The sequence below is a fragment of the Vulpes vulpes genome, chromosome 7 (genome assembly GCF_048418805.1).
Source record: "Vulpes vulpes isolate BD-2025 chromosome 7, VulVul3, whole genome shotgun sequence".
In the NCBI taxonomy this organism is placed as follows: domain Eukaryota; kingdom Metazoa; phylum Chordata; class Mammalia; order Carnivora; family Canidae; genus Vulpes; species Vulpes vulpes.
In genome coordinates, this window is record NC_132786.1 from 10905169 (window position 1) to 11149784 (window position 244616).

General features: G+C 44.0%; 2 protein-coding genes and 2 pseudogenes across 2 annotated transcripts; 1 reads left to right on the forward strand and 3 right to left on the reverse strand.

Annotated features, from left to right (window-relative positions):
* Window positions 1-52325: 52325 nt before the first annotated feature.
* On the forward strand, window positions 52326-68247 carry LOC140599776 (uncharacterized). Its single transcript, XM_072764952.1, has 7 exons — window positions 52326-52358; window positions 53067-53118; window positions 62274-62358; window positions 62676-62793; window positions 63182-63304; window positions 64854-65047; window positions 65635-68247. The coding sequence occupies exons 1-7, from the start codon at window positions 52326-52328 to the stop codon at window positions 65693-65695; spliced, it is 666 nt and encodes a 221-aa protein (XP_072621053.1). The 3' UTR covers window positions 65696-68247.
* A 23046-nt stretch (window positions 68248-91293) lies between these two features.
* LOC140599614 (uncharacterized) lies at window positions 91294-227311 on the reverse strand. Its single transcript, XM_072762956.1, has 14 exons — window positions 226924-227311; window positions 225055-225170; window positions 219761-219918; window positions 218567-218808; window positions 198183-198259; window positions 193682-193758; window positions 141580-141740; window positions 133168-133234; window positions 131373-131498; window positions 129500-129609; window positions 115579-115755; window positions 100950-101026; window positions 91656-91709; window positions 91294-91350 (listed from the first exon to the last, which is right to left on the reverse strand). The coding sequence occupies exons 7-14, from the start codon at window positions 141629-141631 to the stop codon at window positions 91312-91314; spliced, it is 702 nt and encodes a 233-aa protein (XP_072619057.1). The 5' UTR covers window positions 141632-141740; window positions 193682-193758; window positions 198183-198259; window positions 218567-218808; window positions 219761-219918; window positions 225055-225170; window positions 226924-227311; the 3' UTR covers window positions 91294-91311.
* On the reverse strand, window positions 95944-98968 carry LOC140599615 (integrator complex subunit 4-like; annotated as a pseudogene).
* On the reverse strand, window positions 188066-191828 carry LOC140599612 (integrator complex subunit 4 pseudogene; annotated as a pseudogene).
* Window positions 227312-244616: the final 17305 nt, after the last annotated feature.

The window sequence follows — 244616 nt, forward strand, 5'->3', positions numbered from 1 at the left end:
GAACGATGTCCCCGATGAACACGGATGCAAACATTCTCAACAAGATACGAGCCAATACGATCCAACGGTGCATTGAGAAGTTACTCACGGTGACCAGATGGCATTTATCCCTGGGACGCAAGGCTGGTTCAACACTCGTCAAACACTCCGTGTGACTGATCAGATCTGCAAGAGAAAAAACGAGAACCAGGTGATCCTCTCAATAGATGCAGAGAAAGCTTTTGACAAAATACGACATCCATTCCTGATCCAAACGCTTCAGAGTATAGGGATAGAGGGAACGTTCCTCAGCATCTTCAAAGCCGTCTACGAAAAGCCCACAGCAAATTATCATTCCCAAGGGGGAAACGCTGGGAGCCTTTCCCCGAAGAAGATCAGGAACGAGACAGGGATGTCCACTCTCACCACTGCTATTCAACATAACACTAGACATCCTAGCCTCAGCAATCAGGCAACAAAAAGAACTAAAAGGCATTCAAATCGGCCTAGAACAAGTCAAACTCTCCCTCTTCGCAGATGACATGATACCGTACACCTAGAAAACCCAAAGGACTCCACCCCAAGACTGCTAGAACTCATACAGCAAATTCGGCAGTGTGGCAGGGTACAAAATCAATGCCCAGAAGTCAGTGGCCTTTCTAGACGCTAACGATGAGACTGAAGAAAGAGAAATTAAGGAGTCGACCCCATTTACGAGGGCACCCAAAAGCATGTGCTACCTAGGAATAAACCTAACGAAAGAGGTAAAGGATCTCGACCCGAAAAACGACAGAACACGTCTGAAAGAGACTGAGGAAGACAAAGAGATGGCAAACGATTCCATGCTCATGGATCCGAAGAATGAATATTGGGAAAACGTCAACGTGGGCAATTTACACAATTAACACAATCCCTATCAAAAATACCACGGACTCTCTTCAGAGAGCTGGAACAGATCATCTGAAGATTTGTGTGGAATCAGAAAGGACCCCGAATGGCCACGGGAATAGTAGCCAGGAAAACCACAGCGGGGGGCAGCACAATGCCGGATTTCAGGTTGCGCTGCAAAGCTGTGCTCACCAAGACAGTGTGGTACAGGCACAAAAACAGACACAGCCACCAATGGAACAGAAGAGGAATCCAGAAGTGGACCCTCAACTCGATGGTCAAGACCATATATTCGACCAAGCAGGAGAGACCATCCACTGGAAAAAAGACAAGTCTCTTCCATAAATGCCACTGGAAACGCTGGACAGCCACATGCAGAGGAGGGAAACTGGCCCACTGTCTCACACCAGACACAAAGATAAACTCAAAATGGATGAAAGATGTAAATGTGAGACGAATTTCCATCAAAACCCTGGGGGAGAACACAGGCAACGCCCTTCCCGAACTTGGCCACAGCAACTTCTCGCAAGATACACCCATGAAGGCCAGAGAAACAAAAGCAGAGATGAACTATTGGGACTTCATCAGGATGAGAAGCTTCCGCACAGCCAAAGAGACACTCAACAAAACCAACAGACCATCTCCAGAATGGGAGAAGCTACTTGCAAATGACCCGTCCGATAAAGGGCCAGCATCCGAGATCTCTAAAGAACCTATTACACTCAACAGCGGTGAAACCAAGAATGCCACCCTGAAATGGGAAAAAGACACCAACAGAAACGTCACACAGGAAGACACAGACGTGGCCAACAAGCACACGAGACGATGCTCCGCATCGCCGGCCGTCAGGGAAATACAGAGCAAAAGCACAATGAGATACCACCTCACACCGGTGAGAATGGGGAACAAGAACCAGACAGGACACAACAAATGTTGGAGAGGATGTGGAGAAAGGGGAATGCTTTCAAAATTCAAAAGTTTCAGAAATCGCCATACTCACCTGATAGGCACCAAGGGGGGGGGGCGGTGCGCAGGCGTGCTCCCGGGAGCCTGGGGAGCTTGGGAATGGGGGAAGGGGGGAGGTGGGGCAGGGGCTGAAGGGACAAGGGGGGAAGGTGGGCAGGGGCGGAGGGGGGGAGGGGAGGAGGAGGGAGGAGGAAGAGCCAAGGGCCTTGGGGGCGCTCCTGGGGCCCAGCCACCCAGGCCCTCAAGCCACCGCTCCAAGGCCATACCCTGAAGGTGGATGGTGCCTGCATCCAAACCCCTCTGAGCTTGCCCAGATGGGCTCGGCACCCTCCCTGAGCCCCGGTGGAGGGGCCCCGCACCCTCCCTGAGCCGCCTGGAGGAGACCTGACCCGTAGGAGGCCCCGCCGCCAGCCCCGTCCGTGAACAGGTCTGACCACTCTCCACCGCCGCAGCCCTTTGTCTCACGGTCTCTCCCTCCCTGTCTCTGGGTCTGTCCCTCCCTGTCTCTCTGTCTCTACCTCCCTGTCTCTGGGTCCCCACCCTCTCTGTCTCTCCCACGCTGTCTAGATCTCACCCTCCTTGTCTCCGTGTCTCCCTGTGTCTCGGTCTCTCCCTCCTAGTCTCTCGGCATCTCCCTACCTGTTTCCCTGCCTCTCCCTCCCTGTCTTTCAGTCTCTGCCTCACCGTCTCTGTCTTTCCGTCCCTGTCTCTCTGACTCTCCTTCCCTGTGTCTGCGTCTCTCTCCCCGCTGCCCAGTCTCGGTCGCGCCTCCCCCCCCCCCCGTCTCCTTCTCTCCCTCCCTCTCTCTGACTCTTGCTCCGTGTCTCACTGGCTCGCCCTCCTTGTGTCTCTGTCTCTCCGTGTGTCTCTATCTCTCCGCCAGTCTCTGTGTGTCTCCCTTTGTGTCTCCCGGTCTCTCACTCCCTGTCTCGTTCTCTCCATCCTGTCTCTGTGTCCCCCTCACTGTGTCTCGGTCTCCCTCCCTGTCTCTCTGTCTCTTCCTCACTGTCTCTCGGTGTGTCTGTCCCTGTCTCTCGGTGTCTCCCTCTCTGTCTCTGTCTCTCCCTCCCTGTCTCTGACTCTCCTTCAGTGTCTGGCTCTCTTCCTCCCTCCCTCAGTCTCCCTCCTTGTCTCGGTCTCTCCCTCGCCATCTCGCTGTCTCTCCCTCACCTCCCCTATCTCTCCCTCCCTGTCTGTGTCCCCCTCCCTGTGTCTGTCAGTCCCTCCAGTTCTCTGTCTCTCCTTCCCTCTCCATGTCAATGAAAGAAAGGATGACAACCGTAGGATTCTCTCAATAGATGCAGAAAAAGCATTTGACCAAATAGACCATCCTTTCATGAAGAAAACCTTCCACCCGGTACAGATACCGGGAACAAACCTCAATTCTCATAAAACCCGTCTACAAAAGACCCAGAGGGAACGTCCTCTTCATTGGGAAAATCCTGGAGCTTTTAACTTAAGGTCAGGAACACGACAGGGTGTCCACCCTCAACGCTGTCCTTCGGCACAGTAGTAGCGGTCCTAGCTTTCGCAGTGACATTCTGAAACAGAAAGAAATGGCATCCCGATGGGCAAAGAAGTCAAACTCTCACTTTTCACAGAGGACATGACACTCTACGTGGAAAACCTCAAACAGTCACTAGATCGTACCTAAAGGATCTATCCAACACGACGACCTAACAATCGTGGATATCTGTGCCCCGAATGTGGGAGCTGCCACGGATATCAATCAGTTGCTAAGCAAAGTTAAGACGTACTTAGAAAATAATACACTTTTACTTGGAGACTCGAACACGGCGCTTTCTAGGATTGATAGATCTTCCAGGCACAGCATCTCCAAAGAAACAAGGGCACTAAAGGATACACTGGACCAGATGGATCTCACAGATGTTTACAAAACTTTACATCCAAATGCAACTGAATTCACATTTTCTCAAGTGCACGTGGAACTCTGTCCAGAAGAGACCACATACGGGGTCACAAATCAGGTCGTGACCGATACCAAAAGACTGGGATCGTCCCCTGCGTATTTTCAGACCATAATGCTCTGAAACTAGAACTCAACCACAAGAAGAAGTTTGCAAGGATTTCAAACACCTGCAGGTTAAGGACCATCCTGCTAAAAGACGAAAGAAAGGGTCAACCAGGACCTTAGAGAAGAACTAAAAAGATTCACAAAAACCAACGAGAATGAAGATACAACCAACCTGTTCCAAATCTTTGGGATATGGCAAAAGCGGTCCCACATAGGGGATATACATCCCAATGCAAGCGTCCATCCAAACACTGGAAAGAACTCAAATACAAAAGCTAACCTTGCACCTAAAGGAGCTGGAGAAGGAACGGCAAATGAAACCTTCACCCAGCAGAAGTCGACGGTTAATAAGAATTCAAGCAGAACTAATGAAATAGAGATTAAAAACTCATCCTGAGCAGCTATACGCCAATAAATTGGGCAATCGAGAAGAAACGGACACATCCCGGAAAACCACAAACTACCAAAACCGGAACAGGAAGACAGAAAAACCGAACAGGCCAACATCCAGGGAGGAAACCGAAGCAGTCATCATCAAAGACCTCCCGAGACACAACAGCCCAGGGCTGGATGGCTTCCCTGGGGAATGCTATCAAACGTCTAAAGAGGAAACCGTACCTATTTCGACTAAAGCGGTTCCGAAAGATAGACAAGAGATGGAATACTTCCAAACTCGTTCTTGGAGGCCAGCATCACCTTAAGTCCAAAAGCAGACAAAGACCCAACCAACAAAGGAGAGTTACAGACCGACAGACCTCACGAACACGGATGCAGACATTCTCCAGAAGACACGAGCCAACAGGATCCAATGGCACATTGAGAAGTTACTCACCGTGACCAGGTGGCATTTATCCCCGGGACGCAAGGCGGGTTCAACACTCGGCAAGCACTCCGTGTGACTGATCAGATCTGCAAGAGAGAAAACGAGAACCAGGTGATCCTCTCAAGAGACGCAGAGAAAACATTTGACAAAGTCCATTCCTGATCCAAACGCTTCAGAGTATACAGACAGAGGGAAAGTCCCTCAGCATCTTCAAAGCCATCTACGACAAGCCCCTGGCAAATTATCAGTCCCAATGGGGAAACAGTGGGAGCCTTTCCCCGAAGACCAGGCACGAGACGGGGATGTCCACTCTCACCGCTACTATTCTCAACATAGTACGAGACGTCACGGCCTCAGCAATCAGGCAACGAAAAGAAATAAAAGGCATTCAAACCCGCAAAGGAGAAGTCAAACTCTCCCTCTTTGCCGATGACATGATACCGTACCTAGAAAACCCAAGAGACTCCACCCCAAGATTGCTGGAACTCCTACAGCAAGTTCGGCAGTGTGGCGGGATACAAACTCAGGGCCCAGAAACCAGTGGCCTTTCTGTACGTGAACGATGAGACCGAGGAAAGGGACATCGAGGAAGGGGCCAATCCCATTTATACAACCACAGCACCCAAAAAAAGCATGAGCTACCTAGAAAGAAACCTAACCTGAGGGGTAGGGGATCTCTACCCGAAACATTGCAGAACACGTCTGAAAGAATCTGAGGAAGACACAAAGAGATGGAAAAAGGTTCCATGCTCCTGGGTTGGAAGAATTAATACTGGGGAAAATGTCAACGTGATCCAGGGCAATTTACACAACTATTGCAAAATCTGTCAGAAATATCACGGACTCCCTTCAGAGAGCTGGAACAAATCATCTGAAGACTGGTGTGGAATCAGAAAAGACCCTGAACAGCCACGGGAATAGTAGCCAAGAAACCCACTGCAGGGGGGGGGCAGCACAATGCCCGATTTCAGGGTGTGCCACAAAGCTGTGACCATCAAGACGGTGTGGTACTGGCACAAAAACGGACACATGGATCAATGGAACAGAGGAGAGCATCCAGATGTGGACCCTCAACTCTACGGGCAACTAATATTCGGCCAGGCAGGAAAGACCATCCACGGGGGAATAAAAGACAGTCTCTTTGATAAAGGCTGCTGGGAACACTGGACAGCCACATGCAGAGGAATGACACTGGACCATTCCTCTCATGCCAAACACAAGGATAAACTCAAAATGGAGGAAGGATCTAAATGTGAGACAAGATTCCATCAAAACCCTCCGGGAGAACACAGGCAACAACACCCTTCTTGAACTGGGCCACAGCAACTTCTTGCAAACTACATCAGCCACGAAGGCCAGGGAAACAAGAGCCAAACGGATCGCCGGGACGTCATGAAGAGGAGCTGTTCCTGCACAGCCAAGGAAAAACTCAACAAAACTCAGACAACCTCCAGACTGGGAGAAGATAGGTGCAAACGACCCTTCGGATAAAGGGCCAGCATCCGAGATCTCGAAAGAACCTATTCAGCTCCACAGCAGAGAAACCAACCATCCAATCCGGAAATGGGCAAAAGACACCAATGGAACCGGCACAGAGCAAGACACAGACGTGGCCGACAAGCCCATGAGAAAGTGCCCCCATCACTGCATTTGCATCAGGGAAATACAGATCAAAGCCACAACGAGATCCCACCTCACAGCGGTGAGAAGGGCAGCACTGGCCGGACAGGAAACACCAAACGCTGGACAGGATGCGCAGAAAGGGGAACGCTTCAAAATTCAACAGTGTCAGAGGGAGCCGTACTCACCTGATAGGGACCAAGGCGGGGGGCGGGCTCCCGGCCAGGCTGGGGCGCTCAGGAGGCACCTGAGAGCGGGGAGGGAGAGCCAGGGCCTTGGGGGGGCTCCCGGGGCCCAGCAGCCCAGGCCCTCAAGCCGCCGCCCCAAGGCCGTGCCCTGACGGTGGACGGTGCCTGCACCCTAAGGCCTCTGAGCGCCCGCATGGGTTCCGCGGCACCTCCCTGAGCCCCGGGGGAGGGGCCCCGCACCCTCCCTGAGCCGCCCGGAGGAGGCCCCACCGCCACCCCCTCCGCCAACAGGTCCCGCCCCGCCTCCCCCGAGGCCCGCGGTCCCCGCGCGGTCCCTCCCAGGCACCCGCCGCGCCACACGCGAGGGCCAGATGCCTCTGGCACAGCCACCCCGGGGCCCCTCACGCCTCCCGGGGCCCACGCCGACCTGCGCGCCGGGGCCGAGGCCTGCAGACAGAGCCGCTGCCGGGAGCCCGCAGCCCCGGGAACCGCGGGCCTGGAGCGGCGGCGCAGCCACGCAACCTCCTGCCACGGGGACGGTCGGGGCGGGGCGGGTCAACGCATCGGGGTCCAGCTCCTCCCGCGGCCACGCCCTGAGGCCTTCGGGTCACGCTCGGGGTCAGGGGCCGGGCACGCTCTGGCCACGCCCCGGCCACGCCCCCCCCCCCCCCCCCCCGCACAGAGGCCCGCCCTCCGGGGAGCCAGGAGGGGCCCCCTAGGTCCGCTGTCCATCTGCATATCTTTATTTATTTATTCATGAGAGACACACAGAGAGAGAGGCAGTGACACAGGCAGAGGGAGAAGCAAGCTCCATGCGGGGAGCCCGAAGTGGGACTCGATCCCGAGTCTCCAGGATCATACCCTGGGCACTAAGCCGTGAGCTACCGGAGCTGCCCCATCTGTGTATCTTTCTTGGAAAAATGTCTATTCAGGTCCCATGCCCATTTTTTATTTGGATTATTTTGGGGGGGTTTTGGTATTGAGTTCTATAAGCTCTTTATACATTTAGAATATTATTTTTATATGATTTTTATTATTGTTTATATTATTTGTATATTTTATTATTTTTTATATTATAAATTATATATTATTTATATATTTAATTCAATATTTAAAGGAGAAGAAATGAGTGGGAAATATCAGAAACGGAGACAGAACATGACAGACTCCTAACTCTGGGAAACGAACGAGGGGTGGTGGAAGGGGAGGAGGGCAGGGGGTGGGGGTGACTGGGTGGCGGGCACTGAGGGCGGCACTTGACGGGATGAGCACTGGGTGTTATTCTGTATATTGGTAAATTGAACACCAATAAAAAATAAATTTATTATTTTAAAAAATAAAATAAAATAAAATATAATAGATTTGACACTGAAAAAATAAAAAAATAAAAAAAAGAAAGGTTGAAAAAGAAAACCAAAACCAGAGGCACCACAATACAAAGTTGCAATCATCAAGACAGAATGGGTACCGGCACAAAAATACACACATAAGTCAATGGAACAAAATAGGGAACTCAGAAATGGACCCTCATCTCTGTGGTTAACTAATCTTCCACAAATGAGGAAAGAATATCCAATTGAATAAAGACAGTTTCTTCAAAAAATGGTGTTGGGAAAATTGGACAGCCACATGCAAACGAATGAAACTGGACTATTTCCTTACACCATACACAAAATTAACTCAAAATGGATGAAAAACCCAACGATCAGACAGAAATGCATCAAAATCCTACAGAAGAACACAGGCAGGAACCTCTGACCTCAACCGCACGGACATCTTGCTAGACCATCTCCAAAGGCAAGAGAAACAAAACGCAAAAATGGAACTATTAAGACTTCATCATGATAATAAGCTTTTGCACAGCAAAGGAAATAGTCAACAAAACTAAAAGGCAACCTACAGAATGGGAGAAGTTACTTGCAAATGACATGTCAGGGAAAGGGCTAGTATCCAAAATCTATAAAGAATTTATCAAGCTCAAAACCTAAAAAAACAAACAAACAAAAAATCCAGTCAAGAAATGGGCAGAAGACATGAACAGACATTTCTTTCTTTTTTTTTTTTTTTTTTTTTTTTTTGGTTACAGGCTTTATTTATATGTAATAGAGCCTTGAGATTAAAAAAGTTTTTTACCAGGACAATTCTAAGCTCAAGATCAATCGTGTCCATCTGATCTGAGGCTGCAGCTGGAAGGACAAAGTTTACACAAAGAAAGCCAGCTAGGTCAGCTCCTTACCCTTGCTCTGTCGGGGCTCCTGCACAGAGGGATGGGCACAGGGAGTCTGAGGACATCTGCTCAGGCAGCTTCTCCATGGGCTGGGTCCAATCCCCAGTGCTGCTCCAAGGCCGTGACCTCTTCTAAAATTTCTTCAGAGTACTGCACGACCAACGGGTGTCTTCTTTGGAAGACATATAAATAGCAGAGGTCTCTTACGAGAAGTGGTGGGCAGAGGCCTTGAGGGTGCCGATTGCCTGATCTCACAGTTAAGGGGGCTCGCCTACCACAGCCTGACTTTCTACCCACTACAATGCCTACTGCAGCCAGAGTCTTCTTCTCCAACCCAAGCCAGGGATCCTCAATCCCCACAGCTTTGTAAACAGCAGTTTTTATAGCCTCAACCACACAAATCACTGACCAACTGCACCCAGAGCATCCAGGAAAACAGCGTAAGATTTTCCTCTCTGCGCTTAACATTGAGCAAAATTCAGAATTGAAAATCCATCAGAATAATAACTCCTATTTGTGCTTTTAAATCACTGGGGAATCATTGTGACGCTGTTTGGATAGTTTTGGTTTGTTTACATTATACATGATCTCGTTATCACAAGATTTCACTCTTCACCAGCATGGATCCTACTTATCTCCACTCTTCAAATGCCACTTTGTTTACTCATTGACCATCCTGTCTGAAAAGTACTGTCTCAACATCAACAGGCCCCTCCTGAGGCCACCTAATAAGTTACGTTATAAAGTATCTCCCAGTAAAGACTATTTAGAATGAATTATCAGGAGCCTGAACACAATTTATCTCTAGGGGTGTCTGGGTGGCACCCCTAAATTAGTGTCTGCCTTCAGCTCAGGTCATGATCCCAGGGTTCTGGGATAGAGCTCCCTGTTTGGTGGGGAGCCCTCTTCTCCCTCTCTCTCTGCCAATCCCCCCCACTTGTGCTCTCTCTCTCTCTCTCTGTCAAATAAATAAATAAAATCTTTTTTAAAAATAAAAAAAACTGATTATAATACAATAATAGTAGTGGACTTAAACACTTCACTTCACTTAAACACTTCACTTAAACACTTCACTTCACTTAAACACTTCACTTATGTCAGTGGACTTAAACACTTCACTTGTGGACAGGTCATCTAAACAGAAGACCAACAAGGAAACAATAGCTTTAAATGACACACTGGAACAGATGGACTTGACAGATATATTCAGAATATTCCATCCTAAAAGAGCACAATACACAATCTTTTCAAGGTTACATGGGATAATTTTCAGAATAGATCCTATACTAGGTTACATTAGGCCTCAAAAGATACAGAAATAATGAATCATACCATGCATCTTTTCTTTTTTTTCCCATGCATCCTTTCTTACTACAACACTATGAAACAAGAAGTCAACTACAAGAAAAATTTAGAAAGATCACAAATACACAGAGGTTAGACAACATGTTACTAAACTGAGTCAACCAGGAAATCAAACAACGAATAAACAATACACAGAAACATATAAACATGAAAACAAGAGTCCAATACCTTTGGGATCCAACAAAACCAATCCTCAGAGTAACACAGTCCTACTGAAGAAGCAAGAAAATCTCAAATAAACATCGTAATCTTGAACCTAAAGAAACTAGAGAAAGAACAACAAATAAAGTCTAATGCCAAGAAAAGGAAGGAAATAATAAAGATAAGAGAAGAAATAAATGATATAGAAACTACAAAAATAATAGAACAGATCAATGAAACCAGGAACTTCTTCTTTGAACAAAATCGATAATTGATAAACCTTTAGCCAGACTTACAGAAAAGAGAAAGGACCCAAATAAATAAAATCACAATTAAGAGGAGAGAAATGAAAACAAATGCCACAGATATAAAAACAATTATGAGAATATCATGAAAAACTATATGGCAACAAACTAGATTACCTCCAAGAAATGGATAAATTCCTAGAAACCTATAAACTACCAAAACTGAAACAGGAAGAAATAGAAAACTTGAACAGACCTATAATCAGTAAATCAATACTCAAAAATCTCCCATAAAGCAAAAGTCCAGGGCCAGATCTCTTCACAAAGTCTACCAAACATTTAAGAAGAGTTAATACCTATTCTCCTTAAACATTAAAAAAATAAAAGAAAAGAATAAAAGAAAAGGGAGAAAAACTTCCAAACTCATTCTATGAGGCCAGCATTACCCTGATACCAAAATCAGATAGACTCCACAAAGAAAAAAAAAAAAAACAGAACTACAGGCCAATATCCTGGATGAACATGGATGCAAAAATTTTCAATAAAATACCAGCAAACCAAATCCACCAATACATTTAAAAAATCATTCACCACAATCAAGGAGGATTTATTCCTGAAGGCACAACAGTAGCTCAATATTCACAAATCAATCAACATGACACACCACATTAATAAAAGAAAGGATATAGGATCACGATGAGATATCACCTCACGCAATTCAGAATGGCTAAGGAAACAACAGATGTTGGAGAGGATGCAGAGAAGGGGGAACCCTCTTGTAGTGTCAGTGGGATGCAAACTGCAGCAGCCATTCTGGAGAACAGTATGAAAGTTCCTCAAAAAGTTAAATATAGAACTACCCTATGATCTAACAATCGCACTACTAAATATTTACCCAAAGGATACAAAAATATAGATTTGAAGTGGTACATTGGAGGAGGAGGGGCATGATGGCCGAAGAGTAGGGTCCCCAAATCACCTGTCCCCCCAAAGTACCTAGATCACCTTCAAATCATCCTGAAAATCTACGAATTCGGCCTGAGATTTAAAGAGAGAACAGCTAAAACACTATAGTGAGAAGAGTTCGTGCTTCTATCAAGGTAGGTAGACGGGGAAAAAGAAATAAAGAAACAAAAGGCCTCCAAGAGGGAGGGGCCCCACGAGGAGCCGGGCTGAGGCCAGGGCGAGTGTCCCCACTGTAGTGAGAGATGAAGAGGGATACTATCTCAAACTTAAAGGATCTATCCAACAAGAGGACTTAACAATCCTCAATATATATGCCCCGAATGTGGGAGCTGCCAAATATTTAAACCAATTAATAACAAAAGTGAAGAAATAGTTAGATAATAATACACTTATACTTGGTGACTTCAATCTAGCTCTTTCTACCCTCGATAGGTCTTCTAAGCACAACATCTCCAAAGAAACGAGAGCTTTAAATGATACACTGGACCAGATGGATTTCACAGATATCTACAGAACTTTACATCCAAACGCAACTGAATACACATTCTTCTCAAGTGCACATGGAACGTTCTCCAGAATAGACCACATACTGGGTCACAAATCGTGTCTGAACTGATACCGAAATATTGGGATAATCCCCTGCATATTCTTAGACCATAATGCCTTGAAATTAGAACTAAATCACAACAAGAAGTTTGGAAGGACCTCAAACACGTGCAGGTTAAGGACCATCCTGCTAAAAGATGAAAGGGTCAACCAGGAAATTAAGGAAAAATTAAAAAGATTCGTGGAAACTAATGAGAATGAAGATACAACCATTCAAAATCTTTGGGATGAAGCAAAAGCAGTCCTAAGGGGGAAATACATCGCAATACAAGCATCCATTCAAAAACTGGAAAGAACTCAAATACAAAAGCTCACCTTACACATAAAGGAGCTAGAGAAAAAACAGCAGATAGATCCTACACCCAGCAGAAGAGAGTTAATTAAAATTCGAGCAGAACACAACAAAATCGAGGCCAGAAGAACTGTGGAACAGATCAACAGAACCAGGAGTTGGTTCTTTGAAACAATTAGTAAGAAAGATAAACCATTAGCCAACCTTATTAAAAAGAAGAGAGATAAGACTCAAATTAATAAAATCATGAATGAGAAAGGAGAGATCACTACCAACACCAAGGAAATACAAACGATTTTAAAAACATATTATGAACAGCTGTACGCCAATAAATTAGGCAATCTGGAAGAAATGGACGCATTCCTGGAAAGCCACAAACTACCAAAATTGGAACAGGAAGCAATAGAAAACCTGAACAGGCCAATAACCAGGGAGGAAATTGAAGCAGTCATCAAAAACCTCCCAAGACACAAAAGTCCAGGGCCAGATGGCTTCCCAGGGGAATTCGACCAAACGTTTAAAGAAGAAATCATACCTATTCTACTAAAGCTGTTTGGAAGGATAGAAAGAGATGGAATACTTCCAAATTCGTTCTATGAGGCCAGCATCACCTTAATTCCAAAACCAGACAAAGACCCCACCAAAAAGGAGAATTACAGACCAATATCCCTGATGAACATGGATGCAAAAATTCTCAACAAGATACTAGCCAATAGGATCCAACAACACATTAAGAAAATTATTCACCATGACCAAGTAGGATTTATCCCCGGGACACAAGGCTGGTTTAACACTCGTAAAACAATCAATGTGATTCATCATATCAGTAAGAGAAAAAACCAAGAACCATATGATCCTCTCATTAGATGCAGAGAAAGCATTTGACAAAATACAGCATCCATTTCTGATCAAAACTCTTCAGAGTATAGGGATAGAGGGAACATTCCTTGACATCTAAAAGGCCACCTATGAAAAGCCCACAGCAAATATCATTCTCAATGGGGAAGCACTGGGAGCCTTTCCCCTAAGATCAGGAACAAGACAGGGATGTCCACTCTCACCACTGCTATTCAACATAGTATTGGAAGTCCTCGCCTCAGCAATCAGACAACAAAAAGACATGAAAGACATTCAAATTGGCAAAGAAGAAGTCAAACTCTCCCTCTTCGCCGATGACATGATACTCTACATAGAAAACACAAAAGCCTCCACCCCAAGATTGCTAGAACTCATACAGCAATTTGGTAGCGTGGCAGGATACAAAATCAATGCCCAGAAATCAATGGCATTTCTATACACTAACAATGAGACTGAAGAAAGAGAAATTAAGGAGTCAATCCCATTTACAATTGCACTGAAAAGCATAAGATACCTAGGAATAAACTTTACCAAAGAGGTATAGGATCTATACCCTAAAAACTATAGAACACTTCTGAAAGAAATTGAGGAAGACGAAAGAGATGGGAAAATATTCCATGCTCATGGATTGGCAGAATTAATATTGTGAAAATGTCAATGTTACCCAGGGTAACTTACACGTTTAATGCAATCCCTATCAAAATACCATGGACTTTCTTCAGAGAGTTAGAACAAATTATTTTAAGATTTGTGTGGAATCAGAAAAGCCCCCGAATACCCAGAGGAATTTTAAAAAAGAAAACCACATCTGGGGGCATCACAATGCCAGATTTCAGGTTGTTCTACAAAGCTGTGGTCATCAAGACAGTGTGGTACTGGCACAAAAACAGACACATAGATCAATGGAACAGAATACAGAACCCAGAAGTGCACCCTGCAGTTTATGGTCAACTAATATTCGATAAAGGAGGAAAGACTATCCATTGGAAGAAAGACAGTCTTCAATAAATGGTGCTGGGAAAATTGGACAACCACATGCAGAAGAATGAAACTAGACCACTCTCTTGCACCATACACAAAGATAAACTCAAGATGGATGAAAGATCTAAATGTGAGACAAGAGTCCATCAAAATCCTAGAGGAGAACACAGGCAACACCCTTTCTGAACTCGGCCACAGTAACTTCTTGCAAGATACATCCACGAAGGCAAAAGAAACAAAAGCAAAAATGAACTATTGGGACTTCATCAAGATAAGAAGCTTTTGCACAGCAAAGGATACAGTCAACAAAACTAAAAGACAACCTACAGAATGGGAGAAGATATTTGCAAATGATGAAGGGCTAGATTCCAAGATCTATAAAGAACTTCTTAATCTCAACACCAAAGAAACAAACAAACCAATCATGAAATGGCCAAAAGACATGAAGAGAAATCTTCAGAGGAAGACATGGACATGGCAAACGTGCACATGAGAAAATGCTCTGCATCACTTGCCATCAGGGAAATACAAATCAAAACCACAATGAGATACCACTTCACACCAGTGAGAATGGGAAAAATTAACAAGGCAGGAAACCACAAATGTTGGAGAGGATGTGGAGAAAAGGGAACCCTCTTACACTGTTGGTGGGAATGTGAACTGGTGCAGCCACTCTGGAAAACTGTGTGGAGGTTCCTCAAAGAGTTAAAAATAGACCTGCCCTACGACCCAGCAATTGCACTGTTGGGGATTTACTCCAAATATTCAGAGGCAATGAAACGCCGGGACACCTGCACCCCGATGTTTCTAGCAGCAATGTCCACAATAGCCAAACTGTGGAAGGAGCCTCGGTGTCCATCGAAAGATGAATGGATAAAGAAGATGTGGTTTATGTATACAATGGAATATTCCTCAGCCATTAGAAACGACAAATACCCACCATTTGCTTCAACGTGGATGGAACTGGAGGGTATTATGCTGAGTGAAGTAAGTCAATCGGAGAAGGACAGTGTGTGTTGTCATTCATTTGGGGAATATAAATAACAGTGAAAGGGAATTAAGGGAAGGGAGAAGAAATGTGTGGGAAATATCAGAAAGGGAGACAGAACATAAAGACTCCTAACTCTAGGAAACGAACTAGGGATGGTGGAAGGGGAGGAGGGCGGGGGCTGGGGGTGAATGGGTGAAGGGCACTGAGGGGGGCACTTGACGGGATGAGCACTGGGTGTTATTCTGTATGTTCGTAAATTGAACACCAATAAAAAATTAATTTATTTAAAAAAATGGAGTGGTACATTCACCCTGATGTTCATAGTAGTATTATCAACAATAGCCATCATCCAATTGTCCGTTGATTGATGTATGGATAAGGAAGATATTGTATATATACACGGTGGAGTATTACTCAGCCATCAAAAAGAATGATATCTTTCCATTTGCAGTGATGTGGATGGAGCTACAGTGTATTATGCTAAGTGAAATAAGTCAGTCAGAGAAAGACAAATACCATGTAACATCATTCATTAGTGGAATTTAAGAAATAATACAGATGAACATGTGGAAGAGGGAAAAAAGAGTGAGAGAGAGGAGCACCTGGGTGGTATAGTTAATTAACCATCCAACTCTTGGTTTCAGCTCAGGTCCTGCTCTCGAGCCTCGTACTGAGTCTACTTGAGATTCTCTCTCTCCCTCTACCCCTGTTGCTTGTGCCCTCTCTCTCTAAAATAAATAAATAAATCTTTAAAAACAAAGAGAGAGAGAGAGAGAGAGAGAAACAAACTATAAGAGATTCCTAAAGATAGAGAACAAACTGAGGGTTGATGGAGGAAGGTACAAAGGGTATGGGCTGGATGGGTGATGGGTAATAAGGAGGGTCCTCATTGTGTTGAGCACAGACTATTATATGTAAGTGATGAATCACTGAATTCTATTCCTGAAACAATACTGCACTGTATGTTAACTAACTAAAATTTAAATAAAAATTTGCCAAAAAAGAAAAAAAAAGAATCATATGATCATTTCAGTAGATGCAGAAAAAGCATTTAACAAAGCACAACATCCATTCATGGTAGAAACCCACAGCAAAGTAGATTTTGAGGGAACATAACTAACAATAAAACCCATATATGAAAAACCCACAGCTAATATCATCCTCAATGGAGAAAAACTGAAAGATTTTCCTCTATGGTCAGGAACAAGACAAGGATGTCCACCACTCTCAGTACTGTTAATTAACATAGTAGTAGAAGTCCTCACCAGAGCAATCAGACAACAAAAAGAAATAAAAGACATCCAAACCAGCAAGGAAGATGTCAAATTTTCAGTATTTGCAGATGTCTTTGATACCATATATAGAAAAGTGAAAAGACTCCACCAGAAAATTACTAGAACTGATAAACAAATTTAGTAGATCAAAGGATAGAAAATTAACATTGAGAAATCTGTGCATTTGAATGCACCAATAATGTTGCAGCAAAAAGAGAAATTAAATGCTCAATCCCATTTACAATTACACCAAAAAAACCCAATATGATATCTAAGAAGAAACCTAATGAAAGAGTTAAAAGAACTGTACTCTGAAAACTATAAGCAATGTTGAAAGAAACTGAAGAGGACACAAACAAATGGAAAGACATTCTATGCTTAGGGATAGGAAGAACAGATATTTTTTAAATGCCTGCACTACCCAAAGCAATCTACACATTTAAGACAATCCCTATCAAAATATCACCAGCGTTTTTCACAGAGCTAGAATAAACAATCCTAAAATGTGTGTGGAACCAGGAAAGAGCCTCAATAGCTAAAACAATCTTGGAAAAGAAAGTAAAGCTGGAAGCATCACAATTCTAGACTTCAAGGCATATTACAAAGTGCAGTGGTCAAAACAGAATGGTTGTGGCACAAAAATGGACACATAAGTCAGTGGAACAGAGTAGAAAACCCACAAACAAATGCACAACTAAATGTTCAATTAATCTTTGACAAAGCAGGAAACAATATCCAATGGGAAAAAGACAGTGTTTTCAACAAATGGTGTTGGGAAAACTATGCAAATGAATGAAACTGGACCACTTTCTTATACCATACACAAAAATAAACACAAAATGGATGAAAGACCTAAATCTGAGACAGGAAACCATTAAAATCCTAGAGGAGAACACAGGTAGTAACCTGTTTGACCTTGGCCACAGCAAGTTCTTTATAGATAAGTCTCCTGATGCAAGGGAAATAAAAGCAAAAATTAACGGCTGGAATTTAATTCAAAATAAAAACCTTCTGTGTAGTGTAGGAATCAATCAACAAAACTAAAAAACAAGCACATGAGGAAATGCTCCGCTCACTTGCCATCAGGGAAATACAAATCAAAACCACAATGAGACACCACCTCACACCAGTGAGAATGGGGAAAATTAACAAAGCAGGAAACCACAAATGTTGGAGAGGATGTGGATAAAGGGGGACCCTCCTGCACTGTCGGGGGGAATGTGAACTGGTGCAGCCACTCTGGAAAACTGTGTGGAGGTTCCTCAAAGAGTTAAAAATAGATCTGCCCTATGACCCAGCAATTGCATTGCTGGGAATTTACCCCAAAGATACAGATGCAGTGAAACGCCGGGACACCTGCACCCCGATGTTTCTAGCAGCAATGTCCGCAATAGCCAAACTGTGGAAGGAACCTCGGTGTCCATTGAAAGATGAATGGATAAAAAAGATGTGGTCTCTGTATACAATGGAATATTACCATTGTAATATTGCCATTAGAAATGACAAATACCCACCATTTGCTTCGACGTGGATGGAACTGGAGGGTACTATGCTGAGTGAAATAAGTCAATCGGAGAAGGACAAATATTATATGGTCTCATTCATTTGGGGAATATAAAAAATAGTGAAAGGGAATAAAGGGGAAAGGAGAAATAATGAGTGGGAAATATCAGGAAGGGAAACAGAACATGAGAGACTCCTGACTCTGGGAAACGAACTAGGGGTGGTGGAAGGGGAGGAGGGTGGGGGGTGGGGGTGACTGGGTGACGGGCACTGAGGGGGGCACTTGACGGGATGAGCACTGGGTGTTATTCTGTATGTTGGTAAATTGAACACCAATAAAAAATAAATTTATAGAAAAAAAAGATTTAAAAAAAAAAACACAAAACCACTACAGGGGTGCCTGGGTGGCTCAGCTGTTAAGTGTCTGCCTTTCGCTCAGGTCATGATCCTGGAGTCCTGGGATTGAGTCCCACATCAGGTTCTCTGCTCAGCAGGGAGTCTGCTTCTCCCTCTCCCTCTGTGCTCTCTCTTGTTGTCTTGCACGCTCTCTCTCAAATGAATAAATGTATAAAATATTTTTAAAAACCTAAACTACAGAATGGGAGAAGATATTTGCCTCACATATCTGATAAAGTGTTAATACACAAAATATATAAATAAGTCATGAAACTTGGAGAGACATAAGATGGTGGAGTAGTAGGGTGACCCTCAGCTTTCCTCCTCCCTCAAACACAGCTAGTTAACTATCAAATCATTCTGAACACCCAACACATCGGTTGGAAGTCTTAGAGAACATAGCTGCATGTCTACAAACTAGAAAAACGATGTGTGGAAGGTAAGAACTCTAGAGCTGATTCTTGGGAGAAAAGAATCATGGGTGCTGCTCAGGGGAGGGAGTAGCCAGAGAGAAGGAGAGAGAGAAAAATCACTGAAAAAAAAAAAGGGTGAGGTTTACAATACCACCAGTTTTCTATATACAGCTGAGTGCAGAGTCTGAAGCTTCAGAAGTCCAAGACATTGCTAGGTTTCCACCTGGGGAATTGAGTGGTGCTCCAGGGGAAGACCAGGGCAGAGCCCCAGCACTGGGCATTCTGAGGCTCCCCACAGCCACAGGGAAGAAGTGGTTCCCCAGTTGGAGTGCATATGCCAGTGGTAATATGGCCTCTCCATGGGCAAAGGATCCTGTAGGCTCATTGAGCTGCCCAGCTCACTGGTATAGGAACAAAGATGCCAGCTGAAGGCAGCAATCCCTGGTGCAGGCTGTGTGTTGTGACTTAGCATAAACCGAGAACTGCTGCACAGTCCCATCACTGTCTTCAGGGACAAACTGGAACTGGTCACCGCACAGGGAGACCCTTCCCCAGAGGATCAGTGCCAGTCCAACCAGTGGGGATACCTGAAGTGTGGGGTTTTCAAACACAGCTGTGCCTGAGATAAATCCACGACACTCTTAACTGAAGGAAACAAACTGAGGGTCGCCGAGGGGGATGGAGTAACTATGTGATGGGCATTAAGAAGGGCAAGAGATGTGCTGAGCATTGGGTGTTATACACAACTGATGAATTACAGAGCTCTACATCTGGAATGATTATGTTGGCCAACTGAATTTAAATGATTAAACAAAACAGGAGAGCTGTGCCATTTGGCGGGCAAACAGTGCAGACACAGGGTGAAGGCAGGAATCTGACGGAAGTCATAGGAACAGGAGGGGTCATTGTCTGCACATTGTGAAGGCTTACTGAAGAAGGGTAGCTTGCATTTCCTGCTCCTAAGCAGAGAGGATGGGGCAAGGCCATGCTCTCCTAGTGCCCTTCAGCCCTATCCACCTCAGTGAGCTAAACACTGCCACCAAGTGGAGAACAGAGCAGGTGCACCGAGCTCCGCCCCCTGCACCTTGCAGGCACATCCCCACCAGGGCAACTCCACCTGAGAATCAGGGGCAGGCCTTTCCCCCAAACCCTAGAACACCAGCACAGGCCTACTGATCACAGAATGCTGCAAAGCTTCAGCTCTATGGGAAACAGAATCCAGCATCCATTAGGTTTTTAAATTTTTGTTTCTTTTTGTTTTTTGGTTTTCTCTCTTTTTCTTTCTTTTTTCTTGGATACAGAAAGAACAATTCATTTTTCAAAAATTTTTTCTTTTCCTTTTCTTTCTTCCTACATTTTATTCTATCAAGCTTTTTGTAACAAGAAGACCAAAACACACCTAGGATCTAGCTTCCTTCATGTATTTCATTATATTTTATCTTAAAATTTTTTTGATTTTTAAATTTTTATTTTATTTTGTTTTTTTCCCCTCCATCCAAAATGGCAACACAGAATAACTCACCCAAAAGAAAGACAAAGAGCAGGAAGAAATGACAGCCAAAGATTTAATTAATAAGATGTCTGAATTAGAATTTAAAACAACAATTGTAATGGTACTACCTGGGCTTGGGGAAAAAAAGCATAGAAGACACTAGAGAATCACTTCCTGCACAGATAAAAGGACTAAAATCTGCTCAGACCAAAATTAAAAATGCTGTAAGTGAAATGCAGACCTAGATGGACAAAGCAGAGGAATGAATCAGTGTATAGAAGATAAAATTATGGAAAATAATGAAGCTGCAAAGAAGAGAGAAACAAAGGTAATGGGTCTTGAAAGTTGACTTAGGAAACTCAGTAACTTATTAAAATGGAGTATCATAGGACTCCAAGAGATTAAAAGAGAGATAAAGGGCAGAAGGCCTATCTGAGCCACTTATAGCTGGAAGCAAATTATAGCTGTAAACTTAGCTAGTCTAGGGGAGGATACAGGCATCAATACCTAGAAGCACAGAGAAACTCCCATTAAATTTGACAAAAGCCACATATCGCCAAGACATATCATAGTCAAATTCACAAAATACACAGACAAGGAAAGAATCCTGAAAGGAGCAAGGGGAAAAAAGTCCTTAACTGACAAGAGAAGACAAGTGGGTTTGCAGCACATCTGTCCACAGAAACTTGGGAGGACAGAAACAAGTGGCAGGATATATTCAATGTGCTGAATGGGAAGAACACACAGCCAGGCCACTTTGCCCTGGAAAGCTGTCATTTAGAATAGAAGGAGAGATAAAGAGTTTCCCAAACAAAAACTAAGGGAGTTCATGACCACTAAATCAGCCCCACAAGAGATATTAGAGGGGGACTCTTTCAGTGAGAAAGAAAGGCCAAAAGCAACAAAGACTAGAAGACTAGAAAGGGGGCAGAGAACATCACCAGAAACACCAGATTTACAGGTAATACAATGTCACCAAATTCCTATCTATCAATAATCACTTAGAATATAAATGGACTAAAGGCTTCAATCAAGACATAAAATATCAAAATGTATTTTTAAAAAAGACCTATTCATATGCTACCTACAAGAGACTCATTTTAGACCTAAAGATACCTGTAGATTGAAGGTGGAGGGAAGGAGAACCATCTACCATGTTAATGGTTGTCAAAAGAAAGCTGGAGTAACCATACTTATATCACACACACTAGATTTTGTTTTATGTATTTTATTTTTTAAAGATTTTATTTATTTATTCATGAGACACGGGGGGTGGGGGGGGCGGGATTGGCAGAGACACAGGCAGAGGGAGAAGCAGGCTCCAAGCAGGGAGCCCGAGGTGGGACTCGATTCCGGGTCTCCAGGATCACGCCCTGGGCTGAAGGTGGCGCTAAACCCCGGAGCCACCTGGGCTGCCCCACAAACTAGATTTTAAACCAAAGACTGTAACAAGAATGAAGAGGAGGACTATATCACAACTAAGGAGTCTATCCATCAAGACGATCTAACAATTGTAAATAATTTTGCTCCCAACTTGTGATCACCCAAATATATAAATCAATTAATAAAAAACATAAAGAAACTCATGGATAATGATACAATAATAGTAGGGTACTTTAACACCTCACCTACACCGATGGACAAATCATCTAAGTAGAAAATCAACAAGGAAACAATGGCTTTGAATGACATACTGGGCCAGATGGATGAACTTAACAGAACATTCCATCCTAAAACCACAAAATACACATTCTCTTCAAGTGCTTATAGAACATCCTGCAGATAGATCACACATTAGCATGCAGAACAAACCTCAACAAATTCAAGATCGAAATCATACCATGCATACTTTTTGACCAACTCTATGAAACTAAAAGTCATACATAAGAAAAAACCTGGAAAGACAACATGGAGGTTAAACAATATGCTATTAAACAACTAATGGGTCAACCAGGAAATCAAAGAAATAAAAGTGTACATAAAAACAAATGAAAAAGGGCACCTGAGTGGCTCAGTTGATTTAGCATCTGCCTTCGGCTTGGGTCATGATCTCAGGGTCCTGCAATGGAGCCCCCAGTCGGGCTCCCTGCTCACTGAGAAGTCTGCTTCTCCCTCTGCCTCTGAACCCCCACTTGTGCTTGCTCTTGCTCTCTCAAATAAATAAAAAACTTAAAAAAATAATAAGATACCTAAGAATAAATAGAAGCGATAAACCTGTATTTTGAAAACTACAAAACCTGATCAAAGACATTTAAGATGATACAAAGTAACGGAAAAACATTCCATGCTCATGGAATGGAAGAACAAATATTGTTAAAATGTCCATACTATCCAAAGCAATCTACATATTTGAGACAGTGCCTATCAAAATAGCATTTTTCACAGAGCTGGGACAAATAACTCTAAAATTTGTATGGAATCACAACAGATCCTGAATAGCCAAAGCAATCTTCAAAAAGAAAAGCAAAGCTGGAAGATCACAATTCTGGAATTCAAGTTATATTTCAATGCTGTAGCCATCAAAACAGTACAGTACTGGTATAAAACCAGAAACATAGATCAATGAATATAATAGAAAACTCAGAAATGAACCCACAATGATCATATCAATTAGTCTTTGACAAAGCAAGAGTATCCAATGGGGAAAAAACAGTCTCTTCAACAAATGGTGTTGGAAAAACTGGACAGCTACATGCAAAAGAATGAAACTGGACCATTTTCTTACACCATATACAAAATAAATTCATAATGAAGTAAAGACCTGAAATCATTAAAATCCTAGAGGAGAACACAGGCAGTAACTTCTTGATCAGTCACAGCAGCTTCTTTCTAGATATGTCTCTTTAGGCTAGTCCCAAAAATGAACTATTGGGACTACATAAAAATAAAAGGCTTCTGCACAGCAAAGGAAATAACCAAGAAAACTAAAAGGCAGCCCTTGGAATGGGAGAACATCACATATCTGATAAAGGGCTGGTATCCAAAATATATAAAGAACTTATAACATGCAACATAAACATAAAACAAAAAATAGAACATAAAATCCAATTAAAAAATGGGCAGGAGATATGGAATAGACATCTCTCCAAAGAAGAAATCTAGATGATCAACTGACACAGGAAAAGATGCTCAGCATCACTTACCATCAGGAAAATGCAAAGCAAAAAAAATAAAAAGAAAAAAAATTTCAAAAAAAGGAAAATGCAAAGCAAAACTACAATGAAATATCACATCACACCTGTCAGAATGACTAAAATTAACAGCACAAGAAAATAACAGGTGTTGGCAAGGATGTGGAGAAAGGGGAAACCTCTTACACTGTTGGTGGGAATGCAAACTGGTACAGCCACTCTGGAAAACAGTATCGAGTTTCCCAAAAAAGTTAAAAATAGAACTAACCTATTATTTAGTAATCACACTACTGGGTATTTACCCAAAAGATCACAAGAATACTAATTCAAAGTGATACATGCACCCCTATATTTATAGCAGCTTTATTTACAATAGCTAAGATATGGAAGCTGTCCAAGTGTTCATCAATTGATGAATGGGTGAAGAAGAGGTGGTATATTACCAGTGAAGTATTACTCAGCCATAAAAAAGAATGAAATCTTGCCATTTGTAATGACATGGATGGAGGTAAAGAGTATAAAGGTAAGTGAAATAAATCAGAGAAAGAAATGTCATATGATTTCATTCATCTGTAGAATTTAAGAAACAAAACAAGCAAATGGAAAAGAGAGAGAGAAAGCAAGAAACAGACTCTTAACTATACAGAACAACTGATGGTTACCAGAAGGGAGGGGGGCGGAGGGATGGGTGAAACAGATGTGGGGATTAAGGAGTCCACTTATGATGAGCATAGGGGGTGTACAGAAGTGTTGAATCATATTGTACACCTGAAACTGATATAACATTGTATGTTAACTAAGTGGAATAAAAACAAAAACTTTAATTAAAAAAATAAAGCCAGTAGGTGATTGTAATGAGCAGTCATGGGTGAGAACCACTGAGAGAAGTCATCCTTTGGACCATGTCTTCAGTGGACTGAGATGAATAGTGTTCCAGCATGGGGGAGCAGTGGCACCTTCTGTCACTCACAGAAAGAGACTTCTAGCCAGAACCACGTATTTATTGATACCTTCCTCTCCCTCACTCCCCCTAACACCTCAGCTGATGCACGTTAGCATAGGCCCACTTCCCCCACCCCAGGCTCCAATGCACCGTTATCCACGCTGCCAAATACTACAGATACAGATCTCCTCAAAATTCATCTAGAATCTTAAGATTTCCCTCGTAGAATCCATACTCTTCCACTTCTACTTTGCATCTAGAGCAATCACTTTGGGCGATTTGGGCACAAGTATCACTCTTATTCTCACTTCTTGTATTGCTTTTGAAGCATGTCACCTATACATGTCTTCATTCTCTAAAGGCCCTGGATCTTCTCAAAGACAGGGAGCCAATACTGATTGAGTCTCATCCTCACTCACTTTGTGTGAGACTGGGCACGCAATAGACACATCTTGCTGAATGAGTAAATAAATAGACAACTTTATATACTCATTAGAAACTAATAGACATGAAGGAAACACAAACCAAACCAAACCAAACCAAACCAAACCAAAACAAAACAAAACAAAAAACCCACACAGCACCACATTTAATCCATAAATGGAGATGGCTGGGCTCTTGCAGAAGCTCAATGAAGCATCTTCTCCAGGAAGAGAACAAAGAAGACGGGGGATGGGGGTCTGACTCTGGCCCCATTTCTGATGGCTGATCTGCAATTTTTACTCCCATTAGCAATTGGAAAACCCATATAAGTTATCATCTCTTTGCATAGGTGTGCTTGTATGCATTTCTTCATTTCAATAGCGATGTCTTTAAGACCTACAAAAAAATTAAAATAAAATAAAAAAGACTGCCTTCCTCCTCCTCCTTTCTTATACACCAGGTTTGACCCACCCAGGCTGGACTAGAGTAAGACGTAAGCCAGGCCATACTTGTGTGTGTCATCCAACACAACTGTCTCTGGCAGAGACAATGGGCTGGAGTGGTGTCCTCCAACCACAGAGCCTCCAGGTGCCTAAATCCTCTCACAACCTATCTCAATCAAATATTGTTAATAGTTTCCAAACCTTCTCTAAGTAAAAAAATTTCCAGTCCATATTACCAATTGTGGGTCTAGCATGTCTTTATAGACATTTCATGCAGATGCGGTAAGAACTTGTTCTTGGTCCTTAGTTCTTATTAATCTTCAAATGACTTTGTGAGGACTGCATGTACCTGAGTTACAGTTATGTGTACCCTCCATGATGAAACATAAATCTAATGTCCTTTTATCTTGGTTTGAGTCATCTTTTAAGAATTAACAATAACCATTTAAAAGCTATCATTCTGATTGGCTTCCCTCTCTTTCAAAGTGTCTTTAGAAACATCCTAACATATGGCAGTAGCTCTATGTTCTCCGTAATTTCATATTACTTCCTCTGGGTGGGCGCCATATCCATACCCAGTGATTGCTATTTTATTTTTTATTATTTTTTTAATAAATTTATTTTTTATTGGTGTTCAATTTACCAACATACAGAATAACACCCAGTGCTCATCCCGTCAAGTGACCCCTTCAGTGCCCGTCACCCATTCTCCCCCACCCCCCTCCCTCCTCCCCTTCCACCATCCCTAGTTTGTTTCCCAGAGTTAGGAGTCTTTATGTTTTGTCTCCCTTTCTGATATTTCCCACACGCTTCTTCTCCCTTCCCTTATATTCCCTTTCACTATTATTTATATTCCCCAAATGAATGAGACCATATAATGTTTGTCCTTCTCCGATTGACTTACTTCACTCAGCATAATACCCTCCAGTTCCATCCACGTTGAAGCAAATGGTGGGTATTTGTCGTTTCTAATGGCTGAGGAATATTCCATTGTATACATAGACCACATCTTCTTTATGCATTTAATGATTGCTATTTTAAAGCAAAGAATCCCTCTGCTACCTAAATTATAGAAAGCAGAAACATAAGTATCTAAGAGACTAACTGACATGACTAGCCCCTTTGATTTCAACACCTAGGATGAACTCCAAGAAGGCTAAACGCCCGGAGTCAGCAGGCGAAAGTGAGAAGGTAAAGAATAACCATGCAAATAATCCAGCCCTCCTGGAATTCTTCCCCCTGCCCTTCATGCTAAACTATATTACTGCTTCTAATTCATTTCTAATTTGTATCTTCAATTTAGAATTTTGTGTTGGATTTCTTAAAAGCAAGTAGAATAAATTAAGCTTTACAGTCTCTCTGAAGCAAGTTTATGTTTTCCTCATTGCCTTTCTCCAAAGCTTCTACTCTGAAAATTAAAAACCCCAGTGGAGTGGAGAACACAAATTACCCATGTTTAAAAAGAAAACAATGGAAGTTAGAGGAGGATGAAGGTTCATCCAATATGCTGAGCCAACTTCCTCAAAGCTAGCAGAGATTGTTGATAAAACCATGTAAAAATTTATAAATAAATGATAGAATGTGAGAAAGTCAGTTAGATACATTTTCAGCATGAGGCCACTATAGTATCTTTGTTTCTAAGAAATTTGGACAAAAGCTCGTTTCTCTTCAACACCCGCCTTGGGACACATACCCCTAAGCTTATGAGAGAGTACCACTTGTACTGTATCTACACAATATTGCATACTAGAAACGTACCTGTGTTTATGATGCCAGAAAATTGAACACACTTCATCTTATCTGCTGTGCACCACTTGAGCTCATTGTCACACTTTCCATCACTGCAAAGCATGTTGGGCACTTAAAACCATTGGAGTTGAATTCATCAACGTCCTTCTCTTCGAAGTCATTCATCTTAATCTCCCAGGAAGCTGTTTAAAAACAAAACAAAACAAAACAAAACAGGCTCGCTATTTGTCACAGACAGGCAAACATACCCATGCTCACAAAGCAGACTTAGAACTTGGGTCTGCTCTCTTCACCCTCCCCTACAACCCCTCCCCAGTGTTCTAGAGGTGAGACTCAACAGAGGAGTTGCCACAAAAATCCCTGCCTTCATAGAGCTTGCTTTCTGGTGGGGGAGATAGATGAAAAGAAAGAAAGAAGGAAAATATGTGGTATGTAAGACAATGATAAATACTGGAAAGAGAAACAGAAAGGATAGGAAGTACAGGGTGTGGTTGCAATTCTTAAGGTGGTCAGGAAAGGCCTCATGGAAAGTATAATTTATCTATTTATCTATTTATTTGTCTTAGAGAGAGAGAGAGAGAGCTTGAGTGGGAGGAGGGGCAGAGGGAGAATTCTATGCAGACTCTCTGTTGAGTGTGGAGCCCAATTTAGGGCTTGGTCTCCTGACCCCAAGATCATGACCAGACCCAAAATCAAGAGTTGGATGCTCAACCAACTGAGCCACCCAGGTGCCCCAAAGGGGTAACTGCTAAAACGGAGGCCTAAAACAGATTTACTTCCATTTGCTTGTGCAGAATAATTCAGTATTATAAAGATCACAGGGCATATAATTCTTACTTAAAAATGTATACAACTAAAAACAAATAAATAAAAGTAAATAAAAACAATGAGAAGGAAGAGGAAAAAAATATGTTCTAAAATTTGCTTTTGCCCCTGAGGAATGGGGAAAGAAGACCTGCAAAAAAACAAAAACAAAACAAAACAGAAAAAAAACTGAATTAGAAAGCAAAAACCTAAATGGACATTTTTCCAAAGATATAAGAATGGTCATCAGGTATACAAAAAAACATTCAAAATCATTGGTCATTAGGAAAATGCAAATCAAAATCACCATGACATCACACCCGTTAGAATTCCATCAAAGAGACAAGAAATAACAAATGCTGCTGAGGATGTAGAAAAATAGAAACCATTGTGCACTTCTGTTGGGACTATAAATTGGCACAGCCACTGTGTACAACAATATACAGAATCCTTGGAAAAATTAAAAATAGAACTACTGTTAAAAAAGAAAACCACAGGCCCAAAATGGAGATATGGAGTCACTTAGATTAAGGCCCCATCAGGAAACCAAGATTTTATACCCAACATAACTGTAGTTTCAACTATTCAGCAAGGAAATCTTGAACCAGCAAAAAAGTGGAAATTTCTGGCCAACACGAGGAGGCCATCACCTGAGAGACTCCTTCCCTTTTAGAGGCTGACCTTGCTGAAACGATGCATTTCTTGCTAATACAGAATCCCTTCTTCTAATGCCCTCTCTCTGCCTTTAAAATCATTTCCTTTCCTTTCCTGCAGCTCTGCAGAGCTCCTCTCTACTTATTATATGGGATGCTGTCTGATTTATAGTGTTTACAGAAGCCAATCAGACCTTCAAATTTACTCGGTTGAATTTGTGTGTGTTTCTAACAGATTCAGGGAACACGAGAAACACAGGCATGGCACCCTGAAAACCCTTTTGAGTTCACTGTCTTTGAGTTTCTGAGGGCTATGGTAACTACTCGGAGCTCTGCTGTCTTTGCTCCAAGCTCCTGATCTAATTGGTTCTCCAGGCCAGAGTGAATGATCAGTCTATATTGAGAAAAGGGACCAACAGAGTGCCAGTTGTTAGCCCTTAGTTCAGTCACTTAGTGGGGTTTGCCGGCTTAATTCCTTTCCCAGTTCCAGTCTGTAGGGCCCCACCACCTATAGTCCCCTGGGTCAGTCCACTCTGAGGACTGCTGGTGGTGCACACAGGGTCTTCTGTTGGCCCCTTTGCTGTCACTTCTCAAGCTCAGTCAGTCCTTGGTTCTGTTCTCAGAGTCCATGTTGGGAATGGCTGTGGCAGGTGTGCTGATTCAATCCTGCCCCAGCCCCTAGTTCTTTAGCTACTGCTGCCATCCACAGTGCTATCTCCTCAGTACTGCTGGATTCTGTTACTGTGTGCATGATGCAAAGGCCTGGGTAGAAGAAAAATAGTAACTAGGGGCGCCTGGGTGGCTCAGTTGGTTGAGCCCCTGCCTTCAGCTTGGGTCGGGATCCCAGGATTCTGATATTGAGCCCTGTGTGGTGTTCCCTGCTCAGTGGGGAGTCTGTTTCTCCCTCTCCCTCTGTTCCTCCCCCATCTTGTGCTCTCTCTTTCAAATAAATAAAATCTTGAAAAAGAAAAAGAAAAAGAATAACTAAATAATAAGAGAAGGGGATTTTTAAAATCCAAAGAGTTAAGTGACCCATCTTCTCATACACCGGCTTATTTTATATCTAAGAACTATGATCCTGGAAGCCATAAAAATCTGCAAGCTTGTTTTGTGTCCTGAAGAATGTGGCTTGGTAACTATCAGGCTGGGGTCCCCCAAAATAAGACCAGAGAGAAATGTTAGCTATGCTCTATTCATGACTAGAGATGGCCAGACAGAAATGTGGTTTAAACTTCATTTGAAGTTAGGGTCCTACCAAACTGCAGCCAGCCTTCAGGGGAATTACAACCCAGAATTACAATGGCCATTATGAGGAATGTTCCAATTAGATAAGGTCACTTAAGAAGTGTACTTAAAAGCAAAGGCTTCAAAATTCCAAAAATAACTTCACTGAAACTCACAGCAAAAAAAAAAAAAAAGTGATAAAAATTTAAAAAGACATAAGACATACCTAGCACAAAAGACTGTAAGACTGACATAATCTTACTGCTTCCCTCTACCCTCCTTTATTTCAATTCTCATTCCAGTTATCCTCTGAATTGTCTTTGCATGACCATAAACAAAAGTTCTATCTACCTTTAGAGGAGGGCCCCTGATGGGTCCCTACCAGAGTTGGTGAGATACTAAAGGATTTCTTGATAAGCTTCTACATTACTCTTTTAATCAGTCAAGGGAAAACTAAAAGTAAAAAATAAACACAACTAAAAAAATTAACATCTGTAGCTATATGTTCTTTAATATCACATTCTGGCTGGAACTCAATTCTTGGTGTAATTAAAAGCAACTGTCCATATTTTACTTGGGATTTGGTTTTTGTTAGAATGCAGAGCACCTGGGACAGGTTAATGGCACTCAGTTCTTCAATGTGAGAGGAATTTGATGGGAAAACTCAGTGAAACTGGCTTTGAATTCTGGAGGAGAAAAATATAGAGGAAAATAGGAATTAGGGGAAAGAAGAAGAGCACTAAAGGTTGAAAGCTCAGCATAAACTTCCACATTTTACTAAGACCTGTTCCCAAAATCAGTAAAACAAGTGATCTTCTGTAATCTTTTATTAGGATGCACAGCAGAGGAGGAAAGCAATGGAGAAAGACCTGAAATTTTATCTATAATTATGCTAACCTTTTAAATTTTGTCAGAAGTTCTAAATTGACTCATTTCCTCTTGTTAAGTGATCACTCTTTATTGTGGTGGTTGGCCTGCCAGTAGGGGGTAGGTGGGAGGGGTAAGGAGGAGGGGTGTCTATTTTCAGGCAGCTCTACCCCTTCCTATCAAACAAGATGGGAACTCAAGAGGTAGAGGGAGGAAGGGAAGGCATACAGGAGACCATGAGCAGTAAAGGCCTCTGGGCACTGAATTAGTGAACAGTCTGGATGATGGAGGTCGCAACAACCAGGTAAACTTAAATACGATTATGTGGCACTAATTGAGTGACTTGTGCCCATAAGTAGATCAGAACATCCTACATCTGGAGCAACCAGGGGTGCTTAGGGGCTGTCCATAGGGTACCCCAAACCCCCAGGGAAATCCATGAAGAAATAGAACTACTTAGGACTCATGATTCACATTTTGGTGGTGAACATTTTCTCTCCTCCTTTCCCCCAATAGGAGGTGCCTCTGGAGAAAAACAAACAAAAAGCACTCCTTAAACAAAGGAGTGGCGACCCTTTACTTTCCCCATAGTCAGGCTTTTTACAAAAATATTTTACTTAAATTCAATTTGCCAACATATAGAATAACCCCAATGCTCATCCCATCATCTGCCCTCCTTAGTGCTTGTCCCCCAATCCCCCATCCCCCATCCCTTCCCATTCTACAGCCCTTTGTTTCCCAGAGTTAATGGTGTCTCATGGTTTGTCTTCCTCTCTGATTTTCCCCCCTCAGTTTGTCACAACTCTTATTAAAGTCAGGAAAGCAGGAACTGCCTCAGTGGTTTGCTTGAGACCAAGTAGTTGATTGAGACTCTGTGCTCAGTACTGGTCAGTAGGATGTAAGAGTCATGAGGGCAGCTGGTCAGTTGGCTGTGAGAGGTATGAGGGGAGCAGTGGTCAGTAGGCCATGAGCCACAGGGCCGCAGTGCTCAGGAGGCCGTGAGAGCTGCGGGGGCAGCCCTGGTCAGCGGGCCGTGGGAGGTATGAGGGGAGCAGTGGTCAGTAGGCCGTGGGAGGTATGAAGGGAGCAGTGGTCAGTAGGCCGTGGGAGGTATGAGGGGAGCAGTGGTCAGTAGGCCGTGGGAGGTATGAGGGGAGCAGTGGTCAGTAGGCCGTGGGAGGTATGAAGGGAGCAGTGGTCAGCAGGCCGTGGGAGTTACAAGGACATCAGCGATCAGCAGGCCGTGGGAGCCACGGGGGCAGCACCGGTCAGCGGCCGTGGGAGTTATGAGGGGAGCAGTGGTCAGTAGGCCGTGGGAGGTATGAGGGGAGCAGTGGTCAGCAGGCCGTGGGAGTTACAAGGACATCAGCGATCAGCGGGCCGTGGGAGCCACGGGGGCAGCACCGGTCAGCGGCCGTGGGAGTTATGAGGGGAGCAGTGGTCAGTAGGCCGTGGGAGCTGCGGGGCAGCACCGGTCAGCGGCCGTGGGAGCCACGGGGGCAGCACCAGTCAGCGGCCGTGGGAGCCACGGGGCAGCACCGGTCAGCGGGCCGTGGGAGGTATGAGGGGAGCACCGGTCAGCAGGCCATGAGCCACAGGGCAGCAGTGCTCAGGAGGCCCTGAGAGCTAGGAGGGCAGCCCTGGTCAGCGGCCGTGGGACTTACAAGGACATCAGCGATCAGCGGCCGTGGGAGCCACGGGGCAGCACCGGTCAGCGGGCCGTGGGTCACCGGCGCAGGCTCCTCGTCTGCCCGGCAGGTGGACGCCCTGCTGAGCCAGCAGCTGCCGCGGGACGCGTGGCCGACGCGTGGCCGACGGGGGGCAGCATGGAGCGAGCCGGGGCAGGGAGCCGGGGCAGGGAGCCGGGGCGGCCGGCGGGCAGGGGGCCCTTCGTCTCACCTGCGAGCAGCGGCGCGAAGGCCAGGCTGCAGGCCAGCAGAAGACCGCGCCGAGCTGCTGGGCTCATGGCTGGGGCCACGGCCGTTCCCCGCGGGAAGCGGGAGGCAGTCAGTCCGGGCGCCTGCACAGGTGGGCGCCGGCCCCCAGGCGCGCCCCCACCCGAGGGGCCTTCCTGCCACCTGGGAACCGCCGGCCCCTCCCAGGAGACTCGCAATGGCCTCTGCTGTAAGCCTGGGGCAGCCGCCGGCCTCCCCCACAGGGAACGCGCTTCCCCCCAGCAGCAGGCCGGCTGCGTGGCCCGCGAGCCCGCACGCACCCACCTCGGCCCGCACCTGCTGCCCGGTCGGGGAGGCGGCTCTTCCCGGGCGGGCCGAGGACTTGCGCCTGCGCGGGAGCAGCCCCCCAGGTGGCCCACCCCGATTGGTCCCTCCTGTTCTTCCCGCCCCCCCGCCCAGTCCTGGCCAATGAGATGCTGGCACCGCAGGTCCCGCCGACAGGACAGGCCCTGCTGCACTGTTCCCCCAGTGCCGAGTCAGGAAAAGCCAGGGCGGCCGAGGGCTTGGTTCCCTGGTTCTGTGCCGCCCACACCCCACCCCACTGGAGACGTCTCACCACGCCTGACCCTCTTCCTACCTGCTCTACAAAACGCTGAGCAGAAGGTACCGAGATGCTCGAACCTCTGACCAGTCCTGCACCCTGGGCTGCGGGTGGCCTATGCTTCTAGGGGGATTGGACCCCTGAGACCTTTCCAGCGCGCTCCACGACGGCGAAACCCTGGGCTGAGCCCTCTGAGAGCCACCCACGCCGCGCACGTGCACCATCGGGGTAGGCCCCTCCCTAGCTTAGGGACAGGAACGCACCAGCAGTCTCTGTGATGACTCAGGGACGGAGCCCTCCCACCCTCGAGGGCAAGAATGCTAGAAGGCTTCCCTGGGTGTTTTCAGACCTGACTTTGGCAGCACGTGCAAAACCCCTGCTTTTAGGGGGGAAGCAACCTAAGGACCCACTGAAAGATGAATAGATAAGCAAAACTTGATACATAGACACAATGGACTATTACTCACCCTTAAAAAGAAAGAAATCCTGTTGTGAGCAACAGCATGCATAGCCCTGAGGACATTATGCTAAGTGAAGTAAACCAATCACAAAAAGACAAATACAGCTTAATATGAGGTATTTGAAGTGGTCAGACTTTTAGGAACTAAGTAGAATGGTGACTGCCAGGAGGGAGAAGGGAGAGGAGTCATTAAAAATCTACAGAGTTTCAATTTTGAAAGATAAAAAAGTTCTGGGGATCTCTTGCATAATGATGTACATATAGTTAGCAGGACTATATCACGCACTTAAAAATGATAAAGATGGAAAATTTTGTTATGTGTTTGTTTAGTTTTACAACAATTTAAAAAACCCATATTCCTTTGACATTTGCCCCTACTGCCTTAGATTCACCAGCTACTGACTTATTTCTGAACCTTTATCAAGGGTTTTTTGTTTGTTTTTTATGACAGGAATTTATTATTGGAATATTTGTTTAATTTTTTATTGGTGTTCAATCTGCCAACATATAGAACAACACCCAGTGCTCATCTCCCTCAGAGCCCATCACCCAGCCACCCCCACCCCCCGCCCACCTCCCCTTCCCCCACCCCTAGTTCGTTTCCCAGAGTTAGGAGTCTCTCATGTTCTGTCTCCCTTTCTGATATTTCCCACACACTTCTTCTCCCTTCCCTTATATTCCCTTTCACTATTTTTTATATTCCCCAAATGAATGAGACCATATAATGTTTGTCCTTCTCCAATTGACTTATTTCATGCAGCATAATACCCTCCAGTTCCATCCACGCCAAAGCAAATGGTGGGTGTTTGTCGTTTCTAATGGCTGAGTAGTATTCCGTTGTATACATAGACCACATCTTCTTTATCCATTCATCTTTCGATGGACACCGAGGCTCCTTCCACAGTTTGGCTATTGTGGACATTGCTGCTAGAAACATCGGGGTGCAGGTGTCCCTGCGTTTTATTGCATCTCTATCATCAAGTGTTTTGAACCTTGTTTCATAACTTTCCTCTACAGCCCTGTGCAGAAGAACTTTCTCCAATGGTGAAAATATTGTATATCTGTACCAACACATATTGTAATGAGTTGCATTGTGGCCCCAAAGATATGCCCACATCTAAATCCCCAGAACCTGTGAATACTACTTTATATGGCAATAGCGTGATTAAGTTAAAGATTCAGAAGAGTTGCTCTACTTATCCTAGATTAAGTTAAAGATCCATACTGAGTTGCTCTACTTATCCTAGATTATCTGGGCCCTAATGCAATCACGCACATCTTTGGGAGAGGAGCAGAGAGAGTTTTGAGACAAATACAGGGGAGAAGACACAGAAGAAAGGAGGCTATGAGACCATGGAGCTGGAAGCTGTAGGAATATAGTAGCCATGAGCCAAGGAGGACTGACAGCTACTGGAAGCTGGAAGAGGCAAGGAACTGGATTCTTCCCTAAAGCCTGAGAGTGAGCATAGCCCTCCCAACATCTGATTGCAGACTTCTGGCCCCCACAACTGTGAGCAAGTCCGTTTCTGTTGTTTTAAGTAACTGGATCTGTGGTAATCTGTTACAGCAGCCCTAGGGAAGTAATACAAGTAACTCATATGGTTCTTGAAGTAATTGCACACTTGGAATGTGGTTATTAGAATGGGGAATGGAAAATTTAATTTTAATTAATTTAAACTCAAGTAGCCCAAACCCGGGAGCTATCATATTGAGTTGCTCTAACTGTGCCCTTTGCCTGCACTCTACTCTCACACAGTCACACAATAAAATTTCTGACTCCCTGACAACTGTTCCTGAACAGGACCTGCCATTTCTAGTGCTCTAACTCCCACTCCAGATCTCTTCAACATTCTCACTTCTGTTCCCACCAGAGAGTGTTTGAGCATGTGGATCCCTTCTGGTTCCTTTCCTCTACTAAACAAGGAGAGCTTTAAACTTTGTTTTCAAGACATTTGAAGAGTGACACTACATAAAATGTTAAGTGAAAAGCCAGCATACCACCTCATGAGGGAGAAAGTATAAAGTGTCTAAGGTAAATATCTCCAAGGGCTTGCAGTGGGAGCCACATTCGTATTTTAAAATTTTCTAGTAGCTTCACTAAGAAACGTAAAAAGACACAAGTGAAATTGACTCTAATAATATATTTTATTTAACCCTGTATATCCAAAATACAATTTCAATATATAATCGAATGGAAAATGTTAACGAAATGGTTTCCATTTTCTTTCTTTTTGTGCTAAGTCTTCAAAATTGAATACTTTTCACTTAGAGAACATTCCAGTTTTCACAGGAACATTTAGTTTTCAGGGGAAATCCTTAATCTGTATTTTGATCTTATAAAATATATAGTTGAGGGGCACCTGGGTGGCTCAGTTGGTTGTGTCCAATTCTTGATTTTGGCTCAGGTTGTGATCTCAGGATCATGAGTTCAAGCCCCGCTTTGGGCTCTGCACTCAGCAGGGAGTCTGCTCGAGATTCTTGCTCTCTCCCTCCCCTCTGCACTTCCCCCACTCACATGCCTGCTCTTTCTCTCCCAAATAAATAAATAAATCTTTAAAAATAAATAAATACATTTATAGTTGAAAAGGAGATTCACATACCTAAGATGCTTCGAACAGACTAAAATTTTTCTCAATTACTGAGGAAATTATTACTTTTTAAGTTTAAAGTAATTAAAAGAAAATAAAATACCATGTCCTCAGAAGCACTAGTTACATAGGGCTAATAGCTACTGTACTGAAAAAAGCCTCTTTCTAGATTAGCATTCTGTGAGTGGAAATTCTATATGTATTAAAATGAAGAGAATGAATACAAACATTTTGGGCGAACCTACCTAGTAAGAGTGGAATTAAATGATTTATTGAGAATGACAGATCACAATTAGGGTAATGGGGGCACAGGAGGGTCAGTGCCAGTCCAGCCTCCAACTCTAGTAGGAGCCTGATGGGTTTACCCTTATATCAAGGGACAGGGAGCTCCCTCACTCCAACATGGTATCTCAGCATTACATGGACTATGGTTCAAGAGTATGGTGATTGGCTCCACTTGTCCCATTTATTGTGTCTTCTCTTAACTCTGTCATCCTAACTTCTATTCCCAGTTCCCCAACAAATCTGAGTGTAGAGAGCAAAATGGACTCTCTCATGTCAAGCAGGAGCCTTTGTCAAGCAAGGGCCTGTGTCAAGCAATGATGCAAGCAGTTAAGGTACTGCACTTAGGAGATATCACCAGGACCAGCATCAGCTGACACCCCAGAACTGATGACAAGCAGAACCAGAGGAGGTCTGCAGAGACCCAAAACTCATTAAATACCTTTAAAAAGGGAACGATTTTGGCCGCAAAGTATCAGAGTCTTTAGACCTGACCCCTCTATGTCTGACCACTTCAAAAAGGCAACTGCCACTGAAGGCTCTGACCAGTTGATCTCCAAACAGAACTGAGATCCTTTGTTGCATGAACGTTGGAAGCAGTAAATGCCAAGAGCTGGCCCAGACCAGACTAAGGCCTTATCTCAACCGGGTGCCCACAGACTGACTTTGTGTTTGGTTCATTAACTTCCTGCACCCTTCTGTTATCTTGTTTGTTGTGTGGCTTGTCTTCTGTCCTGCTTTTGTGTGTAAGAAGCCAAGTTTAATCACATGGTGAATTGTCATTGAGGTTGGAATCCTGAATAAAGCTGACGTTGTAGAAAGACACTACTCGCCTTCATAGCATGCTCATGACAGATGGGCCCCCAAGGGCCCTTCATCTCTATCATAGGTGTATGCATGTATCATCTATCTATCATTTATTTATCACTGTATATATGTGACATATTTATATGATATATTTACATCTGTATCTAGAGATAGATCTATATCTTTCTAGAACTCTATCATGTATGGATGTACCATCTACCTGTTATCTATCCAGTTATCTATTTATTTATCTATCATCTATCTAGATCTTGATATGTGATATATCTAGAGATCTATCATCTACATATCAAAAGATCTATATCTATCTCCTTCCTTTTCCAATGCTTACTTTATATTTAATTTGCTTTTCTTTGTCTAGTTTACTAAGATGTACACTTGTATTATTGATTTTTAGATCTTCCTTATTGTTTAATATATGCATTTAGTGCCATAAAATTTTCAAATAAGACCTGCTTTTCCTGTATCCCACAGGTTTTGACAAATTGTGTTACATTTTCACTTAGTTATATATGTAACTTTATATATACATATAATTCCTCTTGAGATTTCTTTGATAATTAGAAGTGTGTTTTTTAATCTCCACATATTTTGGGATTTTTCAGTTATCTATTATTGATTCCTAGTTTAATTTCATTATAGTTTCAAAGCAGATATCATATGATTTCTTTTAAATTTGTTGAGGTGTGTTTTATGATCAAGAATGTGGTCTATCTTGGTGAATGTTCTGTGTGAGCTTGAGAAGAATCTGTATTCTGCTCCGGTAGGAGAAAGTAGTCTATACATACCAATTATATTTGGCTGATGGTATTGTTGAGGTCAGCCATGTCCTTAGTGATTTTCTGCCTCTATTTCTGATAGACTAGTGTTAAAATAATCAATGATAATGATGGATTCACCTATTTATCCATGCTGTTCTATCAGTCTTTCTCATGTATTTTGACACTGTGTTCTTAGACACATACGTGTTAAAGATTGCCATGTCTGCTTGGAGAATTGGCCCCCTTATCACGATGTAATGCCTCTCTTTATTCCTGATAACACTTGCTATGAAGTCTAATTTGTCTGAAATTAATTTTGCTATTTCTGTTTTCTTTGATTAGTTATAGCATGGTACATATATTACATGTATGTAGGCTCCATGCCCAGCGTGGAACCCATTGTGGGGCTTGAACTCGCAACCCTGAGATCAAGACCTGAGCTGCAATCGAGAGTTGTAGGCTTAACCAACTGAGCCATAGAAGTGCCCCTAATTTATATATGTTTTTATGTTTAAAGTAAATTTCTTGCAGACAACACATTAGTAAGGTCTTAGGGTTTTTTTGTGTGTGTGTATGTGTGTTTTTGTTTTTGTTTTTATTCATGACAGACATGGGCAGAGGGAGAAGCAGGCTCCCTTGTGAGAAGCCTCATGTGGGACTCAATCCCAGAACTCCAGGATCATGCCCTGAGTCCAAGGCAGACGCCTAACCACTGAGCCACCCAGGCATCCTGGGGTCTTGTTTTTCATCCACTCTGACAATTTCTATGTTCAGTTTCAAGTGTACATTTTAGTTATTCAAAACTTCCATTCAACATCCTGTGCTCATCACAATTGTATTCCTTAATCCTCAAAACCTATTTAACCCACCACCACTCCTCTCCAGTAACCATCAGTTTGTTCCCTACAGTTAAGAATCTGTTTCTTGGTTTGCCTCTCTTTTTTTCCCCCCTATGATTGTTTATTTGTTGCTTAAATTCCACATATGAGTGAAATCATACGGTGTTTGTATTTTTCTGACTGATATTTTCACTTAGCATAATACACTCTAGCTACATGCACGTCAATGCAAATGGCAAGATTGCTTTTTTTTTAATCTGAGTAATATTCCACTTTACATATAATGGAATATATCTGTATCTATATATATAATCTCACATCTTCTTTATTCATTCATCAGTTAATGGACATTTGGGCTGTTTTCATAATTTGGCTATTGTAGATAATACTGCTATTATCTAAGATTAAGGCGCATGTGCCCCTTTGAATCTGTATTTTTGTACCCCTTGGATAAATACCTAGTCATGCAATTGCTGGGTTGTAGGGTAGTTCTATTTTTAACTTTCTGAGGAAACTCCATACTGTTTTCCAGAGTGGCTGCACAGTTTGCATTCCCACTAACAACGTAAGAGGGTAGCCATTTCGCTACATCCTTGCCAACACCTGTTGTTTCCTGAGTTGTTAATTTTAGCCATTCTCACTGATGTGTCGTGATATCTCATTGTCCTTAGATTTGCATTTCCCTGATAATGAGTGATGCTGAGCACTTAAGTGTCTGTTGGACATCCTTATGTCTTTGGAAAAATGTCTATTCATGTCTTCTGCCCATTTAACTAGATTATTTATTTTTGAGGTGTTGAGTCTGACAAGTTCTTTATTAGATTTTGGAAACTAACCCTTTATCAGATATGTCATTTGCAAATACCTTCTTCCATCCCATAGGCTGCCTTTTAATTTTGTTGATGGTTTCCTTTACCATACAGAAGCTTTTCCTTTTGATGAAGTCCCAATGGTTTATTTTTGCTTTTGTTTGCCTTGCCTCAGGAGATGTGTCTAGTCAGACATTGCTAGAGCCAATGTCAAAGAGGCTACTGCCTATGTTCTCCTCTAGGATTTTGATGGTTCCCTGTCTCACGTTTAAGTCATTTATCCATTTTTAATTTATTTTTGTGTATGGTGTAATAAAGGGGTTCAGTTTCATTCTTTTGCATGTGGCTGTCCGGTTTTCCCAACACCACTTGTTTTTTTTTTTTGTTTCTTTTTTTTCCAACACCACTTGTTGAAGAGACTGTTTCCCATTGGATATTCTTTCCTACTTTTATGAATATTAGTTGACCATATAGTTGTGGTCCATTTCTAGATTTTCTATTCTGTTCCATGGATCTATATATTTTTGTGCCAGTATCCTACTGTCTTGATCACAAGAAGCTTTGTGATATAACTTCAAGTCTGGAATTGTGATGCCTCCTGCTCTGCTTTTTTTTTTTTTTTTCTTCAAGTTTGCTTTGGCTATTCAGGCTCTTTTGTGGTTCCCAACAAATTTTAGGAGACAATCCCCATTTTTTAATTGGCATATTTAAGTCATGGACATTTAAATAATTATTTATTTTTATTGATTTGTTATATGTTATTGATATAGTGAAAATTGATCACTGTATCATTATGTCTTTATATCTAACATTTTGGTTACCACTATTTTTTCCCTAGTTTGCTGTTTCTATTTGTCTTTCCCTCTTTTTTCCTGCATTTTGTAATTTTAATTGAATATTTTATATGATTTCTTTTTTCTTCCTTCTCATCATGTCAGTTTTTAGAAACCTTTTAAAGAGGTTGTTCTAGAGTTTGCAATATACTCATATAATGTTTATTATATAAATTATGCAAAGTTCACTTCAAATAACACCGTAACAATTCATGGCTAGTGAAATACCATATAATAACAAAATATTTCTAATTCCTTCTATCCACTCCTTTTACCATTTCTGATGTGCATTTTACTTATACATAAACATGCATAAACATTTATGTGTATATATAAGTACATACATAAATACATTGTTGCTATATTATTTTGAAGAAACACTTAATTTGTTAGAACAATTAAGAATAAGAAATACACAAATGTTGATTTTACCTTTACTTACGTATTCTCTGGTACTCTTACCTGGCTTGTGTAGATCTGTTTCTGGCCTATGTAATTTTCCTTCTCTCTGAAGAACTTCTTTAAGCATTTCTTGCAAGACAGGTCCACTAGCAATAAATTCCTTCAATTTTCTTTACCTATAAAATTATTTCTTTTTCATTCTTGGAGGATAATTTCACAGGGTACAGAATTCTAGGTTCTCTGTGTCTGTTTTTATGCCAATTTCCCCCGCACCAATACTAAATATTTCATTCTATTACTTTCTTGCTTGCATTGTTTCTAAGCAAAAGTCAGATATAATTCTTTGCTCCTCTCTCAGTAGTGTTTTTCTACCTTCGTTCCTCTGTCTTGATTCAAGATTTTTTTTCTTTAACTTTCATTTTATGTTTATGGTCTCTATCTTACTTGATGTTTTCTGATCTTCCTGGTTCTATGGTTTGGGGTCTGACAATAATTTGGGAAAATTATTATTGTTTCATATGGCTTAATGCTCTTAGGCACATACATGTTAAGAATTATTTTTTTCTTGGCAATTGACCACTGTATGATTATGAAATGCTCTTCTTTACCTTTCATATGTTTCTTTTGCTTTGAACTACTGTAAGCTTTATGCATGCAAATAATACAATTCTGTATGATTTTCAAAATTTCGTAATTCTATCACTCCAAAGGTGGTAGAATAGAGATATAAACATGAACACAAATATGGATATGGAAATGGATATAGATTTATGCACAGACTATAAGATTTAGCCACTTTATAATTTACCAGGGTGTGCTTAGAGGATAAATTAAAGCATATACTAGGAAAATGAGATTACAGACATATCTGTGCTTTCACACGAAATGTATTTCACAGTATAGGACTTATGATGAAGCATACATGTACAAGTTTTTGTTTGACACACTTCTTTTCAGTTATTTTGGATATATATCCAAGAATTGGCTTGCTGAGTTATAAGGCAATTCTAAGTTTACCTTTTTTGAGGAGCCACAAATTATTTTTCATAGTAGTAAAGTGCTTTTGGATTGTATACTTATAGAATATGTGTTATCTTGGACTTTGTAATTCAGAATTAGCCTCAATCTAGTCTTTAAAAAGATAATAAAAACTGGGCAGATAATTTAAACTAATTCAATAATAATCTATTACCTCTTATGATCTAGGATGATCCCAATTGAAGATAATTAATAAAAGAAAAAAAAAAACAGACAAAAGTTCAGCCCTAGGTAGGTCTTGCTTTATTAAGTGCATGTAGAAAATCTGGCTGTAAAGAGAATGTGTACAGACAACTTGTATTTGTCCCATTGTCTCATCAACTACACTCACAAATTCGAAAGTATATTCCCAAGGGGAGATTTTCACACAGGGAGCATAAATGAAGGCTTTTGATAAGGGTAGAAGTAAATGATGGGCAAGTTTGCAATCCATTAGCGGTTAACATTGTTTGTCTCAGGAAGGATTTAGTAAATGTTAGGTACTTTTGTCATTTTCTCCTGAGTTGTCACTATCCTTCTTCCATCTTCTTCTCAGGCAAAAATGTTTTCTACAATGCTAGAGTCTGCCCTCATTGTTCCTGAAATTTAGCTTTGAGCTTCTCCACTTCATTTGGTATCTTTCATGTCTAATAGAGCTAAGCTTCACCATGTCACTTGTCCCCTCAGAACTCAGCTTCAGAATCTTTCCATTTTCATGGTTTTAGGTTCTAGCAAAATAAAGAAAATAAGTTGTGGCTTACATTATAAATTGGAAATTCTGAGTTTCTTAAGTAAGTTCCAGATCTAACTGGAGTTTGTCATTTTTTCTGTGTGTAGATCACATCTCATAGCTACTGATTTTATAGTCTCCATGTTGCATTGTGATGTGTGTCTCCTCGGGTCCACTTGAACTTACTTTTCAGCAAGCTTTTTCCAGCATTCCAGCAATCTGGAGCCACACAGTAATTTCTCTCGTGCTACAAAAAGGTCCTGTTCTCTTCCTGTCATGTTTGTTTTGTGAAAGGACGTTGGATTAGGTTCACTGTAAGTGCCGAAAACAAAACAGTAGATTAGCTCCGTGATTTCACCAACTCAGTTTCCTTCTATATTGTTAATTTGCCCTCTTCATCTGCTGGCTTTTATCTCTTGTACAAGACATCTGCAGAAGCTCTGGTGGTCATGACTACATGTCAGCTAATAGGAAAGAGTGGTGAAATGAAGAGTGTGATCCCACCCTGATTTCTAAGGACAGTGCTGGAAGGCACATACATTTATGCTTGTAGTTCACTTTACAGCTTGGGTACATAGCCATACCTAGCTGCATTGGTGATTGGGAAATATATTTACTTCAGTTAAAATAGAGTATTTTTTTCTCTCAGTTAAAATTAAGTATATTTTTGGGATCCCTGGGTGGCGCAGCGGTTTGGCGCCTGCCTTTGGCCCGGGGCGCGATCCTGGAGACCCGGGATCGAATCCCACGTCGGGCTCCCGGTGCATGGAGCCTGCTTCTCCCTCTGCCTGTGTCTCTGCCTCTCTCTCTCTCTCTGTGTGACTATCATAAATAAATAAAAATTAAAAAAAAAATTAAGTATATTTTTAAAGAAGGCAAAATTGGATATTAGGGAACAACTGGCTCCATGTATCCCAAGAACGGATGAACAGACAGCTTATCTCCTACATGTCAGTTTTCAAAGCTTGCTCACCTGTTTAATGGGCATGAGGTCAAATGCATTACTAATTGCAAATTATGGCTTTCTTTTTTATTTGGGTAAGTGATAACGAGTCAAAGGATGTGTAAGGTCATGCTTATGGGGTATGAGGTGGGGGACTGTGGTGGTGAAGGGAATCCTGTTCTAGAATCAGGTAGTAGGCATATGCTTATTTGATTTTGGCCACATACCCTTTTGGAATAGAAGTCACTCCTCCCTGAGTAAATTCCTTTTTTGAAGAGAAAATGTAGTAGAAATGTTTGGGTGAGAGTGCAAATCTCTTTGCTGTTCTTGATTTTTATGAAGAGTCAATTGAGAGAAATTATTATTATTATTATTTTATTATTATTATTAAAGGTTTTACTTATTTATTCATGCGAGACACAGAGAGAGAAGCAGAGACATAGGCAGAGGGAGAAGCAAAACTCCATCCCAGGACCTCAGGATCATGACCTGGGTCGAAGGCAGATGCTTAACCATTGAGCCACCCAGGTGCTCCAATTTAAAGAAATTAATCCAGCTGCAGTAAAAAGGATGCAGATTGAACTTTAAGGATGACTTTTGGCCTCTGAAGACTTTTAGTGATGTCTTAAGAAAACAGAAAGTGATTTTGGCATCTCTTATGATGGCTGCATTCTTTTTTTTTTTTTTTTTAACTTATTCACACACACACACAGAGAGAGAGAAAGGCAGAGACACAGGCAGAGGGAGAAGCAGTCTCCTCACAGGAAGCCCAATATGGGACTTGATCCCCAAACTGGGATCACACCCTGAGCCAAAGGCAGGCACCCAACCACTGGGCCCCCCAGGCGTCCCTGTATTTTTTCTTTCTTGTCATGGCTTTGGTTTTGGTATTACGGTAATGCTGACCTCATAGAATATATTAGGAAGTATTTGTTCTGCTTCTATTTTCTGTAAGAGATTGTAGAGAATCGGTACAATTTCTTCAATAAATGTTTGGTAGAATTCACAACTGAAATCATCTAGGTCTAGTGTACTTACTCCAATGGCATCAGCAGTGATGGTCCCTCTTCTGAGATTGGCAATTTGTGTCTTCTCTCTTTTTTGTCTGTGTAAAGCAGGCTAGAGGTTTATCACTTTCACGACTTTATTTTAAAGAATCAGCATTTGGTTTCATTGTTTTTCTCTACTGATTTCTTGTCTTCAATTTCATTGATTTCTGCTGTAATTTTTATTATTTCTTTTATTCTATTGATTTGGAATTTAATTTGTTCTTCTTAAAATTTATTTATTCTATTATTATTATTATTATTATTATTATTATTATTAGTTAATATAATCTCCACTCCCCAACATGAGCCTCAAACTCATGACCCCAAGATCAAAAGCTGCATTTCCTCCACCAACTGGGCCACCCAGGTGCCCCAAATCTAATTTGTTCCTTATTCTCTAGTTTCCTAAAGTGGAAGCTTAGATTATTGATTTCAGGTCATTCTTCTTTTCTAAATTTTGTGTTCAATGCTATAAATTTCCCTTGAAACACTGCTGTTTCTACATCTCACAAGTTTCAATAAGCTGTATTTTCTTTTCCATTTATTTCGAAGTATCTAAAAATTTCTCTTAAGATTTCTTTGATTTATGTGTTATTTAGAAATGTATTGTTTAATCTCCAAGTACTTGAGAGGTTTTCCAGCTATCTTTTTGTTATTAGTTTCTAGTTTAATTGCACTGTGGTCAGAGAGCACACTTTGTGTAATTTCTATTCATTTAAGATTGTTAAGGTATGTTTTATGGCCCAGAATGTGATTTTTCTTTTTTTTAGATTTTAATTATTTATTTGAGAGAGAGAGTGTGGGTGCACAAAAGAGAGAGTATGAGCAGAGAGAGGGGCAGAGGGGGAGAGAGAAGTAAATTCACTACTAGGCAGGGAGCCCAACACAGAACTCAAGCCCAGGACCCTAGAATCCTGACCTGAGCTGAAGGCAGATGCTTAACCAACTGAGCCACCCAGGCGCCCCTAGAATGTGATTTCTCTGGGTGAATATTCCATGTGAGCTTGTAAAGTATGTGTACTCTTATTTTTAGATGACATAGTCTATAGACATTAATTAGATCCAGGTGTTTGACGGTGCTGTTCAGATTAATTATATCCTTACTGATTTTCTATCTTCTCCATCTGTTCACTTCTGATAAGGGATGTTGAAATCTCCAAATATAATAGTGGATTCATCTATTTCTCCTTGCAGCTCTATCAGCTTTTACAACATGTATTTTGTGGCTTTTTTGGTTAAAAACTTTAGTCTAACTGTTGTTAGGTACACACATATCAGGAATTAAGTTTTCTTAGAGAATTGACTCTTCTACCATTATAAAATGCTTTCTTTGCTCTCAAGTCCACTTTGTCTGATATAGAATATTTGTGAGAGTATATACATATTAGAAAAAAAATCCAGAAACAACCAAATGCCATTGACAGAAGGATAAATGATTTGTAGTGTATTTACACAATGGAACAGTACACCTAAATGAAAATGAGTGAATAACAGCTATACAATACAACTTGCACAAATCTCATAATAGAATATTGACTGACCAAAACAGTCCTAGAAAACAACAAATAGGGATCCCTGGGTGGCTCAGTGGTTTAGGGCCTGCCTTCGGCCCATGGCATGATCCTGGAGACCTGGGATCAAGTCCCACATCAGGCTCCCTGTGTGGAGCCTGCTTCTCCTGTCTCTGCTTCTCTCTCTCTCATAAATAAATAAAATCTTGAAAAAAAACCAAATAGTAATATATCTTTTCTATGAAGTTCAAAAGTCATCAGAACTAAAATGTATATTGCTTGGCACAGATATTCTACATTTCATGGATTGTAAGACGCAAGCTGAGGAAAAATTTTTGAAAGAGAAACACTGGAATGACAAACCAGAAATGAATAAAAATAGTTCCCTCTAGTGGAGATGGTGGTAGTTTGGAATCCTGGTGAAAGGTTTTGGAATAAAAGCAAATCCATGAGTATATATGTTTTACATAATTGCCACCTTGAAAGTACGTATTTTTCATGTTTGAAAAAAATTAGATCATAAAAGGAAAAAAGGAAGCCTTAAAAATAGGAAAAAAGGAAACAAATGAACTTGAACATATGTCCATTTGATAACATAATCTCAGAGAAAAAAAGAATTATTCCAAGTGAGGTTTGAACACAGAACTCTGTTCATCTTTAGTGAGATATAGATTAAGGATTTTTAAAAAAGAATGAATTTGGGAACTACAAATGAACCTTTTCCCTCTGTTAATAGTTTTATTTTTAGGAGTGATACTGGTATTGTAATTTTGAAAGTATTTTATGTTTTTTTTAAGATAAAGCAAGTCAGTAAATATCTTAAAGTTTTTTAGTGTTGAAGAGCTATAAACACAAAATCATGCCAAATCATGTTAAATCTGAGTTGGATATTACCAATATAAATTCAAGTTAAAAAATATATACATATATTCTGCACACTGAAAGAATTTAAAAGCAAGACATTCTAGCAGTGAAACTTGCTGGAGCTCAGATTTATGTATTTACATACTTTTCTCCACTCTAGGGAATTAGGGCTCTTCGGAGAAATGGTTGAATATGGACCGGGGCTGGGAAAGGATAAGGTGGGCTCATCATTTCTGGATGTACCAAAGAGAAGCAAGCACCAAAGACTATTGGGGTGATATCAAAGACAGAGAGGGGGGAAGCCCGGGTGGCCCAGCGGTTTAGCACCGTCTTCAGTCCTGGGCGTGATCCTGGAGACCCGGGATCGAGTCCTACATCGGGCTCCCTGCATGGAGCCTGCTTCTCCCTCTGCCTGTGTCTCTGCCTCTCTCTCTCTCTCTCTTTCTCTCTCTGTCTCTCATGAATAAATAAATAAAATCTTAAAAAAAAAAAAAGACACAGAAGTCAACTTGCTCAAGCTGCCACTGGTAAAATTTGGGGCAATTTGATTATCAAAAAGATTAGTGATTATAAAAACTTTAAAGAAATACAACTTTACAAGTCCAAAGTTACAAAGTTATTAGAAAAAAAGAGTAGGGGGGGTTGACTGGGTGATGGGCACTGAGAGGGGCACTTGATGGGATGAGCACTGGGTGTATTCTATATGTTGACAAATTGAACACCAATAAAAAATAAATTTATATAAAAAATTAAAACCACAAAAAAAAAGAAAAAAGAAAAAAAGAGCAGAAAAGATTTACAGATGACCATTGCAGACAGTTATTATATAAGATACAACAGAAATTGGTAGTTTATGAAAGATAATTAAATTCTCATTCTGCCTTTGGCAAGGAATGACAGTTTATGTCCACTTGATGAGAGATGACTCTTCTTGATGGAGGATGCAGGCGATTCATGTAAGAATTACAATATAACCATTTTGAAACTCCCATTAAATAATCAATTTGGGTGAATATCACAGTGCTTGTGAAACCTCTACTTCCAAATATATTGGGCAACGAGATAATTTGCACTCTGCCAAAATATCACCCCAGGGAGAAGTTTATATCAATGTGATCTAGGAACTACCATTTTTTAAAAAAAGATTTTATTTATTTATTTTAGAGACATAGGAGAGAGAGCACAAGTGTGTGAAGGGCAGAGGGGGAGGGAGAGACAAGTAGACTCTGCACTGATCAAAGGGCCCGACGTGGGGCTTGATCTCAAGACCCTGAGATCATGACCTGAGCCAAAATCAAGAGTCACATGCTTAACTGACTGAGCCACCCAGGCACCCCTAGGAACTACCTACCGTCTTAATGAAATAATCAAATTGGCATGTACTAATACATGTTTTGTTTTGTTTAGTTTTTTATTTTATATATAGAGAGAGTACAAGCAGGGGGAGAGGGAGATGGAGAAGCAGACTCCCTATTGAGCAGGGCTCCCAATGCAGGGCTCCATCCTAGGACTCCCGGATTATGACCCCAGCCGAAGGCAGACTCTTCCAGATGCCCCTCTCATTGTTAAGCAAGTATAAGGGAGAAGTTATATAATATAATCCCAACTTTTCAGAAAAAAAATACCCCGTCTATACATGTTTACAAATATGAGCATGTGTGTGTGGGGTATGTGTGTATGTGTGCATGTGATTGTGTTTGGATAAGCGAGTGTGAATCTGAATAAAGAAATTTACACACAAGTTGTTAATAAGGATACCTGAAAGGCAAGAGAAGGTGATGTTAGGGAGGAGAAAAAAGAGAATGGAAAAAGATGTATTTTCTAGAAAAGTATTAAATTTTATTATATAAGCTAAACAAAATCTCTAGATCAATGAGATAATGGCAATAATCAAAAATAATTAATTTACCCAATGCCTTGACTGTTAAATAATTTTAAAATTTAATTTCTCTCAATGTTACATTAAGATTAAATAGAGGCTTGGGAGATATACAAAAGACTCAAATCAGCTTTCCAGATGTCTGAGATAAAGAATTCACTGGATGAAGTTAATAATAGATTAGACATTTCAGAAGAAAAAGTTAGTAAATTCAAAGCCATAGAGGAAGAAACTGTTGAATGTCAAGCAGAAAAAAAAAAAAAAAAAGGAATTTTAAAAATAAAAATAAGACCGGTGAGCTGTGGGACATCAGTCACCCTAATATGTGGGTAACTGGATTCGTTGATGGAGGGGAGAGAAATGAAACAATAAATAGTTGAAGAAATAATGGCCAAGCTGTTCCAAATTTAAATAAAACTGTGAATCTATATGTCCAAGAAGTTTAACAGACTCTAAGCACAATGATAATGAAAGAAGGTATTAACTGGGAGGACATGACAACCCTAAACATTTGTGCATCTACTAAGAGAGCTTCAAAATACATGAGGCAAAAAACTGATAGTCAGCAAAGATAAACTGACAAATCCACAGTTACAGTCTTGGTCTCAAAACTCTTCATTCAGTAATTGACAGAACACTTAGAAAATTGCCAAGGATAATGGCAGACTTGAACAACACTATCAACCAACCAACTTGACCTAATTAACGATTACAACAGAAAAGAATGTACATGCTTCTCAAATACACATGGAACATTCACCAAGATGCCATTCATTAAGTGGAGATGAGGTCATACTATGTAGAGTGGATCCTTAATCCATTATGACCAGTGCTCATAGAGAAGAGAAGACACATAGAGAGACACATATGATGAAAGAGGAGGAAACCAAGTAGTCAAAAACCATGAAGGGCACTGAATATTTGATTATAAATTCTAGCTGACATTTATAGAACACAGCATCCAACTATTGCAGAACACAGGCTTTTCGTGTGTACACGGAACATTCACCAAAATAAGCCATGTCTCAAAAAATCTCAAAAGATTGAAAAACTACACAATCTGTTCTCTGACTGCAATGGAATTAAACTAAAAATCAACAACTAAGAGATACCCAGAAATTTCCAATGGATTTGGAAATGAAGAGTAACCTGTAGGTAAAAGGAAAATTTACAATGGATCTTAGATGGTATTTGAACTAAACAAAAGGGTATGTACTATAGGATTCCACTTATATGATGTGTAAGAATAGGGAATCTAGTGGAAGTTGGAAAAATGATGGTGGGGAAGTACTGATTGGAAATAGTATAAGGACATTCTTTGGGTTGATGGAAATGTTCGTATCCTGACGTGGGAGGTGCAAATTAAGATAGAATGCGAAACCGGTTCTATTTAATAACTGCTTCCAACCCATCACTTCTAGGTTTGCTAGCTGCAATGTTCTACAGCCACATGGTGGCAGTGTTGTAGAACTGACCAAAATTCTCCCTGAAACTTAAGTTCCTGTTCTCTCTAGTTCAGATCTTTAGTTTCAGGTTGTCTTCCGCTCTCCTTTAAGTGATTTATGGGCTCTTTTGTGACACAGCGTGAACAATATCCTAAGGTGAGGACCTCACATTGGTCAGAGGCAAAGCTGTGCTATGACAAAGAATATCCTTATAGGCCGTGTTCCTTCCCTGGTCCTTCATGCCACTTCAGCTCCCTTCCTAAGGTCTACTTCTTGGGCACCTGAGGCTCTTAGGCTGTCAAATTCAATGACCTGAGCCTAATTTGCCTTTACTGGGCAAAGGGCATTTACAGGAAAATTCAAAAGATAAAGGCGTATCATCCCCCTGTTATGTAATTTATATTTCCAGAAGTAAAGTTTGGAAATGGGTTAAATGCTTGTCAATTGGGAATAAAAAGTGCTTTATTCTGTTTAAGCCAGGAGAATAGGTACAAAATGGAGTTGCTTATGCTAAGCTCCATATCACGCAAACCAAGATGTAATGTAAGTCCAGTTTTAGGGCTCCCAGAAATGGAACCAATCAGGAATCAGCTGACCAGCACTGGTTAGGTAATTTGTCTGATAGACCCCTGCCATCTCCCAAAGGACAGTAAGCTTGCATAATTAATGGGCTTTTTTGCTTTGTACAACTTCCTTGTTCCTGCTCCATTCTGCCTATGCAAATCTTTCACTTTCTGTTGCCACTTGGAGTTCTTTTGTATTTGCTAAATTGGATGCTGCCCAATTCAGTGTTTGCTTAAATAAGTCTTAAAGTGTTTAATATGTCTCAGTTTATCTTTTAATGGTCCTTTCTCAGTCATCATTAACAAGAATGCACTAGATCTATATTGGAGGACTTGGGGGATTTTCAAGCTCTGTCGTTATGTAAGAAAAGCAAAATGCAGGGAAGTGTACAAGCTCAACAATGATTGAGCTTCCCTGTATGTGTATTTGTATAGGATTATACAGACATAAAGAAAAGTGGGGAGGGCAGCCCGGGTGGCTCAGCGGATTAGCCCCACCTTTAGCCCAGGGCCTGATCCTGGAGACCCGGGATCAGTCCCTCCTTGGGCTCCCTGCATGGAGCCTGCTTCTCCCTCTGCCTGTGTCTCTGCGTCTCTCTCTCTCTCTGTGTCTCTATGAATAAATAAATAAAATCTTAAAAAGAAAAGAAAAGTGTGGAAAGGTACATACCAGGCTGTTAATACTGTTTACTTGGGATGAGATGGGAGTACCAGGAAAATCAGTTAAAAAGACCTTCACCAAAAAGACTCAGGTTAACAACAGCATGGATAATACTTTAATTCCATTTACTTAAATTATATATTCTGTGTGGATGTGTGTGTACACACATATATATACATCAATCTATGTATAAATAAATCTAGTTTTTCTTTTCTTTTTAAAGATTTTATTTTTATTTATTCATGAGAATACACAGAGAGGAGAGAGAGGCAGAGACACAGGCAGAGGGAGAAGCAGGCTCCATGCAGGGAGCCCGATGCGGGACTTGATCCGGGTTCCCGAGGATCATGCCCTGGGCTGAAGGTGGCGCTAAACCACTGAGCCACCCGGGCTGCTTTTCTTATGTTTTCTGCCTTTTATACTATGTCTAGACCTTGCCCACACTAAAATTATAAAAGTATTTTATTGCTATTTCTTCTGGATAGCTTTGCTTTATTTTATACTTTTGTCCTTAGTCCATCTGAAATTTATTTCCATATAAGTTGTGTGGTAGGGATTGAATAAAATTTTATTTTCTCAGTCAGTTGCCTGAGAAGATATCCTCTTTTTTTTTTTTTTTTTAAGATTTATTTATTTATTCATGAGAGACACAGGCTGAGAGAGAGAGAGGCAGAGACATAGGCAGAGGGAGAAGCAGGCTCCTCACAGGGAGCCTGATGTGGAACTTGATCCTGGATCCCAGGATCACGAGCTGAGCTGACGGCAGACGCCCATCTGCTGAGCCACCCAGGCGTCCCTATCCTCTAACTTTCTAAAAGGAGCTGTAGTGTATTGGCAGGCTGAGTCTCAGTGGCAAAGCAGTGTTGAGTATGGATTCAGAACATGATTGTGAAGCTGCCTTATGGCACTGGAAGGGTAGGGATCAAGATCTCTGAAGATTGCAATGGTAGGGCAGGGCCAGTGTGACATGTGGCTGTAGCTGCTCTCACCTGTGCGACCCCTATTGTACATGGAGGCTCCTACCATCTCTGATCTTCCCAAGATGGGTAGAGGTTAACAGATTTTTTAAATTATATTTTCAATATTATTTTTTTTAAGATTTTATTTATTTATGATAGTCATAGAGAGAGAGAGAGAGAGAGGCAGAGACACAGGCAGAGGGAGAAGCAGGCTCCATGCAGGGAGCCCGATGTGGGATTCAATCCTGAGTCTCCAGGATCGTGCCCCGGGCCAAAGGCAGGGGCTAAACCGCTGCGCCACCCAGGGATCCCTATTTTCAATATTATTTTTACTAGTTTTCTCTCTAGCTCTTTATAGTCCCTTTTCTCAGAAATTGAGAGAGAGTGACATGTTTCCTTGGCTTCAGGGAGAGTGGCCCACTGCAGTGGTTCTTCTCTATTAGCAAGCAATCATATCTATAGCCAAGGCTGTTATGACTTCCAGCCCTTTCCATCTCACTATCTGGCCAAGGCACACTTCTCAGAAGTCAGAAACAGTAATGCTTACCTCCTCCTTTTGTTTGATTCTTTATCTCAATGCTCAAAGTTTTCATTACCATTTATTTCAGGATCCCCCAGGGCTGAAAGGACTCCAAAGTCTGCCTTATAACACTGGATCTCCTAGAGAGAGAGATTGCAGATTCTCCCAGACATCTTCTATCCTCTTTGCTCTACAGGTAAGAGAGAAAAATGACTGATACAATTTCTGGCTAAATAACGATAATTTTTTAAATAATAAGTTTATCTTTTATTGGTGTTCAATTTGCCAACATATAGAATAACACCCAGTGCTCATCCCGTCAAGTGTCCCCCTCAGTGCCCGTCACCCAGTCACCCCCACCCCCCCGCCCTCCTCCCTTCCACCACCCCTAGTTCGTTTCCTAGAGTTAGGAGTCTTTATGTTCTGTCTCCCTTTCTGATATTTCCTACCCATTTCTTCTCCCTTCCCTTCTATTCCCTTTCACTATTATTTATATTCCCCAAATGAATGAGAACATATAATGTTTGTCCTTGTCCAATTGTGTCATTTCACTCAGCATAATACCCTCCAGTTCCATCCACGTTGAAGCAAATGGTGGGTATTTGTCGTTTCTAATGGCTGAGGAATATTCCATCGTATACATAACCACATCTTCTTTATCCATTCATCTTTCAATGGACACCGAGGCTCCTTTCACAGTGTGGCTATTGTGGACACTGCTGCTACAAACATCGGGGTGCAGGTGTCCCGGCGTTTCATTGTCTGTATCTTTGGGGTAAATCCCCAACAGTGCAATTGCTGGGTCTAGGGCAGGTCTATTTTTAACTCTTTGAGGAACCTCCACACTGTTTTCCAGAGTGGCTGCACCATTTCACATTCCCACCAACAATGTAAGAGGGTTGGTTCCCTTTTCTCCGCATCCTCTCCAACATTTGTGGTTTCCTGCCTTGTTAATTTTCCCCATTCTCACTGGTGTGAGGTGGTATCTCATTGTGGTTTTGATTTGTGTTTCCCTGATGGCCAGTGATGCGGAGCATTTTCTAATGTGCGTGTTGGCCATGTCTATGTCTTCCTCTGTGAGATTTCTGTTCATGCCTTTTGCCCATTTCATGATTGGATTGTTTGTTTCTTTGGTGTTGAGATTAAGAAGTTCTTTATAGATCTTGGAAACTAGCCCTTTATCTGATACGTCCTTTGCAAATATCTTCTCTCATTCTGTAGGTTGTCTTTTAGTTTTGTTGACTGTATCCTTTGCTGTGCAAAAGCTTCTTATCTTAATGAAGTCCCAATAGTTCATTTTTGCTTTTGTTTCTTTTGCCTTCGTGGATGTATGTTGCAAGAAGGTACTGTGGCCAAGTTCAAAAAGGGTGTTGCCTGTGTTCTCCTCTAGGATTTTGATGGAATCTTGTCTCACATTTAGATCTTTCATCCATTTTGAGTTTATCTTTGTGTATGGTGCAAGAGAGTGGTCTAGTTTCATTCTTCTGCATGTGGATGTCCAATTTTCCCAGCACCATTTATTGAAGAGACTGTCTTTCTTCCAGTGGATAGTCTTTCCTCCTTTATCGAATATTAGTTGACCATAAAGTTCAGGGTCCACTTCTGGGTTTAAATAACGATAATATAAAGAAATTCCTGGGAATGTCTTTTGTTATGCCAAAAAGCTGGGACTCTCCTTTGTTATACCAAAGACAGAACAAGAAAAACTAAAAGAAGGAGTGTCAAGTGATAGTAAAGATCTGATTTCATTCCAAACTAGAATCAGAATATAAAACATGTTCAAAAAAGGGACATCTCAGTGGCTCAGTGGTTGAGCATCTGCCTTTGGCTCAGGGTGTGATCCCAGGGCCCTGGGATCAAGGCCTGCATCAGGCTCCTTGTATGAAGCCTGCTTCTCCCTCTGCCTATGTCTCTACCTCTCTCTGTGTGTCTCTCATGAAAAAAAAATATTAAAGAAACAGTAAAATAGAAAGAAAACTCTCAATGGATGGTAGAAAGCCATTTTTGTTGTTATAGAACAAAATAGGTACATCTTTAGAATCCATTAAAACAACGCTGAGACAGGATAGATGGGATCACATGGTTGGTTATAATGAGAGGAAACTGTTTAAAAGGAATGAGAAGTTCTCAAAAATGCAAATCTGATCATGTAATCACAAATGGTTCGATACAGAAAGCAAGAGGGTACTTGGAGAACTTGGTGTTTGTTAGGGAATTATTGGGGTAAGTTCTTGAATGAATATGTATGAAACGAAGACAGAAGAGGGCTACAAGGGCATGGCATACATCTTGAAGAGTAACAACAGGGATGATAAATTCTAAATGTAATGAAGTCTTTTTTTTTTTTTTTTAAGGCTATGGTGGTTTTACCAAAGAATCAAAGACATGTTTACAGGTATTAAAATGATGAAGAAAGGGATGTGTTTGCACTAGGAATTCAGGGATTAATGTTCATGGCTTGATGGGTGTTATGGGTTGAAATGCGTCCGCCCAAAATATATGTTGAAGTCCTTCCTAACTGCCAATAATTTAAAATAAAATCCCATTTGGAAATATGATCATTGCAGATCTACTTAATTAAGCTAAGTTCATACTATGTAGAGTGGTCCCTTAATCCAATATGATTGGTGTTCTTAAAAGAAGAAGAGATGAGAGAGACGTTCAGGAAGGAGAATTCCACATGAAGACACTGACACATGAGGGGAGGATGTGACAATGGAAGCAAGGATCAGAAATGAAAGAGGAAATAGTATAACTGATACCACAGGAATACAAAAGATCATAAGAGACTGCTATGAACAGTTATATGCTAACAAATGGGACAACGTAGAAGAAATGGATAATTTCTTAGACACATACAACCTGCCAAGACTAAATCATGAAAAAAGAAAAATATGAACAAATTACTAGTACAGAGATTGAATCAGTTATCAAAAATCTCCCAACAAACAAAAGTCCAGGACCAGATGGCTTCATTGCTGAATTCTACCAAACATTTAAATAAAAATTAGTATCAATCCTTCTCAAAAAATAGAAGAGGAGGGAACACTTCCAAACTCATGTTATGAAGCCAGCATTACCCTGATTCCAAAACCAGATAAGGGCAGCACAAAGAAAAGAAAACGACGAGCCAATATCCCTGATAAACACAGATGCATAAATCTTCAACAAAATGTTAGTAAGCCAAATCCAACAATACATTAAAGGGATGATATACACCATAACCGGTGGGATTTATTCCAAGGATGTTTCAACAATTAAAAATCAATGTGATGTGGCACATTAACAAAATGAAGGATAAAAATCATATGATCATCTCAATAGATCAGAAAAAGCATTTGACAAAATTTAACACCCATTTATAAGAAAAAGTCTCAACACAGTAGCTATAAAGGGGACATATCTCAACATAATAAAGTCCATAGCCAACATCATATTCAGTGGGGGAAATCTCTCGGATCAGAAACAAGACAAGGATGCCCACTCTCACCACTTATATTCAAAATAGTACTGGAAATTCTATCCCAGGCAATTAGGCAGGAAAAAGCAAAGGCATCCAGATGAGAAAGGAAGAAGCAAAATTATTGCCATTTGTAGATGACACAGTATTTTATATAGATAATCCTGAAGACTTCATTGAAAAACTGTTAGAACTAACACATAGGTTAGGGAGGGGGCACGATGGTGGAGGAGTAGGGTCCCCAAGTCACCTGGCTCCACCAACTCACCTAGAAAACTTTCAAAACATCCTGAAAACCATGCATTCGGCCTGAGATCTAAAGAGAGAACAGCTGGAATGCTGCAGTGAGAACAGTTCGGGCTTCTATCAAGGTAGGAAGACGGAAAAATAAACAAATAAAAAAGCCTCCAAGGGGGAGGGGCCCCCGTGAGGAGCCGGGCTAAGGCCACAGGAGAGTCCCCAGGACAGGAAAGCCCAGGCCTGGAAAAGCAGGAACTTTACCAACCATCCTGGATGGACAGGCACTTGCAGGGAGCTCAGGCAGGATCCCGGGAGGGGCTGGGATGCCCCCAGGCTCCTGGGTCACTAACAGGGGAGGGGCACCCCGGGGGAGAGCGTGCCGCACCCCACCACCGAGCACCCTAAGGGGCTGGATCAGGGCCCCGGGAACAGCCTGGGCCGCAGGCCCCGGAGCCCAGGGCGCCGGGGACACAGCCCAGGATCTCGTGCTCCCCCTGGGACAGGCAGAGGATGGGAGGCCACAGGGCAGCCAGGACGCTCCAGCCACCAGGCACCCTGAGCTGTGCAGATCAGTGCCCCGCCCCCAGAGCATACAGGCCCCTGCGCACTGGGAGCTGTGGTAGTTACTGCAGGAGCTGACTCCAGGGCTGGACAGCTGGCCACTGCCACTGTTGTTCCTCCTCCTGGTGTTACCTTGTACCTGAGACTGAGCAGGGGCCTCACAGCTTAAATAGCTCTCACGAGCTGTGCACCTGGTGGGTTGGGGCAGCTCCCCTGGGGCACACACCTGAGAATCAGCACAGCAGGCCCCTCCCCCATAAGACCAGCTGGAAGGGGAAGAGCAAGTTCTTGACCAAGCAGTGCTGGAAAGCTCCAGGGGAAGTCGAGCTATTTACACTATAGAGAATCAGAGGATACCCTTCATTTTTTTTTGTTTTTTGTTTTTTGTTTGTCCCCCTCTTTCCCCTTTTTCCTTCCTTTGTCCAGGACAACTTGTTTTTAGCCACTATGCACTGAGCAAAATGACTAGAAGGAAGAACTCACCACAAAAGAATCAGAAACAGTACTTTCTGCCACAGAGCTACAGAATTTGGATTAAAATTCAATGTCAGAGAACCAATTCAGAAGCACACTTATAAAGCTACCGGTGACTCTGGAAAAAAAGCATAAAGGAATCAAGAGACTTCATGACTGCAGAATTTAGATCTAATCAGGCCGAAATTAAAAATCAAGTAAATGAGATGCGATCCGAACTGGAGGTCCTAACGATGAAGGTTAATGAGGTAGAAGAAAGAGTGTGTGACATAGAAGACAAGTTGATGGCAAGGAAGGAAGCTGAGGACAAAAGAGAAAAACAATGAAAAGATCATGAGGAAAGGTTAAGGGAGATAAATGACAGCCTCAGAAGGAAAAATCTACCTTTAATTGGAGTTCCAGAGGGCGCTGAAGACCCAGAAAAAGTGTATCTGAACAAATCATAGCTGAGAACTTCCCTAACTTGGGGAGGGAAACAGGCCTTCAGATCCAGGAGATAGAGAGATCCCCCCTTAAAATCAATAAGAACTGTTCAACACCCCAACATTTAATAGTGAAACTTGCAAATTCCACGGATAAAGCGAAGATCCTTAAAGCAGCAAGAGACAAGAGATCCCTAACTTTATGGGAAGAAGTATTAGGTTAACAGCAGACCTCTCCACAGAGACCTGGCAGGCCAGAAAGGGCTGGCAGGATATATTCAGGGTCCTAAATGAGAAGAACATGCAGCCAAGAATACTTTATGCAGCAAGGCTCTCATTCAGAATGGAAGGAGAGATAAAGAGCTTCCAAGAAGACAGGCAGGAACTGAAAGAATATGTGACCTCCAAACCAGCTCTGCAAGAAATATTAAGGGGGACTCTAAGACAAAGGGGATGCCCAAAGAAATAATCCACAAAAACAGGGACTGAATCGGTATCATGATGACCCTAAATTCATAGCTTTCAATAGTAACTCTGAACATGAATAGGCTAAATGATCCCATCAAAAGACGCAGGGTTTCAGACTGGAGAAAAAAGCAAGACCCATCTATTTGCTGTCTACAGGAGACTCATAAGGACACCTACAGTCTGAAAATAAAACGTTGGAGAACCATTGACCATTCAAATGGTCCTCAAGACAACAGGGGTAGCCATCCTTATATCATCAGATAAATAAGTTTATCCCAAAGACTGTAGTAAGAGATGAAGAGGGACACTATATCACACTTAAAGGGTCTATCCAACAAGAGGACCTAACAATCATGAATATTTATGCCCCGAATGTGGGAGCTGCCAAGGATATCAATCAATTAATAACCAAAGTTAAGACATACTTAGATAATAATACACTTATACTGGGTGACTTGAACATAGCACTTTCTAAAATCCATAGATCTTCTAAGTACAACATCTCCAAAGAAACACGAGCTTTAAATGATACACTGGACCAGATGGATTTCACAGATATTTACAGAACTTTACATCCAAACGCAACTGAATACACATTCTTCTGAAGCGCACACAGAACTTTCTCCAGAATAGGCCACATACTGGGTCACAAATCAGGTCGTAACCGATACCAAAAGATTGGGATCGTCCCCTGCATATTTTCAGACCATATTGATGTAAAATTAGAACTAAATCACAAGAAGAAGTTTGGAAGGATTTCAAACACGTGCAGGTTAAGGACCATCCTGCTAGGGATCCCTGGGTGGCATAGCAGTTTGGCGCCTGCCTTTGGCCCAGGGCGCGATCCTGGAGACCCGGGATCGAATCCCACATCGGGCTCCCGGTGCATGGAGCCTGCTTCTCCCTCTGCCTGTGTCTCTGCCTTTCTCTCTCTCTCTCTCTCTCTCTCTGTATGACTATCATAAATAAATTAAAAAAAATTGAAAAAAAAAAGGACCATCCTGCTAAAAGATGAAAGGGTCAACCAGGAAATTAGAGAAGAATTAAAAAGATTCACGGAAACTAATAAGAATGAAGATACAACCGTTCAAAATCTTTGGGACACAGCAAAAGTGGTCCCAGATAGGGGAAATACATCGCAATACAAGCATCCATCCAATCACTGGAAAGAACTCAAATACAAAAGCTAACCTTGCACCTAAAGGAGCTGGAGAAGGAACGGCAAATGAAACCTTCACCCAGCAGAAGACGACAGTTAATAAAGATTCGAGCAGAACTCAATGAAATAGAGAGCAGACAAGCTGTGGAACAGATCAACAAAACCAGGAGGTGGTTCTTTGAAAGAATTAAGAAGAGAGAGAAACCATCAGCCAGCCTTATTAAAAAGAAGAGACAAAAGACTCAAATTAATAAAATCATGAATGAGAAAGGAGAGATCACCACCAACACCAAGGAAATACAAACGATTTTAAAAACATTATTCTATTTTAATTACTCCATTTTCTCCATTCAAGATCCAGCTTTATTTTTTGTTTTATTTAATTGTCTTCAAAGATGTTACTTCTCCTCTGCTAACTTCCTAGTTCTGCATATGTGTCTACACTTATATCCGTTTCTCTGTCAGTGCGCGTGGATACACAACACGATTCAGTTCAGGTGGTGGTCATGCTGGAGAGTCAGTGCCTCCTGTCTACTTACAGTTCTGTGGCTGACAGCAGGTTTCCTACTTGTAAACACTCAGTCTTAAGACTCACTAGATTGATTCATCACGCTGCCTTTTTATGATCACCCTCATATGTTTCAATTCTACATGCCTGCAACCGCACTAATTCTTATTTTAAAAAGTCAATGTTAATTCTTCTTTTTTACTTCCATGTATATTCATAAATGGTCATGTTCATTTTTATATCCATATTCAAATAGGCAGCATTATTTCCATACACACACACACACACACACACACACAAATCTTGCTCTCATTTCGCTCATACGGTCTGTACTTCAAGTAGAAAATTTTCATTCAGCTTGAGGAGATGCCTTGTTTGTTTTGTGGAGCAGATCTGGCGATGTTTTCTCTGTTTTGTGGGATATGATTCAGAATTCCTGGGTTTGTGCCTCCCTGCTTGCAGGACACCTGCTTCTCCCTCTCCCTCTGCCTGTCTCCACTGATCATGCTCCCTCCTCTCTCTCTCTCCCTCTCTCTCTTAAACAAATAAATAAAATCCTAAAAATTAATACTACTTCTAATAAATAACACACAGAGTGAGCATAAAGGTGGACATGCAGGCCTACTAGACCTGGCTGGAGACCCCCTCCCTCGTGCCTGTGTTTGTCGTCTTCCCCTTGTGCTGCTGGCTGCAGAGGGGCATGACCTCCCGGGGAGGGAGGAGGCCCATGGAGGAGCCACCCTGGCTCCTGAAAGACCCCGTGAACGAGTTCAATCTCCAATCTGAACAGCCACTCAGTGCTGTCAGGTGGGGCAATCTCTGCTGACGCGGTACTGACACTGGGGGAGTCACTTGATAATTCAGCATAATGGGATAGACCTACAAAATGTGGATCACCAAATTAACTGAAATAGTTATCAGTCTATTAGTTTTAAAATGACCAATGGACGCCTGCCTGCCTCAGCCTGAAGGGCGTGTGGTTATTGATCTCGGGGTCCTGAGTTTGAGTCCCACATTGGGCACAGAGTTTCCTTAAAAAAAAAAAAAGAAAAGCACAAGTATTTAAAAATGCTCCAAATCAATAAGGCTCCCACCACTGAGCTGGCCCGTGGTGGGATGGGTCCTCCCACCTGCTCCTTCAGCCGCTGAGCCCTGAGCACAGACGGTGCCAGAGCTGATAAAGAGACCAGATCCTCCCTCTCGGAGCTCATGCTCCAGGGGGGAAGATGGACAAAATACGGAACAACATCAGGAATGGAAAGAGCAATGGTTCCCTAGAAAGAGAGCCTGGTGCTTCCCTGGGTCCTGAGCCCCGGAGGTGAGGCTGTGACAAACTGTGGGGCTTTGACAAACACAGCAGCTAGGGCTCCAGGGGGCCACTGAGGGGAGCAGGTGAAGACCCCAGCAGGGCCACTGCCTCGCCAGGATCACAGCCTGGGAAGGAGGCAGAAGGGGGCATGAAGCCAGCTCTGTCCTCCGTTGGGGGCCAGGGCTGCCCCTCCCCTTCCTGAGGGGGCTGGGAAAAGGTTGTGTGGATGGAACTGGCTACAGACATGGAGATGTGACGGGGTGGGGGTGGGCATTGACAGCCCAGACGGGAGGCATTCCAGCACGTTCCAGTCTGAGGAAGAGCCCAGGTCAGGGCGACCCACTGGGTGCACCGCTGTCCACAGCTCACCCAGGGGAAACGAGGGAATGGCCCGTAACACACGACAGGCAGGGTTTCAGTATAAGGACGGCCTCACACCTTCTAGGCCAAGACTCCGACACCTACTGTAGGGTTTGCCTTGGATTCAGGAGCCTAGGATCTTGGGAAGTTTTGCCCATCCCTGCCCCGGTGGGACTGTCATCTTCTGGGCATCCAGAATGAGGGTACCGGTGCCCACGTGTGTGCACACAGGGACCTCGTGGGCCTGGACGCATGTACACACCAAGGAAGAACATGTGGTGGGAGGTATTTCCTGCATGGGACACCCGCCCCTAATGTCATAGATATGATGCCACAGTGGCCTGGGGACGTCTGGAGGAAGCACCTGCTAGGATAGTCCCTATCCCACAGGCAAGAGGCAGACCATCCCCGATGGGCACAACGGCTTCTCCGGGGTGGAAACCAGGAAAGAATGGAAAGTTGTGTCTGAACCCAGGTGCGTTTCCAGGCTGGGGCCCTGGCTGCACACAGTCCTTCCCTGGGGCCTGTGGAGAGGGGTGCGGTTGTGTCACTGTGTGCACACAGGTCATTGCCCGCAGGGAGGGGGGAGCCGTCGGCAGCCCCGAGCGCTGCTCCTGAAGCTTCCTCCAGGAGTGGACTTAGGGAGGGGGCCCCAGGCAGTGAGGTCACTTCTTTCACAACAGAGGCCAATAGAACTTGGAACCCCTACACCCGGGCCCCCACATTCTAGTGCAGCCCCACCTCAGGCTCACTTTCAGGAGACTTCTGCTACTGAAAGATGTTCTCTTATAGCATTTCCAGTTTTGATGAACTCCAGGAACCCCAGGATTGCTGCTGCTTCGAATGGTGTAGCCGTTGGTGCCGCCGTCAAACCGAACGCCTCAGGGAGTTTTTCAGGAGGGTCCGGAGGGTAATACAGAGCAGGCCAGGCCAGGCCAGGCCACCTGTGCCAGCCATCCTGGGCAGCCCCATCCCCTCCTCTTCAGGGAACCAGGGATGTGTGGGCAGGTCGCATCCAGGCTGGAGGATGCAGGGCAGCAGGTTCCCCGGTGATCCCTTCAGGGTCACCCTGAGGTCACGGTGGGCAGGGTGGAAACAGGATTCCTGAGGTGCCCTCTTACCCGACTCGGAGTTAACCCAAAGCCCTGCAGCCGCATCCCTTTGCTCTCCTTGGGGGAGGTGTGTGCCGGCTGTGCTGTGGTGTGTCTGCAAAGGAGTCACTGGGTGTGCGGCCCGGCCGAGGCGGCCAGACGAGGCGCTGAGGCCTCCTGCCTGGCTGCCCCGCACTGTCTTTACAGAGCTCCATATGGGAAATACAGAGCGCCTCATGGGACTATGAGTGGCGGTGGAAGTGGAAGGAAGAGGACATCCCACACACCCCGGAGTCCAGCCCATCTACCGAAGACCTGCAAGGGTTCAAGGTGAGTGCAGGGGCTGGGGCCACCCGACACCCAGGGCCCCGATGCAGCAGGAAGGGCCCCGGGTCCCAGAAGCCAGCCTGCTGCTCCCCTGGGCTCCCCCCTAGACTTCTGCTGCTACATGAGTCTGGATTCCCCTCCTCCCCAAACTTGCCCCCATGGGCCTGCCCCTGCCTGGGCCAGATGCATGCAGAGTCCCTGTGCACAGATTTGTAGGAATATCAGAATAGAGCCTTCAGGGGATGCCTGGTCGCCCAGTGGTTTAGCGCCTGCCTTCTGCCCAGGCCCTGATGCTGGAGACCCGGGATCGAGTCCCGCCTCGGGCTCTCTGCATGGGGACTGCTTCTACCTCTGTCTGTGTGTCTGCCCCTCTCTCTCTCTCTCTCTCTCTGTGTGTGTTGTGAATAAATAATAAAAACTGTTTTTTATAATGGTTTCTTTTTAAAGATTTTATTTATTCACGAGAGACAAAGAGAGAGAGGCAGAGACAGAAGCAGAGGGAGAAGCAGGCTCCATGCAGGGAGCCTGATGTGGGACTGGATCCTGGGTCCCCAGGATCACGCCCTGGGCTGAAGGCAGTGCTAAACCACTGAGCCACCCGGGCTGCCCATAAAAACTTTTGAAAAAGAGACACACCATGTCATTGCACGCAGTCTCCAGTAGTTTGCACTGTGCTATGCTTTCTCCTAACTGGTGCTCCCAGGAGGCCCCATTGGCCTGACGTCCTTCCCCACCTACTCCAAGGCTTGAGCATGGTCCTGGTGACTTGGGAGACTTTTCCGCAAAAGGACACGGGGCTCACTGTACTATGTCTATCGCTCTGCAGTTAGGTTTTGAAGGAGCGCATCCCTGCCCCCTCCTCCCGGGGTCAGGCACAGGGGCCTCGAGTGTTGTACAACATGTCAGAAGGCCAGTTGGTTCCCACAGCCACTGAGCCCTTCACTGATGCAGGACTTCGATGAGATTCCCTTCTGTTGCCAAGTCACAGGATGGCACTAAACATCCTGCAGCCCTCAGGCCCTGGGCCCTCCCACCCAAGGAAAGGTCTCTGTGTGGGCACCTGGAGACAGGGACGTGTGGTCAAATTCAAGGGGTGAAGCTGTTAATGCTGGGAGGTGCTGTCAAAACTCAGCTGACAAGCTGCCCTGGGATACTGACCCCTCCCACTTGAGATCCTTGTATTGATCCATATTTTTTTTAAATTTATCCTCTAAGATTATTTCTTTAGTGGATAGTTTGTCCGTTTAAGAGACAGAGAGCAGGGAGCGGAAGAGGGAGACAGTCTCCTCAAGCACACTCTGCCTCAAGCGCAGAGCCTGCCAGGGGCGGGATCTCAGGATGCGGAGACCATGACCTGAGCCACAACCGAGAGTCAGATGCTAAGTGACTGAGCCACAGACGTCAAGCCCCGTGTTCCTACTGTGGGCACTCCTGCCCCCCCCCCCCCCCGCACCCCGCAGCCACTGAGAGCTTGGGCTTTGGCCTACGCTCCAACTCCCAGGTGGTCTGGAGGCTACAGTGCAGGCTGCACATCCCCTCTGTCCCACCTCAGGCTGAAAGGGCCTCAGCCCTGAGAAGGAATCAGATCTGCCCGACCACCCCCAGCCGGGAGGAGCTGCTGGAGCAGCAAGTAGAAGAACTGGTGCCCGCCTTGCTGTCCTTGGACGACCTTTCCATTTTTCAATTTATGGAAACATATATTGATTTTGGCACCACCGAAGAGGTCCTGGACCTGCTGTTTGCAAAGTGAGCACCCTGACCCTCCACAGCCCAGGGGATGGGCCACCTACTGGTTGGGAGTCTTGGGAATGTTCCTGAACTTCCTGGCCCCTGGGGCTGCTCCTCCGCCTAGAGCAGAGTCACACAGGGCCTTGTCGGGTCCTGAGGGGAGGCCCCGGGGCCTGGCCTGTGCAGGTCGGCTAGAGGGGCTGTGATTGTGCTCATCAGTCATCCTTCTCTCCCCATGACGAAGCCTGTGCCTCCTCCCCACCGTCACCAGGGACTTGAGCTGGCCTTTTTGCATTGAAAGGGAGGTTTGAGTCCATCTGGGGTCTGTGTCCTGGGGCATTCAGGGTACGGGTCCCCGAGGACACCGGGGCGCCCTGGCCCACTCGGATGTCAGCCATGGGCCTGGCCAGAGACCATTCACTCCTCAAGCATTCAGGAGCACCCAGCAGGTGCAGGCACTTCTCCAGGAGCTGCCCGTGGCCCCATGCACAGAGCTGACGGCCTCCCAGGGTTCTGGACTAGTTGGGGTTCAGAGGGTGACAGCAGCTATGAGGAGAGGTCGGCTCCACAGGACGCTTCATGTGATGTCCCCCGCCCTCCTCTAGATATCGAAGCATCGAAGCGTCCCCCAAGATAGGAGGAATCCAGATGCGCTGGGATATGTGAGTGAGCTCTGGCTCATGCAGGAGGGCCTCTCCAAGAGGGCCGCGAGGGGGCTGTGGGTCGGAGGGGCTGCTGGACCCTCACAGGTCAACAATTCCTGTGACAGGGTAAAGGTCTGAGGCCCCTTCAGGAAAAGAGCAAAGGAGAGCCGTGGGTGGGGTGTGGGCTTTGTGGGAGAGCACTGGGACCCCAAAGGGAGACCTCCTCCCTGCCCATCCCCCCCAACCTTCTGTCTGCCCCACACCTGGGACGCAGACCAGAGGGTGTGGGGAACATCACACTCACCAATCTGGTGGCACCTGGACCCGGGTGCACGGCAGGTGCTCAGGAGAGTCAGTGAGTGCTCACGGACCAGACGGCCCCTGCCCAGTGGGAGATTAGAGTCAGTGGAAGGACACCCCCTGGGGGCCCCTCGTGAGTGAGGCAGGGCAGACCCACGGGAGGGAAGGTTTCCCCGGGAAAGACAGTGATGGTCACACCGCTGGTCATGGGCTCCCACGCACAGAGGCTTTGTGCCAACCCTCTTCAGTGAGCAGGCCTGTGGCAGGCAGGACCGCCAGGTGGCAGGTGGACAAGGAACAGCAATTGCCTCCGACAGCCCCGTGCGGAAGGTTGAGGGCCCCGGTTCCTGCAGGGCTTCCCCGGGACACCTCTGTGTGAGGGAGCCCTGTCTTCTGACGCCTCTGCCCACCTGTCCCTCCCCAGCACCATGTCCTCCTTCCTGAGCATCTGGCTGGAGTACTATGAGGAGGACTTCGACGATCCCCCAGAATTTCCTGCCCTGACAAAGCTAATGAATTTCACGGGACAGTACTTTCCAGGCTCGACGCTGGACGATCGAGTCAACAGTTACTTTGAATATTTAAGAAACCTCCATCAACCAGAGTTTGAGGGTGGAGGTGAGGAGGACTGGGGTGGCCGAGTTGGGGACAGGGTGCGCCACACAGATCAAGCCTCCATGCTGCTGGGCCGGGAGCACTGGGTAGGCTCACACCCCATCCCCACGGGCTGCAGTCTGGGGAGACCTCCCAGGGCTCTTGCACTCACACACGTTGAGCGGTGGGAAGCGTGTCCTTGATTTGAGACGGACGTGGAAAGTCCATCCTGGTGATGATACTTTGTCTTCTTGGAGATGATACTCTGTCTTCGGACCCCGAGCAACACCCTGAACCACCCCAAGAGTGCGCCCGAGTTTCAACGGTGGGGCCTGCTGCACCTTCAGGGTCTCAGGGGATGGAGCTGGTCCCAGCTGCTGGAGCTGAGGGCTCAGCCCGAGGCCTGACGCCAGCTGCTGTGTACAAGGTAAGACACGTGGTAGTCAGACCTCTGAATCCCTGTCCTGAGCTGGAAGAGCCACCTGCACCCTTGGGAACCCTGGAGGCCAAACGGGCCCCACCACCGGCTATCGAGGTCATCGATGTGCCGAAGGAACCATGTCACTCAGTGGAGCAACCGGCTGCGCACTTGGAGCAACAACCTGAACCACCGCAAGAGCCTGCCCGAGCCCCGACTGTGGGGCCTGCTGCACCTTCCCGGGCTCAGGGGAAGGAGCTGGTCCCGGCTGGGGGAGCTGAGGGCTCGGCTGGAGCCCTGATGCCAGCTGCTGTATACAAGGCAAGACACGTGGTGGTCAGACCTCTGAATCCCTGTCCCGACCCGGAGGAACCACCTGCACCCTTGGGAGCCCTGGGGGCCGAACGGGCCCCACCACCGGCGATCGAGGTCATCAATGTGGTGGAGCAGCCGCCTCACTCAGGGGAGCAACGGGCTTCGGACCCCGAGCAACACCCTGAACCACCGCGGCAAGAGCCCGCCCGAGGCCGACTGTGGGGCCTGCTGAAGCTCCTGGGCTTCAGGTGATCGAGCCGGTCCCGGCTGCTGGTGCTGAGGTCTTGGCCAGAGCCGGGATGCCAGCTGCTGTGTTCAAGCCAAGACACGTGGTGGTCAGACCTCTGAATCCCTGTCCTGACCTGGAAGAGCCACCTGCACCCTTGGGAGCCCTGGAGGCCGAATCGGCCCCACCACCAGCTATCGAGGTCATCGATGTGCCGGAGTAGCCACCTCACTCAGGGGAGCAACCGGCTTCGGACCCCGGGCAATACCCTGAACCACCGAGGCAAGAGCCCGCCCGAGGCCGACTGTGGGGCCTGCTAAAGTTCCTGGGCCTGAGGTGATCGAGCCGGTCCCAGCTGCTGGTGCTGAGAGCTAAGCCTGGGCCGAGATGCCGGCTGCTGAGGTCAAGCCAAGGTACCTGGTGGTCATACCTCTGAATCACTGTCCCGACCTGGAGGAGCCACCTGCTTCTTGGCCACCCCAGAAGGAGGAGCAGGTCCCGGTGCTGGCTCTCGAGTTCATCGAAGGGCCGGAGCTGCCACCTGCCTCAGTGGAGCCACCAGCCTCGGCCCCCGAGCAACAGCTCGTGATGGCTGCAGCACAACTGAAGCCTTCCCCTCCCCTTTCATTGTGCTGTTTCTGTATTTTGTGTTTTTCATAAACCTCTATAATTGCTTCATGAATTTTATTTGTAATAAAGGGTAAGTTAACTTTGTACAAAATTGACTCTGATGCTTTTAAATTATACATCGAGGTACTTTAGGTCCATTCATACTTCCAAACTCGTTCTATGAGGCCAGCATCACCTTAATTCCAAAACCAGACAAAGACCCCACCAAAAAGGAGAATTATAGAACGATATCCCCGATGAACACGGATGAACACTGACATGAAGGCAAGCATTGATTTCATATGAATGTTGCAGAGGTGGTGGTGATTGGAGAAAACAGTTCCCAGATTGTAAGAGTTAACTGAAGATATTGACACAATTTTAAAAAATCAGTAAAGGAATGTATATAATATTGCTCTTGTGTTTTACAGTAAGATTTGTTGCTCTCAGACTGTGTAAAACAAAATTTATTCATGTTTTCTGCATATTAAAAAATCCTATTGTACCAATTGGTAAACTATTAAATGCCTATAAAACTAGAAAAAAAAATAAATAAAAAAAATAAAAATAAAAAAAAAAACTCTGAAAACTTGTATCTCTGAAACCGTGTTCAAGATACAAGCCGACAGGATCCAACAGTACATAAAGAAGATTACTCGCCATGACCAAGTGGATTTATCCCCGGGATGCAAGGCTGGTTCAACACTCGTAAAGCAGTCAATGGGATGGATCACATCAACAAAAGAAAAAACAAAAACCAGATGATCCTCTCAATAGATGCAGAGAAAGCATTTGACAAAATACAGCATCCATTCCTGATCAAAACTCTTGACACTGTAGTGATAGACGGAACATTCCTCAGCATCTTCCAAGCCATCTACGAAAAGCCCATAGCAAATATCATTCCCGATGGGAAAACACTGGGAGCCTCTCCCCTAAGGTCAGGAACACGACAGGGACGTACACTCTCACCACGGCTACTCAACATACTACTACAAGTCCTAGCTTCAGCAATCAGGCAGCAAAAAGAAATAAAAGGCATTCAAATTGGCAAAGAAGAGGTCAAACTCTCCCTCTTCGCAGATGACATGATACTGTACCTAGAAAACCCAAAAGACTCCACCCCAAGATTGCTAGAACTCCTACAGGAAATTCGGCAGCGTGGCAGGATACCAAATCAATGCCCAGAAATCAGTGGCATTTCTATATACTAGCAATGAGACTGAAGAAAGAGAAATTAAGGAGTCAGTCCCATTGACAATTGCACCCAAAAGCATGAGATACCTAGGAGTACACCTAACCAGAGAGGTAAAGGATCCCTACCCGAAAAACTATAGAGCACGTCTGAAAGAAACTGAGGAAGACACAGAGAGATGGAAAACTATTCCATGCTCCTGGATTGGAAGAATTCATATATTGGGAAAATGTCCACGTGACCCAGGGCAATTTACACATGGAACACAATCCCTATCGAAATACATTGGACTTTCTTCAGAGAGTTGGAACAAATCATCTGAAGATTACTGTGGAATCAGAAAAGACCCCAAGTAGCCAGGGGAATATGAAAAAAGAAAACCAGAGCCAGGGCATCACAATGCTGGATGTCAAGTTGTACTACAAAGCTGTGCTCATCAAGACAGTGTGGTACTGGCACAAATCAGACACACAGGTCAATGGAACAGAACGGAGAATCCAGAAGTGGACCCTCAACTCTATGGTCAACTAATATTCGACAAAGCAAGAAACACCATCCACCGGAACAAAGACAGTCTCTTCAATAAATGCTGCTGGGAACATTGGACAGCCACACGCAGAGGAATGAAACTGGACCATTCTCTCAAACCACCGAACACAAAGAGAAACTCAAAATGGATGAAAGATCTAAATGTGAGACAGGAAGCCATCAAAATCCTAGAGGAGAACACAGGCAACACCCTTCTGGAACTTGGCCAGAGCAACTTCTTGCAAGATACATCCATGAAGGCCAGGGAAACAAGAGCCAAAATGAATCACTGGGACTTCATCAACATGAGGAGCTTCCGCACAGCAAAAGAAACGCTCAAAAAAACTAAAAGACAACCCACAGAATGGGAGAAGATATTTGTAAATGACCGTCAGATAAAAGGCCAGTGTCCAAGATCTCTAAAGAACTCATTCTACTCTACAGCAAAGAAACCAACAATCCAATCATGAAATGGGCAAAAGACATGAACAGAAATGTCACAGAGGAAGACATAGACGTGGCCACCAAGCACATGAGACAATGCTCCGCATCACTCGCCATCAGGGAAACACAACTCAAAACCACAATGAGATACCACCTCACACCAGTGAGAATGGTGAACATTAGCCAGACAGGAAACCACAAATGTTGGAGACGATGTGGAGAAAGGGGGACCCTCCTGCACTGTTGGTGGGAACGTGAACTGGTGCAGCAACTCTGGAAATCTGTGTGTGGGGGGCTTCCTCAAAGACTTCAAAATAGAGCTGCCGTGCGACCCAGCAATTCCACTGCTGGGGATTTACCCCAAAGATATGGATGCAGTGAAATGCCGGGACACCTGCACCCCGATGATTATAGCAGCAATGTCCACAACAGCCACACTGTGGAAGGAGCCTCGGTGCCCACCGACAGATGAATGCATAAAGATGTGTTCTACCTATGTAATGGAGTATTACTCAGCCAATAAAAATGACAAATACCCCCTATTTGCTTCCACGTGGAGGGACCTAGAGGGTATTATGCTGAGTGAAATAAGTCAATGTGAGAAGGACAAACATTATATGGTCTCATTCATTTGGGGAATATAAAAATTAGTGACAGGGAATAAAGGGAAAGGAGAGAAAATGAGTGAAAATATAGGTGAGGGTGACAAAACATGAGAGACACCTAACTATAGGAAAAGAACAAGGGGTAGTGGAAGGGGAACTGGGTGGGGGGTTGGGGTGACTGGGTGATTGGAACTGAGGGGGGCACTTGGTGGGATGAGCACTGGGTGTTATGCTACATGACAGCAAACTGAACTCCAATAAAAAAAATCGTTTGAGGGATCCCTGGGTGGCGCAGCGGTTTGGCGCCTGCCTTTGGCCCAGGGCGCGATCCTGGAGACCCGGGATCGAATCCCACATCGGGCTCCCGGTGCATGGAGCCTGCTTCTCCCTCCGCCTGTGTCTCTGCCTCTCTCTCTCTCTCTGTGACTATCATAAATAAATAAAAAATTAAAAAAAAAATTAAAAAAAAAATCGTTTGAAAAAGAAGGGTGAACCCGCGGCGCCCGGCCCTGCGTCTCCACACTTGGGGAGCAGCATGGGGCAAGCGGGACGCCGGCCACCCGCTCTCCTCTTGTTGCTGCTGCGTGGGCTCTGCTTCCTTGTGCTGGGCCCGGGGGGCGGGTTCTGGGCCGGCTGCTGCCGAGGGGGGTGTGGGAGGCCCTCGCCTTCATCTCTCTTGCACACCCATGCTTGCGCTCTCGCTTGGTGTGTGTGTGTGTGCGCGCGCGTCTGCCGGCTGCTCAGCCCCATCGGGGAGACCAGACTGGGGCTCTTGGTCGGCGCTGCCGGATGTGGGGACACCTTCCCGAGTAGGCCACAGACGCAGCAGGAACTGTCCTCCCACGTCCTCTGTGGGGCCTGGTCCTTGTCAGGGAGCCGACCAGATGCCCTCGGGAGACACAGCCGCGGCCTTTCCTCCTGCCTCTGCTCTGCCCGTGGGGCCTGAGCTACCCCAGGCCCGCAGGCCGTGTGCCCGCTGCTCCGTGGGGCTGTCAGGTTTCCTGGGACCTTCCCTCGGGGGCTGTCCTGGGGGCTGAGGAGGACTCCTTTCTGTGAAGTGATGAGCACTAGGTGTTATATGCAACTGATCAATCACTCCATTCTACCCCTGAATCTCATACTACACTATATGTTAACTAACTTGAATTTGAATACAATCTAAAAAAAAGAATGAAAAAAATCACACATTCTTGTGTACAGTGAACAAAGAACTCTGCATCCAATTAAAAAAGCAGTAATGGGGCACTCGCTATGTGCATCATCAGTTACCAAGAACTTGCTCACCACCATCTTTCAGGTATTAACAAATCACAATTTCTAAGCTTTTTTTTTATTAAATCAGGGACTTCCGCTTCCTGAGAAGATACACACATACTTACATGGTGCAAGCCAAAGCCCCCATCCCAACAACCAGAAAAGGCTGGTTACGCACAGATGTGCTCCTGGCGATAGTCAGGAAGCTGTCAGATGCCCAGAGCTAGGTAAAGGATCCGTGCAGAGGACAGAGAGCCCTTCCCTGGGGAGGCTGATGATGGGGCACCATTTTGTCCCCAGGCCACTTGCCGATTCCAGCTCAGGACATCAGCTCCGCTGGGATAAGAGGACACCACCACCATACAGTGACACACTGGAAACTCAAGGAAGCCCAGATGCAAGGCTGACGTTCCCACAGGACGTGTGCTTTGGCAAGGTGGGAGGTGAAGGGGACGGGACCGAGCGAAGCTTACCGTGGCCTCGCAGTACCTACGGGATGGGATGAGCCTCTGCTAGCGAGAACGGGTCTCCCACAAGCACAGACCCACCCACGTGGGAGCTGCCAGACGACTGAGCTGCATGGGGCAGAAGACTAAGTATGACGCTCCAAATCCCTGAAAGGACTAGCGTAGTGCTTGTGAGGCCTTCCAGTGCTGAGGACAAAGAGCCTGCTTCTGTCTAGTGGGTCTCAATCAAAACACAGAGTGTCCACAGGGGGAAAACAGGGACAAATTACAGGGGCACCGACGGCCAGCTCAAAGCACCAAAGAGAAGAAGGGACTATCGACCAACCAAATAAACCATCTGGCCCTCGATGTTCTTTCATTCACCGTGTTAGGCACACATCCAAAGAATTACCAGAAACGTACACGGGAAGGAAAATGCAACCAGTAATTCAGAATAAAAATAAGCAAAGACTGTGAAGTAAGTAAGATCATCTTGGTAAGAAAAACAGGTAACAAGATGGACAGAAGTGGATGCAACAGATGGAGAACTGAATGAGAAGAGTGTAATGCATATGAAGAAATCACATGGATATTCTAGACCTATAAAATAAACTATCTTTCATCAAACATTCATCGATGGCTTGACAGAAAACTCAGATGGCATAGGAAAGGACAAGATTGGTGGGTTCTGACACAGAGCACACAGACAATACCAAAACCGGAGAGCAAGCAGGAGAAGCAATGAAAAGAACAGAAGACACATGGTCCACAGCAAAAGGCCCATCATACTTGTACTTGAGGTCCCAGGGAAAGAGGGACAGAGACAGAAGCAACATCCAGAGAGAGAACAGCCAAGGATCCCAAACTGCAGAAAGACACCAACTCCCACATTCAAGAGGCAGAATGAAAACACATGTGCGCTTACAGGCACACACAGCACACGCATGCACATGTACACACAGGCATGCATCACACACAGGTCACGTGATCATCAAAATACAGAAAAACAAAAAAAGGGAAATCCTAAAAGCAGCTGTGGCGGGGGGGTGAGGGTTGGGAAGAGACACCGCCTTCAAAAGAACAGTACGTCGTGTAGAAAGACAATAGGGGAAAATCAAGTTCTGGCCATTTGGGGTTTGGAGGGAGACTGGAGGAAAATAGTATATTTGAATCAGATTTTTAAAAAACCTTTTAGGTAACGTATTGAGTAGTCAGCTAAGTATTCAAAAATTTACGACATGTTATTTAAATTTCACAACTTTCTGAACTAAATATTATTATTACTTCCTCTTACACATAGAAACTCTAAGCTCCTTGCCAAAGGCCTCACAATTCCCAAGTCACGGAATGAAGACACAGGCCCAGAGCTGTCTGAAACGACGGTGATGCTCGCAAACACTCTGCTACCATAGTGCTTCATCCAAAGAGAAGGAGGCATGAGCACTTGTGGAATGATGTCAGAGTTATAATATGCAAAGATTAAAGACCAGAAAATAAAGGGGGTGGGGGCCAACTCAAAGCTGCAGGGGACAGAGAATAAAGCGGTGTAACCAAGTTAAAGTGACAAGTAAACAGGAAAACCGTGAACCACGCTTGCTCGACGCAGTGAGTGAGAGCGATGGAAACACGGCATTTGATCAAATCACACTATTTACTTTTTTCTCACTCTGCTAACAGTTTAAGACCACGGATATAATGATACAATACGATTAAACTTTAAAACACGTATGGGGTTTCATTGCATAATCATAATGAATTCTCAGAAGACAACACAGTATATTAAGTGATGAGATCACTAGTAGAAAAAATATAAATCTTTTTTAATAGTTAAATTATAAAACAAGAGAATAACTATGACAATTTCATCAACATTGCAATGCATTAAAAAACTACGAAACTATATACTGAAATACAAAAAATCTCAAATTCCCAAATGAGTAACTAGGGGAGTTCATGATGCGCAAAATACCAACCGTGAAATGAGCATCTTTTAAATATATAAAAATAGAGGATAAATCATGGAATAAAGGCTTCCTTATTTTAACCTACCTCCAAGCCATAAACATGTAAGAATATGTTGGCAGGAAGAGACTGGAAAAACAGCTCTTACCCGGAGGATCATAGAAGAGACCACCCAAGGGAAATAGCCCTGAAGTCACGTAGCAGGGCCTCAACCATCGGACCCAGGCACCGAACCCATCACAATACACAAGAGCAGGACACTGCAGGGGGTTCGAGATTCACTCGCACCCTAGTAGCTCATGTGAGGAAACGTAAATGCGGCTGGTCCTGATTAACCTGCTGCATCTGAATGACCTGTGGACAGACTGGACAGAGGAGAGGACGGACAGAGGAAAAGAGACTTGCGGGTTCCTCAGACCAGTAAAAGAAAAGCCACAATGACCAAACCTCGTGGGACATGGCCCAGGCACCACCTGGACAGGTGGTTTCTGACATTACAGAACATCAGGGCTCAGGAGACGATGGAATCTCCCAAAACCATCCAGTTCAACAAACTCCAATTCAGACTCGCTACGAATGTGACTGCCTAAATCTGTCTTGATGTTACACATAATCCTGGACACGAATATTAAGTCCCTCCTTGAAGCCCTTTGTTACTCAGAGTTAAGACGTCCGCAGTCCACCGTTTGCCCTGACAAGCTGCTCTCGGGGATGCCGCTGCGGCCTCCGTCCTTTTCACCTGACCTGCAGGAGGACCGCCAAAGGCTTGCTCCTCTACCCCGCACCCCGTCTCCACACCCGTCGGAGGTCCAGGCTGCAGCTACAGGCCACCACACCTCTCGAAGGCGTACCTTCAGGCCGGGCCTCTGCCTTTCCTTCCGCAAGTACTTCCTTCCCCGTCCACACCTCCACCTGGACATCTATCTGAGAGTATTGCCAACCCATCATCTATCTCTCAGTTCCCGAAGGCTCTCTTCTCCACGTCCCTTAAAGGTACCCACATGCCCTCAGCCCACTTCTTTCCTGATCCCTCCTCCTCTCCCATCCCATAATCCATCCTTCAGGCCGGGCCATGGGCTGTGCCTTCAGGGTTGACCGTCTGCCTGGCCACTCTTAGCACCCGGGTCCACACCACCATCACCTCATCCTGGAACAAGATCTTTTCAGCGCTCTCCCTGCTCCAGTGCGTTCTGTCTGCCACGACCTTCCGACTCAGACCATGACCTCCACACACTCTTAGGGCACGTGAAGAATTTTGAAAGACAGCAGTTAGGTCCAGATGGTTTACAGCTGTCGATTCCTGATCCCTGGCTCAGCTAGTCCTTCCTGTCCCTGAAAGCTGACCAAAGCTCCTGAGGTAGCACCCGATGCCATTTCGCCTTCACCACATCCTACCCCATCACCGCTTTTCTGTCACTTACCAGAACGAAGGCCTCCCCCTTGCTCCTCCTGTACTGTGCTCCACAGTGAGTGGTAAAAGGCACTGGAACACCACAGAATCCCCTGTTAACCACAAAGCCTTTCTAAAGTCAAGGCGTCACTGAGCCTGGGACAGAACATCCAGTCTCCTTCTTTGCGTTCATTTCCATAAAAAGAGGAGCATGACAGCAGACACACGCCACCTGGCCTAAATTCATCTGCCCTAAATTCAGGGACAGTGACGATGGGATGGTGAGAGTGGTGGCGGTTCCTGCTGAGAGATCCTGCCTCCTCAATCCCGAAGGATCATCAGGGAAGGGCATCAGGCTGACTGGGAGCCACGCACAAAGAGAACAGGAAAGAAAGGCCGGAGACAGCGGAAACTCAACTCACCGAGGCAGAAAGATCACGGCAAAGACCTATACTGTCTCGAAGCATGAAATTACCTCAGGTTTGCTTTAAAAAAAAAAAAAGAAAAGAAGAAAAGAATCCTGGGAAATAATTCACACACGCTATCTACAAAGTCACAATGCTGAGTCAGGAGCCAGAGCCCGCCCACTCACACATGCCTCGGTCTGTCTCAGTTATGTATTTTCTGTGATATTTCAAGGAGGAAGAGGTGAAAGATGCTACATGAATTTCCAGTAAACCAATTTTACGTCAGTAAAAGAATCCTTTCTCAGAACTGATATATATATATATATACACACACACACACACACACACATATATATATTTAATATTATATAACATAAGATATATCTTTTCTTAAACGTTTATTCAAACTTAGAGGAACAGTATCATTAAGGTTTTACACAAAGAATATCGGGTACTATAAATTTTTACTAAGCCCATATATCTACCCCCTCATCAAGAAGGTAAGCACCTTCCTGCTTATTCATTCCTAGCATGCCCTTGTTAACATTACATGAACTTCGAAAACAGTGTAATTCATCCTACCGTAATGACATACTATAAACATATATAATATACAAACAACATATCTAATAATCATTCAAACTTCATTTCGAAGCCCCACAGCATATCATTTATGTTTACTATTAATTTCCACCAGACTTTACATCACCCTGGTCATTCATGGGTACAGGAACTGAAATTTTATAAACTCTCTCTCCATCTTGCTAAGAGAGGCATCCCAATGGCATTATATTTCATGTTTAAAAATTACCAATCATACTATTAATTTTGCCGTTTATATCAATTGTGCATCAGTACTATTTCGGATAACAATTCTTTCTGACCGATTTTCACACTTAGAACACTGTAGCCAAAGACACTAAAACTTTAGAAACCTTACTTCCATGTGTATATATACGGGTCTGTACATGTACACACATACACACAGGAAAATGACAGGATACTTATTAAAACATCTTCCCATTATAAAAACCATAAAATAAAATCTATGGAGGAAATGAAAGAGACAGGAGTTCAAGAAGAAAAGCAAATATAATTGTTCTGACAGTGAAAACGGAGAGCTCAGTCAGGTAAAGTTCAAAGGGATGATAGCATCAAATTATCATGGTAGTAACGTTCTATTGGATACATATTCAATGAGATATAACATACTTTTACAAGGTCAACTGTTCCCATCCACTAGAAACTCCATCCTGTACTATTGATACTTGAGATGAAAATGTTTGAGGTCCAATTTAAAAATGGGGAGGGACTGACAGTTTTGACAAATTATGGAGGGAGATCTTGAGCACTCTGCTGAAGCACAACCAGTGTGACTGCTTGCACAAAGAACACAAGTCTCGCACCACCACCGTCACGGCCCTGCAAGACACAGTGGCTTGGCTGCTCAACCTTTCATAAAGCCCTCGTGCCCTCATGCAAGGGTCACAGCCACAGTGGCCCTGCTCAGTGAAGCCAACGCCCCAATGTCTTCCCACTTCAGAATCGGCACCTCTCTATTCCCTCCACCTGGAATGCTCTTTGACATAATCCCTCTCATCATTCAAGATTCGACTCTAAATGCCTCAGAAAGAATGCTCGGACTTTTAGTTTGGTTATGTGTGTATTACGGTACTCTGCATGGTCATATTTTGTGTCATTTCTTACAACTGCATGGGAATCCATGACTATCTCAAAGAAAAGTCTTTACAAAACACTCTGGGGCTGCCTTCTGCAAAAGATCTATCTGCAACCGCTAACCTCTGCCATGACTCCCCCCTACCCTTCGTCACTTCCTTGCCTGTCACCCAACATCATTCCTCCACAGTACCCACTGCTTTCTGAAATTACTGATTGGTAAGTATTAATATCGATGGAAACCACATGATCTCAGTCATTTACCGCCGTTGACACATACAGGCCCAAGGTAACACAACACAGCTAGTCTACTACCCTGAAGGGACTGTGCACTTTGAAGACTTTGGGAAATGTTCACTGTGCCTACAGAGTAGTCCCATGCTCATTCTGTCATTTCTGCGGTGAGTAGCACCATATTAAGAGGTATCGAGGGCAGCCCCGGGGACACAGTGGTTTAGCGCCGCCTGCAGCCCAGGGCGTGATCCTGGAGACCCTGGATGGAGTCCCACGTCGGGCTCTCTGCATGGAGCCTGCTTCTCCCTCTGCCTGTGTCTCTGCCCCCTCTCTCTCTCTCTGTGTCTCTATGAATAAATAAAAAAAAAATCTTAAAAAAAAATAAAGGAGTTGTCGAGAAGAAGTGAAAGGTACTCCTCCACCCTCTGGTACAGAATGTGTTTTCATGTGAGGCTCAGGGAGCAGTAGTGGGTTACTCTCGACTATACTGCTCTCAGTGACATCAAGCACTAACCCACTAAGAGACTTAGGCGTGCCTCTGCTGTTATGACATTTTGGTCAAAATGGCAAAGTGCATCTTAATTACAGTTTCGACAGGTATGGACTTATAGGTGTCATATATTCAACGACCTTTCCGGTTCAGGATATAACTGAGTACACTTAGGAAATGTAAAGTTAACAAATTAAAGCTCTGACAGATGATAGGACAGAAAATTCTATCCAGAGTTTCACCGATACCATGAAATTATCCTTTTGATGGCCCACATTTGTGATGCTCTAAATATATGCCCCCCCCCAAAAAAAAGAACAAAATAAATAAATATATGCACAGTGTAAAGTAGTCAATCTGGATTTCTACAAAAGGACACTGAGCACAAAATGGAAACATAAAGACCGTTCTATGAAATGAATCTCATAAACTATCGACCTAAGAACATTATAGGTTTAAACTAAACAGTCTTTGACTACATGATCATTTATCATACTCAAGATAAAAATAGTTTAAAAAATAGTTGATAATTGATGATTAAGACAAAATTCGTACAACATTGAAATAGCTGTCTACAGACATTGTAAATTTTTAGGAAGACACTCTGAAACATCAATACGATTGCAAACACACTCGCACGTGCATATTCTGGTACGATGAACTTGAAAATTAACAAGCTATGTTGGAGTTACAAATAATGGTCCTAATTAGTCTTTTCCTGAAGCAGTAAACAGAAATACTACCTCAGAGTTTTCTGATCAGTGACAAAGTCATTAATAAATGAAATCAAAATGGTTATCAATCAATAAAAAACTGTATTTGTGAGGGAAACATTTACTGCTACGCTAGGCTTCCATTCCGTATAGGCAACAGATTCATTTTAGTATGTAAAATGCTTGGGGTTGAAGAACGCTTTCGACAAGAAATGATAAAGATTTTCCCCTAACACAGTAACAAAAGCATATATTCATGTTGTTTTTTTTTTTGAACTGCTCATCTTCCTAAAAAAATTAAGTAATGAGGAAGGCCATAAGATGGAAAATATAAATTGTAAGAAGCAAGAGGTTCATTTCCCTTAAACAAAACTCCCAGAAAGCAGACAAAATATAAATTGGAAAATATAAATTGTAAGAAGCAAGAGGTTCATTTCCCTTAAACAAAACTCCCAGAAAGCAGACAAGAAAAAAAGATAAAAGGCCTCAACAATTGGAAAAGTGGGGAAGGAGGGGAAAATCTGAAAGCAAGCAAGATGAAAAATACCAGCTGACATATAACAGGGATAGAATGCAGTCTAAGCCCCAGACTCCTGAGCAAGGACGTATGCAAAATTAGCACGGGAACACAAAACTACAACAGAAAGACGGGACGCGTAGCATCGGGACCAAGTATCAAACAAAGCGTATCGAATTCGGAACTTGCTCATCAAACTGGATTAATTCTCCCTTTTGACGAAATGCGTTTTGAGTTCAGGTTATGTCACAGGAATATTTTTATGGAATGACTTAAAAAATGTAGAGAAAGGCTCTGATTCCTCTGACTCCCCTTAGGGAAAGAAAATCTTTGAATGCTGCTAAAGTTAATTAAAAGCCAAGAGGGATCGATGAAATGAGGGATTCAATACAGACTGTGACATTCTGGGCCAAAACCGAAGTGTCATCAAAAAGTAATGGTTTTGGTAGACCCTGGCTAACAAACGAGAAAGGACATCAAACACAAAGACTTTTTTGTTGTCAAGAATGGTAACACTGGCAAGAGAGAACCTCAAAATGACATACATACATACATAGCGACAAACTGAGTATGTATATTCAGCGTAAAGACTCACCAGAAGCAGGTGTCCATGCCTCTGTGGACAAAACCAAACCAAACCAAACCAAACAAAACAACTTTGGTTAACAGATCAACACTACATATTAAAATCCAGACACTATAAACTCTGGCACAGAGGCTGAAGCACACATTACATGAGAACACTGTTGCTGTCTCTATCTGGTGAAATACAAAGGAGTGTGAACCTCGTAAATGCAATTTTGGGTATCAAAGTCCAACTGACTCTTTGTAATGTGCTCTGGCTTTGCAATTCTCAACATAGCGGGTGATAACCTGATATAGAAGCGAATACTACCGGGACTTCAGTTAGCTGCATGTGAGTTGTTTAAATATCAAAAGGTGAAGTACGACAAATTAGGAATAAAACACAAATTTATGGAAAGGGTGCTTCAAAGAATGAAACCTGGATAAAACTCAAAAGCAGGAATCCTCCCAAGTGATCCTTTGCTACAAAATTAATTCACATTAGTGGAAGGCTTTGCTGTGCCCAGTGCTGGGAATGTTTTTGTCCTGTCGGGAACAGTTCACACAAAATACCGAATTTCCGTATGTCACCCTTATGTCCCGTTGCTTTGCTCAGAAAGAGCATCAAACCTCTGTGCTAAATTTAAAATGAATTACAATTTTGCTGGAGGTTTAATTGCTAAGTAATTTGTTTGAACAGTTTAAACCATTTACAATTTTAGTCAACATAAAAATTTGTGGGCAATCATACGGGAAAACTCATAAAACCACAGCTAAATTCCTAGGGATCAAAGTGTTATAGACTGAAATAGCTTTTAACAAATGATCATTATGATTGGATGTCATCTGCATTCCTATATTTTAATTCATTTGCATATGTAAGAAAAAGTAGAAAACCATTAGGTCGAGTGAAGGACTAAAAATTGCTTTTAAAGCAGCAACACTATGTAAATCTAAACAGAAATTCCAAACGTCCTGTCATTCTTCTGGGAGTTCAGAGCAAAAGTCGTTCTTACGTGAAAACGGAATTAAGGTTGAGAGCCCACAGGACTCCCTGACGGTGCTTCGTAAGTTAGAAAATGAGCCCATAGATAGGAGATCATAAAGACGCTTTTCTTCCAACAGAGAGGGCTTCCTTACTACTCACCCAGTTCCTGAACTCTGTCATGAGCTAGTGAACCCCTAGAACAAAGCTGAGAACAAAACCTGGGTTTCGGCACGACTCCACAGGTCAACTCAGAACCAGATTAAAACCAGGGCTTACGAGAGCTTTCCCACTGTCAGATTCACCCGTGGGTCATCGCTAATCCCACCGCAGACCAGTGAGAAGACAGCAAGCTCCCATCCCTGTAGGAGTGCACCGTGGAAGCGTCACAAGCCAGAGACAGGGGGGTTGTGTCCCTCAGAGTGAAGCTACAGGAAATGGTTTCCTTCTTTTCATTTTGTCGTTCTTAAGGAACTTTCATAAAACAGCTTTAATCATGCAGTCTCCTTTAAAAATGTTCTCCTCATAAGGAAAACAGAAGAAAATTCAACCACCAAAGGTCACACCTGAAAATGCAGAACTTCAGAACTTGCGGGAGAAACACCTGGAAGACCTCTTTCCTTATACCATTTCATGGAAAGTTTCTCATGAGAAATTTACGTACTGGTTTGTGTTTTATGAATCAGACCCAAATAAAAAGAGAGACTTCTGCCACGAAACTTAAAGGGTAAGAAAATCTCCGTGTGCATGCCACTCCCAGCATCATGAGTCATGTTTTTCCTACGCGGACTGTTCCAGAGTCTCACCCTGATCCCCCCCGCACTGGTCCTTACAGATGCGCTAAAATGGATTACCACTGCAGTGGTTATCAGTCCTCCTCCGATATCCGAAGAAAACTAAAGACCGAGGAGGGTCCTCAAACTCCCATGCCCGACCTGGTGAAAATGGCATTTAAATTCCTTAACACCCGAGAGGAAGTGGCTGAACTTAAGAGGCAGGCCAGGCTCCAGCAGAAGGTCCAACTCCAGACCCAAGCCTCGGTGGCAGCCCTGCGGCCGGCGGGCTCCGCGAGCCCGCAGAAAGGGGGAACCAACTGAACCCCGCCGGGGGCTTGCTTCAGATGTGGCACCGAGGGACAATGGGCCCGTCAATGTCCCAATCCCAAGGAGCCAACGCGGCAATGCCCTCCATGTCGAACGATGGGCCACTGAAATCCGCCTGCCCGGGTCTCGGGGGATCCTCGGCGCCTCCACACAGAGGAAACCCTGAGCCGGGAAGTCCAGCCTTTCAACGACTCGGATTGGACGATGACTGACGGGGCCCAGACTCGGACACCCCCTAACCCAGGCCAAGCCCAGGGTCCTGCTCCAGGGAGCGGGGAAGCCCATCTCTTTCCTGTTGGACACGGGGGCGACTGACTCCATTGTGCCTTCCTACTCGGGGGCCAGCTTCCCCTCTCCAGTAGCGGTGATGGGAACTGATGGCACCTCCTGTATTCCACGGACTGCCCCCCTCCTCTCTTGCAGCCTGGATGGGTTCTCCTCCTCACGCTCCTTCCTTAGAATCCCTTCCTGCCCAGCTCCTCTTCGTCAAAAATCCTGACATCTATCTATCAGCTTCTCCTCGGCTAAGTCCTGCTACCCTCCTACCTACCCCCTCTGCTAACCCGGAACCCTCCCATCCCTGCTCTCAACTCCTGGAAGAGCTGACTCCTCCACATCCAGGACTTTCCAATCAGCCCTTCCCTAACCCTGACCAAATACTCTTTGTGGCCAGAGACACGCAGCATAGGCCGTCGTTACCCTAGACGCCATCCTAGAGGCAGTTCCCTCCTCCTCGGGACAAGCTCTCGGAAGGCAGAACTTAGAGCTCTCACCAGGGCTCCTCGCCTGTCCAAAGGGCAATGAGCTACCATAGACACGGACTCCAAATATCCCTCCCTCATCACACATACACATTCTGTCCTATGGCAAGAGCAAAGGCTTCTTCCAACCAAGGGAAGCCCCATAATCTATGGGCCCCTCATTTCAAAACTACTAGGGGCCCTCAGCCTTCCCACTGAAGTAGCCATTGTCCACTGTCGTGGACACCAATCCTCCAAGGACCCGGTGTCCTGGGCCAACAACAAAGCCGACTCAACTGCCAAGCCACTACCTTAGGCTCCTCACCAGCTCCCCTCCTCTTCCTCAACACACCACATTCCCCCCACTTACACAGATGAGGAAACTCACACACTAAAAGAGATGGGAAGAATAGCCGGGGAAAAAGACTGGATCTTCATTCAAAAGAAACTCGCTCTTCCAAACCATTTAGCTCCTATGATCATTTCAGACATACGTCAATCCCTACACATGGGTCCCAAGGCCTTACACCAGTTCCCAGAACCCATTTTCTACTACCCACATCTCCCAAAGGTAATTGGAGAGGTGCATTAGTCTTGCAAAACCGGCTCCACTGTAAATGCTGAAGGGGGAATTCGCGGGCCAGGACCCAATCACCAGCTCCACGGCTACTAACCTGGCAAGGACTGGCAGCTTGACTTTTCCCACATGCCGCACCATAAATCCTTTCACTACCTATTAACCTCAGTGGATGCCTTTACAGGGTGGGCAGAGGCTTTCCCCACAGCTCGGGAGATGGCGGATGTGGCAGCCACCATACTCACCGAACACATCATTCCGAGATTCAGCCTCCTGGAGATCCTACAATCTGACAACGGCCCGGCTTTCATCTCCAGCATCACCCGGCAAGACTCCAAGAGCCTAAATATTACCTGGAAACTCCATATCCCATATCACCCCCAGTCTTCGGGTAACATAGGGTGGGCTAACGGCCTTCTCAAGGAACATCTCACCAAACTTACTCTTGAAACCCCACCTGTCCTGGCCAACCCTCCTCCCGCTGGCTTTAACAAGGCTCAGAGCCACCTCTAGAGGGCCGTCGGGCCTAGTCCCTTTGAGCTTCTCTACGGGGCGGCCCTTCCTGCTCACTTAAAATCTTCCATCATCACCTCCTCCTCTCCTATCTTACTTACCTACCTTCCCTAACTCTTCTAAGAGCCCTCCTGCAGGCCCATGTGGATTCAATCACCCGTACTCCAGGAGCACCCACCTACAGGCTAACCCAACTCAGGACCAGGGCCCCTTCTCCTGGATAAAACTTATCCAACAAGGCACTTCCCTCGCCAGCCTTTCCTGCATGGGCAATCTGTCCCACCGTTTTATCTGTGCCGCGTTAGACAAAACTCCCCTTGTGGCCATTCCCCTCCCCAAGTGCATTCAGCTGCACCAGCCCTGCACCCACACCTCCAGCGCCTGCCTCATCCCTCTCTCACTAATGTTGCCCTATTTACTGACCCTCTCAACCATCAATTCCCCTTCTGTTATTCCGCCCCGAACTCATCCCTGTGCAACGTCACCCGGTCAAAAGTCACCTCTCATCATGCTGCTATTGGCCGATTCTTTTGGTGCCAGGGCTCCCTATCTAAATCTCTCAATACCTCTGCCTCCCTCCTGTCTGCCTGTCTCCCAAGTTCTGCGATTAACCATCTATAGTCAGGCAGAAGTAGCCCTCCTCACCAGCCCCCCCACGGAAAAGCAGAAACGAGTGATCTTTCTCCCACTGGTTGTTGGGGTCTCCCTGGCCTCAACCCTGGTGGCCACTGGGTACGGGCGGGGCCCTTATTCCAGTCTGCAGATTCCTCCAGGGACCTATCCGAGAGGCCTCAGATGGCTATCGAGGCTTCAGCAGAGTCTTTTGCTTCCCGACAACGCCAAATAAACCCGGTGGCCCAGGTAGCTCTACAGAACCGATGTGTCTTGGACCTCCTCACGGCCGAGAAAGGAGGAACTTGTACGTGTCTCAATGAAGATCGCTACGACTACATCAACGAAACAGGTGGAGTGGAAACCAATCTCCACATCCTCGCCAAAGGTCGGGAGTCTCTGCAAACACAGTATCACCCTGTCGGCCCAACTACACCCCAATGGTGGCAGACCCCACTAACCACATGGCTCCTCCTCTCTCTAAGCCCACTCCTGATCCTTGGCATACTATTAATGGTGGCCCCTTGCTTTCTCCGAATCATCAAGGAAGGAATCCACGAAATATCTCAGTTATCAATAACTAACTTGTTTTATATCCCTACGCTGGCCTGCCCACCTCCGACAGGCACCACGACGCCCCGAAATCAGCAGGAAGCAGCCGGATCTGAATCGTCACCCCATTATAACATAACAAAAAGATCTGAATGTTGGGCCAGCGAGACTGGGGACCTCAAAACGGCCGACCCCAGGCCAGCAACCTCCCAATAAGGCCGCCTTGTGGCCCTACCCTAACTTAGCACACCAAGACCTGTAACCCTTGCCCTAATTGGAATGCCGCCCTGCCCCCATCTTCCCACGGAAAACTCTTTATAGACCCCCCCTGCAGTTGGCTTGGGCGCGACTCCCCCCCCCCCCCCCCCGCGGGCTGCATAACCTAGCCAGGGAGCGCCGCCCATTAAAAGCCTGTTTCAACAAAAAGAAATAAATAAAAATAAAAGCCTGTTTCGACCAACTTTTGCCTGGCCTCTCTTCCAGTTCACTACCGATCAGATTAAACCTGACATAAACCATGGTCCTTCTGTACCAAACTGCCACTTAAAGACTGTGACAGCTAATCTCTACGTTGTTAGGAACTATATCGTTCCAAGATGTGTGAAACTGGCAGGGACATAAATTCCAGACATCATTCACCCTTGGCTTTGAAACGGGCTCATGGTATCTGGTATTAGGCAATGTTCTTTGGAATTTGTAGACGAATCTGACCACATCTAGCTTCAGATGTGGAAAAAAAGACATCTTATTTAGCAAAGTGATAATGCAGTGTTTTAAATACATCCCAGCTTAAAAATAAATAAATAAATAAATAAATAAATAAATACATACATACATCCCAGCTTAGATGACACACGATACTTTTCTCAATGGTTCCGGGGAGCCTCAGTCGTTGTGATTTGATAGCACGCAAAGTCAATGAGAAACAGACACGCGGAATTTGAAGCAGAAAGGTACGGTCTTTCTGGATCTTCACATTTGTTTCAGTTTCTCACTAATGACTCTTCAAGGCCTTGAATACATTAGTCACCTTTTTAGGCAACTTCGATGATTAAAAGTAAGAGAAGAGCAAGTAGGATGTTACCTATGCATTTGGTTGAGTCTTCGAACTCTAAAGATGATGATGAGACCACCAGTCCATGCGGTGTCAAACTTAACAATGTAGCAGAGGCAACAAGAAACTGCTCGACCCAGGAGTAGACGTGAGTGAAGGCTCACCGGAGGAATCATTCTATACCATAATCGACAGTCTGTACACGTCACTGCCTCAGGCTTGGCTCGGCTTCATCTGGTGCACATCTGTTGGTCTCACCCAGGAATTCAAGAAGGGCACTGAACACTAGTGATGAAACGGCTCTGCAAGGATATTCTGATTGTTCCATCACACGGGCCTCTTAACAATCCTAGTTTCCCAAACTGCATTCTCAGTGTTTTTCTCCAAAACAATGAGGTGCCAACCTTTATCTGAACTCTTGAATACCACCTCCGCCTGTGGCTGTCCTGTTGTGGGGACACCTTTCGCATCTGCATGCTTTCCCCGTTTCTCATTGTGTCCCCTGCCAAGTTTGGACCCCTAGAATACCTACCCTTGTCCTGTGCCCAGGCTTGCCGTGTGGGTGATTCATTCACTTGGACATTCTGCTGTGGGCTTTGTCCTCTCAGGGCTCGCGATATTTACAGATATTTACATTCCTTCCCAAGCTTTGCTGTAGGCCAAATCCTTGCTCCTCACCTGGTCCCATCTGGTCTATCCAGACTCAAAAAAAAAAAAAAAAAAAATCACAACCCACAGTGAAAATAAAGGAAGAGCAGGTGGAGATTTTTCTAAGCCAAGACCCTGAAGACGAACACTGAGGAAGACGGACTCTACGTTTACTGGTGTGAGGATGAAAAGAGATACTCAGGATGATGCATATTACACAACATCTCACAAGCTTTCCGTGCCTGAAGTATCTAGCCCGTTGTTCATTCCGTGCAAAACTGTGAGACGCAGGCACTCTTTCAGAGCAGAGCCTTCTGGGACAATATGGGACAACATGTATAAAATATGGGAATGATCACCAAAATGAACCCGATTAAACTCAAACAATGGACTTAATTTTTTATCATCTCCTTATTTTTGTTAAAGATTTATTTATTTATTCATGATAGATATAGAAAGAGAAAGAGAGAGACAGAGACACAGGAGGAGGGAGAAGCTGGCTCCATGCTGGGAGCCTGACTCGGGACTCGATCCCGGAACTCCAGGATCGCGCCCTGGGACAAAGGCAGGCGCCAAACCGCTGGGCCACCCAGGGATCCCGATCATCTGCTTCCTAATCCCCATCTCCCTACAAAGGTGGTCAACGATTCATTATGTTATTATCTGTTTCTCACTGCAACATTTCTATCTACCCGTATCCATCCATTTGCTTATGACTGAAACCAGGCAGCCATATCTCTTTCTACATCTAACCCATGACCGTTCTAATTTAAAATATATTTTACATCCATCTTATTATTTTCTTCTCTATAGTCAGCACCCAGGTCACATTTATATGTCCCATTATCATCTCTCACTAGAACTAATATCATTGCATTCTGGCTAGCTTTCCCACTTGTAACTCAAATCTTTTCAATTTTTTAAAGACGAATTTTACTCTTTGAGAGAGAGGATGAGAGAGAGTGCATGAGTCGGGGCGGGGAGGGGCAGAGGGAGAGGGAGAAGCAGACGCCCCACTGGGCAGGGATCCTGACGCAGGGCGGATCCCAGGACCCTGGGATCCTGACCTGAGCAGAAAGGCAAAGGCTCAACCGACTGAGCCCCCCACCCACACACCAGGTGTCCCTAACTCTGTTCTTTTCTGAATCATTCCCAAACCCACAACAGGTAGCCTAATAGTGCAAAGCCCCAAACATCATTATGTTGTTACTTTGCTTATTAGTTCTCTTCAAAGTCCTCTCCTTGCACCTTGGATGAAATCAAAACCCTCTGAGCCAATAAAGCCTGGTGTGATCTAGTCCATGCTGACTTCTTTAGTCACATCTAATGCTGCTCTCCTATCTATTAATTATGTTCCACCTGCCCTGACCATTTTTCAATCTTTCTCAATTTTGGAGACTCCCATCAATATTTTTTTTTTTTACATTCTTCAACGTCTCAATTGCTATTAAGATTTCCTATGTAGGAACTTAGCCTTACAACGTTCATCAGATATGTTATTTCTTTAACGAGGTCTTCCCTGAACCTCCAATTTAAGCTACTTCTCTCCATTATGATATTATATGGTACGTTGTCATTTTCTTTCATAGCACCTTTCCCACTTTTCTTGGAGCCACTTCTTTGTATGAATATTTCTAAAGTGACTGTCCTCTGGATAGGCCGTGAGCACACTCCGTGGGAACATGGGTCTTTTGTTTTCTACTCTATGGCAATGGCTGGTACAGGGACTGGCACATCGTTGGCACTCAATATATCTGTCCAATGAGTGAGTGGAAATTCTGTATCTTATAGTTTATTTGTTCAATTATTCAATAAGCTATTATCTTGTGTAAAGCACGGTCTTCACCTCATTGGGTACAGCAGAGACAGAAAGATGCAAAAGTTCCTGCTCTGGTGAAGCTTCTAGAGTGGGAAACCAGTAATTAGCAACGAATACAAAACATCACATCGCATTTTAGAAAGAGACATGTAGCAAAGAAAAAATGGAGCAGGACAACGGAAATGAGGGGTGCCAGGGAGATGGGATTTACAGTTAGAATAAATGATCAATGTAGGCCTTCATGAACAGTTTACCTCTGGGAACAGACTTGAAGCAAGTGAAGGCTTTCTAAGAGAAATTCGAGACAAAGAATTTTCTAGGCGAGGGAACAGGCTAGAATGAGTCCAAGAGTGGGCACTTGTATGGGTTTCTGAGAAACAGTAAAGGAAGACACAGAGTGGTCAGGAAGGCAGACGTAGAGGTTGTGATAAAAGAGACAAGGAAGGGCAGTCAGATCACGTAGGCCTTTTGACCACCATCCTCACTTTGGCTTTTACAGTGACTGAGCTGGGTGAGCCTTCAAATGGTTTCAGAAGAGTCATAGGATCTTACTTTTGCTTTAAGTGGTTTGAGATGGCTGCTCCGTGTAGAATCTTACAGCGGGGCATGGGGAAAGGCAGGAAAACCCCACAAAAGGCTTCTGAAGAATTCAGGCAAGAGAAGACAGTCACTTGAATTAGGATCTAGCAATGGAGATAATAGAAAACAGCTGGATTCTGGATCTATATTGAAGGTCAAGATAAAAGGTATTTTGCTGATGCACTGGATGGGGGTTTGAAAGACAGCAAGGAATTAAAGACACCTTTGAGGTCTGGAGGCTGAGTAACTGGGAAGACAGCCTTGCAGTCAAGTCATAGGGGTGAAGAATACAGATGAGTGTGTTCAGGGGGAGTTGGTGAGATCATGTTTCTTTGCAGAAACTGGAGGAGAGGTTACATGAGTAGTTGGATATACAATTCTGCGGGAGAATGACAAATGTGGGAGGTGTCCACCTACAAACAGCAGGGAAGGCAGGACAGGAGATGATATCACTCCAGACCCGGACCCCACCCCGGAGTGACTGTAAACAGAAAGGACCAATTGCCATGCACCACACCTCGTGCAAAGCCTCATGCCCTTGCGTTCAGGTCACACTCAGGGGGGCCTTACTCCTCAACTTACCAGGATGATGGGAAATATTTCAATCTGACACATATAATAAGCATGAGGCATAAGTAGGTAGCCATTTAGGACACATCTCTCATCGTCAGACTCTTAATTGTGAAACGAATAAATTAAATTTCTTCTATCAGGTAACATTTTTTTTTATCATGTACATTTTCTACCTACTAAGAAAGAAGGCAATGTGCCAATATTTTGTGGTTTAAGTATCTACAGGAATAGCCATACACTGTGACGATGGCTAGAGTGCCTCACAGATCCTACTTTCATGCAGTGCACACGCCTCCCAGGCACAACTGTACAATCTACATTTGAGAAAATATAGCATTTGAATAACAAGAGATCACTGCGATAAACCGGGCCCATAGGGCTTATTATAAACATCTTCTAAATATAAATTGCTCTTCGAATTCTATCCTGTAGGAGGAATAGAGTTTTTCATGCAAACCAAAGAACGTCATAAAGCCGGCTGACAGACATAAAACCCTTATCATAGGAACTTAGGTTTTAGTGATCTCTAAATTATTACCCAGAAATACAGTCTGGATCCTAATAACTAACTCACTCCAGAAACATTCACCGCGAGCCTCATGTGGTTTCCGACACCCTCTGATGCAGGCGCTGATGACACAGCGATGGGCAAAACACATCAGGCGTCTGCCCCCATCCACAGGGTTTGGTCTTCCTCGGGGGGTGGAGGAGACAATGACTGAATAAATCTGTAACATGTCACAAGGTGGTGAGCACCACAAAGAACGGGCATGCAGGGCAGGGGACCCGGGGCGGGGTGGCTCTCATGTAAGTCGTGCGCTCAGCGATTTCCAACTCGATTATACTGTATGAGACTCTTTGACCACCATCTACTATTCAAGCACATGTAACAGAACAAAGGTCCCGTGGAGTGAGGACAGGTGACCCAGCTTGGAAAGGGCAAGCATGGAAACAGACACCAGGTCTTCTAAATTGCCCTCAGAGATCTTTTCCTGCTAATGCAGTAGAGAGGGGCAGCATTCCTGTTCTGCAGACTAGGAGTAGGAGAGACAAAAAAAGAGGTCATTAGCCTTAGGGACAACTGCTGATGGCTGTCTAACGATCACAGTTTAGTAAGTGGGAGATATATATATATATAAAAGGTAAGAGTACAGTTGTTCCTTGAACAACATGTGTTTGCATTGCATGGGTCCACTTCTTTATACAGTACAGCACCATACATGTCTTTACTCCCATGATTTTCTTTTTTTAAAGATTTAGTTAGTTATTTAAGAGAGAATGAGAAAGAGTGTGTACACGAGTTGGAGGGGCAGAGGGAGAGAATTCCAAGTAGACTCACTGCTGAGCATGAATCCCGATGCAGGGCTTGATCCAGAGACCATGAGATCATGACCTGAGCCAAAACCAAGAGTCAGGCACTTAACTGACGGCATCGCCCAGGCACCCAATGACTGCACCACCCAGGCGCCCCTCTTCCTTATGATTTTAATAACATTCTCTTTTCCCCAGCTCACTTCATTGTAAGATACATATTAGTCTACTGTTTATATCATCGGTAAGGTTCCAATCAACAGTGGCCTACTACTAACAGTCAAGTTTTGGCAGAATCAAAAATCATATGTGGATTTTCAGCTGTGCTGGGGGATGCTGTCGAGACCCCTAATACCCACGTTGTGGGGAGGTCAGCTATATTCTAATGAATTTGTAGTTCTTCACGGAACTACACTTTCCAAATTTGTCGCTTCAACAGAAACCTGAAGCAGAGAATACAATGTTCACTGAAACCACTGTTTCAGTAACTAAATTTGAGCTACTGTTGATGAAATTGAGTACTGTATATTTCCTGTTACGAGAGTATCTCGTGCGCACGCATGCACACACACCATCCCTACAGAGCCTTGTGTGGGCTCTTTGTTTTCCACTCGATGCCAGAGAAACTTCCCTGTTTTATCCACAAAGTTCACATTTCCAAAGCCAACCAACAGCACTGCAAACATGGAGTAGTGGTAACAGGAGCGAGGGATGTCTCGGTCCAGTTAGACCAGAGGAGTGGCAAACATTGTTGCCGCCAAAACCAACGGAAAACCCATTTACAAATATGATGGTCACAAACGACACTTCCCTACAAAACAAAAGTGGCACATCCTGTTGTCTTGTCCAAACTCTCTGTGGCCGCGACCAATCGAGAGCTTCCAGCTTTCCTGCACTTACTTGCTTCCCTTACGTTTGTCACCTCAGATACATGACTTTACTTTTCTGCAGCTCAGGTTTTGATTTTTTTGTAACTTCTTCTCAAACTTTCTAAGGTTTTGTTGTATTGATTTCTTCAAAGAATATCAACACTTTCTAGCTAAGGATCTCCTACAAATGACTGTGTTGTCTTGACTTCAAATAATTAATAAACTTCCTTTGTACTTAAGAGTCATTAGGCACACACACACACACAAAAAGAGTCATTACGCACCATGACAACCCACTGGTTAGTTCTCAACATTTTGCAATTCAGATCACTAGTCAGCTTTCTGCCTGGTCTTCAGACTTGCTTCAATACAACAGGTAAGTATAAAAACAACTTTCATCAGTGGAAAATCCCAAAGGAGTTCAGTATTGTTGCACTCTAATGGATACATGGAAGCAAATGTGTATTTCTAGAACCAATGAATTTATGACTATAAAAGATACAGCACCTGTAAATTGAAGAGCTTATTCCTCAAAAATATAGCTGATAAAAAAAAGTCAGTGCATACATCCAAAAAAGCCTTAAATAATAAGGGAGGAAAATAAGTAAAACATGTTAAAAAGATGGCCAAATGAGAGAGGCATCTTGCCTCTCAGGATGGTTTCCTTATCTTTTATTGCATTTTATAAATGTCATAAAATAATGATGATTTTTTTATTCGAGTTCAGTTTGCCAACATATAGCATAACACCCAGCGCTCATCCCATCAAGTGCCCCCCTCAATGCTCATCACCCAGTCACCCCACACCCCCACCCCACCTCCTTTTCTTCCACCCCTTGTTCATTTTCCAGAGTGAGGAGTCTCTCACGTTCTGTCTCCCTTTCTGATATTTCCCACTCATTTGTTCTCCTTTCCCCTTTCTTCCTTTTCACTATTTTTATATGCCCCAAATGAATGAGACATTACAATGTTTGTCCTTCTCCGATTGACTTACTTCACTCAGTGTAATACATCCAGAACCAAATGATGACTATTTTAAAGGAGAAAAAACCACTTTTTTTTTTAAATTAAGACGTATCACACTGGGAGAACCCTTTCAATGACTGGGAAAAATATATGGTCACACAATACAGTTTGCGGACAGCAGACATATACAATGCATGTTGTCAACTTTCTCCATCATTAACCACATGACAAAGCTCTTTTAAAAGTACAAGGGGAGGCTACAGAAGGAGTTGCTTCCACCTGTATTCCTGTTTGCAGTTTCTTCCTCATGTTTGTCAAGACAGAAAGAAGCATTTTTTTTCTTTTCTTTCTTTTAAGTCTTTAGTTTAAAAAAAAAGGGGGGGGACAAACCTATAGGATTTTCAACTTTTGGTGACAGTCATGGAAATCTGGAGACTCATGAGTTCTAAGACTAGGGTTTCTGAACTGAAATTAAGAATTCAAGGATTACAGTTAAAGTCTCAGAGCGAAAGACATGAGGCCGAGTATTTTTCAACGAAAGCCCAAAGAGAAAAACAGAGGCTGACGACAGAGAAGAGCTGTGACATAAACCACAGATGATGTCGGAATTGTGATTTCTGTTAAATCTTGCCATGTGTGCATGGATGTACATACAGATACACACACATAGATCTCCGACCGTTCTTGTTCCTCAACGGTTATGCTCAAGGTTTGGTGGGGGGACCATCATTCTTTGTCTTGGCATATTTTGCTTACTTTTTGCTATGAAAGGACATAGAAAATTAAGTATAAAGATAATTTACAGATTTCAACTGTAAAAGAAAATATCAGGTTTTTAGTCCATAAAATCCAGACACCTACTGATAAAGCATCCTACGAGGATCATCACTAGAAAAGTCCAATGGGACACACAGAAAAACTTCACGTTAACTACTTCCAAAGACAAAATTATTTTTATACTTTCTAGAGGTATTCTATATTTAATGTTGACGCCTGATGGAAAGGTCTGAAGTACTACAAATGCTCAGACATTGTAGAAAAGGATGTAGTACTGCCACGTCTACCATCAGTTCTATCTAAATAAGTGCTATTTTATGGTGTTAGTTATTACTGTATATAAAACTACTGAAGACCAAGATTCTTTGGACATATTCTTACAGTTTCCCCAAATGTGTAAGATGGAAACAGGACTTTTTTGAGCATTCATTTTTTTCCCTCCTGATTCACTAGCACCTCTCAAAAATAAGCTCTACGGAATCATGAAGTCCATTCGATAATTTCCTACTAAACACCCTAAACTACATATAAGACCGCCATGTTGATATAGATCTACTCAGATTGTCAAGGAATTATTTAACTTAGATTATGAGCAGCTACATTTACCAGTGCTTCCAGTCTGGGACCTCATTTCTAAGTGTGTGAGTTGGTTCTCCTGTTTCCATAATAACCAATTTAACAATCAGCCTGGCAGTCAACTGCTTTAGAGTTAGTTTCATTAATGTTAGCTCTCTTCTCATTAAAACATGAATCGACTGATACTGTGGGACTACTTATTTTTCTAATATACTCATAAAAGGGCTCTGAATTCAAGGTAACAAACCTTCTGGAAGAATTAGCTCAGGCTCTTTTGTTTAAACTCAATCTTTTCCTTGTAGAACCTCAATGTATATTTTAGAATTTTCTTCCAATACTTTAGGACTCACTTAATCTTCTAGTCCTAATACGACGATTTCCTTTTGTTGCTGCAGGGACCTAGAAATGCAACAAAGTTATGAGCTAGAAGTTTTTCAGTTTTTGAATGTCAGTAAAAACCAAAAAAAAAAAAAAGAAAAGAAAAGAAACAATTAAGAAATTCCAGGAATTAAATTGGAATACAAAGTGGTCTTCATTTCACAGGACTCCCTCTATCGTTAATCCTCATGAGAATGAACACAGAAAGGAAGCTACTCCCTTACTGTATAATGAAAATCGTGATTTTTGGAATGCTTTTTCCAAATCAAAAAGCTCTCGAAACTAGTTCTTTCTCTCTCCTCTTTCCTGGTTTTGAGTAAAAGACCCTTCTTAGTACATGATCTGGTACCTAACGAGCACTGTTGGTTGGCTGCACACACACGTACAACAACATGAACCCAACAAGTAGAACCAAACGTCACTCTCCTTTCACGGCGTTTGTCATTTCTAATGGCTGAGTAATATTCCATTGTATCATAGACCACAGCTTCTTTTGTTGTTGTTGTTGCTGTTGTTGTTTTCTCAACTTTATAGAGGTGGTTGGGGAGTCAGGGAAGGAAGAGGTGTGGACTTGAAGGTTTTTGATTTTTTATTGCAAAATAATTTATTTTGTGTTTGATACCAGATGAGACAATAAGGGTGATGGTGCTCATGCCCATCCGCCGGCTCCAGGTGAAGTGGTCTAGGCTTTGGGCTCACTCTGCTACCTGAGAAGGTCTTTCTCAGCTTCAGCTCTACACGATGCTTGTGACTCAGCGCCTTGCGGGTTTGGGCATTATGTAAACTTTCACAGACTTGCTGAAGCGGATGGTGCCCTCGATGCTGGTTTCCACCTGGGGTGACACTTTGCCACCTTCAATAGAGGGGGATTTTGGAATGCGGGAATTGGAGTTGTGGGCCAGTAGCAGCCTCACTTCCACCTGGAAGAGGTGGAGAGGTACACCTGAGTGATAAGCCGGTGGCGCCCTGGGCCAGGATTCCGCAAGTCTGCTGGCTTAGGATGAATCCTCTGAGCCTGGCCATCTGGATAGAAGACCTGGACCTTCACAGCACTCTCAGGGTCCTGCACATGTTCCAGGGTCACATCGACATCCAGGGCCACAACCAATCCAGATGTAAATCGCAAAGGGTTGTCTGACTCGCCTGCTGGGTCAATGATGGTGGCTGAAGTGTGTGGATCTGCTCTGGGAGGGGAAGGTGCAAGAAGGTACTCTGCCTCAGCATGGTCTGTAGAGTTTTGACCACTTCCACAGGTTTGGATGTCATGAGTCGGGGCATAAGGTCAAGACGTTTGTCCACAAAGCTGTCCTGTAGGTGGGGGCAAATGAGCAATAAAACACCTCTGAAAAAAGTCCACTTCCTGTAAAACGTTTTCACACATCCCAAATAAGGGGTCAGCTCCTCGCCTCGAGTAGTCCGTGCTGTTACTATAAGTTGCAAGGCTTTGGCCTGCAGCCTCATGTGATGTATAATCACCACCTGTTTCTTCTCCACACCACTGTACATGAACTCCATTTTGTTTTTGTTTTGTTTTGTTTTTTTTTAACTCCATTTTGTAGGTCTCTTCCATGATCTGTTTTGCTGCTGTGGAGGCCAAGTCACTCTGCTTCAAATATAAAGGGGCAGCCACATTCCACAGCTTTCCTTGCAAGGCCTCCATGAGAAGAAGCTGATACCGAAGATAGGTAGCCGAGAAGTCAGCAACTCCTGCTAGTTCAGACTGAAGTTCTCCAAGTCTTTGCAGATCCCGGATGATGAACTCCAGAAGCTTCTGGGTTCCCTGAGGGTCCCGGCGCTCTGAAGACTGTACACCCTTTCAGGGCTCTGCTGCAGGAACTGATGGGACGGGTCCTCATGGGGCGCAATACTGGGAGAAACGGCCGATGACACTAGTTTTCTACCTGGTAACCTTAAGGCAGGAACAAGATGAGAAAGACTGTCTCGGAGGTAGGCTTAATGCCTGAAGGTATGATCTGAGAACAGTGCCGGCATTGTTGGACAGGTTGTAGCAGCATTAAAAATAAGAACCAAAACTGCAATGTAAGCTGGGTCATCCATGTCTGGTTCAGCTGTGTCAAAAAACGGATGGGTGCTCAGGAGCTCTGGCGCCAAGGGAAGCACCAGGGTTGGATGCAGACTTCCCAGAAACTTCAAGCACTTCCATATAGAGTCCCTATCAGTAGGGTACTTGGTTAAATTTTTCAGCAGCTCCGCCAGTGCAAGATGAATCCCTTCTTTAGTTGAAACGTTAGTACAGCATAAAAGTTCGTGAAGAGCCAGCCTCTCGAATATCTCTGGACGAATCCTCTAACACAGCCAGGACACTGTCAAGCTGATCCTCTCGGAGAGTGATATTATTACAAATTTTTCTCATGCTGTGTATGGACTGTAGACGTACTTCCTCAATTTCATATTAAACATGTCAAGCGGGAAATCAGGGCGGCACCTCTCCGCAAAAGAAGGTGAAGATTGGGCCAGCATGCAGAGAGCCTCCACGGCAGCAATGCAGACCTCATACATCTCATCTTCCAATCCATGAACAAAGGCTCCACAAGCTCCTGACTCAATCACGTTCACAGCTCCTGTATCTATTTCTTCTTTGGGAGCATCACCTCCCCACTTTCTGCCACTGGAAAACTCTCCTGACCTATAAAGTTCCTTGGCACGTTCATGTGCAGTGCGTTTTCTCCTGAGATCTGACATGAGCTTCTTGTCGAGTGTCTGCTCCAAGAAATGAGAACTGACTTGTTCCATTGAGCCCAATAGCTTTGCAGCCTGAACTCGAACCACCCAGGAGCCATCACTGACCATGGGACAAATTTTTCCAAATGCATCATCAACTAAGCAAATTTCTTCATTAGAAGAAGTAATGGGGATAATGCGTTCAGGATAGAGCTGACAACCCAGATAAGTTGGACTGCAGCACTGCGCACTTGTTCATAGTCATCAGACAACAATTTACAGGCCTGATTATAAATTGCTTGGTGTAATTTGTCCTCTTTCATGAAGCTGCAATACGGCATTTATAGCCGCTGTTCTGACACCTGGGTCTTGGTCACTGAAGTAATCCCCTATAATCTTCTGGACATCTCTGACAGCTAGGCCTTCTCCATCTTTTGTCACACTTGTCTCCAAAGAGCCAAGATTGCCAAGTCATTGCAGGCACTTATTTCTTACACCATGAGACGTATCTGTGAGGTGCTTGCAGGCTACATCAACTGATCCCATCTGGATAGCTTGATTCTCTGGGAGTTTGGTGCCAATTGCAAGCAAGGTGTCCAACAGTTGAGCAAGGACTTGATGAGACTTTTCATTCTGCAGGATGTTAATGGCATCATCCATAATGCAGACTGGTGAGAATCCTGCAGTCTTTGATAATAAACCCAACAATGATGCAATTTTCAGTCTTACAGATGGATCATTCTCCTTGTAATAATGTTCCAAGAGAATCCTGACTACTCCTTCCACACTTTCTGCTTCAACAGGCTTTCTGGCAAACTGGAGTAGATACTGCAAAGCATCCATTGGGGAGGGAGCTTTACACCGATCTATGTGGAGTGCTGCAGATTTACTTGGTTTTGTCAATCGCAGTTCCTTGGTTGCAATTTCCTCCTGTTGTTGCTGGACCACCTTAGTGAATTCCTCGTACACTCGTTTCTTTAGGGGAGCCCCCATGACTGCCCGCCACACCACAGCTTCTTGATCCATCATCTTTCGATGGACACCGAGGCTCCTTCCACAGTTTGCCTACTGTGGACATTGCTGCTGTAAACATTGGGTTGCAGCTGTCCCGGGCATTATGCTGAGTGAAAACAGTCAATCGGAGAAGGACTGACATTATGTGGTCTCATTCATTTGGGAAATATAAAAATTAGTGAAAGGGAATAAAGGCAAAAGAGAGAAAATGAGTGAAGCTATCAGTGAGGGTGACAAAACAGGAGACACCTAACTCTGGGAAACAAACAAGGGGTAGTGGAAGGGGAAGTGGGTGGGGGGGTGGGGTGACTGGGTGATGGGCAATGAGGGGAGCTCTTGGCGGGATGAGCACTGGGTGGTGCACTATATGTGGACAAATTGAACTCCAATAAAAAATTAAAAATTCAAAAAAAAAAAAAGAAAACGGGCCCTTTATGTAAAATAAGCAAACATTTAACTGATGTATTCATTAGGTCCAATAAATGGAATTGTATGACACTAAAAAAAAAAAAAAACACCAGGGAAATCCTCAGGGTTCTAAAGAATGTGATTGTTTTTCAAAAGATATCCGAATGATATAAACAGGAACACCACAAGTACAGAAGGAAAAGCTGCCGGAGGCACCGATATGAACAATTTCACTACTACGTTAAATGCCGTAGATCATTATGAGAAAGATTTAAATGCGTCAGTAAATAAGAATCTTTAAGTCTTGGACACAGTTATTTTTTTTAACATAAGGAAATATGCAATAATGTATTTCAAATGTGAAAAAGTACCTGTACCCACGGCCACCCTGGAGGAAGAGCACGCCAAGGGGCATGCTATCGGGATCCCCCACATGACGGAGCAGCCACCTGCCTCAGTGGAGCAACCGACTTCGGGCACTGAGCAACATCCTAAACGAAATCAAGAGCCCACCAGAGCTACTACAATGGGGCGAGCTGAAGCTTATGGGCCTGAGCAGTTGGAGTCGGGCATGGCAGTTGGTGCTGAGTGCTTGGCCTGAGCCGAGATGTCAGCTGCTGAGGCCAAGCCAATTTACACGGCAGTCACACCTCTGATTCACTGTCCCGACCTGGAGGAGCCACCTGCACACTTGGCCACCCTGCAAGAAGAGCTCCCCCAGGGTGCCCACGATCAATGTCCCTGGCATGCCATGCCAAACGAGTCACCTGCCTCAGTGCAGTAACCAGCTTCGGCCCCTGAGCAACATCATGAACCACGTCAGCAGCCCACCCCAGCTCTGAACCTGGGGGCTGGTGAAGCTTCTGGGCCTGAGGTGATCGAGCTGGGCGGGACTGTCAGTGCTGAGTGCTTGGCCAGAGCGCAGATGCCTGCTGCGGAGTGGAAGCCAATGCACGAAGTGGTCACACCTCTGATTCACTCTCCCGACAAGGAGGACCCACCTGCAATCTTGGCCACCCTCACGTTAGATCATATCCCGGCACATGCTATCAGGATCCGCCACATGCCAGAGCGGCCACCCGGCTCAGTGGGGCAACTAGCGTCCGCCCCTGTGCAATATCCTGAACCACCTCAACAACCAGCCCCAGCTCCTACCTCGGGGCCTGCTAAAGCTTCAGGGCCAGAGGTGATTGAGCTGGTCACGGCTCGAACCGAAATGCCAGCTGCTGAGACCAAACCAATGCACCTGGTGGTAACACCTCTGACTCACTGTTCCGACATGCAAGAGCTACTTGTACCCGCGGCCACCCGGGGGGAAGAGCACACCCAGGTGCATGCTATCGGTTTCCCGCACATGCCGGAGCAGCCACCTGCCTCAGTGGAGCGAACGACTTTGGCCACTGAGCTCCATCGTGAACCAAATCAAGAGCCTGCCACAGAGACTACAGTGAGGCCAGCTGAAGCTTCTGGAGATGGAATACTTCCAAACTCGTTCTACGAGGCCACCATCACCTGATGTCCAAAAGCAGACGAAGACCCCACCCCACCAAAAAGGAGAGTGATAGAACCATGTCCCAGATGAACACAGATGCAAACATTCTCAACAAGATACGAGCCAATACGATCCAACGGTGCATTGAGAAGTTACTCACGGTGACCAGATGGCATTTATCCCTGGGACGCAAGGCTGGTTCAACACTCGTCAAACACTCCGTGTGACTGATCAAATCTGCAAGAGAAAAAACGAGAACCAGGTGATCCTCTCAATAGATGCAGAGAAAGCTTTTGACAAAATACGACATCCATTCCTGATCCAAACGCTTCAGAGTATAGGGATAGAGGGAACGTTCCTCAGCATCTTCAAAGCCGTCTACAAAAAGCCCACAGCAAATTATCATTCCCAAGGGGGAAACGCTGGGAGCCTTTCCCCAAAGACCAGGCACGAGACGGGGATGTCCACTCTCACTGCTACTATTCTCAACATAGTACGAGACGTCACGGCCTCAGCAATCAGGCAACGAAGAGAAATAAAAGGCATTCAAACCCGCAAAGGAGAAGTCAAACTCTCCCTCTTTGCCGATGACATGATACCGTACCTAGAAAACCCAAGAGATTCCACCCCAAGATTGCTGGAACTCCTACAGCAAGTTCGGCAGTGTGGCGGGATACAAACTCAGGGCCCAGAAACCAGTGGCCTTTCTGTACGTGAACAATGAGACCGAGGAAAGGGACATCGAGGAAGGGGTCAATCCCATTTATACAACCACAGCACCCAAAGAAAAGCATGAGCTACCTAGAAAGAAACCTAACCTGAGGGGTAGGGGATCTCTACCCGAAACATTGCAGAACACGTCTGAAAGAATCTGAGGAAGACACAAAGAGATGGAAAAAGGTTCCATGCTCCTGGGTTTGAAGAATTAATATTGGAGAAAATGTCAACGTGATCCAGGGCAATTTACACAACTATTGCAAAATCTGTCAGAAATATCACGGACTCTCTTCAGAGAGCTGCAACAAATCATCTGAAGACTGGTGTGGAATCAGAAAAGACCCCGAACAGCCACAGGAATAGTATCCAAGAAACCCACTGCAGGGGGGGGGGCAGCACAATGCCCGATTTCAGGGTGTGCCACAAAGCTGTGACCATCAAGACGGTGTGGTACTGGCACAAAAACGGACACATGGATCAATGGAACAGAGGAGAGCATCCAGATGTGGACCCTCAACTCTACGGGCAACTAATATTCGGCCAGGCAGGAAAGACCATCCACGGGGGAATAAAAGACAGTCTCTTCGATAAAGGCTGCTGGGAACACTGGACAGCCACGTGCAGAGGAATGACACTGGACCATTCCTCTCATGCCAAACACAAGGATAAACTCAAAATGGAGGAAGGATCTAAATGTGAGACAAGATTCCATCAAAACCCTCGGGAGAACACAGGCAACAACACCCTTCTTGAACTGGGCCACAGCAACTTCTTGCAAACTACATCAGCCACGAAGGCCAGGGAAACAAGAGCGAAATGGAACGTCGGGACGCCATGAAGAGGAGCTGTTTCTGCACAGCCAAAGAAAAACTCAACAAAACTGAAAGACAACCTCCAGACTGGGAGAAGATGGGTGCAAACGACCCTTCGGATAAAGGGCCAGCATCCGAGATCTCGAAAGAACCTATTCAACTCCACAGCAGAGAAACCAACCATCCAATCCGGAAATGGGCAAAAGACACCAATGGAAACGGCACAGAGCAAGACACAGACGTGGCCGACAAGGCCACGAGAAAGTGCCCCCATCACTGCATTTGCATCAGGGAAATACAGATCAAAGCCACAACGAGATCCCACCTCACAGCGGTGAGAATGGGCAGCACTGGCCGGACAGGAAACACCAAACGTTGGACAGGATGCGCAGAAAGGGGAACGCTTCAAAATTCAACAGTGTCGGAGGGAGCTGTACTCACCTGATAGGGACCAAGGCGGGGGGCGGGCTCCCGGCCAGGCTGGGGCGCTCAGGAGGCACCTGAGAGCGGGGAGGGAGAGCCAGGGCCTTGGGGGGGCTCCCGGGGCCCAGCAGCCCAGGCCCTCAAGCCGCCGCCCCAAGGCCGTGCCCTGACGATGGACGGTGCCTGCACCCTAAGGCCTCTGAGCGCCCGCATGGGTTCCGCGGCACCTCCCTGAGCCCCGGGGGAGGGGCCCCGCACCCTCCCTGAGCCGCCCAGAGGAGGCCCCACCGCCACCCCCTCCGCCAACAGGTCCCGCCCCGCCTCCCCCGAGGCCCGCGGTCCCCGCGCGGTCCCTCCCAGGCACCCGCCGCGCCACACGCGAGGGCCAGATGCCTCTGGCACAGCCACCCCGGGGCCCCTCACACCTCCCGGGGCCCACGCCGACCTGCGCGCCGGGGCCGAGGCCTGCAGAGCCGCTGCCGGGAGCCCGCAGCGCCGGGAACCGCGGGCCTGGAGCGGCGGCGCAGCCACGCAACCTCCTGCCACGGGGACGGTCGGGGCGGGGCGGGTCAACGCATCGGGGTCCAGCTCCTCCCGCGGCCACGCCCTGAGGCCTTCGGGTCACGCTCGGGGTCAGGGGCCGGGCACGCTCTGGCCACGCCCCGGCCACGCCCCGGCCGCGCCCGCCCCCCCCGCCCCCCCCCCACAGAGGCCCGCCCTCCGGGGAGCCTAGAGGGGCCCCCTAGGTCTGTTGGCCATCTGCATATCTTTTTTTTATTTATTTATTCATGAGAGACACACAGAGAGAGGCAGTGACACAGGCAGAGGGAGAAGCAAGCTCCATGCGGGGAGCCCGAAGTGGGACTCGATCCGGAGTCTCCAGGATCATACCCTGGGCACTAAGCCGTGAGCTACCGGAGCTGCCCCATCTGTGTATCTTTCTTGGAAAAATGTCTATTCAGGTCCCATGCCCATTTTTTATTTGGATTATTTTGGGGGGGTTTTGGTATTGAGTTCTATAAGCTCTTTATACATTTAGAATATTATTTTTATATGATTTTTATTATTGTTTATATTATTTGTATATTTTATTATTTTTTATATTATAAATTATATATTATTTATATATTTAATTCAATATTTAAAGGAGAAGAAATGAGTGGGAAATATCAGAAACGGAGACAGAACATGACAGACTCCTAACTCTGGGAAACGAACTAGGGGTGGTGGAAGGGGAGGAGGGCAGGGGGTGGGGGTGACTGGGTGGCGGGCACTGAGGGGGGCACTTGACGGGATGAGCACTGGGTGTTATTCTGTATATTGGTAAATTGAACACCAATAAAAAATAAATTTATTATTTTAAAAAATAAAATAAAATAAAATATAATAGATTTGACACTGAAAAAATAAAAAAAAGAAATGTTGGGATCCCTGGGTGGCGCAGAGGTTTGGCGCCTGCCTTTGGCCCAGGGCACGATCCTGGAGACCCGGGATCGAATCCCACGTCGGGCTCCCGGTGCATGGAGCCTGCTTCTCCCTCTGCCTGTGTAGCTGCCTCTCTCTCTCTCTCTCTGTGACTATCATAAATAAATTAATTAATTAATTAAAAAAAAAAAAAGAAAACCAAAACCAGAGGCACCACAATACAAAGTTGCAATCATCAAGACAGAATGGGTACCAGCACAAAAATAGACACATAAGTCAATGGAACAAAATAGGGAACTCAGAAATGGACCCTCATCTCTGTGGTTAACTAATCTTCAACAAATGAGGAAAGAATATCCAATTGAATAAAGACAGTTTCTTCAAAAAATGGTGTTGGGAAATTGGACAGCCCCATGCAAACGAATGAAACTGGACTATTTCCTTACACCATACCCAAAATTAACTCAAAATGGATGAAAAACCCAATGATCAGACAGAAATGCATCAAAATCCTACAGAAGAACACAGGCAGGAACCTCTGACCTCAACTGCACGGACATCTTGCTAGACCATCTCCAAAGGCAAGAGAAACAAAAGCAAAAATGGAACTATTAAGACTTCATCATGATAATAAGCTTTTGCACAGCAAAGGAAATAATCAACAAAACTAAAAGGCAACCTACAGAATGGGAGAAGTTACTTGCAAATGACATGTCAGAGAAAGGGCTAATATCCAAAATCTATAAAGAACTTATCAAGCTCAAAACCTAAAAAAACAAACAAACAAAAAATCCAGTCAATAAATGGGCAGAAGACATGAACAGACATTTCTTTTTTTTTTTTTTTTTTTTTGGTTACAGGCTTTATTTATATGTAATAGAGCCTTGAGATTAAAAAAGTTTTTTACCAGGACAATTCTAAGCTCAAGATCAATCGTGTCCATCTGATCTGAGGCTGCAGCTGGAAGGACAAAGTTTACACAAAGAAAGCCAGCTAGGTCAGCTCCTTACCCTTGCTCTGTCGGGGCTCCTGCACAGAGGATGGGCACAGGGACTCCGAGGACATCTGCTCAGGCAGCTTCTCCATGGGCTGGGTCCAATCCCCGGTGCTGCTCCAAGGCCGTGACCTCTTCTAAAATTTCTTCAGAGTACTGCACGACCAACGGGTGTCTTCTTTGGAAGACATAAATAGCAGAGGTCTCTTACGAGAAGTGGTGGGCAGAGGCCTTGAGGGTGCCGGTTGCCTGATCTCACAGTTAAGGGGGCTCGCCTACCACAGCCTGACTTTCTACCCACTACAATGCCTACTGCAGCCAGAGTCTTCTTCTCCAACCCAAGCCAGGGATCCTCAATCCCGACAGCTTTGTAAACAGCAGTTTTTATAGCCTCAACCACACAAATGACTGTCCAACTGCACCCAGAGCATCCAGGAAAACAGCGTAAGATTTTCCTCTCTGCGCTTAACATTGAGCAAAATTCAAAATTGAAAATCCAGCAGAATAATAACTCCTATTTGTGCTTTTTAAGTCACTGGGGAATCATTGTGACACTGTTTGGATAGCTTTGGTTTGTTTACATTATACATGATCTCGTTATCACAAGATTTCACTCTTCACCAGCATGGATCCTACTTATCTCCACTCTTCAAATGCCACTTTGTTTACTCATTGACCATCCTGTCTGAAAAGTACTGTCTCAACATCAACAGGCCCCTCCTGAGGCCACCTAATAAGTCACTTTATAAAGTATCTCCCAGTAAAAACTATTTAGAATGAATTATCAGGAGCCTGAACACAATTTATCTCTAGGGGTGTCTGGGTGGCACCGCTAAATTAGTGTCTGCCTTCAGCTCAGGTCATGATCCCAGGGTTCTGGGATAGAGCTCCCTGCTTGGTGGGGAGCCCTCTTCTCCCTCTCTCTCTGCCACTCTCCCCACTTGTTCTCTCTCTCTCTCTGTCTCTGTCAAATAAATAAATAAAATCTTTTTTAAAATAAAAAAAAATTGATTATAATACAATAATAGTAGTGGACTTAAACACTTCACTTATGTCAGTGGACAGGTCATCTAAACAGAAGACCAACAAGGAAACAATAGCTTTAAATGACACACTGGAACAGATGGACTTGACAGATATATTCAGAATATTCCATCCTAAAAGAGCACAATACACATTCTTTTCAAGGTTACATGGGATAATTTTCAGAATAGATCCTATACTAGGTTACATTAGGCCTCAAAAGATACAGAAATAATGAATCATACCATGCATCTTTTCTTTTTTTTCCCATGCATCCTTTCTTACTACAACACTATGAAACAAGAAGTCAACCACAAGAAAAATTTGGAAAGATCACAAATACACAGAGGTTAGACAACATGTTACTAAATTGAGTCAACCAGGAAATCAAACAACGAATAAACAATACACAGAAACATATAAACATGAAAACAAGAGTCCAATACCTTTGGGATCCAACAAAACCAATCCTCAGAGTAACACAGTCCTACTGAAGAAGCAAGAAAATCTCAAATAAACATCCTAATCTTGAACCTAAAGAAACTAGAGAAAGAACAACAAATAAAGTCTAATGCCAAGAAAAGGAAGGAAATAATAAAGATAAGAGAAGAAATAAATGATATAGAAACCACAAAAATAATAGAACAGATCAATGAAACCAGGAACTTCTTCTTTGAACAAAATCAATAACTGATAAGCCTTTAGCCAGACTTACAGAAAAGAGAAAGGACCCAAATAAATAAAATCACAATTAAGAGGAGAGAAATGAAAACAAACGCCACAGATATAAAAACAATTATGAGAATATCATGAAAAACTATACGGCAACAAACTAGATTACCTCCAAGAAATGGATAAATTCCTAGAAACCTATAAACTACCAAAACTGAAACAGGAAGAAATAGAAAACTTGAACAGACCTATAATCAGTAAATCAATACTCAAAAATCTCCCAAAAAGCAAAAGTCCAGGGCCAGATCTCTTCACAAAGTCTACCAAACATTTAAGAAGAGTTAATACCTATTCTCCTTAAACATTAAAAAAATAAAAAAAAAGAAAGAAAGAAAAAAAGAAAAGGGAGAAAAACTTCCAAACTCATTCTATGAGGCCAGCATTACCCTGATACCGAAATCAGATAGACTCCACAAAGAAAAAAAAAAAAAAAACAGAACTACAGGCCAATATCCTTGATGAACATGGATGCAAAATTTTTCAATAAAATACCAGCAAACCAAATCCAACAATACATTTAAAAAATCATTCACCACAATCAAGGAGGATTTATTCCTGAAGGCACAACAGTAGCTCAATATTCACAAATCAATCAACATGACACACCACATTAATAAAAGAAAGGATAAGAACCATAGGATCACGATGAGATATCACCTCACGCAAGTCAGAATGGCTAAGGAAACAACAGATGTTGGAGAGGATGCAGAGAAGGGGGAACCCTCTTGTAGTGTCAGTGGGATGCAAACTGCAGCAGCCATTCTGGAGAACAGTATGAAAGTTCCTCAAAAAGTTAAATATAGAACTACCCTATGATCTAACAATTGCACTACCAAATATTTACCCAAAGGATACAAAAATATAGATTTGAAGTGGTACATTCGAGGAGGAGGGGCATGATGGCGGAAGAGTAGGGTCCCCAAATCACCTGTCCCCCCAAAGTACCTAGATCACCTTCAAATCATCCTGAAAATCTACGAATTCGGCCTGAGATGTAAAGAGAGAACAGCTAAAACACTATAGTGAGAAGAGTTCGCGCTTCTATCAAGGTAGGAAGACGGGGAAAAAGAAATAAAGAAACAAAAGGCCTCCGAGGGGGAGGGGCCTCCGCGAGGAGCCGGGCTGAGGCCAGGGCGAGTGTCCCCAGGACAGGAGAGCCCCGTCCCGGAGGAGCAGGAGCTGCACCGACCTTCCCGGGCAGAAAGGCGCCCGCAGGGAGTTGGAGCAGGACCCAGGAGGGCAGGGATGCCCTCGGGCTCCCTGGGACACTAACAGGCACCTGCGCCCCGGGAGAGTGCGCCGAGCTCCCTAAGGGCTGCAGCGCGCACGGTGGGACCCAGAGCAGCTCGGAGGGGCTCGGGCGGCGGCTCCGCGGAGGGGGCTGCGGGGCGGGAGCGAATCCAACAGCGCAGGCGCCGGAGCACAGGGCGCCGGGACCCAGCCCAGAATCCGGCCTCCCCCGGGACAGGCAGAGGCCGGGAGGGCCCAGGACAGCGAGGACGCTCCGGCCCCGAGCTGAGCAGATCAGCGGCCCCGCCAGGGAGCCCCCAGGCCCTGCAGATGGAGAGCCCCGGAGTTACTGCGGGGGCTGAATCTAGAGCTGCAGAGCTGGCCCCGCCACTGGGGTTGTTCCTCCTGGGGCCTCACGGGGTAAACAACCCCCACTGAGCCCTGCACCAGGCAGGGGGCAGAGCAGCTCCCCCAAGTGCTAACACCTGAAAATCAGCACAAAGGCCCCTCCCCCAGAAGACCAGCTAGACGGACAAGTTCCAGGGGAAGTCAAGGGACTTATAGTATACAGAATCAGAAGATATTCCCCCGTGTTTTTTTTCTTTTTGATTTCTGATTGCTTCCCCCACCCCTTTTTTCCCCTTTCTTTCTCTTTCTTTCTCTTTTTCTTCTCTTTTTCCTTTTTTTCTCCTTTTTTCTTTTTCTCTTTTCTTTCTTTCGTTCTTTCTCTCCTCTCTTTTTCTCCTTTTCCCAATACAACTTGCTTTTGGCCACTCTGCACTGAGCAAAATGACTAGAAGGAAAACCTCACTTCAAAAGAAAATCAGAAACAGTCCTCTCTCCCACAGAGTTACAAAATCTGGATTACAATTCAGTGTCAGAAAGCCAATTCAGAAGCACTATTATAAAGCTACTGGTGGCTCTAGAAAAAAGCATAAAGGACTCAAGAGACTTCATGACTGCAGAATTTAGATCCAATCAGGCAGAAATTAAAAATCAATAGAATGAGATGCAAACCAAACTAGAAGTCCTAACAACAAGGGTTAACGAGGTGGAAGAACCAGTGAGTGACATAGAAGACAAATTGATCGCAAAGAGGGAAACTGAGAAAAAAAGAGACAGACAATTAAAAGACCATGAAGACAGATTAAGGGAAATAAACAACAGCCTCAGGAAGAAAAACCTACATTTAATTGAGGTTCCCGAGGGCCCTGAAAGGGACAGAGGGCCACAATATGTATTTGAACAAATCATAGCTGAAAACTTTCCTAATCTGGGAAGGGAAATAGGCATTCAGATCCAAGAAATAGAGAGATCCCCCCCCCTCCAAACTCAATTAAAACCAATCAACACCTCAACATTTAATAGTGGAGCCTGCAAATTCCAAAGATAAAGAGAAGATCCTTAAAGCAGCAAGAGACAAGAAATCCCTGACTTTTATGGGGAGGAATATTAGGGTACCAGCAGACCTCTCCACAGAAAGGCCAGAAAGCCATAAAGGGCTGGCAGGATATATTCAGGGTCCTAAATGAGAAGAACATGCAACCAAGAATACTTTATCCAGCAAGGCTCTCATTCAAAATTGAACGACAGATAAAGAGCTTCCAAGACAGGCAGGAACTGAAAGAATATGTGACCTCCAAACCAGCTCTGCAAGAAATTTTAAGGGGGACTCTTAAAATTCCCATTTAAGAAGAAGTTCAGTGGAACAATCCACAAAAACAAGGACTGAATAGATATCATGGTGACACTAAACTCATATCTGTCAATAGTAACTCTGAACGCGAACAGGCTTAATGACCCCATCAAAAGGCACAGGGTTTCAGACTAGATAAAAAAGCAGGACCCGTCTAATTGCTGTCTACAAGAGACTCATTTTAGACAGAAGGACACCTACAATCTGAAAATAAAAGGTTGGAGAACCATTTACCATTCAAATGGTCCTCAAAAGAAAGCAGGGGTAGCCATCCTTATATCAGATAAACTAAAATTTACTCCAAAGACTGTAGTGAGAGGTGAAGAGGGACACTATCTCATACTTAAAGGATCTATCCAACAAGAGGACTTAACAATCCTCAATACATATGCCCCGAATGTGGGAGCTGCCAAATATTTAAACCAATTAATAACAAAAGTGAAGAAATACTTAGATAATAATACACTTATACTTGGTGACTTCAATCTAGCTCTTTCTACCCTCGATAGGTCTTCTAAGCACAACATCTCCAAAGAAACGAGAGCTTTAAATGATACATTGGACCAGATGGATTTCACAGATATCTACAGAACTTTACATCCAAACGCAACTGAATACACATTCTTCTCAAGTGCACATGGAACTTTCTCCAGAATAGACCACATACTGGGTCACAAATCGGGTCTGAACCGATACCAAAAGATTGGGATAATCCCCTGCATATTCTCAGACCATAATGCCTTGAAATTAGAACTAAATGACAACAAGAAGTTTGGAAGGACTCAAACACGTGCAGCTTCGACCATCCTGCTAAAAGATGAAAGGGTCAACCAGGAAATTAAGGAAGAATTAAAAAGATTCGTGGAAACTAATGAGAATGAAGATAAAACCGTTCAAAATCTTTGGGATGCAGCAAAAGCAGTCCTAAGGGGGAAATACGTCGCAATACAAGCATCCATTCAAAAACTGGAAAGAATTCAAATACAAAAGCTAACCTTACACATAAAGGAGCTACAGAAAAAACAGCAGAGAGATCCTACACACAGCAGAAGAAGACAGTTAATTAAAATTCGAGCAGAACACAACAAAATCGAGGCCAGAAGAACTGTGGAACAGATCAACAGAACCAGGAGTTGGTTCTTTGAAACAATTAATAAGAAAGATAAACCATTAGCCAACCTTATTAAAAAGAAGAGAGAGAAGACTCAAATTAATAAAATCATGAATGAGAAAGGAGAGATCACTACCAACATCAAGGAAATACAAACGATTTTAAAAACATATTATGAACAGTTATACGCCTATAAATTAGGCAATCTGGAAGAAATGGACGCATTCCTGGAAAGCCACAAACTACCAAAACTGGAACAGGAAGAAATAGAAAACCTGAACAGGCCAATAACCAGGGAGGAAATTGAAGCAGTCATCAAAAACCTCCGAAGACACAAGAATCCAGGGCCAGATGGCTTCCTAGGGGAATTCTATCAAACGTTTAAAGAAGAAATCATAACTATTCTCCTAAAGCTGTTTGGAAGGATAGAAAGAGATGGAGCACTTCCAAATTTGTTCTATGAGGCCAGCATCACCTTAATTCCAAAACCAGACAAAGACCCCACCAAAAAGGAGAATTACAGACCAATATCCCTGATGAACATGGATGCAAAAATTCTCAACAAGATACTAGCCAATAGGATCCAACAATACATTAAGAAAATTATTCACCATGACCAAGTAGGAATTATCACCGGGACACAAGGCGGGTTCAACACTCGTAAAACAATCAATGTGATTCATCACATCAGCAAGAGAAAAAACCAAGAACCATATGATCCTCTCATTAGATGCAGAGAAAGCATCTGACAAAATACAGCATCCATTCCTGATCAAAACTCTTCAGAGCGTAGGGATAGAGGGAACTTTCCTCGACATCTTAAAAGTCATCTACAAAAAGCCCACAGCAAATATAATTCTCAATGGGGAAGCACTGGGAGCCTTTCCCCTAAGATCAGGAACAAGACAGGGATGTCCACTCTCACCACTGCTATTCAACATAGTACTGGAAGTCCTAGCCTCAGCAATCAGACAACAAAAAGACATTAAAGGCATTCAAATTGGCAAAGAAGAAGTCAAATTCTCCCTCTTCGCCGATGACATGATACTCTACATAGAAAACACAAAAGCCTCCACCCCAAGATTGCTAGAACTCATATAGCAATTTGGAAGCATGGCAGGATGCCAAATCAATGCCCAGAAATCAGCGGCATTTCTATACACTAACAATGAGACTGAAGAAAGAGAAATTAAGGAGTCAATCCCATTTACAATTGCACCCAAAAGCATAAGATACCTAGGAATAAACCTAACCAAAGAGGTATAGGGTCTATACCCTAAAAACTATAGAACACTTCTGAAAGAAATTGAGGAAGACAAAAGAGATGGAAAAATATTCCATGCTCATGGATTGGAAGAATTAATATTGTGAAAATGTCAATGTTACCCAGGGTAATTTACATGTTTAATGCAATCCCTATCAAAATACCATGGACTTTATTCAGAGAGTTAGAACAAATTATTTTAAGATTTGTGTGGAATCAGAAAAGATCCGAATAGCCAGGGGAATTTTAAAAAAGAAAACCGTATCTGGGGGCATCACAATGCCAGATTTCAGGTCATCAAGACAGTGTGGTACTGGCACAAAAACAGACACATAGATCAATGGAACAGAATAGAGAACCCAGAAGTGCACCCTGAACTTTATGGTCAACTAATATTCGATAAAGGAGGAAAGACTATCCATTGAAAGAAAGACAGTCTTCAATAAATGGTGCTGGGAAAATTGGACATCCACATGCAGAAGAATGAAACTAGACCAGTCTCTTTCACCATACATAAAGATAAACTCAAAATGGATGAAAGATCTAAATGTGAGACAAGATTCCATCAAAATCCTAGAGGAGAACACAGGCAACACCCTTTTTGAACTTGGCCACAGTAACTTCTTGCAAGATACATCCACGAAGGCAAAAGAAACAAAAGCAAAGCAAAAATGAACTATTGGGACTTCATCAAGATAAGAAGCTTTTGCACAGCAAAGGATACAGTCAACAAAACTAAAAGACAACCTACAGAATGGGAGAAGATATTTGCAAATGACATATCAGATAAAGGGCTAGTTTCCAAGATCTATAAAGAACTTCTTAACATCAACACCAAAGAAACAAACAAACCAATCATGAAATGGCCAAAAGACATGAAGAGAAATCTCACAGAGGAACACATAGACATGGCCAACGTGCACATGAGCAAATGCTTTGCATCACTTGCCATCAGGGAAATACAAATCAAAACCACAATGAGATACCACCTCACACCAGTGAGAATGGGGAAAATTAACAAGGCAGGAAACCACAAATGTTGGAGAGGATGTGGAGAAAAGGGAACCCTCTTACACTGCTGGTGGGAATGTGAACTGGTGCAGCCACTCTGGAAAACTGTGTGGAGGTTCCTCAAAGAGTTAAAAAAAGACCTGCCCTATTCCCCAGCAATTGCACTGCTGGGGATTTACCCCAAATATTCAGATGCAATGAAACGCCGGGACACCTGCACCCCGATGTTTCTAGCAGCAATGTCCACAATAGCCAAACTGTGGAAGGAGCCTCGGTGTCCATCGAAAGATGAACGGATAAAGAAGATGTGGTTTATGTATACAATGGAATATTCCTCAGCCATTAGAACGACAAATACCCATCATTTGCTTCGACGTGGATGGAACTGGAGGGTATTATGCTGAGTGAAGTAAGTCAATCGGAGAAGGACAAACAGTGTGTGTTCTCATTCATTTGGGGAATATAAATAACAGTGAAAGGGAATATAAGGGAAGAGAGGTGTGCTTGTATGCATTTCTTCATTTCAATAGCAATGTCTTTAAGACCTACAAAAAAATAAAAATAAAATAAAAAAGACTGCCTTTCTCCTCCTCCTTTCTTATACACCAGGTATGACCCACCCAGGCTGGACTAGAGTAAGACGTAAGCCAGGCCATACTTGTGTGTGTCATCCAACACAACTGTCTCTGGCAGAGACAATAGGCTGGAGTGGTGTCCTCCAACCACAGAGCCTCCAGGTGCCTAAATCCTCTCACAACCTATCTCAATCAAATATTGTTAATAGTTTCCAAACCTTCTTTAAGTAAAAAAATTTCCAGTCCATATTACCAATTGTGGGTCTAGCATGTCTTTATAGACATTTCATGAAGATGCAGTAAGAACTTGTTCTTGGTCCTTAGTTCTTATTAATCTTCAAATGACTTTGTGAGGAGCTGCATGTACCTGTGTTACAGTTATGTGTACCCTCCATGATGAAACATAAATCTAATGTCCTTTTATTCTTGGTTTGAGTCATCTTTTAAGAATTAACAATAACCATTTAAAAGCTATCATTCTGATTGGCTTCCCTCTCTTTCAAAGTGTCTTTAGAAACATCCTAACATATGGCGGTAGCTCTATGTTCTCCGTAATTTCATTTTACTTCCTCTGGGTGGGTGCCATATCCATACCCAGTGATTGCTATTTTATTTTTTATTATTTTTTTAATAAATTTATTTTTTATTGGTGTTCAATTTACCAACATACAGAATAACACCCAGTGCTCATCCCGTCAAGTGACCCCCTCAGTGCCCGTCACCCATTCTCCCCCCCCCCCTCCCCCCCCCCCTTCCACCATCCCTAGTTCGTTTCCCAGAGTTAGGAGTCTTTATGTTCTGTCTCCCTTTCTGATATTTCCCACACACTTCTTCTCCCTTCCCTTATATTCCCTTTCACTATTATTTATATTCCCCAAATGAATGAGACCATATAATGTTTGTCCTTCTCCGATTGACTTACTTCACTCAGCATAATACCCTCCAGTTCCATCCACGTTGAAGCAAATGGTGGGTATTTGTCGTTTCTAATGGCTGAGTAATATTCCATTGTATACATAAACCACATCTTCTTTATCCATTTAATGATTGCTATTTTAAAGCAAAGCATCCCTCTGCTACCTAAATTATAGAAAGTAGAAACATAAGTATCTAAGAGACTAACTGACATGACTAGCCCCTTTAATTTCAACACCTAGGATGAACTCCAAGAAGGCTAAACGCCCAGAGTCAGCAGGCGAAACTGAGAAGGTAAAGAATAACCATGCAAATAATCCAGCCCTCCTGAAATTCTTCCCCCTGCCTTTCATGCTGAACTATATTACTGCTTCTAATTCATTTCTAATTTGTATCTTCAATTTAGAATTTTGTGTTGGATTTCTTAAAAGCAAGTAGAATAAATTAAGCTTTACAGTCTCCCTGAAGCAAGTTTATGTTTTCCTCATTGCCTTTCTCCAAAGCTTCTACTCTGAAGATTAAAAACCCCAGTGGAGTGGAGAACACAAATTACCCATGTTTAAAAAGAAAACAATGGAAGTTAGAGGAGGATGAAGGTTCATCCAATATGCTGAGCCAACTTCCTCAAAGCTAGCAGAGACTGTTGATAAAACCATGTAAAAATTTATAAATAAATGATAGAATGTGAGAAACTCAGTTAGACACATTTTCAGCATGAGGCTACTATAGTATCTTTGTTTCTAAGAAATTTGGACAAAAGCTCGTTTCTCTTCAACACCCGCCTTGGGACACATACCCCTAAGCTTATGAGAGAGTACCACTTGTACTGTATCTACACAATATTGCATACTAGAAACGTACCTGTGTTTATGATGCCAGAAAATTGAACACACTTCATCTTATCTGCTGTGCACCACTTGAGCTCATTGTCACACTTTCTTTCCATCACTGCAAAGCATGTTGGGCACTTAAAACCATTGGAGTTGAATTCATCAACGTCCTTCTCTTCGAAGTCATTCATCTTAATCTCCCAGGAAGCTGTTTAAAAACAAAACAAAACAAAACAGGCTCGCTATTTGTCACAGACAGGCAAACATACCCATGCTCACAAAGCAGACTTAGAACTTGGGTCTGCTCTCTTCACCCTCCCCTACACCCCTCCCCAGTGTTCTAGAGGTGAGACTCAACAGAGGAGTTGCCACAAAAATCCCTGCCTTCATAGAGCTTGCTTTCTGGTGGGGGAGATAGATGAAAAGAAAGAAAGAAGGAAAATATGTGGTATGTAAGACAATGATAAATACTGGAAAGAGAAACAGAAAGGATAGGAAGTACAGGGTGTGGTTGCAATTCTTAAGGTGGTCAGGAAAAGCCTCATTGAAAGTATAATTTATCTATTTATCTATTTATTTATCTTAGAGAGAGAGAGAGAGAGCTTGAGTGGGAGGAGGGGCAGAGGGAGAATTCTATGCAGACTCTCTGTTGAGTGTGGAGCCCAATTTAGGGCTTGGTCTCCTGACCCCAAGATCATGACCAGATCCAAAATCAAGAGTTGGATGCTCAACCAACTGAGCCACCCAGGTGCCCCAAAGGGGTAACTGCTAAAATGGAGGCCTAAAACAGATTTACTTCCATTTGCTTGTGCAGAATAATTCAGTATTATAAAGATCACAGGGCATATAATTCTTACTTAAAAATGTATACAACTAAAAACAAATAAATAAAACTAAATAAAAACAATGAGAAGGAATAGGAAAAAAATATGTTCTAAAATTTGCTTTTGCCCCTGAAGAATGGGGAAGGAAGACCTGCAAAAAAAAACAAAAACAAAACAAAACAGAAAAAAAAAAACTGAATTAAAAAGTAAGCAAAAACCTAAATGGACATTTTCCCAAAGATATAAGAATGGTCATCAGGTATACAAAAAAACGTTCAAAATCATTGGTCATTAGGAAAATGCAAATCAAAATCACCATGACATCACACCTGTTAGAATTCCATCAAAAAGACAAGAAATAACAAATGCTGCTGAGGATGTAGAAAAATTGTGCACTTCTGTTGGGACTATAAATTGGCACAGCCACTGTGTACAACAATATACAGAATCCTTAGAAAAATTAAAAATAGAACTACTGTTAAAAAAAAAAACCACAGGCCCAAAATGGAGATATGGAGTCACTTAGATTAAGGCCCCATCAGGAAACCAAGATTTTATACCCAACATAACTGTAGTTTCAACTGTTCAGCAAGGAAATCTTGAACCAGCCAAAAACTGGAAATTTCTGGCCAACACGAGGAGGCCATCACCTGAGAGACTCCTTCCCTTTTAGAGGCTGACCTTGCTGAAACGATGCATTTCTTGCTAATACAGAATCCCTTTTTGTAATGCCCTCTCTCTGCCTTTAAAATTATCTCCTTTCCTTTCCTGCAGCTCTGCAGAGCTCCTCTCTACTTATTATATGGGATGCTGTCTGATTTATAGTGTTTACAGAAGCCAATCAGACCTTCAGATTTACTCGGTTGAATTTGTGTGTTTCTAACAGATTCAGGGAACGTGAGAAACACAGGCATGGCACCCTGAAAACCCTTTTGAGTTCACTGTCTTTGAGTTTCTGAGGGCTATGGTAACTACTCGGAGCTCTGCTGTCTTTGCTCCAAGCTCCTGATCTAATTGGTTCTCCAGGCCAGAGTGAATGATCAGTCTATATTGAGAAAAGGGACCAACAGAGTGCCAGTTGTTAGCCCTTAGTTCAGTCACTTAGTGGGGTTTGCCGGCTTAATTCCTTTCCCAGTTCCAGTCTGTAGGGCCCCACCACCTATAGTCCCCTGGGTCAGTCCACTCTGAAGACTGCTGGTGGTGCACACAGGGTCTTCTGTTGGCCCCTTTGCTGTCACTTCTCATGCTCAGTCAGTCCTTGGTTCTGTTCTCAGAGTCCATGTTGGGAATGGCTGTGGCAGGTGTGCTGGTTCAATCCTGCCCCAGCCCCTAGTTCTTTAGCTACTGCTGGCATCCACACTGCTATCTCCTCAGTACTGCTGGATTCTGTTACTGTGTGCATGATGCAAAGGCTTGGGTAGAAGAAAAATAGTAACTAGGGGCGCCTGGGCGGCTCAGTTGGTTGAGCCCCTGCCTTCAGCTTGGGTAGGGATCCCAGGATTCTGATATTGAGCCCCACGTGGTGTTCCCTGCTCAGTGGGGAGTCTGTTTCTCCCTCTCCCTCTGTTCCTCCCCCATCTTGTGCTCTCTCTTTCAAATAAATAAAATCTTGAAAAATAAAAAGAAAAAGAATAACTAAATAATAAGAGAAGGGGATTTTTAAAATCCAAAGAGTTAAGTGATCCATCTTCTCATACACCGGCTTATTTTATATCTAAGAACTATGATCCTGGAAGCCATAAAAATCTGCAAGCTTGTTTTGTGTCCTGAAGAATGTGGCTTGGTAACTGTCAGGCTGGGGTCCCCCAAAATAAGACCAGAGAGAAATGTTAGCTATGCTCTATTCATGACTAGATATGGCCAGACAGAAATGTGGTTTAAACTTCATTTGAAGTTAGGGTCCTACCAAACTGCTGCCAGCCTTCAGGGGAATTACAACCCAGAATTACAATGGCCATTATGAGGAATGTTCCAATTAGATAAGGTCACTTAAGAAGTGTACTTAAAAAAAAAAAAAAAAGAAGTGTACTTAAAAGCAAAGGCTTCAAAATTCCAAAAATAACTTCACTGAAACTCACAGCAAAAAAAAAAAAAAAAAAAGTGATAAAAATTTAAAAAGACATAAGACATACCTAGCACAAAAGACTGTAAGACTGACATAATCTTACTGCTTCCCTCTACCCTCCTTTATTTCAATCCTCATTCCAGTTATCCTCTGAATTGTCTTTGCATGACCATAAACAAAAGTTCTATCTACCTTTAGAGGAGGGCCCCTGATGGGTCCCTACCAGAGTTGGTGAGATACTAAAGGATTTCTTGATAAACTTCTACATTACTCTTTTAATCAGTCAAGGGAAAACTAAAAGTAAAAAATAAACACAACTAAAAAAATTAACATATGTAGCTACATGTTCTTTAATATCACATTCTGGCTGGAACTCAATTCTTGGTGTAATTAAAAGCAACTGTCCATATTTTACTTGGGATTTGGTTTTTGTTAGAATGCAGAGCACCTGGGACAGATTAATGGCACTCAGTTCTTCACTGTGAGAGGAATTTGATGGGAAAACTCAGTGAAACTGGCTTTGAATTCTGGAGGAGAAAAATATAGAGGAAAATAGGAATTAGTGGAAAGAAGAAGAGCACTAAAGGTTGAAAGCTCAGCATAAACTTCCACATTTTACTAAGACCTGTTCCCAAAATCAGTAAAACAAGTGATCTTCTGTAATCTTTTATTAGGATGCACAGCAGAGGAGGAAAGCAATGGAGAAAGACCTGAAATTTTATCTATAATTATGCTAACCTTTTAAATTTTGTCAGAAGTTCTAAATTGACTCATTTCCTCTTGTTAAGTGATCACTCTTTATTGTGGTGGTTGGCCTGCCAGTAGGGGGTAGGTGGGAGGGGCGGGGAGGAGGGGTGTCTATTTTCAGGCAGCTCTACCCCTTCCTATCAAACAAGATGGGAACTCAAGAGGCAGAGGGAGGAAGGGAAGGCATACAGGAGACCATGAGCAGTAAAGGCCTCTGGGCACTGAATTAGTGAACAGTACGGATGATGGAGGTCGAAACAACCAGGTAAACTTAAATACGATTATGTGGCACTAATTGAGTGACTTGTGCCCATAAGTAGATGAGAACGTCCTACATCTGGAGCAACCAGGGGTGCTTAGGGGCTGTCCATAGGGTACCCCAAACCCCCAGGGAAATCCATGAAGAAATAGAACTACTTAAGACTCATGATTCACATTTTGGTGGTGAACATTTTCTCTCCTCCTTTCCCCCAATAGGAGGTGCCTCTGGAGAAAAACAAACAAGAAGCACTCCTTAAACAAAGGAGTGGCAACCCTTTACTTTCTCCCATAGTCAGGCTTTTTACAAAAATATTTTACTTAAATTCAATTTGCCAACATATAGAATAACCCCAATGCTCATCCTATCATCTGCCCTCCTTAGTGCCTGTCCCCCAATCCCCCATCCCTTCCCATTCTACAGCCCTTTGTTTCCCAGAGTTAATGGTGTCTCATGGTTTGTCTTCCTCTCTGATTTTCCCCCCTCAGTTTGTCACAACTCTTATTAAAGTCAGGAAAGCAGGAACTGCCTCAGTGGTTTGCTTGAGACCAAGTAGTTGATTGAGACTCTGTGCTCAGTACTGGTCAGTAGGATGTAAGAGTCATGAGGGCAGCTGGTCAGTTGGCTGTGAGAGGTATGAGGGGAGCAGTGGTCAGTAGGCCATGAGCCACAGGGCAGCAGTGCTCAGGAGGCCGTGGGAGCTAGGAGGGCAGCCCTGGTCAGCGGCCGTGGGAGGTATGAGGGGAGCAGTGGTCAGCGGGCTGTGGGAGGTATGAAGGGAGCAGTGGTCAGTAGGCCGTGGGAGGTATGAGGGGAGCAGTGGTCAGTAGGCCGTGGGAGGTATGAGGGGAGCAGTGGTCAGTAGGCCGTGGGAGGTATGAGGGGAGCAGTGGTCAGTAGGCCGTGGGAGGTATGAGGGGAGCAGTGGTCAGTAGGCCGTGGGAGGTATGAGGGGAGCAGTGGTCAGCAGGCCGTGGGAGTTACAAGGACATCAGCGATCAGCGGCCGTGGGAGCCACGGGGCAGCACCGGTCAGCGGCGTGGGAGGTATGAAGGGAGCAGTGGTCAGCAGGCCGTGGGAGTTACAAGGACATCAGCGATCAGCGGGCCGTGGGAGCCACGGGGGCAGCACCGGTCAGCGGCCGTGGGAGTTATGAGGGGAGCAGTGGTCAGTAGGCCGTGGGAGGTATGAAGGGAGCAGTGGTCAGCAGGCCGTGGGAGTTACAAGGACATCAGCGATCAGCGGCCGTGGGAGCCACGGGGCAGCACCGGTCAGCGGCGTGGGAGGTATGAAGGGAGCAGTGGTCAGCAGGCCGTGGGAGTTACAAGGACATCAGCGATCAGCGGGCCGTGGGAGCCATGGGGCAGCACCGGTCAGCGGGCCGTGGGTCACCGGCGCAGGCTCCTCGTCTGCCCGGCAGGTGGACGCCCTGCTGAGCCAGCAGCTGCCGCGGGACGCGTGGCCGACGCGTGGCCGACGGGGGGCAGCATGGAGCGAGCCGGGGCAGGGAGCCGGGGCAGGGAGCCGGGGCGGCCGGCGGGCAGGGGGCCCTTCGTCTCACCTGCGAGCAGCGGCGCGAAGGCCAGGCTGCAGGCCAGCAGAAGACCGCGCCGAGCTGCTGGGCTCATGGCTGGGGCCACGGCCGTTCCCCGCGGGAAGCGGGAGGCAGTCAGTCCGGGCGCCTGCACAGGTGGGCGCCGGCCCCCAGGCGCGCCCCCACCCGAGGGGCCTTCCTGCCACCTGGGAACCGCCGGCCCCTCCCAGGAGACTCGCAATGGCCTCTGCTGTAAGCCTGGGGCAGCCGCCGGCCTCCCCCACAGGGAACGCGCTTCCCCCCAGCAGCAGGCCGGCTGCGTGGCCCGCGAGCCCGCACGCACCCACCTCGGCCCGCACCCGCTGCCCCGTCGGGGAGGCGGCTCTTCCCGGGCGGGCCGAGGACTTGCGCCTGCGCGGGAGCAGCCCCCCAGGTGGCCCACCCCGATTGGTCCCTCCTGTTCTTCCCGCCCCCCCGCCCAGTCCTGGCCAATGAGATGCTGGCACCGCAGGTCCCGCCGACAGGACAGGCCCTGCTGCGCTGTTCCCCCAGTGCCGAGTCAGGAAAAGCCAGGGCGGCCGAGGGCTTGGTTCCCTGGTTCTGTGCCGCCCACACCCCACCCCACTGGAGACGTCTCACCACGCCTGACCCTCTTCCTACCTGCTCTACAAAACGCTGAGCAGAAGGTACCGAGATGCTCGAACCTCTGACCAGTCCTGCACCCTGGGCTGCGGGTGGCCTATGCTTCTAGGGGGATTGGACCCCTGAGACCTTTCCAGCGCGCTCCACGACGGCGAAACCCTGGGCTGAGCCCTCTGAGAGCCACCCACGCCGCGCACGTGCACCATCGGGGTAGGCCCCTCCCTAGCTTAGGGACAGGAAGGCACCAGCAGTCTCTGTGATGACTCAGGGACGGAGCCCTCCCACCCTCGAGGGCAAGAATGCTAGAAGGCTTCCCTGGGTGTTTTCAGACCTGACTTTGGCAGCACGTGCAAAACCCCTGCTTTTAGGGGGGAAGCAACCTAAGGACCCACTGAAAGATGAATAGATAAGCAAAACTTGATACATAGACACAATGGACTATTACTCACCCTTAAAAAGAAAGAAATCCTGTTGTGAGCAACAGCATGCATAGCCCTGAGGACATTATGCTAAGTGAAGTAAACCAATCACAAAAAGACAAATACAGCTTAATATGAGGTATTTGAAGTGGTCAGACTTTTAGGAACTAAGTAGAATGGTGACTGCCAGGAGGGAGAAGGGAGAGGAGTCATTAAAAATCTACAGAGTTTCAATTTTGAAAGATAAAAAAGTTCTGGGGATCTCTTGCATAATGATGTACATATAGTTAGCAGGACTATATCACGCACTTAAAAATGATAAAGATGGAAAATTTTGTTATGTGTTTGTTTAGTTTTACAACAATTTAAAAAACCCATATTCCTTTGACATTTGCCCCTACTGCCTTAGATTCACCAGCTACTGACTTATTTCTGAACCTTTATCAAGGGTTTTTTGTTTGTTTTTTATGACAGGAATTTATTATTGGAATATTTGTTTTTTTTTAATTTTTTATTGGTGTTCAATCTGCCAACATATAGAACAACACCCAGTGCTCATCTCCCTCAGAGCCCATCACCCAGCCAACCCACCCCCCCGCCCACCTCCCCTTCCCCCACCCCTAGTTCGTTTCCCAGAGTTAGGAGTCTCTCATGTTCTGTCTCCCTCTCTGATATTTCCCACACACTTCTTCTCCCTTCCCTTATATTCCCTTTCACTATTTTTTATATTCCCCAAATGAATGAGACCATATAATGTTTGTCCTTCTCCAATTGACTTATTTCACGCAGCATAATACCCTCCAGTTCCATCCACGTTGAAGCAAATGGTGGGTATTTGTCGTTTCTAATGGCTGAGTAGTATTCCGTTGTATACAGAGACCACATCTTCTTTATCCATTCATCTTTCGATGGACACCGAGGCTCCTTCCACAGTTTGGCTATTGTGGACATTGCTGCTACAAACATCGGGGTGCAGGTGTCCCGGTGTTTTATTGCATCTCTATCATCAAGTGTTTTGACCCTTGTTTCATAACTTTCCTCTACAGCCCTGTGCAGAAGAACTTTCTCCAATGGTGAAAATGTTGTATATCTGTACCAACACATGTTGTAATGAGTTGCATTGTGGCCCCAAAGATATGCCCACATCTAAATCCCCAGAACCTGTGAATACTACTTTATATGGCAATAGGCGTGATTAAGTTAAAGATCCAGAAGAGTTGCTCTACTTATCCTAGATTAAGTTAAAGATCCATACTGAGTTGCACTACTTATCCTAGATTATCTGGGCCCTAATGCAATCACGCACATCTTTGCGAGAGGAGCAGAGAGAGTTTTGAGACAAATACAGGGGAGAAGACACAGAAGAAAGGAGGCTATGAGACCATGGAGCTGGAAGCTGTAGGAATATAGTAGCCATGAGCCAAGGAGGACTGACAGCTACTGGAAGCTGGAAGAGGCAAGGAACTGGATTCTTCCCTAAAGCCTGAGAGTGAGCATAGCCCTCCCAACATCTGATTGCAGACTTCTGGCCCCCAGAACTGTGAGCAAGTCCGTTTCTGATGTTTTAAGTAACTGGGTCTGTGGTAATCTGTTACAGCAGCCCTAGGGAAGTAATACAAGTAACTCATATGGTTCTTGAAGTAATTGCACACTTGGAATGTGGTTATTAGAATGGGGAATGGAAATTTTAATTTTAATTAATTTAAACTCAAGTAGCCCAAACCCGGGAGCTATCATATTGAGTTGCTCTAACTGTGCCCTTTGCCTGCACTCTACTCTCACACAGTCACACAATAAAATTTCTGACTCCCTGACAACTGTTCCTGAACAGGACCTGCCATTTCTAGTGCTCTAAGTCCCACTCCAGATCTCTTCAACATTCTCACTTCTGTTCCCACCAGAGAGTGTTTGAGCACGTGGATCCCTTCTGGTTCCTTTCCTCTAGTAAACAAGGAGAGCTTTAAACTTTGTTTTCAAGACATTTGAAGAGTGACACTACATAAAATGTTAAGTGAAAAGCCAGCATACCACCTCATGAGGGAGAAAGTATAAAGTGTCTAAGGTAAATATCTCCAAGGGCTTGCAGTGGGAGCCACATTCGTATTTTAAAAATTTCTAGTAGCTTCACTAAGAAACATAAAAAGACACAAGTGAAATTGACTCTAATAATATATTTTATTTAACCCTGTATATCCAAAATACAATTTCAATACATAATCGAATGGAAAATGTTAACGAAATGGTTTCCATTTTCTTTCTTTTTGTGCTAAGTCTTCAAAATTGAATACTTTTCACTTAGAGAACATTCCAGTTTTCACAGGAACATTTAGTTTTCAGGGGAAATCCTTAATCTGTATTTTGATCTTATAAAATATATAGTTGAGGGGCACCTGGGTGGCTCAGTTGGTTGTGTCCAATTCTTGATTTTGGCTCAGGTTGTGATCTCAGGATCATGAGTTCAAGCCCCGCTTTGGGCTCTGCACTCAGCAGGGAGTCTGCTCGAGATTCTCTCTCTCTCCCTCCCTTCTGCACTTCCCCCACTCACATGCCTGCTCTTTCTCTCCCAAATAAATAAATAAATCTTTAAAAATAAATAAATAAATTTATAGTTGAAAAGGAGATTCACATACCTAAGATGCTTCGAACAGACTAAAATTTTTCTCAATTACTGAGGAAATTATTACTTTTTAAGTTTAAAGTAATTAAAAGAAAATAAAATACCAGGTCCTCAGAAGCACTAGTTACATAGGGCTAATAGCTACTGTACTAAAAAAAGCTTCTTTCTAGATTAGCATTCTGTGAGTGGAAATTCTATATGTATTAAAATGAAGGGAATGAATACAAACATTTTAGGCGAACCTACCTAGTAAGAGTGGAATTAAATGATTTATTGAGAATGACAGATCACAATTAGGGTAATGGGGGCACAGGAGGGTCAGTGCCAGTCCAGCCTCCAACTCTAGTAGGAGCCTGATGGGTTTACCCTCATATCAAGGGATAGGGAGCTCCCTCACTCCAACATGGTATCTCAGCATTACATGGACTATGGTTCAAGAGTATGGTGATTGGCTCCACTTGTCCCATTTATTGTGTCTTCTCTTAACTCTGTCATCCTAACTTCTATTCCCAGTTCCCCAACAAATCTGAGTGTAGAGAGCAAAATGGACTCTCTCATGTCAAGCAGGAGCCTTTGTCAAGCAAGGGCCTGTGTCAAGCAATGATGCAAGCAGTTAAGGTACTGCACTTAGGAGATATCACCAGGACCAGCATCAGCTGACACCCCAGAACTGATGACAAGCAGAACCAGAGGAGGTCTGCAGAGACCCAAAACTCATTAAATACCTTTAAAAAGGGAACGATTTTGGCCGCAAAGTATCAGAGTCTTTAGATCTGACCCCTCTATGTCTGACCACTTCAAAAAGGCAACTGCCACTGAAGGCTCTGACCAGTTGATCTCCAAACAGAACTTAGATCCTTTGTTGCATGAACGTTGGAAGCAGTAAATGCCAAGAGCTGGCCCAGACCAGACTAAGGCCTTATCTCAACCGGGTGCCCACAGACTGACTTTGTGTTTGGTTCATTAACTTCCTGCACCCTTCTGTTATCTTGTTTGTTGTGTGGCTTGTCTTCTATCCTGCTTTTGTGTGTAAGAAGCCAAGTTTAATCACATGGTAAATTGTCATTGAGGTTGGAATCCTGAACCTGCTTTATAATTGTGACTTAACTTTGCTTTATGCTTGAATAAAGCTGACGTTGTAGAAAGACACTACATGCCTTCATAGCATGCTCATGACAGATGGGCCCCCAAGGGCCCTGCATCTCTATCATAGGTGTATGCATGTATCATCTATCTATCATTTATTTATCACTGTATATATGTGACATATTTATATGATATATTTACATCTGTATCTAGAGATAGTTCTATATCTTTCTAGAACTCTATCATGTATGTATGTACCATCTACCTGTTATCTATCCAGTTATCTATTTATTTATCTATCATCTATCTAGATCTTGATATGTGATATATCTAGAGATCTATCATCTACATATCAAAAGATCTATATCTATCTCCTTCCTTTTCCAGTGCTTACTTCATATTTAATTTGCTTTTCTTTGTCTAGTTTACTAAGATGTACACTTGTATTATTGATTTTTAGATTTTCCTTATTGTTTAATATATGCATTTAGCGCCATAAAATTTTCAAATAAGACCTGCTTTTCCTGTATCCCACAGGTTTTGACAAATTGTGTTACATTTTCACTTAGTTATATATGTAACTTTATATATACATATAATTCCTCTTGAGATTTCTTTGATAATTAGAAGTGTGTTTTTTAATCTCCACATATTTTGGGATTTTTCAGTTATCTATTATTGATTCCTAGTTTAATTTCATTATAGTCTCAAAGCAGATATCATATGATTTCTTTTAAATTTGTTGAGGTGTGTTTTATGATCAAGAATGTGGTCTATCTTGGTGAATGTTCTGTGTGAGCTTGAGAAGAATCTGTATTCTGCTCCGGTAGGAGAAAGTAGTCTATACATACCAATTATATTTGGCTGATGGTATTGTTGAGGTCAGCCATGTCCTTAGTGATTTTCTGCCTCTATTTCTGATAGACTAGTGTTAAAATAATCAATGATAATGATGGATTCACCTATTTATCCATGCTGTTCTATCAGTCTTTCTCATGTATTTTGACACTGTGTTCTTAGACACATATGTGTTAAAGATTGCCATGTCTGCTTGGAGAATTGGCCCCCTTATCACTATGTAATGCCTCTCTTTATTCCTGATAACACTTGCTATAAAGTCTAATTTGTCTGAAATTAATTTTGCTATTTCTGTTTTCTTTGATTAGTTATAGCATGGCACATATATTACATGTATGTAGGCTCCATGCCCAGCGTGGAACCCATTGTGGGGCTTGAACTCGCAACCCTGAGATCAAGAACTGAGCTGCAATCGAGAGTTGTAGGCTTAACCAACTGAGCCATAGAAGTGCCCCTAATTTATATATGTTTTTATGTTTAAAGTAAATTTCTTGCAGACAACACATTAGTAAGGTCTTAGGTTTTTGTGTGTGTGTATGTGTGTTTTTGTTTTTGTTTTTATTCATGACAGACATGGGCAGAGGGAGAAGCAGGCTCCCTTGTGAGAAGCCTCATGTGGGACTCAATCCCAGAACTCCAGGATCATGCCCTGAGTCCAAGGCAGACGCCTAACCACTGAGCCACCCAGGCATCCTGGGGTCTTGTTTTTCATCCACTCTGACAATTTCTATGTTCAGTTTCAAGTGTACATTTTAGTTATTCAAAACTTCCATTCAACATCCTGTGCTCATCACAATTGTATTCCTTAATCCTCAAAACCTATTTAACCCACCACCACTCCTCTCCAGTAACCATCAGTTTGTTCTCTACAGTTAAGAATCTGTTTCTTGGTTTGCCTCTCTTTTTTCCCCCTATGATTGTTTATTTGTTGCTTAAATTCCACATATGAGTGAAATCATACGGTGTTTGTATTTTTCTGACTGATATTTTCACTTAGCATAGTACACTCTAGCTACATGCACATCACTGCAAATGGCAAGATTTCTTTTTTTTTAACCTGAGTAATATTCCATTTTACATATAATGGAATATATCTGTATCTATATATATAATCTCACATCTTCTTTATTCATTCATCAGTTAATGGACATTTGGGCTGTTTCCATAATTTGGCTATTGTAGATAATACTGCTATTATCTAAGATTAAGGCGCATGTGCCCCTTTGAATCTGTATTTTTGTACCCCTTGGATAAATACCTAGTCATGCAATTGCTGGGTTGTAGGGTAGTTCTATTTTTAACTTTCTGAGGAAACCCCATACTGTTTTCCAGAGTGGCTGCACAGTTTGCATTCCCACTAACAACGTAAGAGGGTAGCCATTTCTCTACATCCTTGCCAACACCTGTTGTTTCCTGAGTTGTTAATTTTAGCCATTCTCACTGATGTGTCGTGATATCTCATTGTCCTTAGATTTGCATTTCCCTGATAATGAGTGATGCTGAGCACTTAAGTGTCTGTTGGACATCCTTATGTCTTTGGAAAAATGTCTATTCATGTCTTCTGCCCATTTAACTAGATTATTTATTTTTGAGGTGTTGAGTCTGACAAGTTCTTTATTAGATTTTGGAAACTAACCCTTTATCAGATATGTCATTTGCAAATACCTTCTTCCATCCCATAGGCTGCCTTTTAATTTTGTTGATGGTTTCCTTTACCATACAGAAGCTTTTCCTTTTGATGAAGTCCCAATGGTTTATTTTTGCTTTTGTTTGCCTTGCCTCAGGAGATGTGTCTAGTCAGACATTGCTAGAGCCAATGTCAAAGAGGCTACTGCCTATGTTCTCCTCTAGGATTTTGATGGTTCCCTGTCTCACGTTTAAGTCATTTATCCATTTTTAATTTATTTTTGTGTATGGTGTAATAAAGGGGTTCAGTTTCATTCTTTTGCATGTGGCTGTCCGGTTTTCCCAACACCACTTGTTTTTTTTTTTGTTTCTTTTTTTTCCAACACCACTTGTTGAAGAGACTGTTTCCCATTGGATATTCTTTCCTACTTTTATGAATATTAGTTGACCATATAGTTGTGGTCCATTTCTAGATTTTCTATTCTGTTCCATGGATCTATATATTTTTGTGCCAGTATCCTACTGTCTTGATCACAAGAAGCTTTGTGATATAACTTCAAGTCTGGAATTGTGATGCCTCCTGCTCTGCTTTTTTTTTTTTTTCTTCAAGTTTGCTTTGGCTATTCAGGCTCTTTTGTGGTTCCCAACAAATTTTAGGAGACAATCCCCATTTTTTAATTGGCATATTTAAGTCATGGACATTTAAATAATTATTTATTTTTATTGATTTGTTATATGTTATTGATATAGTGAAAATTGATCCCTGTATCATTATGTCTTTATATCTAACATTTTGGTTACCACTATTTTTTACCTAGTTTGTTGTTTCTATTTGTCTTTCCCTCTTTTTTCCTGCATTTTGTAATTTTAATTGAATATTTTATATGATTTCTTTTTTCTTCCTTCTCATCATGTCAGTTTTTAGAAACCTTTTAAAGAGGTTGTTCTAGAGTTTGCAATATACTCATATAATGTTTATTATATAAATTATGCAAAGTTCACTTCAAATAACACCGTAACAATTCATGGCTAGTGAAATACCATATAATAACAAAATATTTCTAATTCCTTCTATCCACTCCTTTTACCATTTCTGATGTGCATTTTACTTATACATAAACATGCATAAACATTTATGTGTATATATAAGTACATACATAAATACATTGTTGCTATATTATTTTGAAGAAACACTTAATTTGTTAGAACAATTAAGAATAAGAAATACACAAATGTTGATTTTACCTTTACTTACGTATTCTCTGGTACTCTTACCTGGCTTGTGTAGATCTGTTTCTGGCCTATGTAATTTTCCTTCTCTCTGAAGAACTTCTTTAAGCATTTCTTGCAAGACAGGTCCACTAGCAATAAATTCCTTCAATTTTCTTTACCTATAAAATTATTTCTTTTTCATTCTTGGAGGATAATTTCACAGGGTACAGAATTCTAGGTTCTCTGTGTCTGTTTTTATGCCAATTTCCCCCGCACCAATACTAAATATTTCATTCTATTACTTTCTTGCTTGCATTGTTTCTAAGCAAAAGTCAGATATAATTCTTTGCTCCTCTCTCAGTAGTGTTTTTCTACCTTCGTTCCTCTGTCTTGATTCAAGATTTTTTTTCTTTAACTTTCATTTTATGTTTATGGTCTCTATCTTACTTGATGTTTTCTGATCTTCCTGGTTCTATGGTTTGGGGTCTGACAATAATTTGGGAAAATTATTATTGTTTCATATGGCTTAATGCTCTTAGGCACATACATGTTAAGAATTATTTTTTTCTTGGCAATTGACCACTGTATGATTATGAAATGCTCTTCTTTACCTTTCATATGTTTCTTTTGCTTTGAACTACTGTAAGCTTTATGCATGCAAATAATACAATTCTGTATGATTTTCAAAATTTCGTAATTCTATCACTCCAAAGGTGGTAGAATAGAGATATAAACATGAACACAAATATGGATATGGAAATGGATATAGATTTATGCACAGACTATAAGATTTAGCCACTTTATAATTTACCAGGGTGTGCTTAGAGGATAAATTAAAGCATATACTAGGAAAATGAGATTACAGACATATCTGTGCTTTCACACGAAATGTATTTCACAGTATAGGACTTATGATGAAGCATACATGTACAAGTTTTTGTTTGACACACTTCTTTTCAGTTATTTTGGATATATATCCAAGAATTGGCTTGCTGAGTTATAAGGCAATTCTAAGTTTACCTTTTTTGAGGAGCCACAAATTATTTTTCATAGTAGTAAAGTGCTTTTGGATTGTATACTTATAGAATATGTGTTATCTTGGACTTTGTAATTCAGAATTAGCCTCAATCTAGTCTTTAAAAAGATAATAAAAACTGGGCAGATAATTTAAACTAATTCAATAATAATCTATTACCTCTTATGATCTAGGATGATCCCAATTGAAGATAATTAATAAAAGAAAAAAAAAAACAGACAAAAGTTCAGCCCTAGGTAGGTCTTGCTTTATTAAGTGCATGTAGAAAATCTGGCTGTAAAGAGAATGTGTACAGACAACTTGTATTTGTCCCATTGTCTCATCAACTACACTCACAAATTCGAAAGTATATTCCCAAGGGGAGATTTTCACACAGGGAGCATAAATGAAGGCTTTTGATAAGGGTAGAAGTAAATGATGGGCAAGTTTGCAATCCATTAGCGGTTAACATTGTTTGTCTCAGGAAGGATTTAGTAAATGTTAGGTACTTTTGTCATTTTCTCCTGAGTTGTCACTATCCTTCTTCCATCTTCTTCTCAGGCAAAAATGTTTTCTACAATGCTAGAGTCTGCCCTCATTGTTCCTGAAATTTAGCTTTGAGCTTCTCCACTTCATTTGGTATCTTTCATGTCTAATAGAGCTAAGCTTCACCATGTCACTTGTCCCCTCAGAACTCAGCTTCAGAATCTTTCCATTTTCATGGTTTTAGGTTCTAGCAAAATAAAGAAAATAAGTTGTGGCTTACATTATAAATTGGAAATTCTGAGTTTCTTAAGTAAGTTCCAGATCTAACTGGAGTTTGTCATTTTTTCTGTGTGTAGATCACATCTCATAGCTACTGATTTTATAGTCTCCATGTTGCATTGTGATGTGTGTCTCCTCGGGTCCACTTGAACTTACTTTTCAGCAAGCTTTTTCCAGCATTCCAGCAATCTGGAGCCACACAGTAATTTCTCTCGTGCTACAAAAAGGTCCTGTTCTCTTCCTGTCATGTTTGTTTTGTGAAAGGACGTTGGATTAGGTTCACTGTAAGTGCCGAAAACAAAACAGTAGATTAGCTCCGTGATTTCACCAACTCAGTTTCCTTCTATATTGTTAATTTGCCCTCTTCATCTGCTGGCTTTTATCTCTTGTACAAGACATCTGCAGAAGCTCTGGTGGTCATGACTACATGTCAGCTAATAGGAAAGAGTGGTGAAATGAAGAGTGTGATCCCACCCTGATTTCTAAGGACAGTGCTGGAAGGCACATACATTTATGCTTGTAGTTCACTTTACAGCTTGGGTACATAGCCATACCTAGCTGCATTGGTGATTGGGAAATATATTTACTTCAGTTAAAATAGAGTATTTTTTTCTCTCAGTTAAAATTAAGTATATTTTTGGGATCCCTGGGTGGCGCAGCGGTTTGGCGCCTGCCTTTGGCCCGGGGCGCGATCCTGGAGACCCGGGATCGAATCCCACGTCGGGCTCCCGGTGCATGGAGCCTGCTTCTCCCTCTGCCTGTGTCTCTGCCTCTCTCTCTCTCTCTGTGTGACTATCATAAATAAATAAAAATTAAAAAAAAAATTAAGTATATTTTTAAAGAAGGCAAAATTGGATATTAGGGAACAACTGGCTCCATGTATCCCAAGAACGGATGAACAGACAGCTTATCTCCTACATGTCAGTTTTCAAAGCTTGCTCACCTGTTTAATGGGCATGAGGTCAAATGCATTACTAATTGCAAATTATGGCTTTCTTTTTTATTTGGGTAAGTGATAACGAGTCAAAGGATGTGTAAGGTCATGCTTATGGGGTATGAGGTGGGGGACTGTGGTGGTGAAGGGAATCCTGTTCTAGAATCAGGTAGTAGGCATATGCTTATTTGATTTTGGCCACATACCCTTTTGGAATAGAAGTCACTCCTCCCTGAGTAAATTCCTTTTTTGAAGAGAAAATGTAGTAGAAATGTTTGGGTGAGAGTGCAAATCTCTTTGCTGTTCTTGATTTTTATGAAGAGTCAATTGAGAGAAATTATTATTATTATTATTTTATTATTATTATTAAAGGTTTTACTTATTTATTCATGCGAGACACAGAGAGAGAAGCAGAGACATAGGCAGAGGGAGAAGCAAAACTCCATCCCAGGACCTCAGGATCATGACCTGGGTCGAAGGCAGATGCTTAACCATTGAGCCACCCAGGTGCTCCAATTTAAAGAAATTAATCCAGCTGCAGTAAAAAGGATGCAGATTGAACTTTAAGGATGACTTTTGGCCTCTGAAGACTTTTAGTGATGTCTTAAGAAAACAGAAAGTGATTTTGGCATCTCTTATGATGGCTGCATTCTTTTTTTTTTTTTTTTTAACTTATTCACACACACACACAGAGAGAGAGAAAGGCAGAGACACAGGCAGAGGGAGAAGCAGTCTCCTCACAGGAAGCCCAATATGGGACTTGATCCCCAAACTGGGATCACACCCTGAGCCAAAGGCAGGCACCCAACCACTGGGCCCCCCAGGCGTCCCTGTATTTTTTCTTTCTTGTCATGGCTTTGGTTTTGGTATTACGGTAATGCTGACCTCATAGAATATATTAGGAAGTATTTGTTCTGCTTCTATTTTCTGTAAGAGATTGTAGAGAATCGGTACAATTTCTTCAATAAATGTTTGGTAGAATTCACAACTGAAATCATCTAGGTCTAGTGTACTTACTCCAATGGCATCAGCAGTGATGGTCCCTCTTCTGAGATTGGCAATTTGTGTCTTCTCTCTTTTTTGTCTGTGTAAAGCAGGCTAGAGGTTTATCACTTTCACGACTTTATTTTAAAGAATCAGCATTTGGTTTCATTGTTTTTCTCTACTGATTTCTTGTCTTCAATTTCATTGATTTCTGCTGTAATTTTTATTATTTCTTTTATTCTATTGATTTGGAATTTAATTTGTTCTTCTTAAAATTTATTTATTCTATTATTATTATTATTATTATTAGTTAATATAATCTCCACTCCCCAACATGAGCCTCAAACTCATGACCCCAAGATCAAAAGCTGCATTTCCTCCACCAACTGGGCCACCCAGGTGCCCCAAATCTAATTTGTTCCTTATTCTCTAGTTTCCTAAAGTGGAAGCTTAGATTATTGATTTCAGGTCATTCTTCTTTTCTAAATTTTGTGTTCAATGCTATAAATTTCCCTTGAAACACTGCTGTTTCTACATCTCACAAGTTTCAATAAGCTGTATTTTCTTTTCCATTTATTTCGAAGTATCTAAAAATTTCTCTTAAGATTTCTTTGATTTATGTGTTATTTAGAAATGTATTGTTTAATCTCCAAGTACTTGAGAGGTTTTCCAGCTATCTTTTTGTTATTAGTTTCTAGTTTAATTGCACTGTGGTCAGAGAGCACACTTTGTGTAATTTCTATTCATTTAAGATTGTTAAGGTATGTTTTATGGCCCAGAATGTGATTTTTCTTTTTTTTAGATTTTAATTATTTATTTGAGAGAGAGAGTGTGGGTGCACAAAAGAGAGAGTATGAGCAGAGAGAGGGGCAGAGGGGGAGAGAGAAGTAAATTCACTACTAGGCAGGGAGCCCAACACAGAACTCAAGCCCAGGACCCTAGAATCCTGACCTGAGCTGAAGGCAGATGCTTAACCAACTGAGCCACCCAGGCGCCCCTAGAATGTGATTTCTCTGGGTGAATATTCCATGTGAGCTTGTAAAGTATGTGTACTCTTATTTTTAGATGACATAGTCTATAGACATTAATTAGATCCAGGTGTTTGACGGTGCTGTTCAGATTAATTATATCCTTACTGATTTTCTATCTTCTCCATCTGTTCACTTCTGATAAGGGATGTTGAAATCTCCAAATATAATAGTGGATTCATCTATTTCTCCTTGCAGCTCTATCAGCTTTTACAACATGTATTTTGTGGCTTTTTTGGTTAAAAACTTTAGTCTAACTGTTGTTAGGTACACACATATCAGGAATTAAGTTTTCTTAGAGAATTGACTCTTCTACCATTATAAAATGCTTTCTTTGCTCTCAAGTCCACTTTGTCTGATATAGAATATTTGTGAGAGTATATACATATTAGAAAAAAAATCCAGAAACAACCAAATGCCATTGACAGAAGGATAAATGATTTGTAGTGTATTTACACAATGGAACAGTACACCTAAATGAAAATGAGTGAATAACAGCTATACAATACAACTTGCACAAATCTCATAATAGAATATTGACTGACCAAAACAGTCCTAGAAAACAACAAATAGGGATCCCTGGGTGGCTCAGTGGTTTAGGGCCTGCCTTCGGCCCATGGCATGATCCTGGAGACCTGGGATCAAGTCCCACATCAGGCTCCCTGTGTGGAGCCTGCTTCTCCTGTCTCTGCTTCTCTCTCTCTCATAAATAAATAAAATCTTGAAAAAAAACCAAATAGTAATATATCTTTTCTATGAAGTTCAAAAGTCATCAGAACTAAAATGTATATTGCTTGGCACAGATATTCTACATTTCATGGATTGTAAGACGCAAGCTGAGGAAAAATTTTTGAAAGAGAAACACTGGAATGACAAACCAGAAATGAATAAAAATAGTTCCCTCTAGTGGAGATGGTGGTAGTTTGGAATCCTGGTGAAAGGTTTTGGAATAAAAGCAAATCCATGAGTATATATGTTTTACATAATTGCCACCTTGAAAGTACGTATTTTTCATGTTTGAAAAAAATTAGATCATAAAAGGAAAAAAGGAAGCCTTAAAAATAGGAAAAAAGGAAACAAATGAACTTGAACATATGTCCATTTGATAACATAATCTCAGAGAAAAAAAGAATTATTCCAAGTGAGCTTTGAACACAGAACTCTGTTCATCTTTAGTGAGATATAGATTAAGGATTTTTAAAAAAGAATGAATTTGGGAACTACAAATGAACCTTTTCCCTCTGTTAATAGTTTTATTTTTAGGAGTGATACTGGTATTGTAATTTTGAAAGTATTTTATGTTTTTTTTAAGATAAAGCAAGTCAGTAAATATCTTAAAGTTTTTTAGTGTTGAAGAGCTATAAACACAAAATCATGCCAAATCATGTTAAATCTGAGTTGGATATTACCAATATAAATTCAGGTTAAAAAATATATACATATATTCTGCACACTGAAAGAATTTAAAAGCAAGACATTCTAGCAGTGAAACTTGCTGGAGCTCACATTTATGTATTTACATACTTTTCTCCACTCTAGGGAATTAGGGCTCTTCGGAGAAATGGTTGAATATGGACCGGGGCTGGGAAAGGATAAGGTGGGCTCATCATTTCTGGATGTACCAAAGAGAAGCAAGCACCAAAGACTATTGGGGTGATATCAAAGACAGAGAGAGGGGAAGCCCGGGTGGCCCAGCGGTTTAGCACCGTCTTCAGTCCTGGGCGTGATCCTGGAGACCCGGGATCGAGTCCTACATCGGGCTCCCTGCATGGAGCCTGCTTCTCCCTCTGCCTGTGTCTCTGCCTCTCTCTCTCTCTCTTTCTCTCTCTGTCTCTCATGAATAAATAAATAAAATCTTAAAAAAAAAAAAAAAAGGACACAGAAGTCAACTTGCTCAAGCTGCCACTGGTAAAATTTGGGGCAATTTGATTATCAAAAAGATTAGTTATTATAAAAACTTTAAAGAAATACAACTTTACAAGTCCAAAGTTACAAAGTTATTAGAAAAAAAGAGTAGGGGGGGTTGACTGGGTGATGGGCACTGAGGGGCACTTGATGGGATGAGCACTGGGTGTATTCTATATGTTGACAAATTGAACACCAATAAAAAATAAATTTATATAAAAAATTAAAACCACCAAAAAAAAAAAAAGAAAAAAAGAGCAGAAAAGATTTACAGATGACCATTGCAGACAGTTATTATATAAGATACAACAGAAATTGGTAGTTTATGAAAGATAAATTCTCATTCTGCCTTTGGCAAGGAACGACAGTTTATGTCCACTTGATGAGAGATGACTCTTCTTGATGGAGGATGCAGGCGATTCATGTAAGAATTACAATATAACCATTTTGAAACTCCCATTAAATAATCAATTTGGGTGAATATCACAGTGCTTGTGAAACCTCTACTTCCAAATATATTGGGCAACGAGATAATTTGCACTGTGCCAAAATATCACCCCAGGGAGAAGTTTATATCAATGTGATCTAGGAACTACCATTTTTTAAAAAAAGATTTTATTTATTTATTTTAGAGACATAGGAGAGAGAGCACAAGTGTGTGAAGGGCAGAGGGGGAGGGAGAGACAAGTAGATTCTGCACTGATCAAAGGGCCCGACGTGGGGCTTGATCTCAAGACCCTGAGATCATGACCTGAGCCAAAATCAAGAGTCACATGCTTAACTGACTGAGCCACCCAGGCACCCCTAGGAACTACCTACCGTCTTAATGAAATAATCAAATTGGCATGTACTAATACATGTTTTGTTTTGTTTAGTTTTTTATTTTATATATAGAGAGAGTACAAGCAGGGGGAGAGGGAGATGGAGAAGCAGACTCCCTATTGAGCAGGGCTCCCAATGCAGGGCTCCATCCTAGGACTCCCGGATTATGACCCCAGCCGAAGGCAGACTCTTCCAGATGCCCCTCTCATCGTTAAGCAAGTATAAGGGAGAAGTTATATAATATAATCCCATCTTTTCATAAAAAAAATACCCCGTCTATACATGTTTACAAATATGAGCATGTGTGTGGGGGGTATGTGTGTATGTGTGCATGTGATTGTGTTTGGATAAGCGAGTGTGAATCTGAATAAAGAAATTTACACACAAGTTGTTAATAAGGATACCTGAAAGGCAAGAGAAGGTGATGTTAGGGAGGAGAAAAAAGAGAATGGAAAAAGATGTATTTTCTAGAAAAGTATTAAATTTTATTATATAAGCTAAACAAAATCTCTAGATCAATGAGATAATGGCAATAATCAAAATTAATTAATTTACCCAATGCCTTGACTGTTAAATAATTTTAAAATTTAATTTCTCTCAATGTTACATTAAGATTAAACAGAGGCTTGGGAGATATACAAAAGACTCAAATCAGCTTTCCAGATGTCTGAGATAAAGAATTCACTGGATGAAGTTAATAATAGATTAGACATTTCAGAAGAAAAAGTTAGTAAATTCAAAGCCATAGAGGAAGAAACTGTTGAATGTCAAACAGAAAAAAAAAAAAAAGGAATTTTAAAAATAAAAATAAGACCGGTGAGCTGTGGGACATCAGTCACCCTAATATGTGGGTAACTGGATTCGTTGATGGAGGGGAGAGAAATGAAACAATAAATAGTTGAAGAAATAATGGCCAAGCTGTTCCAAATTTAAATAAAACTGTGAATCTATATGTCCAAGAAGTTTAACAGACTCTAAGCACAATGATAATGAAAGAAGGTATTAACTGGGAGGACATGACAACCCTAAACATTTGTGCATCTACTAAGAGAGCTTCAAAATACATGAGGCAAAAAACTGATAGTCAGCAAAGATAAACTGACAAATCCACAGTTACAGTCTTGGTCTCAAAACTCTTCATTCAGTAATTGACAGAACACTTAGAAAATTGCCAAGGATAATGGCAGACTTGAACAACACTATCAACCAACCAACTTGACCTAATTAACGATTACAACAGAAAAGAATGTACATGCTTCTCAAATACACATGGAACATTCACCAAGATGCCATTCATTAGGTGGAGATGAGGTCATACTATGTAGAGTGGATCCTTAATCCATTATGACCAGTGCTCATAGAGAAGAGAAGACACATAGAGAGACACATATGATGAAAGAGGAGGAAACCAAGCAGACAAAAATCATGAAGGGCATTGAATATTTGATTATAAATTCTAGCTGACATTTATAGAACACAGCATCCAACTATTGCAGAACACAGGCTTTTCGTGTGTACATGGAACATTCACCAAAATAAGCCATGTCTCAAAAAATCTCAAAAGATTGAAAAACTACACAATCTGTTCTCTGACTGCTATGGAATTAAACTAAAAATCAACAACTAAGAGATACCCAGAAATTTCCAATGGATTTGGAAATGAAGAGTAACCTGTAGGTAAAAGGAAAATTTACAATGGATCTTAGATGGTATTTGAACTAAACAAAAGGGTATGTACTATAGGATTCCACTTATATCATGTGTAAGAATAGGGAATCTAGTGGAAGTTGGAAAAATGATGGTGGGGAAGTACTGATTGGAAATAGTATAAGGACATTCTTTGGGTTGATGGAAATGTTCGTATCCTGACGTGGGAGGTGCAAATTAAGATAGAATGCGAAACCGGTTCTATTTAATAACTGCTTCCAACCCATCACTTCTAGGTCTGCTAGCTGCAATGTTCTACAGCCACATGGTGGCAGTGTTGTAGAACTGACCAAAATTCTCCCTGAAACTTAAGTTCCTGTTCTCTCTAGTTCAGATCTTTAGTTTCAGGTTGTCTTCCACTCTCCTTTAAGTGATTTATGGCCTCTTTTGTGACACAGCGTGAACAATATCCTAAGGTGAGGACCTCACATTGGTCAGAGGCAAAGCTGTGGTATGACAAAGAATATCCTAATAGCCCGTGTTCCTTCCCTGGTCCTTCATGCCACTTCAGCTCCCTTCCTAAGGTCTACTTCTTGGGCACCTGAGGCTCTTAGGCTGTCAAATTCAATGACCTGAGCCTAATTTGCCTTTACTGGGCAAAGGGCATTTACAGGAAAATTCAAAAGATAAAGGCGTATCATCCCCCTGTTATGTAATTTATATTTCCAGAAGTAAAGTTTGGAAATGGGTTAAATGCTTGTCAATTGGGAATAAAAAGTGCTTTATTCTGTTTAAGCCAGGAGAATAGGTACAAAATGGAGTTGCTTATGCTAAGCTCCATATCACCCAAACCAAGATGTAATGTAAGTCCAGTTTTAGGGCTCCCAGAAATGGAACCAATCAGGAATCAGCTGACCAGCACTGGTTAGGTAATTTGTCTGATAGACCCCTGCCATCTCCCAAAGGACAGTAAGCTTGCATAATTAATGGGCTTTTTTGCTTTGTACAACTTCCTTGTTCCTGCTCCATTCTGCCTATGCAAATCTTTCACTTTCTGTTGCCACTTGGAGTTCTTTTGTATTTGTTAAATTGGATGCTGCCCAATTCAGTGTTTGCTTAAATAAGTCTTAAAGTGTTTAATATGTCTCAGTTTATCTTTTAATGGTCCTTTTTCAGTCATCATTAACAAGAATGCACTAGATCTATATTGGAGGACTTGGGGGATTTTCAAGCTCTGTCGTTATGTAAGAAAAGCAAAATGCAGGGAAGTGTACAAGCTCAACAATGATTGAGCTTCCCTGTATGTGTATTTGTATAAGATTATAGAGACATAAAGAAAAGTGGGGAGGGCAGCCTGGGTGGCTCAGCGGATTAGCCCCACCTTCAGCCCAGGGCCTGATCCTGGAGACCCGGGATCAGTCCCCCCTTGGGCTCCCTGCATGGAGCCTGCTTCTCCCTCTGCCTGTGTCTCTGCGTCTCTCTCTCTGTGTGTCTCTATGAATAAATAAATAAAATCTTAAAAAGAAAAGAAAAGTGTGGAAAGGTACATACCAGGCTGTTAATACTGTTTACTTGGGATGAGATGGGAGTACCAGGAAAATCAGTTAAAAAGACCTTCACCAAAAAGACTCAGGTTAACAACAGCATGGATAATACTTTAATTCCATTTACTTAAATTATATATTCTGTGTGGATGTGTGTGTGTACACACATATATACATCAATCTATGTATAAATAAATCTAGTTTTTCTTTTCTTTTTAAAGATTTTATTTTTATTTATTCATGAGAATACACAGAGAGGAGAGAGAGGCAGAGACACAGGCAGAGGGAGAAGCAGGCTCCATGCAGGGAGCCCGATGCGGGACTTGATCCGGGTTCCCCAGGATCATGCCCTGGGCTGAAGGTGGCGGTAAACCACTGAGCCACCCGGGCTGCTTTTCTTATGTTTTCTGCCTTTTATACTATGTCTAGACCTTGCCCACACTAAAATTATAAAAGTATTTTATTGCTATTTCTTCTGGATAGCTTTGCTTTATTTTATACTTTTGTCCTTAGTCCATCTGAAATTTATTTCCATATAAGTTGTGTGGTAGGGATTGAATAAAATTTTATTTTCTCAGTCAGTTGCCTGAGAAGATATCCTCTTTTTTTTTTTTTAAGATTTATTTATTTATTCATGAGAGACACAGGCTGAGAGAGAGAGAGGCAGAGACATAGGCAGAGGGAGAAGCAGGCTCCTCACAGGGAGCCTGATGTGGAACTTCATCCTGGATCCCAGGATCACGAGCTGAGCTGACGGCAGACGCCCAACTGCTGAGCCACCCAGGCGTCCCTATCCTCTAACTTTCTAAAAGGAGCTGTAGTGTATTGGCAGGCTGAGTCTCAGTGGCAAAGCAGTGTTGAGTATGGATTCAGAACATGATTGTGAAGCTGCCTTATGGCACTGGAAGGGTAGGGATCAAGATCTCTGAAGATAGCAATGGTAGGGCAGGGCCAGTGTGACATGTGGCTGTAGCTGCTCTCACCTGTGCGACCCCTATTGTACATGGAGGCTCCTACCATCTCTGATCTTCCCAAGATGGGTAGAGGTTAACAGATTTTTTAAATTATATTTTCATATTATTTTTTTTAAGATTTTATTTATTTATGATAGTCATAGAGAGAGAGAGAGAGAGAGGCAGAGACACAGGCAGAGGGAGAAGCAGGCTCCATGCAGGGAGCCCGACGTGGGATTCGATCCCGAGTCTCCAGGATCGTGCCCCGGGCCAAAGGCAGGGGCTAAACCGCTGCGCCACCCAGGGATCCCTATTTTCAATATTATTTTTACTAGTTTTCTCTCTAGCTCTTTATAGTCCCTTTTCTCAGAAATTGAGAGAGAGTGACATGTTTCCTTGGCTTCAGGGAGAGTGGCCCACTGCAGTGGTTCTTCTCTATTAGCAAGCAATCATATCTATAGCCAAGGCTGTTATGACTTCCAGCCCTTTCCATCTCACTATCTGGCCAAGGCACACTTCTCAGAAGTCAGAAACAGTAATGCTTACCTCCTCCTTTTGTTTGATTCTTTATCTCAATGCTCAAAGTTTTCATTACCATTTATTTCAGGATCCCCCAGGGCTGAAAGGACTCCAAAGTCTGCCTTATAACACTGGATCTCCTAGAGAGAGATTGCAGATTCTCCCAGACATCTTCTATCCTCTTTGCTCTACAGGTAAGAGAGAAAAATGACTGATACAATTTCTGGCTAAATAACGATAATTTTTTAAATAATAAGTTTATCTTTTATTGGTGTTCAATTTGCCAACATATAGAATAACACCCAGTGCTCATCCCGTCAAGTGTCCCCCTCAGTGCCCGTCACCCAGTCACCCCCACCCCCCCGCCCTCCTCCCTTCCACCACCCCTAGTTCATTTCCTAGAGTTAGGAGTCTTTATGTTCTGTCTCCCTTTCTGATATTTCCTACCCATTTCTTCTCCCTTCCCTTCTATTCCCTTTCACTATTATTTATATTCCCCAAATGAATGAGAACATATAATGTTTGTCCTTGTCCGATTGTGTCATTTCACTCAGCATAATACCCTCCAGTTCCATCCACGTTGAAGCAAATGGTGGGTATTTGTCGTTTCTAATGGCTGAGTAATATTCCATTGTATACATAACCACATCTTCTTTATCCATTCATCTTTCAATGGACACCGAGGCTCCTTTCACAGTGTGGCTATTGTGGACATTGCTGCTAGAAACATCGGGGTGCAGGTGTCCCGGCGTTTCATTGTCTGTATCTTTGGGGTAAATCCCCAACAGTGCAATTGCTGGATCATAGGGCAGGTCTATTTTTAACTCTTTGAGGAACCTCCACACTGTTTTCCAGAGTGGCTGCACCATTTCACATTCCCACCAACAATGTAAAAGGGTTCCCTTTTCTCCGCATCCTCTCCAACATTTGTGGTTTCCTGCCTTGTTAATTTCCCCCATTCTCACTGGTGTGAGGTGGTATCTCATTGTGGTTTTGATTTGTGTTTCCCTGATGGCCAGTGATGCGGAGCATTTTCTAATGTGCGTGTTGGCCATGTCTATGTCTTCCTCTGTGAGATTTCTGTTCATGCCTTTTGCCCATTTCATGATTGGATTGTTTGTTTCTTTGGTGTTGAGATTAAGAAGTTCTTTATAGATCTTGGAAACTAGCCTTTTATCTGATACGTCCTTTGCAAATATCTTCTACCATTCTGTAGGTTGTCTTTTAGTTTTGTTGACTGTATCCTTTGCTGTGCAAAAGCTTCTTATCTTAATGAAGTCCCAATAGTTCATTTTTGCTTTTGTTTCTTTTGCCTTCGTGGATGTATGTTGCAAGAAGGTACTGTGGCCAAGTTCAAAAAGGGTGTTGCCTGTGTTCTCCTCTAGGATTTTGATGGAATCTTGTCTCACATTTAGATCTTTCATCCATTTTGAGTTTATCTTTGTGTATGGTGCAAGAGAGTGGTCTAGTTTCATTCTTCTGCATGTGGATGTCCAATTTTCCCAGCGCCATTTATTGAAGAGACTGTCTTTCTTCCAGTGGATAGTCTTTCCTCCTTTATCGAATATTAGTTGACCATAAAGTTCAGGGTCCACTTCTGGGTTTAAATAACAATAATATAGGGGATCCCTGGGTGGTGCAGCGGTTTAGCGCCTGCCTTTGGCCCAGGGCGCGATCCTGGAGACCCGGGATCGAATCCCACGACGGGCTCCTGGTGCATGGAGCCTGCTTCTCCCTCTGCCTGTGTCTCTGCCTCTCTCTCTCTCTCTCTCTCTCTCTCTGTGACTATCATAGATGAATAAATAAACAAAAATTTAAAAAAAAATAAATAAATAAATAAATAACAATAATATAAAGAAATTCCTGGGAATGTCTTTTGTTATGCCAAAAAGCTGGGACTCTCCTTTGTTATACCAAAGACAGAACAAGAAAAATTAAAAGAAGGAGTGTCAAGTGATAGTAAAGATCTGATTTCATTCCAAACTAGAATCAGAATATAAAACATGTTCAAAAAAGGGACATCTCAGTGGCTCAGTGGTTGAGCATCTGCCTTTGGCTCAGGGTGTGATCCCAGGGCCCTGGGATCAAGGCCTGCATCAGGCTCCTTGTATGAAGCCTGCTTCTCCCTCTGCCTATGTCTCTACCTCTCCCTGTGTGTCTCTCATGAAAAAAAATATTAAAGAAACAGTAAAATAGAAAGAAAACTCTCAATGGATGGTAGAAAGCCATTTTTGTTGTTATAGAACAAAATAGGTGCATCTTTAGAATCCATTAAAACAACGTTGAGACAGGATAGATGGGATCACATGGTTGGTTATAATGAGAGGAAACTGTTTAAAAGGAATGAGAAGTTCTCAAAAATGCAAATCTGATCATGTAATCACAAATGGTTCAATACAGAAAGCAAGAGGGTACTTGGAGAACTTGGTGTTTGTTGGGGAAGTACTAGGGTAAGTTCTTGAATGAATATGTATGAAAAGAAGACAGAAGAGGGCTACAAGGGCATGGCATACATCTTGAAGAGTAACAACAGGGATGATAAATTCTAAATGTAATGAAGTTTTTTTTTTTTTTAAAGGCTATGGTGGTTTTACCAAAGAATCAAAGACATGTTTACAGGTATTAAAATGATCAAGAAAGGGATGTGTTTGCACTAGGAACTCAGGGATTAATGTTCATGGCTTGATGAGTGTTATGGGTTGAAATGTGTCCCCCCAAAATATATGTTGAAGTCCTTCCTAACTGCCAATAATTTAAAATAAAATCCTATTTGGAAATATGATCATTGTAGATATACTTAGTTAAGCTAAGTTCATACTATGTAGAGTGGTCCCTTAATCCAATATGATTGGTGTTCTTAAAAGAAGAAGAGATGAGAGAGACGTTCAGGAAGGAGAATTCCACATGAAGACACTGACACATGAGGGGAGGATGTGACAATGGAAGCAAGGATCAGAAATGAAAGAGGAAATAGTATAACTGATACCACAGGAATACAAAAGATCATAAGAGACTGCTATGAACAGTTATATGCTAACAAATGGGACAACGTAGGAGAAATGGATAAATTCTTAGACACATACAACCTGCCAAGACTAAATCATGAAAAAAGAAAAATATGAACAAATTACTAGTACAGAGATTGAATCAGTTATCAAAACTCTCCCAACAAACAAAAGTCCAGGACCAGATGGCTTCATTGCTGAATTCTATCAAACATTTAAATAAAAATTAGTATCAATCCTTCTCAAAAAATAGAAGAGGAGTGAATACTTCCAAACTCATTTTATGAAGCCAGCATTACCCTGATTCCAAAACCAGATAAGGGCAGCAAAAAGAAAAGAAAACGACAGGCCAATATCGCTGATAAACACAGGTGCATAAATCTTCAACAAAATGTTGGTAAGCCAAATCCAACAATACATTAAGGTGATGATATACACCATAATCAGGTGGGATTTATTCCAAGGATGTTTCAACATTTATAAATCAATGTGATGTGGCACATTAACAAAATGAAGGATAAAAATCATATGATCATCTCAATAGATCAGAAAAAGCATTTGACAAAATTTAACACCCATTTATAAGAAAAAGTCTCAACAAAGTAGCTATAAAGGGGACATATCTCAACATAATAAAGTCCATAGCCAACATCATATTCAGTGGGGGAAATCTCTAGGATCAGAAACAAGACAAGGATGCCCACTCTCACTACTTATATTCAAAATAGTACTGGAAATTCTTTTTTTTAAATTTTTTTTATTTTTATTTATGATAGTCACCCACACACACACACACAGAGAGAGAGAGAGAGAGAGAGAGAGAGAGGCAGAGACACAGGCAGAGGGAGAAGCAGGCTCCATGCACCGGGAGCCCGACGTAGGATTCGATCCCGGGTCTTCAGGATCGCGCCCTGGGCCAAAGGCAGGCGCCAAACTGCTGCGCCACCCAGGGATCCCTAGTACTGGAAATTCTATCCCAGGCAATTAGGCAGGAAAAAGAAAAGGCATGGCTGCCCGGTGGCTTCCCAGCCTCCACCTGTCCCAGGGGGAGCATGAGATCCTGGGCTGTGTCCCCAGCCCCCTTTTCTCAGATGAGAAAGGAAGAAGTAAAATTATTGCCATTTGTAGATGACACAGTATTTTATATAGACAATCCTGAAGACTTCATTGAAAAACTGTTAGAACTAACACACAGGTTAGGGAGGGGGCACGATGATGGAGGAATAGGGTCCCCAAGTCACCTGGCCCCACCAACTCACCTAGATAACTTTCAAATCATCCTGTAAACGTACCCATTTGGCCTGAGATCTAAAGAGAGAACAGCTGGAATGCTGCAGTAAGAAGAGTTCGGGCTTCTATCAAGGTAGGAAGACAGAAAAATAAACAAATAAAAAAGCCTCCAAAGGGGAGGGGCCCCTGTGTGGAGCCGGGCTAAGGCCACAGGAGAGCCCCCAGGACAGGAGAGCCCAGGCCTGGAAAAGCAGGAACTTTACCAACTGTCCTGGATGGACAGGTGCTCACAGGAAGCTTAGGTAGGATCCCGGGAAGGGCGGGGATGCCCCCAGGCTCCTGGGTCACTAACAGGGGAGGGGCACCCCAGGGGAGAGCCGCTGCACCCTGCTGCCGAGCTCCCTAAGGGGCTGGATCAGGGCCCAGGGAGCAGCCTGGACCGTGCAGGCCCCGGAGTCCAGGGCGCTGGGGACACAGCCCAGGATCTCATGCTCCCCCTGGGACAGGCGGAGGCTGGGAGGACACCGGGCAGCCAGGACGCTCCTGCCACCGGGCACCGCGAGCTCTGCAGATCAGTGCCCGGCCCCCAGAGCATACAGGCCCCTGTGCACTGAGAGCTGCGGTGGTTACTGCGGGAGCTGACTCTAGGGCTGGACAGCTGGCCGCCGCCACTGTTGTTCCTCCTCCTGGTGTCACCTTGTACTTGAGACTGAGCAGGGGCCTCACAGCTTAAACAGCTCCCACTGAGCCGTGCACCTGGTGGGGCAGGTCAGCTCCCCAGGGGCACACACCTGAGAATCAGCACAGCAGGCCCCTCCCCCAGAAGACCAGCTGGAAGGGGAAGAGCAAGTTCTTGACCAAGCAGTGCTGGAAAGCTCCAGGGGAAGTCGAGGGACTTACAGTATATAGATTCAGAGGATACCCCTCCTTTTTTTTTGTTTTTTGTTTTTTGTTTGTCCCCCCTTTTTCCCCCATTTCCTTCCTTTGTCCAGGACAACTTGTTTTTAGCCACTATGCACTGAGCAAAATGACTAGAAGGAAGAACTCACCACCAAAGAATCAGAAACAGTACTTTCTGCCATAGAGTTACAGAATTTGTATTACAATTCAATGTCAGAGAACCAATTCAGAAGCACAATTATAAAGCTACTGGTGACTCTGGAAAAGAAGCATAAAGGAATCAAGAGACTTCATGACTGCAGAATTTAGATCTAATCAGGCCGAAATTAAAAATCAAGTAAATGAGATGCAATCCGAACTGGAGGTCCTAACAATGAGGGTTAAGGAGGCAGAAGAAAGAGTGTGTGACATAGAAGACAAGTTGATGGCAAGGAAGGAAGCTGAGGACAAAAGAGAAAAACAATGAAAAGATCGTGAGGAAAAGTTAAGGGAGATAAATGACAGCCTCAGAAGGAAAATCTACCTTTAATTGGAGTTCCAGAGGGCGCTGAAGACACAGAGGACCAGAAAGTGTATTTGAACAAATCATAGCTGAGAACTTCCCTAACTTGGAGAGGGAAACAGGCATTCAGATCCAGGAGATAGAGAGATCCCCCTTAAAATCAATAAGAACTGTTCAACACCCCAACATTTAATAGTGAAACTTGCAAATTCCAAGGGTAAAGAGAAGATTCTTAAAGCAGCAAGAGACAAGAGATCCCTGACTTTTATGGGGAGGAGTATCAGGGTAACAGCAGACCTCTCCACAGAGACCTGGCAGGCCAGAAAGGGCTGGCAGGATATATTCAGGGTCCTAAATGAGAAGAACATGCAGCCAAGAATACTTTATGCAGCAAGGCTCTCATTCAGAATGGAAGGAGAGATAAAGAGCTTCCAAGAAGACAGGCAGGAACTGAAAGAATATGTGACCTCCAAACCAGCTCTGCAAGAAATATTAAGGGGGACTCTGTAAGACAAAGAGGATGCCCAAAGAAATAATCCACAAAAACAGGGACTGAATCGGTATCATGATGACCCTAAATTCATAGCTTTCAATAGTAACTCTGAACGTGAATAGGCTAAATGATCCCATCAAAAGACGCAGGGTTTCAGACTGGAGAAAAAAGCAAGACCCATCTATTTGCTGTCTACAGGAGACTCATAAGGACACCTACAGTCTGAAAATAAAACGTTGGAGAACCATTTACCATTCAAATGGTCCTCAGGACAACAGGGGTAGCCATCCTTATATCATCAGATAAATAAGTTTATCCCAAAGACTGTAGTAAGAGATGAAGAGGGACACTATATCACACTTAAAGGGTCTATCCAACAAGAGGACCTAACAATCATGAATATTTATGCCCCGAATGTGGGAGCTGCCAAGGATATCAATCAATTAATAACCAAAGTTAAGACATACTTAGATAATAATACACTTATACTGGGTGACTTGAACATAGCACTTTCTAAAATCCATAGATCTTCTAAGTACAACATCTCCAAAGAAACACGAGCTTTAAATGATACACTGGACCAGATGGATTTCACAGATATTTACAGAACTTTACATCCAAACGCAACTGAATACACATTCTTCTGAAGCGCACACGGAACTTTCTCCAGAATAGGCCACATACTGGGTCACAAATCAGGTCGTAACCGATACCAAAAGATTGGGATCGTCCCCTGCATATTTTCAGACCATATTGATGTAAAATTAGAACTAAATCACAAGAAGAAGTTTGGAAGGATTTCAAACACGTGCAGGTTAAGGACCATCCTGCTAGGGATCCCTGGGTGGCATAGCAGTTTGGCGCCTGCCTTTGGCCCAGGGCGCGATCCTGGAGACCCGGGATCAAATCCCACATCGGGCTCCCGGTGCATGGAGCCTGCTTCTCCCTCTGCCTGTGTCTCTGCCTTTCTCTCTCTCTCTCTCTCTCTCTCTCTCTCTCTCTCTATGACTATCATAAATAAATAAAAAATAAATAAAAAAAAAGGACCATCCTGCTAAAAGATGAAAGGGTCAACCAGGAAATTAGAGAAGAATTAAAAAGATTCACGGAAAATAATAAGAATGAAGATACAACCGTTCAAAATCTTTGGGACACAGCAAAAGTGGTCCCAGATAGGGGAAATACATCGCAATACAAGCATCCATCCAATCACTGGAAAGAACTCAAATACAAAAGCTAACCTTGCACCTAAAGGAGCCGGAGAAGGAACGGCAAATGAAACCTTCACCCAGCAGAAGACGACAGTTAATAAAGATTCGAGCAGAACTCAATGAAATAGAGAGCAGACAAGCTGTGGAACAGATCAACAAAACCAGGAGGTGGTTCTTTGAAAGAATTAAGAAGAGAGAGAAACCATCAGCCAGCCTTATTAAAAAGAAGAGACAAAAGACTCAAATTAATAAAATCATGAATGAGACAGGAGAGATCACCACCAACACCAAGGAAATACAAACGATTTTAAAAACATTATTCTATTTTAATTACTCCATTTTCTCCATTCAAGATCCAGCTTTATTTTTTGTTTTATTTAATTATCTTCAAAGATGTTGCTTCTCCTCTGCTAACTTCCTAGTTCTGCATATGTGTCTACACTTATATCCGTTTCTCTGTCAGTGCGCGTGGATACACAACACGATTTCAGTTCAGGTGGTGGTCAAGCTGGAGAGTCAGTGCCTCCTGTCTACTTACAGTTCTGTGGCTGACAGCAGGTTTCCTACTTGTAAACACTCAGTCTTAAGACTCACTAGATTGATTCATCACGCTGCCTTTTTATGATCACCCTCATATGTTTCAATTCTACATGCCTGCAACCACACTAATTCTTATTTTAAAAAGTCAATGTTAATTCTTCTTTTTTACTTCCATGTATATTCATAAATGGTCATGTTCATTTTTATATCCATATTCAATTAGGCAGCATTATTTCCATACACACACACACACACACACATACACACACACACAAATCTTGCTCTTATTTCGCTCATACGGTCTGTACTTCAAGTAGAAAATTTTCATTCAGCTTGAGGAGATGCCTTGTTTGTTTTGTGGAGCAGATCTGGTGATGTTTTCTCTGTTTTGTGGGATATGATTCAGAATTCCTGGGTTTGTGCCTCCCTGCTTGTAGGACACCTGCTTCTCCCTCTCCCTCTGCCTGTCTCCACTGATCATGCTCCCTCCTCTCTCTCTCTCCCTCTCTCTCTTAAACAAATAAATAAAATCCTAAAAATTAATACTACTTCTAATAAATAACACACAGAGTGAGCATAAAGGTGGACATGCAGGCCTGCTAGACCTGGCTGGAGACCCCCTCCCTCGTGCCTGTGTTTGTCGTCTTCCCCTTGTGCTGCTGGCTGCAGAGGTGCATGACCTCCCGGGGAGGGAGGAGGCCCATGGAGGAGCCACCCTGGCTCCTGAAAGACCCTGTGAACGAGTTCAGTCTCCAATCTGAACAGCCACTCAGTGCTGTCAGGTGGGGCAATCTCTGCTGACGCGGTACTGACACTGGGGGAATCACTTGATAATTCAGCATAATGGGATAGACCTACAAAATGTGGATCACCAAATTAACTGAAATAGTTATCAGTCTACTAGTTTTAAAATGACCAATGGACGCCTGCCTGCCTCAGTCTGAAGGGCGTGTAGTTATTGATCTCGGGGTCCTGAGTTTGAGTCCCACATTGGGCACAGAGTTTCCTTAAAAAAAAAAGAAAAGCACAAGTATTTAAAAATGCTCCAAATCAATAAGGCTCCCACCACTGAGCTGGCCCGTGGTGGGATGGGTCCTCCCACCTGCTCCTTCAGCCGCTGAGCCCTGAGCACAGACGGTGCCAGAGCTGATAAAGAGACCAGATCCTCCCTCTCGGAGCTCATGCTCCAGGGGGGAAGATGGACAAAATACAGAACAACATCAGGAATGGAAAGAGCAATGGTTCCCTAGAAAGAGAGCCTGGTGCTTCCCTGGGTCCTGAGCCCCGGAGGTGAGGCTGTGACAAACTGTGGGGCTTTAACAAACACAGCAGCTAGGGCTCCAGGGGGCCACTGAGGGGAGCAGGTGAAGACCCCAGCAGGGCCACTGCCTCGCCAGGATCACAGCCTGGGAAGGAGGCAGAAGGGGGCATGAAGCCAGCTCTGTCCTCCGTTGGGGGCCAGGGCTGCCCCTCCCCTTCCTGAGGGCCCTGGGAAAAGGTTGTGTGGATGGAACTGGCTACAGACATGGAGATGTGACGGGGTGGGGGTGGGCATTGACAGCCCAGACGGGAGGCATTCCAGCACGTTCCAGTCTGAGGAAGAGCCCAGGTCAGGGCGACCCACTGGGTGCACCGCTGTCCACAGCTCACCCAGGGGAAACGAGGGAATGGCCCGTAACACAGGACAGGCAGGGTTTCAGGATAAGGACGGCCTCACACCTTCTAGGCCAAGACTCCGACACCTACTGTAGGGTTTGCCTTGGATTCAGGAGCCTAGGATCTTGGGAAGTTTTGCCCATCCCTGCCCCGGTGGGACTGTCATCTTCTGGGCATCCAGAATGAGGGTACCGGTGCCCACGTGTGTGCACACAGGGACCTCGTGGGCCTGGACGCATGTACACACCAAGGAAGAACATGTGGTGGGAGGTATTTCCTGCATGGGACACCCGCCCCTAATGTCATAGATATGATGCCACAGTGGCATGGGGACGTCTGGAGGAAGCACCTGCTAGGATAATCCCTATCCCACAGGCAAGAGGCAGACCATCCCCGATGGGCACAACGGCTTCTCCGGGGTGGAAACCAGGAAAGAATGGAAAGTTGGGTCTGAACCCAGGTGCGTTTCCAGGCTGGGGCCCTGGCTGCACACAGTCCTTCCCTGGGGCCTGTGGAGAGGGGTGCGGTTGTGTCACTGTGTGCACACAGGTCATTGCCCGCAGGGAGGGGGGAGCCGTCGGCAGCCCCGAGCGCTGCTCCTGAAGCTTCCTCCAGGAGTGGACTTAGGGAGGGGGCCCCAGGCAGTGAGGTCACTTCTTTCACAACAGAGGCCAATAGAACTTGGAACCCCTACACCCGGGCCCCCACATTCTAGTGCAGCCCCACCTCAGGCTCACTTTCAGGAGACTTCTGCTACTGAAAGATGTTCTCTTATAGCATTTCCAGTTTTGATGAACTCCAGGAACCCCAGGATTGCTGCTGCTTCGAATGGTGTAGCCGTTGGTGCCGCCGTCAAACCGAACGCCTCAGGGAGTTTTTCAGGAGGGTCCGGAGGGTAATACAGAGCAGGCCAGGCCAGGCCAGGTCACCTGTGCCAGCCATCCTGGGCAGCCCCATCCCCTCCTCTTCAGGGAACCAGGGATGTGTGGGCAGGTCGCATCCAGGCTGGAGGATGCAGGGCAGCAGGTTCCCCGGTGATCCCTTCAGGGTCACCCTGAGGTCACGGTGGGCAGGGTGGAAACAGGATTCCTGAGGTGCCCTCTTACCCGACTCGGAGTTAACCCAAAGCCCTGCAGCCGCATCCCTTTGCTCTCCTTGGGGGAGGTGTGTGCCGGCTGTGCTGTGGTGTGTCTGCAAAGGAGTCACTGGGTGTGTGGCCCAGCGGAGGCGGCCAGACGAGGCGCTGAGGCCTCCTGCCTGGCTGCCCCGCACTGTCTTTACAGAGCTCCATATGGGAAATACAGAGCGCCTCATGGGACTATGAGTGGCGGTGGAAGTGGACGGAAGAGGACATCCCACACACCCCGGAGTCCAGCCCATCTACCGAAGACCTGCAAGGGTTCAAGGTGAGTGCAGGGGCTGGGGCCACCCGACACCCAGGGCCCCGATGCAGCAGGAAGGGCCCCGGGTCCCAGAAGCCAGCCTGCTGCTCCCCTGGGCTCCCCCCTAGACTTCTGCTGCTACATGAGTCTGGATTCCCCTCCTCCCCGAACTTGCCCCCATGGGCCTGCCCCTGCCTGGGCCAGATGCATGCAGAGTCCCTGTGCACAGATTTGTAGGAATATCAGAATAGAGCCTTCAGGGGATGCCTGGTCGCCCAGTGGTTTAGCGCCTGCCTTCTGCCCAGGCCCTGATGCTGGAGACCCGGGATCGAGTCCCGCCTCGGGCTCTCTGCATGGGGACTGCTTCTACCTCTGTCTGTGTGTCTGCCCCTCTCTCTCTCTCTCTGTGTGTGTGTGTGTGTCGTGAATAAATAATAAAAACTGTTTTTTATAATGGTTTCTTTTTAAAGATTTTATTTATTCACGAGAGACAAAGAGAGAGAGGCAGAGACAGAAGCAGAGGGAGAAGCAGGCTCCATGCAGGGAGCCTGATGTGGGACTGGATCCTGGGTCCCCAGGATCACGCCCTGGGCTGAAGGCAGTGCTAAACCACTGAGCCACCCGGGCTGCCCATAAAAGCTTTTGAAAAAGAGACACACCATGTCATTGCACGCAGTCTCCAGTAGTTTGCACTGTGCTATGCTTTCTCCTAACTGGTGCTCCCAGGAGGCCCCATTGGCCTGACGTCCTTCCCCACCTACTCCAAGGCTTGAGCATGGTCCTGGTGACTTGGGAGACTTTTCCCCAAAAGGACACGGGGCTCACTGTACTATGTCTATCGCTCTGCAGTTAGGTTTTGAAGGAGCGCATCCCTGCCCCCTCCTCCCGGGGTCAGGCACAGGGGCCTCGAGTGTTGTACAACATGTCAGAAGGCCAGTTGGTTCCCACAGCCACTGAGCCCTTCACTGATGCAGGACTTCGATGAGATTCCCTTCTGTTGCCAAGTCACAGGATGGCACTAAACATCCTGCAGCCCTCAGGCCCTGGGCCCTCCCACCCAAGGAAAGGTCTCTGTGTGGGCACCTGGAGAAAGGGACGTGTGGTCAAATTCAAGGGGTGAAGCCGTTAATGCAGGGAGGTGCTGTCAAAACTCAGCTGACAAGCTGCCCTGGGATACTGACCCCTCCCACTTGAGATCCTTGTATTGATCCATATTTTTTTTAAATTTATCCTCTAAGATTATTTCTTTAGTGGATAGTTTGTCCGTTTAAGAGACAGAGAGCAGGGAGCGGAAGAGGGAGACAGTCTCCTCAAGCACACTCTGCCTCAAGCGCAGAGCCTGCCAGGGGCGGGATCTCAGGATGCGGAGACCATGACCTGAGCCACAACCGAGAGTCAGATGCTAAGTGACTGAGCCACAGATGTCAAGCCCCGTGTTCCTACTGTGGGCACTCCTGCCCCCCCCCCCCCGCACCCCGCAGCCACTGAGAGCTTGGGCTTTGGCCTACGCTCCAACTCCCAGGTGGTCTGGAGGCTACAGTACAGGCTGCACATCCCCTCTGTCCCACCTCAGGCTGAAAGGGCCTCAGCCCTGAGAAGGAATCAGATCTGCCCGACCACCCCCAGCCGGGAGGAGCTGCTGGAGCAGCAGGTAGAAGAACTGGTGCCCGCCTTGCTGTCCTTGGACGACCTTTCCATTTTTCAATTTATGGAAACATATATTGATTTTGGCACCACCGAAGAGGTCCTGGACCTGCTGTTTGCAAAGTGAGCACCCTGACCCTCCACAGCCCAGGGGATGGGCCACCTACTGGTTGGGAGTCTTGGGAATGTTCCTGAACTTCCTGGCCCCTGGGGCTGCTCCTCAGCCTGGAGCAGAGTCACACAGGGCCTTGTCGGGTCCTGAGGGGAGGCCCCGGGGCCTGGCCTGTGCAGGTCGGCTAGAGGGGCTGTGATTGTGCTCATCAGTCATCGTTCTCTCCCCATGACGAAGCCTGTGCCTCCTCCCCACCGTCACCAGGGACTTGAGCTGGCCTTTTTGCATTGAAAGGGAGGTTTGAGTCCATCTGGGGTCTGTGTCCTGGGGCATTCAGGGTACGGGTCCCCGAGGACACCGGGGCGCCCTGGCCCACTCGGATGTCAGCCATGGGCCTGGCCAGAGACCATTCACTCCTCAAGCATTCAGGAGCACCCAGCAGGTGCAGGCACTTCTCCAGGAGCTGCCCGTGGCCCCATGCACAGAGCTGACGGCCTCCCAGGGTTCTGGACTAGTTGGGGTTCAGAGGGTGACAGCAGCTATGAGGAGAGGTCGGCTCCACAGGACGCTTCATGTGATGTCCCCCGCCCTCCTCTAGATATCGAAGCATCGAAGCGTCCCCCAAGATAGGAGGAATCCAGATGCGCTGGGATATGTGAGTGAGCTCTGGCTCATGCAGGAGGGCCTCTCCAAGAGGGCCGCGAGGGGGCTGTGGGTCGGAGGGGCTGCTGGACCCTCACAGGTCAACAATTCCTGTGACAGGGTAAAGGTCTGAGGCCCCTTCAGGAAAAGAGCAAAGGAGAGCCGTGGGTGGGGTGTGGGCTTTGTGGGAGAGCACTGGGACCCCAAAGGGAGACCTCCTCCCTGCCCATCCCCCCCAACCTTCTGTCTGCCCCACACCTGGGACGCAGACCAGAGGGTGTGGGGAACATCACACTCACCAATCTGGTGGCACCTGGACCCGGGTGCACGGCAGGTGCTCAGGAGAGTCAGTGAGTGCTCACGGACCAGACGGCCCCCGCCGGTGGGAGATTAGAGTCAGTGGAAGGACACCCCCTGGGGGCCCCTCGTGAGTGAGGCAGGGCAGACCCACGGGAGGGAAGGTTTCCCCGGGAAAGACAGTGATGGTCACACCGCTGGTCATGGGCTCCCATGCACAGAGGCTTTGTGCCAACCCTCTTCAGTGAGCAGGCCTGTGGCAGGCAGGACCGCCAGGTGGCAGGTGGACAAGGAACAGCAATTGCCTCCGACAGCCCCGTGCGGAAGGTTGAGGGCCCCGGTTCCTGCAGGGCTTCCCCGGGACACCTCTGTGTGAGGGAGCCCTGTCTTCTGACGCCTCTGCCCACCTGTCCCTCCCCAGCACCATGTCCTCCTTCCTGAGCATCTGGCTAGAGTACTATGAGGAGGACTTCGACGATCCCCCAGAATTTCCTGCCCTGACAAAGCTAATGAATTTCACGGGACAGTACTTTCCAGGCTCGACGCTGGACGATCGAGTCAACAGTTACTTTGAATATTTAAGAAACCTCCATCAACCAGAGTTTGAGGGTGGAGGTGAGGAGGACTGGGGTGGCCGAGTTGGGGACAGGGTGCGCCACACAGATCAAGCCTCCATGCTGCTGGGCCGGGAGCACTGGGTAGGCTCACACCCCATCCCCACGGGCTGCAGTCTGGGGAGACCTCCCAGGGCTCTTGCACTCACACACGTTGAGCAGTGGGAAGCGTGTCCTTGATTTGAGACGGACGTGGAAAGTCCATCCTGGTGATGATACTTTGTCTTCTTGGAGATGATACTCTGTCTTCGGACCCCGAGCAACACCCTGAACCACCCCAAGAGTGCGCCCGAGTTTCAACGGTGGGGCCTGCTGCACCTTCAGAGTCTCAGGGGATGGAGCTGGTCCCAGCTGCTGGAGCTGAGGGCTCGGCCCGAGGCCTGACGCCAGCTGCTGTGTACAAGGTAAGACACGTGGTAGTCAGACCTCTGAATCCCTGTCCTGAGCTGGAAGAGCCACCTGCACCCTTGGGAACCCTGGAGGCCAAACGGGCCCCACCACCGGCTATCGAGGTCATCGATGTGCCGAAGGAACCATGTCACTCAGTGGAGCAACCGGCTGCGGACTCGGAGCAACAACCTGAACCACCGCAAGAGCCTGCCCGAGCCGTCCCGACTGTGGGGCCTGCTGCACCTTCCCGGGCTCAGGGGAAGGAGCTGGTCCCGGCTGGGGGAGCTGAGGGCTCGGCTGGAGCCCTGATGCCAGCTGCTGTATACAAGGCAAGACACGTGGTGGTCAGACCTCTGAATCCCTGTCCCGACCCGGAGGAACCACCTGCACCCTTGGGAGCCCTGGGGGCCGAACGGGCCCCACCACCGGCGATCGAGGTCATCAATGTGGTGGAGCAGCCGCCTCACTCAGGGGAGCAACGGGCTTCGGACCCCGAGCAACACCCTGAACCACCGCGGCAAGAGCCCGCCCGAGGCCGACTGTGGGGCCTGCTGAAGCTCCTGGGCTTCAGGTGATCGAGCCGGTCCCGGCTGCTGGTGCTGAGGGCTTGGCCAGAGCCGGGATGCCAGCTGCTGTGTTCAAGCCAAGACACGTGGTGGTCAGACCTCTGAATCCCTGTCCTGACCTGGAAGAGCCACCTGCACCCTTGGGAGCCCTGGAGGCCGAATCGGCCCCACCACCAGCTATCGAGGTCATCGATGTGCCGAAGCAGCCACCTCACTCAGAGGAGCAACCGGCTTTGGACCCCGGGCAATACCCTGAACCACCGAGGCAAGAGCCCGCCCGAGGCCGACTGTGGGGCCTGCTAAAGTTCCTGGGCCTGAGGTGATCGAGCCGGTCCCAGCTGCTGGTGCTGAGAGCTAAGCCTGGGCCGAGATGCCGGCTGCTGAGGTCAAGCCAAGGTACCTGGTGGTCATACCTCTGAATCACTGTCCCGACCTGGAGGAGCCACCTGCTTCTTGGCCACCCCAGAAGGAGGAGCAGGTCCCGGTGCTGGCTCTCGAGTTCATCGAAGGGCCGGAGCTGCCACCTGCCTCAGTGGAGCCACCAGCCTCGGCCCCCGAGCAACAGCTCGTGATGGCTGCAGCACAACTGAAGTCTTCCCCTCCCCTTTCATTGTGCTGTTTCTGTATTTTGTGTTTTTCATAAACCTCTATAATTGCTTCATGAATTTTATTTGTAATAAAGGGTAAGTTAACTTTGTACAAAATTGACTCTGATGCTTTTAAATTATACATCGAGGTACTTTAGGTCCATTCATACTTCCAAACTCGTTCTATGAGGCCAGCATCACCTTAATTCCAAAACCAGACAAAGACCCCACCAAAAAGGAGAATTATAGAACGATATCCCCGATGAACACGGATGAACACTGACATGAAGGCAAGCATTGATTTCATGTGAATGTTGCAGAGGTGGTGGTAATTGGAGAAAACAGTTCCCAGATTGTAAGAGTTAACTGAAGATATTGACACAATTTTAAAAAATCAGTAAAGGAATGTATATAATATTGCTCTTGTGTTTTACAGTAAGATTTGTTGCTCTCAGACTGTGTAAAACAAAATTTATTCATGTTTTCTGCATATTAAAAAATCCTATTGTACCAATTGGTAAACTATTAAATGCCTATAAAACTAGAAAAAAAAAAATAAATAAAAAAAATAAAAATAAAAAAAAAAACTCTGAAAACTTGTATCTCTGAAACCGTGTTCAAGATACAAGCCGACAGGATCCAACAGTACATAAAGAAGATTACTCGCCATGACCAAGTGGATTTATCCCCGGGATGCAAGGCTGGTTCAACACTCGTAAAGCAGTCAATGGGATGGATCACATCAACAAGAGAAAAAACAAAAACCAGATGATCCTCTCAATAGATGCAGAGAAAGCATTTGACAAAATACAGCATCCATTCCTGATCAAAACTCTTGACACTGTAGTGATAGACGGAACATTCCTCAGCATCTTCAAAGCCATCTACGAAAAGCCCATAGCAAATATCATTCCCGATGGGAAAACACTGGGAGCCTCTCCCCTAAGGTCAGGAACACGACAGGGACGTACACTCTCACCACGGCTACTCAACATACTACTACAAGTCCTAGCTTCAGCAATCAGGCAGCAAAAAGAAATAAAAGGCATTCAAATTGGCAAAGAAGAGGTCAAACTCTCCCTCTTCGCAGATGACATGATACTGTACCTAGAAAACCCAAAAGACTCCACCCCAAGATTGCTAGAACTCCTACAGGAAATTCGGCAGCGTGGCAGGATACCAAATCAATGCCCAGAAATCAGTGGCATTTCTATATACTAGCAATGAGACTGAAGAAAGAGAAATTAAGGAGTCAGTCCCATTGACAATTGCACCCAAAAGCATGAGATACCTAGGAATACACCTAACCAGAAAGGTAAAGGATCCCTACCCGAAAAACTATAGAGCACGTCTGAAAGAAACTGAGGAAGACACAGAGAGATGGAAAACTATTCCATGCTCCTGGATTGGAAGAATTCATATATTGGGAAAATGTCCATGTGACCCAGGGCAATTTACACATGGAACACAATCCCTATCGAAATACATTGGACTTTCTTCAGAGAGTTGGAACAAATCATCTGAAGATTAGTGTGGAATCAGAAAAGACCCCAAGTAGCCAGGGGAATATGAAAAAAGAAAACCAGAGCCGGGGCATCACAATGCTGGATGTCAAGTTGTACTACAAAGCTGTGCTCATCAAGACAGTGTGGTACTGGCACAAATCAGACACACAGGTCAATGGAACAGAACGGAGAATCCAGAAGTGGACCCTCAACTCTATGGTCAACTAATATTCGACAAAGCAAGAAACACCATCCACCGGAACAAAGACAGTCTCTTCAATAAATGCTGCTGGGAACATTGGACAGCCACACGCAGAGGAATGAAACTGGACCATTCTCTCAAACCACCGAACACAAAGAGAAACTCAAAATGGATGAAAGATCTAAATGTGAGACAGGAAGCCATCAAAATCCTAGAGGAGAACACAGGCAACACCCTTCTGGAACTTGGCCAGAGCAACTTCTTGCAAGATACATCCATGAAGGCCAGGGAAACAAGAGCCAAAATGAATCACTGGGACTTCATCAACATGAGGAGCTTCCGCACAGCAAAAGAAACGCTCAAAAAAACTAAAAGACAACCCACAGAATGGGAGAAGATATTTGTAAATGACCGTCAGATAAAAGGCCAGTGTCCAAGATCTCTAAAGAACTCATTCTACTCTACAGCAAAGAAACCAACAATCCAATCATGAAATGGGCAAAAGACATGAACAGAAATGTCACAGAGGAAGACATAGACGTGGCCACCAAGCACATGAGACAATGCTCCGCATCACTCGCCATCAGGGAAACACAACTCAAAACCACAATGAGATACCACCTCACACCAGTGAGAATGGTGAACATTAGCCAGACAGGAAACCACAAATGTTGGAGACGATGTGGAGAAAGGGGGACCCTCCTGCACTGTTGGTGGGAACGTGAACTGGTGCAGTCACTCTGGAAATCTGTGTGTGGGGGGCTTCCTCAAAGACTTCAAAATAGAGCTGCCGTGCGACCCAGCAATTCCACTGCTGGGGATTTACCCCAAAGATATGGATGCAGTGAAACGCCGGGACACCTGCACCCCGATGATTATAGCAGCAATGTCCACAACAGCCACACTGTGGAAGGAGCCTCGGTGCCCACCGACAGATGAATGCATAAAGATGTGTTCTACCTATGTAATGGAGTATTACTCAGCCAATAGAAATGACAAATACCCCCTATTTGCTTCGACGTGGAGGGACCTAGAGGGTATTATGCTGAGTGAAATAAGTCAATGTGAGAAGGACAAACATTATATGGTCTCATTCATTTGGGGAATATAAAAATTAGTGACAGGGAATAAAGGGAAAGGAGAGAAAATGAGTGAAAATATCGGTGAGGGTGACAAAACATGAGAGACACCTAACTATAGGAAAAGAACAAGGGGTAGTGGAAGGGCAACTGGGTGGGGGGTTGGGGTGACTGGGTGATTGGAACTGAGGGGGGCACTTGGTGGGATGAGCACTGGGTGTTATGCTACATGACAGCAAACTGAACTCCAATAAAAAAAATCGTTTGAGGGATCCCTGGGTGGCGCAGCGGTTTGGCGCCTGCCTTTGGCCCAGGGCGCGATCCTGGAGACCCGGGATCGAATCCCACATCGGGCTCCCGGTGCATGGAGCCTGCTTCTCCCTCCGCCTGTGTCTCTGCCTCTCTCTCTCTCTCTGTGACTATCATAAATAAATAAAAAATTAAAAAAAAATTTAAAAAAAAAATCATTTGAAAAAGAAGGGTGAACCCGCGGCGCCCGGCCCTGCGTCTCCACACTTGGGGAGCAGCATGGGGCAAGCGGGACGCCGGCCACCCGCTCTCCTCTTGCTGCTGCTGCGTGGGCTCTGCTTCCTTGTGCTGGGCCCGGGGGGTGGGTTCTGGGCCGGCTGCTGCCGAGGGGGGTGTGGGAGGCCCTCGCCTTCATCTCTCTTGCACACCCATGCTTGCGCTCTCGCTTTGTGTGTGTGTGTGTGCGCGCGCGTCTGCCGGCTGCTCAGGCCCATCGGGGAGACCAGACTGGGGCTCTTGGTCGGCGCTGCCGGATGTGGGGACACCTTCCCGAGTAGGCCACAGACGCAGCAGGAACTGTCCTCCCACGTCCTCTGTGGGGCCTGGTCCTTGTCAGGGAGCCGACCAGATGCCCTCGGGAGACACAGCCGTGGCCTTTCCTCCTGCCTCTGCTCTGCCCGTGGGGCCTGAGCTACCCCAGGCCCGCAGGCCGTGTGCCCGCTGCTCCGTGGGGCTGTCAGGTTTCCTGGGACCTTCCCTCGGGGGCTGTCCTGGGGGCTGAGGAGGACTCCTTTCTAGGCAATGGTTCCTCCAGAAACGGCCCCCTTCAAAGGGCTTGAGTAGGCGGGAGCTGACTTGTCAGATGTGTGGGGGCAGGTTTGTGGCTCGAGGTGGCCAGGAATGGGTGGGGATTCCTGAGTATGTCCGAAGCAGCCCCTGGGAAGCATCGGGTGGCTCTCGTGCCATCGAAGGAGGTGTAGACACCAGGTGGCTGGGAGGAGAATGGCCAAGGCGGCGCAGAGCTCTGCCCCCAGAGTTGGGCCGGAGCCTGTTGCTGGAGCTGCTGAGACCCCATCCTCAGGGTCCCAGGATTTGCCAACCTGTCCCACGTCCCAGGACTCTCATGGCACGCACGTGTGTGAGAACCTGTCTCGATGGTCTCGTCGGGGTCTCCTGGTGTGACGACGGGGGGCGTGCACCGTACCCCAGCTACTCGGGAGACTGGGGAGCCATGGACTCCATGGTCCGTCGTCTTCTCTATCTGACGTCGTTTTCAGTGTTGTGTTTTGGCCCACCCCGCCTGCCGTGGCAGCGGCTCACCAGCGTCAGAGTGGCGGGCTGGGGCACCGGGCCATGCGGCCGATGGCGGGCCGTCCTCCTGCTTGTCCTCTGCCCATTGCTGCCGGCCTGGGCCCTGGAGCCGGTGCAACCTGCGTGTTTTCTCTCTCCAGACGTGGCCGCCTCAGATTGGCCACTGAGCTCCGTCAGCCGAGGTCCGCGGAGACCAGGGTGCCCGCCCGCGAAGTCCCCTCTCCAGTGTTGGTTTGCAATAAATCTGTATTTAAGCACTTCGGCGTCCGTGTGTGTCACTTGCTTCCGAGACTCTTCTCTGCGTGTGTGTGTTTCCGGAACTCCAGCCACGAGGTCCCTGGCTCACGGACAAAGCAGACGCCAAAGTCGGGGATTCCTCAGTGTCTTCTGAACTGTGTCTGCTCTAACCTGTGGTTTTCAGAAAACTCATGAGCTTTCAAGAAAAAAGGATTGTCGTTGCAGAGCTGACATGGGTCCTCAGTAGGTTCTGAAAACCTGAAGTGAGCACAAGATCCCGAAGCTTCAGCCAGAGGACCCACCCCCACCCCCCCACACCCCATGGAGCGAGTCTCGCCCTGTGGTGCCGGGCTCACCCATCTGCCTGCACCCCCCCGGCACAGCACTTCGGCCACACCCCAGTCCCGGGGACGGTGCTTGTGGGCAGGCTCTGGCGACGCTTCTCGAGTGAATGGAGGATGCCTGGTGGCATTAGCGCAGAAGTTCCCAGGACCAAAGATTATCTGCCAGGGAGGAGAGGCCCCATCTTTCAACACTTTGCCCCAAAACGTGTGGGAGGGAGAACAGTCTCCATGTTCTATGCAGAAAGGAAGTGTCCGGGAGGCGGCCGTTGCGGTGTGGAGAGGAGTGTGCCCAGGACTGCCCACCTGAGGACAGACCCACAGCCACCCGGGTCTGCCCCACAAGCAGGCTGGTGCTCCCGTGGGCCTCCCGCTGGCACCTGTCCCAGCCTCGGTGAGTGGGGGGTGTAACACCGTCATTTCAGGCTCTGCTCCCCGCTCAGCCGTCTGCTCAAGCACCAGGGGCTCTCCCTGGGTGTGATTCTTTTTTTTTTTGGAACATCAATGGGAAAAATGTTATATCTTTAATTTTTGCTAATATCTAACTGGGATTTAGCATTCCCATCAGTTAGAAAACATGTGTCAGTTCCCTTTTTTTCTTTTGTAAATTGACTTTTTATTGGTGTTCATTTGCCAACATATGGAATAACACCCAGTGCTCACCCCATCAAGTGCCCCCATCAGTGCCCATCACCCCGTCACCCCCACCCCCCGCCCACCTCCCCTTCACCCACCCCGAGTACCTTTCCTGGATGTGATTCTTAAGGGCTGGCTGGCCTCCAGAGGTCGGCTTCCGTGCAGCCCAAAAGCTGCCCTGGCCTGCCCTCTGCCGCTGAGCCTGGACCTGGGTACGGCCTTGTGTGTTCCCCTTGCCCTGAGGGGACCAGGCCCACGGATACTGGAGCCCAAGCTGAGGGGGCACGTGGTGAGTGTCACCCCCCCAGGCCGGCAGGCACAGCAGCCTGGCGGGGCTGTCCCGGCTGGGTGGTCTCCCGTCTGGCTAGCATGGAGGACGAAACCAGGCCGGGCCTCCCGCCTTCTCCGTCATGCTGCTTCCCACGCTGTTTAGCCAGAGCCGGATGCACTCGGGGATCTTTCCATGCAAACACGGTGTGAGGGCCACAGAGGAATGCATGACCCTGAGGCTGGAGTTGGACCGACCCCCGCCCGCATGCTGCTCCAGTGGGGCCTCGCTGCCTCTGCGATCCATGTGGCACAGGACTGGTACCGGCAGACGCTCTGCAGGTCGGGGGGGGGGGGGGGCGCTGGCGTCATTTGCCGACCGATCCCCAACAGCCCAGGCGCTTCTCTCCGAGGAGGGGTCCTGGTATGGGTATGGCGGTGGGGCGGCTGGTGGTCTGGGGCAGGCTCTACTGCAGGGCCGGTGGTTGGGAAGCTGCCCAGGTCAGGGCCATTGGGTGGCCTGGGGGGGGGGTGTCTCCTGGCAGCCTGCAGCAGGGGCCTAGGAGCCCTCCATCATGTGCCTGGCCTGCAGAGGGTCTGGGTTGGCAGGTGCCACGGAGGGGCTGCCAAGCAGGAGCTCGTGCTCAAAGGCGTAGGAGCCCCGGGGGCCATCTGTCAGCTGTCCGGTGCTCTGGGAGGCCCGGGACAGGAGACCCCAGGCCGGCGGGTCCCCAGCGAAGAGGAGCTCTGCTGCAGAAGCAGCCACAAGGCTGCGGGAGAGGGGCCAGGTGGGGCCCCACACAGCTCTGGGGTCCTCCTTCACCCAGGGTGCTCCGGACCCTGCCATTTCAACCCCAGGCAGTTGGGCATCTGGCGAACATGTTGCGTGTAGGGTTTGGGGGCAGCCCGACATTGCATGTAGGGAGACGGCCTCTGGTGGGGAAGGTGCCAGGACTCGGCCCCGCCTCCTGCCTCCCCTCACCCCCGACCTCAGCCTCCCACAGCAGCTGCTGTAAAGTCCTGGGGATACCTGCTGGCTCAGGGCTGCCCTGCGCCCCGGGCACTCTGCTTCTCTGGCTGGGTGTGTCAGCCCTCTGGGTCACTCATATGTGGAATTCAAGAAACGAAACTGATGGGCATGGGGAAGAGAAGGAAAAATACAATGAGATAAAAACAGAGCAGGAGGCAAACCATAAGAGACTCTTAATCGTAGGAAACAAAGTGAGAGTCACCGGAGGGGAGGTGGGTGGGGGATGGGGTACCTGGGGGATGGGCATTAAGGAGGGCATGTGAGGTGATGAGCACTAGGTGTTATATGCAACTGATCAATCACTCCATTCTACCCCTGAATCTCATACTACACTATATGTTAACTAACTTGAATTTGAATACAATCTAAAAAAAGAATGAAAAAAATCACACATTCTTGTGTACAGTGAACAAAGAACTCTGCATCCAATTAAAAAAGCAGTAATGGGGCACTCGCTATGTGCATCATCAGTTACCAAGAACTTGCTCACCACCATCTTTCAGGTATTAACAAATCACAATTTCTAAGCTTTTTTTTTATTAAATCAGGGACTTCCGCTTCCTGAGAAGATACACACATACTTACATGGTGCAAGCCAAAGCCCCCATCCCAACAACCAGAAAAGGCTGGTTACGCACAGATGTGCTCCTGGCAATAGTCAGGAAGCTGTCAGATGCCCAGAGCTAGGTAAAGGATCCGTGCAGAGGACAGAGAGCCCTTCCCTGGGGAGGCTGATGATGGGGCACCATTGTGTCCCCAGGCCACTTGCCGATTCCAGCTCAGGACATCAGCTCCACTGGGATAAGAGGACACCACCACCATACAGTGACACACTGGAAACTCAAGGAGGCCCAGATGCAAGGCTGACGTTCCCACAGGACGTGTGCTTTGGCAAGGTGGGAGGTGAAGGGGATGGGACCGAGCGAAGCTTACCGTGGCCTCGCAGTACCTACGGGATGGGATGAGCCTCTGCTAGCGAGAACGGGTCTCCCACAAGCACAGACCCACCCACGTGGGAGCTGCCAGACGACTGAGCTGCATGGGGCAGAAGACTAAGTATGACGCTCCAAATCCCTGAAAGGACTAGCGTAGTGCTTGTGAGGCCTTCCAGTGCTGAGGACAAAGAGCCTGCTTCTGTCTAGTGGGTCTCAATCAAAACACAGAGTGTCCACAGGGGGAAAACAGGGACAAATTACAGGGGCACCGACGGCCAGCTCAAAGCACCAAAGAGAAGAAGGGACTATCGACCAACCAAATAAACCATCTGGCCCTCGATGTTCTTTCATTCACCGTGTTAGGCACACATCCAAAGAATTACCAGAAACGTACACGGGAAGGAAAATGCAACCAGTAATTCAGAATAAAAATAAGCAAAGACTGTGAAGTAAGTAAGATCATTTTGGTAAGAGAAACAGGTAACAAGATGGACAGAAGTGGATGCAACAGATGGAGAACTGAATGAGAAGAGTGTAATGCATATGAAGAAATCACATGGATATTCTAGACCTATAAAATAAACTATCTTTCATCAAACATTCATCGATGGCTTGACAGAAAACTCGGATGGCATAGGAAAGGACAAGATTGGTGGGTTCTGACACAGAGCACACAGACAATACCAAAACCGGAGAGCAAGCAGGAGAAGCAATGAAAAGAACAGAAGACACATGGTCCACAGCAAAAGGCCCATAATACTTGTACTTGAGGTCCCAGGGAAAGAGGGACAGAGACAGAAGCAACATCCAGAGAGAGAACAGCCAAGGATCCCAAACTGCAGAAAGACACCAACTCCCACATTCAAGAGGCAGAATGAAAACACATGTGCGCTTATAGGCACACACAGCACACGCGTGCACATATACACACAGGCACGCATCACACACAGGTCACGTGATCATCAAAATACAGAAAAACAAAAAAAGGGAAATCCTAAAAGCAGCTGTGGCGGGGGGTGAGGGTTGGGAAGAGACACCGCCTTCAAAAGAACAGTACGTCGTGTAGAAAGACAATAGGGGAAAATCAAGTTCTGGCCATTTGGGGTTTGGAGGGAGACTGGAGGAAAATAGTATATTTGAATCAGATTTTTAAAAAACCTTTTAGGTAACGTATTGAGTAGTCAGCTAAGTATTCAAAAATTTACGACATGTTATTTAAATTTCACAACATTCTGAACTAAATATTATTATTACTTCCTCTTACACATAGAAACTCTAAGCTCCTTGCCAAAGGCCTCACAATTCCCAAGTCACGGAAAGAAGACACAGGCCCAGAGCTGTCTGAAACGACGGTGATGCTCGCAAACACTCTGCTACCATAGTGCTTCATGCAAAGAGAAGGAGGCATGAGCACTTGTGGAATGATGTCAGAGTTATAATATGCAAAGATTAAAGACCAGAAAATAAAGGGGGTGGGGGCCAACTCAAAGCTGCAGGGGACAGAGAATAAAGTGGTGTAACCAAGTTAAAGTGACAAGTAAACAGGAAAACCGTGAACCACGCTTGCTCGACGCAGTGAGTGAGAGCGATGGAAACACGGCATTTGATCAAATCACACTATTTACTTTTTTCTCACTCTGCTAACAGTTTAAGACCACGGATATAATGATACAATACGATTAAACTTTAAAACACGTATGGGGTTTCATTGCATAATCATAATGAATTCTCAGAAGACAACACAGTATATTAAGTGACGAGATCACTAGTAGAAAAAATATAAATCTTTTTTAATAGTTAAATTATAAAACAAGAGAATAACTATGACAATTTCATCAACATTGCAATGCATTAAAAAACTACGAAACTATATACTGAAATACAAAAAATCTCAAATTCCCAAATGAGTAACTAGGGGAGTTCATGATGCGCAAAATACCAACCGTGAAATGAGCATCTTTTAAATATATAAAAATAGAGGATAAATCATGGAATAAAGGCTTCCTTATTTTAACCTACCTCCAAGCCATAAACATGTAAGAATATGTTGGCAGGAAGAGACTGGAAAAACAGCTCTTACCCAGAGGATCATAGAAGAGACCACCCAAGGGAAATAGCCCTGAAGTCACGTAGCAGGGCCTCAACCATCGGACCCAGGCACCGAACCCATCACAATACACAAGAGCAGGACACTGCAGGGGGTTCGAGATTCACTCGCAGCCTAGTAGCTCATGTGAGGAAACGTAAATGCGGCTGGTCCTGATTAACCTGCTGCATCTGAATGACCTGTGGACAGACTGGACAGAGGAGAGGACGGACAGAGGAAAAGAGACTTGCGGGTTCCTCAGACCAGTAAAAGAAAAGCCACAATGACCAAACCTCGTGGGACATGGCCCAGGCACCACCTGGACAGGTGGTTTCTGACATTACAGAACATCAGGGCTCAGGAGACGATGGAATCTCCCAATACCATCCAGTTCAACAAACTCCAATTCAGACTCGCTACGAATGTGACTGCCTAAATCTGTCTTGATGTTACACATAATCCTGGACACGAATATTAAGTCCTCCTTGAAGCCCTTTGTTACTCAGAGTTAAGACGTCCGCAGTCCACCGTTTGCCCTGACAAGCTGCCCTCGGGGATGCCGCGCGGCCTCCGTCCTTTTCACCTGACCTGCAGGAGGACCGCCAAAGGCTTGCTCCTCTACCCCGCACCCCGTCTCCACACCTGCCGGAGGTCCAGGCTGCAGCTACAGGCCACCACACCTCTCGAAGGCGTACCTTCAGGCCGGGCCTCTGCCTTTCCTTCCGCAAGTACTTCCTTCCCCGTCCACACCTCCACCTGGACATCTATCTGAGAGTATTGCCAACCCATCATCTATCTCTCAGTTCCCGAAGGCTCTCTTCTCCATGTCCCTTAAAGGTACCCACATGCCCTCAGCCCACTTCTTTCCTGATCCCTCTTCCTCTCCCATCCCATAATCCATCCTTCAGGCCGGGCCATGGGCTGTGCCTTCAGGGTTGACCGTCTGCCTGGCCACTCTTAGCACCCGGGTCCACACCACCATCACCTCATCCTGGAACAAGATCTTTTCAGCGCTCTCCCTGCTCCAGTGCGTTCTGTCTGCCACGACCTTCCGACTCAGACCATGACCTCCACACACTCTTAGGGCACGTGAAGAATTTTGAAAGACAGCAGTTAGGTCCAGATGGTTTACAGCTGTCGATTCCTGATCCCTGGCTCAGCTAGTCCTTCCTGTCCCTGAAAGCTGACCAAAGCTCCTGAGGTAGCACCCGATGCCATTTCGCCTTCACCACATCCTACCCCATCACCGCTTTTCTGTCACTTACCAGAACGAAGGCCTCCCCCTTGCTCCTCCTGTACTGTGCTCCACAGTGAGTGGTAAAAGGCACTGGAACACCACAGAATCCCCTGTTAACCACAAAGCCTTTCTAAAGTCAAGGCGTCACTGAGCCTGGGACAGAACATCCAGTCTCCTTCTTTGCGTTCATTTCCATAAAAAGAGGAGCATGACAGCAGACACACGCCACCTGGCCTAAATTCATCTGCCCTAAATTCAGGGACAGTGACGATGGGATGGTGAGAGTGGTGGCGGTTCCTGCTGAGAGATCCTGCCTCCTCAATCCCGAAGGATCATCAGGGAAGGGCATCAGGCTGACTGGGAGCCACGCACAAAGAGAACAGGAAAGAAAGGCTGGAGACAGCGGAAACTCAACTCACCGAGGCAGAAAGATCACGGCAAAGACCTATACTATCTCGAAGCATGGAATTACCTCAGGTTTGCTTTAAAAAAAAAAAAAAGAAAAGAAGAAAAGAATCCTGGGAAATAATTCACACACGCTATCTACAAAGTCACAATGCTGAGTCAGGAGCCAGAGCCCGCCCACTCACACATGCCTCGGTCTGTCTCAGTTATGTATTTTCTGTGATATTTCAAGGAGGAAGAGGTGAAAGATGCTACATGAATTTCCAGTAAACCAATTTTACGTCAGTAAAAGAATCCTTTCTCAGAACTGATATATATATATATACATACACACACACACACACACATATATATATTTAATATTATATAACATAAGATATATCTTTTCTTAAACGTTTATTCAAACTTAGAGGAACAGTATCATTAAGGTTTTACACAAAGAATATCGGGTACTATAAATTTTTACTAAGCACATATATCTACCCCCTCATCAGGAAGGTAAGCACCTTCCTGCTTATTCATTCCTAGCATGCCCTTGTTAACATTACATGAACTTCGAAAACAGTGTAATTCATCCTACCGTCATGACATACTATACACATTTATAATATACAAACAACATACCTAATAATCATTCAAACTTCATTTCGAAGCCCCACAGCATATCATTTATGTTTACTATTAATTTCCACCAGACTTTACATCACCCTGGTCATTCATGGGTACAGGAACTGAAATTTTATAAACTCTCTCTCCATCTTGCTAAGAGAGGCATCCCAATGGCATTATATTTCATGTTTAAAAATTACCAATCATACTATTAATTTTGCCGTTTATATCAATTGTGCATCAGTACTATTTAGGATAACAATTCTTTCTGACCGATTTTCACACTTAGAACACTGTAGCCAAAGACACTAAAACTTTAGAAACCTTACTTCCATGTGTATATATACGGGTCTGTACATGTACACACATACACACAGGAAAATGACAGGATACTTATTAAAACATCTTCCCATTATAAAAACCATAAAATAAAATCTATGGAGGAAATGAAAGAGACAGGAGTTCAAGAAGAAAAGCAAATATAATTGTTCTGACAGTGAAAACGGAGAGCTCAGTCAGGTAAAGTTCAAAGGGATGATAGTGAGCATCAAATTATCATGGTAGTAACGTTCTATTGGATACATATTCAACAGTGAGATATAACATACTTTTACAAGGTCAACTGTTCCCATCCACTAGAAACTCCATCCTGTACTATTGATACTTGAGATGAAAATGTTTGAGGTCCAATTTAAAAATGGGGAGGGACTGACAGTTTTGACAAATTATGGAGGGAGATCTTGAGCACTCTGCTGAAGCACAACCAGTGTGATTGCTTGCACAAAGAACACAAGTCTCGCACCACCACCGTCACGGCCCTGCAAGACACAGTGGCTTGGCTGCTCAACCTTTCATAAAGCCCTCGTGCCCTCATGCAAGGGTCACAGCCACAGTGGCCCTGCTCAGTGAAGCCAACGCCCCAATGTCTTCCCACTTCAGAATCGGCACCTCTCTATTCCCTCCACCTGGAATGCTCTTTGACATAATCCCTCTCATCATTCAAGATTCGACTCTAAATGCCTCAGAAAGAATGCTCGGACTTTTAGTTTGGTTATGTGTGTATTACGGTACTCTGCATGGTCATATTTTGTGTCATTTCTTACAACTGCATGGGAATCCATGACTATCTCAAAGAAAAGTCTTTACAAAACGCTCTGGGGCTGCCTTCTGCAAAAGATCTATCTGCAACCGCTAACCTCTGCCATGACTCCCCCCTACCCTTCGTCACTTCCTTGCCTGTCACCCAACATCATTCCTCCACAGTACCCACTGCTTTCTGAAATTACTGATTGGTAAGTATTAATATCGATGGAAACCACATGATCTCAGTCATTTACCGCCGTTGACACATACAGGCCCAAGGTAACACAACACAGCTAGTCTACTACCCTGAAGGGACTGTGCACTTTGAAGACTTTGGGAAATGTTCACTGTGCCTACAGAGTAGTCCCATGCTCATTCTGTCATTTCTGCGGTGAGTAGCACCATATTAAGAGGTATCGAGGGCAGCCCCGGGGACACAGTGGTTTAGCGCCGCCTGCAGCCCAGGGCGTGATCCTGGAGACCCTGGATGGAGTCCCACGTCGGGCTCTCTGCATGGAGCCTGCTTCTCCCTCTGCCTGTTGTCTCTGCCCCTCTCTCTCTCTCTCTCTCTGTGTGTCTCTATGAATAAATAAAAAAAAAAATCTTAAAAAAAAATAAAGGAGTTGTCGAGAAGAAGTGAAAGGTACTCCTCCACCCTCTGGTACAGAAGGTGTTTTCATGTGAGGCTCAGGGACCAGTAGTGGGTTACTCTCGACTATACTGCTCTCAATGATATCAAGCACTAACCCACTAAGAGACTTAGGCGTGCCTCTGCTGTTATGACATTTTGGTCAAAATAGCAAAGTGCATCTTAATTACAGTTTCGACAGGTATGGACTTATAGGTGTCATATATTCAACGACCTTTCCGGTTCAGGATATAACTGAGTACACTTAGGAAATGTAAAGTTAACAAATTAAAGCTCTGACAGATGATAGGACAGAAAATTCTATCCAGAGTTTCACCGATACCATGAAATTATCCTTTTGATGGCCCACATTTGTGATGCTCTAAATATATGCACAGTGTAAAGTAGTCAATCTGGATTTCTACAAAAGGACACTGAGCACAAAATGGAAACATAAGGACAGTTCTATGAAATGAATCTCATAAACTATCGACCTAAGAACATTATAGGTTTAAACTAAACAGTCTTTGACTGCATGATCATTTATCATACTCAAGATAAAAATAGTTTAAAAAATAGTTGAAAATTGATGATTAAGATAAAATTCGTGTAACACTAGCATTATTCTTTCCAAGTATTCCAAGCAGAAATTCTTATAGGACACAACCAAAAGCATGGGCTATTTACTTGCTGTTATTGTAATAAAAGAACAAAGAAAAGTAAGACCTCACAAAATGTTGAAATAGCTATCTACAGACATTGTAAATTTTTAGGAAGACACTCTGAAACATCAATACGATTGCAAACACACTCGCATGCGCATATTCTGGTACGATGAACTTGAAAATTAACAAGCTATGCTGGAGTTACAAATAATGGTCCTATAATTAGTCTTTTCCCGAAGTAGTAAACAGAAATACTACCTCAGGGTTTTCTGATCAGTGACAAAGTCATTAATAAATGAAATCAAAATGGCTATCAATCAATAAAAACTGTATTTGTGAGGGAAACATTTACTGCTACGCTCGGCTTCCATTCCGTATAGGCAACAGATTCATTTTAGTATGTAAAATGCTCGGGGTTGAAGAACGCTTTCGACAAGAAATGATAAAGATTTTCCCCTATCACAGTAACAAAAACATACATACATGATGTTTTTTTTTTTGAACTGCTCATCTTCCTAAAAAAATTAAGTAATGAGGAAGGCCATAAGATGGCTAGGAAAACATAAATTGTAAGAAGCAAGAGGTTCATTTCCCTTAAACAAAACTCCCAGAAAGCAGGCAAGAAAAAAAGATAAAAGAACTCAACAATTGGCAAAGCTGGGGAAGGAGGGGAAAATCTGAAAGCAAGCAAGATGAAAATACCAGCTGACATAAAACAGAGATAGAATGCAGTCTAATCCCCAGACTCCTGAACAAGGACGTATGCAAAATTAGCACGGGAACACAAAACTACAACAGAAAGACGGGACGCGTAGCATCGGGACCAAGCATCAAACAAAGCATATCGAATTCGGAACTTGCTCATCAAACCGGATTAATTCTCCCTTTTGACGAAATGCGTTTTGAGTTCAGGTTACGTCACAGGAATATTTTTATGGAATTACTTAAAAAATGTAGAGAAAGACTCTCATTCCTCTGACTCCCCTTAGTGAAAGAAAATCTTCGAATGCTGCTAAAGGTAATTAAAAGCCACGAGGGATCGATGAAATGAGGGATTCAATACAGACTGTGACATTCTGGGCCAAAACTGAAGTGTCATCAAAAAGTAATGGTTTTGGTAGACCCTGGCTAACAAACCAGAAAGGACATCAAACACAAAGACTTTTTTCTTGTCAAGAATGGTAACACTGGCGAGAGAGAACCTCAAAGTGACATACATACATACATACCGACAACTGAGTATGTATATTCAGCGTAAAGACTCACCAGAAGCAGGTGTCCATGCCTCTGTGGACAAAACCAAACCAAACCAAACAAAACCAAACCAAACAAAACAACTTTGGTTAACAGATCAACACTACATATTAAAATCCAGACACTATAAACTCTGGCACAGAGGCTGAAGCACACATTACATGAGAACACTGTTGCTGTCTCTATCTGGTGAAATACAAAGGAGTGTGAACCTCGTAAACGCAATTTTGGGTATCAAAGTCCAACTGACTCTTTGTAATGTGCTCTGGCTTTGCAATTCTCAACATAGCAGGTGATGACCTGATATAGAAGCGAATACTACCGTGACTTCAGTTAGCTGCATGTGAGTTTTTTAAATATCAAAAGGTGAAGTATGACAAATTAGGAATAAAACACAAATTTATGGAAAGGGTGCTTCAAAGAATGAAACCTGGATAAAACTCAAAAGCAGGAATCCTCCAAGTGATCCTTCGCTACAAAATTAATTCACATTAGTGGAAGGCTTTGCTGTGCCCAGTGCTGGGAATGTTTTTATCCTGTCGGGAACAGTTCACGCAAAATACCGAATTTCCGTATGTCACCCTTATGTCCCGTTGCTTTGCTCAGAAAGAGCATCAAACCTCTGTGCTAAATTTAAAATGAATTACAATTTTGCTGGAGGTTTAATTGCTAAGTAATTTGTTTGAACAGTTTAAACCATTTACAATTTTAGTGAACATAAAAATTTGTGGGCAATCATATGGGAAAACTCATAAAACCACAGCTAAATTCCTAGGGATCAAAGTGTTATAGACTGAAATAGCCTTTAACTAATAAATGATCGTTATGATTGGATGTCAACTGCATTCCTATACTTTAATTCATTTGCATATGTAAGAAAAAGTAGAAAACCATTAGGCCGAGGAAAGGACTAAAAATGGCTTTTAAAGCAGCAACACTATGTAAATCTAAACAGAAATTCCAAACGTCCTATCATTCTTCTGGGAGTTCAGAGCAAAAGTCGTTCTTACATGAAAACGGAATTAAGGTTGAGAGCCCACAGGACTCCCTGACGGTGCTTCGTAAGTTAGAAAATGAGCCCATAGATAGGAGATCATAAAGACGCTTTTCTTCCAACAGAGACGGCTTCCTTACTACTCACCCAGTTCCTGAACTCTGTCATGAGCTAGTGAACCCCTAGAACAAAGCTGAGAACAAAACCTGGGTTTCGGCACGACTCCACAGTTGAACTCAGAACCAGATTAAAACCAGGGCTTAGGAGAGCTTTCCCGCTGTCAGATTCACCCCTGGGTCATCCCGAATCCCACCCCAGACCAGCGAGAAGACAGCAAGCTCTCATCCCTGTAGGAGTGCGCCGTGGAAGCATCACAAGACAGAGACAGGGGGGTTGTGTCCCTCAGAGTGAAGCTACAGGAAATGGTTTCCTTCTTTTCATTTTGTCGTTCTTAAGGAACTTTCATAAAACAGCTTTAATCATGCAGTCTCCTTTAAAAATGTTCTCCTCATAAGGAAAACAGAAGAAAAATCAACCACCAAAGGTCACGCTTGAAAACGCAGAACTTCAGAACTTGCGGAAGAAACACCTGTAAGACCTCTTTCCTTATACCATTTCAGGGAAAGCTTCTTTCTTTCTTTTTTTATTTTATTTTATTTTTTTCATGGAAAGTTTCTCATGAGAAATTTACGTACTGGTTTGTGTTTTATGAATCAGACCCGAATAAAAAGAGAGACTTCTGCCACGAAACTTAAAGGGTAAGAAAATCTCCGTGTGCATGCCACTCCCAGCATCATGAGGCATGTTTTTCCCACGCGGACTGTTCCAGAGCCTCACCTTGATCCCCCCCACACTGGTCCTTACAGAGGCGCTAAAATGGATTACCACTGCTGTGGTCATCAGTCCTCCTCCGATATCCGTAGAAAACTAAAGACCGAGGAGGGTCCTCAAACTCCCATGCTCGACCTGGTGAAAATGGCATTTAAAGTCCTTAACACCCGAGAGGAAGTGGCTGAACTTAAGAGGCAGGCCAGGCTCCAGCAGAAGGTCCAACTCCAGACCCAAGCCTCGGTGGCAGCCCTGCGGCCCGCGGGCTCCGCGAGCCCGCAGAAAGGGGGAACCAACCGAACCCCGCCTGGGGCTTGCTTCAGATGAGGCACCGAGGGACAATGGGCCCGTCAATGTCCCAATCTCAAGGAGCCAACGCGGCAATGCCCTCAATGTCGAACGATGGGCCACTGGAAATCGCCTGCCCGGGTCTCGGGGGATCCTCGGCGCCTCCACACAGTGGAAACCCTGAGCCGGGAAGTCCAGCCTTTCAACTACTCGGATTGGACCATGACTGACGGGGCCCAGACTCGGACACCCCCTAACCCAGGCCAAGCCCAGGGTCCTGATCCAGGGAGCGGGGAAGCCCATCTCTTTCCTGTTGGACACGGGGGCGACCGACTCCATTGTGCCTTCCTACTCGGGGGCCAGCTTCCCCTCTCCAGTAGCGGTGATGGGAACTGATGGCACCTCCTCTATTCCACGGACTGCCCCCCTCCTCTCTTGCAGCCTGGATGGGTTCTCCTCCTCATGCTCCTTCCTTAGAATCCCTTCCTGCCCTGCTCCTCCTCGTCAAAAATCCTGACATCTATCTATCAGCTTCTCTTCGGCTAAGTCCTGCTACCCTCCTACCTACCCCCTCTACTAACCCAGAACCCTCCCATCCCTGCTCTCAACTCCTGGAAGAGCTGACTCCTCCACATCCAGGACTTTCCAATCAGCCCTTCCCTAACCCTGACCAAATACTCTTTGTGGCCAGAGACATGCAGCATAGGCCGTCGTTACCCTAGATGCCATCCTAGAGGCAGTTCGCTCCTCCTCGGGACAAGCTCTCGGAAGGCAGAACTTCGGGCTCTCACCAGGGCTCCTCGCCTGTCCAAAGGGCAACGAGCTACCATAGACACGGACTCCTAATATGCTCCCTCATCACACATACACATTCTGTCCTACGGCAAGAGCAAAGGTTTCTTGCAACCAAGGGAAGCCCCATAATCTATGGGCCCCTCATTTCAAAACTACTAGGGGCCCTCAGCCTTCCCACTGAAGTAGCCATTGTCCACTGTCGTGGACACCAATCCTCCAAGGACCCTGTGTCCTGGGCCAACAACAAAGCCGACTTACTGCCAAGCCACTGCCTTAGGCTCCTCACCAGCTCCCCTCCTCTTCCTCAACACACCACATTCCCCCCACTTACACAGATGAGGAAACTCACACACTAAAAGAGATGGGAAGAATAGCCGGGGAAAAAGACTGGATCTTCATTCAAAAGAAACTCGCTCTTCCAAACCATTTAGCTCCTATGATCATTTCAGACATACGTCAATCCCTACACATTGGTCCCAAGGCCTTACACCAGTTCCCAGGACCCCTTTTCTACTATCCACATCTCCCAAAGGTAATTAGAGAGGTGCATTAGTCTTGCAAAACCTGCTCCACTGTAAATGCTGAAGGGGGAATTCGCAGGCCAGGACCCAATCACCAGCTCCACGGCTACCAACCCGGCAAGGACTGGCAGCTTGACTTTTCCCACATGCCGCACCATAAATCCTTTCGCTACCTATTAACCTCAGTGGACGCCTTTACAGGGTGGGCAGAGGCTTTCCCCACAGCTCGGGAGATGGCGGATGTGGTGGCCGCCATACTCATCGAACACATCATTCCGAGATTCAGCCTCCTGGAGATCCTACAATCTGACAATGACCCGGCTTTCCCTTTTTTTTTTTTTTTTTTTTGAAAGATTTTATTTATTTATTCATGATAGTCACAGAGAGAGAGAGAGAGACGCAGAGACATAGGCAGAGGGAGAAGCAGGCTCCACACAGGGAGCTCGACGTGGGATTCGGTCCCAGGTCTCCAGGATCGCGCCCTGGGCCAAAGGCAGGCGCTAAACTGCTGCGCCACCCAGGGATCCCAACCGGCTGTCATCTCCAGCATCACCCGGCAAGACTCTGAGAGCCTAAATATTACCTGGAAACTCCATATCCCATATCACCCCCAGTCGTCAGGTAACGTAGGGTGGGCTAACGGCCTTCTCAAGGAACATCTCACCAAACTTACTCTTGAATCCCCACCTGTCCTGGCCAACCCTCCTCCCGCTGGCTTTAACAAGGCTCAGAGCCACCCCTAGAGGGCCGTCGGGCCTAAGTCCCTTTGAGCTTCTCTATGGGGCGGCCCTTCCTGCTCACTTAAAATCTTCCATCATCACCTCCTCCTCTCCTATCTTACTTACCTACCTTCCCTAACTCTTCTAAGAGCCCTCCGGCGGGCCCATGTGGATTCAGTCACCCATACTCCAGGAGCACCCACCTACAGGCTAACCCAACTCAGGACCAGGGCCCCTTCTCCTGGATAAAACTTATCCAACAAGCCACTTCCCTCGCCAGCCTTTCCTGCATGGGCAATCTGTCCCACCGTTTTATCTGTGCCGCTTTAGGCAAAACTCCCCTTGTGGCCATTCCCCTCCCCAAGTGCATTCAGCTGCACCAGCCCTGCACCCACACCTCCAGCGTCTGCCTCATCCCTCTCTCACTAATGTTGCCCTATTTACTGACCCTCTCAACCATCATTCCCCTTCTGTTATTCCGCCCCTAACTCATCCCTGTGCAACGTCACCCGGTCAAAAGTCACCTCTCATCATGCTGCTATTGGCCGATTCTTTTGGTGCCACGGCTCCCTATCTAAATCTCTCAATACCTCTGCCTCCCTCCTGTCTGCCTGTCTCCCAAGTTCCGCGATTAACCATCTATAGTCAGGCAGAAGTAGCCCTCCTCACCAGCGCCCCCCCCCCCGCCCCGGAAAAGCAGAAACGAGTGATCTTTCTCCCACTGGTTGTCGGGGTCTCCCTGGCCTCAACCCCGTGGCCACTGGGTACGGGCGGGGCCCTTATTCCAGTCTGCAGATTCCTCCAGGGACCTATCCGAGAGGCCTCAGATGGCTATCGAGGCTTCGGCAGAGTCTTTTGCTTCCCGACAACGCCAAATAAACCCGGTGGCCCAGGTAGCTCTACAGAACCGATGTGTCTTGGACCTCCTCACGGCCGAGAAAGGAGGAACTTGTACGTGTCTCAATGAAGATCGCTATGACTACATCAACGAAACAGGTGGAGTGGAAACCAATCTCCACATCCTCGCCAAAGGTCGGGAGTCTCTCCAAACACAGTATCACCCTGTCGGCCCAACTACACCCCAATGGTGGCAGACCCCACTAACCACATGGCTCCTCCTCTCTCTAAGCCCACTCCTGATCCTTGGCATACTATTAATGGTGGCCCCTTGCTTTCTCCGAATCATCAAGGAAGGAATCCACGAAATATCTCAGTTATCAATCAACTAACTTGTTTTATATCCCTACGCTGGCCTGCCCACGTCCGACAGGCACCACGACGCCCCAAAATCAGCAGGAAGCAGCCAGATCTGAATCGTCGCCCCATTATAACATAACACAAAGATCTGAATGTTGGGCCGGCGAGACTGGGGACCTCAAAACGGCCGACCCCAGGCCAGCAACCTCCCAATAAGGCTGCCTTGCGGCCCTACCCTAACTTAGCACACCAAGACCTGTAACCCTTGCCCTAATTGGAATGCCGCCCTGTCCCCATCTTCCCAAGGAAAACTCTTTATAGACCCCCCAGCAGTTGGCTTCGGCGCGACTCTCCCCGCCCCCCCACTCTCTCCCTTCCCTGCGGGCTGCGAAACATAGCCAGGGAGCACCGCCCATTAAAAGCCTGTTTCAACAAAAATAAATGAAAATAAAAACCTGTTTGGACCAACTTTTGCCTGGCCTCTCTTCCAGTTCACTACCGATCAGATTAAACCTGACAAAAACCATGGTCCTTTTGTACCAACTGCCACTTAAAGACTGTGACAGCTAATCTCTACGTTGTTAGGAACTATATCGTTCCAAGAGGTGTGAAACTGGCAGGGACATAAATTCCAGACATCATTCACTCTTGGCTTTGAAACGGGCTCATGGTATCTGGTATTAGGCTATGTTCTTTGGAATTTGTAGACGAATCTGGCCACATCTAGCTTCAGATGTGGAAAAAAAAAAACATCTTATCTTATTTAGCAAAGTGATAATGCAGTGTTTTAAATACATCCCAGCTTAGATGACACACGATACTTTGCTCAATGGTTCCCGGAGCCTCAGTCGTTGTGATTTGATAGCACGCAAAGTCAATGAGAAACAGACACGCGGAATTTGAAGCACAAAGGTACGGTCTTTCTGCATCTTCACATTTGTTTCAGTTTCTCACTAATGACTCTTCAAGGCCTTGAATACATTAGTCACCCTTTTAGGCAACTTCTGTGATTAAAAGTAAGAGAAGAGCAAGTAGGATGTTACCTATGCATTTGGCTGAGTCTTCGAACTCTAAAGACGATGATGAGACCACCAGTCCATGCGGTGTCAAACTGAACAATGCAGCAGAGGCAACAAGAAACTGCTCGACCCAGGAGTAGGTGTGAGTGAAGGCTCACCGGAGGAATCATTCTATACCATAATCGACAGACAGTCTGTACACGTCACTGCCTCGGGCTTGGCTCGGCTTCGTCTGGTGCACATCTGTTGGTCTCACCCAGGAATTCAAGAAGGGCACTGAACACTAGTGATGAAACGGCTCTGCAAGGATATTCTGATTGTTCCATCACATGGGCCTCTTAACAATCCTAGCTTCCCAAACTGCATTCTCAGTGTGTTGCTCCAAAACAATGAGGTGCCAACCTTTATCTGAACTCTTGAATACCACCTCCGCCTGTGGCTGTCCTGTTGTGGGGACACCTTTCGCAGCTGCATGCTTTCCCCGTTTCTCATTGTGTCCCCTGCCAAGTTTGGACCCCTAGAATACCTACCCTTGTCCTGTGCCCAGGCTTGCCGTGTCGGTGATTCATTCACATGGACATTCTGTTGTGGGCTTTGTCCTCTCAGGGCTCGTGATATTTACAGATATTTACATTCCTTCCCAAGCTTTGCTGTAGGCCAAATCCTTGCTCCTCACCTGGTCCCATCTGGTCTACCCAGACTCAAAAAAAACAAAAAAAAATCACAACCCATAGTCAAAATAAAGGAGGAGCAGGTGGAGATTTTTCCAAGCCGAGACCCTGAAGACGAACACTGAGGAAGACGGACTCTACGTTTACTGGTGTGAGGATGAAAAGAGATACTCAGGATGATGCATATTACACAACATCTCACAAGCTTTCCGTGCCTGAAGTATCTAGCCCGTTGTTCATTCCGTGCAAAACTGTGAGACGCAGGCACTCTTTCAGAGCAGAGCCTTCTGGGACAATATGGGACAACATGTATAAAATATGGGAATGATCACCAAAATGAACCCGATTAAACTCAAACAATGGACTTAATTTTTTATCATCTCCTTATTTTTGTTAAAGATTTATTTATTTATTCATGATAGATATAGAAAGAGAAAGAGAGAGACAGAGACACGGGAGGAGGGAGAAGCTGGCTCCATGCTGGGAGCCTGACGCGGGACTCGATCCCGGAACTCCAGGATCGCGCCCTGGGCCAAAGGCAGGCGCCAAACCGCTGGCCCACCCAGGGATCCCGATCATCTGCTTCCTAATCCCCATCTCCCTACAAAGGTGGTCAACGATTCATTATGTTATTATCTGTTTCTCACCGCAACACTTCTATCTACTCGTATCCATCCATTTGCTTATGACTGAAACCAGGCAGCCATATCTCTTTCTACATCTAACCCACGACCGTTCTAATGTAAAATATACTTTACATCCATCTTATTATTTTCTTCTCTATAGTCAGCACCCAGGTCACATTTATATGTCCCATTGTCATCTCTCACTAGAACTAATATCATTGCATTCTGGCTAGCTTTCCCACTTGTAACTCAAATCTTTTCAATTTTTTAAAGACGAATTTTACTCTTTGAGAGAGAGCATGAGAGAGAGTGCATGAGTCGGGGCGGGGAGGGGCAGAGGGAGAGGGAGAAGCAGACGCCCCACTGGGCAGGGATCCTGACCTGAGCCGAAAGGCAAAGGCTCAACCGACTGAGCCCCCCGCCCACACACCAGGTGTCCCTAACTCTGTTCTTTTCTGAATCATTCCCAAACCCACAACAGGTAGCCTAATAGTACAAAGCCCCAAACATCATTATGTTGTTACTTTGCTTATTAGTTCTCTTCAGAGTCTTCTCCTTGCACCTTGGATGAAATCAAAACCCTCTGAGCCAATAAAGCCTGGTGTGATCTAGTCCATGCTGACTTCTTTAGTCACATCTAATGCTGCTCTCCTATCTATTAATTATGTTCCACCTGCCCTGACCATTTTTCAATCTTTCTCAATTTTGGAGAATCCCATCAATATTTTTTTTTTACATTCTTCAACGTCTCAATTGCTATTAAGATTTCCTATGTAGGAACTTAGCCTTACAACGTTCATCAGATATGTTATTTCTTTAACGAGGTCTTCCCTGAACCTCCAATTTAAGCTACTTCTCTCCATTATGATATTTTATGGTACATTGTCATTTTCTTTCATAGCACCTTTCCCAATTTTCTTGGAGGCACTTCTTTGTATGAATATTTCTAAAGTGACTGTCCTCTGGATAGGCCGTGAGCACGCTCCGTGGGAACATGGGTCTTTTGTTTTCTACTGTATGGCAATGGCAGGTACAGGGACTGGCACATCGTTGGCACTCAATATATCTGTCCAATGAGTGAGTGGAAATTCTGTATCTTATAGTTTATTTGTTCAATTATTCAATAAGCTATTATCTTGTGTAAAGCACGGTCTTCACCTCATTGGGTACAGCAGAGACATAAAGATGCAAAAGTTCCTGCTCTGGTGAAGCTTCTAGAGTGGGAAACCAGTAATTAGCAACGAATACAAAACATCACATCGCATTTTAGAAAGAGACGTGTAGCAAAGAAAAAATGGAGCAGGACAACAGAAATGAGGGGTGCCAGGGAGATGGGATTTACAGTTAGAATAAATGATCAATGTAGGCCTTCATGAACAGTTTACCTCTGGGAAGAGACTTGAAGCAAGTGAAGGCTTTCTAAGAGAAATTCGAGACAAAGAATTTTCTAGGCGAGGGAACGGGCTAGAATGAGTCCAAGAGTGGGCACTCGTATGGGTTTCTGAGAAACAGTAAAGGAAGACGCAGAGTGGTCAGGAAGGCAGACATAGAGGTTGTGATAAAAGAGACAAGGAAGGGCAGTCAGATCACGTAGGCCTTTTGACCACCATCCTCACTTTGGCTTTTACAGTGACTGAGCTGGGTGAGCCTTCAAATGGTTTCAGAAGAGTCATAGGATCTTACTTTTGCTTTAAGTGGATCGAGATGGCTGCTCCGTGTAGAATCTTACAGCGGGGCATGGGGAAAGGCAGGAAAACCCCACAAAAGGCTTCTGAAGAATTCAGGCAAGAGAAGACGGTCACTTGAATTAGGATCTAGCAGTGGAGATAATAGAAAACAGCTGCATTCTGGATCTATATTGAAGGTCAAGATAAAAGGTATTTTGCTGATGCACTGGATGGGGGTTTGAAAGACAGCAAGGAATTAAAGACACCTCTGAGGTCTGGAGGCTGAGTAACTGGGAAGACAGCCTTGCAGTCAAGTCATAGGGGTGAAGAATACAGATGAGTGTGTTCGGGGGGAGTTGGTGAGATCATGTTTCTTTGCAGAAACTGGAGGAGAGGTTACATGAGTAGTTGGATATACAATTCAGTGGGAGAATGACAAATGTGGGAGGTGTCCACCTACAAACAGCAGGGAAGGCAGGACAGGAGATGATATCACTCCAGACCCGGACCGCACCCCGGAGTGACTGTAAACAGAAAGGACCAATTGCCATGCACCACACCTCGTGCAAAGCCTCGTGCCCTTGCGTTCGGGTCACACTCAGGTGGGCCTTACTCCTCAACTTACCAGGATGATGGGAAATATTTCAATCTGACACATATAATAAGCATGAGGCATAAGTAGGTAGCCATTTAGGACACATCTCTCATCGCCAGACTCTTAACTGTGAAACGAATAAATTAAATTTCTTCTATCAGGTAACATTTTTATTATCATGTACATTTTCTACCTGCTAAGAAAGAAAGCAATGTGCCAATATTTTGTGGTTTAAGTAAGTATCTACAGGAATAGCCATACACTGTGACGATGGCTAGAGTGCCTCACAGATCCTACTTTCATGCAGTGCACACGCCTCCCAGGCACAACTGTACAATCTACATTTGAGAAAATATAGCATTTGAATAACAAGAGATCACTGCGATAAACCGGGCCCATAGGGCTTATTATAAACATCTTCTAAATATAAATTGCTCTTCGAATTCTATCCTGTAGGAGGAATAGAGTTTTTCATGCAAACCAAAGAACGTCATAAAGCCGGCTGACAGACATAAAACCCTTATCATAGGAACTTAGGTTTTAGTGATCTCTAAATTATTACCCAGAAATACAGTCTGGATCCTAATAACTAACTCACTCCAGAAACATTCACCGCGAGCCTCATGTAGTTTCCGACACCCTCTGATGCAGGCGCTGATGACACAGCGATGGGCAAAACACATCAGGCGTCTGCCCCCATCCACAGGGTTTGGTCTTCCTCGGGGGGTGGAAGAGACAATGACTGAATAAATCTGTAACATGTCACAAGGTGGTGAGCGCCACGAAGAGCGGGCACGCAGGGCAGGGGACCCGGGGCGGGGTGGCTCTCGTGTAAGTCGTGCGCTCAGCGATTTCCAACTCGATTGTACTGTATGAGACTCTTTGACCACCATCTACTATTCAAGCACACGTAACAGAACAAAGGCCCCGTGGAGTGAGGACAGGTGACCCAGCTTGGAAAGGGCAAGCGTGGAAACAGGCACGTCTTCTAAATTGCCCTCAGAGATCTTTTCCCGCTAATGCAGTAGAGAGGGGCAGCATTCCTGTTCTGCAGACTAGGAGTAGGAGAGAGGAAAAAAAAGAGGTCATTAGCCTTAGGGACAACTGCTGATGGCTGTCTAACGATCACAGTTTAGTAAGTGGGAGATATATATATATAAAAGGTAAGAGTACAGTTGTTCCTTGAACAACATGTGTTTGCATTGCATGGGTCCACTTCTTTATACAGTACAGCACCATACATGTCTTTACTCCCATGATTTTCTTTTTTTAAAGATTTAGTGAGTTATTTAAGAGAGAATGAGAAAGAGTGTGTACACGAGTTGGAGGGGCAGAGGGAGAGAATTCCAAGCAGACTCACTGCTGAGCATGAATCCCGATGCAGGGCTTGATCCAGAGACCATGAGATCATGACCTGAGCCAAAACCAAGAGTCAGGCACTTAACTGACGGCATCGCCCAGGCTCCCAATGACTGCACCACCCAGGCGCCCCTCTTCCTTATGATTTTAATAACATTCTCTTTTCCCAGCTCACTTCATTGTAAGACACATATTAGTCTACTGTTTATATCATCGGTAAGGTTCCAATCAACAGTGGGCTACTACTAACAGTCAAGTTTTGGCAGAATCAAAAATCATACGTGGATTTTCAGCTGTGCTGGGGGATGCTGTCGAGACCCCTAATCCCCATGTTGTGGGGAGGTCAGCTATATTCTAATGAATTTGTAGTTCTTCACGGAAATACACTTTCCAAATTTGTCGCTTCGACAGAAACCTGAAGCAGAGAATACAATGTTCACTGAAACCACTGTTTCAGTAACTAAATTTGAGCTACTGTTGATGAAATTGAGTACTGTATATTTCCTGTTATGAGAGTATCTCGTGCGCACGCATGCACACACACCGTCCCTACAGAGCCTTGTGTGGGCTCTTTGTTTTCCACTCGATGCCAGAGAAACTTCCCTGTTTTATCCACAAAGTTCACATTTCCAAAGCCAACCAACAGCACTGCAAACATGGACTAGTGGTAACAGGAGCGAGGGATGTCTCGGTCCAGTTAGACCAGAGGAGTGGCAAACATTGTTGCCGCCAAAACCAACGGAAAACCCATTTACAAATATGATGGTCACAAACGACACTTCCCTACAAAACAAAAGTGGCACATCCTGTTGTCTTGTCCAAACTCTCTGTGGCCGCGACCAATCAAGAGCTTCCAGCTTTCCTGCACTTACTTGCTTCCCTTACGTTTGTCATCTCAGATACATGACTTTTCTTTTCTGCAGCTCAGGTTTTGATTTTCTGGTAACTTCTTCTAAAACTTTCTAAGGTTTTGTTGTATTGATTTCTTCAAAGAATATCAATACTTTCTAGCTAAGGATCTCCTACAAATGATTGTGTTGTCTTGACTTCAAATAATTAATAAACTTCCTTTGTACTTAAGAGTCATTAGGCACACACACACACACACAAAGAGTCATGAGGCACCATGACAACCCACTGGTTAGTTCTCAACATTTTGCAATTCAGATCACTAGTCAGCTTTCTTCCTGGTCTTCAGACCTGCTTCAATACAACAGGTAAGTATAAAAACAACTTTCATCAGTGGAAAATCCCATAGGAGTTCAGTATTGTTGCATTCTAATGGATACATGGAAGCAAATGTGTATTTCTAGAACCAATGAATTTATTACTATAAAAGATACAGCACCTGTAAATTGAAGAGCTTATTCCTCAAAAATATAGCTGATAAAAAAAAAAAAAGTCAGTGCATACATCCAAAAAAGCCTTAAATAATAAGGGAGGAAAATAAGTAGAACATGTTAAAAAGATGGCCAAATGAGAGAGGCATCCTGCCTCTCAGGACGGTTTCCTTATCTTTTATTGCATTTTATAAATGTCATAAAATAATGATGATTTTTTCATTCGAGTTCAGTTTGCCAACATACAGCATAACACCCAGCGCTCATCCCATCAAGTGCCCCCCTCAATGCTCGTCACCCAGTCACCCCACACCCCCACCCCACCTCCTTTTCTTCCACCCCTTGTTCGTTTTCCAGAGTGAGGAGTCTCTCACGTTCTGTCTCCCTTTCTGATATTTCCCACTCATTTGTTCTCCTTTCCCCTTTCGTCCTTTTCACTATTTTTATATGCCCCATATGAATGAGACATTACAATGTTTGTCCTTCTCCGATTGACTTACTTCACTCAGCGTAATACATCCAGAACCAAATGATGACTATTTTAAAGGAGAAAAAACTACTTTTTTTAAATTAAGACGTATCACACTGGGAGAACCCTTTCAATGACTGGGGAAAATATACGGTCACACAATACAGTTTGCGGACAGCAGACACATACAATGCATGTTGTCAACTTTCTCCATCATTAACCACATGACAAAGCTCTTTTAAAAGTACAAGGGGAGGCTACGGAAGGAGTTGCTTCCACCTGTATTCCTGTTTGCAGTTTCTTCCTCATGTTTGTCAAGACAGAAAGAAGCATTTTTTTTTTGTTTTCTTTAAGTCTTTAGTTTTAAAAAAAAAGGGGGGGGGGGCAAACCTATAGGATTTTCAACTTTTGGTGACAGTCATGGAAATCTGGAGATTCATGAGTTCTAAGACTAGGGTTTCTGAACTGAAATTAAGAATTCAAGGATTACAGTTAAAGTCTCAGAGCGAAATACATGAGGCCGAGTATTTTTCAAACAAGCCCAAAGAGAAAAACAGAGGCTGACGACAGAGAAGAGCTGTGACATAAACCACAGATGATGACGGAATTGTGATTTCTGTTAAATCTTGCCATGTGTGCATGGATGTACGTACAGATACACACACATAGATCTCCGACCGTTCTTGTTCCTCAACGGTTATGCTCAAGGTTTGGTGGGGGGACCATCATTCTTTGTCTTGGCAGATTTTGCTTACTTTTTGCTATGAAAGGACATAGAAAATTAAGTATACAGATAATTTACAGATTTCAACTGTAAAAGAAAATATCAGGTTTTTAGTCCATAAAATCCAGACACCTACTGATAAAGCATCATCCTAGGAGGATCATCACTAGAAAAGTCCAATGGGACACACGGAAAAACTTCACGTTAACTACTTCCAAAGACAAAATTATTTTCACACTTTCTAGAGGTATTCTATATTTAATGTTGACGCCTGATGGAAAGGTCTGAAGTACTACAAATGCTCAGACATTGTAGAAAAGGATGTAGTACTGCCACGTCTACCATCAGTTCTATCTAAATAAGTGCTATTTTATGGTGTTAGTTATTACTGTATATAAAACTACTGAAGACCAAGATTCTTTGGACATATTCTTACAGTTTCCCCAAATGTGTAAGATGGAAACAGGACTTTTTTGAGCATTCATTTTTTTCCCTCCTGATTCACTAGCACCTCTCAAAAATAAGCTCTAGGGAATCATGAAGTCCATTCGATAATTTCCTACTAAACACCCTAAACTACATATAAGACCGCCATGTTGATATAGATCTACTCAGACTGTCAAGGAATTATTTAACTTAGATTATGAGCAGCTACATTTACCAGTGCTTCCAGTCTGGGACCTCATTTCTAAGTGTGTGAGTTGGTTCTCCTGTTTCCATAATAACCAATTTAACAATCAGCCTGGCAGTCAACTGCTTTAGAGTTAGTTTCATTAATGTTAGCTCTCTTCTCCTTAATACATGAATCGACTGATACTGTGGGACTACTTATTTTTCTAATATACTCATAAAAGGGCTCTGAATTCAAGGTAACAAACCTTCTGGAAGAATTAGCTCAGGCTCTTTTGTTTAAACTCAATCTTTTCCTTGTAGAACCTCAATGTATATTTTAGAATTTTCTTCCAATACTTTAGGACTCACTTAAACTTCTAGTCCTAATACGACGATTTCCTTTTGTTGCTGCAGGGACCTAGAAATGCAAAGTTATGAGCTAGAAGTTTTTCAGTTTTTGAATGTCAGTAAAAACCAAAAAAAGAAAAGAAAAGAAAAGAAAAGAAAAGAAAAGAAAAGAAAAGAAAAGAAAAGAAAAGAAACAATTAAGAAATTCCAGGAATTAAATTGGAATACAAAGTGGTCTTCATTTCACAGGACTCCCTCTATCGTTTATCCTCACGAGAATGAACACAGAAAAGAAGCTACTCCCTTACTGTATAATGAAAATCGTGATTTTTGGAATGCTTTTTCCAAATCAAAAAGCTCTCGAAACTAGTTCTTTCTCTCTCCTCTTTCCTGGTTTTGAGTAAAAGACCCTTCTTAGTACAGGATCTGGTACCTAACGAGCACTGCTGGTTGGCTGCACACACACGTACAACAACATGAACCCAACAAGTAGAACCAAACGTCACTCTCCTTTCACGGCGTTTGTCATTTCTAATGGCTGAGTAATATTCCATTGTATCATAGACCACAGCTTCTTTTGTTGTTGTTGTTGTTGTTGTTGTTTTCTCAACTTTATAGAGGTGGTCGGGGAGTCAGGGAAGGAAGAGGTGTGGACTTGAAGGTTTTTGATTTTTTAATGCAAAATAATTTATTTTGTGTTTGATACCAGATGAGACGATAAGGGTGATGGTGCTCATGCCCATCCGCCGGCTCCAGGTGAAGTGCTCTAGGCTTCGGGCTCACTCTGCTACCTGAGAAGGTCTTACTCAGCTTCAGCTCTACACGATGCCTGTGACTCAGCGCCTTGCGGGTTTGGGCATTATGTAAACTTTCACAGACTTGCTGAAGGCGATGGTGCCCTCGATGCTGGTTTCCACCTGGGGTGACACTTTGCCACCTTCAATCGAGGGGGATTTTGGAATGCGGGAATTGGAGTTGTGGGCCAGTAGCAGCCTCACTTCCACCTGGCATGGTTCTGTCCAGGCAGTTTGGGAGAGGTACACCTGAGTGATAAGCCGGTGGCGCCCTGGGCCAGGATTCCGCAAGTCTGCTGGCTTAGGATGAATCCTCTGAGCCTGGCCATCTGGATAGAAGACCTGGACCTTCACAGCACTCTCAGGGTCCTGCACATGTTCCAGGGTCGCATCGACATCCAGGGCCACAACCAATCCAGATGTAAATCGCAAAGGGTTGTCTGACACTCCTGCTGGGTCAATGATGGTGGCTGAAGTGTGTGGATCTGCTCTGGGAGGGGGAGGTGCAAGAAGGTACTCTGCCTCAGCATGGTCTGTAGAGTTTTGACCACTTCCACAGGTTTGGATGTCATGAGTCGGGGCATAAGGTCAAGACGTTTGTCCACAAAGCTGTCCTGTAGGTGGGGGCAAATCAGCAATAAAACACCTCTGAAAAAAGTCCACTTCCTGTAAAACGTTTTCACACATCCCAAATAAGGGGTCAGCTCCTCGCCTCGAGTAGTCCGTGCTGTTACTATAAGTTGCAAGGCTTTGGCCTGCAGCCTCATGTGATGTATAATCACCACCTGTTTCTTCTCCACACCACTGTACATGAACTCCATTTTGTAGGTCTCTTCCATGATCTGTTTTGCTGCTGCGGAGGCCAAGTCACTCTGCTTCAAATATAAAGGGGCAGTCACATTCCACAGCTTTCCTTGCAAGGCCTCCATGAGAAGAAGCTGACACCGAAGATAGGTAGCCGAGAAGTCAGCAACTCCTGCTAGTTCAGACTGAAGTTCTCCAAGTCTTTGCAGATCCCGGATGATGAACTCCAGCAGCTTCTGGGTTCCCTGAGGGTCCCGGCGCTCTGAAGACTGTACACCCTTTCAGGGCTCTGCTGCAGGAACTGATGGGATGGGTCCTCATGGGGCGCAATACCGGGAGAAACGGCCGACGACACTAGTTTTCTACCTGGTAACCTTAAGGCAGGAACAAGATGAGAAAGACTGTCTCGGAGGTAGGCATAATGCCTGAAGGTATGATCTGAGAAGAGTGCCGGCATTGTTGGACAGGTTGTAGCAGCATTAAAAATAAGAAACAAAACTGCAATGTAAGCTGGGTCATCCATGTCTGGTTCAGCTGTGTCAAAAAATGGATGGGTGCTCAGGAGCTCTGGCACCAAGGGAAGCACCAGGGTTGGATGCAGACTTCCCAGAAACTTCAAGCACTTCCATATAGAGTCCCAATCAGTAGGGTACTTGGTTAAATTTTTCAGCAGCTCCGCCAGTGCAAGATGAATCCCTTCTTCAGTCGAAACGTTAGTACAGCATAAAAGTTCGTGAAGAGCCAGCCTCTCGAATATCTCTGGACGAATCCTCTAACACAGCCAGGACACTGTCAAGCTGATCCTCTCGGAGAGTGATATTAATAGAAATTTTTCTCATGCTGTGTATGGACTGCAGACGTACTTCCTCAATTTCATATTAAACATGTCAAGCGGGAAATCAGGGCGGCACTTCTCCGCAAAAGAAGGTGAAGATTGGGCCAGCATGCAGAGAGCCTCCACGGCAGCAATGCGGACCTCATACATCTCATCTTCCAATCCATGAACAAAGGCTCCACAAGCTCCTGACTCAATCACGTTCACAGCTCCTGTATCTATTTCTTCTTTGGGAGCATCACCTCCCCACTTTCTGCCACTGGAAAACTCTCCTGACCTATAAAGTTCCTTGGCACGTTCATGTGCAGTGCGTTTTCTCCTGAGATCTGACATGAGCTTCTTGTCGAGTGTCTGCTCCAAGAAATGAGAACTGACTTGTTCCATCGAGCCCAATAGCTTTGCAGCCTGAACTCGAACCACCCAGGAGCCATCACTGACCATGGGACAAATTTTTCCAAATGCATCATCAACTAAGCAAATTTCTTCATTAGAAGAAGTAATGGGGATAATGCGTTCAGGATAGAGCTGACAACCCAGATAAGTTGGACTGCAGCACTGCGCACTTGTTCATAGTCATCAGACAACAATTTACAGGCCTGCTTATAAATTGCTTGGTGTAACTTCAGTCCTCTTTCATGAAGCTGCAATACGGCATTTATAGCCGCTGTTCTGACACCTGGGTCTTGGTCACTGAAGTAATCCCCTATAATCTTCTGGACATCTCTGACAGCTAGGCCTTCTCCATCTTTTGTCACACTTGTCTCCAAAGAGCCAAGATTGCCAAGTCATTGCAGGCACTTATTTCTTACACCATGTGACGTATCTCTGAGGTGCTTGCAGGCTACATCAACTGATCCCATCTGGATAGCTTGATTCTCTGGGAGTTTCGTGCCAATTGCAAGCAAGGTGTCCAACAGTTGAGCAAGGACTTGATGAGACTTTTCATTCTGCAGGATGTTAATGGCATCATCCATAATGCAGACTGGTGAGAATCCTGCAGTCTTTGATAATAAACCCAACAATGATGCAATTTTCAGTCTCACAGATGGATCATTCTCCTTGTAATAATGTTCCAAGAGAATCCTGACTACTCCTTCCACACTTTCTGCTTCAACAGGCTTTCTGGCAAACTGGAGTAGATACTGCAAAGCATCCATTGGGGAGGGAGCTTTACACAGATCTACGAGGAGTGCTGCAGATTTACTTGGTTTTGTCAATCGCAGTTTCTTGGTTGCAATTTCCTCCTGTTGTTGCTGGACCACCTTAGTGAAGTCCTCGTATACTCGTTTCTTTAGGTGAGCCGCCATGACTGCCCGCCACACCACAGCTTCTTGATCCATCATCTTTCAATGGACACCGAGGCTCCTTCCACAGTTTGCCTACTGTGGACATTGCTGCTATAAACATTGGGGTGCAGCTGTCCCGGGCATTATGCTGAGTGAAAACAGTCAATCGGAGAAGGACTGACATTATGTGGTCTCATTCATTTGGGAAATATAAAAATTAGTGAAAGGGAATAAAGGCAAAGGAGAGAAAATGAGTGAAACTATCAGTGAGGGTGACAAAACAGGAGACACTTAACTCTGGGAAACAAACAAGGGGTAGTGGAAGGGGAAGTGGGTGGGGGGGGTGACTGGGTGATGGGCAATGAGGGGAGCTCTTGGCAGGATGAGCACTGGGTGGTGCGCTATATGTGGACAAATTGAACTCCAATAAAAAAATTAAAAATCCCAAAAAAAAAAAAAAAAGAAAACGGGCTCTTTATGCAAAATAAGCAAACATTTAACTGATGTATTCATTAGGTCCAATAAATGGAAATGTATGACACTTAAAAAAAAATAAATAAACAACACCAGGGAAATCCTCAGGGTTCTAAAGAATGTCATTGTTTTCCAAAAGATATCCGAATGATATAAACAGGAACACCACAAGTACAGAAGGAAAAGCTGCCAGAGGCACCGATATGAACAATTTCACTACTACGTTAAATGCCGTAGATCATTATGAGAAAGATTTAAATGCATCAGTAAATAAGAATCTTTAAGTCTTGGACACAGTTATTTTTTTTAACATAAGGAAATATGCAAAATGTATTTCAAATGTGAAAAAGTACCTGTACCCACGGCCACTCTGGAGGAAGAGCACGCCAAGGGGCATGCTATCGGGATCCCCCACATGACAGAGCAGCCACCTGCCTCAGGGGAGCAACCGACTTCGGGCACTGAGCAACATCCTAAACGAAATCAAGAGTCCACCAGAGCTACTACAATGGGGCGAGCTGAAGCTTATGGGCCTGAGCAGTTGGAGCCGGGCATGGCAGTTGGTGCTGAGTGCTTGGCCTGAGCCGAGATGTCAGCTGCTGAGGCCAAGCCAATTTACACGGCAGTCACACCTCTGATTCACTGTCCCGACCTGGAGGAGCCACCTGCACACTTGGCCACCCTGCAAGAAGAGCTCCCCCAGGGCGCCCACGATCTATGTCCCCGGCATGCCATGCCAAACGAGTCACCTGCCTCACTGCAGTAACCAGCTTCGGCCCCTGAGCAACATCATGAACCACGTCAGCAGTCCACCCCAGCTCTGAACCTGGGGGCTGGTGAAGCTTCTGGGCCTGAGGTGATCGAGCTGGGCGGGACTGTCGGTGCTGAGTGCTTGGCCAGAGCGCAGATGCCAGCTGCCGAGTCGAAGCCAATGCACGAGGTGGTCACACCTCTGATTCACTCTCCCGACAAGGAGGACCCACCTGCAATCTTGGCCACCCTCGCGTTAGATCATATCCCGCCACATGCTATCAGGATCCGCCACATGCCGGAGCGGCCACCAGGCTCAGTGGAGCAACTAGCGTCCGCCCCTGTGCAATATCCTGAACCACCTCAACAACCAGCCCCAGCTCCTACCTCGGGGCCTGCTAAAGCTTCAGGGCCAGAGGTGATCGAGCTGGTCACGGCTCAAACCGAAATGCCAGCTGCTGAGACCAAACCAATGCACCTGGTGGTAACACCTCTGATTCACTGTTCCGACATGCAAGAGCTACTTGTACCCGCGGCCACCCGGGAGGAAGAGCACACCCAGGTGCATGCTATCGGTTTCCCGCACATGCCGGAGCAGCCACCTGCCTCAGTGGAGCGAACGACTTTGGCCACTGAGCTCCATCGTGAACCAAATCGAGAGCCTGCCACAGAGACTACAGTGAGGCCAGCTGAAGCTTCTGGAGATGGAATACTTCCAAACTCGTTCTACGAGGCCACCATCACCTGATGTCCAAAAGCAGACAAAGACCCCACCCCACCAAAAAGGAGAGTGATAGAACGATGTCCCCGATGAACACGGATGCAAACATTCTCAACAAGATACGAGCCAATACGACCCAACGGTGCATTGAGAAGTTACTCACGGTGACCAGATGGCATTTATCCCTGGGACGCAAGGCTGGTTCAACACTCGTCAAACACTCCGTGTGACTGATCAGATCTGCAAGAGAAAAAACGAGAACCAGGTGATCCTCTCAATAGATGCAGAGAAAGCTTTTGACAAAATACGACATCCATTCCTGATCCAAACGCTTCAGAGTATAGGGATAGAGGAAACGTTCCTCAGCATCTTCAAAGCCGTCTACGAAAAGCCCACAGCAAATTATCATTCCCAAGGGGGAAACGCTGGGAGCCTTTCCCCGAAGAAGATCAGGAACGAGACAGGGATGTCCACTCTCACCACTGCTATTCAACATAACACTAGACATCCTAGCCTCAGCAATCAGGCAACAAAAAGAACTAAAAGGCATTCAAATCGGCCTAGAACAAGTCAAACTCTCCCTCTTCGCAGATGACATGATACCGTACACCTAGAAAACCCAAAGGACTCCACCCCAAGACTGCTAGAACTCATACAGCAAATTCGGCAGTGTGGCAGGGTACAAAATCAATGCCCAGAAGTCAGTGGCCTTTCTAGACACTAACGATGAGACTGAAGAAAGAGAAATTAAGGAGTCGACCCCATTTACGAGAGCACCCAAAAGCATGTGCTACCTAGGAATAAACCTAACGAAAGAGGTAAAGGATCTCGACCCGAAAAACGACAGAACACGTCTGAAAGAGACTGAGGAAGACAAAGAGATGGCAAACGATTCCATGCTCATGGATCCGAAGAATGAATATTGGGAAAACGTCAACGTGGGCAATTTACACAATTAACACAATCCCTATCAAAAATACCACGGACTCTCTTCAGAGAGCTGGAACAGATCATCTGAAGATTTGTGTGGAATCAGAAAGGACCCCGAATGGCCACGGGAATAGTAGCCAGGAAAACCACAGCGGGGGGCAGCACAATGCCGGATTTCAGGTTGCGCTGCAAAGCTGTGCTCACCAAGACAGTGTGGTACAGGCACAAAAACAGACACAGCCACCAATGGAACAGAAGAGGAATCCAGAAGTGGACCCTCAACTCGATGGTCAAGACCATATATTCGACCAAGCAGGAGAGACCATCCACTGGAAAAAAGACAAGTCTCTTCCATCAATGCCACTGGAAACGCTGGACAGCCACATGCAGAGGAGGGAAACTGGCCCACTGTCTCACACCAGACACAAAGATAAACTCAAAATGGATGAAAGATGTAAATGTGAGACGAATTTCCATCAAAACCCTGGGGGAGAACACAGGCAACGCCCTTCCCGAACTTGGCCACAGCAACTTCTCGCAAGATACACCCATGTAGGCCAGAGAAACAAAAGCAGAGATGAACTATTGGGACTTCATCAGGATGAGAAGCTTCCGCACAGCCAAAGAGACACTCAACAAAACCAACAGACCATCTCCAGAATGGGAGAAGCTACTTGCAAATGACCCGTCCGATAAAGGGCCAGCATCCGAGATCTCTAAAGAACCTATTACACTCAACAGCGGTGAAACCAAGAATGCCACCCTGAAATGGGAAAAAGACACCAACAGAAACGTCACACAGGAAGACACAGACGTGGCCAACAAGCACACGAGACGATGCTCCGCATCGCCGGCCGTCAGGGAAATACAGAGCAAAAGCACAATGAGATACCACCTCACACAGGTGAGAATGGGGAACAAGAACCAGACAGGACACAACAAATGTTGGAGAGGATGTGGAGAAAGGGGAATGCTTTCAAAATTCAAAAGTTTCAGAAATCGCCATACTCACCTGATAGGGACCAAGGCGGGGGGCGGGCTCCCGGCCAGGCTGGGGCGCTCAGGAGGGACCTGAGAGCGGGGAGGGAGAGCCAGGGCCTTGGGGGGGCTCCCGGGGCCCAGCAGCCCAGGCCCTCAAGCCACCGCCCCAAGGCCATACCCTGAAGGTGGATGGTGCCTGCATCCAAACCCCTCTGAGCTTGCCCAGATGGGCTCGGCACCCTCCCTGAGCCCCGGTGGAGGGGCCCCGCACCCTCCCTGAGCCGCCTGGAGGAGACCTGACCGTAGGAGGCCCCGCCGCCAGCCCCCTCCGTGAACAGGTCTGACCACTGTCCACCGCCGCAGCCCTTTGTCTCACGGTCTCTCCCTCCCTGTCTCTGGGTCTGTCCCTCCCTGTCTCTCTGTCTCTACCTCCCTGTCTCTGGGTCCCCACCCTCTCTGTCTCTCCCACGCTGTCTAGATCTCACCCTCCTTGTCTCCGTGTCTCCCTGTGTCTCGGTCTCTCCCTTCCAGTCTCTCGGCATCTCCCTACTTGTTTCCCTGCCTCTCCCTCCCTGTCTTTCAGTCTCTGCCTCACCGTCTCTGTCTTTCCGTCCCTGTCTCTCTGACTCTCCTTCCCTGTGTCTGTGTCTCTCTCCCCGCTGCCCAGTCTCGGTCGCCCCTCCCCCCCCTCTCCTTCTCTCCCTCCCTCTCTCTGACTCTTGCTCCGTGTCTCACTGGCTCGCCCTCCTTGTGTCTCTGTCTCTCCGTGCGTCTCTATCTCTCCGCCAGTCTCCGTGTGTCTCCCTTTGTGTCTCCCGGTCTCTCACTCCCTGTCTCGTTCTCTCCATCCTGTCTCTGTGTCCCCCTCACTGTGTCTCGGTCTCCCTCCCTGTCTCTCTGTCTCTTTCTCACTGTCTCTCGGTGTCTCCCTCTCTGTCTCTGTCTCTCCCTCCCTGTCTCTGACTCTCCTTCAGTGTCTGGCTCTCTTCCTCCCTCCCTCAGTCTCCCTCCTTGTCTCGGTCTCTCCCTCGCCATCTCGCTGTCTCTCCCTCCCCTCCCCTATCTCTCCCTCCCTGTCTGTGTCCCCCTCCCTGTGTCTGTCCGTCCCTCCGGTTCTCTGTCTCTCCTTCCCTCTCCATGTCAATGAAAGAAAGGATGACAACCGTAGGATTCTCTCAATAGATGCAGAAAAAGCATTTGACCAAATAGACCATCCTTTCATGAAGAAAACCTTCCACCCGGTACAGATACCGGGAACAAACCTCAATTCTCATAAAACCCGTCTACAAAAGACCCAGAGGGAACGTCCTCTTCATTGGGAAAATCCTGGAGCTTTTAACTTAAGGTCAGGAACACGACAGGGTGTCCACCCTCAACGCTGTCCTTCGGCACAGTAGTAGCGGTCCTAGCTTTCGCAGTGACATTCTGAAACAGAAAGAAATGGCATCCCGATGGGCAAAGAAGTCAAACTCTCACTTTTCACAGAGGACATGACACTCTACGTGGAAAACCTCAAACAGTCACTAGATCGTACCTAAAGGATCTATCCAACACGACGACCTAACAATCGTGGATATCTGTGCCCCGAATGTGGGAGCTGCCACGGATATCAATCAGTTGCTAAGCAAAGTTAAGACGTACTTAGAAAATAATACACTTTTACTTGGAGACTCGAACACGGCGCTTTCTAGGATTGATAGATCTTCCAGGCACAGCATCTCCAAAGAAACAAGGGCACTAAAGGATACACTGGACCAGATGGATCTCACAGATGTTTACAAAACTTTACATCCAAATGCAACTGAATTCACATTTTTCTCAAGTGCACGTGGAACTCTGTCCAGAAGAGACCACATACGGGGTCACAAATCAGGTCGTGACCGATACCAAAAGACTGGGATCGTCCCCTGCGTATTTTCAGACCATAATGCTCTGAAACTAGAACTCAACCACAAGAAGAAGTTTGCAAGGATTTCAAACACCTGCAGGTTAAGGACCATCCTGCTAAAAGACGAAAGAAAGGGTCAACCAGGACCTTAGAGAAGAACTAAAAAGATTCACAAAAACCAACGAGAATGAAGATACAACCAACCTGTTCCAAATCTTTGGGATATGGCAAAAGCGGTCCCACATAGGGGATATACATCCCAATGCAAGCGTCCATCCAAACACTGGAAAGAACTCAAATACAAAAGCTAACCTTGCACCTAAAGGAGCTGGAGAAGGAACGGCAAATGAAACCTTCACCCAGCAGAAGTCGACGGTTAATAAGAATTCAAGCAGAACTAATGAAATAGAGATTAAAAACTCATCCTGAGCAGCTATACGCCAATAAATTGGGCAATCGAGAAGAAACGGACACATTTCCGGAAAACCACAAACTACCAAAACCGGAACAGGAAGACAGAAAAACCGAACAGGCCAACATCCAGGGAGGAAACTGAAGCAGTCATCATCAAAGACCTCCCGAGACACAACAGCCCAGGGCTGGATGGCTTCCCTGGGGAATGCTATCAAACGTCTAAAGAGGAAACCGTACCTATTTCGACTAAAGCGGTTCCGAAAGATAGACAAGAGACGGAATACTTCCAAACTCGTTCTTGGAGGCCAGCATCACCTTAAGTCCAAAAGCAGACAAAGACCCAACCGACAAAGGAGAGTTACAGACCGACAGACCTCACGAACACGGATGCAGACATTCTCCACAAGATACGAGCCAACAGGATCCAATGGCACATTGAGAAGTTACTCACCGTGACCAGGTGGCATTTATCCCCGGGACGCAAGGCTGGTTCAACGCTCGGCAAGCACTCCGTGTGACTGATCAGATCTGCAAGAGAGAAAACGAGAACCAGGTGATCCTCTCAAGAGACGCAGAAAACATTTGACAAAATCCATTCCTGATCCAAACGCTTCAGAGTATAGAGACAGAGGGAAAGTCCCTCAGCATCTTCAAAGCCATCTACGACAAGCCCCTGGCAAATTATCAGTCCCAATGGGGAAACAGTGGGAGCCTTTCCCCGAAGACCAGGCACGAGACGGGGATGTCCACTCTCACCGCTACTATTCTCAACATAGTACGAGACGTCACGGCCTCAGCAATCAGGCAACGAAGAGAAATAAAAGGCATTCAAACCCGCAAAGGAGAAGTCAAACTCTCCCTCTTTGCCGATGACATGATACCGTACCTAGAAAACCCAAGAGACTCCACCCCAAGATTGCTGGAACTCCTACAGCAAGTTCGCAGTGTGGCGGGATACAAACTCAGGGCCCAGAAACCAGTGGCCTTTCTGTACGTGAACGATGAGACCGAGGAAAGGGACATCGAGGAAGGGGCCAATCCCATTTATACAACCACAGCACCCAAAAAAAGCATGAGCTACCTAGAAAGAAACCTAACCTGAGGGGTAGAGGATCTCTACCCGAAACATTGCAGAACACGTCTGAAAGAATCTGAGGAAGACACAAAGAGATGGAAAAAAGGTTCCATGCTCCTGGGTTGGAAGAATTAATATTGGGGAAAATGTCAACGTGATCCAGGGCAATTTACACAACTATTGCAAAATCTGTCAGAAATATCACGGACTCCCTTCAGAGAGCTGGAACAAATCATCTGAAGACTTGTGTGGAATCAGAAAAGACCCTGAACAGCCACGGGAATAGTAGCCAAGAAACCCACTGCAGGGGGGGGGCAGCACAATGCCCGATTTCAGGGTGTGCCACAAAGCTGTGACCATCAAGACGGTGTGGTACTGGCACAAAAACGGACACATGGATCAATGGAACAGAGGAGAGCATCCAGATGTGGACCCTCAACTCTACGGGCAACTAATATTCGGCCAGGCAGGAAAGACCATCCACGGGGGAATAAAAGACAGTCTCTTCGATAAAGGCTGCTGGGAACACTGGACAGCCACGTGCAGAGGAATGACACTGGACCATTCCTCTCATGCCAAACACAAGGATAAACTCAAAATGGAGGAAGGATCTAAGTGTGAGACAAGATTCCATCAAAACCCTCCGGGAGAACACAGGCAACAACACCCGTCTTGAACTGGGCCACAGCAACTTCTTGCAAACTACATCAGCCACGAAGGCCAGGGAAACAAGAGCGAAATGGAACGTCGGGACGCCATGAAGAGGAGCTGTTTCTGCACAGCCAAAGAAAAACTCAACAAAACTGAAAGACAACCTCCAGACTGGGAGAAGATGGGTGCAAACGACCCTTCGGATAAAGGGCCAGCATCCGAGATCTCGAAAGAACCTATTCAACTCCACAGCAGAGAAACCAACCATCCAATCCGGAAATGGGCAAAAGACACCAATGGAAACGGCACAGAGCAAGACACAGACGTGGCCGACAAGGCCACGAGAAAGTGCCCCCATCACTGCATTTGCATCAGGGAAATACAGATCAAAGCCACAACGAGATCCCACCTCACAGCGGTGAGAATGGGCAGCACTGGCCGGACAGGAAACACCAAACGTTGGACAGGATGCGCAGAAAGGGGAACGCTTCAAAATTCAACAGTGTCGGAGGGAGCCGTACTCACCTGATAGGGACCAAGGCGGGGGGCGGGCTCCCGGCCAGGCTGGGGCGCTCAGGAGGGACCTGAGAGCGGGGAGGGAGAGCCAGGGCCTTGGGGGGGCTCCCGGGGCCCAGCAGCCCAGGCCCTCAAGCCGCCGCCCCAAGGCCGTGCCCTGACGGTGGACGGTGCCTGCACCCTAAGGCCTCTGAGCGCCCGCATGGGTTCCGCGGCACCTCCCTGAGCCCCGGGGGAGGGGCCCCGCACCCTCCCTGAGCCGCCCAGAGGAGGCCCCACCGCCACCCCCTCCGCCAACAGGTCCCGCCCCGCCTCCCCCGAGGCCCGCGGTCCCCGCGCGGTCCCTCCCAGGCACCCGCCGCGCCACACGCGAGGGCCAGATGCCTCTGGCACAGCCACCCCGGGGCCCCTCACACCTCCCGGGGCCCACGCCGACCTGCGCGCCGGGGCCGAGGCCTGCAGAGCCGCTGCCGGGAGCCCGCAGCGCCGGGAACCGCGGGCCTGGAGCGGCGGCGCAGCCACGCAACCTCCTGCCACGGGGACGGTCGGGGCGGGGCGGGTCAACGCATCGGGGTCCAGCTCCTCCCGCGGCCACGCCCTGAGGCCTTCGGGTCACGCTCGGGGTCAGGGGCCGGGCACGCTCTGGCCACGCCCCGGCCACGCCCCGGCCGCGCCCGCCCCCCCGCCCCCCCCCCACAGAGGCCCGCCCTCCGGGGAGCCAGGAGGGGCCCCCTAGGTCTGTTGGCCATCTGCATATCTTTTTTTTATTTATTTATTCATGAGAGACACACAGAGAGAGGCAGTGACACAGGCAGAGGGAGAAGCAAGCTCCATGCGGGGAGCCCGAAGTGGGACTCGATCCGGAGTCTCCAGGATCATACCCTGGGCACTAAGCCGTGAGCTACCGGAGCTGCCCCATCTGTGTATCTTTCTTGGAAAAATGTCTATTCAGGTCCCATGCCCATTTTTTATTTGGATTATTTTGGGGGGGTTTTGGTATTGAGTTCTATAAGCTCTTTATACATTTAGAATATTATTTTTATATGATTTTTATTATTGTTTATATTATTTGTATATTTTATTATTTTTTATATTATAAATTATATATTATTTATATATTTAATTCAATATTTAAAGGAGAAGAAATGAGTGGGAAATATCAGAAACGGAGACAGAACATGACAGACTCCTAACTCTGGGAAACGAACTAGGGGTGGTGGAAGGGGAGGAGGGCAGGGGGTGGGGGTGACTGGGTGGCGGGCACTGAGGGGGGCACTTGACGGGATGAGCACTGGGTGTTATTCTGTATATTGGTAAATTGAACACCAATAAAAAATAAATTTATTATTTTAAAAAATAAAATAAAATAAAATATAATAGATTTGACACTGAAAAAATAAAAAAAAGAAATGTTGGGATCCCTGGGTGGCGCAGAGGTTTGGCGCCTGCCTTTGGCCCAGGGCACGATCCTGGAGACCCGGGATCGAATCCCACGTCGGGCTCCCGGTGCATGGAGCCTGCTTCTCCCTCTGCCTGTGTAGCTGCCTCTCTCTCTCTCTCTCTGTGACTATCATAAATAAATTAATTAATTAATTAAAAAAAAAAAAAGAAATGTTGAAAAAGAAAACCAAAACCAGAGGCACCACAATACAAAGTTGCAATCATCAAGACAGAATGGGTACCAGCACAAAAATAGACACATAAGTCAATGGAACAAAATAGGGAACTCAGAAATGGACCCTCATCTCTGTGGTTAACTAATCTTCAACAAATGAGGAAAGAATATCCAATTGAATAAAGACAGTTTCTTCAAAAAATGGTGTTGGGAAATTGGACAGCCCCATGCAAACGAATGAAACTGGACTATTTCCTTACACCATACCCAAAATTAACTCAAAATGGATGAAAAACCCAATGATCAGACAGAAATGCATCAAAATCCTACAGAAGAACACAGGCAGGAACCTCTGACCTCAACTGCACGGACATCTTGCTAGACCATCTCCAAAGGCAAGAGAAACAAAAGCAAAAATGGAACTATTAAGACTTCATCATGATAATAAGCTTTTGCACAGCAAAGGAAATAATCAACAAAACTAAAAGGCAACCTACAGAATGGGAGAAGTTACTTGCAAATGACATGTCAGAGAAAGGGCTAATATCCAAAATCTATAAAGAACTTATCAAGCTCAAAACCTAAAAAAACAAACAAACAAAAAATCCAGTCAATAAATGGGCAGAAGACATGAACAGACATTTCATTTTTTTTTTTTTTTTTTTGGTTACAGGCTTTATTTATATGTAATAGAGCCTTGAGATTAAAAAAGTTTTTTACCAGGACAATTCTAAGCTCAAGATCAATCGTGTCCATCTGATCTGAGGCTGCAGCTGGAAGGACAAAGTTTACACAAAGAAAGCCAGCTAGGTCAGCTCCTTACCCTTGCTCTGTCGGGGCTCCTGCACAGAGGATGGGCACAGGGAGTCCGAGGACATCTGCTCAGGCAGCTTCTCCATGGGCTGGGTCCAATCCCCGGTGCTGCTCCAAGGCCGTGACCTCTTCTAAAATTTCTTCAGAGTACTGCACGACCAACGGGTGTCTTCTTTGGAAGACATATAAATAGCAGAGGTCTCTTACGAGAAGTGGTGGGCAGAGGCCTTGAGGGTGCCGGTTGCCTGATCTCACAGTTAAGGGGGCTCGCCTACCACAGCCTGACTTTCTACCCACTACAATGCCTACTGCAGCCAGAGTCTTCTTCTCCAACCCAAGCCAGGGATCCTCAATCCCCACAGCTTTGTAAACAGCAGTTTTTATAGCCTCAACCACACAAATCACTGACCAACTACACCCAGAGCATCCAGGAAAACAGCGTAAGATTTTCCTCTCTGCGCTTAACATTGAGCAAAATTCAGAATTGAAAATCCATCAGAATAATAACTCCTATTTGTGCTTTTAAATCACTGGGGAATCATTGTGACGCTGTTTGGATAGTTTTGGTTTGTTTACATTATACATGATCTCGTTATCACAAGATTTCACTCTTCACCAGCATGGATCCTACTTATCTCCACTCTTCAAATGCCACTTTGTTTACTCATTGACCATCCTGTCTGAAAAGTACTGTCTCAACATCAACAGGCCCCTCCTGAGGCCACCTAATAAGTTACGTTATAAAGTATCTCCCAGTAAAGACTATTTAGAATGAATTATCAGGAGCCTGAACACAATTTATCTCTAGGGGTGTCTGGGTGGCACCCCTAAATTAGTGTCTGCCTTCAGCTCAGGTCATGATCCCAGGGTTCTGGGATAGAGCTCCCTGTTTGGTGGGGAGCCCTCTTCTCCCTCTCTCTCTGCCAATCCCCCCACTTGTGCGCTCTCTCTCTCTCTCTCTGTCAAATAAATAAATAAAATCTTTTTTAAAAATAAAAAAAACTGATTATAATACAATAATAGTAGTGGACTTAAACACTTCACTTCACTTAAACACTTCACTTAAACACTTCACTTCACTTAAACACTTCACTTATGTCAGTGGACTTAAACACTTCACTTGTGGACAGGTCATCTAAACAGAAGACCAACAAGGAAACAATAGCTTTAAATGACACACTGGAACAGATGGACTTGACAGATATATTCAGAATATTCCATCCTAAAAGAGCACAATACACAATCTTTTCAAGGTTACATGGGATAATTTTCAGAATAGATCCTATACTAGGTTACATTAGGCCTCAAAAGATACAGAAATAATGAATCATACCATGCATCTTTTCTTTTTTTTCCCATGCATCCTTTCTTACTACAACACTATGAAACAAGAAGTCAACTACAAGAAAAATTTAGAAAGATCACAAATACACAGAGGTTAGACAACATGTTACTAAATTGAGTCAACCAGGAAATCAAACAACGAATAAACAATACACAGAAACATATAAACATGAAAACAAGAGTCCAATACCTTTGGGATCCAACAAAACCAATCCTCAGAGTAACACAGTCCTACTGAAGAAGCAAGAAAATCTCAAATAAACATCGTAATCTTGAACCTAAAGAAACTAGAGAAAGAACAACAAATAAAGTCTAATGCCAAGAAAAGGAAGGAAATAATAAAGATAAGAGAAGAAATAAATGATATAGAAACTACAAAAATAATAGAACAGATCAATGAAACCAGGAACTTCTTCTTTGAACAAAATCAATAATTGATAAACCTTTAGCCAGACTTACAGAAAAGAGAAAGGACCCAAATAAATAAAATCACAATTAAGAGGAGAGAAATGAAAACAAATGCCACAGATATAAAAACAATTATGAGAATATCATGAAAAACTATATGGCAACAAACTAGATTACCTCCAAGAAATGGATAAATTCCTAGAAACCTATAAACTACCAAAACTGAAACAGGAAGAAATAGAAAACTTGAACAGACCTATAATCAGTAAATCAATACTCAAAAATCTCCCATAAAGCAAAAGTCCAGGGCCAGATCTCTTCACAAAGTCTACCAAACATTTAAGAAGAGTTAATACCTATTCTCCTTAAACATTAAAAAAATAAAAGAAAAGAATAAAAGAAAAGGGAGAAAAACTTCCAAACTCATTCTATGAGGCCAGCGTTACCCTGATACCAAAATCAGATAGACTCCACAAAGAAAAAAAAAAAAAAACAGAACTACAGGCCAATATCCTTGATGAACATGGATGCAAAAATTTTCAATAAAATACCAGCAAACCAAATCCACCAATACATTTAAAAAATCATTCACCACAATCAAGGAGGATTTATTCCTGAAGGCACAACAGTAGCTCAATATTCACAAATCAATCAACATGACACACCACATTAATAAAAGAAAGGATATAGGATCACGATGAGATATCACCTCACGCAATTCAGAATGGCTAAGGAAACAACAGATGTTGGAGAGGATGCAGAGAAGGGGGAACCCTCTTGTAGTGTCAGTGGGATGCAAACTGCAGCAGCCATTCTGGAGAACAGTATGAAAGTTCCTCAAAAAGTTAAATATAGAACTACCCTATGATCTAACAATCGCACTACTAAATATTTACCCAAAGGATACAAAAATATAGATTTGAAGTGGTACATTGGAGGAGGAGGGGCATGATGGCCGAAGAGTAGGGTCCCCAAATCACCTGTCCCCCCAAAGTACCTAGATCACCTTCAAATCATCCTGAAAATCTACGAATTCGGCCTGAGATTTAAAGAGAGAACAGCTAAAACACTATAGTGAGAAGAGTTCGTGCTTCTATCAAGGTAGGTAGACGGGGGAAAAAGAAATAAAGAAACAAAAGGCCTCCAAGAGGGAGGGGCCCCACGAGGAGCCGGGCTGAGGCCAGGGCGAGTGTCCCCACTGTAGTGAGAGAAGAAGAGGGATACTATCTCAAACTTAAAGGATCTATCCAACAAGAGGACTTAACAATCCTCAATATATCGGGGCTGCCAAATATTTAAACCAATTAATAACAAAAGTGAAGAAATACTTAGATAATAATACACTTATACTTGGTGACTTCAATCTAGCTCTTTCTACCCTCCATAGGTCTTCTAAGCACAACATCTCCAAAGAAACGAGAGCTTTAAATGATACACTGGACCAGATGGATTTCACAGATATCTACAGAACTTTACATCCAAACGCAACCGAATACACATTCTTCTCAAGTGCACATGGAACGTTCTCCAGAATAGACCACATACTGGGTCACAAATCGTGTCTGAACTGATACCGAAATATTGGGATAATCCCCTGCATATTCTTAGACCATAATGCCTTGAAATTAGAACTAAATCACAACAAGAAGTTTGGAAGGACCTCAAACACGTGCAGGTTAAGGACCATCCTGCTAAAAGATGAAAGGGTCAACCAGGAAATTAAGGAAAAATTAAAAAGATTCGTGGAAACTAATGAGAATGAAGATACAACCATTCAAAATCTTTGGGATGAAGCAAAAGCAGTCCTAAGGGGGAAATACATCGCAATACAAGCATCCATTCAAAAACTGGAAAGAACTCAAATACAAAAGCTCACCTTACACATAAAGGAGCTAGAGAAAAAACAGCAGATAGATCCTACACCCAGCAGAAGAGAGTTAATTAAAATTCGAGCAGAACACAACAAAATCGAGGCCAGAAGAACTGTGGAACAGATCAACAGAACCAGGAGTTGGTTCTTTGAAACAATTAGTAAGAAAGATAAACCATTAGCCAACCTTATTAAAAAGAAGAGAGATAAGACTCAAATTAATAAAATCATGAATGAGAAAGGAGAGATCACTACCAACACCAAGGAAATACAAAGGATTTTAAAAACATATTATGAACAGCTTTACGCCAATAAATTAGGCAATCTGGAAGAAATGGACGCATTCCTGGAAAGCCACAAACTACCAAAACTGGAACAGGAAGCAATAGAAAACCTGAACAGGCCAATAACCAGGGAGGAAATTGAAGCAGTCATCAAAAACCTCCCAAGACACAAAAGTCCAGGGCCAGATGGCTTCCCAGGGGAATTCGACCAAACGTTTAAAGAAGAAATCATACCTATTCTACTAAAGCTGTTTGGAAGGATAGAAAGAGATGGAATACTTCCAAATTCGTTCTATGAGGCCAGCATCACCTTAATTCCAAAACCAGACAAAGACCCCACCAAAAAGGAGAATTACAGACCAATATCCCTGATGAACATGGATGCAAAAATTCTCAACAAGATACTAGCCAATAGGATCCAACAACACATTAAGAAAATTATTCACCATGACCAAGTAGGATTTATCCCCGGGACACAAGGCTGGTTTAACACTCGTAAAACAATCAATGTGATTCATCATATCAGTAAGAGAAAAAACCAAGAACCATATGATCCTCTCATTAGATGCAGAGAAAGCATTTGACAAAATACAGCATCCATTCCTGATCAAAACTCTTCAGAGTATAGGGATAGAGGGAACATTCTTTGACATCTAAAAGGCCATCTACGAAAAGCCCACAGCAAATATCATTCTCAATGGGGAAGCACTGGGAGCCTTTCCCCTAAGATCAGGAACAAGACAGGGATGTCCACTCTCACCACTGCTATTCAACATAGTATTGGAAGTCCTCGCCTCAGCAATCAGACAACAAAAAGACATGAAAGACATTCAAATTGGCAAAGAAGAAGTCAAACTCTCCCTCTTCGCCGATGACATGATACTCTACATAGAAAACACAAAAGCCTCCACCCCAAGATTGCTAGAACTCATACAGCAATTTGGTAGCGTGGCAGGATACAAAATCAATGCCCAGAAATCAATGGCATTTCTATACACTAACAATGAGACTGAAGAAAGAGAAATTAAGGAGTCAATCCCATTTACAATTGCACTGAAAAGCATAAGACACCTAGGAATAAACTTTACCAAAGAGGTATAGGATCTATACCCTAAAAACTATAGAACACTTCTGAAAGAAATTGAGGAAGATGAAAGAGATGGAAAAATATTCCATGCTCATGGATTGGCAGAATTAATATTGTGAAAATGTCAATGTTACCCAGGATAACTTACACGTTTAATGCAATCCCTATCAAAATACCATGGACTTTGTTCAGAGAGTTAGAACAAATTATTTTAAGATTTGTGTGGAATCAGAAAAGCCTCTGAATACCCAGGGGAATTTTAAAAAAGAAAACCACATTTGGGGGCATCACAATGCCAGATTTCAGGTTGTTCTACAAAGCTGTGGTCATCAAGACAGTGTGGTACTGGCACAAAAACAGACACATAGATCAATGGAACAGAATACAGAACCCAGAAGTGCACCCTGCAGTTTATGGTCAACTAATATTCGATAAAGGAGGAAAGACTATCCATTGGAAGAAAGACAGTCTTCAATAAATGGTGCTGGGAAAATTGGACAACCACATGCAGAAGAATGAAACTAGACCACTCTCTTGCACCATACACAAAGATAAACTCAAGATGGATGAAAGATCTAAATGTGAGACAAGAGTCCATCAAAATCCTAGAGGAGAACACAGGCAACACCCTTTTTGAACTCGGCCACAGTAACTTCTTGCAAGATACATCCACGAAGGCAAAAGAAACAAAAGCAAAAATGAACTATTGGGACTTCATCAAGATAAGAAGCTTTTGCAGAGCAAAGGATACAGTCAACAAAACTAAAAGACAACCTACAGAATGGGAGAAGATATTTGCAAATGATGTATCAGATGAAGGGCTAGATTCCAAGATCTATAAAGAACTTCTTAATCTCAACACCAAAGAAACAAACAAACCAATCATGAAATGGCCAAAAGACATGAAGAGAAATCTTCAGAGGAAGACATGGACATGGCAAACGTGCACATGAGAAAATGCTCTGCATCACTTGCCATCAGGGAAATACAAATCAAAACCACAATGAGATACCACCTCACACCAGTGAGAATGGGAAAAATTAACAAGGCAGGAAACCACAAATGTTGGAGAGGATGTGGAGAAAAGGGAACCCTCTTACACTGTTGGTGGGAATGTGAACTGGTGCAGCCACTCTGGAAAACTGTGTGGAGGTTCCTCAAAGAGTTAAAAATAGACCTGCCCTACGACCCAGCAATTGCACTGTTGGGGATTTACTCCAAATATTCAGAGGCAATGAAACGCCGGGACACCTGCACCCCGATGTTTCTAGCAGCAATGTCCACAATAGCCAAACTGTGGAAGGAGCCTCGGTGTCCATCGAAAGATGAATGGATAAAGAAGATGTGGTTTATGTATACAATGGAATATTCCTCAGCCATTAGAAACGACAAATACCCACCATTTGCTTCAACGTGGATGGAACTGGAGGGTATTATGCTGAGTGAAGTAAGTCAATCGGAGAAGGACAGTGTGTGTTGTCATTCATTTGGGGAATATAAATAACAGTGAAAGGGAATTAAGGGAAGGGAGAAGAAGTGTGTGGGAAATATCAGAAAGGGAGACAGAACATAAAGACTCCTAACTCTGGGAAACGAACTAGGGATGGTGGAAGGGGAGGAGGGCGGGGGCTGGGGGTGAATGGGTGAAGGGCACTGAGGGGGGCACTTGACGGGATGAGCACTGGGTGTTATTCTGTATGTTCGTAAATTGAACACCAATAAAAAATTAATTTATTTTAAAAAATGAAATGGTACATTCACCCTGATGTTCATAGTAGTATTATCAACAATAGCCATCATCCAATTGTCCGTTGATTGATGTATGGATAAGGAAGATATTGTATATATACATGGTGGAGTATTACTCAGCCATCAAAAAGAATGATATCTTTCCATTTGCAGTGATGTGGATGGAGCTACAGTGTATTATGCTAAGTGAAATAAGTCAGTCAGAGAAAGACAAATACCATGTAACATCATTCATTAGTGGAATTTAAGAAATAATACAGATGAACATGTGGAAGAGGGAAAAAAGAGTGAGAGAGAGGAGCACCTGAGTGGTATAGTTAATTAACCATCCAACTCTTGGTTTCAGCTCAGGTCCTGCTCTCGAGCCTCGTCCTGAGTCTACTTGAGATTCTCTCTCTCCCTCTACCCCTGTTGCTTGTGCCCTCTCTCTCTAAAATAAATAAATAAATCTTTAAAAACAAAGAGAGAGAGAGAGAGAGAGAAACAAACTATAAGAGATTCCTAAAGATAGAGAACAAACTGAGGGGTGATGGAGGAAGGTACAAAGGGTATGGGCTGGATGGGTGATGGGTAATAAGGAGGGTCCTCATTGTGTTGAGCACAGACTATTATATGTAAGTGATGTATCACTGAATTCTATTCCTGAAACAATACTGCACTGTATGTTAACTAACTAAAATTTAAATAAAAATTTGCCAAAAAAGAAAAAAAAAGAATCATATGATCATTTCAGTAGATGCAGAAAAAGCATTTAACAAAGCACAACATCCATTCATGGTAGAAACCCACAGCAAAGTAGATTTTGAGGGAACATAACTAACAATAAAACCCATATATGAAAAACCCACAGCTAATATCATCCTCAATGGAGAAAAACTGAAAGATTTTCCTCTATGGTCAGGAACAAGACAAGGATGTCCACCACTCTCAGTACTGTTAATTAACATAGTAGTAGAAGTCCTCACCAGAGCAATCAGACAACAAAAAGAAATAAAAGACATCCAAACCAGCAAGGAAGATGTCAAATTTTCAGTATTTGCAGATGTCTTTGATACCATATATAGAAAAGTGAAAAGACTCCACCAGAAAATTACTAGAACTGATAAACAAATTTAGTAGATCAAAGGATAGAAAATTAACATTGAGAAATCTGTGCATTTGAATGCACCAATAATGTTGCAGCAAAAAGAGAAATTAAATGCTCAATCCCATTTACAATTACACCAAAAAAACCCAATATGATATCTAAGAAGAAACCTAATGAAAGAGTTAAAAGAACTGTACTCTGAAAACTATAAGCAACGTTGAAAGAAACTGAAGAGGACACAAACAAATGGAAAGACATTCTATGCTTAGGGATAGGAAGAATAGATATTTTTTAAATGCCTGCACTACCCAAAGCAATCTACACATTTAAGACAATCCCTATCAAAATATCACCAGCGTTTTTCACAGAGCTAGAATAAACAATCCTAAAATGTGTGTGGAACCAGAAAAGAGCCTCAATAGCTAAAACAATCTTGGAAAAGAAAGTAAAGCTGGAAGCATCACAATTCTAGACTTCAAGGCATATTACAAAGTGCAGTGGTCAAAACAGAATGGTTGTGGCACAAAAATGGACACATAAGTCAGTGGAACAGAGTAGAAAACCCACAAACAAATGCACAACTAAATGTTCAATTAATCTTTGACAAAGCAGGAAACAATATCCAATGGGAAAAAGACAGTGTTTTCAACAAATGGTGTTGGGAAAACTATGCAAATGAATGAAACTGGACCACTTTCTTATACCATACACAAAAATAAACACAAAATGGAGGAAAGACCTAAATCTGAGACAGGAAACCATTAAAATCCTAGAGGAGAACACAGGTAGTAACCTGTTTGACCTTGGCCACAGCAAGTTCTTTATAGATAAGTCTCCTGATGCAAGGGAAATAAAAGCAAAAATTAACGGCTGGAATTTAATTCAAAATAAAAACCGTCTGTGTAGTGTAGGAATCAATCAACAAAACTAAAAAACAAGCACATGAGGAAATGCTCCGCTCACTTGCCATCAGGGAAATACAAATCAAAACCACAATGAGACACCACCTCACACCAGTGAGAATGGGGAAAATTAACAAAGCAGGAAACCACAAATGTTGGAGAGGATGTGGATAAAGGGGGACCCTCCTGCACTGTCGGGGGGAATGTGAACTGGTGCAGCCACTCTGGAAAACTGTGTGGAGGTTCCTCAAAGAGTTAAAAATAGATCTGCCCTATGACCCAGCAATTGCATTGCTGGGAATTTACCCCAAAGATACAGATGCAGTGAAACGCCGGGACACCTGCACCCCGATGTTTCTAGCAGCAATGTCCGCAATAGCCAAACTGTGGAAGGAACCTCGGTGTCCATTGAAAGATGAATGGATAAAAAAGATGCGGTCTCTGTATACAATGGAATATTACCATTGTAATATTGCCATTAGAAATGACAAATACCCACCATTTGCTTCGACGTGGATGGAACTGGAGGGTACTATGCTGAGTGAAATAAGTCAATCAGAGAAGGACAAATATTATATGGTCTCATTCATTTGGGGAATATAAAAAATAGTGAAAGGGAATAAAGGGGAAAGGAGAAAAAATGAGTGGGAAATATCAGGAAGGGAAACAGAACATGAGAGACTCCTGACTCTGGGAAACACACTAGGGGTGGTGGAAGGGGAGGAGGGTGGGGGGTGGGGGTGACTGGGTGACAGGCACTGAAGGGGGCACTTGACGGGATGAGCACTGGGTGTTATTCTGTATGTTGGTAAATTGAACACCAATAAAAAATAAATTTATAGAAAAAAAAAGATTTAAAAAAAAAAACACAAAAACACTACAGGGGTGCCTGGGTGGCTCAGCTGTTAAGTGTCTGCCTTTAGCTCAGGTCATGATCCTGGAGTCCTGGGATTGAGTCCCACATCAGGTTCTCTGCTCAGCAGGGAGTCTGCTTCTCCCTCTCCCTCTGTGCTCTCTCTTGTTGTCTTGCACGCTCTCTCTCAAATGAATAAATGTATAAAATATTTTTAAAAACCTAAACTACAGAATGGGAGAAGATATTTGCCTCACATATCTGATAAAGTGTTAATACACAAAATATATAAATAAGTCATGAAACTTGGAGAGACATAAGATGGTGGAGTAGTAGGGTGACCCTCAGCTTTCCTCCTCCCTCAAACACAGCTAGTTAACTATCAAATCATTCTGAACACCCAACACATCGGTTGGAAGTCTTAGAGAACATAGCTGCATGTCTACAAACTAGAAAAACGATGTGTGGAAGGTAAGAACTCTAGAGCTGATTCTTGGGAGAAAAGAATCATGGGTGCTGCTCAGGGGAGGGAGTAGCCAGAGAGAAGGAGAGAGAGAAAAATCACTGAAAAAAAAAGGGTGAGGTTTACAATACCACCAGTTTTCTATATACAGCTGAGTGCAGAGTCTGAAGCTTCAGAAGTCCAAGACATTGCTAGGTTTCCACCTGGGGAATTGAGTGGTGCTCCAGGGGAAGACCAGGGCAGAGCCCCAGCACTGGGCATTCTGAGGCTCCCCACAGCCACAGGGAAGAAGTGGTTCCCCAGTTGGAGTGCATATGCCAGTGGTAATATGGCCTCTCCATGGGCAAAGGATCCTGTAGGCTCATTGAGCTGCCCAGCTCACTGGTATAGGAACAAAGATGCCAGCTGAAGGCAGCAATCCCTGGTGCAGGCTGTGTGTTGTGACTTAGCATAAACCGAGAACTGCTGCACAGTCCCACCACTGTCTTCAGGGACAAACTGGAACTGGTCACCGCACAGGGAGACCCTTCCCCAGAGGATCAGTGCCAGTCCAATCAGTGGGGATACCTGAAGTGTGGGGTTTTCAAACACAGCTGTGCCTGAGATAAATCCACGACACTCTTAACTGAAGGAAACAAACTGAGGGTCGCCGAGGGGGATGGAGTAACTATGTGATGGGCATTAAGAAGGGCAAGAGATGTGCTGAGCATTGGGTGTTATACACAACTGATGAATTACAGAGCTCTACATCTGGAATGATTATGTTGGCCAACTGAATTTAAATGATTAAACAAAACAGGAGAGCTGTGCCATTTGGCGGGCAAACAGTGCAGACACAGGGTGAAGGCAGGAATCTGACGGAAGTCATAGGAACAGGAGGGGTCATTGTCTGCACATTGTGAAGGCTTACTGAAGAAGGGTAGCTTGCATTTCCTGCTCCTAAGCAGAGAGGATGGGGCAAGGCCATGCTCTCCTAGTGCCCTTCAGCCCTATCCACCTCAGTGAGCTAAACACTGCCACCAAGTGGAGAACAGAGCAGGTGCACCGAGCTCCGCCCCCTGCACCTTGCAGGCACATCCCCACCAGGGCAACTCCACCTGAGAATCAGGGGCAGGCCTTTCCCCCAAACCCTAGAACACCAGCACAGGCCTACTGATCACAGAATGCTGCAAAGCTTCAGCTCTATGGGAAACAGAATCCAGCATCCATTAGGTTTTTAAATTTTTGTTTCTTTTTGTTTTTTGGTTTTCTCTCTTTCTTTCTTTTTTCTTGGATACAGAAAGAACAATTCATTTTTCAAAATTTTTTTCTTTTCCTTTTCTTTCTTCCTACATTTTATTCTATCAAGCTTTTTGTAACAAGAAGACCAAAACACACCTAGGATCTAGCTTCCTTCATGTATTTCATTATATTTTATCTTAAAATTTTTTTGATTTTTAAATTTTTATTTTATTTTGTTTTTTTCCCCTCCATCCAAAATGGCAACACAGAATAACTCACCCAAAAGAAAGACAAAGAGCAGGAAGAAATGACAGCCAAAGATTTAATTAATAAGATGTCTGAATTAGAATTTAAAACAACAATTGTAATGGTACTACCTGGGCTTGGGGAAAAAAAGCATAGAAGACACTAGAGAATCACTTCCTGCACAGATAAAAGGACTAAAATCTGCTCAGACCAAAATTAAAAATGCTGTAAGTGAAATGCAGACCTAGATGGACAAAGCAGAGGAATGAATCAGTGTATAGAAGATAAAATTATGAAAAATAATGAAGCTGCAAAGAAGAGAGAAACAAAGGTAATGGGTCTTGAAAGTTGACTTAGGAAACTCAGTAACTTATTAAAATGGAGTATCATAGGACTCCAAGAGATTAAAAGAGAGATAAAGGGCAGAAGGCCTATCTGAGCCACTTATAGCTGGAAGCAAATTATAGCTGGAAACTTAGCTAGTCTAGGGGAGGATACAGGCATCAATACCTAGAAGCACAGAGAAACTCCCATTAAATTTGACAAAAGCCACATATCGCCAAGACATATCATAGTCAAATTCACAAAATACACAGACAAGGAAAGAATCCTGAAAGGAGCAAGGGGGAAAAAGTCCTTAACTGACAAGAGAAGACAAGTGGGTTTGCAGCACATCTGTCCACAGAAACTTGGGAGGACAGAAACAAGTGGCAGGATATATTCAATGTGCTGAATGGGAAGAACACACAGCCAGGCCACTTTGCCCTGGAAAGCTGTCATTTAGAATAGAAGGAGAGATAAAGAGTTTCCCAAACAAAAACTAAGGGAGTTCATGACCACTAAATCAGCCCCACAAGAGATATTAGAGGGGGACTCTTTCAGTGAGAAAGAAAGGCCAAAAGCAACAAAGACTAGAAGACTAGAAAGGGGGCAGAGAACATCACCAGAAACACCAGATTTACAGGTAATACAATGTCACCAAATTCCTATCTATCAATAATCACTTAGAATATAAATGGACTAAAGGCTTCAATCAAGACATAAAATATCAAAATGTATTTTTAAAAAAGACCTATTCATATGCTACCTACAAGAGACTCGTTTTAGACCTAAAGATACCTGTAGATTGAAGGTGGAGGGAAGGAGAACCATCTACCATGTTAATGGTTGTCAAAAGAAAGCTGGAGTAACCATACTTATATCACACACACTAGATTTTGTTTTATGTATTTTATTTTTTAAAGATTTTATTTATTTATTCATGAGACACGGGGGGTGGGGGGTGCGGGATTGACAGAGACACAGGCAGAGGGAGAAGCAGGCTCCAAGCAGGGAGCCCGAGGTGGGACTCGATTCCGGGTCTCCAGGATCACGCCCTGGGCTGAAGGTGGCGCTAAACCCCGGAGCCACCTGGGCTGCCCCACAAACTAGATTTTAAACCAAAGACTGTAACAAGAATGAAGAGGGGGACTATATCACAACTAAGGAGTCTATCCATCAAGACGATCTAACAATTGTAAATAATTTTGCTCCCAACTTGTGATCACCCAAATATATAAATCAATTAATAAAAAACATAAAGAAACTCATGGATAATGATACAATAATAGTAGGGTACTTTAACACCTCACCTACACCGATGGACAAATCATCTAAGTAGAAAATCAACAAGGAAACAATGGCTTTGAATGACATACTGGGCCAGATGGATGAACTTAACAGAACATTCCATCCTAAAACCACAAAATACACATTCTCTTCAAGTGCTTATAGAACATCCTGCAGATAGATCACACATTAGCACGCAGAACAAACCTCAACAAATTCAAGATCGAAATCATACCATGCATACTTTTTGACCAACTCTATGAAACTAAAAGTCATACATAAGAAAAAACCTGGAAAGACAACATGGAGGTTAAACAATGTGCTATTAAACAACTAATGGGTCAACCAGGAAATCAAAGAAATAAAAGTGTACATAAAAACAAATGAAAAAGGGCACCTGAGTGGCTCAGTTGATTAAGCATCTGCCTTCGGCTTGGGTCATGATCTCAGGGTCCTGCAGTGGAGCCCCCAGTCGGGCTCCCTGCTCACTGAGAAGTCTGCTTCTCCCTCTGCCTCTGAAGCCCCACTTGTGCTTGCTCTTGCTCTCTCAAATAAATAAAAAAACTTAAAAAAATAATAAGATACCTAAGAATAAATAGAAGCAATAAACCTGTATTTTGAAAACTACAAAACCTGATCAAAGACATTTAAGATGATACAAAGTAATGGAAAAACATTCCATGCTCATGGAATGGAAGAACAAATATTGTTAAAATGTCCATACTATCCAAAGCAATCTACATATTTGAGACAGTGCCTATCAAAATAGCATTTTTCACAGAGCTGGGACAAATAACTCTAAAATTTGTATGGAATCACAACAGATCCTGAATAGCCAAAGCAATCTTCAAAAAGAAAAGCAAAGCTGGAAGTATCACAATTCTGGAATTCAAGTTATATTTCAATGCTGTAGCCATCAAAACAGTACAGTACTGGTATAAAACCAGAAACATAGATCAATGAATATAATAGAAAACTCAGAAATGAACCCACAATGATCATATCAATTAGTCTTTGACAAAGCAAGAGTATCCAATGGGGAAAAGACAGTCTCTTCAACAAATGGTGTTGGAAAAACTGGACAGCCACATGCAAAAGAATGAAACTGGACCATTTTCTTACACCATATACAAAATAAATTCATAATGAAGTAAAGACCTGAAATCATTAAAATCCTAGAGGAGAACACAGGCAGTAACTTCTTGATCAGTCACAGCAGCTTCTTTCTAGATATGTCTCTTTAGGCTAGTCCCAAAAATGAACTATTGGGACTACATAAAAATAAAAGGCTTCTGCACAGCAAAGGAAATAACCAAGAAAACTAAAAGGCAGCCCTTAGAATGGGAGAACATCACATATCTGATAAAGGGCTGGTATCCAAAATATATAAAGAACTTATAACATGCAACATAAACATAAAACAAAAAATAGAACATAAAATCCAATTAAAAAATGGGCAGGAGATATGGAATAGACATCTCTCCAAAGAAGAAATCTAGATGATCAACTGACACAGGAAAAGATGCTCAGCATCACTTACCATCAGGAAAATGCAAAGCAAAAAAAATAAAAAGAAAAAAAATTTCAAAAAAAGGAAAATGCAAAGCAAAACTACAATGAAATATCACATCACACCTGTCAGAATGACTAAAATTAACAGCACAAGAAAATAACAGGTGTTGGCAAGGATGTGGAGAAAGGGGAAACCTCTTACACTGTTGGTGGGAATGCAAACTGGTACAGCCACTCTGGAAAACAGTATCGAGTTTCCCAAAAAAGTTAAAAATAGAACTAACCTATTATTTAGTAATCACACTACTGGGTATTTACCCAAAAGATCACAAGAATACTAATTCAAAGTGATACATGCACCCCTATATTTATAGCAGCTTTATTTACAATAGCTAAGATATGGAAGCTGTCCAAGTGTTCATCAATTGATGAATGGGTGAAGAAGAGGTGGTATATTACCAGTGAAGTATTACTCAGCCATAAAAAAGAATGAAATCTTGCCATTTGTAATGACATGGATGGAGGTAAAGAGTATAAAGGTAAGTGAAATAAATCAGAGAAAGAAATGTCATATGATTTCATTCATCTGTAGAATTTAAGAAACAAAACAAGCAAATGGAAAAGAGAGAGAGAAAGCAAGAAACAGACTCTTAACTATACAGAACAACTGATGGTTACCAGAAGGGAGGGGGGCGGAGGGATGGGTGAAACAGATGTGGGGATTAAGGAGTCCACTTATGATGAGCATAGGGGGTGTACAGAAGTGTTGAATCATATTGTACACCTGAAACTGACGTAACATAGTATGTTAACTAAGTGGAGTAAAAACAAAAACTTTAATTAAAAAAATAAAGCCAGTAGGTGATTGTAATGAGCAGTCATGGGTGAGAACCACTGAGAGAAGTCATCCTTTGGACCATGTCTTCAGTGGACTGAGATGAATAGTGTTCCAGCATGGGGGAGCAGTGGCACCTTCTGTCACTCACAGAAAGAGACTTCTAGCCAGAACCACGTATTTATTGATACCTTCCTCTCCCTCACTCCCCCTAACACCTCAGCTGATGCACGTTAGCATAGGCCCACTTCCCCCACCCCAGGCTCCAATGCACCGTTATCCACGCTGCCAAATACTACAGATACAGATCTCCTCAAAATTCATCTAGAATCTTAAGATTTCCCTCGTAGAATCCATACTCTTCCACTTCTACTTTGCATCTAGAGCAATCACTTTGGGCGATTTGGGCACAAGTATCACTCTTATTCTCACTTCTTGTATTGCTTTTGAAGCATGTCACCTATACATGTCTTCATTCTCTAAAGGCCCTGGATCTTCTCAAAGACAGGGAGCCAATACTGATTGAGTCTCATCCTCACTCACTTTGTGTGAGACTGGGCACGCAATAGACACATCTTGCTGAATGAGTAAATAAATAGACAACTTTATATACTCATTAGAAACTAATAGACATGAAGGAAACACAAACCAAACCAAACCAAACCAAACCAAACCAAAACAAAACAAAAAACCCACACAGCACCACATTTAATCCATAAATGGAGATGGCTGGGCTCTTGCAGAAGCTCAATGAAGCATCTTCTCCAGGAAGAGAACAAAGAAGACGGGGGATGGGGGTCTGACTCTGGCCCCATTTCTGATGGCTGATCTGCAATTTTTACTCCCATTAGCAATTGGAAAACCCATATAAGTTATCATCTCTTTGCATAGGTGTGCTTGTATGCATTTCTTCATTTCAATAGCGATGTCTTTAAGACCTCCAAAAAAATTAAAATAAAATAAAAAAGACTGCCTTCCTCCTCCTCCTTTCTTATACACCAGGTTTGACCCACCCAGGCTGGACTAGAGTAAGACGTAAGCCAGGCCATACTTGTGTGTGTCATCCAACACAACTGTCTCTGGCAGAGACAATGGGCTGGAATGGTATCCTCCAACCACAGAGCCTCCAGGTGCCTAAATCCTCTCACAACCTATCTCAATCAAATATTGTTAATAGTTTCCAAACCTTATCTAAGTAAAAAAATTTCCAGTCCATATTACCAATTGTGGGTCTAGCATGTCTTTATAGACATTTCATGCAGATGCGGTAAGAACTTGTTCTTGGTCCTTAGTTCTTATTAATCTTCAAATGACTTTGTGAGGACTGCATGTACCTGTGTTACAGTTATGTGTACCCTCCATGATGAAACATAAATCTAATGTCCTTTTATTCTTGGTTTGAGTCATCTTTTAAGAATTAACAATAACCATTTAAAAGCTATCATTCTGATTGGCTTCCCTCTCTTTCAAAGTGTCTTTAGAAACATCCTAACATATGGCGGTAGCTCTATGTTCTCCGTAATTTCATTTTACTTCCTCTGGGTGGGCGCCATATCCATACCCAGTGATTGCTATTTTATTTTTTATTATTTTTTTAATAAATTTATTTTTATTGGTGGTCAATTTACCAACATACAGAATAACACCCAGTGCTCATCCCGTCAAGTGACCCCTTCAGTGCCCGTCACCCATTCTCCCCCACCCCCCCTCCCTCCTCCCCTTCCACCATCCCTAGTTTGTTTCCCAGAGTTAGGAGTCTTTATGTTCTGTCTCCCTTTCTGATATTTCCCACACATTTCTTCTCCCTTCCCTTCTATTCCCTTTCACTCTTATTTATATTCCCCAAATGAATGAGAACATACAATGTTTGTCCTTCTCTGATTGACTTACTTCACTCAGCATAATACCCTCCAGTTCCATCCACGTTGAAGCAAATGGTGGGTATTTGTCGTTTCTAATGGCTGAGGAATATTCCATTGTATACATAGACCACATCTTCTTTATCCATTTAATGATTGCTATTTTAAAGCAAAGAATCCCTCTGCTACCTAAATTATAGAAAGCAGAAACATAAGTATCTAAGAGACTAACTGACATGACTAGCCCCTTTAATTTCAACACCTAGGATGAACTCCAAAAGGAGATTCACATACCTAAGATGCTTCGAACAGACTAAGATTTTTCTCAATTACTGAGGAAATTATTACTTTTTAAGTTTAAAGTAATTAAAAGAAAATAAAATACCAGGTCCTCAGAAGCACTAGTTACATAGGGCTAATAGCTACTGTACTGAAAAAAGCCTCTTTCTAGATTAGCATTCTGTGAGTGGAAATTCTATATGTATTAAAATGAAGAGAATGAATACAAACATTTTGGGCGAACCTACCTAGTAAGAGTGGAATTAAATGATTTATTGAGAATGACAGATCACAATTAGGGTAATGGGGGCACAGGAGGGTCAGTGCCAGTCCAGCCTCCAACTCTAGTAGGAGCCTGATGGGTTTACCCTCATATCAAGGGACAGGGAGCTCCCTCACTCCAACATGGTATCTCAGCATTACATGGACTATGGTTCAAGAGTATGGTGATTGGCTCCACTTGTCCCATTGATTGTGTCTTCTCTTAACTCTGTCATCCTAACTTCTATTCCCAGTTCCCCAACAAATCTGAGTGTAGAGAGCAAAATGGACTCTCTCATGTCAAGCAGGAGCCTTTGTCAAGCAAGGGCCTGTGTCAAGCAATGATGCAAGCAGTTAAGGTACTGCACTTAGGAGATATCACCAGGACCAGCATCAGCTGACACCCCAGAACTGATGACAAGCAGAACCAGAGGAGGTCTGCAGAGACCCAAAACTCATTAAATACCTTTAAAAAGGGAACGATTTTGGCCGCAAAGTATCAGAGTCTTTAGACCTGACCCCTCTATGTCTGACCACTTCAAAAAGGCAACTGCCACTGAAGGCTCTGACCAGTTGATCTCCAAACAGAACTGAGATCCTTTGTTGCATGAACGTTGGAAGCAGTAAATGCCAAGAGCTGGCCCAGACCAGACTAAGGCCTTATCTCAACCGGGTGCCCACAGACTGACTTTGTGTTTGGTTCATTAACTTCCTGCACCCTTCTGTTATCTTGTTTGTTGTGTGGCTTGTCTTCTGTCCTGCTTTTGTGTGTAAGAAGCCAAGTTTAATCACATGGTGAATTGTCATTGAGGTTGGAATCCTGAACCTGCTTTATAATTGTGACTTAACTTTGCTTTATGCTTGAATAAAGCTGACGTTGTAGAAAGACACTACATGCCTTCATAGCATGCTCATGACAGATGGGCCCCCAAGGGCCCTTCATCTCTATCATAGGTGTATGCATGTATCATCTATCTATCATTTATTTATCACTGTATATATGTGACATATTTATATGATATATTTACATCTGTATCTAGAGATAGATCTATATCTTTCTAGAACTCTATCATGTATGTATGTACCATCTACCTGTTATCTATCCAGTTATCTATTTATTTATCTATCATCTATCTAGATCTTGATATGTGATATATCTAGAGATCTGTCATCTACATATCAAAAGATCTATATCTATCTCCTTCCTTTTCCAATGCTTACTTCATATTTAATTTGCTTTTCTTTGTCTAGTTTACTAAGATGTACACTTGTATTATTGATTTTTAGATCTTCCTTATTGTTTAATATATGCATTTAGCGCCATAAAATTTTCAAATAAGACCTGCTTTTTTTTTTTAATTTTTATTTATTTATGACAGTCACAGAGAGAGAGAGAGAGAGGCAGAGACACAGGCAGAGGGAGAAGCAGGCTCCATGCACTGGGAGCCCGACGTGGGATTCGATCCCGGGTCTCCAGGATCGCGCCCTGGGCCAAAGACAGGCGCCAAACCGCTGCGCCACCCAGGGATCCCAAGACCTGCTTTTCCTGTATCCCACAGGTTTTGACAAATTGTGTTACATTTTCACTTAGTTATATATGTAACTTTATATATACATATAATTCCTCTTCAGATTTCTTTGATAATTAGAAGTGTGTTTTTTAATCTCCACATATTTTGGGATTTTTCAGTTATCTATTATTGATTCCTAGTTTAATTTCATTATAGTCTCAAAGCAGATATCATATGATTTCTTTTAAATTTGTTGAGGTGTGTTTTATGATCAAGAATGTGGTCTATCTTGGTGAATGTTCTGTGTGAGCTTGAGAAGAATCTGTATTCTGCTCCGGTAGGAGAAAGTAGTCTATACATACCAATTATATTTGGCTGATGGTATTGTTGAGGTCAGCCATGTCCTTAGTGATTTTCTGCCTCTATTTCTGATAGACTAGTGTTAAAATAATCAATGATAATGATGGATTCACCTATTTATCCATGCTGTTCTATCAGTCTTTCTCATGTATTTTGACACTGTGTTCTTAGACACATATGTGTTAAAGATTGCCATGTCTGCTTGGAGAATTGGCCCCCTTATCACTATGTAATGCCTCTCTTTATTCCTGATAACACTTGCTATAAAGCCTAATTTGTCTGAAATTAATTTTGCTATTTCTGTTTTCTTTGATTAGTTATAGCATGGCACATATATTACATGTATGTAGGCTCCATGCCCAGCGTGGAACCCATTGTGGGGCTTGAACTCGCAACCCTGAGATCAAGAACTGAGCTGCAATCGAGAGTTGTAGGCTTAACCAACTGAGCCATAGAAGTGCCCCTAATTTATATATGTTTTTATGTTTAAAGTAAATTTCTTGCAGACAACACATTAGTAAGGTCTTAGGTTTTTGTGTGTGTGTATGTGTGTTTTTGTTTTTGTTTTTATTCATGACAGACATGGGCAGAGGGAGAAGCAGGCTCCCTTGTGAGAAGCCTCATGTGGGACTCAATCCCAGAACTCCAGGATCATGCCCTGAGTCCAATGCAGACGCCTAACCACTGAGCCACCCAGGCATCCTGGGGTCTTGTTTTTCATCCACTCTGACAATTTCTATGTTCAGTTTCAAGTGTACATTTTAGTTATTCAAAACTTCCATTCAACATCCTGTGCTCATCACAATTGTATTCCTTAATCCTCAAAACCTATTTAACCCACCACCACTCCTCTCCAGTAACCATCAGTTTGTTCCCTACAGTTAAGAATCTGTTTCTTGGTTTGCCTCTCTTTTTTCCCCCTATGATTGTTTATTTGTTGCTTAAATTCCACATATGAGTGAAATCATACGGTGTTTGTATTTTTCTGACTGATATTTTCACTTAGCATAGTACACTCTAGCTACATGCATGTCACTGCAAATGGCAAGATTTCTTTTTTTTTAACCTGAGTAATATTCCATTTTACATATAATGGAATATATCTGTATCTATATATATAATCTCACATCTTCTTTATTCATTCATCAGTTAATGGACATTTGGGCTGTTTCCATAATTTGGCTATTGTAGATAATACTGCTATTATCTAAGATTAAGGCGCATGTGCCCCTTTGAATCTGTATTTTTGTACCCCTTGGATAAATACCTAGTCATGCAATTGCTGGGTTGTAGGGTAGTTCTATTTTTAACTTTCTGAGGAAACTCCATACTGTTTTCCAGAGTGGCTGCACAGTTTGCATTCCCACTAACAACGTAAGAGGGTAGCCATTTCTCTACATCCTTGCCAACACCTGTTGTTTCCTGAGTTGTTAATTTTAGCCATTCTCACTGATGTGTCGTGATATCTCATTGTCCTTAGATTTGCATTTCCCTGATAATGAGTGATGCTGAGCACTTAAGTGTCTGTTGGACATCCTTATGTCTTTGGAAAAATGTCTATTCATGTCTTCTGCCCATTTAACTAGATTATTTATTTTTGAGGTGTTGAGTCTGACAAGTTCTTTATTAGATTTTGGAAACTAACCCTTTATCAGATATGTCATTTGCAAATACCTTCTTCCATCCCATAGGCTGCCTTTTAATTTTGTTAATGGTTTCCTTTACCATACAGAAGCTTTTCCTTTTGATGAAGTCCCAATGGTTTATTTTTGCTTTTGTTTGCCTTGCCTCAGGAGATGTGTCTAGTCAGACATTGCTAGAGCCAATGTCAAAGAGGCTACTGCCTATGTTCTCCTCTAGGATTTTGATGGTTCCCTGTCTCACGTTTAAGTCATTTATCCATTTTTAATTTATTTTTGTGTATGGTGTAATAAAGGGGTTCAGTTTCATTCTTTTGCATGTGGCTGTCCGGTTTTCCCAACACCACTTGTTTTTTTTTTTGTTTGTTTCTTTTTTTTCCAACACCACTTGTTGAAGAGACTGTTTCCCATTGGATATTCTTTCCTACTTTTATGAATATTAGTTGACCATATAGTTGTGGTCCATTTCTAGATTTTCTATTCTGTTCCATGGATCTATATATTTTTGTGCCAGTATCCTACTGTCTTGATCACAAGAAGCTTTGTGATATAACTTCAAGTCTGGAATTGTGATGCCTCCTGCTCTGCTTTTTTTTTTTTTTCTTCAAGTTTGCTTTGGCTATTCAGGCTCTTTTGTGGTTCCCAACAAATTTTAGGAGACAATCCCCATTTTTTAATTGGCATATTTAAGTCATGGACATTTAAATAATTATTTATTTTTATTGATTTGTTATATGTTATTGATATAGTGAAAATTGATCCCTGTATCATTATGTCTTTATATCTAACATTTTGGTTACCACTATTTTTTACCTAGTTTGTTGTTTCTATTTGTCTTTCCCTCTTTTTTCCTGCATTTTGTAATTTTAATTGAATATTTTATATGATTTCTTTTTTCTTCCTTCTCATCATGTCAGTTTTTAGAAACCTTTTAAAGAGGTTGTTCTAGAGTTTGCAATATACTCATATAATGTTTATTATATAAATTATGCAAAGTTCACTTCAAATAACACTGTAACAATTCATGGCTAGTGAAATACCATATAATAACAAAATATTTCTAATTCCTTCTATCCACTCCTTTTACCATTTCTGATGTGCATTTTACTTATACATAAACATGCATAAACATTTATGTGTATATATAAGTACATACATAAATACATTGTTGCTATATTATTTTGAAGAAACACTTAATTTGTTAGAACAATTAAGAATAAGAAATACACAAATGTTGATTTTACCTTTACTTACGTATTCTCTGGTACTCTTACCTGGCTTGTGTAGATCTGTTTCTGGCCTATGTAATTTTCCTTCTCTCTGAAGAACTTCTTTAAGCATTTCTTGCAAGACAGGTCTACTAGCAATAAATTCCTTCAATTTTGTTTACCTATAAAATTATTTCTTTTTCATTCTTGGAGGATAATTTCACAGGGTACAGAATTCTAGGTTCTCTGTGTCTGTTTTTATGCCAATTTCCCCCGCACCAATACTAAATATTTCATTCTATTACTTTCTTGCTTGCATTGTTTCTAAGCAAAAGTCAGATATAATTCTTTGCTCCTCTCTCAGTAGTGTTTTTCTACCTTCGTTCCTCTGTCTTGATTCAAGATTTTTTTTCTTTAACTTTCATTTTATGTTTATGGTCTCTATCTTACTTGATGTTTTCTGATCTTCCTGGTTCTATGGTTTGGGGTCTGACAATGATTTGGGAAAATTATTTTTGTTTCATATGGCTTAATGCTCTTAGGCACATACATGTTAAGAATTATTTTTTTCTTGGCAATTGACCACTGTATGATTATGAAATGCTCTTCTTTACCTTTCAGATGTTTCTTTTGCTTTGAACTACTGTAAGCTTTATGCATGCAAATAATACAATTCTGTATGATTTTCAAAATTTCGTAATTCTATCACTCCAAAGGTGGTAGAATAGAGATATAAACATGAACACAAATATGGATATGGAAATGGATATAGATTTATGCACAGACTATAAGATTTAGCCACTTTATAATTTACCAGGGTGTGCTTAGAGGATAAATTAAAGCATATACTAGGAAAATGAGATTACAGACATATCTGTGCTTTCACACGAAATGTATTTCACATTATAGGACTTATGATGAAGCATACATGTACAAGTTTTTGTTTGACACACTTCTTTTCAGTTATTTTGGATATATATCCAAGAATTGGCTTGCTGAGTTATAAGGCAATTCTAAGTTTACCTTTTTTGAGGAGCCACAAATTATTTTTCATAGTAGTAAAGTGCTTTTGGATTGTATACTTATAGAATATGTGTTATCTTGGACTTTGTAATTCAGAATTAGCCTCAATCTAGTCTTTAAAAAGATAATAAAAACTGGGCAGATAATTTAAACTAATTCAATAATAATCTATTACCTCCTATGATCTAGGATGATCCCAATTGAAGATAATTAATAAAAAAAAAAAACAGACAAAAGTTCAGCCCTAGGTAGGTCTTGCTTTATTAAGTGGATGTAGAAAATCTGGCTGTAAAGAGAATGTGTACAGACAACTTGTATTTGTCCCATTGTCTCATCAACTACACTCACAAATTCGAAAGTATATTCCCAAGGAGAGATTTTCACACAGGGAGCATAAATGAAGGCTTTTGATAAGGGTAGAAGTAAATGATGGGCAAGTTTGCAATCCATTAGTGGTTAACATTGTTTGTCTCAGGAAGGATTTAGTAAATGTTAGGTACTTTTGTCATTTTCTCCTGAGTTGTCACTATCCTTCTTCCATCTTCTTCTCAGGCAAAAATGTTTTCTACAATGCTAGAGTCTGCCCTCATTGTTCCTGAAATTTAGCTTTGAGCTTCTCCACTTCATTTGGCATCTTTCATGTCTAATAGAGCTAAGCTTCACCATGTCACTTGTCCCCTCAGAACTCAGCTTCAGAATCTTTCCATTTTCATGGTTTTAGGTTCTAGCAAAATAAAGAAAATAAGTTGTGGCTTACATTATAAATTGGAAATTCTGAGTTTCTTAAGTAAGTTCCAGATCTAATTGGAGTTTGTCATTTTTTCTGTGTGTAGATCACATCTCATAGCTACTGATTTTATAGTCTCCATGTTGCATTGTGATGTGTGTCTCCTCGGGTCCACTTGAACTTACTTTTCAGCAAGCTTTTTCCAGCATTCCAGCAATCTGGAGCCACACAGTAATTTCTCTCGTGCTACAAAAAGGGCCTGTTCTCTTCCTGTCATGTTTGTTTTGTGAAAGGACGTTGGATTAGGTTCACTGTAAGTGCCGAAAACAAAACAGTAGATTAGCTCCGTGATTTCACCAACTCAGTTTCCTTCTATATTGTTAATTTGCCCTCTTCATCTGCTGGCTTTTATCTCTTGTACAAGACATCTGCAGAAGCTCTGGTGGTCATGATTACATGTCAGCTAATAGGAAAGAGTGGTGAAATGAAGAGTGTGATCCCACCCTGATTTCTAAGGACAGTGCTGGAAGGCACATACATTTATGCTTGTAGTTCACTTTACAGCTTGGGTACATAGCCACACCTAGCTGCATTGGTGATTGGGAAATATATTTACTTCAGTTAAAATAGAGTATTTTTTTCTCTCAGTTAAAATTAAGTATATTTTTAAAGAAGGCAAAATTGGATATTAGGGAACAACGGGCTCCATGTATCCCAAGAACGGATGAACAGACAGCTTATCTCCTACATGTCAGTTTTCAAAGCTTGCTCACCTGTTTAATGGGCATGAGGTCAGATGCATTACTAATTGCAAATTATGGCTTTCTTTTTTATTTGGGTAAGTGATAACGAGTCAAAGGATGTGTAAGGTCATGCTTATGGGGTATGAGGTGGGGGACTGTGGTGGTGAAGGGAATCCTGTTCTAGAATCAGGTAGTAGGCATATGCTTATTTGATTTTGGCCACATACCCTTTTGGAATAGAAGTCACTCCTCCCTGAGTAAATTCCTTTTTTGAAGAGAAAATGTAGTAGAAATGTTTGGGTGAGAGTGCAAATCTGTTTGCTGTTCTTGATTTTTATGAAGAGTCAATTTAGAGAAATTATTATTATTATTATTTTATTATTATTAAAGGTTTTACTTATTTATTCATGCGAGACACAGAGAGAGAAGCAGAGACATAGGCAGAGGGAGAAGCAAAACTCCATCCCAGGACCTCAGGATCATGACCTGGGTCGAAGGCAGATGCTTAACCATTGAGCCACCCAGGTGCTCCAATTTAAAGAAATTAATCCAGCTGCAGTAAAAAGGATGCAGATTGAACTTTAAGGATGACTTTTGGCCTCTGAAGACTTTTAGTGATGTCTTAAGAAAACAGAAAGTGATTTTGGCATCTCTTATGATGGCTGCATTCTTTTTTTTTTTTTTTTTTTTTTAACTTATTCACACACACACACAGAGAGAGAGAAAGGCAGAGACACAGGCAGAGGGAGAAGCAGTCTCCTCACAGGAAGCCCAATATGGGACTTGATCCCCAAACTGGGATCACACCCTGAGCCAAAGGCAGGCACCCAACCACTGGGCCCCCCACGCGTCCCTGTATTTTTTCTTTCTTGTCATGGCTTTGGTTTTGGTATTACGGTAATGCTGACCTCATAGAATATATTAGGAAGTATTTGTTCTGCTTCTATTTTCTGTAAGAGATTGTAGAGAATCGGTACAATTTCTTCAATAAATGTTTGGTAGAATTCACAACTGAAATCATCTAGGTCTAGTGTACTTACTCCAATGGCATCAGCAGTGATGGTCCCTCTTCTGAGATTGGCAATTTGTGTCTTCTCTCTTTTTTGTCTGTGTAAAGCAGGCTAGAGGTTTATCACTTTCACGACTTTATTTTAAAGAATCAGCATTTGGTTTCATTGTTTTTCTCTACTGATTTCTTGTCTTCAATTTCATTGATTTCTGCTGTAATTTTTATTATTTCTTTTATTCTATTGATTTGGAATTTAATTTGTTCTTCTTAAAATTTATTTATTCTATTATTATTATTATTATTATTAGTTAATATAATCTCCACTCCCCAACATGAGCCTCAAACTCATGACCCCAAGATCAAGAGCTGCATTTCCTCCACCAACTGGGCCACCCAGGTGCCCCAAATCTAATTTGTTCCTTATTCTCTAGTTTCCTAAAGTGGAAGCTTAGATTATTGATTTTAGGTCATTCTTCTTTTCTAACATTTGTGTTCAATGCTATAAATTTCCCTTGAAACACTGCTGTTTCTACATCTCACAAGTTTCAATAAGCTGTATTTTCTTTTCCATTTATTTCGAAGTATCTAAAAATTTCTCTTAAGATTTCTTTGATTTATGTGTTATTTAGAAATGTATTGTTTAATCTCCAAGTACTTGAGAGGTTTTCCAGCTATCTTTCTGTTATTAGTTTCTAGTTTAATTCCACTGTGGTCAGAGAGCACACTTTGTGTAATTTCTATTCATTTAAGATTGTTAAGGTATGTTTTATGGCCCAGAATGTGATTTTTTTCTTTTTTTTAGATTTTAATTATTTATTTGAGAGAGAGAGTGTGGGTGCACAAAAGAGAGAGTATGAGCAGACGGAGGGGCAGAGGGGGAGAGAGAAGTAAATTTACTACTAGGCAGGGAGCCCAACACAGAACTCAATCCCAGGACCCTAGAATCCTGACCTGAGCTGAAGGCAGATGCTTAACCAACTGAGCCACCCAGGCGCCCCTAGAATGTGATTTCTCTGGGTGAATATTCCATGTGAGCTTGTAAAGTATGTGTACTCTTATTTTTAGATGACATAGTCTATAGACATTAATTAGATCCAGGTGTTTGACGGTGCTGTTCAGATTAATTATATCCTTACTGATTTTCTATCTTCTCCATCTGTTCACTTCTGATAAGGGATGTTGAAATCTCCAAATATAATAGTGGATTCATCTATTTCTCCTTGCAGCTCTATCAGCTTTTACAACATGTATTTTGTGGCTTTTTTGGTTAAAAACTTTAGTCTAACTGTTGTTAGGTACACACATATCAGGAATTAAGTTTTCTTAGAGAATTGACTCTTCTACCATTATAAAATGCTTTCTTTGCTCTCAAGTCCACTTTGTCTGATATAGAATATTTGTGAGAGTATATACATATTAGAAAAAAAATCCAGAAACAACCAAATGCCATTGACAGAAGGATAAATGATTTGTAGTGTATTTACACAATGGAACAGTACACCTAAATGAAAATGAGTGAATAACAGCTACACAAAACAACTTGCACAAATCTCATAATAGAATATTGACTGACCAAAACAGTCCTAGAAAACAACAAATAGGGATCCCTGGGTGGCTCAGTGGTTTAGGGCCTGCCTTCGGCCCATGGCATGATCCTGGAGACCTGGGATCAACTCCCACATCAGGCTCCCTGTGTGGAGCCTGCTTCTCCTGTCTCTGCTTCTCTCTCTCTCTCTCTCTCTCTCTCTCTCTCATAAATAAATAAAATCTTAAAAAAAAAAACCAAATAGTAATATATCTTTTCTATGAAGTTCAAAAGTCATCAGAACTAAAATGTATATTGCTTGGCACAGATATTCTACATTTCATGGATTGTAAGACGCAAGCTGAGGAAAAATTTTTGAAAGAGAAACACTGGAATGACAAACCAGAAATGAATAAAAATAGTTCCCTCTAGTGGAGATGGTGGTAGTTTGGAATCCTGGTGAAAGGTTTTGGAATAAAAGCAAATCCATGAGTATATATGTTTTACATAATTGCCACCTTGAAAGTACGTATTTTTCATGTTTGAAAAAAATTAGATCATAAAAGGAAAAAAGGAAGCCTTAAAAATAGGAAAAAAGGAAACAAATGAACTTGAACATATGTCCATTTGATAACATAATCTCAGAGAAAAAAAGAATTATTCCAAGTGAGCTTTGAACACAGAACTCTGTTCATCTTTAGTGAGATATAGATTAAGGATTTTTAAAAAAGAATGAGTTTGGGAACTACAAATGAACCTTTTCCCTCTGTTAATAGTTTTATTTTTAGGAGTGATACTGGTATTGTAATTTTGAAAGTATTTTATGTTTTTTTTAAGATAAAGCAAGTCAGTAAATATCTTAAAGTTTTAGTGTTGAAGAGCTATAAACACAAAATCATGCCAAATCATGTTAAATCTGAGTTGGATATTACCAATATAAATTCAGGTTAAAAAATATATACATATATTCTGCACACTGAAAGAATTTAAAAGCAAGACATTCTAGCAGTGAAACTTGCTGGAGCTCAGATTTATGTATTTACATACTTTTCTCCACTCTAGGGAATTAGGGCTCTTCGGAGAAATGGTTGAATATGGACCGGGGCTGGGAAAGGATAAGGTGGGCTCATCATTTCTGGATGTACCAAAGAGAAGCAAGCACCAAAGACTATTGGGGTGATATCAAAGACAGAGAGGGGGGAAGCCCGGGTGGCCCAGCGGTTTAGCACCGTCTTCAGTCCTGGACGTGATCCTGGAGACCCGGGATCGAGTCCTACATCGGGCTCCCTGCATGGAGCCTGCTTCTCCCTCTGCCTGTGTCTCTGCCTCTCTCTCTCTCTCTCTCTCTCTCTCTCTCTCTCTCTTTCTCTCTCTGTCTCTCATGAATAAATAAATAAAATCTTAAAAAAAAAAAAAAAAGGACACAGAAGTCAACTTGCTCAAGCTGCCACTGGTAAAATTTGGGGCAATTTGATTATCAAAAAGATTAGTTATTATAAAAACTTTAAAGAAATACAACTTTACAAGTCCAAAGTTACAAAGTTATTAGAAAAAAAGAGTAGGGGGTGTTGACTGGGTGATGGGCACTGAGGTGCACTTGATGGGATGAGCACTGGGTGTATTCTATATGTTGACAAATTGAACACCAATAAAAAATAAATTTATATAAAAAATTAAAACCACCAAAAAAAAAAAAAGAAAAAAAGAGCAGAAAAGATTTACAGATGACCATTGCAGACAGTTATTATATAAGATACAACAGAAATTGGTAGTTTATGAAAGATAAATTCTCATTCTGCCTTTGGCAAGGAACGACAGTTTATGTCCACTTGATGAGAGATGACTCTTCTTGATGGAGGATGCAGGCGATTCATGTAAGAATTACAATATAACCATTTTGAAACTCCCATTAAATAATCAATTTGGGTGAATATCACAGTGCTTGTGAAACCTCTACTTCCAAATATATTGGGCAACGAGATAATTTGCACTGTGCCAAAATATCACCCCAGGGAGAAGTTTATATCAATGTGATCTAGGAACTACCATTTTTTAAAAAAAGATTTTATTTATTTATTTTAGAGACATAGGAGAGAGAGCACAAGTGTGTGAAGGGCAGAGGGGGAGGGAGAGACAAGTAGATTCTGCACTGATCAAAGGGCCCGACGTGGGGCTTGATCTCAAGACCCTGAGATCATGACCTGAGCCAAAATCAAGAGTCACATGCTTAACTGACTGAGCCACCCAGGCACCCCTAGGAACTACCTACCGTCTTAATGAAATAATCAAATTGGCATGTACTAATACATGTTTTGTTTTGTTTAGTTTTTTATTTTATATATAGAGAGAGTACAAGCAGGGGGAGAGGGAGATGGAGAAGCAGACTCCCTATTGAGCAGGGCTCCCAATGCAGGGCTCCATCCTAGGACTCCCGGATTATGACCCCAGCCGAAGGCAGACTCTTCCAGATGCCCCTCTCATCGTTAAGCAAGTATAAGGGAGAAGTTATATAATATAATCCCATCTTTTCATAAAAAAAATACCCCGTCTATACATGTTTACAAATATGAGCATGTGTGTGGGGGGTATGTGTGTATGTGTGCATGTGATTGTGTTTGGATAAGCGAGTGTGAATCTGAATAAAGAAATTTACACACAAGTTGTTAATAAGGATACCTGAAAGGCAAGAGAAGGTGATGTTAGGGAGGAGAAAAAAGAGAATGGAAAAAGATGTATTTTCTAGAAAAGTATTAAATTTTATTATATAAGCTAAACAAAATCTCTAGATCAATGAGATAATGGCAATAATCAAAATTAATTAATTTACCCAATGCCTTGACTGTTAAATAATTTTAAAATTTAATTTCTCTCAATGTTACATTAAGATTAAATAGAGGCTTGGGAGATATACAAAAGACTCAAATCAGCTTTCCAGATGTCTGAGATAAAGAATTCACTGGATGAAGTTAATAATAGATTAGACATTTCAGAAGAAAAAGTTAGTAAATTCAAAGCCATAGAGGAAGAAACTGTTGAATGTCAAACAGAAAAAAAAAAAAAAGGAATTTTAAAAATAAAAATAAGACCGGTGAGCTGTGGGACATCAGTCACCCTAATATGTGGGTAACTGGATTCGTTGATGGAGGGGAGAGAAATGAAACAATAAATAGTTGAAGAAATAATGGCCAAGCTGTTCCAAATTTAAATAAAACTGTGAATCTATATGTCCAAGAAGTTTAACAGACTCTAAGCACAATGATAATGAAAGAAGGTATTAACTGGGAGGACATGACAACCCTAAACATTTGTGCATCTACTAAGAGAGCTTCAAAATACATGAGGCAAAAAACTGATAGTCAGCAAAGATAAACTGACAAATCCACAGTTACAGTCTTGGTCTCAAAACTCTTCATTCAGTAATTGACAGAACACTTAGAAAATTGCCAAGGATAATGGCAGACTTGAACAACACTATCAACCAACCAACTTGACCTAATTAACGATTACAACAGAAAAGAATGTACATGCTTCTCAAATACACATGGAACATTCACCAAGATGCCATTCATTAGGTGGAGATGAGGTCATACTATGTAGAGTGGATCCTTAATCCATTATGACCAGTGCTCATAGAGAAGAGAAGACACATAGAGAGACACATATGATGAAAGAGGAGGAAACCAAGCAGACAAAAATCATGAAGGGCATTGAATATTTGATTATAAATTCTAGCTGACATTTATAGAACACAGCATCCAACTATTGCAGAACACAGGCTTTTCGTGTGTACATGGAACATTCACCAAAATAAGCCATGTCTCAAAAAATCTCAAAAGATTGAAAAACTACACAATCTGTTCTCTGACTGCTATGGAATTAAACTAAAAATCAACAACTAAGAGATACCCAGAAATTTCCAATGGATTTGGAAATGAAGAGTAACCTGTAGGTAAAAGGAAAATTTACAATGGATCTTAGATGGTATTTGAACTAAACAAAAGGGTATGTACTATAGGATTCCACTTATATCATGTGTAAGAATAGGGAATCTAGTGGAAGTTGGAAAAATGATGGTGGGGAAGTACTGATTGGAAATAGTATAAGGACATTCTTTGGGTTGATGGAAATGTTCGTATCCTGACGTGGGAGGTGCAAATTAAGATAGAATGCGAAACCGGTTCTATTTAATAACTGCTTCCAACCCATCACTTCTAGGTCTGCTAGCTGCAATGTTCTACAGCCACATGGTGGCAGTGTTGTAGAACTGACCAAAATTCTCCCTGAAACTTAAGTTCCTGTTCTCTCTAGTTCAGATCTTTAGTTTCAGGTTGTCTTCCACTCTCCTTTAAGTGATTTATGGGCTCTTTTGTGACACAGCGTGAACAATATCCTAAGGTGAGGACCTCACATTGGTCAGAGGCAAAGCTGTGGTATGACAAAGAATATCCTAATAGCCCGTGTTCCTTCCCTGGTCCTTCATGCCACTTCAGCTCCCTTCCTAAGGTCTACTTCTTGGGCACCTGAGGCTCTTAGGCTGTCAAATTCAATGACCTGAGCCTAATTTGCCTTTACTGGGCAAAGGGCATTTACAGGAAAATCCAAAAGATAAAGGCGTATCATCCCCCTGTTATGTAATTTATATTTCCAGAAGTAAAGTTTGGAAATGGGTTAAATGCTTGTCAATTGGGAATAAAAAGTGCTTTATTCTGTTTAAGCCAGGAGAATAGGTACAAAATGGAGTTGCTTATGCTAAGCTCCATATCACCCAAACCAAGATGTAATGTAAGTCCAGTTTTAGGGCTCCCAGAAATGGAACCAATCAGGAATCAGCTGACCAGCACTGGTTAGGTAATTTCTCTGATAGACCCCTGCCATCTCCCAAAGGACAGTAAGCTTGCATAATTAATGGGCTTTTTTGCTTTGTACAACTTCCTTGTTCCTGCTCCATTCTGCCTATGCAAATCTTTCACTTTCTGTTGCCACTTGGAGTTCTTTTGTATTTGCTAAATTGGATGCTGCCCAATTCAGTGTTTGCTTAAATAAGTCTTAAAGTGTTTAATATGTCTCAGTTTATCTTTTAATGGTCCTTTCTCAGTCATCATTAACAAGAATGCACTAGATCTATATTGGAGGACTTGGGGGATTTTCAAGCTCTGTCGTTATGTAAGAAAAGCAAAATGCAGGGAAGTGTACAAGCTCAACAATGATTGAGCTTCCCTGTATGTGTATTTGTATAGGATTATAGAGACATAAAGAAAAGTGGGGAGGGCAGCCTGGGTGGCTCAGCGGATTAGCCCCACCTTCAGCCCAGGGCCTGATCCTGGAGACCCGGGATCAGTCCCCCCTTGGGCTCCCTGCATGGAGCCTGCTTCTCCCTCTGCCTGTGTCTCTGCGTCTCTCTCTCTGTGTGTCTCTATGAATAAATAAATAAAATCTTAAAAAGAAAAGAAAAGTGTGGAAAGGTACATACCAGGCTGTTAATACTGTTTACTTGGGATGAGATGGGAGTACCAGGAAAATCAGTTAAAAAGACCTTCACCAAAAAGACTCAGGTTAACAACAGCATGGATAATACTTTAATTCCATTTACTTAAATTATATATTCTGTGTGGATGTGTGTGTGTACACACATATATACATCAATCTATGTATAAATAAATCTAGTTTTTCTTTTCTTTTTAAAGATTTTATTTTTATTTATTCATGAGAATACACAGAGAGGAGAGAGAGGCAGAGACACAGGCAGAGGGAGAAGCAGGCTCCATGCAGGGAGCCCGATGCGGGACTTGATCCGGGTTCCCCAGGATCATGCCCTGGGCTGAAGGTGGCGGTAAACCACTGAGCCACCCGGGCTGCTTTTCTTATGTTTTCTGCCTTTTATACTATGTCTAGACCTTGCCCACACTAAAATTATAAAAGTATTTTATTGCTATTTCTTCTGGATAGCTTTGCTTTATTTTATACTTTTGTCCTTAGTCCATCTGAAATTTATTTCCATATAAGTTGTGTGGTAGGGATTGAATAAAATTTTATTTTCTCAGTCAGTTGCCTGAGAAGATATCCTCTTTTTTTTTTTTTAAGATTTATTTATTTATTCATGAGAGACACAGGCTGAGAGAGAGAGAGGCAGAGACATAGGCAGAGGGAGAAGCAGGCTCCTCACAGGGAGCCTGATGTGGAACTTCATCCTGGATCCCAGGATCACGAGCTGAGCTGACGGCAGACGCCCAACTGCTGAGCCACCCAGGCGTCCCTATCCTCTAACTTTCTAAAAGGAGCTGTAGTGTATTGGCAGGCTGAGTCTCAGTGGCAAAGCAGTGTTGAGTATGGATTCAGAACATGATTGTGAAGCTGCCTTATGGCACTGGAAGGGTAGGGATCAAGATCTCTGAAGATTGCAATGGTAGGGCAGGGCCAGTGTGACATGTGGCTGTAGCTGCTCTCACCTGTGCGACCCCTATTGTACATGGAGGCTCCTACCATCTCTGATCTTCCCAAGATGGGTAGAGGTTAACAGATTTTTTAAATTATATTTTCAATATTATTTTTTTTAAGATTTTATTTATTTATGATAGTCATAGAGAGAGAGAGAGAGAGAGGCAGAGACACAGGCAGAGGGAGAAGCAGGCTCCATGCAGGGAGCCCGATGTGGGATTCGATCCCGAGTCTCCCGGATCGTGCCCCGGGCCAAAGGCAGGGGCTAAACCGCTGCGCCACCCAGGGATCCCTATTTTCAATATTATTTTTACTAGTTTTCTCTCTAGCTCTTTATAGTCCCTTTTCTCAGAAATTGAGAGAGAGTGACATGTTTCCTTGGCTTCAGGCAGAGTGGCCCACTGCAGTGGCTCTTCTCTATTAGCAAGCAATCATATCTATAGCCAAGGCTGTTATGACTTCCAGCCCTTTCCATCTCACTATCTGGCCAAGGCACACTTCTCAGAAGTCAGAAACAGTAATGCTTACCTCCTCCTTTTGTTTGATTCTTTATCTCAATGCTCAAAGTTTTCATTACCATTTATTTCAGGATCCCCCAGGGCTGAAAGGACTCCAAAGTCTGCCTTATAACACTGGATCTCCGAGAGAGAGAGATTGCAGATTCTCCCAGACATCTTCTATCCTCTTTGCTCTACAGGTAAGAGAGAAAAATGACTGATACAATTTCTGGCTAAATAACGATAATTTTTTAAATAATAAGTTTATCTTTTATTGGTGTTCAATTTGCCAACATATAGAATAACACCCAGTGCTCATCCCGTCAAGTGTCCCCCTCAGTGCCCGTCACCCAGTCACCCACACCCCCCCCCCGCCCTCCTCCCTTCCACCACCCCTAGTTCGTTTCCTAGAGTTAGGAGTCTTTATGTTCTGTCTCCCTTTCCTACCCAGGAAATACCTGGGTATTTCCTACCCATTTCTTTTCCCTTCCCTTCTATTCCCTTTCACTATTATTTATATTCCCCAAATGAATGAGAACATATAATGTTTGTCCTTGTCCAATTGTGTCATTTCACTCAGCATAATACCCTCCAGTTCCATCCATGTTGAATCAAATGGTGGGTATTTGTCGTTTCTAATGGCTGAGTAATATTCCATCGTATACATAACCACATCTTCTTTATCCATTCATCTTTCAATGGACACCGAGGCTCCTTTCACAGTGTGGCTATTGTGGACATTGCTGCTACAAACATCGGGGTGCAGGTGTCCCGGCGTTTCATTGCATCTGAATCTTTGGGGTAAATCCCCAACAGTGCAATTGCTGGATCGTAGGGCAGGTCTATTTTTAACTCTTTGAGAAACCTCCACACTGTTTTCCAGAGTGACTGCACCATTTCACATTCCCACCAACAATGTAAGAGGGTTCCCTTTTCTCCGCATCCTCTCCAACATTTGTGGTTTCCTGCCTTGTTAATTTTCCCCATTCTCACTGGTGTGAGGTGGTATCTCATTGTGGTTTTGATTTGTGTTTCCCTGATGGCCAGTGATGCGGAGCATTTTCTAATGTGCGTGTTGGCCATGTCTATGTCTTCCTCTGTGAGATTTCTGTTCATGCCTTTTGCCCATTTCATGATTGGATTGTTTGTTTCTTTGGTGTTGAGATTAAGAAGTTCTTTATAGATCTTGGAAACTAGCCCTTTATCTGATACGTCCTTTGCAAATATCTTCTCTCATTCTGTAGGTTGTCTTTTAGTTTTGTTGACTGTATCCTTTGCTGTGCAACAGCTTCTTATCTTAATGAAGTCCCAATAGTTCATTTTTGCTTTTGTTTCTTTTGCCTTCGTGGATGTATGTTGCAAGAAGGTACTGTGGCCAAGTTCAAAAAGGGTGTTGCCTGTGTTCTCCTCTAGGATTTTGATGGAATCGTGTCTCACATTTAGATCTTTCATCCATTTTGAGTTTATCTTTGTGTATGGTGCAAGAGAGTGGTCCAGTTTCATTCTTCTGCATGTGGATGTCCAATTTTCCCAGCACCATTTATTGAAGAGACTGTCTTTCTTCCAGTGGATAGTCTTTCCTCCTTTATCGAATATTAGTTGACCATAAAGTTCAGGGTCCACTTCTGGGTTTAAATAACGATAATATAAAGAAATTCCTGGGAATGTCTTTTGTTATGCCAAAAAGCTGGGACTCTCCTTTGTTATACCAAAGACAGAACAAGAAAAATTAAAAGAAGGAGTGTCAAGTGATAGTAAAGATCTGATTTCATTCCAAACTAGAATCAGAATATAAAACATGTTCAAAAAAGGGACATCTCAGTGGCTCAGTTGTTGAGCATCTGCCTTTGGCTCAGGGTGTGATCCCAGGGCCCTGGGATCAAGGCCTGCATCAGGCTCCTTGTATGAAGCCTGCTTCTCCCTCTGCCTATGTCTCTACCTCTCCCTGTGTGTCTCTCATGAAAAAAAATATTAAAGAAACAGTAAAATAGAAAGAAAACTCTCAATGGATGGTAGAAAGCCATTTTTGTTGTTATAGAACAAAATAGGTGCATCTTTAGAATCCATTAAAACAACGTTGAGACAGGATAGATGGGATCACATGGTTGGTTATAATGAGAGGAAACTGTTTAAAAGGAATGAGAAGTTCTCAAAAATGCAAATCTGATCATGTAATCACAAATGGTTCAATACAGAAAGCAAGAGGGTACTTGGAGAACTTGGTGTTTGTTGGGGAAGTACTAGGGTAAGTTCTTGAATGAATATGTATGAAAAGAAGACAGAAGAGGGCTACAAGGGCATGGCATACATCTTGAAGAGTAACAACAGGGATGATAAATTCTAAATGTAATGAAGTTTTTTTTTTTTTAAAGGCTATGGTGGTTTTACCAAAGAATCAAAGACATGTTTACAGGTATTAAAATGATCAAGAAAGGGATGTGTTTGCACTAGGAACTCAGGGATTAATGTTCATGGCTTGATGAGTGTTATGGGTTGAAATGTGTCCCCCCAAAATATATGTTGAAGTCCTTCCTAACTGCCAATAATTTAAAATAAAATCCTATTTGGAAATATGATCATTGTAGATATACTTAGTTAAGCTAAGTTCATACTATGTAGAGTGGTCCCTTAATCCAATATGATTGGTGTTCTTAAAAGAAGAAGAGATGAGAGAGACGTTATGCAGCAAGGCTCTCATTCAGAATGGAAGGAGAGATAAAGAGCTTCCAAGAAGACAGGCAGGAACTGAAAGAATATGTGACCTCCAAACCAGCTCTGCAAGAAATATTAAGGGGGACTCTGTAAGACAAAGAGGATGCCCAAAGAAATAATCCACAAAAACAGGGACTGAATCGGTATCATGATGACCCTAAATTCATAGCTTTCAATAGTAACTCTGAACGTGAATAGGCTAAATGATCCCATCAAAAGACGCAGGGTTTCAGACTGGAGAAAAAAGCAAGACCCATCTATTTGCTGTCTACAGGAGACTCATAAGGACACCTACAGTCTGAAAATAAAACGTTGGAGAACCATTGACCATTCAAATGGTCCTCAAGACAACAGGGGTAGCCATTCTTATATCATCAGATAAATAAGTTTATCCCAAAGACTGTAGTAAGAGATGAAGAGGGACACTATATCACACTTAAAGGGTCTATCCAACAAGAGGACCTAACAATCATGATATTCATGCCCTGAATGTGGGAGCTGCCAAGGATATCAATCAATTAATAACCAAAGTTAAGACATACTTAGATAATAATACACTTATACTGGGTGACTTGAACATAGCACTTTCTAAAATCCATAGATCTTCTAAGTACAACATCTCCAAAGAAACACGAGCTTTAAATGATACACTGGACCAGATGGATTTCACAGATATTTACAGAACTTTACATCCAAACGCAACTGAATACACATTCTTCTGAAGCGCACACGGAACTTTCTCCAGAATAGGCCACATACTGGGTCACAAATCAGGTCACAACCGATACCAAAAGATTGGGATCGTCCCCTGCATATTTTCAGACCATAATTATTTGAAATTAGAACTAAATCACAAGAAGAAGTTTGGAAGGATTTCAAACACGTGCAGGTTAAGGACCATCCTGCTAAAAGATGAAAGGGTCAACCAGGAAACTAGAGAAGAATTAAAAAGATTCACGGAAACTAATGAGAATGAAGATACAACCGTTCAAAATCTTTGGGACACAGCAAAAGTGGTCCCAGATAGGGGAAATACATCGCAATACAAGCATCCATCCAATCACTGGAAAGAACTCAAATACAAAAGCTAACCTTGCACCTAAAGGAGCTGGAGAAGGAATGGAAAATGAAACCTTCACCCAGCAGAAGACGACAGTTAATAAAGATTTGAGCAGAACTCAATGAAATAGAGAGCAGAAGAGCTGTGGAACAGATCAACAAAACCAGGAGGTGGTTCTTTTAAAGAATTAAGAAGAGTGAGAAACCATCAGCCAGCCTTATTAAAAAGAAGAGACAAAAGACTCAAATTAATAAAATCATGAATGAGACAGGAGAGATCACCACCAACACCAAGGAAATACAAACGATTTTAAAAATATTATTCTTTTTTAATTACTCCATTTTCTCCATTCAAGATTCAGCTTTATTTCTTGTTTTATTTAATTATCTTCAAAGATGTTACTTCTCCTCTGCTAACTTCCTAGTTCTGCATATGTGTCTACACTTATATCCGTTTCTCTGTCAGTGCGCGTGGATACACAACACGATTTCAGTTCAGGTGGTGGTCAAGCTGGAGAGTCAGTGCCTCCTGTCTACTTACAGTTCTGTGGCTGACAGCAGGTTTCCTACTTGTAAACACTCAGTCTTAAGACTCACTAGATTGATTCATCACGCTGCCTTTTTATGATCACCCTCATATGTTTCAATTCTACATGCCTGCAACCACACTAATTCTTATTTTTAACAGTCAATGTTAATTCTTCTTTTTTACGTCCATGTATATTCATAAATGGTCATGTTCATTTTTATATCCATATTCAAATAGGCAGCATTATTTCCATACACACACACACACACACACACACACAAATCTTGCTCTCATTTCGCTCATACGGTCTGTACTTCAAGTAGAAAATTTTCATTCAGCTTGAGGAGATGCCTTGTTTGTTTTGTGGAGCAGATCTGGTGATGTTTTCTCTGTTTTGTGGGATATGATTCAGAATTCCTGGGTTTGTGCCTCCCTGCTTGTAGGACACCTGCTTCTCCCTCTCCCTCTGCCTGTCTCCACTGATCATGCTCGCTCCTCTCTCTCTCTCTCTCTCTTAAACAAATAAATAAAATCCTAAAAATTAATACTACTTCTAATAAATAACACACAGAGTGAGCATAAAGGTGGACATGCAGGCCTGCTAGACCTGGCTGGAGACCCCCTCCCTCGTGCCTGTGTTTGTCGTCTTCCCCTTGTGCTGCTGGCTGCAGAGGTGCATGACCTCCCGGGGAGGGAGGAGGCCCATGGAGGAGCCACCCTGGCTCCTGAAAGACCCTGTGAACGAGTTCAGTCTCCAATCTGAACAGCCACTCAGTGCTGTCAGGTGGGGCAATCTCTGCTGACGTGGTACTAACATTGGGGGAGTCACCTGGTAATTTAGCATAATGGGATAGACCTACAAAATGTGGATCACCAAATTAACTGAAATAGTTATCAGTCTACTAGTTTTAAAATGACCAATGGACGCCTGCCTGCCTCAGCCTGAAGGGCTTGTGGTTATTGATCTCGGGGTCCTGAGTTTGAGTCTCGCATTGGGCACAGAGTTTCCTTAGAAAAAAAAGAAAAGCACAAGTATTTAAAAATGCTCTAAATCAATAAGGCTCCCACCACTGAGCTGGCCCGTGGTGGGATGGGTCCTCCTACCTGCTCCTTCAGCCGCTGAGCCCTGAGCACAGATGGTGCCCGAGCTAATAAGCAGACCAGATCCTCCCTCTTGGAGCTCATGCTCCAGGGGGGAAGATGGACAAAATACGGAACAACATCAGGAATGGAAAGAGCAATTGTTCCCTAGAAAGAGAGCCTGGTGCTTCCCTGGGTCCTGAGCCCCGGAGGTGAGGCTGTGACAAACTGTGGGGCTTTGACAAACACAGCAGCTAGGGCTCCAGGGGGCCACTGAGGGGAGCAGGTGAAGACCCCAGCAGGGCCACTGCCTCGCCAGGATCACAGCCTGGGAAGGAGGCAGAAGGGGGCATGAAGCCAGCTCTGTCCTCCGTTGGGGGCCAGGGCTGCCCCTCCCCTTCCTGAGGGGGCTGGGAAAAGGTTGTGTGGATGGAACTGGCTACAGACATGGAGATGTGACGGGGTGGGGGTGGGCATTGACAGCCCAGACGGGAGGCATTCCAGCACGTTCCAGTCTGAGGAAGAGCCCAGGTCAGGGCGACCCACTGGGTGCACCGCTGTCCACAGCTCACCCAGGGGAAACGAGGGAATGGCCCGTAACACACGACAGGCAGGGTTTCAGGATAAGGACGGCCTCACACCTTCTAGGCCAAGACTCCGACACCTACTGTAGGGTTTGCCTTGGATTCAGGAGCCTAGGATCTTGGGAAGCTATTGCCCATCCCTGCCCCGGTGGGACTGTCATCTTCTGGGCATCCAGAATGAGGGTACCGGTGCCCACGTGTGTGCACACAGGGACCTCGTGGGCCTGGACGCATGTACACACCAAGGAAGAACATGTGGTGGGAGGTATTTCCTGCATGGGACACCCGCCCCTAATGTCATAGATATGATGCCACAGTGGCATGGGGACGTCTGGAGGAAGCACCTGCTAGGATAATCCCTATCCCACAGGCAAGAGGCAGACCATCCCCGATGGGCACAACGGCTTCTCCGGGGTGGAAACCAGGAAAGAATGGAAAGTTGTGTCTGAACCCAGGTGCATTTCCAGGCTGGGGCCCTGGCTGCACACAGTCCTTCCCTGGGGCCTGTGGAGAGGGGTGAGGTTGTGTCACTGTGTGCACACAGGCTATTGCTTGTGGGGGGTGGGGGGCATCGGCAGCCCCGAGCGCTGCTCCTGAAGCTTCCTCCAGGAGTGGACTTAGGGAGGGGGCCCCAGGCAGTGAGGTCACTTCTTTCACAACAGAGGCCAATAGAACTTGGAACCCCTACACCCGGGCCCCCACATTCTAGTGCAGCCCCACCTCAGGCTCACTTTCAGGAGACTTCTGCTACTGAAAGATGTTCTCTTCCTGCTGTCCCCGTTTCGAGGACCCTCAGGAACCCCAGGGATGCGGCTCTTTCGAATGCTGGAGACGTTGGTGCCACCTACAAACCCAACGCCTCAGGGAGTTTTTCAGGAGGCGCCATAGGGTAATACAGAGCAGGCCAGGCCAGGCCACCTGTGCCAGCCATCCTGGGCAGCCCCATCCCCTCCTCTTCAGGGAACCAGGGATGTGTGGGCAGTTTGCATCCAGGCTGGAGGACCTTGCAGGGCAGCAGGTTCCCCGGTGATCCCTTCAGGGTCACCCTGATGTCACGGTGGGCCGGGTGGAAACAGGATTCCTGAGGTGCCCTCTTACCCGACTCGGAGTTAACCCAAGGCCCTGCAGCCGCATCCCTTTGCTCTCCTTGGGGCGGTGTGTGCCGGCTGTGCTGTGGTGTGTCTGCAAAGGAGTCACTGGGTGTGCGGCCCGGCCGAGGCAGCCAGACCGGGCGCTGAGGCCTCCTGCCTGGCTGCCCCGCACTGTCTTTACAGAGCTCCACACGGGACATACAGAGCTCCACACAGGACATACAGAGCTCCACACGGGACAAACAGAGCTCCACATGGGACAATGGGTGGCGGTGGAGGCGGGAGGAAGAGGACATCCCCCACACCCCGGTGGTGATCAGGAAGGAGCCCAACACATCTATAGGAGGCCTGCAAGGGTTCAAGGTGAGTGCAGGGGCTGGGGCCACCCGACACCCAGGGCCCCGATGCAGGCGGAAGGGCCCCGGGTCCCAGGAGCCAGCCTGCTGCTCCCCTGGGCTCCCCTGTAGACTTCTGCTGCTACATGAGTCTGGATTCCCCTCCTCCCCAATCTTGCCCCCATGTCCCTGCCCCTGCCTGGGCCAGATGCATGCAGAGTCCCTGTGCACAGATTTGTAGGAATATCAGAATAGAGCCTTCAGGGGATGCCTGGTCGC

Excerpts from the sequence above, each read along its gene's own strand:
- LOC140599776 (XM_072764952.1), top strand. The coding sequence starts at position 52,326 with ATGATTGTGAAGCTGCCTTATGGCACTGGAAGG. Across the intron at positions 52,359-53,066 it reads TGCCTTATGGCACTGGAAGG|AGAGAGAGATTGCAGATTCT; the intron begins GTAGGGATCAAG and ends TGGATCTCCTAG. Across the intron at positions 62,359-62,675 it reads AAAGTTGTGTCTGAACCCAG|CATTTCCAGTTTTGATGAAC; the intron begins GTGCGTTTCCAG and ends GTTCTCTTATAG.
- LOC140599614 (XM_072762956.1), bottom strand. The coding sequence starts at position 141,631 with ATGGTAATGAAAACTTTGAGCATTGAGATAAAGAATCAAACAAAAGGA. Across the intron at positions 133,235-141,579 it reads GAATCAAACAAAAGGAGGAG|ACAAAAAAGAGAGAAGACAC; the intron begins GTAAGCATTACT and ends TGCTTTACACAG. Across the intron at positions 129,610-131,372 it reads TGGAAAAAGCTTGCTGAAAA|AAAATTGAAGGAATTTATTG; the intron begins GTAAGTTCAAGT and ends TTATAGGTAAAG.